The sequence below is a fragment of the Pseudorasbora parva genome, chromosome 23, assembly GCF_024679245.1.
Source record: "Pseudorasbora parva isolate DD20220531a chromosome 23, ASM2467924v1, whole genome shotgun sequence".
Classification (NCBI taxonomy): Eukaryota; Metazoa; Chordata; class Actinopteri; order Cypriniformes; family Gobionidae; genus Pseudorasbora; species Pseudorasbora parva.
The window spans coordinates 27,379,811-27,668,168 of NC_090194.1; the positions used below are offsets into that span (position 1 = coordinate 27,379,811).

Sequence of the window (288,358 nt, forward strand, 5' to 3'; positions counted from 1 at the left end):
CACCGTTCTCGAGTCCTCTCATGAGGGAGCTCGGAGGCATCTCTGGACTCGATGCATGGGACGGAGCAATCTCTGGATGCTGGGCAGGGGCAATGCACACCGGCAGCTCTGGAAAGTCCTCCAGGACGACCGCGGGCTGCTCCGGAATAACCTCCGGAGTTCTGGAGGAAGCCCTGTTCTCCTCCCAAGCACGCAGGACTGCCACCACATAAAAACCCAGCACAGCCATCTTGGCCATTTTGGAACTGATGGTCTCAATCTCCCGGTCACCAGCAGTGAAAAAAGGTCAAAGGTCAGTCAACCTCCCGGTCAACAGCAACTTGAGATCACCGGACTTTGGACAGCCAGACTTGTCACAGAGGAAGCCTTTCTGGACCACTGGACTCAGGACCACAGGACCTGGGACCACTGGACTCGGGACTACCGGACTTGGAACCGCCGAAGCCGGATCCTTCTTCCGCTGAGTCCTCATTATGGCTGGTTTGTCTTGTCACGAGACAATAAGGAAAAATGAAGCCAGGACTCAAATGCAGGAAGATAAGATTTTGTTGTAAATAATAAAATAAAACAATAAACTTAAACATTAGGAGAGGTAAAGAGGAAACACGACAGGGAGCATGCAACATCAAACATGTCAACGACAACGAACCAGCACAGGACTGAAGACACAATGAGAATTTAAAGGGTGACAAATCAAGCGGGAAATGAGGGAGAACAGGTGGGGAAAATTAACCAATGAGATAACAAGAAGGGTGGTGTGACAAGGAACTGGAGACATGACAACATTAAAACAAGACCAAACCACCACATGTGCTGCACAGGACAAGACAGACATGTGGCAAGTATGAAGCAGAGCAGGACCGAGTGTTGTGGGAGCTGAGCAAGGCCGCGGCACTGGAGCAACTAAACGCGCCACATGGCTCGTGAGCAGCGGGACTTTTATTATGCCACAGTCGCCGGCACTATTTCCACTTTTCCAGTTATTAATATGAGGTAACGCAGCTCTGTTTATCATATTAGATACATTTAAGTGTGTTTAAAATGATGTTATGATGTTACTCTGTGCGTTCAATCTGCGGCTGCTTTGACACTTGTTGCAAACTGCAATAAGAGTAGAGCATTTCTGCTTTATAAAACCGGAAAACCAAGGGTAACGCAGATATGACGCAATTGACAGGCGACTTCCTCACACGTCCCGGTTCATTGGTTAAAATAGCCATTTTCTCACGATTTACAAATAGTTGGAAACATTTGAGATATTGTAAGTACTTTAATGAGCAAAATAAGTTTTTTTCACTGGCGTAGCATTTTTTGGATATTTTACTAAAAAATGTTACACAGCGCACCTTTGATAAAACAACAAAAGAAAAAGAGAAAATCACTCACTGCTTATGATGACTAAATCACTTATGTTGCTTTAATCAATAAATATCATTATGTATTTAATTGATACAATGAAGACTAAGCAGTGTTTTATTTTACATTAACAATTTCTGTATTATTTCGTACGTATGTTAGGTAACACTAAAACTAAACTAAAACTTAAAACTATTTATTATTATTTTTCTATTCTATTTTATTTGTCATATTGCTTGTGATTTGTTTCTCTGTTCTTGTTTTATTACTACTGTCTTCAGTAATTGCTTGGGAACCTTTTATTAGTTAGCCTAGTATTCGTTTTTGCTGTGGTATTGAGAATAATTATATTTCACTGGTTTCTGAAATGTTGGTATTTACCCATCTCTGAATACATATTAAAAGTTGCTGGTTATAACAATTAGACTATAGTAGTTCTTACAGTAAACATGTTTTGATCCGGACTCTCAGGTTAAGGAGTTTACACAGACCTGAACTTCCAGATAACACACAGAGAAGAGTTGCAGTCATGCTCTGTATCTTCCCCCTGCTCGCTGCTGTTTACTTTGGACTCCAGGATTCATGCGTTGGCTTTGTTTCTCAGAGGGGATGATTGTTTAGTTTGCATAAAAGATAATTTCGTTTTTCTTTCCTCTTTCTTTCCCTCTAGGCAGAACTTCAGAAGAAAGGCCAGTAGATTTTGATAATGTACAAGCAGAGCATTTGTTTTACTCACCCTTGAATCAAAGTTTCCTTTGTGTGTGGGACCGGATCTGTTTCCCAGGCCTGCAAACTCTGTCTGTCGAGTTCAAAACAACAAAGAGGCCTGTGCCTGTGCTGACTTCCAAGAGCTATAACAGAATAGCCTGTCCTCACGCACAGAGCTACAGGCAGATAGATGGTCAACAGCCTGAGTAAACAGATCACTGAATCGGTGAAAAAAACGGATTCACATGCTCCAAAACAGAGCTGGCTGGCGAGTGTCACACACACACACACACACACACACACACACACACACACACACACACACACACACACACACACACACACACACACACACACACACACACACACACACACACACATACTCACCTAAAGGATTATTAGGAACACCATACTAATACTGTGTTTGACCCCCTTTCGCCTTCAGAACTGCCTTAATTCTATGTGGCATTGTTTCAACAAGGTGCTGAAAGCATTCTTTAGAAATGTTGGCCCATATTGATAGGATATCATCTTGCAGTTATTGGAGATTTGTGGGATGCACATCTAGGGCACGAAGCTCCCATTCCCCCACATCCCAAAGATGCTCTATTGGGTTGAGATCTGGTGACTGTGGGGGTTATTTTAGTACAGTGAACTCATTGTCATATTCAAGAAACCAATTTCGAAATGATTCGAGCTTTGTGACATGGTGCATTATCCTACTGGAAGTAGTAAACAGAGGATGGGTACATGGTGGTCATAAAGGGATGGACATGGTCAGAAACAATGCTCAGGTAGGCTGTTGCATTTAAACGATGTCCAATTGGCACTAAGGGGCCTAAAGTGCGCCAATAAAACATCCCCCACACCATTACACCACCACCACCAGCCTGCACAGTGGTAACAAGGCATGATGGATCAATGTTCTCATTCTGTTTAAGCCAAATTCTGACTCTACCGTCTGAATGTCTCAACAGAAATCGAGACTCATCAGACGAGACAACATTTTTCCAGTCTTCAACTGTCCAATTTTCCAGTCTTCAACTGTCCAATTTTGGTGAGCTTGTGCAAATTGTAGCCCCTTTTTCCTATTTTTATAAGAGGTGAGTGGTACCCGGTGGAGTTTTCTGCTGCTGTAGCCCTTCCTCCTCAAGGTTGTGCGTGTTGTGGCTTCACAAATGCTTTGCTGCATTCCTTGATTGTAACGAGTGGTTATTTCAGTCAAAGTTGCTTTTATATCAGCTTGAATCAGTCTGCCCATTCTCCTCTGACCTCTAGAATCAACAAGGCATTTTTGCCCACAGGACTGCCGCATACTGGATGTTTTTCCCTTTTCACACTATTCTTTGTCAAACCTAGAAATGGTTGTGTGTGAAAATTCCAGTAACTGAGCAGATTGTGAAATCTCAGACCGGCCCGTCTGTTTACCTTCACTCAAGACAAATTGACTGTGTTATGTGAATATTCAGATTTTTACATTTTTGTGTCTATTTGGTTGTTTAGCCATGCACAGAAAGCTGTGAACTATTGTTTTTATCTACAGTGAGGAAAATAAGTATTTGAACACCCTGCTATTTTGCAAGTTCTCCCACTTGGAAATCATGGAGGGGTCTGAAATTGTCATTGTAGGTGCATGTCCACTGTGAGAGACATAATCTTTAAAATAAAATATCCAGCAATCACAATATATGACTTTTTAACTATATATTTGTATGATACAGCTGCAAATAAGTATTTGAACACCTGTTTATCAGCTAGAATTCTGACCCTCAAAGACCTGTTAGTCTGCCTTTAAAATGTCCAACTGCACTCCATTTATTATTCTAAATAATATGTACCTGTTTGAGGTCGTTAGCTGCAAAAAGACACCTCTCCACCCCACACAATCAGTAAGAATCCAACTACTAACATGTCCAAGACCAAAGAGCTGTCCAAAGACACTAGAGACAAAATTGTACACCTCCACAAGGCTGGAAAGGGCTATGGGGAAATAGGTCCATTGTTAGAGCAATCATTAAATAATGGAAGAAGGTAAACATGACTGTCATTCTCCCTCAGACTGGGGCTCCATGCAAGATCTCACCTCGTGGGGTCTCAGTGATCCCAAGAAAGGTGAGAAATCAGCCCAGAACTGCATGGGAGGAGCTGGGCAACTACCTGAAAAGAGCTGGGACCACCGTTTCCAAGGTTACTGTTGGTAATACACTAAGACGTCATGGTTTGAAATCATGCGTGGCTAGGAAGGTTCCCCTGCTTAAACCAGCACATGTCAAGGCCTGTCTTAAGTTTGCCAGTGACCATTTGGGTGATCCAGAGGGGTCATGGGAAAAAGTAATGTGGTCAATTGATACAAAAATAAACTTTTTGGTCATAATTCAACTAAACGTGTTTGGAGGAAGAAGAATGATGAGTACCATCCCAAGAACACCATCCATACTGTGAATCATGGGGTGGTAGTATCATGCTTGGGGGATATTTTTCTGCACATGGGACAGGGCGACTGCATTAAGGAGAGGATGACCGGGCCATGTATTACGAGATTTGGGGAACAACCTCCTTCCCTCAGTTAGAGCATTGAAGATGGGTCGAGGCTGGGTCTTCCAACATGACAATGACGCGAAGCACACAGCCAGGATAATCAAGGAGTGGCTCTGTAAGAAGCATATCAAGGTTCTGGCGTGGCCTAGCCAGTCTCCAGACCTAAACCCAATAGAGAATCTTTGGAGGGAGCTCAAACTGCATGTTTCTCAGTGACAGGCCAGAAACCAGACTGATCTAGAGAAGATCTGTGTGGAGGAGTGGACCAAAATCCCTCCTGCAGTGTGTGCAAACCTGGTAAAAAACTACAGTAAACGTTTGACCTCTGTAATTGCAAAAAAGGCTACTGTACCAAATATTAACATTGATTTTCTCAGGTGTTCAAATACTTATTTTAAGCTGTATCATACAAATAAATAGTTACAAATCATACATTGTGATTTCTGGATTTTTTTATTTTTTAGATTACGTCTCTCACAGTGGACATGCACCTACGATGACAATTTCATAGTGGGAGAATTTGCAAAATAGCTTCAAATACTTATTTTCCTCACTGTATATGAACAACATTTGTGAATAAGTAGTTTTATAGTTCTCCATTGTTTTTAATTTGATAACGCTGTTCACATTGCTTAAGGGGAGTGTAGTTCAACAACAATGTACTAAAAACAGACGTGAACATTGTCAAAATGATCCCTGTTCACACAGATCTGAGGAAATTACTAAAAAGACTGTATTATGCATGCCAGGCCAGAGGTTGGCAATATAACGCTGCAAACACATAATATGCATGCTTGAACATGTATATATACGCAAGCACATGAAGTCACTGTTTCCACAAATTCATGATTTTGTACTTTACATGAAGACGAAAAAATGCATCATTTTCAAAACCTTGCGTCCTGTTTTCAAAAGCTTGCGTTTCAGGTCCCCAAAGTGCCGTTGTCATGTAAATGAACGGCGAAAAAACACATCAAAACTTGTGTAAACATGCCCTAAGTCAATCTACATTTCTTTCTATACCAAAAAAGTATCAAATGAAGTAGTTGTAATGAAAACATAGACTGATAGCTTGGCAACATGCTAACGACAATCTCTACTGAAATCAAATGGGATATTTGTGTTTTCCATGTATTTTTATACTTATTAGAGTAGCACACTATTAGTTTAGCAGCGAAATGAACTCTATTGAAATCAATACCGAATCAAGTCTCTAGAGTAATACGTGAGATGCTCATATCAGTCACTTATAAAGTTCCAACGCTTGAAATGCAGCTCACTACGTTAGGTTTGTGAAAAAACAGATAGAATCTTCGAAAACCACAGAAGGTGTAAATCTGCACATACTTTGCATGATTTCAGCATGTCTCTTTGAGACGAGTGCTGGGATGTTTTGCGTTAACAGCAGCTAGCTGGCTAAAGCTCCCTGCTTTGTTCTCCAATCCTGAGGTTAACGATTTTCCGTCGTGGGAGGCGGGGGAGAGGAGTGGCGGAATTAGGATTCAGCTCCCATCCTCAGCGCCGAGCGGCTGTCTGCTGCCTACCCAGCAACCCCGGCGCTTTGTGACAAGGAGATGGATGATATCTGCAGCCTGGCCAGCCGCTCTATGGGTAAAGACACACACACACAAGCACACAGGGTCACAAACACACTCACACACACTTCTCAAAGCCAGCAAGTCTGCGCACACACATTCACATGTAACTAATGCTGCGATGCTGCTGCTGCTACAACCTTTAACGTGTAACACAAAAGAAGAACCACAGCTACCTGCCTTTGTGATTGTTTACTTCATTTGTGAACATATTGCACTTACACATGTGGAGGGGAAATATATGTATTAGGGAGTTTAAATAAGAAATTTATACCTGAAGAAGAGAAGGACACCAAAAATGAGGCAAGAATTCATACAGTAATATAAACAGAATTTATTAGAAAGTCTTAAACATCTACAGCATTTGAAAATACAAATATGAAAGAGGACAATCAAGACAATTAGAGTGGGTTTCTGCATACGTGTGTGTGTGTGTGTGTGTGTGTGTGTGTCACTAGACAGTGTGTGAAAGCCGACTGGATCTGTCTCTTGTCCACCTCCTTTAATGCAGGAGTGTATTTGTGTGTCAAACTCACCTGCTGAAACTACCACTGTAAACACACACACACACACACACACACACACACACACACACACACACACCACACACACACACACACACACACACACACACACACACACACACACACACACACACACACACACACACACACACACACACACACACACACACGCATATTTGTTTAGATTAGTTTTTACTGTAAAACAAGACAAATTTACTAATATTTATTTTTCTCTTTTTTGTTTTAAAATTAAAAGCATATGTTAGTATTTAGTAAGAATGTGTATATTGACACTAAATGAATTGCCATTTACCTGCAAACTGAAGATAACATCTTTCTTCTACACCTAAAAAGAGAAAGAAAGACAAACACAGCAATTAAAACCATTAACTCAATCAATTAATACAAAAATACATCTGAGGTATTATTTTGGACTCTCATTCACAACAGGGATCAACTTGAGAGTTAATTTTAGGATACTGGCAGGTTTATATCTCTGCCAGAGCTGACTGTGTGCTGAAGAACAAAAAGATGTTGGGTGTGTTGTGTGTGTTTGAGGATTGCTGGAGTGCTCACACTGTGTTGTTGTTTTTTTTTGTGCAGGTAAAAGGAGCACCTGCGGCCATCGCTAACCACCATCCGAGGGGTTAAAAGCTCTGACGGGAGGAAGACGCTCGGAGCAGCCGCAGGTTCCACTGGAGTCCCGTCGGCTGAGAGAAACCTGTGAGACAGAAGCTAATTATCCTCTAAAGCAAAAAGCCAGTTGTGGTTCAATAACTCCAGCACGCTGCCAGCCAGATACTGCGTTTCCTTGGCAACGCCTCCACAGCAGTACTGCAGACATCACAGAGAAAGGCAGGCAGTCACAGGGTACACAGGGCAGGATGAATCGGGGAGGAAAGACTTCATGAGTGACGGGCCGTGTGGAGATACGTCCTAGTCTAGACTAATGCAGGCAAATTATAGGCCATTACTATCTGCTGAGATTGATTTACTTTCTTTACATTTGGGGTCCCAGAGATGTATAAAAATAATGACATTCTCAAAATGACTTCTTATTTTCTCCTCAAAATCCTGTAATACATCTGTCTGACCTAATCAAACCCCAGCAGACAGATATTATTGAAGTTTTAACCCTAGAATCGCTAGGTAGGAGAGCACTTTTTGTGTGTGACTGTTATCCAATATTGGTGGTTCTGTTTTGTCATCTGATCTGACCATGACAAAAACACACACAGTCAGTTGTACCTCTTCAGTTTGTGAAAATGCATTGCATTGCATGGAAATACCCGTAATACACCACGGTATACAAATATGTGATACATTAATAATTTCTCTCATCACTTCTGGTCTGGGACAATCCAACCCAATCTCATGGCAGTTTGTACGTATTTTATGATGTGGCTAACGTCAAATGAATGACCTAACCCTAATCCCCACCTTAAAACCTACCGCCACTGCGTTTTAGACAAATCGTACGAATTCATATGAGTGAGGTCGTACCAATTAGCCATCTCGTACAAATCCATACGGATTGGTCGTGAGATAGCGTTGGACGATAATGATATAGTTCTAAAAATCGTTATAAATATAAGATTGGCAGAATCCGCACCACAACTATAACGATAACAGCACAGAGTACACACAAGATTTCTTGACAGCCAATCAGAATCCATCCTGCAATAGCCAACAATACATTGTATGGGTCAAAATTATCGATTTTTCTTTTATGCCCAAAATCATTAGGATATTAAGTAAAGATCAAGTCCCATGAAGATATTTAATCAATTTCCTACCATAAATATGTCAAATGTATTATTAGTAGTAATATGCATTGCTAAGGATCTCATTTGAACAACTTTAAAGGCGATTTTCTCAATATTTAGATCCTCAGATTCCAGAATTTCAAATAGTTGTATCTCGGTCAAATATATTCCTATCCTAACAAACCATGCATCAATGGAAAGCTTATTTATTCATTGACCCTTATGACTGGTTTTGTGGTCCAGGTTCACATAGTTGTTGTTATAGTTAGTGTTCTTGGTGTGAACAGGCCTTAACTAAAGCACAATTTCAGATTTCAGCTCTATCGCATTGAACTCTTTACCAACTGGTTTAACCAGTAAAACAACACAAATGTACAATAAAGAAGTGGTTTTGTGATAAAAACCAGTATATACTAGAACTTAAGGTCCACAACAATAGCACATTAAAAATAAAGGCAACAAGAGGTGTGTGAAACAGTGGCTAAACAATAAGGGATTTCTTATAGGCTCAATATGACATGAAACTAATTGATTTATTAATGGCCTCCAGTGGCTTATTATTTTAATAAAATGGTGACAACAAACAATGATGACAGATGCTAATGTATATCACAGTTAAATTTATTAACAATATTTACCCTGGCTTCAAATGTCAGAATTGAAACTAAGAACGTTTCAGTTTTATTTATTGCCGGTGATGGCCAATATTAGTCAGACATCAAAATAGTTGAATGTAAAGCACAGATAAATTCAACAGCTAATATTGACACCTCTATGGTCCCTGATACAGTTTGAATGTATGAATAAGTGAATTCTTTGGCTCTCGCACGTGCAAGTATCCATTCTCTTTTGTGTTCTGAGACTCTTTGTCTGCGTACACCTGTTATTTGTACCTGCAGTGAGTATCGAGAAGGGCCCAGTGTTTCCTCTGACCTGCGCTGATAACATGCACAACAACAATCCCTGACAACCAATGCAAGAAAGATTCCTGTAATCCTGTAAATTCAACCGGCTCCTGCAGTTTCTCCCGCCTGAGCTCTCAGTGCCTAATCTACTTTCAGTACCTTTATCCCAGACAAATGTTAAGTTTATTTAAACCGCACACAGTTAGCCCCAACACACACAAAAGCAGGCTCTTATAATTCCTCAGTGGCCAGACTTTATCTCCTGACATTTATCACTAGAATCTTTCTTGCGGTCTATAACAATTATTCGGTATCAGATTGTGTACGTTTTATATTTCAAAAGGTTTCTTATTTACTTGGGTAACTGTTTGTAATGTCAGTACATTATCCAGCTATATATCCTAACTTCTATCAGTTCATCGGTTTTATTTGTAGCAAACCTGACATCGGGAAATTTAGACAAATAATATGGGGAAAACATTGATTGTACTATTTCACGTTGATTCATTTATTGTTTGTTTGCATGTCTCTCTTTCTGGAAGTCTGTCTGAAAATGCTGGTATGACTTATCAGGCAGAAAACGAACCAGTTTTTTTGCTCTGATACACACAAATGAAAAGGCCCGATGTGCTGCCAGCCAAAAATTTAAATATGAAACCAAGTCAGTGAGGCTGAGACATCAGACTCTGATGCTTGCTGGACCATTCAGAAGTCGGGTCGTTTATTAAACAACCAAATCTTCATTCCTGGCTTGATCCAAGTCTTTGTTCCTTTTCTCGTCTAGCTGATAAAATGGTCCGTGTGTGTGAGAGAGCGTGTGGGAAGAGGGAGTATTTATGTGCTAGCTCAGATGAATAGCGTGAGAAGCACGCAAGATTTTATCTGTGCATTGGCACTGCCAGCCTGTGCCGAGTGTCAGACGGATCCTAATAAAACTGTCTGACCCCGCGTTGGGCACCAGGCTGGCGCTCGTCGGTCGTGGCTGACTGCTTGGTATGCACAGAGCATGGCAGAGATTCAGCTGTTGCTGGGAGCTTTGTGGCACAGACCCAGCCTGATTAGTTGGCATCCGCCATTGTTCAGAGTGAAACCAAGCAGGGGAAAAATATAATTAGAGAGAGAGAGAGAGAGAGAGAGAGAGAGAGAGAGAGAGAGAGAGAGAGAGAGAGAGAGAGAGAGAGAGAGAGAGAGAGAGAGAGAGAGAGAGAGAGAGAGAGAGAGAGAGAGAGAGAGAGAGAGAGAGAGAGAGAGAGAGAGAGAGAGCAACAGGGAGAAATCAATTGTTTTGAAACTACATTTCTAATGTGGGTAATTTAGGAAAATTAGGTTTTCAAAAGTTAAACACTCCAGGGAGATAAGGAACAAAGCCAGGCGTAAGACTTAATGAGTTGACATCTTTAAAACAGGAAGGAGCCCACAGCTCCGTGCCAACCGGACCCCTTAAAACTTCCATCCGTCTGGAGCTCAATGTCATCTATGCTCAAAAACAACATTATGACACATTAAGATCCATATAAACGTGCCATGCCTACGAACGCTATAATCTGTGAGCCTCATGTTCTGCTTCCACAAAGTCTGGGCTTCACTAAGTAATAAAGTCTATTCATAGAAATCGGTTTTGTGTAAATGAAGGTGTCAGCATATGTTGGTTCAATATGTCGCTCTTTTTTTTACACAGACTTGTTTGGCTATGAATCAGACAGATCTTACATTATTGGATTAAACAAAAAAAATGACATTACATCTGGTGGATACATGAGAATAAAGCCAAGCAGACGTTTCCTAATAGTGCAGGTGCTGAGATCTTCTATGAAGGGCGTCACCGATAAAATGCTTGTGCATTTTACGTTCACTAAAAAGAAAATATAAAATCAAGGTATTTCGTTTTCAGTCGCAACCTAAGCAAACCGGGAATAACTGATAATCCGGCCCTTCCTCTTGCTGCCGATGCGATAAAGGTCGGTTATAGATGAGCTGCAGTGGCGACCAGACAGCCAGACGGAGCGATTAGCGCGACAACCCTCTCCTGCACCCCTCACCCCAAAGAAAAAACATCTCAGCAGAAGTACAAGATGGAGTTTTATTTCAAAACAAGAAGAAACCATCATCATCATAGGCATGTGAACATATTCAACATTTAAGTCTCTGAATCCTCTGTCGTCTTCCACCATTTCTCTTTCTTATCTCCCACAGACATCCGTCCCACGTCCGTCTCTGTCTGGACACGTCCAGGGGATTGAGTGCTTTTGCCCTCTGCCCAGGTCCCAAGAGCTTAACCTGTGATTTTTAGCAGACAAAGCTCACAAGTTAGGGTCTCAGGGACCAGGAGGAGTGCAGCGGTGTCCGCACAGGTTAGTCACACACACACACACACACACACACATATATATAAATATATATGGCACCCTCACATCCTGTTTTGTCCGGCTTAATGAATATAAAATGTTCGGCCTATGGAAATAAAATGCGCCTTTCCTGCCTTCGTTGCAGTTCTCTCAGAGTTAAAAGTCACAGACACGCAACACACAGGTATATCATGCACCAAATCCCATGCACACAAAAGCAGACAGACATCAGGTAAGGGAAAACCAGGAAGAGGGGTCGTATTTGAAGCTGTCCATCGAGCGGGTAGGCAGAGCCTTTGTTGGTGGAGAAAAGCCTCCAGTCGGATGGTCAGTCTATCTTTCTCTTTGTCCTGTGTTTCTCCTCCTCAGGATCTCTGGTGAGCAGAACCGCTGGCCTCTGTCTGCAGCTTCAGATATAACGTCTGTATGTGAGCGTGTGTGTCTGTCTGCGTCTCATCTCCCGCCGCTGATTCCATTACACCGAAAAACGTGTAGCGGCAATTGATCAGCCACGATCAGAGCCGGTAAACCGTCATTGGGGCAAAATTTACAAAGAACAGTCTCTGGCTTACACACCTCCCTGCATGACCACCCCCTACCCACCCAGACAAGCATCGTCTGCAATTGCTCCTGACGGCGTTTGTGATAAGTTGTCTTTTTTGTGACTTTGTGAGCGCAGACGAGATCATGCAACCTCAACACACTGACTGCAAGCAAATCAAATAGTGCACATGGCAGCCAAAACATGCATGTCATTTACACTGCATACGCACACACACCTTGAAGACTCCCCCCACCCCCCAAATAAGCAGCATCGTTCATCCTTGGGGACCAGACAGTGTGGACACTCCCGGAAATGAGAGCCGCCACGTGCCTCAAACACACACACACACACACAAACACACACACACACACACACACACACACACACACACACACACAATGTCTACCTTCAAACCTGTGTCAGCTGTGTCATCTTCAAGGAAAAGAAATAGAGAGAGTGAGAAACAAAGAGGACAAGCGAAACATCCTGGACTTCGTCAGGCAGTGAGATGTGACCAAAAGTAGACACTCGTGAGAACACCATCTTCATCAGGACCATTGCACATCTTCTTCCCACTGTCACCCTCCTCGTCAGTCTGACACACACCTTACACTGGCGACACACACTCACCCGCTCATCCTCCTCCGGTCCGGACACCTGTCCCGGGTGTCTCTGTACCTGTACCTGGGCCGTCTGTGAGACCCGCTCTCGCTCTCTCGGTGTGACTGAGTGCCAGCGAGCGGCAGATTCTGCAGCGAGAGCGCTCCCCCCCCCCCCCCCCCCCCCACCCGCCCTCCCCTCCGTCTCTCTTCCTCCCTCCCTCCCTCTCTTCATCTCAGCTCCGCTTCCCTCTGCACTGATCAATCCTTCACTTTCTCCGAAGGCTCGAAAAAACGCAGCCAGCCAGCCAGCCAGAAATGGCGTCTCGCTCTCCACGCGCTCTGTGCAGCCACACGACAATCTGTCTGTCACAATATTGTGACAACATTTCCACAACTGACTGAGGAGTGTCATCCACCTCCCACACCAAAGCTGCGGAAAAGTGTTTGACCGCCACGATAAAGCAATATGTTGTTGTTTTTATAAAAACTAAAATTATAATTTTATAAAATATCTAAGCATAGGCAAGCAATACATCATCTTAGAAAAAATAGATGAAAAAAGGCGAGCACTGTCAAAAAGCAAAATAAGCAAACAAAACCAAAGCACCAAAATTCAAATAATAAATAGCAATTTAAACAAAAGGAGGTAACATAAACAACAAAACAATGAAAACAATAGCCATTTAACCAAAACGCAGAGATGAAACAGAGTAATGAAAACGCTGGCAATTTAAACAAAACGAGGGGGCGAAATAAGAGATTAATGAAACCACTGTCCATTTAAACAAAACGAGGGGATGAAACAACAGATTAATGAAAACAATGGCCATTTAAACAAAACGTGTAGACGAAACAACAGATTAATGAAAACAATGGCCATTTAAACAAAACGAGGGGACGAAACAACAGATTAATGAAAACAATGACCATTTAAACAAAACGAGGGACGAAACAACAGATTAATGAAAACAATGGCCATTTAAACAAAACGAGGGGACGAAACAACAGATTAATGAAAACAATGACCATTTAAACAAAACGAGGGGACGAAACAACAGATTAATGAAAACAATGGCCATTTAAACAAAACGAGGGGACGAAACAACAGATTAATGAAAACAATGACCATTTAAACAAAACGTGTAGACGAAACAACAGATTAATGAAAACAATGGCCATTTAAACAAAACGTGTAGACGAAACAACAGATTAATGAAAACAATGACCATTTAAACAAAACGAGGGGACGAAACAACAGATTAATGAAAACAATGGCCATTTAAACAAAACGAGGGACGAAACAACAGATTAATGAAAACAATGACCATTTAAACAAAACGAGCGGACGAAACAACAGATTAATGAAAACAATGGCCATTTAAACAAAACGTGTAGACGAAACAACAGATTAATGAAAACAATGGCCATTTAAACAAAACGAGCGGACGAAACAACAGATTAATGAAAACAATGGCCATTTAAACAAAAAGTGTAGACGAAACAACAGATTAATGAAAACAATGGCCATTTAAACAAAAAGTGTAGACGAAACAACAGATTAATGAAAACAATGGCCATTTAAACAAAACGAGGGGATGAAACAACAGATTAATGAAAACAATGGCCATTTAAACAAAACGTGTAGACGAAACAACAGATTAATGAAAACAATGGCCATTTAAACAAAACGTGTAGACGAAACAACAGATTAATGAAAACAATGGCCATTTAAACAAAACGAGCGGACAAAACAACAGATTAATGAAAACAATGGCCATTTAAACAAAAAGTGTAGACGAAACAACAGATTAATGAAAACAATGGCCATTTAAACAAAAAGTGTAGACGAAACAACAGATTAATGAAAACAATGGCCATTTAAACAAAACGAGGGGATGAAACAACAGATTAATGAAAACAATGGCCATTTAAACAAAACGAGGGGACGAAACAACAGATTAATGAAAACAATGGCCATTTAAACAAAACGTGTAGACGAAACAACAGATTAATGAAAACAATGGCCATTTAAACAAAACGTGTAGACGAAACAACAGATTAATGAAAACAATGACCATTTAAACAAAACGAGGGGATGAAACAACAGATTAATGAAAACAATGGCCATTTAAACAAAACGTGTAGACGAAACAACAGATTAATGAAAACAATGGCCATTTAAACAAAACGTGTAGACGAAACAACAGATTAATGAAAACAATGGCCATTTAAACAAAACGAGCGGACAAAACAACAGATTAATGAAAACAATGGCCATTTAAACAAAAAGTGTAGACGAAACAACAGATTAATGAAAACAATGGCCATTTAAACAAAAAGTGTAGACGAAACAACAGATTAATGAAAACAATGGCCATTTAAACAAAACGAGGGGATGAAACAACAGATTAATGAAAACAATGGCCATTTAAACAAAACGAGGGGACGAAACAACAGATTAATGAAAACAATGGCCATTTAAACAAAACGTGTAGACGAAACAACAGATTAATGAAAACAATGGCCATTTAAACAAAACGTGTAGATGAAACAACAGATTAATGAAAACAATGGCCATTTAAACAAAACGAGGGGACGAAACAACAGATTAATGAAAACAATGACTATTTAAACAAAACGTGTAGACGAAACAACAGATTAATGAAAACAATGGCCATTTAAACAAAACGAGGGGAGGAAACAACAGATTAATGAAAACAATGGCCATTTAAACAAAACAAGGGGACGAAACAACAGATTAATGAAAACAATGGCCATTTAAACAAAACGTGTAGACGAAACAACAGATTAATGAAAACAATGGCCATTTAAACAAAACGTGTAGATGAAACAACAGATTAATGAAAACAATGGCCGTTTAAACAAAACGTGTAGACGCAACAACAGATTAATGAAAACAATGGCCATTTAAACAAAACGAGGGGATGAAACAACAGATTAATGAAAACAATGGCCATTTAAACAAAACGTGTAGATGAAACAACAGATTAATGAAAACAATGGCCATTTAAACAAAACGTGTAGACGAAACAACAGATTAATGAAAACAATGGCCATTTAAACAAAACGAGGGGACGAAACAACAGATTAATGAAAACAATGGCCATTTAAACACATCGTGTAGACGAAACAACAGATTAATGAAAACAATGACCATTTAAACTAAACGTGTAGACGAAACAACAGATTAATGAAAACAATGGCCATTTAAACAAAACGAGGGGACGAAACAACAGATTAATGAAAACAATGGCCATTTAAACAAAACGTGTAGACGAAACAACAGATTAATGAAAACAATGGCCATTTAAACAAAACGAGGGGACGAAACAACAGATTAATGAAAACAATGGCCATTTAAACAAAACGAGGGGACGAAACAACAGATTAATGAAAACAATGGCCATTTAAACAAAACGTGTAGACGAAACAACAGATTAATGAAAACAATGGCCATTTAAACAAAACGTGTAGACGAAACAACAGATTAATGAAAACAATGGCCATTTAAACAAAACGAGGGGACGAAACAACAGATTAATGAAAACAATGGCCATTTAAACAAAACGTGTAGACGAAACAACAGATTAATGAAAACAATGGCCATTTAAACAAAACGTGTAGACGAAACAACAGATTAATGAAAACAATGACCATTTAAACAAAACGAGGGGATGAAACAACAGATTAATGAAAACAATGGCCATTTAAACAAAACGAGCGGACGAAACAACAGATTAATGAAAACAATGGCCATTTAAACTAAACATGTAGATGAAACAACAGATTAATGAAAACAATGGCCATTTAAACAAAACGAGGGGACGAAACAACAGATTAATGAAAACAATGGCCATTTAAACAAAACGTGTAGACGAAACAACAGATTAATGAAAACAATGGCCATTTAAACAAAACAAGGGGACGAAACAACAGATTAATGAAAACAATGGCCATTTAAACAAAACGAGGGGACGAAACAACAGATTAATGAAAACAATGGCCATTTAAACTAAACGTGTAGACGAAACAACAGATTAATGAAAACAATGGCCATTTAAACAAAACGAGGGGACGAAACAACAGATTAATGAAAACAATGGCCATTTAAACAAAACGTGTAGACGAAACAACAGATTAATGAAAACAATGGCCATTTAAACAAAACAAGGGGACGAAACAACAGATTAATGAAAACAATGGCCATTTAAACAAAACGTGTAGATGAAACAACAGATTAATGAAAACAATGGCCATTTAAACAAAACGTGTAGACGAAACAACAGATTAATGAAAACAATGGCCATTTAAACAAAACGAGGGGACGAAACAACAGATTAATGAAAACAATGGCCATTTAAACAAAACGTGTAGACGAAACAACAGATTAATGAAAACAATGGCCATTTAAACAAAACGTGTAGACGAAACAACAGATTAATGAAAACAATGACCATTTAAACAAAAAGTGTAGACGAAACAACAGATTAATGAAAACAATGGCCATTTAAACAAAACGTGTAGACGAAACAACAGATTAATGAAAACAATGACCATTTAAACAAAACGAGGGGACGAAACAACAGATTAATGAAAACAATGGCCATTTAAACAAAACGTGTAGACGAAACAACAGATTAATGAAAACAATGGCCATTTAAACAAAACAAGGGGACGAAACAACAGATTAATGAAAACAATGGGCATTTAAACAAAACGTGTAGACGAAACAACAGATTAATGAAAACAATGACTATTTAAACAAAACGTGTAGACGAAACAACAGATTAATGAAAACAATGGCCATTTAAACAAAACGAGCGGACGAAACAACAGATTAATGAAAACAATGGCCATTTAAACTAAACGAGGGGACGAAAAAACAGATTAATGAAAACAATGGCCATTTAAAATAAACTAAAAAAAAACAATATGAACAAACAATACGATTATCATAAGAAACAATCATGCAATTGACTGAAATTCTCGATTTGAATCAAATGGGTCTCATGAGACTTGAGCAGAACAAATTTCTGCATAAATGGTTTGTAGAAAAACACGTAACATTCAGTTTACACGAAACAACAGATTAATGAAAACAATGGCCATTTAAACAAAAACGTGTAGAGGAAACATGTAACATTCAGTTTATTAGTTTAATTCTCTAAATTAGAATGGATGACGTACACATTCTATTTCATTAATCAGATCTAATGTACACATATCATATAACATGGATTAGTGATAAATTCATATGCACTTCTAAAACTGATAAGTATTAAATGAAAATTTTAAATGACAATGTGCACTCCCTGTGTGGCTTTCTGAGCACCAGACGCATCTTTATCTGTCTGGCAGTGGCCCTGAATGACCTCTTACCCCTCTGCTTGCACTGGGGGGTGTGTGAGTGTCGTGACCCCATCATAGAGGGGTGCTGGGCGGCGACTGCCCACCATATATACCATTGATTACGAGCTTAAAGCACAAACTCGCCACGTCTGTTCTACTGCAATGCAGAGCGCCGAACACACACACACACACAAAGCACGAGAACTCACGAATCCACATAGATTCAGTGTTTCAAACTCACGCCATCTTCGGCAGTGTCTGAACACAGGTTTGTCGGCGCAAGCGAGCAGTGTACGAGTTCAAGTCTATAACGCTGTTGAGTGTAGAAGCATGTATGTGTGTGTGTGGGGGGAAGGTTGGTGGGATCAGCAGGGACCAAAAGGGAATGATGGTGATCAATCAACACACACACAACACACACACAGGCCATCAGCAGTGGACTGTCACCACACAGTATCAGACACCACACACACAAACGTTAAAGCAAAATGAATTCTAGAGGTGAAAACACCATAAGCCACTACACAAAAGAGAAACATATTAAGTTTAACATCCGTCTCTAATGAAACTGACGAGCCTTCAGACACACTTAGAAATCTCTTATTTCTCATATTTACGAACAGAAATATAAAAATTTCTAAATGCAATGATTCATTTAATTTATCCAAACATTTTTAAATGACAGTTTTAGATCTTGTGAAGAAAATGTAAGTAGCAGTTGCCTGTGCATTCTCCACTATACCAGGGTGTTGCTATGTAGTTGCTAAAGGTGTTCTGAGTGGTTACTAGGGGGCTGCTAGAGGGCTGCTGATGTGTTTTGGGTGGTTGATAGGGCCTTGCTGAGGTTGCTAGCAGGGCCGTAGGCAGGGTTTTAAAATCAGGGAGGTCTCAAATGTGAGTTAATACTCCCCTGAAAAAATGTAGATTTTTCTGATCTACATATGTGCATATTAAGATGCCCCCAAAAATGTATAAAAAATAATATGCTTTTATGAATTGAAAAACCATAAGAAAAAGGTGAATAAACACTGAGAGTCAATGTTCAGAAAGTAAGAATTATTATGTTTTGAACTATGTTGTATAGATGTATTTTATGATGCGTTTGTTGTTAAACTAAAAAATTATTAGAAATTTTTATTGACACCATATTTTAGTTTTTTTCTCTTTTAGTGTATATCAGATAACATTTTAATCTGTCTGTAATATGCTCTTGTTACTCCACCTATGGGGCATGTTGTCACATTTCACTTCCATTCTCTCATGGGGGAAATCAAGAAAAAAGTAAACAATGTATTAATGAAACAAAAGCACATGATTGTATTAGACATGTGAAATTAATGTGGGGAAAAAAATATATACTCTGAACCCCGAGTGAATTTACACAAACTGAGAAAGTCAAAAAGTGTTAGGTCATGCCCCGCTCTCCCCTACACATTCTTCACATACCCATGGTTGCTAGGGTGCTGCTAAGGTGTTCTGAGTGCTGAGTGCTAGGGCGCTGATGAGATGTTTTGGGTGTTTGCTATAGGGAGTTGCGGAAGTGCTTTGGATGGTGATAACACTTTATTTTAGGGTGACGTAGTTACACATTACTACATGTACATACTATAGTAATAACAGAAAAATATGTATAATTAATAACTAACCCTAAACCAAACCCTAACCATAAAGCTATAGTACGTACTTGTAGTTAATTAGTATTACCTGGATGGTTGCTAGGGTGTCCCCCCACTAAAGCTAAGCAGGGCTGATCCTGGTCAGTACCTAGAGACCAACTGGGAAAACTAGGTTGCTGCTGGTAGAGGTGTTAGTGAGGCCAGCAGGGGGCGCTCACCCTGTGGTCTGTATGGGTCCTAACGCTCCAGTGTAGTGATGGGGACACTATACTATCAGAAAGCACCGTCCTTTGGATGAGACAGTAAACCGAGGTCCTAACTCTCTGTGGTTATTAAAAATCCAAAGGATGTCCTTTGATAAAGAGTAGGGGTGTAACCCCAGCATCCTGGCCAAATTTGCCCATTGGCTCCTCTCCATCATGGCTAATCATCCCCCAATCTATCCTGATTGGCTTCATCACTCTGTCTCCTCTCCACCAATCAGCTGGAGTGTAGTGGGCATTCTGGCACAATATGGCTGCCGTCGCATCATCCAGGTGCCTTCTATATGTAAAGCACTTTGAGAGCCTAGAAAAGCGCTATATAAATGCAACAAATTATCATGAATTATTATTAAGGCATTTTGGGTGGTTGCAAGGGTGTAGTTGTGGGTGGTTGCTTACTACCTCAAGTCACAAATGCCAACCTAAAGTCTATATGGCTCTGTTCCTTCTTCAATGAATATTTATGGAATTTTTTCACCCACTTTATTGTCTGGCAGTTGATAATTGTAAGTCTGATTGCTTAGAAAAAGAAATCATCTCTCCTCAAAATGCCACAGTTGAAGATGTCATTCATACCTGTAGCAAAAACAATTTGAGATGAGTTATATGTTGAACTGTAATAATACAAAATATAAATTGAATGATAAATACATAAATCCAGAACAATTCAGTAGTTTTATCCAATATTTTAACTGATTTCAAACCCTGAAGACCCTTATAGAGAACATTTAAGTTCACAGACATATATGTACACAGCGTTCAGGTCTGTTGAACGCAGGTCTTTAACCGCTATAAGATCTCGTCTGACTGGCTAGTAGCCCAGCGCAAAGGCCCCGCCCATCCGAATCAGGCTCATTGATCTCTCATGGAGGGTCAGAGGTCAAATGCGTATTGACTGGAAAAAGTGTCATCAGCAGCAGCGCTGCCCTGACTCCAGACAGATCAATAGCACCTCTGTCTGCTACGCTTAGATTACTCTTATTCATCTGTCATAAATCTTAGCACCTCATCACCACAGTAACGTCTGGCTGCTCCTGATGCAGCTGAGGCCCTGTTAAGGTCGACACAGTCTGAGACCAGTAGGTCATGTTCATCAGTACTCTGCTCTCGTGTACAGGGGTTAAAAGGCTAGACGGCCAATCACGGACTTTCTAATCAGAATCAATGAGCAGGGTTTGATCACACGTCTGGAAGAATCAGAGAGAACAAAAGACATACTGTCTTGGATAACGGTACAACGATGAATTTAAACAAGACTATGAAATTAATACTAATCCATAATATCATAGTCTAACATGTCACGAAATTAATAAAATCCAGTTGATTACTAAAAATTAAGTCCTGCACTACATAATTTCCAGCTGAATATTACGCAATGAATTGCAAATTTAATTTCACATTGTTTTTAAGGCAATCTGTGAATTACATACTGCAATAAATTTTAGCACACATAGCAGTTCATTTTGTACACATTTGTTTACTTCAAAAGTGATCCGAGCTTTGAGCATACTGATAATGATGATAAATGTACTCATTATAGCAACCCAACAACGCAAGAAAACCATGTTTACACAAGAATTAATTAGTTTGTCTTAACACCAAAATGTAAATGCCCATTGAATAAGCCGACAGAATGGCAATAAATGTCTGTAAGCAAAATAGCGGTAATAGAAATCAAGTGCCCTGTTTACACCTGATGTTTTTTGGTCGATCAGATCAATGGACGAGGGACGCGCATTCCCTTTTACGCTTGGTGTCTCTTTTGTCCACTTTCAAACACTTCTCTCATGATTTCTTCGAGGGGAAGGTCTTTGGGCAGTTAAATATATATATATATTTTTTTTTCAGATCTTTCAGTCTCCCGAAATGTACATATGAACGCATCCAGAGATGACAGAATAACATACAGCTTTCGTTTCAGTTCTGATAGCTGTAAGACGTAGCTGAATGCTGAGTGCGTGCAATCAGGAATGATGGAGAGAGAACATTGTGTTTGGTACGTTTTTCATCTTCAAACCAAACTTGGGTCTCCAGCCGACAAAGTTTAAATCCCATCTGGCTAGCACCCATAATGTTTCAACACGATCTCATGGTAATACGTATCAATAATACGAGTGTGAAATCTCGTAGAATGTATACTAGAATGTAAACGAGTTTTGGCGTGCAAATGCTACGCAGTTTTTCGTGTGCATATGATACGCACTTTATGGCGAACATATGACACGCTCTTGGGTAGGTAGGATTAGGGTGGTGGGGTGGGGGGTTCGTACGTATAATACGCCATAAAGTGCGTATCATATGCACGCAAAAAAACGCGTACCATATACACGCCAAAAATCTTCATTTGTGTTCCGAAGATGAACGAAGGTCTTACGGGTGTAAGGGCGGCAGTGGCTCAGTGGTTCATGTAGGTTGTCTACAAACCGAAAGGTTGGTGGTTTGATCCCCGGTTCCACCTGACCAAGTGTCGAGGTGTCCATGAGCAAGACACCTAACCCCAGCTGCTCCCGACGAGCTGGATGGCGCCTTACATGGCTGACATCGCCGTCGGTGTATGAATGGGTGAATGTGAGGCAAAATGTAAAGCGCTTTGGATGGCCATAGGGTCTGTTAAAAGCGCTAAATGCAGTCCATTTACCATTTGAACGAAAGTAGGGTAAGTAATTATTGACAGAATTTTCATTTTTGGGTGAACTAACCCCCTTTCAAACATTTTAGCCCTGGTATACACCTGTATTTAGCGTCATCAATTTGTGATCCAGTTGACCAAAACATATCTTAATACCAGGTGTAAACAGGGCCTAGGCATGCTGGTCAAATCACTTACAAACAAGAACATTTTAAGACAATGATCTAACAGCTTTATTAGATTAGATTGTACATTTTAACAAAACCAAAAAGTTGTGTTTATTAGCCTAGAAATCTAGACGCACCCTAGCAGCAGCAAATCTAATCTGCCCGCGAGTGTCGTCTAGCAACTCTCAATACCCTTCTGAGCTGTAAACGGCAAACTCTTGTCGGGCCAATCACATCGTGTATAGAGTCGGTGGGCGGGGCCATAATGACGATGGCTGAGTTGCGTTTGCGTGCTTCTAGTAAACACAGAAACTGGTGAACGGCGGTCTTTCCAATCAGCGTTGACTGTGACTCTGGAAGACTTGGAGTTGAGTTTTTCTCTGAGAAAAGAACAAAGAACGGCACTGAAGCCATTCCTAAAAAAGGAAGATGTGTTCAGAGTTTTGCCGGCCGGATACGGTGAATGTTTAATCTATCAACAAGCTCTGTTTCACCTTCGTTGCTCTGGTTGGTTGTAGCGCTATCCTATCGCGTGCAGAGGGAGTTTGAAAGACAACCGTTTGTCCCGCACCTCGGATTGAGCCCTGTCAATGGTGAGTTTCCAGACCAAACATCTTGATGTGGGTCTGGCTTGTCAGGCTACTTGTTTATGGCAATTTGTCAAAACCTCAAATGAGAATGTCAAAGAAAGAGTTCATCGGTATAACTAACAAAGAAAACCCTTCAGGACATTAGCTTTCTGCGGACCCACACCTCGCTGAAACAAAAGCTTCAGCTTTCTCCCGATCAAATCCACTAATTTATTTGTTCAGTCATCGTATAAATCTAAGCACAGCTGTAACCGACGACTTGCAGATCGACTCAGTTGCCAGTTGGACTTGGTTTTGCTGAACCAGCAGGATTTCATGCCGGGTTCGCGCCACTACATCTGGAAGAGTCACCCAAAAGGCAAGAGGTGAAGGCGGAAAAACCCCTCCTAAAATAAAAGCAGCTCGACTCTCCCTCTGTCAGTTTAAACAGGAAAGTATGGAAAACAAAACCACGGGCTTTCCCTTCAATTCAACGTACCCAAAGTTCACCCAAAAATGACAATTATTTTACACACCCTCCCAATCTCGAATAACTATCTTTCATCAGTGATGAATTGTATGAATTTTCATAAGTATGAATTTTTGAAAAACATCAGGACACTTTTGAATTTAATTTAAAAAATTGAGGACGAGGACTGTCAAGCTCCAAAATAACAAAAAAAAAAACATCATAAATTACCATAAAAGTGCTTCATACAACTCACACATTATAATCCAAGTGTTCTGAAGTCACATGATAGCTTTGTATGAACAACAGACAGAACTGTTAATGACTTATATTAGATTTTCTTGGCAAATTCATGAGTTCAAGTAGTGATGTCTGATTCATGATATACAGTATTGTTCAAAATAATAGCAGTACAATGTGACTAACCAGAATAATCAAGGTTTTTCGTATATTTTTTTATTGCTACGTGGCAAACAAGTTACCAGTAGGTTCAGTAGATTCTCAGAAAACAAATGAGACCCAGCATTCATGATATGCACGCTCTTAAGGCTGTGCAATTGGGCAATTAGTTGAATTAGTTGAAAGGGGTGTGTTCAAAAAAATAGCAGTGTGGCATTCAATCACTGAGGTCATCAATTTTGTGAAGAAACAGGTGTGAATCAGGTGTCACCTATTTAAGGATGAAGCCAACACTTGTTGAACATGCATTTGAAAGCTGAGGAAAATGGGTCGTTCAAGACATTGTTCAGAAGAACAGCGTACTTTGATTAAAAAGTTGATTAGAGAGGGGAAAACCTATAAAGAGGTGCAAAAAATGATAGGCTGTTCAGCTAAAATGATCTCCAATGCCTTAAAATGGAGAGCAAAACCAGAGAGACGTGGAAGAAAACGGAAGACAACCATCAAAATGGATAGAAGAATAACCAGAATGGCAAAGGCTCAGCCAATGATCACCTCCAGGATGATCAAAGACAGTCTGGAGTTACCTGTAAGTACTGTGACAGTTAGAAGACGTCTGTGTGAAGCTAATCTATTTTCAAGAATCCCCCGCAAAGTCCCTCTGTTAAAAAAAAAGGCATGTGCAGAAGAGGTTACAATTTGCCAAAGAACACATCAACTGGCCTAAAGAGAAATGGAGGAACATTTTGTGGACTGATGAGAGTAAAATTGTTCTTTTTGGGTCCAAGGGCCACAGGCAGTTTGTGAGACTACCCCCAAACTCTGAATTCAAGCCACAGTACACAGTGAAGACAGTGAAGCATGGAGGTGCAAGCATCATGATATGGGCATGTTTCTCCTACTATGGTGTTGGGCCTATTTATCGCATACCAGGGATCATGGATCAGTTTGCATATGTTAAAATACTTGAAGAGGTCATGTTGCCCTATGCTGAAGAGGACATGCCCTTGAAATGGTTGTTTCAACAAGACAATGACCCAAAACACACTAGTAAACGGGCAAAGTCTTGGTTCCAAACCAACAAAATTAATGTTATGGAGTGGCCAGCCCAATCTCCAGACCTTAATCCAATTGAGAACTTGTGGGGTGATATCAAAAATGCTGTTTCTGAAGCAAAACCAAGAAATGTGAATGAATTGTGGAATGTTGTTAAAGAATCATGGAGTGGAATAACAGCTGAGAGGTGCCACAAGTTGGTTGACTCCATGCCACACAGATGTCAAGCAGTTTTAAAAAACTGTGGTCATACAACTAAATATTAGTTTAGTGATTCACAGGATTGCTAAATCCCAGAAAAAAAAATGTTTGTACAAAATAGTTTTGAGTTTGTACAGTCAAAGGTAGACACTGCTATTTTTTTGAACACACCCCTTTCAACTAATTGCCCAATTGCACAGCCTTAAGAGCGTGCATATCATGAATGCTGGGTCTCATTTGTTTTCTGAGAATCTACTGAACCTACTGGTAACTTGTTTGCCACGTAGCAATAAAAAATATACTAAAAACCTTGATTATTCTGGTTAGTCACATTGTACTGCTATTATTTTGAACAAGACTGTAATTTTCATGATATAAAAGTCAGATTTTTTAAACAAATCAGTTGATCAAGTTCTCAAAAGTGGTCTGAAAGATTCATTCATTAACCATTTGTTGAATTCAATACACTGACTTGACCCAGTCACCACAGATAAATGTTCAATGGAAGTGAAGGGATAATGTACATCCAGCCTGTTGTTATTGCAGAATAAACCCTGACGGAGTGATCAGGAGTTTGTGTCACTCTGAAGGGGTTTGTTTTGCGATAACAACCGGATGGATGTACATAATCCCGCTTCTTACATGGCTACTTGTCCCAAGTAAATTAGACATTAAATATTGTCTTGAGTTCAAATATTTTATTAGCTCTTCGCAAAGCTTCTGCAAAGAAAAACAGTTCCAAACTGCTTTAAGCCTTCATCTATTGCTGAAAAGATTAGTTTAGTTTTTTACCATATATGTTGAAATTAATGCTGAAAGGGATAGTTCACCCCAAATTGAAAATTAGCCAATGATTTACTCACCCTCAAGTCATCATATAGGTGTATATGACACTCTTCTTTCAGATGAATAAAATCAGAGTTATATTTAAAAAAGTCCTGGCTAATTCAAGCTATATAATAGCATGAACTGTTGCTCCACATGGCTCTGGGATGTTAATAAAGGACTTCTAAAGTCTATTGATGTGTCTGTGTAAGAAAAATATCCATATTTAAAACTTTATAAAGTAAAGTTGCGGCCTATTCCCTTTCGTGGAAAAAGTGTTGAAAGTGCCTTCTCGCAATTCAAATTTCTTACGCTATGTCTGAGGACCGTAACTGGTAGCGTAAGCCTTTTGAACCGCAGAGGTATTTTCAATATTTTTTCCCATAACTTGAATATGGAAGGCATTCGGCCAAAACTTAAACCTTATAAAGTTTTAAATATGGATATTTTTCTTACACAAACTCATCGATTCGCTTCAGTAAGGTTTAATGAAGTAAGCTTTACAATAGGTAAACCAGTAAGGTTTACAATAAGGTAATAAGTACCTTATTGATTCGCTTCAATAAGGTTTTTATTAACCCCCTCGGAGCCGTGTGGAACACGTTATTTGACGGAAAGGTGCATTTTTATGGACTTTAAAAACAATTACTGCCATTATAAAGCTTGGATTTGGACTTTTTAATATAACTGATTTTATTTGTCTGAAAGAAAAATGTCATATATACCTAAGATGGCTTGAGGGTGAGTAAATCAAGGGCTAATTTTCATTTTCAGGTGAACTTCTTGAAGTCTTCCATTGTAACCTGTGGTGGGAAAGTGTTTTTCAGTCACAAGATGGCACCAGACAGTCAACGTCAGCGGAGTGACACGTTAAGCTTATAAGTGGTACCGTTCAAAATAACTCGTAGTACCCGGATAGGCGGTGTGTTATTCACTTTGGTGGTTGTTATCTGGGAATAACCGCAGGAATACGGGATTGACCAATCAAAATCAAGTATACAGCAAGAGTCATATGGACTACTTTTAGCATCTTTTTTTACTTCTCTGTCCTCACTGACTTTTGTTGTATTAAAAGTAAGATTTAATCTTTGTGTGGACTATCCCTTCAAGAGTTTCGACTGCTGTTTTCTATAAATTAAATCCTAAAAGCCTAAGCAGAATTCAGATGTAAGCTCCATGAAGGTTTGGCTGACAGAGAAAGACAGCTGACACCCGACTAAAGGGGGTTGAAGTGGACTTAAGCCTTGGTTAGAGGAGTTGCGTCTTTTCAAGCTTTAGAGGGGCCATGCTAAGCTCGTTCCAACCCTGTCGTCGTGTGAGAGGGGAATCAATGACGGCGACTCTTACGCTTGCCCATTGAATCCTCGTTTATTTCACTGCTCATTTGTCTGTGCTTAATTGATAGCAGTTAAGTCCCTTTCACCATGTTGGCTGCGTTGCTGTGGGGCCTATGTGTGCTTAAAGGGGCTTTCAGGCCAGACTAAAATACTTCATGAACACGGGGCCTCACAGACTGCAGGCGTTCATGTTGGAGACCCACCAACACAAGACGCCGGACAGACATATGAGGCTGTAAACTGCATAGCTTCAGCACGCCACTGAAAAATGAGAAAAGCTTTTAAACCCAAATTCTGGAAGCACACTTCATAGGAAAACCTTTTTCTTGAGCTTTGAATGCCAAAGGAATGTATGCGCTGCCAGATACTCAACAATTCATTTGAAGGCACTCCCAAACATTCCCAAACAAGGAATTCTGAGTTTTCAAATGGATTCATCACATTTCTAAAAATGATCTGAGACATACAAGGCTCTACAACCAGATATGGTGCATCTGAACATTATTTGAATAGCCTTCCCCAACTTGCAAACAGCCTTTTACAAGAAGAAGAGTCAATGTGGTTCTGCTCAATGTCAATAGCGTCAAACTGTTCATTTAGTTGAAAAATGTCTCCCAGTTCATTTGAGTTTAATGTGAGACCAAATATTCACTATAGGGTTCAGATCTGGACTCTGACCTAAACTTTGACCCTGAACCCGACTGACTTCTCAAGCCATTTTTGGTTGTCTTTACAATTTGGACAGGAGCATTGACTTGTCTGGTCATTCCTCTTTATATTGTGGTAAGCAAGCCATCCTGCAATATTCTCCTGTACTGCAAAGCATTAAATGCCTTTTCACAGAGAATACCAGCAGCTAAAAAGGCTCCCCACACAATGACACCTCTTCCTCTATGCTTCACTGTGGTAGAGATGCATTTATTATTATATTTTGCAGCAAGATTTTTCAAGACTGCTAAATTATATTCTGCTAAAAACATCTTTGATGCAATGTTTCTTAAGTAATACATTTGCTTAAATTTAGCTAATTTCCCGACCAATAATTTGTGATTAAGACAATTAAAAGCTTAGTTTAGCCATTTTGGACTTGGTCCATTTTTTTGATGTTTAAAACCCCAACATACTGCTCATAGTATTTATTGTAGTCCACAGAATGTAAATATTCTGTATGCAATATAAAATAGCCAGATGACCAACTAGATTTGCCCAAATGAACAGTATACAACAGATTGCAGGGTGGAATACTGTATGCCACAAAGCAATGTGCTTGCCTTGACCTTCCATTTTCAGAGTGATGGATGAACCATAAGTGATTTCTGCTGCACTATTTCCTTGGCTCAATTTCATACTATTTAAAGGTGCACTATGCAACTTTCCGTCCACTGGAGGGCGCCTATTCTAAACAAAGGCGTATTTTGATGACGCCAGGTGTGAGCGCAGTATTTTGGGACATGTGGTCTTCACCTCACAGCCGGTGGAAAATAGGACTCGGGCAGAAATCATGTTCATGACTGCGGTTATTAAAGGGGGGGTGAAATGCTGTTTCATGCATACTGATCTTTTTACACTGTTAAAGACTTGGAATCCCATACTAAACATAGACAAAGTTTCAAAAGTTAAGGTGGACGTTTGATGGGAGTATTTCTTTGTCAAAAATACTACTTCCGGTTAGTCATAAGTTTCGGCAATTTTTTTTCGATCATGGGTCCACTTGACGTTAAAATTTCGGAATTTCCTTGTATGGGCCGTACGGACAATTCTACCGGAAGAGCGTGAGAGAGAGAGCGAAAGCAACAGGCTACGCCCATCAAAGCGGGGCTCGTAGGCTGCGCTGCACAGGTGATGTGACTTCAAGAAATTAACAATGTCACCAAAAAAGTGCGTTTTTGGTTGCCAGACCAAGACAGTCCTGTACAGATTGCCAAAAAACCCTGCGTTAAGGCAACAGTGGATGTAATTTGCTTTTCCGGATCAGCAACTGAGTTGCGCAAAGGTTTATGTCTGTTCACTGCATTTCGGTGCCGACTGTTTCATAAACAAGGCCCAGCTCGACGCCGGATTTTCCAATCGCCTAATGCTGAAGGATGGAGCAGTCCCAACGATAAAGGTCCCAACGTTAGAACCGCAGGCGGTGAGTAAGACTGCTTCAAATGTCTGTGTTTTTGCCTATGCCCCTCAAGTAGCCCAAACATGATCACGTATAGTTAATTGATCAATGGAGCATGCGATGTGTAGTGCGTGTACATTTGTTTAGCTGGCCACTATATGTGTAACTTTATGTTTGTGTATTGTAAAAGCACTCCAAACAACAATACACAAAGAGTGGGGAAATATTTTGAACTAAATAAGCACGCTTCTTCATACAAATGCGCTACTATTCCATGTCTTTCAATGTAAACACTAGCCTGCCGTGCAAAACCAGTCCGCTTACTAAAATTGTCTACACAAACCACACGTAAACACACACACACGTGCACAACTGCACTTCCCACATGTACACCTTCAAAGACAAAAATACGACGATATAATTCAAGTATAAATATGTAAATAACACAAGCCCCTAAGCATATTATATAGTTAGTGTATAACTTGTACCACATACAGACGTCCTGCTCTAGTCGTTTTTGCTGCTGCTCCTGTTCAACTGCAGCCTCTGGGTCTGATTCCGGATCATAGATGTATGGCTGTATCTGATTAAAAGCCATATTTTTATTTTGAATAAAGTTTTTTTCCCGCTGTTAGGGATGACACAGCTTTACGACGCACTCGACTCAACACAATAGCAGCGGCGAGCACACGTCATTATTTAGCTCCGCTCACACGACACGCCCCCACCCGCTCGGCTTTTTTCGGAAAGACTCGGAACAGCGCATCTTTCTTATATAATTATAAAAAAAATAAAGACTTTTCGGAGATATGCAGGATGCAATGCTACTCTATAGGTACTCAAGATTGACATGACACTGACTGAAACTGAGTGTTTCACCCCCCCTTTAACGTTACTGTAGTGTAAAGCAGAGCAGGGCCGAGTGTTGCGGGGCTGAGCACGGCCGCTGGAGCGATTGTTATACAAACACACGGCTTGCGAGTACCGGGACTTTCATTATGACGGGATGGGAGACAGTTGTCGGGCGCCCGCACTTCCGCTTTTTCCGGTCAGGTAAAGCAGTTATTTTTATCATATCAGTACATTTAAGGGGCCAAGGGCTTCGGCCATCCGTCCGCTCTCTTCCCTGAACTGAAATGAAGTAGTGGGCTGTACTTTCCACACGATTGACATCAGGTTCAAGTATGCCCACAAGCCGTGTGAGTTATTCGTGTATTGCAGGTTGGCTGGTGGTTATGTTGCCCGCATACCGCCTCCCATGGCCGAGACTGGTATTACGACACCTGTTGGGCTGGGGCTAGTAATGCTACTGCTAATTAAGGTTGATATCTCTGCAGAACTATAACTTGACATTTTTTTAATGACATCATCGCCCTTATTTCTTCTCATTCTTTTGATGCGTGTAGGTCATTTTTTGGATATTTTTACCTCAATTTTTACACATGGCACCTTTAAACATGCATGTTGCCAATTTAGCATCTTTTTACAATTCCCTTTTTACAATTTTTACAAAAAACAAACAAAAAAAACAAAAACAATTGTAACAATTGCTTAGTGATTTTTCTGACTTCTGGTAGTAGTCTGGAAGTAGTCAGTCACTATATCATATACTCCATTATCTAACAAAATATGTAAATGAGAACAGCTTTATTGGAAATTCGGCTATATATTGTATTAAACAAATTCAGTGTATGAATATGGATTATGGGTGAAAACAGAAGTAAAGTGCCAACAGTTGGCGCATTACGTAATCAATTGTCATTTAGCTTTTCAATCATCGTCAATTAGTCAGTTTAAGCAGACGTTAGCTATTTCCATTTAAAATAGTTAGCAATACTTGTAGCATACTACAGTTTGAAATATTGATCAGGCATGGATAAACCCATTTAAAAAAACAACAAAAAACAAAAAAACCCGAAATGCATTATACAGTATACTGTGCCGTTTTCAGGAAGTAGTGAGCTAGTATTCCAAACATAGCCCTAATCAGTCACAGGAAGTGATATCAGTGCTGATTATTAGAAAGGCCGCTTGATTCAGAGACCAGTTTAGATAATCCATTTCACACACTATATATGTCTTGGCCCTCTAAAAAGCCCCTTAATCCTCAATGATTCAGGGATCTAAATTAAACTTGGATGACGGATCATTTCTCATTCAAACAGCCAAAGTCTCATGTTATATATATAACCCAAAGAACAAACAATTCATGTTCTTTAAATGTGGTTAAATTTGAGTTTTTCAGAACTACATTTTCAGTCAACTAGTTTTTGTGTTGCCTGAACAATTAATGAGTCCAAGGCCTGGTTCCACAGACAGGGCATAGGTTAAGCTATTAGGCTTTAGTTCAGGACATTTAAGTAGTCTTTATAAATGTGCCTTAGAAAAAAAACATTACTGGTGTGCATTTTGAGATAAAACAATGGCACTGATATATTGATATACAGCTCTGGAAAAAAATAAGGGTGCTTTCACACCTGCCTCATTTAGTTCGGTTGAATCGTACTAGAGTTTGCTTCCCTCTTTGGTGCGTTTCGTTTGGTCAGGTGTGAAAGCAGCAATCGCACTCGGGTGTGCACAAAAAGCGGACCAAACAAGCGTACCGAGAGCTCCTTGAAGAGGTGGTCTCTGTATGCTTTCAAAAGAACTCTGGAGCGGATCGTTTGTGGTGACAACCTGATCCGACCTCAAACAGAACCAACTGCAAAAGTACTGATCTTTTTTGGACTAAACCAGCTGCCGTAGTCAGCTGCGCTGACATTATATGCATGACATTATTATCTGATAGGTCGTTGGCAATATTTTCGGAAGATGAGCATGTCAGAGTTAAGAATAACTAATGCACGCCTCCGCTTGAAGTGACGAGCAATGCACGCTCACCGTTCACAGTGCATTAGAACGTTGTTTTCTAGTCGCATTCGCGCTTCATTATAGAAAGGTATTGTTTGCATACTGTGGTAAATAAACACAATGTAGTAGATTATGGCCAGGGACAAAACCAGTCCGCCCGTAGGTGTGTAGTTTGCTGGCTTTTCCCATGGACTGTAAAAAAACCCACAGAAAATACACTTTTCCCACATGTAAATTCTGACCAATTGAAAAGCAGTTTAGGAAATACGCCATGGCCAATGAGTGATGTGGATGTTGTCATGTGCCTGCATTTAGTTTTTTTCAACTGGTTCGGACCAAAGCAATCAGTGCGGTGTAAAAAAGGAACCAAAAAAGCTGAATTTTTTTTAATTGTTTGCCCTTGGTTCGGACCACATGAACCGAACTAGAGATGTGAAAGCACCCTAAGAGACCACTTAACATGGATTTCTCAACGTTAAGTGGTCTCTTAATTTTTTCCAGAGCTGTACATCTGTGTAAGTTGCTTTTAGTTAAAACAGCTCAAACATGCATTTTATTCTTAAGCCTTAGGGCCCTAACATACACCTAGCGCAATGTGACGCCAGTAGCAACCAAAGTGTAGCCTAAAGCAGTTATCATTTTCACATCCAGCGCCACGTTGTTTAAATAGCAAATGCATTCGGACGTGCTGGTCTGAAAACGAGGTGTATCCAGATGCATTGTTGGCGCATTGCTATTTTGAGGCAACTAAAATCGATTGCGCCATTGACCAACAAAACCAGGTCAAAAGTCAATATTATATAAGTGCATTATCTTTTTTTGTTATTTAAAGGGCACGTTAGTAATATGTGCCTATAGGGGGGTGCACAATGTGCGTACACTCTGCTTGTTACATAATCAGGGATGCGCAGCACACAATCATTTTTAAATATTATAAATAAAAGGATTCCTTTCTAGAGCGCATATAGTCTTTTCGCTCACAAATTCCGCCATGTAAATAGCGAATCCGTCATGCTGCAAATAGAACTGGATTTTTGAGGGAATGGGAGATGAGACTCTAATTGGTTCATTGAACATTATGCCCAAAACACACCCATGAATCATTAAGAGAATAGGGATAACTCTTTTAGGCCACGCCTCTGGCCGTTCTTTCTGCCGTTAAACTAGCAGAAGTGGATTCGGACACGCCCTAAGTGCACCTGCGCCATGCTCTTCAGACCATGCGCTCAGATTGTTAAAATAGGCAACAACTTTTTCAGTGCAAGCACTACAGCATAGCAGCTGTCAACACACTTTTGAAAAAAAATATCAGAGAAAAATGTAAAAAGATAAATACAAAACAATTCTAGTTAAACCAGTAGACTATAACCACTGTGAGCAATCCCTGCTGTTTTCCCCCAAATATTCATTGCAGTCTGATTATAAACAGCCATCACAAACATCTCAGGGGAAAACATACTGATATGCAGCAGTGATGATAAAACACAAGACAATTTGACATCACACTCTGTTAGCTGAAAGGGATACTGGGTGGTTTCTGTGGTGGTTCCTGCTGTCATTTTAGTGATAGTGTATTATATTACTAAAAATATGCTGCATGTCTTTTGCCCAAATGCAGATATGAACAACACAGTAAATCACAATGAAACTGACAGCCTGTCCCATCCTGGAGGAACAGGAAACATAAATTATCTGTTTGAGTGAATCATCTGTGTGCTACTGCATCTAATCTTTTATATGTATGTATTTAAAAGTGGAAAAATCGAAGATTATTAATCTAATGGATGCCACCTTAAAGGTTCCCACTTTATGGAAAGAAGGAGACTTGCTTGATGAAATGAGTGTACTCCAGGGAAAGCTAGAAGGTTGTACAGTTAACTCCCATGGTGTCATTCGAAACCATACAACCTACTACCTCAGCCTGGATGCACACGTCCACACTGCTGTTCCTCTGGACCTCCGGGAGCAAAAAACTTCTTCTGTCCTTTCAGAGAAGGAATAATTCACTTTTTCTTATTTTTTATTTGTTTGTTTTATGATGCATTTGCAAATTGTCAGCATATTATCCATTTACATCAGCGGTTCTCAAACCTTGAATGGTCCATGATTAGATTTGCTCATAAATAATCAAAGTTGACTTAAAAAAGCACCAACATTGAATTTATCAACTGGACATATAGTGTTAACATTAATGATGTTTCTGTTGTCTCGAGTAGTAAAGCATGCAAGTGCAAAACTTGTATAATTTCGCAAATTAGCAGTTACTTTAGTTTAACAAAATTATGGATTGGTAAAATTGAGGCTAATTTATCATAAATAAATATAAACTAAGCATCATTTGTGCACTACTAAACTTGGTAGCTGTTGTTAGTTGGTGGTTTCCATATTTTTTTTATGTTGCGGCCTGAAAAAGTTTGAGAACCACTGCTTTGCCAAGTTCAAAGAGTGCGCCGAGTTAACCACAGTGACAGAGACCCACAGAATCGAGCTTGGGTTGCCGATTACGCCACAAGATCGGATCTACGGGTTTGTGACAAGTGGTCAAAGCTTCTTATGAAACCCGATCCCAGGTCATACTCATGTTCCCAATTCTTTGTGGATGAGTTATCAGGTCAGATAAACCACATTCCCCTACATGAACAAAACACTGTCATGGAGTTACAGTAAATATAGAAAGTGGGAGAAAGACAAAAACAGCATTCACTGACCTGGTTGAGTTTCAGGGGTGGAGGTGTATCCACATATCTGCTCATGATTTTTGCACTGTGAAAAGAAAGAAGGAATCATTAGGAAACATCTTCACAGTTTTGGGGAGGTAATGCTATTTCATGCATTCCGACTTATTTACACTGTTAAAGAATTGGATTCTCAAGCCAAACATGGCCAAAATGTCAAAAAATTAGTTGGAAGCATGACAGAGTAATTCTGTGACAAATACACTCTTTCAGGATTTTAACAGGTTTTGGAAAGTTTTTTTCAAGTATGGCCCTGTATGAGGAGACCACAAAATCAACAATGTCACTAAAGAAGTCTGTTTCTGGTAGTAAGGGAAAGATAACTTGTTCAGCTTCCCAAACAACCCAGAGTTAAGGAAACAGTGGATGCAGTTTTTTTCCCGTAGAAGCAACAGAGTCCTGCAAGCGTGTTTGTTTGTGAGTTGTGTTGTTGGCAATCGGCACGTAATGTGATGATGTATTGTGTGTGTGTATCATAGGTGTGTGTGCTCGAGACTCTTTAGCTCCGCCCACTGCACTCCTCTATGAGTTTAGCTGTTTTCAGAAAGAATTGGTACTGCATATCTGTCTTTTATAAATATGATAAAACTAAAGACTCTTCAGACATATGAAGGATGCAATACTATGTAACCTTTAAGAGTCTACGGTTTTTTAATTCAGAATTGTGTAGAACATGTATATTAAATAAAATATAGTTTAGAACTAATTTTGTTTTACTTAATATGACATATCTTTGAGGGAAAATGATTGACTCCGTCAGGAATCGACTGAATGAAGACAAATGGTGTCTACAGTACAGGTTGTTGTAGGCTTATGTCATCTGAAAAGGAAATTAGTTTCAGAGGCAGAGCAAATTATTATATTTTGATGAATGATTACAAGGTCAAATTATTAGATTTTTTTTTTGTTGAATAGTGCACTTGTAAATCAAATACAGGTACAACATTATGAAGCTATATTAGGATAGGTTATCCATTTGAACAATCTGACAAACATCTAACACAAAAGAACCTAAATAAATCTTTAAGTAACGCATCTCCCATCATATCTTCACTTCAATCATACAGCGAATGAACACTCTAGCTTGAAAACATTGAAGTTTGGCAGAAACAGTTTGTACAAACACATCCCTGCCAGAGACCGCCATGCATGACTGTCTGCGAGATCAGGGTGAGCTTAGACAAGAACATGGTGGTTTTAAAAGACAACACGAGCTGTTGAGGCGGTAAAAGCATTTCACAATCAGCTGCTGTCCTCTGAATGCTTGCTGATGTTCACTGGACGTTCATTCAACTCAGAACACTTGAGCCATGCCAAAGTGGGCGGAGGCTTTCACACCCATTAATTTGCAGAATCATTACTTTTTTGGAGTTTCGAAAACAGTTTGAGCACCATTTTACTCCAGCTAAAAAAATCTACAATTCAAAATTAATTTAGATCATTTATAATTTACATGAATCAGAAAGTGTGCGGAGTCCGCCATTTTCTCAGCAAGAAAAAGACAAGAGGAAAAAAAAGAGAAAGAACTCTCACTAGCATCGTTTTCCAAGTTTCTCCCTTTCTGTCCTGGCACCTTCACAAAACCTTCACCAGCGGGTCACATGATGCTGCTCGAGCCCAGAAGCATTCAGCTGATGTCGAGTGGACATCTTTTGTCTAAAATGAAACCTTTCGCCGAGTATTCCACGAAAAAAATACTTCCTGGGGGGCTGAAAAGGGGTGGCGTTGGGAGTCATGGCAACCTCTACCTGGCACGATGCCCATCGTTAAGTACAAGAGGACATAGAAATCAGCTGAAATCTAACACTGATGCAAGTCACTCAGAAGATAAGAGAAGAGGAAACGTCTCAATATTTTAATGATGCTTTTCGAGTTATTCTTGAGCGAAGCTGCACTGGAATGCAGCGAAGAGTGCATTCTCTTGAAGACGGTAGTTGAGAAAAAACACCCCATCGGACTACATGTCTCCTGTTGCCTCTGCGTGTGAATGGAGTGACTCAATGAAGCTTTATTTTGAACACTCAGACAGCGATTCATCATACATCCGTGAGTCATAATTGTAGTTTGTAGATTTTAGTGGGCTGATGAAGTTTTCCGCTAGGGCTTTATAAAGTGTGATAGCAGACTATAGGGCACATATGTGGGCGTTTCCTGCATCTTGTTAAAGCCGCGCACATGAGATCACAGATGACTTCTGTATAGAATCTTTACACCCTCAAAGTTTAAATGAGGTGAGGGCAAGAGGAAGTAACTATAGTTAACCGGGGAACTCAACTATAATTTCACTACAGAGTAAGGTCTGGATACTAGGAATTGAATTGAATTAAGAACACCAAGTTTAGCCAAGTTTGTCAAGACAAACAAAAAAGCTAAATGTTAGCTTCACAAAGCTTTATTTTAAAAGTTGTGAAGTTTAAAGGTTTATAGACCTTACAAAAAGAAAGAATGATAAATAGACCCTTTTCACATTTCCGGGTTTCTCAGAGCAGAAGTCGTCATAGTCTGGATATAACTTTTATAGCGGTGAATGAGAGTATACATTATATATATATATATATATATATATATATATATATATATATATATATATATATATATATATATATATATATATATATATATATATATATATATATATATATATATTTATATATATATATATTGTGTGTCCCCATTTGCTCAAATTGCAAAAGAAAAACTCCACAATAGTGATTTCACAACAAAGAGGGAAAAAAATAGAGCAAGATTGATAACGGCAGTGAAAAGAGAGAACGCTGTTCATTTTTACCATCACTCTCATAGACTGTGTGTTAGAAACACCCTTACAGCAGTGGGGATTTGTTTTTTTTGTAATTTGATCCAAAAGTAATATAATGCAAATTATTAGTTTTATTAATGTACATACATTTAAAAAAACAAAAAACCTTTGCAGGATTTACAATATTGATGACCATTAAAATGCATCATCAATCTGTGAAAAGGGTCAATAGGATACACTCTAAAAAAATGCTGGGTTTCAAACAACCCAAGTTGGCTTGAAAATGGACAAACCCAGAAATGGGGTTGTTTGAACCCAGTGAATGGACCCATTCAAACAACCCAATTAATTTTAACACAGCATGTTTTAGAGTGTAGATTAAAGGATTGACAAATAGAACAATAGAATGATAGATAGAACAGTAGAACAATAGATAGATATAATGATAGATAGAACAATAGATAGATAGAACAATAGATAGAACGATAGATAGATAGATAGATAGATAGATAGCTAGATAGATAGATAGATAGATAGATAGATAGATAGATAGATAGATAGATAGATAGATAGATAGATAGATAGATAGATCACCAAATGGTATTGAAAGAATAGAACAAGCACACTTTTAAGCTAAAAAAATGTTAGTTCTCAGAAAATGTTTTGCATCTTTTCTTTACAGATGCCACTTAGTTTGAGATTGTGAATGCAATGATATTCAGGCATTTTCAAGTGTCTGAATATTGTATGGGAGCACTTTAAGCTCCACCATAAACGTCAAGAACTCTAGATTAGAAATCCGACCTCTTGGAACTAATTCAGTTAAAGGGCAAGTCACAGCTCTTTTGAATCTTTTTGTCTTTTTTTTCTTTTGGGACACACAAGTGCATTTAAGAGAAGCTTCTCACTGAACTGAACACAAAATATGTCATGACATCTTGATCTCTCTGTCCAGAGCAGCAACAGACCAAGATGAAAATTCCCACATACAAATACACACAACCCTGAGGCGCCTACAGTCCGCCCATAACACAATGTTTGGATTTGATCACTCTGAACTCATCCACCCTTGTTCCTGGATAGATGAATTTCACAATACACTTTGACAGGAGACAAACAGTCAGCAGATCTGCTTCAAACCACAAGAGATGGTCTGTTCAAGTCGATGCATGTGTAAGTATATATTGGTGTGGCCCTGTGCACACAAAAAAAAATGAACTGGGGAAAGATGATATCTAAATCTATTCCTTGTCTGCAAATTGAATCTCAATTTATAGAATAGATAATTATAGAATAAGTTAAAGCCATAATGTACTTTTCTGTATAACATGACTTGTTAAAATGATGTTGCAGTTCAGTGGCACATATAAACTATACGTGTATATATATATATATTGCGATTATAGTATATATATATTATACTGAATTGATGTACGATATATCAAGTAGAATATCAGTATCAGGAAATATTAGTGTTCTTTACTCATTATCTTTTACAAATTGGTAGGCGATAATCTCAGGGCGTTTAGCACGGCAGGTTTAAAAAAGTACTACCTTCGTACTGTATATTATAATTTAATGTAAATATAATATCCATCCATCCATCCAAACCCCCAACCCACCCATCCATCCGTGTGTATCAGTGATGCGCGGGTGGATCCAAAAGGAGCGGGTGCCTGCGGTCACCCGTAGGTTCCCGCGGTTACGAGTCATCCAAAAATATTTGTAATGATATTCGGGTCGCGGTCAGTCGGGTCGTTTGAAATAAAGATGACGCAGGACAAAATGCCCGATTTCGCAACACGTTGAACTGAGCAATTGTACCTTTTTAATAGGCTATCCTTTTTTTAAAGCATAGCTCAGTAATGTCCAACACGATCACATGGTAATGCGTATCAATAGTACGAGTGTGCAATCTCGTGAAATGTATACGCCAAAATGAGTTTCGGCGTGCATATGCTACGCAGTTTTTCGCATGCATATGATACACACTTTATGGCGTGGGTAGGATGGGGGTGGTGCGGTGGGTGGTTTGTGCGTATAAAGTGCGTATCATATGCATGCGAAAAAACATGCATAAAACTCATTTAATGTATACATTCCATTTTGTTGGGAAAATTGGAGGAGAGACACACACTTCGATTAGACTGGATACACACATGAAGCATCTTAATTGTTAAGAAAACTAAATGAAATAAATGAATAAATCAAGCGTTTATTACACAACACTAGACTAATATACAGCATTCAGAAAAAGAACAGTTTGCGATTTGCGCTCCTAAGGGTTTGCACACTTTTCCAAAAGTGTGCTCTCTCTCAGTTGACCTGCTGATGAATTCTTCAAGCAGGGTCGAAACATAAACATCGCGTTCATCAATAATAGAGCTGAAAATGAAATAGAAAATGATGGGCCGCCTCAAGCACTGCCTGCTCTCGCCGCTGCACCTCTGAGCGCACGTCAGGGCCTGAAACATTTCTCCTACACAGGCTGGATTAATGAATATTATGCCAGGGAGCATTTACTACTTTTAAAAAAATGCGGGTCAGGAAGCCGGTCGGGTAACGTTACAATATTTTCTTTTTTGCGGGCGGGTTAGCTGAAAATCTTGGTCGGGGTGCGGGTTGCTTTTACACTGACCCGCGCATCACTGACCCGTGTGTATAATATATTCATAAATCTTCATATTCAAAAGTACATGGGCTACTAATATTTTAAGCATATACATTCAAACCAAAATATATTCAGACACCTTCAACATTTTTTCACATTATCACAGTTTATTCACTATTTAGAAAATGGTAATAAAATATGACAAGAACTCAGAGTTAGTGTGATAGATTAGTTAGTGTCTGAACTGTGTCAGAACAAATGCATCTTGATAATGTCAGATAACTTTGATAGAAAGCTATATAATGGATTACAATCAACCAATCAGCTGTCAGTTGTTCAATTTAAACGTGCAGTATGCAACTTTTGGCCACTAGGGGTCACGCATTCAAAATAATAACAACAGACGTACTTTGATGACGTCGGGAAAGTGCGTGGGCTCATGGGAGTTGTTGTCATTGTCACTGTCAACCAGCGAATCTGGCATCTCCAGCAGAAATCATGTTCACTGACAAGGTAATGTATTGTTATATTACATCTCTATTATTGTTACGTTTAGTTACGGCTTTTCACTTTATGTAATGTCAATCTAATGAAATAGCAGCGAGCTACCGTTACTTAACAAACTTATCAGTAACGTTAGCTAATGTGTGAGACAGAATGTTGTGCGGGCGGTCGCTATGTCAACATACCTATAAGTTGGTAGGCTATGTTGACATATTAACCGCGCATCATAATTTGAGTTACTCAAATTATAGATATGTTGACATGGCATTCGCACTTGTCGAACATTCTGTCTATCAACTGTTCAATAAGGAAATACATTTCAATTTAGTTTATCATTACCAACATTATACATAGTAAATGAGAGAACCAGCAATACGTTGTTCATTGGAACACGCGCTGTGTCGCTCCCCACGTTCATCAATCATTCTAATAAACATTTATTTTGGAACTCGGAGATATATGAATAAGTAGATCATTATTAAATCAATATTATATGTAGCTAGTATTACCATATGATAAAAGTGACGGTCACCTTATATTAATTGACCAAGATAGTGGCATATTACCATATGAAGCTAACGTTACTTTCTCCAGCTACATATAAAACCAATAATAGCTAGTCCATCTGCGTTTTACACATGACATCATCATGTCACCAAATATACGGATAGAAATATACTTTTGAAACAGTTTTTAAAAAATAGCTGTTTCAGTCTCCAAAAACACAGGATCCGCCTGTTTGAAACGCCGATACAATACAAAATGTATACGTATTCAGCTAAACGCGTCTCAATGTGGTCAAGATCGCTATGCAATATGCAAACATACAGCATGTTATGATTATATGATTATGTTAGCTGAATGGTTACTTAAATTACTGTTTATTAAAACGCAAGCGAGATCAGCATCTCTCTGCAGTCCGAGCTTGTCACAAAGATTTCGCAATCTTTCAAAGGCTTCTCCAAGGTTTACACGTCTCTTGCTTCTTCTACTGTCCCAAAATCTTCTCGGGTCATTTTTTTCACCCGTACGTTTGCGCTTTGTTGAGCTGGCAAAACGTACAGGCAGAGTCATGATCCATTATCATACAGACTTTTTTATACGGGTGTTCCCCTTATACTGTCAGTGTTCCTCTTTGAGTTTGGCGGTTCCGCAGAGTTCCGCAGGAAGACGCAAACGCGGATATGACGTGATAGATGGGCGACATAACGGAAATAAAGACACGGTCCGTGTCTTCGAATTAAAATATTAATTTCTCTGGATTTAGAAGTTAATTGGAACTGTCGGGATAATGTAAACAAACAACTTTAAAAAATACATAACATAGTGATATTTTTATATTTTTAATGCTGAAACATTACATATTGTGCCTTTAAGTACTCAATTAATAATACCTATTTAGGACAACCAATGACCAGTATGTGGTGTAAAAGGTCATTAAAGAAAAAAAACTATACATTTTCTTTAAATAAGTTTTACTGGTAGTTCACTTTAAGAAGACTTTTTGGTTATAATATGTCACAGTTTACTTTATTTTGCTATACTCACATACATAAATAAATTATAATATCCTGTCTCCACTAGTAACATTTTTGATATATCTGCTTATACTTTTTGATTGTTAAGTATTAAATATAACAACTATTATTAGTAGTAATTTTGGTAATACAAGTTGTTTTAAATATGGTAAGACATTTCCAGGTTAAATGTACAAATGCTGAACGACTTTCATTACCAATGCAAGTTTGAACTCTTAAAGAAACCTCTGTCCAAATCGCCTACGGCGATCAGAGAACATCTGTGAGTCTCTTCCTCAAACTAAACTACAGAGAGAATCTGTGCCATAAACTATATAATACAATGTTAATTGTGTGTGTGTGTGTGTGTGTGTGTGCTTCCTGATGCTGCACAGCGGCTGATATATTCCCTGAAGATGCAGCCCTGTGAGTATAAACTATTTTCACGTCACTCTGAAATAGCAGGACCAATAAATTCTGCCACAGGGTGTGAGACGCTCCCCTCACCCTGAGTCAGACAGTCACACCACAGCACTCAAACACAGCCCGCATTCAACAGGGGAAGGAATTGAATTTATGCACCGAAACGCATGCTCTCCTCACATCATTTAGCCAGGCTGTGTCAGCTCCATGCATGATTGAAAAACACGCATGAGGTGGGCGTGTCTGTCGCATGTCATTTAGAGGCTCTTCCAGCTTGCTGATTGTGGGACAGTGATATATATATATATATATATATATATATATATATATATATATATATATATATATATATATATATATATATATATATATATATATATATATATAGCGTGATACGGAGGAGTTAAGAATAAGGTTCAATGTGTTAACATTAGTTAATGTATCATGACAGCATTTTTTTACAGCATTTAATAATCCAAGCTAATGTTAATTCACATATTTGTGTTTGTTCATGATACATTAACTATGCTAATTTATACTTAAGAACTTAACATATATTAGCATATCATTATATATTTAAGTACTGATTAATAACAATTGACTACATGTAATAACTAGATGGTTAGGGTTAGGATTGGGGATGGTTGAGGGTTATTTTCTTGTAATTATGCATCATTTACTGTCATGATTCAAGTACATGTAGCATATGTAACAAGGACACTTTCAAATAAACTTTTACCTAATATTTAGATAATAATGTTATTAAGATGAATAAATGCTGTAAATGTGTTGTTTATTGTTAGGTTATGATACCCAAATGCATCAAAAATGTCAAGAAATTGAACTTTATTATAAAGCTATACTGGTACATTAAAAAATGAGATAGTATGTGTCAAAAAACAACAACCTGGTAATACACAGCTGCTCCTATTTCCCACATCTACTTTCATTATTTGGAAATGCAGCTTGGACATTCTGTGAAATGTCTCCTCCTGTGCTATACGGAAGAAAAGTCATACAGGTTTGGAACGAATTAGTAATCCTAACAACATTAGGTTTGGAATTGGCAGAATTTTCATTTTGGGTGAACTATACATATAAACAGTTTATCAATCTCATCACCTCAGAGAAAGGCAATTTCATATCCGGAGAAGCAGGACGCTGAGGTCAAAGATCAACTGAGACTGGCAAAAAAAAAAAAACACAGAGCAGAGAGGTTTTCCCGCAAGACAGATCAAACCACTAAAAACCAGACAGGGGGGAAAATCAGACAGACGTCGCAGTAATGTGAAACGGTCATAATGCGGTCCCTTCAGCAGGACGAACCCACTGCATGCGCTGCTCACAGGGGTGAAGGAACCAGATGGCTATGGAAAATCAACACTGGGTGCTCTTCTTCTTAATGGCGATTATTCATTGACTCTATAAACAATGTCAGCGAAGGCGACGGAATAGCCTGACTTTAATCTTCCACATATGATATGAGAAACCAGAACAGCGTTCGTCTGCACTGCAGACCCCTCCTCAAACCACTGACCTCCCCATATATGCGAACCGAGTCATTACTGCCGAAAGTAAAATGTCAAACATTATTTCTACATGCCTTATTAATCTGCATTGCAAACTTGCACCACTGACTATAAGCTCCAGCGGCAGACAGCTTGTTTAAAAGCCAAAAAGACGTGCGACGGCTCTCCATCCAAACTGTTCTCACGCCACAAAAGGAGCACATGTTAATACAGACATACACTCTAAATGTATGTTTCACAATAACATAGAAATTCCACGTTTAATTCGATTGGTTAGTTAACTGAAATTTACCAGCACTTTCAGAGGGAAAATTCTTTCAAAGGAAATCCAATGTCAGTGTATATGTGCACGGAAGTTTTAAAAATGAAGTAACGTGTCAAAAAAAGGGATATGCATATGCAAACAGATTGGTGTAAATGTAATGAAATGCAAACGCAGGCTGATTAAACAAACAGATCTGCTACTCTCAATGCAGCTAGTCGTTTGCTTTAGACCCTCAGGGGATTGAACCAACTAAAAAATAAAGTTGAAGGAACAAATAGGTTTTGTGCAGTGAGGTTTGAGGTATCCCAGCGCAGAGAGGCCAATGCCTTCTGCTTTCCCTTAAACGCTTACAGAGTTTGCCAGGCAACGAGCCAAGAAAATGACTTTGTTTGACCCGACTGCCAATCAGTTCGGCTGGGTTGGTCTGTATTAAACGGCGACACCTTTTCTGCCAGCCTTATTGGCCGCAGCTGCCTCCTGTGGGTGGAGACAGGTTGAGAAACAAGGCTGTTGACGGGGAAAAGGGAAGCAGAGCTGGTGCAGAGCACACCGACAGCCAATGGGAGCAGAGCAAAAGAATGCACAGAAAAAAACAGTAAAAGGCATTGATTAAACTAAAGCTCGTTCCATGCATTTATTTATGGCTACAGGCTTAAACTTTAATCAATAATCTTAATTTAAAGTCTTTACATAGAATAAGAAATCATAACTGTTGCATGTTGCTAGGCAGCTTTTATAACCGACGGATAGCTCATCCAATCACAACGCAAACTCTAATTTGCTGATTTGCGAAATAGAGAGCATGGGAAATGCATCAAATTTTCCCACTCCCCCCCGAATGGCAATTCATCACCTTAAATTTAAAAGTGAGATGCAACAGTACCTCATTTTGAGAGGAACTTCTTACAAATCTAATATAATAAATAGTGCACAGGGTTTGGCTGAGCTCTCTATTAAATTATGGTCAATAACAAAACCTTAGACTCAGAGCTGTTCAGAAACCTTAAGAGGGCTTTTAATTAAATGACGTAATGCGTGAAGAGTGCACATCGATTACCGAAACCCTGCTCACCGTGAGCGACAAGCATACATAGATCTTGTTTACCATCACAAAGAATCAATCAATACATTGAGACTTTTGAATATTAAACTTTGGCAGAGTAAGAAGTATTCCATATGTGAAAACGCAGAAGCCGATCAATAAAAATGGCATTAAATAAGACTTGAGAAAGCAGCATGTTAATTGACCAAGACCATTAAAATGAATTTAAATGACATCAGGCTTAATTAGTCTTGCTTACTCTCAGGACCGCCAGGTAACGAGCCAAGGGGAAAAAATGAATCTCAGCATAGCTCATCAACTCTTCTGAAACTCACCGGACTGGACACAGATAGGATTTCATGATCATTATAACTATAGAAATGGAGATTTTTTTACACAAAGGAGGCTGTCAGGCTGATTTCGGTTAATCAGACACGTTCCGAGAACAACTGTTCTTTAAGTAAGGGAACTGTAAGGTATTTAATTATTCTGGTTCAGATTCTTAATGAACAACTACTTTTTGATAATGTTTTTTTCAAATCTTTCTATTATCAAAGTACCCTTAATTGTGATCTGAATGTGTATTTTTAACTATACATTCTCAAACTGGTCAGACTCAAAAGCCATAAAGTCAACAGAAATTGACGATAGCAATCTGTTTTAGTTTTATATATTGTGATGCATTTTCATGAAATGAAACTGAATTGAATTACAACTGCAATGCTTTAAAGGCCACTTGGCTTTTGGTTAACATTATCTAACAGACTGCAAGCCCTAAGTAAAATCAGTAAAACAAGGAAAGAGGTTTTAGAAAAGGAGCAAGTAATGAAGAAAGTGAATAGGGTCCATTTTGATTTTATGTTGCCTTTAAAGGGATAGTTCACCCAAAAATGAAAATGTTATGTTTATCTGCTTACCCCCAGGGCATCCAAGATGTAGGTGTGTTTGTTTCTTCAGTAGAAGACAAGTGAAGATTTTTAACTCCAACTGTTGCTCGTAAGTAATGTCAATGGGGTGTTTTTTATGAGAGTCACTATAAGAGTAAAAAAAACACAAAGAAATACATATCCATATTAAACCTTGTGGCTCGTGGTGACACATTGATGTCTTAAGACACAAAAGGATTGGTTTCTGCGAGAAAGCAAACAGTATTTGTTATTTTTTACCTCATAGCAGACGAATCTCATCTAGTATTCCCAGCGCCATTACTTCTGACGAATAAGGTCAAAATAACGGCGTGATCCCACTATAAAGAATAATTTCGAGTTGGACATGATGAAAGTGAATAAATCAAGACTGAATCAGTGAGTGAGTCATTGAAGTGATTCAAACCTTTAAATCAGTAGTGCGGAAAACCCATTCTGACTATATTAATATGATGCAACAAAACACAACGTCCTGAAAATCAGTCAGTTCCAGTATTTTTCCATTTCCATCCCGCCTTTATCAAGAATGCGCTTGAATCTTCTGAACAAATGTGGCATTCTATATATTCGATCTAGAAAAAACCATGACAAAATGTTTGCTTATGGCTTAGTAAATGTTTCCAGCTTCATAATGTGACAGTGTAGGGGAATTAGACTGTTTTAACCTGCCATTCTTGCTTCCTGTATTTTCGGGGCGCTTTCCTTTTGATTTCTCCCTTGGTCTGGCTTTTGTTGTCTTAGAAAATACACTGCAGACATGGGCAAGAGACCTCAGACACTGCTCGAATGTGTTCAAGCTTTTAGAAAAAATGACACACTTAAAATACACATTTAAGACTAATTTGAGGCAATCATCTACAATTATAGAGGCCGGCAAAAAGCTAGTCTTCACAATCAAATGGAATATATTAAATTCTATCCTTCTGAAATCACCATGAAAAGGATGTTTTATTGAGTCCTGCTCTCTGACATCTCTAACATCATCTCAGGCTTTCACAAACCAAGAGTGTAAAGCTCTAGCACTAGACGTTCAGCTGCCGCCTGACAAACAAACTTAACTGGGTGAAATGTATACAATTGTATGGACTGCAGAGTAATATAGACGCACGCACGCACACACTGTCTGTCCTGTTCTTAAACTCATTTTTCTGCAGCCATGATAAAAAAGCGCTAAGCATGAAAATCACGCCAATTTTATGCTGCCTGATCCATTGCTGATTCAGCAGAACGCTGGAAGGGCACAGCAGGAATGATATGGAAAGGCATAATTATGATTCACCCCTACACCGTGCAGGAATTTGCTGAACCAAAATTGTTTTGCATTTTTGTGCAACACAAAAACCAACACCTCTGCCTGAACAGAGACAGTGAGACTCATTTGCATACAAACAGTAAACTGATTTCTTTCTTAAATAATAATAGAAAATGCAAACATGACACTCTGAATGGTATGATTATTGATTATTAGACTGACAGGGCATTAAAAACAATAATAAGTTCTATGAAGGTGAGAGAAGCTTATGTATTGGAAATCAGGGATCCTCAGTGGCACTTTCACAATAAGTCAATGGGACGAGCACCCAAACAAGCCAATCAGCATCATCTCTTTAATTAGCAACCTTTCCACATTTAAACTTCTTTATTGCAATTCTATGCACAAAAAGGGCAGGATTTTTTCAACCCTATGACTGACTTTCTGAAAATTCAATATACATTTAAGCTGGTCACATTTAAGCTTCCACATGTGAAGTAAATGGGGTCTGTTAAGTTCCAAACATGACAACAAACCACCCCAAAGTGAACCATAAGTTTTTTGTTCAGTATTTGTGTGAGGAGCATGTTAAACCTTTATTTGGTCAAAATCCTTGGCTTGCATACAAATAATGTAAAAATGTATCATCTGCTATTGGAAATATAAATCAACATTTTATCAAACTTTGATAATAATAATAATAAAAAAAAACATATAAAGATTATATGTTATGCATATGACAGTCAAATTGGACGACTACAAATTGGACTTGTGTCAAGATCAGTCATTTAACAGTTCATCTATTGCCAAAATCATGAAAAAAAGACCAGTCAAGAACAGAAAATTATTGAAAATATTCAAATTAGGAATGCCAGAATCAGAATGTGTAGTTTGTGCATAAAAAACAAAACACTGAACATGGGTTTCCCACGAATTGTGTGTACTCTCTAGACGTCTGCTTCTCTTAAATTTGTATATTGTGCATGCTATGTTTTTGACAGACATGTTGTGATGTTCAAATAATTTGAAAACAGATGGATCGTAAGGTAATAAATATTTATTTCGTAGCTGACAAGTATTCAGTGAAGTGATTGATGAGTGTGTAATGTAGATGTTTTTAGCTCAAATATTCCAACTGACAGCCAGCCCAAGTTTTTGACGGACATGTAGTTATAAAAGACGCTGGAGACATTCAAAATGATTTCTGCGTATTTAAATATACTTATTTTACAGAATTAAGTTTATTTCATGGATTAAATAAATGACATGCAACTCAGAGACTGGCATGTTTGGCATGTCAAAATGTTACGTTCAGCTGTCGCACATGTGTTTATTTTTGAAAATCAAGTATGTTTTTACCAGGAAAGGAGTGGTTTTAATGCAGTTGTTTTTTTGTTTTGTTTGTGTGTCTCTTATAAAAAAATATTTTATTTAAACTGATGAAAATGCAGAAATTAAAAATCATTTTTTAAAACCATTATTGTTGTTCCATTATTATCACTTAGTACATTTTGACTCATATTCATAATCAAGAAACACACTTTAAAAGGTTGTAAATAAATCAAAGAGTATGTTTTAAAACAAAATTATACTTCTAATAAAAAAATAAATAACAATATATAGTCAACGTTACTTGCTAAAATTTCACAATTTTACTAGCAATTTCAGAGTAAAAATAGTTTTGAAGTAAATCCTAACCAATTCTTTTCAGAATGAGTTTTTCGATTTTTTTATGAAATAATGATTTTCTGGTCAAAAATGATCGACACGTTTCGATGTGCATATCTCTGTGCCAAACTATCATATCAGCTTCAGAAGACACTAGCATACGCACTTTTATTGTACCCTTTTGTCATGTTTCTTAACTTGACAAGCGCCATCCCCAAATTTACCAGAATATAATATTTTATGTTAAATGGAGGCAAGAAACAACATGAGAGTTGACAGAAGATTACATATGTAGTTCTACAAAAAGAAAAAAAAAAAGAAAAAAAGAAATACTAAGTAGAAAATAATAATTAGTACATCCTCATAATAGTGCACATTAATTTGTATGAAAATCAATGTGTGGCTGTCAACTCAAATTTAGCCCTGTGACAGAATCCTGATTCTGGGTAAAGCAAACAGGAAGTTACTAGGTCAAGATTATGACTGCCTGGAGTTTCCACAGGGCCCCCTGCTGAGTTACATGTTCACAGTTTCTTTTGTTTGAGGTTAACCCGTTAAAGCCCTCATGAGGGGCCTTTGAGAAAAGTGTCACATACCCCGGGGGGCCATTTTGTTAGGAACAATGATCCTAAAGGAGTTACACACGATGCAATGGTCCACTTCCCAAAGGCTGAGACACTAACGCTCTCTAAAACAAAATAGAGGTAATCCATTTACATGCAAGGGAGTTCTGGCTTTAGCATCAATGCTATGAGTGATCAATACAGACAACCATTAACCTTAAGCAAAACATTGGTGCTGTCAAGAGCAACCTTTCAGTTGTCAAATGTTTTTTTCTATCAAGATATCTGCATTTACATGTTTAGTTGCCAGCATTTAACGCACAACTATAAATATGTGTGATGGATGATCCTGGGATCAGACACCGGCGTGAAATTACAAACAGGTCAACAAAGTCTCCGTAATACAAATACGGTCCAGTACAATCCAGTACTGTAAGTAATACAAATAAGATCCAGTAACCAAGTTAGCATCCTATCTGATCTCAATATAAGGATAATATTCAAAAGTATGCATGGTCTGAGTGGACTGCATAATTAGAAATTGAATTGAGAAATTCCACTTCCATTCCTGAATGTAAACTGAATCAGGATGCAGAATTGAAATTCATATTTAAATGCAAGGAAGAATTAAATTGAACTCAAATGTAAATAGCTGTACTTTTTAACTCTAACTTCATAGTAAAACAAATCAAAATAAGCACTTCTACTTCAAAATTTCACATTCAATTTCATTGGTTTGATTCAAATTTGAATTAAATGAGATTGTCATATGCCATTTCTTTGTAATTGTAAAATTTACTTGCAATTTCTGAATAAAAATGGTTTCTACACCAATTTTTTTTCCAGTGTGGAATGAAAGAAGGACAGAAAGAATGATTAATTGAATGAATGAAAACAGACAGACAGACAGGTAGATAGATATCAACATTTAGATAGATAGATAGATAGATAGATAGATAGATAGATAGATAGATAGATAGATAGATAGATAGATAGATAGATAGATAGATAGATAGATAGATAGATAGATAGATAGATAGATAGATAGATAGATAGATAGATAGATAGATAGATAGATAGATAGATAGATAGATAGATAGATAGAAAAAATTCAGGGAGCCCTATTTTGACCAGTGTATAGGCTGTGCCCTATTGCCAAATCATACACAAGCATGTCATATAGGCTAGATCTATGAATATTATTATAGCCCAGGGCCTGCAACCCTACAGTGCGCACACACACACACACACACACACACACACACACACACACACACACACACACACACACACACACACACACACACACACACACACACACACACACACACACACACACACACACACACACACACACACACACACTTGTTTTTGTGAAATGTGGGGCCATTCCATAGGTGTAATGGTTTTTATACCGTACAAACCGTATTTTCTATCCCCATACACTGCCCCTACCCCAAACCATTATCACAGGAAACATTTAGAAAAAACTCCTTCTGTATGCTTTATATGCATTTTGAAAAATGGGGACATGGGGAATGTCCTCATATTTCACCTTTTCCTTGTAATACTCATGTCATATCCATGTTATTATACACATTTGTGTCCTGATATTTCACAAAAACAAACACACACACAAGTTGTTTTTGTTGAAAGTAATGGCTGTGTTCACTGCTTTTCATTAAAACATTTGCACACTTGTTTTTTTTTTATTATTATTATAAGCCATAGGAGTAACACTGAAATCTCGAGTCTCTGTCTCGCCGGGTACAGTTGTGCTGTGTACCAGCTGCTTGGATGCGATTATCAGGTTAACAGACTGAGTGTCCGAACTTGCACAGTGTACACCCGCTTTTATTGAATTCCAATTCAAATAAATTCTACAAATTCTTCTTCCTGTTATACCAATTCAAATTCAAATTCAACTTCTTTTTGTGGTTTGGCTAATTCAATTTAAATTCACATAAATTGAAAGGGAGCCAATTCTGAGTTTTGCACAACCCTGCAGTGTGAACAAATTATTAATCATTGGAAACTCGCCATGTTGTGCCTGGTTATAATGGTGCTCGCTAAAACGCTCTAGACAAACTCAGGCTCAACTCCAACAAGAGGAATGCAGTTTCAAAAAGAGAGAGAGCAAAATAAGTGAATATTTCAAAATACAACAAAGTTTCCACGCTGATTTATGTCAACAAACGTATGTGGCAGTGAAAACCAGAATGCGAACGGAATCATCAACTACAGCAGAAGTCAAACAAATCTAACGCTTGTATGACACAACTCAAGAGAGGCTTCTTAAACATTCCCAGAGTTCAAAGTGTAAGTCGAGCTGTACATCATTACTCAGCATCATGTGGATGTGTTTGATCTCTCGGCTGCTGGAGAGCTCTTGAGCCTGACCCGCGATGCCCCTGTGCTGTCAGCAGGCAAACGCCCCGTCACGGCTTCTGCGTTCAGATGCTTTTATGAAACATGAGGGACTTGGACGAAACACACAAAGATGAATGTCCTCACGTGGCTCTGCTAACAGAGTGCTCTCTGTCCTCACCCCAAATCCCTTTTGGCTCAAACTTCTGACGGCACGCCAAGATCCACCTCTCGCACTGAAGAACGACGGAGAACCTGGAGGAACGGCTGAAGAAATCAGTTTCAGCATGAGACCAAACACAAGACATGTCCTTGTATCGCTTTAGTCAAACAACGGACAGCTTATGCGTGACTTGTGTTTTTTAGCAATGCTATCGCCGATCCCAACACAAACAACTAATGGACCTGCCGGCAGACATTTTATGCAAAACTTTAACGTGCTAGATTTCAATGTAGACCAAACTTTTATTTTGGTTAGAATAAAGACCTTTGAGATTGTGTGTGTTTTAACAAACGGTATTATTATTCATTTATTCATTTATTTATCAAAGTACACTATAATGTACAATAGTAATATATTTGTTATTTAATGTTATACTGAACTTTTATTTTGACGAGTTGTCGAAGATCCTTGATTTCCTTTTTGTATGATACGGCAAATGTCGAATAGTTCTATCAAATTGAACGGTGAAATGTTCATTACGTGACTGCAACTCTGCAGATGGAGTTCATGTGTCCTCATATAGTGAGATAGCAGATGCTGAAATCATCGTGAGTGTCATTCAGTATGTGTGTAGAGGAAAAAGTTGTGCTCACTCACACAGACAGGGCAGAATACATTGACATCCCATTTCAAAAGCAGTCTTTATGAGCTTATATATTCACTGACACTAGTTTGCATCGATATCCAGTGTTGGGTAAGTTACTCTAAAAAAGGAATTAATTACTATACTGTAAATAATAAAAAATCAAGTTAACTAAAATTTTGAGTTCACTGAAATTAAAAATGATAGTTAATACAACTACATCATTTATTCTTATTAACTGACCAAAGACAGACGTGAGAAGGATACATAAAAACATGTATTTTAAAGTTTGACTTTAAATGTTGATGTTAATTCCACTATTGTATTATATATAATTGTTCTACAGTCTATCAAGTGTTTAGTTCAATTACTTGTGAAGTAACTGTAATTAAATTACACAATAAAAAAGAGTAATCCCTTACTCTACATTTTCAAGGGAACAGTAATTCAATTAAAGTAACTAATAGTTTTAGTTTGGCTTTCCTGTAGCTCAACTAGTAGAGCATGGCGCTAGCAACGCCATGGTCATGGGTTTGATTCCCAGGGAAAGCAAGAAATGTAAATAATGTAAAAATATGTACCTTGAATGCAATGTAAGTCGCTTCGGATAAAAGCGTCTGCCAAATGCATAAATGTAAATGTAATAGTTACACCAAACAATGTCAATATCTGATTAATTGTGCCATACTTTTGATCTGTTCATCCAAAAATTGCCAAACTCTGTGACGTTCCACTTTATAGAGCTCCATTTGAGACTGGATTCCATCCTTATATCATATAGCTCTACGTGGTATTTGCAGTATTAAAGAGAGTTCATTTGTGAGTTATTTATTGTTGTGTTATAAAGTTACCATTAGTTTAAGAAGGATATGCAGTTAATAGAGGACTACTCTCTATAAGCTCTATATAGCGCTCTGCAATGCGATTGAGGAGCTAGTATGGCGGTATTGAAAAAATATCGGTCACAAATTTTAAACTAGTTATTCGGTTTACCGCCCAGCACTAGGTCATGAACTGAAAAATCGAATTTGTCTCTGATTTTTCTTTTGATATATAATATGTCAATGTACTATAAAATATCCTGTTAGTCCCAAAACAGGCTTTATTGAAACCAGGCTCAGAAAACTACCTCTGCAGAAGATCATCGCCTATTTAGATCAACCCACAGGTCTGCACGTCATGAAGTAAATACGAAATGGAATTACTCCAGTAACAAAACTATAGTGATGCCTCTGAGGATTACAAGATGTTTTGAAGTGCCAAGTTGTAGAAAAAAAGTCTTTGCATTGCCATCCTTGCAATCCTAACATTAAGAAAGCATGGATGAACTTTATTTAGTAATGAATTTCCAGCCAGATCCAGTCAGATTATACTTTAGTGCAACAGTCAAATTAAATAGTGATTTGCTGTTCTTTCCTTTGCTTCAGCATTTATGGGGTTAAAGTGTTGGATTATGGAAGAAAGCATGTAGAGAATGCTGCTTTTGTTATGGTTCTGATCTAAGCCAATTGCTACAATCCTGAATAAAAGCTTTTTATTTACATTTTATTTAAAACACAACTGTCAATGACAATGTTTACTTCTTCACTTTATCATAAAGGATTAACTATGAATTGCCGGTCACACTTAGATTAGGGTTCAATTCTCACGATTATCTAACTATTAACTATGACTTTTGCCTCAGTAAACTCCTAATTACTGCTTATTAATAGTTAGTAAGGTAGGTGTTAAGTTTAGGTATTAGGTAGAATTAAGGGATGTAGAATATGGTCATGCAGAATTAGGCATTATTACATGCTCTATATGCTAATAAACAGCCAATATCCTAGTAATATGCATGCTAATAATCAACTGGTAAATAGTGAGAATTGGACCCTAAACTAAAGTGAAACCGAATAGGCTAAGCCATTTTTTGTCAACTATAACTAACTTCAACTACTTAAGGTTTGTTTGCCACAACCAAGATTTATAAAGCATAAGTAATATGCATAAATGTTTCATATTGTTGGCAAATGTTTTAACTATGTCAGAGTTTTTTTTTTTTTTTTCAATCATAGCAGTCATGTTTACTTCCAAATCTGGAATGCAGGAAGCCTATCAAAAAGTGTTTGAATAAGAGGGTCAAAAACAGGATAGAAAATAGCTTTTTTTCAGGTGAAAATTATTTAAGGTGAAAATGATGTTAACAATATAAGCAGATTTTAGAGAACATTATACAATTAAAACACAAATACAGTTTATGGCCCATTTAAATACTGAAAATGTGATCGTGATTGAATATTGAACCATGCTTCTGACAATACTGCAAATCTCATTTAGGTTTATGGTGCAATCAAACAGATGCTTAATTTCAGGGATGAGGAGGGACAAGAAAACAGCTCGTCTGGCTTTCAAAGGGGTGGGCAACTAAAAAATGAAATTTTTTGTCATCGCCATGTCATGTCAAATCACGTTCTTTCTTCTGTGGAACATAAAAAATGATGTTCAGCAGAATGTCTGAGCTGATATTTTCCATAGGGATTGTAAAGCTCCAAAAGAAAATCCTCATAAGAGCATCACAAAATGTATATATATATATATATATATATATATATATATATTAGGTTATCCATTGCATGTAAGAGCAGCTCTGACATTCTACTAGTTTTGAATGATATTAGTGAGTAACCCGATGACAGAATTGTCATTTTTGAGTGACTATCCCTTTAACACAATGGCTGTGATATTGTTATATTACCATTTCTATTCACATGGTAGACAATATCATAAATCATGAATAACAACAAGTGACAGTGATATTGTCACAGGTGCACTGTGATTCTTTGTCTAAAGAATCTGATAATTTGTTTGGGGATGTTTAATTTAGATGCCCCCAGATTACCCCTGCAAATGCATTTAAGTTCAATTAATGCCAAAAAAATGTGACCTTGATTTAAATGATGCATCATCTTTTAAATATTTCTCTGCTGCACGTGAATGTGTGTTCACGTGCACTACACACACACACACACACACACACACACACACACACACACACACACACACACACACACACACACCTGGTTCGTGTCTGGTTCACTATCTTTGTGGGGACTCTCCATAGACGTAATAGTTTTTATACCACACAAACCGTGTTTTCTATCCCCTTACACTGCCCCTGCTCCTAAACCTACCCATCACAGGAAACATTCTGCATTTTTACTTTCTAAAAAAACTCACCCTGTATGACTTATAGGCCTTTTGAAAAGTGGGGACTGCTGGCTGGTCCCCACAATGTAGGTAATCTCAGGTTTACTTATGGGAACATTTGGTCCCCACAATGTAATATAAACAATACACACACACACACACACACACACACACACACACACACACACACACACACACACACACACACACACACACACACACACACACACACACACACACACACACACACACACACACACACACACACACACACACACACACACACACACACACACACACACACACAATATTATATATATATATATTGTTTATACAAACTTAATTATTAGAAAGATTTTTACCATAAGATTTTAAGTCCTAAAATTCTCGATAAAACAGTTCACTAAGGATTTAAACTCTAATTTCTAAATGAATAACTCTGATTTCTATTTCTAGAAAGAAATCTGTCAAATAAATAAAACATGTATTATACAGTATTTTCATTACTGTATAAATATAATTATTACTACAAGGATCTTGCTGTGCAAAACGTAATTCTTCTAAGCAATAATGCGAGTCAAAGCAATCTGTTCATCAGATCTAATCTCTATTCTAGAGAATATTGTTTTCAAAGAGATCCCCTAAAAAAGAAAATCCAGGTAGCACAATTTCAAATGAGACGCATATATTCCGGGGTTGTGATTATCTATTTGTGTTCAGGACTGCGGGTTAAATCTGGGCTGGTGTTAATCCTGATGCTGCTCTTTGAGCAGGTGAACTCAGCCTAAGACTTTCCCACGATCCTCCGGTAAATCCTCTGCCCTGAACCCTCGCTAGACCGCTGCCATCTGGCCCCTCTGTGTTCTCACTGGGAGGGCAGGCGTCAGCTGCACGGCCAAATTCTGCGTTCCACCACAACCCCCACAGAAAGACAAACAGCAAACCGTCCGCATATACCAGACATCCACCATCAAGAAATACATTTGCCTGCATTTCCGTACTGCACAATTAAATGCTTTAAAAATAACATTATAGGGAAAAAAACAACTATTAAATAGTACAAACATCAAATTAAAAAAGCCTTTTGAGGACCAAACTTTCTTCCGCAGTATTCAAACGTGCCGCATTGAAGTCAAATTACATAAATATGACCCCCACACAACAAAAGACCCCTGACTTCACAATATAAACCTTGACCTTTGGCCCGTTCTACGGCGATCCGTCATCACAACATGAGGTGGACCCCCACCCTCTCGGGATCACCCCCCGACAGAAATCCCGCTCCAAATATCTTACTCCAAAATAAGATTTTGATTCGCGATCATGTGACAAAATCTCTTCCTTTCCGCTCCCACCCCTCCCTCAGTTTCTCACGTCTTCTAAGCTGCCATGTGCTATCGTTTGATTACAGTCGGGAAGAAAAAGCGCCTGGCTGATGAAGAGAGCGTCCCGGACCGGCCGCTCTTAAAATGCGTGACATTTCCTTGGTGGGAGCATGAGAACAGATCCACCACAATAGCGAGGTCTCCATGCCCGGCCAGTAACCATGGAAGCAGATGCTGTCGCTCTCCCCTGCCCCTTACCTCCCAGCGGCCACGGGCTGCTCCACATTTAAAAGAGGGTCCGCCTCAATTTCTCTTCATCCCGACCGAACTTGCGTGCTCTTCAAAGGGAGCTATTCAGCAGGTCATTGGTCTAGACTTGTTTGCACGGTCCACAGAGCAGCCTTGATGTAACCCTTGCTCTCTGCCTGCCGTGGAACTGCAGACTGCGGGGAACGCTGGGGACGTGGTTTTGAAAAGAAGCCCGTCCGATTTTGCCATTGTGCCTTTTCATTCATCGATCGAATGCATATCGAACCTTCTGTCAGTGCATGTGTGAAACAGTTAGCTTAGCCAGCAGTTTTTTCTTTTTTCTTTTGGTCAGACTTGACTGCTTTCTCATTTCTAATTTCATTTAATGATCATATTTTTTCAGCAGAGTTAAAGTCTCGTTTTATGTTTTAAAACATATTTTAATTAATACATGTTGAATTCTTATCTTTAATGTTGCAGTAAAGAGGCGAGTGACGAATTAAAAATGTGAATTTAAATGAGAACGTAATGAATGATAAGTTCAGAATCTTTTTATTTTTTAAATGAGCACATTTTAATTTCAACAGCAAATTCATCCAGATACATCTTAAACATGCATTTAAATTAATACTACATAAAATTATGATAAAATGAAATAACACATTTTCTTACTAAATATGAAAAGAATGCTTTTGTGACCTTGGAAATGTACTAGTTTTAAATGACTGCTTTGTCATCTAAAAACAGTTTCTCTGCTGTGAAGGATGGTAGAGATGGACACACACACACACACACACACACACACACACACACACACACACACACACACACACACACACACACACACACACACACACACCTAATGAAATAATATAAATAAATAATCCTTCAAATGCGAGGGTCAATTTGATATTAAACATCCATAATTAATATAAAACACAGATCATAAACACAATTTCATTTTTTATTTAATACCTTATATTAATGTCTTTTTTGTTTTGAGGATTTTGACCACAGTGTTTCAAGGCGTAAATCTAGAATTATGGAATCAGCAATGAGAGTAAACTGATTTTCACAAATCCTAATAGTTTAAGCAGGAACCGCTATTTCAAATAAACATTTTTTTAAAATAAAATATATTTTACTATATTTCAATTTATTATATATTATTAACATATAAAATTAAAACGATAATTCAAAGAAATGCCTAATATGTCAAATAATTTAAACTTGCTGGAAGATATTTTGTAATCAATTTATAGGTTGCATTTCACTTGAAAGAATTGTAAAAAGTCTGCATTTTTAAAGATCCATGTGTCTCTCTGTTCTTATTCAAATGATTTAGACACACGGAGATGAAGAGACTCGCTGTCCATCTGACACAGAGACGTGGAGGACGGACAAAACCACAGCAGAAAGAGAGCAAATTCAAAGGCAAAGGAAGGAAAGAGATCAGCCAAGTGAGAAGACAATGTCATTGTTGTCAGGATGCAGAAAATCAATGGCGTAAAAGCAGAAAGGAAAAAAAGAGCTATAAGAGACACACACTCCGTGAGCATGGCAATTTTACCGCAGCTCTTTTAGACATGAGCAGACAACAGAAATAAAATGTGCTCTTTTACATAAAATCTGCAGCTCGATGCTTCTGAAAAGTGATTCATATAACTGAAAATGTTTCGCTTTGTAGATACTGTGGATGTTACTAATAAGCATCGCAAACCTTTACATTTTCTATATGCACAATTATTTGATACAGGTTTGCAGATATTGTAAACAGAATAGGCTACAAAAATATCTGTTGTATGAATCATATAAAAATAAATATTACAATTAAAATTTTGCATTACAGCAATATATGTAAAGTTCTGATAAGCCAGTTTATATTAATACATTTGACTGTGAAGTAAAATATAACATTTTAATTTAAAACACACACAGACACACACACGCACGCACACAGATATAACAGATATATAATATATAACAAATATATATTATATATATATATATATATATATATATATATATAATATTAACAATGATGATGCTGATTATAATTTTTGAGCAATTATAAATAGTATCTACAATTATAATATTAAATATTGTATGTTTTATGATTAAATCAGCTATAAAAGATATGAAATGATTATTATTTCTTTTCTATTTCCATATGAACATCTATTTACTATTTTGATATATTTAGTAACTCTCAGGATGGATGAAATGTAAAGCTTAAAATATAACAAGTAAGACATAAAGCTGTATTCTCCGGCTAGTTTGTGAGAAATAAATGAGGTGTTCAGGAAGACCACATGCAGAGATCCACCTGGGTGGGAAAGACAGCGGCAGCGTGGAGACGGAGAATTGAATCTTTTCCAGAGAGCCACTGAACTCACCATTCAGCAAAACCATTCAGACATTACTACACAGCAGAAAAACATTCAAGTTTAAGTCTGCAAAGAGCCTTAATTGATTTGTGGAATAATTGCTGGAAATGAAACAAAAGATCTGAATTTGCACCAGAGGCATTTATTAAAATCAATCACACCAAAATAATCCCCAGTCCAAATTCTGATTTACATCTTTATACGGGCTGTCATTCATCCGTCGCATCCGTGCCGTAACTGAATGACACCAGGATGAAACTGATTAAATGGTGCGGCTAGAGGAGGGACAGACTGTCAAAGAGAGACATTTTAAAGAGCACCGTAAACCTGCTACAAACAGTGAGAGACTACGGTTTTATGTTAGTTCACAATTTTTCTTTTTAGCTACCTGCTGAAATAATCAACCCTGACAGTAGCAGAGCATAGACTTTATTCCAAGAAATATTTCTCAGGTTAGATTTATTTCTTTAAAAAAAAAGCTTTTAAACACCATTACTGCCACGGCAAACATTTTAATTAAAATGTTTTAATATTTTAAACTATGTATAAAAATATATTTACTAAAAGCAATGATGAAGTATAAAACAATAAATTAATAATAAGATGTGACCACAAAAACCATAAGGGTACATTTTTTTAATTGAGATGTATGCATCATATAAGAATAAATAAGCTTTCAAATGATGTATGGTTTGTACGGATAGGACAATATTTGGTCGAGATACAACTTAAAAATCTGTAATCTGAGGGTGCAAAAAAATTCTAAATAATGAGAAAATCGCCTTTAAAGTCGCCCAAATGAAGTCCTTAGCAATGCATATTACATATAACAATGTTTTTTTATATATATTTACGGTAGGAAAATTACTAAATATTTTCATAGAGCATGATCTTTACTTAATATCCTAATCATTTTTGGCATAAAAGAAAAGCATGGCTTTAATTGCCACAAATGTACCTGTGCGATTTAGTAGTCCAGGGTAATATTAATGTTAAATGTTAATACTAAATGTATCTTTTTTTTTTTTTTTTTTACAGAAATAGTAATTAATAAATGCCATACAAATGCATTGGAATCATTCATATGAACACAAGAACCAGTTAACTGCTTTTAAAAAGATGCTTATCGCATCCATAAGAACGACTCAATGTGTGTGTCTGGGCTGGAAAGGGGCATCGCTGAGAGCCCCCCAGCGTCTCCTTCACTTTATAAAAGCTTTCTTGTTTGACATTTAGAACCCCTCCCACCCCCTACAGGTCAAACACACACTCACCTGCTTTCAGACGCTGCCGCCGCAGACTCATTGTTCTTTAATGCATTGTAAAACGACCCCATTGTTAACTTAACGGCACACAATAGCTAATTAACAGCTTTATTACCCATTACTGCTGTCAAACTTTGCAAGTGTTTTAACCGAAGCATTTTGTAATGAAAAGATTTATTTCAACAAAAAAACAACAACAACAACATAAGATTCTTCAATCTCACTGAATGAAAAGTGCGAGAAACGAGCAAATCTAAAGCCGAGACGATAAAGCCCCAACACTCTCAGATCAGCTCAACAGGAACAAAAGAGCGGCACTATCATTACGGCACAAAGAGCTTTTAATTATGTGCAGACCAGTAAATGCTCGTCTGCAAGACGGCGGGATGCTCAAGCTCCTGGAGTGACTAAACACCCACATTTCAAGGACGAAGTGATACTCTACCACAGGTCTCTCCCTTGAGAAACACACACGCGCAGCTTTGAACACGACAATGTTCATGGCGTCTACTTTTCTGACTTGCTTATTGTTTTACAATACGGTCTCATTTGTTAACATAAGTTAATACATTGACTATCATAAACAATGAGCAATATGTTCTTGAAGTATTGAGTATTATTTGAAAAGCGTTACCGACGTTCTCTTTTTAAGCCCTAAGATCACAGTGACACAACCCAGATATCCTCTGCCAAAAGACACATATGATGTCACTGTCATATTTAAAGGGAAATTCCAGTGGTCCAGTCTATGCACGGGGTGTGTCAGGATATAACGGCGGAAAGGTCAGATGTATCTCTGCAGCCAGACAAAAAAGAAAAAATGAGCTAGGTGTTTGGGGTCACCTGCAGTCCTGACCTACAGATTCATCTGGCTCGGCATTTGACAACGGCAACGAGAAAAAATAAGCAGTCTGTTCATCGCTGAGAAAGGACATAAAAACAAAACCCTTACAAAAGCTTCTTTACTGATATTTTTCAAGCCCAACGAGTTCAATGGTTGAAATGAAAATGTGGAAAAGAGAATAGAAAATATTACACCTTATATCCTACATCAGAAAATCTATCAGGATTGTTGTTTTGCTAAAAATGATTATATGTTGATATGTTAAAAGATGGGTTTTGGAAAAAACATCTATAAATACAAAATTTACTAAATATATCCAAATATATACAAGTAGAGCTGATTGAGCTAAACGTATAAAAGATAATAAAATAAATCTAGATCTAAAAAATTAAGAAATGCACAAAAGCTTCTAAAGCACTTAAAGTGAACCAATGCTTCATGAGTTTAACTGTCAGAATGCAACTAATAGTGATAATGAGAAACATTAGAAGGGAAAAACCAAGGCAGGTAAGGCAATAAAATGTGTTAGAGTGTGTGTTCGTGTGGGGGGCTCTGATTAACACATAATCAGGAAATGTAATGTGACGTGGCAGACCAGCGCCGATCGCAGGAAGATTTTAACCAGGAAAATGTTATTCAGGGGAAAAAAATTGCCTGAGGGACATTATTCAAGAATGCTTTTTGTGTCCATGGCAGAAACAGGAGAAACTGCCAATTAAATTATATTCGATTCTTCTGTACAGAAAATTATATTCGATTCTTCCAGATGTGTTTGAAATAACAAACCGAATATTAAAAATATAATATCATAACAATAGAACACAATGACAGAGCATCAATTCACTTAACATATATTTACTTCACATATTGTAAAATATAGAAAAACTAAATTAAAGGATATATAAAATAAATTATAAAATATAAAAATTATTATTTTATCATTTGAATTACTATTTATTAATTAACTCAAGCTCATAATTGAGAATACAAAATATTCATAATAGTCCCACTGTCAATCAGTTGATAAAATGATATACAATTTTACATGAAATGTAAAAAATATATATTATTTTATAAAGAATAAAATAATTTATTTTAAATAATATGAAAGTAGTGTATAGTATAAAATATAGTATTATTTTATTTTAAATCCCCAGTGTAAGTCAGCAAAAGGGATCACTTCAAAACAAGCATACAATTAATTAAGAGCGCAAAAAGAGTGAAAGCACATAGAACCGAATCCTAATAAGATCTCACAAAACATGGAGAAAAAAAAAACAAGAGACAAACAATATATTAAGAGACGACAATTGTGGTCTCTCTTTGACGATGCTGAGCACTATGTGTGTGTGTATGTGTGTGAGGGAGAGAAAGAGAGAATGCGTGTGTGTGTGTGTGTCCCGGGAATCTGAACGGGTCGGGGTAGTTGGTGTCTCCGGGCAGTGGAGAGGTCAGGACAAACACAAGCTGCTATTCATGGACAAATCAAGTTTATGTGAGAATCTGCCCCCCCTTTCCCCCCTCCCCGCAGCCCTCATTACCATCTGAATGCTTCATAACATCAGCGCCTGAAAGTGCAAGATCCTGTCAGAGTGGAAGTCAACAGAGGGGCTGAGAATGAAAGAAACAAAAAAAAAGCCTCTTTGCCTTGTGTCTCTTCATATAGAATAGACCCCCTGAACCCCCACTCTCTTAAACAACACCTCCGCCATATGTAAGCCTGCCACACACGGGTCAACCCCAATGTCAAACAGAGCAGCTTGTCAACCAATACACACATGCACACACACACACACACGTGCACACATGATCACACGCATGTGCGAACACAAACACACAAGATTAATATTCCACCCTGGCTGTACAATCGCGGATCTGGTGGGCTCGTCCGGGTTATACGAAACACACCTCATTTCCTGTGACGCCACGTCTACGTTCATAGACCCGGAAACACGGGGATGTAAAGATATTAAGGTAGACCCACAGAGTTGAGGTCATCCAGCAGGATGGATTACTAAGAGGAAAGTGGTGGAACTGAAAGACGGGATCCGTCCCCATTAGAGATGACATTCTGCTTAAATGCCATTACAGTGAGAATCTACACCACACACACCCACACTTGTTTTTGTGAAATGTGGGGACATTCCATAGGCGTAATGGTTTTTATACCGTACAAAACGTATTTTATATCCCCCTACACTGCCCCTACCCCAAACCATTATCACAGGAAACATTCTGCATTTTTACTTTCTTAAAAACACATCCTGTATGATTTAGCATTTTGAAAAATGGGGACATGGCCAATGTCCTCATATTTCACCCTCTCCTTGAAATACCCATGTCATTATACACATTTGTGTCCTGATATTTCACAAAAACGCACACACACACACACACACACACACACACACACACACACACACACACACACACACACACACACACACACACACACACACACACACACACACACACACACACACACACACACACACACACACACACACACACACACACACACACACACACACACACACACACACAAAAGCAAGTACCTCAGAATTCAAACAAAAAATAGCAAGAAATAAGTGTTTAAGCATGTATACCAAGTTTTCCAAATACTACCATCTAATTTTTATTCAAATATGCAAAAGCATTTAGTTCTTTATAAACAATATGACAATATAGAAGATATCTTCATATTTATGTGTAGCCATTTTATGTGTTCTGGTTTGATTTACTGACATACGCCACATCAATAATTCATTTTCAAAAGGATGGCAATTATAAAAGAAACAAAAACAGTTCCATAAATCTGATATATTCATATAAATACTTCAGTATCTTTTGGTGATAGTATATTAAGTCTCAATATTTACTGCTGAATTTGTATTCACCAAAGATATTTTGACCAAACATTATTTTTGCTTGCAATGAACAGGTTTTTGATTCCTGCACCTATAAGTACATGTTTATTAATCTATGCAATGAGAAGAAAAAATACCAACTTAAAAAAACATTAAATATATATTTAATGCAATATAACATTTTGAAATTGATATGCCTCAAAAGTGACCTGATTTACTTGAATTCACTTAATATATGCATGTGTGTGAGGAAAGGAATAATTGTCTTAAATTCACATTATTAAATACTATAATAGTCATTCAGTTTTTACTCAGCTGCTAAAAGTTTTATGCTTATTAAATGAGATATCATTAGAAGCTTTAATAAATATATTAGAATTTTTGATCTTTTGATTCTTGATCTTGTTCTGGTATTTTTAATTAATAGTAACAGTTTGGTGGTGTGCAATTTAAAATATCTAACAAATCTTGAACTACTTCATAACCATCCGGTAAAAATAAAAAGGGGAGGGGGGGAGTCAACCTTGCAATAGATGTCAAACAATCAGAATTAAGAATTTAACAATGACATCAAATAAAACTATTCACATTTTCCTTTTTCTTTTTAGAACTTTAGGCATGTAACAAACAACTGTGGAATAATTATGTTCAGAATTATTACATTGGAATCAAAATGCTGAATGTAAGCAGCAGACCAAGCGAATCAACGTGAGATGCAATCAAGAATTACGAAACACAAAGTGTGTCTAATTGAATCATATAAGATCCCAAAGGCAGCTCTGTGGTCTAAGAACATTAATAACATTTGTGGATTGAACCAAAGATGCCGTTCCAAAAGAAAAGAGGTCTGAGATTGTGTTTCTGTCCAGGTTGAATCTTCTGCTGACCTTGACGTGGAACAGATCCGACAATGCACACAAACACAAAATAACAACATGACATCAGTGCTCGGTTATTCCAAAGATACACTCGAACCTCTGCTGCCCAAAAGCCCAGACTTATGCAACTGACACTCCAGACAGAGCCAATATGGACCCGAGCTCAGATATACCCTGACCACCATTAAGGTCTGATCTTATTACAGCGTGGTCTGGGGATTTCGACCGCCGCATCCCACCCCCTTCTTTCCCCCCCCGACACCAGGGCACAGAGTTCACCGCGCTCGGCTGCTGGCAGACGGCTCCGGTTCATACTTCTGAATCCCTCAGCTGCGTTACGCTCGCCCTCTGCTCCGTCGGACCCCTCGAGAGCTTTCTGTCTCACGAGCGCACGCATATGTTTGCCTCTCCGGCCGGCCGTAAGTGAAACCAATCACGGAGGCTGTAAACAGAGACCCAACCCCGCTCCCCGAAGGCCGGTCCCGGCCCAGATCGGGTTGCCGCTCACATGAAAGCCTTAGTGTATCGTCCTAGTGGAGAGGATTGTCATCTGTAGAGGAATCAAATTCTGTTCTGTTGAGTTTAAGATGTAAGGCCAGAGAATCATTAAAAGAGAAAATATTCAATTGGCACATTTACGGCTCAAAAGATGCATTTTTTACATGCCATTTAAAATAATAAAAGGATATTAGGGCAGCACAATTATTTAAATAAATAAATGCTATACAGATTGCACAATGAACTATCATGAAAAGTAATAACTATTTATATCTGTATAATCTGTATATATTATAGATTATGATTTGCAGCATTGCAACCAAATCACAGACATTTCTTGCAATCTTCAAATTATTAAAAAATGTTTTTTTTTAAGACTTTCCAAGGTTTTATTCGTTCAAATTAGTTAACTACATTTTTTAACATGGACTAAGAATACCTCTACAGCGTTTATTAATCTTGATTAATGTTAATTTCAACATTTACTAATTTAAGCAAAAGCTGAACTTATTAACATTGGTTAATGCAATGTGAACTAACATGAACAAACAATAACCAGCTGTATTTTATAAACTAATGTTAACAAAGATTTATAAATACTGTAACAAATGTAGTTGTAATTGTTATTTCATGTTAGTTAATACATTTATTTTGCTTACTAATGAAACATTGTTGTAAAGCATTACCAAAAGATTCCATTAATCAATTAAAATAATAATGATATTATATATTAATAATATATTAATCATAATTGTGCAGCCTTAAGTAACATAATGACTTGCTATTTATTAACATAATATGATGTAATGTAATGTATAAGATAATTATAATAATATAATACAATTAATACATACATATTCATATTTTTGTCAATAAGCCAGCCCAGTTGTGCATTTTTTGCTAAAACACCTGCACTTTAGAAATTGTGGTGAAAATCAGCTATGATCTCCACTGTCCTGTTCTTGAATCTTGAGACGTCACTTAAGAACGACAAAAAAAAAAAAAAAAAAAAAAAAAAAAAACTGAAAGGGAGAAGGAGGGAGCCTGGTTAGCAAAGAGATGGCCTAATTTTCAACCTCCATCTATTCATTCCCTGCATTTCAATTATTTTAGATGTGTAATCCTTTCACTCTCAATAGCAAATGTAATCGTCCCCATGGCCACCGCACCAGACCGGTCAATATAAACCTAGACGACTCATTACTTCACAGGCTGCTGTCTACAGATGCTGGAGACTTCATGAGCACAATAGCAACACAAGCCCCCGCCGCTATTGAGTTTCCACTTCCCAGATCTCCCTTTATTGCCTCTAAACCTGCCTCTCAAGGGCGCTTTAGTCCAACACATATACACACACACAGAGACACACACTTTGGCAATGCATTCCCCTGTGTCTGCCCTAGAACGGGAGGATCCCTTTGTATTTTTAGGAATTCTTTTCCCCCTCAAAAATCTGAATCTAAAATGTACTTGACATTTGAAGGATGTTAAATCCTTGCGCATGCTCGTTTTCATAACTCCATAAAAGTCAGTTTTGTAGCTAGAAAAGGTAAAAAAGAAAGAAAATTAAAGGTTAGACAGCAATAGTTGTACAGTAATAGAGGAAGAAAAGAATTTAAACATGTTAAAAAAATAAATAAAAAAATTGTAGGAGACATATTTAGTGTGCTTCTGAAATCTACAGCAGCTTGTATTTGAGAATGAATCTCATGAAAACAAGAATGACATTTCAACAGAAAATCATAATAAGGATAATAAATCATATTTTGCATTGTGACATTAAATTAATGTAAATTAGGTAAATTTTACAGCTGCAGTCTTATTATTGTAAATGTTCCAGCCATTATACCTTTTTACAGTACTTCATTATAAAAATACATTTCATGGAGCTATTTTTATTTAAAAATAAAATATTAAGCAGTACAACGAAAACTACCATGATTGATAAATATTTTATAATTTAAATACGGCATTATTGTTTTCACATTATAGTCATGAGATTTTTTTTATTTATTACAGTAATAATGTGCTTAACTCTCGTGAAAATGATTTCAAATTTTTACTTAAATAATTCGACATTCATTTTGAATGTTGTGGTGATTTATGTCCCAAACACGTTGTTTCTTGAGTACCACCTTAAAGTCTTGATGACAGGACAAGACAAACTAGCGATCTTCTAATTGCATGCAAACAAAAGGGGAGTTTAACCCCTCACTGAGCTGCCCAGGACAGCCTTTGTCTCACACTAAATATGTGTGTTTGCCTTTTGTGCCTGAAATAGTCCCCTCTCTTCAGACAGCAGTCAAAAGCCCTTGATGAAGAGTAGCTCTCAATGCAGTCCCACCCCGTCCCTTTAGGACGTCAGAAAGGCAAGAATGAAAGACTGCTGGACATTTAACAAGTAAACAAGGACAGAACAAGGCAGCCGTAAAAGCAAGGAGATGAGTTTCACCTCTAGAGCCCTGTCACCATGCACCTGCCAGTAAGTAGGAAGTGATGTCACATCAACTATAGCGGACTGTGCTGAACATTAACCAAACACAATGTGTTTCTTTTTGTTCTGTAAAACATGCACACACTCTGAAAGGTCACTAAGATATCAGTATAAGTAAACCCCAGCCATCACACCTGCGCAAAGAAATGTAAAGAATGTAAAGAATATGTGGCAACAGATAAAAATGCATACATAACAGTCCTCCACTGCTTTTCACAATAGATTTTTCATATTGACCTCAAGACATTATTGTTAAACTTGCATTTTTGGAAAATATCTCCCTTATAAATATTGCCTTTCAATGCTGAAATAAGTTTCCTGCCAAGCTAAAGAGAGAGAAAGAAAAAAAACGAAACGTTTCTAACAGGCTTTTCGAAGGATTGTGAAATTTCAAATTCTTTTATTGTTCAGTCTTACAATCATAATAAATCCTCCTGGAAAATGTATATAAACCTTTCAATGTACAAAAACCTGGTCAAATTAAATTTGACTAGAATAGGGAACTCTCAGGCTGTCTGCTGGGGATTTCAGGGCTTTTTTTTTTGTCCTCTTTCAGAGCGATCTGGCCCATTCAGTGGTTCTGAATGAGAAACGGATCAGTGCAAACACACACAGTCTCCAGCTCAGACATGACATCATCTCTTTTATAGCTCTCCGGGACACAAATTGTGTGTATGTATGTGTGTGTGTGTGTGTGTGAGAGAGGAGAGAGAGAGACAGAGAGAGAGAGAGAGAGAGAGAGAGAGAGAGAGAGAGAGAGAGAGAGAGAGAGAGAGAGAGAGAGAGAGAGAGAGAGAGAGAGAGAGAGAAAAGAGAGAAAAGAGAGAAAAGAGAGAAAAGAGAGAGAAAGAGAGAAAGAAAGAGAGAAAGAAAGAGAGAAAGAACGAAAGAAAGAAAGAAAGAAAGAAAGAAAGAAAGAAAGAAAGAAAGAAAGAAAGAAAGAAAGAAAGAAAGAAAGAAAGAAAGAAAGAAAGAAAGAAAGAAAGAAAAAAAAGAGGGAGGAGAGAGAGAGAGAGCGCGACAGAAAAAGAGAGAGAGAGAAAGCTTCTTAGTGCCATTTCTTGATAACAAAACCAATGTGTGTGTGTTTCCCTCTATAAATCACATTAAACCAGGGATTGGAAACCTTTACACTGACAACTGTAGTCAAACTAATAATTTGTGGAGTGTCAGAATCCAGCTAAACTAATGAACTAAAGCCTGAAGGAATGAAAGAAAGATTTACTGTATATGTTAAACAGAATTCAAATTAAGTTAAACCAAGAAATGCTGGATAAAAAAAAATAGCTATCATTCTAATATTAATTCTTTCATCTTAATATTTAAAACATAACAAAACTGTTATAAATAAATAATGAATGGATGCTTAAATAGTTAATATCTTTAAAACACAGTCTGTCTGAAATTAAATTTGAGTGAGATAATAATCTACAAGTTATGGAAAAAAATACGAAAGAATAATGAACTAAAGATATATATATATATATATATATATATATATATATATATATATATATATATATATATATATATAAGACTGAGAGTAAAGATAATCTGAAGAAAAAGCTTTTCTTCAGAAAAACTTTTTTAACTGCTCAATCCAGACCCATCTTTATAACACAAGCTTCTGACGAAACCGAATACACAGAAAAACATGTCTCGAGCCCGGATCCTGATCACCAGAACTGTCTGACCGCACAGCACCTGGAAACACACAGCTCATAAAGCTCTGTGGCAAACTGCGGTTTTCACTCTCCTCCCGGCAAATGACAGTGTGACAAATTTACAGCCTGCGAGGCAGTTAAACACATTCGGCACTCTGCGTTCTGCCTGTCAACCGAGAGCGAGTAAGCATCCACATTTTAGCCCGTTAGAACCGCAGCAGAGCGATGAGAACACACACACACACACACACACACACGCACAGACGCACACACACACACACACACACACACACACACACACACACACACACACACACACACACACACACACACACACACACACACACACACACACACACACACACACACACACACACACACACAATAACAGTGGTCCTTTCCTTCCTGTCAAAATCACGAAGTTAAGAGCAGCACTGCTCATTAGGGGCTGAACCAATGTTCCCTCTAAGCTGCACCACTTCAGATGCAGCTCCAGCACAGACCAAAGGCAGACTCTAAACTGTGTGGACAAACGACTTAAACAAGAGCTAAACTAATGGACAATGTTTCTACAGTCTAATTTAAGCATAAAATGAAGTAATTACAAATTTTGACAAGGTCCACATCCTTCCAAAGTACAATATGAAGAGGTCAAGTTCATGGCGGTACAAAATAAAATCGCAAAAGCAATGACATTTTCCAAAAATACGGAAGCCCACATAGGTCATGCCCTTTATCTTTTTTTAGATCACCTTCACCACAACTCAAAAGTTACCTTGACAAAACAAGAAAAAGACAAAAACAATAAGATCACTATATACTGTAACCAATAAATATCAAATAGCCATCATCCCACCATAGCCTAAATATAACTAGATATGGATTTAAAAGGACATAGATAAAGAAAGCTGACATTAAATGCTAGGAAAACTGAGATTTCCTAGTGTGTGACATGCTATATTACATCTAAAATAGATCTTTAACATTTTTAGAGTTATTTTGCATGGTGCTTTAATTACATCATATTAAATGAGACTTTCTCTACTTCATTCATACATATTTTAACCTAACATATTGCTAAAAGAAAAAGTCTAGAAACAATATATGGTAAATATTATTAAATATAGAATGCAAATTGTATATATATGAGGTGATGGAAAGATCCGCCCAATAGAAATAGGTTTTCCTCTGTATAAACCTCAAATCAGATGGAACATTGTTCTAGATTGAGTACTGGAGAGAAGATCAGAGCCAAGATCTCTGTGTTTTTTTAAAAGCCAGGCCATCAACTTGATGTGCCCTGAAGAAACTTTAATATAGAACAGCAAAGGGCCAAAAATAAACCATCTGCCACAAAGACTTCAGAAGCCCTCATTAAGAAGGTGTGCAGATCTGCTACTTCAGAGGATAGTGACCTACATACCTAAAATAGAGAACTAGATTCAGTGGTGGCCCCTCGCTCTCTCTCTCTCTGTGCTAAGTTGACAACTAAACTGCAATATCCCACCTTACACACACACACACACACACACACACACACTCAACACACAAAATGGCCTGAAAAGTGTAAGCAGCACCACAACCCTAGCTAAGCTAAAACTACTCGACTCCTTTGCCTTTTTGTCCTCCTGCTTTTTTCTCTTTGTGCATTCCCTCTTTTCCCTGCCTCTGGCTGTGCTTTGAAACAGCACTCTAGAAGAGAAAGCCGTACGATAATGCCTGTCCAAACATCTCATTCCTGTGACACAAGGTCGTCTAAGGGGGCAACAGAAAAAGGTGAACGGAGGCTTTTCTTAAAGAAAAATATATTTTACAAGACTCCGGCTTTGGAAGAACAGGTGCTCCAGCATCAGACAGACAAGTTGTATAAAAAATAAAAGGTAACCGCCAGATTTCAGACTGAAAAGAACCACAAAAAAAAGATTACTGTACACTGGAAAAACCTCAAATAATGCAGATTTGACCTATTGCCAAAGTTCATGAACAAATTAACAAGTTCGAATTGCCCACTTCAGCTAAATATTGTCCATTTATTTAGTCTCTGTACCATAGAAAGGTAAACTAAATTTGAGGCCCTTTTGTTTACCTTTCTAAGGTATATATATATTCAGAGAAAATATATTTAATTTCTTTAAGATTAATGCTACTCTTTGAAAACTATTCTGGCAGAACAAGTTCAGAGATTTCCTTTAATATTGTGTGAAAGCAACACTGATTCAAAACCCAGCCATAACGAGTGCGAGCGGCTCTCCGTACAGTCCCTCCAACAGTTTACACACAAAGTTTCTCACTCTATGCCAAGTTCAAAGCATGCTGTCGAGTCCCATAACTTCCAAAAAAAAAAAAAAAAAAAAAGGATTTACAAACATTCATAAACGCTTTTTATCAGATTGTAATCAGTATTTGGTATGTACATACACACACAGCACCAGTGCCTCTGGCCGTGACCCTTTAGCCCAGCTGCAAATGAAAAGCACAAAGCTCCCTTTTCACGAAAACCTGCAGCTCAACGCGAGTGATAAACTGCCCGAGTTGTTTCTCACAGGAAACTGAGTTCTTGACGGTTCAGAAAGGCAGAGAGAAGCCAAACAAAACAGAGCACAAAAAGAACATCGAGACTGTAAGATCCTTTTGTGTCCATGAAACTTTAGCACAAAAAAAGAGCAGAGTACTCACGCTGAACACAAGCGCACGGCCTTGTGAAGGAAAGAATCCTACTTGTTCTGGTCCATTTCGTGTTTCGCCGCCGCCATAAAAATCTCCCTCCTAGCCTCTCGCTGCGGAGACTGGCGAACCAACCCGAGGGCCCCCGGGAAAACAGCCCCGGTGCTGGCTGCCTCGTTGCCTGTCAGGCTAGGAAACCGGCTTCTGTGTGGGGAGCAGCTGTTCCCCTCCACCTCCTCCTCCTCCCAACCGCAGCACTTCTGTACAACCACACAAAAGCGGACGGAACGCGGATGCCTCCTCCCAGCAATCGCACAAGCGCAGATGAGCGGGGCTGAAAGGCTGAGGCTGGTGGTCAGAGAGGCAGGTATTTAGTTTGCACCGTTTTCTAGTTTGTGGACTCGCTGCTTTTTCAAGAGTGGGAGGGGACAAGCCGAATGCTTCTGGGCGAGGAAACGGCACATAATCCCTAACGGCAGAAACTTCCTACTCGCTGGTAATAAGCAGGACATCCCCCGTCTGAGGGAGCAGGAATGCGAGGCCCACTTTCAAAGAGGCCCAGTTACAAACAGGGCACAAAGTCACTTCAGCATGACCTGGGGGTCAGACGCGGCAAGTGTGTGCAAGAGAGCGTGTGTGTGTGTGTGTGTGGGTGTGTGTATGTGTGTGTTTAAGCAGGCATAACTACTAAACAGACGTGTGTATAGAGTACAGCACTGTACAGCACTACTCAAACCAGAGAAGAGAGACAAATATTATATATAATATTAACCTTTTTTGAACTCTCGCCTCTTCAGCCACCCATCAGCATACTGCACTACCATACTACTCCTATAACATTATGTTTGTGAAAATAAGCAGCTTACAACACAGGATATAGTGCACTCGACAACACCTTCCATTTACCAATATGACAGAAAAACTGCAAGTAATATCAGCTTTAATTTGAAACACTTTCTCTGCATTATTTTAGTAACAGACTGCCAAAGGGGGCATAAAATTGAATAAAATTACCATTTTAACTTGCAAAATGATAACTTGGTTAAAATAAACTTGCAAATTACATTGGCATTCGACGGACGTTTTTATCCATTTGCATTCAAAGTACAGTGGGTACGGAAAGTATTTAGACCCCCTTAAATATTTTACTTTGTTATATTGCAGTCATTTGCTAAAATCAGTTAATTTCTTTTTTTTTTCTCAGTAATGTACCCACAGCACCCCAATATTGACAGAAAAACACTGAATTGTTGACATTTTTGCAGATTTATTCAAAAAAACACTCATATAGTTAACTCAGGTGTTGTCCATTTCTCCTGATCATCCTTGAGATGGTTCTACACCTTCATTTGAGTCCAGCTGTGTTGGATTATACTGATTGGACTTGATTAGGAAAGCCACACACCTGTCTATGTAAGACTTTACAGCTCACAATGCATGTCAGAGCAAATGAGAATCATGAGGTCAAAGGAGCTGCCTGAAGAGCTCAGAGACAGAATTGTGGCAAGGCACAGATCTGGTCAAGATTACAAAAAAATGTCTGCACTTAAGGTTCCTTAGAGCACAGTGGCCTCCATGACCCTTAAATGGAATACATTTGGGACGACCAGAACCCCTACTAGAGCTGGCCGTCTGGCTAAACTGAGCTATCAGGGGAGAAGAACCTTGGTGAGAGAGGTAAAGAAGAACCCAAAAATGACAAAAATGTGTACCTTGAATGCAACGTAAGTCGCTTTGGATAAAAGCGTCTGCCAAATGAATAAATGTAAAATGTAAATGTAAGATCACTGTGGCTAAGCTCCAGAGATGCAGTTGGGAGATGGGAGAATGTTGTAGAAAGTCAACTGCAGCCCTCCACCAGTCAGGGCTTTATGGCAGAGTGGCCTAACAGAAGCCTCTCCTCAGTGCATGACGCATGAAAGTTTGTTAAAAAAAAAACTGAAGGACTCCAAGACGGTGAGCAATAAGATTCTCTTGTCTGATGAGACCAGGATAGAACTTTTTGGCCTTAATTCTAAGCGGTAAGTGAAGGAAAATATATCACATGTCCAATACAGTCCCAACAGTGAAGCATGGTGGCCAAGTACAGGGATATCCTGGATGAAAACCTTCTCCAGAGTGCTCAAGACCTCAGACTGGGTTGAAGGTTCACCTTCCAACAAGACAATGACCCTAAGCACACAGCTAAAATAACAAAGGAGTGGCTTTACAGCAACTCCATGACTGTTCTTGAATGGCCCAGCCAGAGCCCTGACTTAAACCCAATTGAGCATCTCTGGAGAGACCTGAAAATGGCTGTCCACCAACGTTAACCATCCAACCTGACAGGGGGATGGCAGAAGAGGAATGGCAGAAGATCCCCAAATCCAGGTGTGAAAAACTTGTTACATCTTTCCATAAAGAACTCATGACTGTATTAGATCAAAATGGTGCTTCTACTAAATACTGAGCAAAGAGTCTGAAAACTTAGGACCATGTGATATTTCAGTTCTTCTTTTTAATAAATCTGCAAAAATGTCAACAATTCTGTTGGGTGCTGTGTGTACATTAATGAGAAAAAAATTACCTTAAATGATTTTAGCATATGGCTGCAATATAACAAAGAAGAAAAAAAGAGTGAAAAAAACTGTGTTCAGTGTTTTTTGTCACCTTCTCCAGAAGCTCTTAAACTCCAGATATCAGCTGCTGCGCTGGCCGGGTCACTCGAGGAGAGGCGAGCTGAGAATGTGGAGAATTCAAATTATGTCTAACAAGGCTGTGGATCTTTTCACTCACATTGCAGTTTCAAGTGTCTGCAGTAAAAAAATAAAGAAAGAATAATCGTAAAAACGTTAGAAGTCAGAACATTACGTCTAATCATTCAAATTGGCACTTACTTTATGGCACAAATCTCATTTTAAGCACATGGTGTAACTTGAAAAATTGTTGTAAATAAAGGGAACTTTAACATTAATATTAAATTATAATAACCCTTTGAACCCTTACTATACATGGTCAGCTTAGAGACAATTAAAGAGAACGGAGGCAAAAAAGATTGAATTGAAACAAGTTGAAATGTGAACAATTAAAGGTGCAGTGTACATTATAGTGGCATCTAGAGGTGAGGTTGCGAATTGCAACCGCCAATCCCTCCCTTTCGAAGCACATTGAGAAGCTACAGTGGCCAACACAGGACAAAGATGTCTTCATCTGAGACAGTAGAGAGTAGCTAGCACCGTGTAGAGCAGTTTGTCTTTTTAGGGCTACTGTAGAAACATGGCGGCGCAAAATGGTGACTTCACTGTAAGGGGACCCGCAGTGTATGGAGATAGAAATGGCTCATTCTAAGGTAATAAAAACATAATGGTTCATTACGCAAGATCTGAAACCATAGTTATATTATATTTAATTTATGTCAATAGAACCTCATATATATTACACACTGCACCTTTAAATGAGATTACTTTTAGAATGAAGCATCTACACATTTTAATTGTGAGAAAATGATACTCCACAAACAACAAACAGAACCAAACTTAAACCACACCATAATTATTAAATGTAATACCATCTGAAGATAGGCCACAATTAGATACATTAATTTTAAACCACTTTTTAAAATATTAAGGGCCAGAGCTACTTTCTGCTGCATTTGTCAGAATAATATAAATATGGGTTATTCAGGCTGCAGAGCTGCGATCTGAAACCCTGACGCAGCTCACTAAAAGTTACAGCTTTGCTCACTAACATGCAATGCAGTATTTAAAAAATATCCCTAAAGTCAAACATGAAACAACACAAGTTTATCTATCGAGGTGCAAAAAGGAGCAAGAAATTAGAAAAAGAAAAGCAACAATCTAGAAGTTCATGCAACTTATCCAACCAGATCAGAAATTGTCTGCATAACTAATAATAAACCCAATACCCGAAGAAAGAACTATCTTTTAGTTCATTTTGTTCAAAAGTTGGAAATTATGCCTCAAAAAATGTACCTTTTTATCCAAGGTGTTAAGTGTACTAGTTTATGGACATACATTGATGCATACATTGGTATTTATTCAAAGCAGATGTTTTGCAGAGATCAGGTAGAGATTTATTGTTTAAGGTTTATTATTTTTAGCTGATAGCGTAGACAAGTTACAAATCAAGATACATTTATAAACTAGGATGTTCATTAGTGGTTGTGGAACATGCACAACACTGCATAAATGAACATTATTTATTCTAAATAGTATTCTTTTTAAAAAACATGGAAAAAGGCACATTATTCACTCAGGAAGATGAAAGACTTGAAATTGACTCAAGGGGAAAGATATTTCAAGATATCTCTTGACAGGGAAAGATATCTCAATGGGCAGATATATTGACCGATGCCAATAAAAAGAGTGTCTCTAAGTTCTCTACTGTCATTTGGTGAAGAATCGATTGCCATCTATGCATCTGAAAAAGAGAGAGAGAAAGGGACAGAAAGATAGAGAGATTGACGGCACGTCAGAGGTAAGTGAAACTCTGGAACCCGTCCAGGGTTGAAACGACCTAAGAGCTATTTATCCATCTCGTGGCATATTTCCTGTAATCAGAGAATTATGGTGATGGAAAGTGATTGGTCAGGGTCAGCACTAATGCATAATAAAACCAAATGCAGAGCTGGGAAACATGGGGACCGATCAAAAGGCCCCAACTGTGCAATCCCACAACCAGGACAAAGATAGTGAAGAGAGATGGCCTTCCATCAGCAATGCCGCTCTGACTCCTGAGGCAGAATCACTCATTTGGAGAGCCAATCAGACTTTGAAAAGCTTTACGATGAGTCTAATTCATTATCGTGTGATGTCACAATGCTACTCGCCTGTGATTGGTCACAGAAAAGAGCCATTTGTCGAAACAAGGCTGCTGGGGTGCCCCGATTGGCTGTCGGCTCCTGGTAACAGTGTGGCCCGTGCGGAGAGAGAGCCCAGCTTGTCTCTTATTTGTCGACTGATGGGAATCTTGTTCAGCCAGCTGCGTTTCCATGGAAGAGGCACCTTGAGAGGGTCCCAAAACCACCCCGAGCCCCCCTAACTCTCTCAACCTGACTGCCCCCGTCCCGACCCGTCTCGCAACAACCACGCACCCCGCTGTGCTGCAGTGTTTGCTGTAAAATAACAGTCTCTGACACTCAGATGCCAGCAGTTCGAAGAGAGCATCATTAAACACGAAGGCTGGCAATATCACCTCATTTTTCTCACTCTCGCTCTTTCGTGCTTTTATTTATTTCATTTTTTCTAATGGTGGCGTGATCCTTTTCTCAAGCTTTAGCACACTAAAGCGACGACCGTTGATTGATATTCAGTTCAGGAAGGGAAAAAACTCTCTTGAACAAAAAATATCTCCATTGAATAGCTTTGAACAGAATGTCCTCTTCTGCCGGGTTCTCAGAGAACAGCCTCTGGCTGCCTCAAGGGACCGTGGATATTTTAGCAGACAGTTATGCTCCTGGTCCTGAATTTTGTCAGAAAAGATCATTTGTGACAGTCTGAAATAAAATAATAACAAAAGAAACAAACCAGTGCCAGTGAACACTGTGCTGCGATAATCGGCCAATCTTACGGGACTCAGCGCAGAAAAAAAAGACAATAGAGTGGCCATATTTGTTCAGTTCTCTTTTTTACAGCTGATTTAGAGTGTGATCATTAAGCAAATCATAGGAATTCTACCTAAACAGAATTTGAAATGGCAGAACGCCAGATTTGCAGCAATGGAGCAAAATAATACAGTTGGGGGTTGTGTTGAACCTATGGTACTTTTGCTGAAAAGCAAAAACCTTTAGGTGACAGTTTAACCGCAAAAAGGAAACTATTCATTTATTTTGGGATGAACAAAAAAATGTATTATTAATAAATAGTGTTTTCCAGGAATTAGTCCTAAAACTCGGGAAGGAGTTAGTAGCATTTGTTAACTTCAGATTCCACTGTCCCAAAGTTTTTTAAATCGTTTTTTGGTTAAAGTCATAATAATGAAATCAGATTCGTATTATTTATGGAATATTGCAGTATTTATTATAAATTCTTTATTTTTTTTAATTCATGTGCCCTCATCTCTTCTCTGATGACGTTTACTGCCGCGAGGGCACCTAGCAAAAGTGGATTCGTACAAGTAAGTAATTCTAAGTGCATTTGCTTAATCGATGTGCTTAGATTGTTAAAATAGGGCTGATAGTCTTTGGTTAATACAAGCTCAATTATGTTCCCATTTTATTCTATGAAAAAATAAAAAAATAAAATAAAAAATAATAATAATATTAATAATCAGTATTATCCCACTAACAAGTAAATGGGACTACTGAGGCTGTCGGGACTAAAAACATCCCGCCAAACTGGAAAACTCAAGTCCACTTTCAAAGTACTCTGACTCAAACCTTCCTACTTGTAGATTTTTAATAAAGATTAAAATATTTGTCTGAAGTTTGGCAGTTGTTCAAATGTGGTGTAGTTAATTTATAACCTAAATTTAGCTTTATTTCGACAATTGTATTTAAATTGTGTTCAATTGTGAAGATTGTCATTATGAACAAAACTTTACAAGTATCAAACACTTTTGTTAGGGCACAGAGCTTTTTACAGCAATCATCCAAAAGCCAATAGAAAACAAATCCTATTGTTGTTTTTTTGAAGGAACTAGGCATTTAAAGGGGTGGTAAAACACATTCTTTCGAAGGCCTGATTGTGTTTGTGGGGTGCACTGTAACGTGTTCATGCTTCGTTTTTAAAAAATTGCATTATTTTTCATATATATTTTACCTTTATTCTACACTGCTCTGTCCCTCCTTGTAAAAATGGTCTGATGGTTTTCGGGATCTATAAAGCCAGTCCCTCAAAAATACAGTGGGCTCAGATTGGTTAGCTGGCCCAGCTGTGTTCTGATTCGCTAACCGCCTAGTTCACATGTTTGATGATCAGCAAGTTATCACAAGCTGTGGGCGGGGCACATGTATTAGCGATCTCTATTGTAGCTGCTGATGTCAGCGAGTCTGGAGGAAAAGGCTGTAGTTCCCTACCGGCCGTTTGCTGTAGTCCTTAGAAATTGATTTCTTTAAAAGCAAATATCTCCCTTTGCTTTAAACTTTGAACGTTGTAACTTTGCAGATTTTGTTTATGCTCAAACAGCAACATTACACACTAGCTTAAGTTAGAAAAGTTAAATCGTGTTTTACAATTCCTTTAACTTTTTCTGCAGCAGTTTATTTCTGATACAAATTAAGTGCTATCACCATCTACAGGGCATTAAAGGTAATATATCTTGTGTGTTTTGCCCAAGCGGCAACCTGCCCAGGTTTCTCTTGAACCCAATATTGAAGTGACTTAAAGGGGGGGTGAAACACTCAGTTTCAGTCAATCTCATGTCAATCTTGAGTACCTACAGAGTAGTATTGCATCCTTCATATCTCTGCAAAGTCTTTAGTTTTATTATATTTATAAAATAAATATGGGCTGTACCGAGTCTTTCCGGAAAAAAACGAGCGCCTGGAGGCATATCAAATGTGGGCGGAGCTAAAGAATGACGAGCGCGCAAAGCGATGACATCCTCAAGCGTGGAGGAACCCCATAGCTATCGAGCTCAGCTAATAGATATATGATCCAGGCTGAAATAAATTGAACAGGAGAAACAGCAACATCAGGACGTCCGTCTCTGTGGTATGTACTGTATTTAGTGGCCTATCAACATTTGTGTGTGTTTACTCGCAGTTTATGAGGACATGATTCAGTTTATGGACTATTGTATGCGACTAATCCTTAGCAGTAGCAAGCAAAACGTTTTTGCACGTCAGACTAGTGTAACGTTATACAAACAATGGAGTCCGTTAGCGCATTTGAATGACGAAGCACGCGATCTTGTAGTTTACTGATGTTTACTCACGCGACAACTGCATAGACATTTGAAGCAGTTTTACTCACCGGCTGCTTCCAAAGCAGGACCGAACCTTTATCGCTGGGACCGCTCCGTCAAAAACACACTTCTTTGGTATGATTTGGTGAAGTCCTGACAGCAGTGACTTGCTGTGCTGAAGCGTTGAAGTCGCTTGATGTCACAGATAGGAATAAAGTGGAGCGCGGCGGGAGTGTATGGGCGTGCATTTCCTCTCTCGCTCTAGTCACGCGCGCGCGCGCACCCTACCGGGAGAAGAGCCCGTACGGCCCATACAAGGACCTTCCGCTCTATTAACGTCAAGCCGAGCCATACTCGAAAAAAACTCTCCGAAACTTGTGAGAAACCAGAAGGAGTATTTTTAACACAGAAATACTCCATCAAATGTCCAACATTAGTTTTTGAAACTTTGTCTATGTTTAGGATGGGAATCCAAGTCTTTAAATGAAACAGCATTTCACCCTCCCTTTAAACTGCAATTCATCGACTGGCTGCTAGAGACAGGCTCCAGAAGGGAGCAGAATCTCATTGAGCCCCATGTTAAAATGCCCAACTTTACAGCAAAAAAAAAGAAAAAAAAAAAGAAAAAGGTTCCAGCCTGGTACAAATTGTGGTTTTGGTCTATACGGTTAATTTTGCCCTTCATGACAACTGTGAGGGGGGGATTTTTTTAGTTTTTTATAACTCATTCATTTACATTATATAAAGCCTTAAAGTTCTACATTATTATGGGTGTGGCCACTTTGAGTGACAGGTGAATTGCCTGCTGTCTGTTAGTCATCACGACACATCAGCTCCAGCCACGTCCTACCTCTTTGCCCATTTTCTGTTATTCTGGAGTGACGTGCTGCAAAAATGGTAACGGCCAAATTTATGCTTAAAAACTGCTCTTCAGGGGGCGTATTACAGAAACTTTCTATCTTAGGTCTTAACTTAAGAAATGATAAGTTAATTTAGAATTTTTCACAATTTTGTATTACAGAAGAAAATCTTATATGTAGGATTTGTATCCTATCTTACAAAATTTCATCTTATCTGTAGCTAGGAAATCTTAAACCGTTCTATGGAGTTCGGCAATCAACTGTCAGGTCTGTTACCAAGCAACCAACAATGCGCAAACTGCTCCTGAGGTACATCAAAAATCAAAATGGAGAAACAACGGCATGCTTTTATTCCTGTGTGGCAGATTGAAATTTTTCTAAGCTCCACTGAAAAGTTAACGCCTGTTTTATAAAACGCCTTTTGCAAAAAATTAAAAATAAAAAGCCAAAAGCCTCATTTAAAGAATGACCGTAGTTCTGTGACGTCTCCTTGGCCTCTGTTGGTCGCAATTCGTCAACTAACTACAAAAGTGGGAGTGTAGTGGGAGTCTGTAATTATTTACGAGTATTTTATGATCAAAGCGCAGCACATCTTCTGGGGACTACAAAAGTCTCTCCACCATCAAACGTCGCTGCTCTTCACTTTGTAAAATTGACAAATGTAACGGCATTCTTGAAAAAGGCTTTTGTACTGGGGTTTTTACTGTTGGATTTCAAAAAGGTTTGAAGTTAGGGCATCAGTGAAGTTGTCCTAAAGTTTGTCGAGATAGGATGCTTCTGTAATACCTGTTTCCTATCCATTTAGTTAAGATAAGATTATGCACTTAAGAAATGTCATTCTGTAATATTCTTTTGTCCTAAATGAGGTCCTAACTGAAATTGCCATGGTTACCAAACAGATAATATAGTAAATTAAAAAAAAGTCGGTCTAAAGTTAAGATCTTTCTGTAATACACCACCAGAAACCTATGAGTGATGTCACAGACACTACGTCCATATTTTTTTAGTCTATGGTTTTGCCCTTACTTAACTTGTCAACAAACCTCTTTAACATGAATGCAAGTGCATTAGCAAGTAGGTGTGAATTGTAGGTGTTTTATATATGAGATGAGAACATGACTGCACTTGGTGATAAAGCCGACATCACCACGTCCAGTGCAATTAGCCTTTGACCATTTCATTTTACGTAACTATTTTATTTATCTGTTATAATGAAGAGACCTTTTTACAGGGATACCGGTTTACTTATATCCTTTTTGAGCACTAAAGCTTAAAGGCCACCTGAAATCAAACGTTTTTTTTTTTTAGCTTTTATTATGATTAGCCTTTAGGTTAGGAATAAGCTGGTTTGTTCCAAAACAATGACAATATTCACATTTAAGAGATATAAGTATGCAAAACTTACAGTCTCTCACTTCTGTTAAAATGAATCACAGATTTTGATGACATCACAGACTGTTCAATCAAATTCTTTCTAGAATCTGAAGCGTCCCAACTCCTACAGCATAAATAGATGCTGAAGCTGCGGCTAAAATCAGTCAGTTGTTCACAAGTTTACTATTTTCTACATGGTGAATGGTACATTGCCCATAATATATGCAATAGGAAAATATTCAGACCATTGAATATTCAATTAATTTTGGTTTCACATAAGTTTCATGCACCCATACACATAGTCTAAACCAGAACCGTTGACTAGAGATACGAGACCACAGCGCGGATTCAGCGCGGATTCGAGTCGGCGGAGACAACAAAACATATCGGACCCATTTAAATTCTGCATAGAATTCTGTATTTCAAAGCGATATAGAAAAGATTATGATGATAACGTTTAGAGATTAAAAGGCAACTCTGGCTTTCCAGAAAGGCTCTAGTCAAACTGTGGTATTAACGAAACGCTATTGGCTGTTTCAAAAAAGGGGAGGAGCTGCTAAAAGCTGGAGCCATATCAGGGGAAATGACTTCAACACATTAAATAATGCTGAGCATTTCAAGGCACTTCAGTTGGTCTTTAAAGTCACCCTGCATCATTCTATGCCTTAAAACTCATCTTTGATCGCCAAAATGGCATATTTAAATGTTTTTTTTTCCTGTAAAAAAGTCTTCATGCCTTAAAATAGCTTGAGTCTCTTTTTCACAACACCCTTTCTTTATTTAGTATACGAGGATCAACTGCCTCAACTTACTCACATCAGCTCAGAGATCCACTCAACCTCAACTTACTAAGGTTAACGCTCCACAATGGTATCGCTCTTTACAACGTCAGACACATAACGGTTATTAATATGATTAGCCTTTTGCTTGACTGTTATCTAACAGCTAATAATGTCTTGCTAATGTTACACAAACCATGTTCCCGTTTGCCATCTCAGAGTCAGTCACATCTGACTTTTATCAATCGGTATCCTTAGAAATACTTTGAACAACTCACCAGAAAAGAACGCCAGTAGAGAAAGGCATAGTTCATTATAACACTGTATATATACATCATACACCAGCTATATTGCTAAATTTCACAACCCGATTTTTCTTAACAACATAAAAACATACCGGGGCATCTTGGCTTCTCTCGAGACTCCCCTGCTTCGCAGCATAGTTAATGGTATGTTAAAGCCCACCCATACATTTACATTATTGGTTACAAGGTAGTTTTTAACGTAAGGAACACCAGCAATTTCAAACCATGTTTTTGATATTTTCTGTAAATCACTGTGGTTTTAAAAAGAAAATACACAGCATTGGTGTTGACTTATAAATTTGCACATGGTTTGTCTTTAAGCATATTAAAAGGACCACAGACAGATAAACAACTTTAAAAAAGTTAATTTTCACCACAGGGGGACTTTAACTGAGTCATGAGTGTATTTTTATAGTAATTTTTATTTTGTTTTTAGAAAAACATCCAGAATATTTCTCCATATAATGTTGCCTGGATGCCAGCAAGACTTTGCCCCGCTCACAACATTCGAGGTCGGGAAGTTCAGTCTGGACTTGATCCGTTGTGGAGCAACTATGCTCGAACCCGAGCTGTTCTGACCAATCAAATTGTCAGGGCGGCTTTAGCCTATACGATGATGAACAGATGACAAACAGTAACGCAATCATCCACGTCACTAAAGAGCGCCTGGGTTGAATTCCTTCTAATCCTAAACGGAGAACTTGTTCGTATGCATTCACCTTTGCCATTTCTCTTAAAATGATGATCGTGTTGGTAAGTACTCTGTGTATCCTTACATTTTTTTTACAACACCGGCAAAGATCATTTGCCCCTCATCTTCTTCCACTTCTTCCAGGGTGCATGCAGTTGAGTTCTGTTGACAACTGTGCATTACTGATGTGTCGTTCATGAACGATTCATTCTTAATGAACTAATCTTAAATATGACAACGAGTTGTCTCAGAGAGTGATTCGTTCATTTTGTATTGACCGTGCATGCGCTAAATGCTATCGGTTCTGTACAGGATCTTCAGCATTCAGCCTGTGAGTTGGTGAACGAATGACTTGAACCCGAAGACTCGAGAAGTGAACTAATCAGTTCTGTTTTCAGGACTGCACAGATTGCATATGGGGCAGTCTTGGCCCATATCAGAGAATGATGACGGAACTAACGACTCAAACCCGAAGATAGGAGAAGTGTACTAATCTCTCCGCGGAAAAGACAGACATGATTAAAGTGTCATGACAAAAGAAAGTACGACTCGGATTCAGAGGTGAAGTGAACTAACAGACTGCATAGCCTGAAGACCCAGCTAAGCAATTAATGAAACATTTCTTTCTTAAAAGTTTGGCCTTGGCCGCATTCGCTTATAATTTATTTTTTATTCCAAATGTGATCAACGCATAATTACTAGATGTGTTGGGGAATTTAAAGTGACATTTTAATTATATTGTGCTGAAATTAATGAAATTACTTAAAAAAAAAAAAAAAAGATTTTTGAAGCTTGTTTGATGAACGAGATTCTAAGATCTGAATCCGTAAAATGATCTGAATTTCCCACTACAATGTGTCATTACAATGTGTCAATTGCTCTGACTGGTTGTAGGTCTATCCAATTGAGTGCAAAGGCATTTTCTTTCCTGGTTTGGTTGAAAAAAAAAAAATGGATGTAGTTCCGTGATGTCACCCATAGGATTCTTAAGAGCAGTTTTAAAGCGTAAATTAGAGATGAGCTGGCCGTTGCCATCTAGGCAGCACATCACGCCAGAAAATGGGCAAAGAGGCGGGACATGGGCGGAGCTGAGGTGACGCGATGCCTAACAGACAGTGGATAAATGGCTATCCACCTGTCAATCAAAGTGGCCATGCCCTTAATTATGCAGAACTTTAAGGCTTTATAAAATATAAACTAATGAGTTATAAAAATAAAAATAACAGTTGTCATGAAGGACAAAATTTGCCGTATAGTCCAAAACCACAATTTGTACCAGGGTGTAAACATGTTTTTTTCTGCTGTAAAATTGGGAAATTTAAACATGGGGCTCAATGAGATTCTGCTCCCTTCTGGAGCCTGTCTCTAGTGGCCAGTTGAGGAATTGCAGTTTAAGTCACTTCCATATTGGCTTAAAAAGAAACTGGGGGAGGTTGCCGCTCAGTTGAAATGCCCCATAATCACAGCTCAGTGGAGCAGTATCAGACTTATATTCTGACTAGAATTGAGTATGATGACGTCAGGCGACATATAATATTTTTCACAGATCCAAATCAAAGCAGTTTCAAAGGCCTTCAGAGGCTCTGAACAATCCCAGACGAAGAACAGGGTCTTATCTAGCGAAACGATCTGTCATTTTCAAGAAAAAAATAACAATTTATATACTTTTTAACCACGAATGTTTGACTTCAGTGTTGTGAATCTTCACGGCGTTTGACGTCATTACGTCGGAAAGGTCACGCCTGATATGAACATGGAAGTACAGACCCAGTGTTAAAATGAACGTGCAAAATCAATGTCAGACGATTTTCAATTGTGAAGAGAACATGAGTTTTTCGTCACTGAGTCGGTACTTCCACCTATATCACATGTGACCTTTCCGGCGTGATGACATCATACGCCGGGAAGAATCAAACGTTGAAGTTGAGCATTCGTGGTTAAAAAGAACATACAATTTATTTTTTTCTAGATTCTAGAATGATTAATTCTTTTCAAATAGCAAATAGAGCTATTCAAATAATCTGGTGAATTTATATATATATATATATATATATATATATATATATATATATATATATATATATATATATATATCGCAGAAAGACAAAATATCAGAAAAAACGAATAAAAATTACACAAGTACAAAAAAAATCAAACAAAAACTGAAAATTTCTATTAAAATACAAAAGAACATCATTCAGTAAAATGGATTAAAAATGGCCTTCCATTATTAAAAGAAGCAGTGATTTAAACAGGCCCCTGCATTTTGCAATGTATTTGCTAATGTCTCTGTGGACCTACAACAGACGCAGAGGGCAGCTGAGCCTTCGATTTTTGACTCGCACGGCCAACCGCGACCCCCGGGCTCGACGTGTCAGGTGTCACCGGGTGTCTAGACAGTCAGACAATGAAGTATCACCATAGAAACAGGCAGGCTGTTATCAACAGAGTGTGACAGTCAACAGTCAGGACAAGTCATCATGTTTAACAGATACACCGCCTGACCTTTTGAAGACAAACTAATAAAAAAAGACCCCCCCTCCGAAAGCATCAGAAAGCAATGATTCATTGAAGTGAAGAAGAAAGACGAGGGGACAAAAACTCAATTACAAGGTAAGCAACAGTTCCGGTTGTCTGGACGTGGTTAGATAATGAGACATAAGCAGATAAATCCCTTCACAGATTAACATGGTCTCAGTAAACCAGCTCTGCAGGAAATTCAGTTTGAAGACTAATCCAAGGTTGAATGCACATATTCAGGATCAGGAGTGAACAAATGTGATAATTGAAGAATCAACGACTGAACCCACATTGATCGACCACTATTATGGATATACTAGGGGATTATGGGTGGTGGTTAAGGCCCTGGATTAATCCATTCCTAAAATTGCATTAAGCAAAACTGCAAAACTTAAAATAAGCATCAAAATATATTTTGTATGGTTGCTGTCCAAGAAAAAAAAACGAATAGGGTAACACTTTCATTAATGATTAATGATTTATATTATTAAACATTATTACATTATGCAGGGTTTTTCCTGCATAGGGAATTACAAGGTGGCCACCTCAATCAAATTTCGTGCTGCCTTCATCTGTCGACAAAACTCAAGACAGGCAGTCACATGCTCAGATACCCATTTTCACACACACGGTTCTATTGCAGGTTGCCGGCCTGTGTCCATTCTCGAACCGTTCGATAGTGATGCATGGATTGCAGTTATCCGCGGGTCGGGCGGTCCAAGTAATAAAAAAATAGCATTCCAATTACTTGAAGGTGAATGAGAGATAAATCATTAATGCGTTGATCTTAATAAAGACACGGAACGTGCGTCACTTTTACTTTCGTTTTCAACGAAACGGAGGGGTGGGGAAGGACAACTCCGGTGAGAAATGAACCTAGGGGTAATTAACAGATGGTTACGGAGTAGATCGTTCTCTGGGATGCATTTTCATGGAACTCGAATGTAAAGAGTTTTATCTTTAAAAACAGATTAGCTTATAACACGAGTGTATGGGGCACAGAGTAGTGAAATTAAATCGCTAGTTAATACGACTAACAAGGCTCAAAATAGCCTCACACTAACACAGTAGCATAATGAGGGTCCCAACATGCAAACCGAAGCATTGAGAACTTTGTAAGAGTACAAACAGTTTAATAAGAAGACAGTTTATAGACATACTGCATTACGCGTTCACGGACAGGCGCCATCTTGGAAAACAGTCTCGACTCATCGAGCGACGAGAGCTCTGCTAAGTGATGAACTGTGACTTGGAATCTCATATGGTCCGTTGTTTTCGGAAGAAAACACTGAACACAACAGAGAAAATAAATAAATAAATAAATAAATAAATAAATAAATAAATAAATAAATAAATAAATAAATAAATAAATAAATGTCCATGTTATTACATTTCACAAACTTAATTCCTATCGACCAGCTCACTTAGAACAGCGCTCGTAGATCGATTCATCGAGACTGTTTTTCGAGATGGTGCCTGTCCGTGAACGTGTAAGGCACTATGTTTACAACGTATCTTCTTATTAAACTGTTTGTACTCTTACAAAGTTCTCAATGCTTCGGTTTGCATGTAGGGACCCTCATTATGCTACTGTGTTAGTGTGAGGCTATTTTGAGCCTTGTTAGTGGTATTAACTAGCGATTTAATTTTACCACCCTGTCTCTACTCTGTGCCCCATAGACAAGCATTATAAGCTAATCTGTTTTTAGAGATAAAACTCTTTACATTCGATTTTCAAGAAAACGCATCCCAGAGAACGATCTACTTTGTAACCATCTGTTAATTACCTCTAGGTTCATTTCTCACCGTAGTTGTCCTTTAAGTGTTTAGCTACGATGCTCTCTTTTCAATGCTACACTTTGCTGAATAAGTTGGCAGAGCTCAAAAAAATTTAGGCAATCAGTTGCCTATTTTTTTTAAAAAGTTAAGACATGTAAAGTTTAAGTAAGCAGAACTTGCAGATTTCTTTTTTGTAATCATACATTGTAATTAGGGATGTTAACTGATGCCCGTTCGACCGATGGTTGACCGTATCAACGCGGTTGTCGGTTTAAAAAAAAAAGTGATCTCTAAATTAGGCTATTATAGACAGTGGACTAAACGCTACTACAGTTAGCCATCTCATTCCAAAATCTTTTTGTGTGTAGTGAACAAATCCCTCACACTCAATTTTTCATAACTCGCCTGTTTGTAGGCTACTTAATAAACCAATAAAAACATTTGGCGCGAGGTCACAGCGTTTGGGTTTGTGCTCTCACAAGGTTTGCAAAAAGTAAACAGGCTAAAACACTCGAGGTTAGAGCCAGGGTAGACGACAGTATGAAGCGTGCATTCCACATAAGATGGGCTTACATTTGGAAATATAATACATCTACATTTCAGTGGTAACACATAAAGTGTTGATCATCATCTTTCTTTATTATTGTTAGCACTGCCTCGAACTAAAGCGGCGTCTCTTCGGAGCTGTGATTTTCCTAAATGAGCCCATTCAATTCCATGAATGTTTGAAATGAGCTTCTAACGCTAGACAAATGCCTTTATTTTCAACGCGATCACCTTGTACCCAAACCGTTTCGAAACTAAGGAGCCATTTGTTTGTCGATTACAAACAAGCTCCTCAGTGCCGCGTTTGCGGGACTCATGTTTCGCACTGTAGGGGATTTTTAAAAAAGTGATGTGAGTGGGACAGTGTGTGTGAGAGAGCGGGAGGCAGAGCGGCAGACAGATGATAGAGATGCGACAGAGTTGCGAAATTGCAGGCGCGGCTCGCGGCTGTTATTTCAAATAGCGCAGCATATTTACAAACCAATCGGTTAACCGGTTTCAACCGCCTAATGAGGCTCAGTAGCCTGACAAGCCAGACCCACATCAAGATGTTTGGTCTGGAAACTCACCATGACAGGGCTCAATCCGAGGGGCGGGATAAACGGTTGTCTTTCAAACTCCCTCTGCACGTGATAGGATAGCGCTACAACCAACCAGAGCAACGAAGGTGAAACAGAGTTTGCTGACTGATTAAACATTCACCGTATCCGGTCGGCTAAACTCCGAACACATCTTCCCTTTTTAAGAATGACTTCAGTGCCGTTCTTTGTTCTTTTCTCAGAGAAAAACTTAACTCCAAGTCTTCTAGAGTCACAGTCAAAGCTGATTCGAAAGACCACCGCCGTTCGCCAGTTTCTGTGTTTACTAGAAGCACGCAAACGCAACTCGGCCGTCGTCATTATGGCCCCGCCTGCCGACTCTATACACGATGTGATTGGCCCGTCCAGATTGAGAGGAATACAGCTCAGAAGGGTATTGAGAGTTCCTAGATGACACTTGCGGGCAGATTAAATTTGCTGCCGCTAGGGTGCGTCTAGATTTCTAGGCTAGAGGCTCGGTGGTCGGTCAAGAAAATGTTTAGTTTTCACCATCCCTAATTATAATTACCCTGAACCTAAACTATTTAATTAAGCTAATTCATACATTTAACTTGAAAAAATATCATGTAATCTCAAATTTGAAGTAGTGGAAATTTCTACTAGTTTTAACTAGTTAATGCCACCTTACTAATTGGTTACACAATGTTTTGGAAACATTAGCATAACATAGCACTTGCTGAATGAGGACAGTAATATAATACATTGAACTTACTTGTTCTCAACCTTAGGTCATGCTCCACTCGTCACCATGATGGTTACCCTACGAAAACCCCCCTAAAATAACAGAAACTCTTCTAAACTAGCATTACAAAACTTTATACTAATTCTCCTAACATTAATCTTGCACAAAAAACATAATATAACACTTTTACTGTCCCTATTGAGTGTCATGGCAAAGCATGCTGGGAAATAGAAATCTCAGTGCAGTCTAAATTAAAAGAAACAAGCACATAAACCTCAAAACAATGAACCTTCAGATTACTTAAAATGTGTTTTGTGAACTCAAAAGAAAAATAAAGGTCTAGATACTCATAATAGTTAATTAGTTTGAACTAATTTGTTTAATTAGAGTTGGCTCTACTCAAACCAATTAATTATTTTGAGCATTAGGGTTTACAGTTGGAATTCGCAGTATGCCCCGCCTTCTTAGATTTGATTGGCAATCATACTTATTCCGGCAGTGATGTCAACCACGATGTCTTTTTTTTAGACCGCTGAGTCAGACCAACCTAAAAATGTAACATTTTACTTTTGTCATCCTAGCAACAATCAGACAATCAAAAAACACACACTGTGTGATGGAGTACAGCAGAGGTGTCAAGAATATCATATATTGCAATTTGGCTATTTGTATTCAATGTTTATGGTGGTTACATGTGATATTGCTTTATAACTTAACAGCTTTAACGGAAAATATACACAAACTTAACAGAAATGATTCTGATAATTGTTTCCCAACAATTATGTAATGAAACGCTAGCAATTTAAGTAAAGCCTGTTTAGGCTATTAATGAAATATAAATTAGCCAAAGAAGAACTTTTATTTTAAAAAATTTAATTTAAAAGCGCCTATACTGTAGTGTGACGTGTTAGTAACCATGTCATCATGCTTAAGATTGAAACGTGATAATCAGATTTAGATCAGAGATTATCATAGGTTCGGGCAGTTGACAGGCGGATGATTTAAATTTTTAACAGCAGCTTCAGGTAATAGAGCTGATCTGCACATCTCTAGTGCACAAGCCCTAGTCCCCTTCAAAATTCAGATAAAAGCCAGTGCACAGACCTTTTACTTTGTTCAATTTGCAGACTGAATATGGTTTAGAGCTCTTATAGACATATTAAAGTGCACCATAATAAACAAATGTATCTTTATAACATGTCTTGCAAAATGTGGGGATATTATTAAAATAACTAAAACACGCGTTTGTAAAATTTATTTTCTTTAGCTGTGATCATAACTTTACCAACTTTGCTTTGAGCCAGGAAAAACCCTGATTATATAATTAATATGTATGTAATACATTTAAGTCTCAATGGTATTAATTATAAATTATGATAACCGATCTCATTCTTTAAATTCATCCAATTAACCCTGTTAGCAGTAAGTTATTGTAAGAATAAAAGAAAAATTAGATATAAATAACTACAAACCAACATTTTCCCCCGAACTAAGTTAACTTCTTGAAAGTCTTCAAGTGTCATAACATCGACCGCAGATTATAACGTTATACTTAACGTTACACAGACACACACACACACGTACGCTTGGGCTTTAAAGTAACTTAACTTATATCCGTTAATATATTTCATGGGTTGTTTAGTTTGATGTAAACAATTCGACAATTTTTTTTCAAATAAACTCATTACCTTACTTGTATTATTCATGTGCATGCCAGAGCAGAACGGTTCCTCGTTTGGCCTAAATATTACGTAGAGAGGATTAAAATATGGTTTTGTTGCAACAAAACAACAAACATCGTTGAAATATAAAAATGTAAGCCAGCGCAAGCTCAGCGCCGCCATAAATTGCCTGATTCGCGCCAAACTGACGTCACGCGCAACATCTCAACACAACACTGGCATATTTTTTTTAATCAGTAAATTATATGAGCACTGAATATTATGACTAATTGATTTTATCGAAATCAGGTTTTAAGCACTATCCCACCCTGAACAAAACAAAAAGCATTGCCACATACAAATACTATTTATAAAAAAAATAATGCTACAACACATTTTCTTACCTTCATGCACTATGGGTAATGGATTATGGTATGTTTTCAATCCACATATTAGAATACATCTAATGTAGTGCCTTTGGTCATTCCATTCGTTAGTTTCTGTTTAGCATGCAGGCAGGTCTTTGGCTAGTCTCCTAGTGATAAAGGACTGTTCTGCATCTTTCCATCAGTGACCTTGTTTCTAAAGTGGGTCACTGGGTGCAGTTCAGGCAGAAAGGGAGGAGCAATCGAATACAATACAATAAAACACAGAAACCATGACAACTTCACAGAATTGTACATATTTTGTATTGTACCATGTTGCTTAGACTAAGAATAATAACCGACTGGGAGTTTACAAATGTGTGGGCGTGGTCACTGTCATACACCCCTCCCCCAAATGTGTGGATCAGTGCATTAAATCAGAGAATCATGCATTTACAGTGAGTTTTGGTTTGTTTATTTGTGTCAGCTTCGTTTAATAGCCTTTAAAGTCATGTGCATTGAACAAGCTGCTCTGATCAAACAAACAAAAAAAGAAACAAAACAAAAAAAATCACACTTTTTGACACAAACATAAAGGTGTATGTACAAAGGTAATGTTGAGTGCATCCATCCAGTTTTCCCACCAGTGTGAATACTAAACTTTTAGTTCTAGTTGATGCTTGGCATCAAATCCCCTTTAAAGCTATCTTGAAACCATGCAACAAAGCATGTTTACTGTGCACATTATACTATGAATGCACAGCGATGGACTGTAGTATAGTATAGTACTGTGAACTTCAGTGTAGTATGGTGTCCATCAGTTTTCTTTGGGACAGCAATAGTGTTTGTGCCTTTTTACCTAATACCTGGATTTTTCGGCATCTATGAAACTTCTTATGGTAAAACAAACTCAAAGAAGAGTCTAAAAAAGATTCAGGTGCAAGCAAATCTATCCGAGTCCATGGGGAGAAAACACTCTGTTCTCTTTGAGATACCCAAAGTAGCACAGCACAATTCATTCAATGCGAAGTTCAATAAAGATCAGGAGCATTTAAAAAAATATGTATTTGGCCTAAAAGAGCCATAAATAAAACTTTATTCTCTCAATGTATTAACAAGCCACAGTATGTCCCATGGCTGCCAACCACAGCACTTAAAACTTGAGTTAAAGTCCCAGTTGTCAGGTCCACAGACCCGACCCGAAAACCTCCAGCTTTTTGTCTTACTGTCCTTAGAAAAACAAAACAAAACAATGCAGTAACACTGTAATAAACTGAGGGCGTTGTGGCAGGTTGTTCTGCTTCTGATGTGACAAGGGATTGGGGGGTAAAACCAAAATAAAACTAAATATTGAAATTAATCCTCAACCTCATTTCACAAAGCTAAAGCTGCATGCGCCATTGTCTAAAGCACCGCTATACCACTCTAGTTCACTCAAAAATGAAAATCCGCTGCCATTTCTTTACTCGCATGTCATTTAGAACTCATATGACTTTCTTTTTTTCCAATACAACTCATGTAAATGGTGACCTCGGTCGTCTCTGGTCCCCATCCACTTCCAGCAGCTTGATCGTTCTGCTAGATATCTCCTTTTCGTACGGGTTTTGAAAACATGAGGTGCCAACCTGTTCATTTTTGGGTGAACTGTACTTCTTTGTCTCTGCTTGGTTTCACACTGCTCGGTTCTTACTGTTGCATTAGCTTTAAAATATAACAGAATCCTCAAAATAATATTAATAATACCAATAAGGATAAAGTTAAAATCTCTAGCAGCAAAAGAGAAAGGAAAAGTCGGTAGGTTTGGGAAAGCCCTGCTTTAAGGAAGGCATGTGTTAGTGGAGGCGAAATGAATCCTGCGCAGCTCATCTGCCGTCTGCAGGGGTCCGACTCAGGGTGAGTGACGTCATGACCCGGCCGTAACGCTCGCACAGCTCCAGCGTGGAGTACAATGGGAGTTTGGGCGGCTCGTGAAAGCTTTTGATCTCGGTCGAGCAGTCGAGCAGCTTGGGCAGGAAGTCGGTGAGCTTCTCCTGAAGATTAGCTGGTGAAGGAAATGACAAGTTTAAGTGTGTGTGGCACATAAAAAGCTCAAAGTATCTTTAAGGGGGCCTTACTAGGGGTAGGGGGAAAATCGATTCATATATGAAGTAATTTTTCTACGTAGCACGTCTATGATCCACACATTCCTAATAGGGCTGGGCGATATCAAAAAAAAAAATTATATCTCGATATTGTCAACATTTTTACAATATTCGATATATATCTCGATATGTTTGCTATTGCTTTTAAATAAAAACTATATATTTTCTTTTGCCCCCATTAAAAACAACAAAAACTATTTAGATAGAACAAAATTAAATACAAAATGTTTAAATGTAGTAAACAGAATATTATTTCATGATACGAGTAATTTAATATTTTTTAAATGTACCTTTATAATTACAATAGATTTTTTTTAAATAAGCAAAACATAAATTTCAAACAATATGACAAAAACAGTGCTTTATTTCCAGCTACAGCGGGTCTATTTAACAGTAGCAAGTCTAGAAATAAATCTTCATTCTATTAATTAGAATTAGGCTACACTGATTGGGGTGGCATTGCATGGTTTTCTATTTTTTCAGTGTTGTTTGAGTAACATTAAATTACAAAGAATATAAGGTCCGACCCTATAAGACTTTCACGGACCAAATTCATTGTAACACAATTTCGCAGTCAACCATGTGTACGTTCACTAAAGACATACACTACTGTGTTTACCTGAATACTCAACAGGACGCGCATTTTTACATTTGTTTGACCATTGAAACCCAATAACCCACAAAAGAACTGCATCGCAATTGTATGTTGTCTAAAAGGCGCGTGCGCGCTTCAGGTCAGAGTCCAGCAGCGCGAGCACGTCCTGTGCCACGTTATTATTATTATTATCTGTTTCTTTCTTTGTCATGCGCTGCATGTATATATATATATATTATATATATATATATATATATATATATATATTATATTATATATATATATATATATATATATATATATATATATATATATATATATATATATATATATATATATATATATATATTTAACTCTTCTGCTTCCAATGTTTAGTGAATGGTGGAAGCATACCTCTGCATTATCTGGTAACGTTCTTTGGGAAAGTATGCATGTTGAATTTGAAATATTCGATATTCACGAAATTTTCAAATTTGACATTGTTGTCAAAATTATTGCGATATTATCGCTAATATTCGATATATCACCCAGCCCTAGTTCCTAAATAAATCAGTGAATTTGGAAGAATTGTTTGAGTGAATAATTCAATGACCCATGTATAAAGACAGTAACTTGCATCATTTCTGAATGAATCAATCATTTTAAATTAATCGACTTGACTCACTCTAGTATGAATTCTCCTTGCACAAGTAGAAACATTATGAATGAAACTTACTATCACTTGCTATCAACATTCTAATGAAGAAATACCGTTAAATAATGCAGTTGTCAATGCAATATTTTTGCTGCCCATCATGTGTACAGATACTTTTCATACATGAGACTTACTTTCAAACCTTGACACACAGGTGGTTGTCATGGTAACGAACAACAATACCGTAACGTGCTGCCGTTTATAGTCGAACTTTTATTTGAGGAAATCTGTTTATAATAAGCTATTAGGTTTAAACCTATTGATTCAGTTAATTTGAAAAAAAAAAATACATTGCATGTATCTGATCTGATTTTTAGTGGCATTCTCTTATACTGCTGCTTCGCTAACATCGTACGCATCTGGAGTTAAAACAGCATTTTGAGCCAGCGGCTAGAATTGATAAGACTCTGGCATTGTGTCCACAGACAATTCACCCTCCTCCACCTCAGGTGAAGATGGGGGAGAAAAGTCCTCTACTTCGAATTGACGCTCTGTTGCATAGCTCCTGGTGTCACTCCAGTCACTCTCCATCTTTGCGAGTCTGACAGCTGTCACTCAATCTGTCACTGCGGGTCACAGGTGCACGCCCCCAACTCAGCCCCGCCCTCGGATCATCCCCATTGTCTCCGCTGGGCTCTTCCCACTTTTCCAGCCTTTTTTAAATTGCCAGTGGGTGGAGTTAGGCTCTGATCAGAGCTACCCTTTAAAGTCAATGCATACATTTAATAAGGTTTAAAAAATGTTTGACTCGAAAATTTAAATCTATCCAAAATATTATCCAAAAATGAAAGACGTGGAACAAAACCCTCCAGAAATGTTATTTTTATACGAAACAGTTTTATTATATTAAATCGAATTATGACTAAAATAATGAGAATCGGTTCGATTGTGACCATAAGGATCGAGTAAAATCGCGAGATTCCAAGCGATCCCACCCTGAAGACTTACGCTCCATTTCCTGGCCCAGGTATGAGCACCAACGGTTCCTCATGTCTTCCACGGCCACCATGTCTTTCTCCTCCATCTCATCCACCAGCAGCAGTGGGATACAGGCAACAACCAGCTCGTTCATGATGCTCAGACCCGCGTTCACCTCGGTCTCCTCACCTGTCTCGAACAGGGCGGCCGCGTGCTCATTCAACTTCTGCAGGACACACACACACACACAAAAACATTTCAATACAAAAAATGATCAATACACATTCCACAAACCTTTGTCTCTATTCACATCCGAGAATCAGAATACGCTTTATTTATTCTACTTCTACTACTGCAGTGGTCAGTATCTAGAAAAGTGGTCGAAGGAAGGAACAGTAGTGAACCGGCGACATGGTCATGGGCAGCCAAGGCTCATTGATGCACGTGGGGAGCGAAGGCTGGCCCGTGCAGTCCAATTAAACAGATGACCTACTGTATCTCAAATTGTTCAAGAAGCTAATGCTGGACCTGATATAAAGGTGTCAGAATACACAGCGCATCGCAGTTTGTTGCGCATGATGCAGAGCCGCAGACCGGTTAGAGTGCCCATGCTGAACCCTGTCCTATGACCGAAAGCACTAACAGTGAGCATCAGAACTGGTCCACAGAGCAATGGAAGAAAGTGGCCTGGTCTGAGGAGTCCTCTTTTTCTTTTACAACATGCGGATCGCACCAGGATGCACAATGGGAAGAAGGCAAGCCGGCGGAGGGAGTGTGATGCTTTAGGAAATGTTCTGGTGGGAAACCCTGGGTCCTGCCATCCGTGTGGATGTTTCTTTAACACGTACCACCTACTCAAGCATTGTTGCAGACCATGTACACCCGGTTCAGCAGGATAATGTGCCCTGACACAAAGCAAAAACGGTTCAGGAATGGTTTGAGGAGCACAACAACAAGTTTGAGGTGTTGACTTGGTCCACAATCATCTCTAATGTTTTGAGCATGTTAAGCTCCAAGTTGTTAAGACTGCACCAGACAGCCAGTTGTTCAACCTCCTGTCTGTGTGCAGACCCATCACCATACTGGATGTCACCATCCATCCTGTTGTCTGAAAACTTCAGGAGTTTGACAGACTGGTCTTTGGAGGAGTCATTTGTGCACATGGAAAAGAGCTGATGGGAGAGAACCAGTCCTAGACGTGACGTGTTTTTATTATTGATGTATAAAGCCAGGGCCGGCTCTAGCTCTTTGGTTGCCCTAGGCGAGATGGAGTTTTGCGCCCCCCACCCCCCCACCCCTCCACCCCACCCCACTCACTTTTATCGTCTCTATTCTAATTCAGCACGTCTGTTTTCCTAGGCCTACCCCTAACCGAGATGCACTTATTATTAAACACGTTCGACGATTTATTTCCACTTTTCAAACATTTTCTCACTTTTTATTGAAAATAAATGCCTTTCCGATCTGATATGTGATGGGAAAAGGGAATAGAGCGAATGTGGTAAAAGGCAGGATCGAACCTCTGATCGATCTGCATCAAATCTCGATGCCGTGCGTCTTACCACTACACTACAGCCACTATAAAGAATGTAGTGAACACAGCATATTTCTGTTTAATGTAAATAATATGGTATCTATCGTTAGGCTGCTCCAGTAAAAAAAAAAAAAAAAAAACGAGAGGCCGTATTTATTTCCTTCCGACGCCCACGTAGAGAGCGTTATTCATATTCATAACGAACTGGACTTTTGATATTTAAATGACATCCATGTAGGTTATTGTAGATTATTGTCAGTGAAGTTATGTTTGCAATACGTATAGTAATTATGTAGAAAACTAGCAAGTGATAGCTTGGTGACAATATTAATAATATTTATAAAATAAATATTAGTTGATAAGATTGATACTAAGTAATTTTATTTTGTTTGACAACTTATTGGCTGAGATAAGAAGACTAACCTCTATACTGGGCTTTCTTTCAATTTTCTTCCTTTCTCTTTTTCTCTTTTTCCATCCCTGTGCATCCGCGGGTTTAGACGCCTCATTTTTGATGAACGCGCAAGATGAGCACTTGCCTGACCTAACGCCTGAACTAATAATCAATAATCACCATCAATTCAATCCAATAATCAGGTTGATAAGTAATTAAACGTGTGGCTGAGGGGGCGCCCTATGATGATCATGTTTCATGAACATTATGTTGTATTTCGCTTGTTCCGATTATATGCTTAATGGGAAGTAATGGGCGGCACTAGAGCGCGCTCGCGCCCCTAACACAATTGTCGCCCTAGGCGACCGCCTAGCTCGCCTATAGCAAACGCCGGCCCTGTATAAAGCTGATGTTCTTTGACACTGCAATTAAACGCTCTTAGACTTCAGATGCAATGGGTAAACTCTCTAACCAGAGGGTCCTAGGTACGAGACGTTTTTATTGATGTAAAAGCTGATGCTCTTAGCCACTGCAGTTACACAAGCTTAAACTTTAGATGCGGTTGGTAAACTCTCTAACCTCTTTCGCCAAACTAGCTAGAATACTCAAAAATACATTGCAGTACATTAGCTATGTCAATGTTAGCAGTATTTTCAATTAAAGCGAGCAGAGGGTAAACATAACAGCTTGAGATGAAGTCAAGGCCTCTGCGGCACTCGAAAAAGGTGAAACAAGGACAGCGACGTGCTTCCCGCTAATGTGTTTACACACTGAGCGCAGTATGCTTCCTATTCCAGGGCTGATGATTATATTACGAGCACAATGGCCGTGCAGGGTTCACCGGGTACAGTCAAACTAGACGGGGAGAGCGGGAGGGAACGGCAAAGTCAAAGTAAACTTTTATTACAGCTGATTTACAACAGCAACAAATAGAAGCTTCAACTTTCAGCTTTTAAATCTAAAGTGAATCCAAATGCCATAAAAGTATTAAAAAACCTTCCCCTAATCGAACATTTGACAGGAAATGAAAACAGCTTTTGGACTTAAATGCTGGTAAGATAAAATGTTTATTCATAATTGTATTTTCAAAACCACATATTTGTAAATTATTGCCCTTAAAGCTACACTGTGTGATATTTTCCCCCATCTAGCAGTGAAAAGGTATATGACCATCCAGTGAATAATAGTTTCTGTTCCTCTCAATTCTGATTTCATCCTACGGTGGCCGATTTAGTCCAAGATTAACATGGCAATCCCCCTCTTCACATTCGACACGGTGCCATCGAGTGTTAAAACGCGAAAGGCGAAGCTTGAATTTACGGGTATGTCCCTCTTTGGCTAATGTACTTTCAAGATGGAGGGGCAACATGGCGACCAGCATTCGAACCCCTCACCCGTTGGTATTTTCAATGAAATATTATAAACTTACGAGTATACTTTATCACTTGAAAGAAGTAAATATACATTAGTGAGCACATGTATTTTTGAAAAGAACTAATTGTTTTTAGCTAAGAATAAACTAAATAATTTACACAGTGTAGCTTTAATGCACCCTGAACTGAGAAGCTAACCAGATTTGTGCCAGTCACTGGCATTGGAAACGATGTTTACAGGAAAATGTGTGCATCGTCATGGTTTAGACTGATTTGAATGAAGTTTTGGAGCTGTTAAGGGCACAGTCTGATCCGGTCATAGATGCAGGTTAAGAGGTGGTGGTGGTTAATACACTCACTAGCAGGCACTCTCTGCGGTAATGGGCTATGAGTTCCTCATCATGGCCTCTGTACGGCCCTTTCGCCAGGAGCTCTTTGTTGTACTGATAGGCGTAGATCAGGTACATCAGTGCTTCCACGTAACTGCAGTAAAGAGTGACAAGAAAAGGGCATCTTAATACTGCACAGTACTGAATTGTTAGATACATTTTGCAATTAAATTATTAAAAGGTTACATGCTAAAATGTTTCAAAGCAATTACTGTTTTTATGGTGAACTGAAGTTTATAAAACAGAATTTGCCGCCATCTAGTGGAGATATTATAGAAAAGGGCTCTGGCAGGGGTCCTTTTCTTCTTCGTATCAATTGTTTTAATAGACAATGTACATTAAAAGAAAAACCAAGAAATGAATAACTAAAGCCTCACCTTTTCTTCAGGAATAATTCTAGGCCGATCAACAGGAAGACTGTCGTCTCACGAAAATTCCTGTAATCTCGGTGCCACATCTGTGTCCAAGAAATGGGTATAAATAATATTTAGAAAAGAAAAAGTACAATTAAAAAGAAGGCAAGCAAAACATGCAAACTTTTTACTTCTCAATATCCCATTATTTGACCAATCCTGTCGCAAGTCAGTTTAGAAAATCTAAATGTATTTATTTATTTACACACACACACACACACGGTTCCCACTCTTTCATGAACACCAGATTCAAGGACTTTTTAAAGCACATCAAATTCACACCCCAGAATAAGGAGCGCCAGGGAAGACCTCTTACAGTACATTTTAAAGGGATAGTTCACCCAAAAATGAAATCTAGCCTATGATTTATTCACCCTCCTCAAGTCATCCTAGGTGTACATGACATCATTCTTTCAGACTTATAAGTTGAGTTAAGTCCTGGCTAATCCAAGCTTTATAATGGCAGGGATTGTTGTTTTTGATGTCCATAAAAATGCATCTGTCTGTCAAATAATGTGCTCCACACGGCTCCGGGAGGTTAATAAAGGGCTTTAGAAGTGGATTGATGCATTTGTGTAAGAAAAAATATCCATATTTAAAACTTTATAAACTTTTGGCCGATCGATCGCCTTCTGCATTCAGTTTATGGAAAAAGTGTTAAAAAAGGCATTTCAAAGGCTTACGCTACCAGGTACGCTTGTCCGTCGTCGCGTACGTACGCATCTTGAACTCTGAGAAGGCACTTTCAACACTTTTCCACGGAAGGCGATCGGCCCAAACTTTAATTAAAAAAGTTTTAAATATGGACATTTTTCTTACACAAATGCAACAATTTCGTTCAGAAGGCCTTTATTAACATCCCAGAGCCATGTGGAGTATGTTATTTGATGGACAGATGCATTTTTATGGACTTCAAAATATATAAAATATATAACCCTGATTGTTTTCGTCTGAAAGAAGAATGACATATATACTTGACTTGAGGGTGAGTAAATCATGGTTTAATTTTCATTTTTGGGTGAACTATCCCTTTAACCCTCCTATTAAATTTGCATCCATTTTAACCCAGAAGAGGTACAGAATCATTCGCACAAATACATAGTTTACGAAAATGAATTTTTGGAAACGTATTAAAACCATTTGCAGCTTTATGTTAACAACTACTCCACACTTGTTTTGATTTTCATTTTGTATTAATCATTGAGTAAAAACATTATAAAATAAAGAAAATATTATTTAAAAAATTGCAATTGAGTCAAAAAAGGATTATATGGACGTTTGTTTTCTGTGAAGCTTTGGAAGTGTTGATTCCATCTGTATTTTGATCATCGTTCTTAAACTGATCAAGGCGTCTTTGACAAAAATTTGATTTTCTCAACTTCTTTTTTTTTTTTTTTAAATGTTGCCTCTCTTTATGAAACTTACCCACGTTCAAGTGTTAATAAAAAAAGAATGCATGAAACTATAATAAGATGAAGATATGAAAGACAAATATACTAGGACTAAGGGAGGCATGTTATAATTTTTGCTAAATGTATTTCAAATTTAATTTATGCACTTTCAAGGACCAATATTTGTTTTCAAGCACTTTCCAGGCCTTAAATTCAAGCACATACATACATACATACATAAATAAATACATAAATACATACATACATTCATACATACATACATACATACATATACATATATATACACACACACATATATATATATATATATATGTATATATGTATATATATATATATATATATATACATATACATATATATACACACACACACATATATATATATATATATATATATATATATATATATATATATATATATATATATATATATATATATATATATATATATATATATATACATATATATATATATATATACATATATATACATATACATATGTGTGTGTGTGTGTGTGTGTGTGTGTGTGTGTGTGTGTGTGTGTGTGTGTGTGTGTGTGTGTGTGTGTGTGTGTGTGTGTGTGTGTGTGTGTGTGTGTGTGTGTGTGTGTGTGAAAAATGTGTGTGTGTGTGTGTGTGTGTGTGTACTGTGTATAATTATGTATATATAAATACACACATATTGATGTAAATATTTAAGAAAATATTTGCATGTATATCCTTAAGTTATGTAAACAGACTTTTATTGTGGATGTGATTAATCGATTCGACAGCACTATTATATTAAATGTAATATTTTTCTATACAATTCTAAAAAAAATTTTTTTTTTGAAATGCCAACACACCACAGGAAGCTGAACTGGAATCTTAGATCTTATTGGAACAGGAAGATGAATTCCTTATTAATTTTTGAGAAATTCCACATTAACACAAAACACTTATTAAAGATTCATTAGTCCAACAAGTTTCGACAAAACATTTGTACATAATTTAACTAACACTTCTGCATCTTGTTTACAACCTCCGTTTAATTTAAATCCGAAACTGACTTAGCATTCACAATTAAATTCCGAACAGAGCCCAAACCTGATTAAGAAACATTTCGCTCACCTCGTATTCCTCCATGTTCACCTCGTCAGGCTTAATGAGTTCCAGTTTAGCACGTGCCACCTTCATGATGCTCTTACACCTGCAGGGAAGAACAGGGCCGCCACATTAGAGCTCAGGCGTGACTCATGAGATGCTCTCAGGAACGAGCTGCGTCCTCTGCCCATGAATCATACTTTATTACCCAAAACAAAATGGAAAGATAGCGTCGCATCTGGGGCCACGCTCACATCAATCTAATTACCCCGCTCAAAATAGAGGAGAAAGAAATCAATTTCCTTATGAATATGGATCACGTTCCTCACCGGAGCGTGCAGTCTGCTCTGGAGACACATGAGACAGTGTAACGAGACAAAAGCCTTTCGGCGGCTCAGACAGGAAGCTGTTTGGTAACACAATGATCAGAAACAGCAGCGACTGCTGTGACGAGCTGATAATCACTCTCCGTGTCAGTCTGGCAGGCTTGAGATGGAACTGGCCTTTGGAATAGGGTTCCCGTCTTCGAAAATCAATCAGTTATCAGTGAGGCGGTTCTGTCGAGCTATGGCATTGTGTGTGGCTAATGCTCGTCTTTCATATTTGTCAATTTGATGCTCAACTAACTGTAGAATACAATCACCGTTCAAAAGTGAAGTTATAGGGCATTTCAGAGCCAAACTTGTTAGAAATACAGTGGCAAGTATATGAAAGAAAAGTACATATGTGAATTTTTGCAAAAAAAATCAATGGATGTTTTGTCTAACTTTGACCAGAGCAGGTTATTTTTGTGAATTGTCTGTCCTTGTCTCATCATTTTTGAAGAGGAAAATATTTCAGAGCTTAGCATAGGTAGAAAAATGTGCATTCACTTAACATTTTCCATGACTTTTTAAAGATTTTATTAACCTCCATTAATTTTACATAACTAAACAAACATTAAAAAACCCCTGATGTTTACAGCCTTTCCATGATGGGAACCATGTAAAATAAATGCATATGGGTTTGATATTTCATTGAATCGAACTCAATGGCATTCATACATTTATAAGTGTCTTAAAGGAGCACGCTGACTTTTTAGGACTTTAGCTTATTCACCGTATCCCCCAGAGTTAAATACGTCCATGCATACCATTCTCACCTCCGTGCGTGCCATAACTCTGTCTGACGCACCCACCGCTAGCCTAGCTTAGCACAGAGACTGGAGGTAAACGTCTCCATCTAACCTACTTCTCAATAAGTGACATTATAACAGCAAGACTGTCCTATTTGCATGTTGTGATGTGTAGTCACATCATGTACTAAGACGGAAAATGAAAAGTTGCGATTTTATAGAACGATATGTCTAGGAACTACACGCTCATTCCTGCGTAATAATCCAGAAACGTTGCTGCCATGCCATGGGTGCAGCGGTGCAATGATTTACTCAGTGCCTATACGCTATTCTATTAAATGTATATAAACATTTAACGAAAGCAACAGATATGAGCTGCATTTTATTAATCAGATAGTTTTAATATCAAAGACCGCAACAGGAGAAAGAGTGAACTAATCACTGGGAAAGATAATTTAGTTTCATTAGTTTTAGTGAATATAAATGTGTTTTTTAACATCTAAGACTTATTTTCAGTTTCACTTGCAGCAGTTTACGTGTTGGCTTTCTTTACTTATTTGCAGCTATGCATGTTGCTGTAGCAGCGTCATATCTGACTACAGCATACACTCACCTAAAGGATTATTAGAAACACCAGTTCAATTTCTCATTAATGCAATTATTTAATCAACCAATCACATGGCAGTTGCTTCAATGCATTTAGGGGTGCGGTCTTGGTCAAGACAATCTCCTGAACTCCAAACTGAATGTCAGAATGAAAAAGAAAGGTGATTTAAGCAATTTTGAGCATGGTATGGTTGTTGGTGCCAGACGGGCCGGTCTTAGTATTTCACAATCTGCTCAGTTACTGGGATTTTCACACACAACCATTTCTAGGGTTTACAAAGAATGGTGTGAAAAGGAAAAAACATCCACTATGCAGCAGTCCTGTGGGCGAAAATGCCTTGTTGATGCTAGAGGTCAGAGGAGAATGGGCCAACTAATTCAAGCTGACAGAAGAGCAACTTTGACTGAAATAACTACTCGTTACAACTGAGGTATGCAGCAAAGCATTTGTGAAGCCACAACATGCACAACCTTAAGGCGGATGGGCTACAAAAGCAGAAACCGCATGTTCGGATATTCATAAAACAAATTATTCAGGGGGACATGAAAGTTCTGTGAAAATGATCCAAAATGCTGTTCAAATATTTAAAAGTTTAATTTGCCACACAGTCCCGTATCTCTCACGGAGGAAAATGACAGTGAAGGACGAGAGAAGACCAGGCCTGGACTTTTATGTTATGTTTTGTTTGTTTTACTGTATGTGCGACAGCCATAAAATCAAAAAATAAAATACATTTTAAATTAATTTTGCACTTGCTTGAATTTTAAAGACATCATATGCAGTTTGTAGCGAGATGATTCATGTAACTTGTACCTCTCATCAAAGCCAAGGTTTCTGTCAGCGAACTGCATCAGCAAAGTTCTCTCCAGGATCTTCTTGGGCGCCTGGTTGTGTATGAAGTAAACAATGACGTGCTGGAGCCGGTAGTCCCTCTCAGGGGGCGTGTCCTCCTGAGCGAACCTCAGTAAACGACTGTACTCTACTTTCATTGCCTGTTAGAGAGAAAGAAGCCGAGAGAGAAAGCAGGAAATAAATAAATAGAGAGCTAGAGATAGATATGCAAGTTTATTTAGAAAGAAAATTAGCAAGAAAATAACTCAATCTTTCCATCTAGACAAGAAGATAAAAAATAGTTACTGATTTAGTGCATGTGATTGCAAATATAATGTATGTGGAGAGCAGAGATCTTGTAGCTGTAGAGATAACAGCCGGTGTGCAGAGTGAAAATACAAAGCTAGACATCAGTGAAGACACAAAACAACAGGAGGCCAATAGAGATCTGGCAATAAAACAACTTACCACTTACTGTCCTAAACAATTGAATGGAATAATCTCAGATTTTAAACAGCACACTTCATTTTGTCATGTTGCGTGAAGTAAACAATAATGCATTGCCTAAGATAACAAAACTGATGCTAATATACAAAAAACTCTTCACAACACACAGCAGCAATTACAGTAAGCTGACAGCAGATGGTGACAGTGGGACAGTACTGTGCAGTATACTAATAGTTAGATATATGCAGTACCTCACGGTCATCATTTAGATCATAATGTCAGTACCTTACCTCAACAGCGCAGTGAAATAGCCTTTAACAAATTTAAGTGTGAAGGAAGTTGCTACATTTATTATAAAATAATTCATAAGTTGTATAACAAATACATATATATACTATTAAAGGGGCTATGTTATCATTTTCATATATTAATTGCTTTTTTTATTGCCAATGTGTGAACAGCTTATAACAAAACTTAAAAAAAAAAAAAAAAAAAAAAAAAAAAAAATAAGTACCTTCCCCAACTTCCTAGGTTGTCTATGAAAACCTGTAGACTGATTTTAAAGAGAAGGGACTCCAGACGTTTTTGCCGGGAAATTCAACAGGATGTAACATGCTCTAGAGAGTTCCGGATCCGGATCTCAAGTGGACGACGCTCACAAGTTCATCAGATCACAAGCGGACGACGCTATATACAGGTGTAAAAGGGGTTTAAAACCCTTGTAACTTGCCCACTTTCGACCACTTCCAGAGCAGTGGTGGGGAAATATTGCATAATCTTCTGTTCAAAGACACATGAAATGAATGCTTATAAAATATACAGCTCTTTTGGCATTATCCTAAACGATGTTAATATGTCATGCAATGAAAAGGGATTCATTTAAACTATAGGCCCTGTTAACACCAGGTATTAAGATTTTTGGTCGATTGGATCACAAGTGGACGACGCTAAATACAGGTGTAAAAGGGGCTTAAAACACTTTGAACTTGTCCACTTTCGACCACTTCCAGAGCAGTGGTGGGGAAAGTTAAAAGAAATGCATTGCAATATTGCGTTATCCCTTAAAAAAGTAACTTATTGTGTTACTTAGTTACTTTTTATGGAAAAGTACTACTTCTGCGTTACTTTTTCTCATCTGGTTTGGGCTGGGCTTGTTTTTATTTTTTTTTAATAAGAAACAAAAAAGCCCTTTCACACCAAAAGTGTAATGGATAAGCCTCAGGCTGAAATAAATGCAAATTTACACATGTACAGTAGAGGGCAGAGTTTAAAAAAAATCTTTCAGCTGTTCTGCCATTCTGGACTGAAGAAGAAAGTTCAACAGTTACTTCAGCAAAACATTTTTTTTATAGTCAGCAGCAAAGACATAAAAGGTTAAAAAGGTGTCATTTAATATATTTAATTAATTATTGCAGGTTAGTGTAATATTCTGAGATTGCACTTCACTGTTTATATTAATTAACTTTATTAATAAACTACTATACCCATCGTGTTCAAACAGGGCACAAAACACCTCTGCACTTACTCACGATTTCTCCTAAAGGTGTCATGAACTGGCTTTTAAAATAAATAAAAATACTGTTGTCTGAGGTCAACTAATGACGTTCGTGTGGTTTTTACATTCAAAAACATTATAATAAATAAGTAATAGGCTATTTTCTGCACTGGTATTGAGGCTCTCTCCTGAACACTGGGTTTTGATGGGCGTGGCGCACTGGAGATTGGGAAGTAAACGCCCACAGCTAGGATTGGATAAGATTTGCATATTTAATAAGCTTCAGCTCCCCTGTCAGTTCAGTTCATATGAGGGAGGGATTGTTTTGAAATCAGCAACCAGAATGATTCTCTCGATCACAAGGCTCATAAAACGTCTGTATCAAACAAACACAATGATTTATTTCTCATCCACCCGCAATTGATTGGAATATTTTTTTTTTTACTTGGCCCGCCCGATCGTGGATATAAGCGCAAACTGCGCATTCACACACGTGCGCGCGCACGCGCAGTTCAAGAAAGGAATATTATTTCACTATTTGAGATTTACCGGCCTGCTGACGAGCCAACGTTTTGGTACTGTCTGGAAAACACATAGCCCTGGGACTACTATTGCATATAAAAAATACTTAGGGCGTTTTCACACTTGAAAGTCCGCACCTAGTTTTGGTTTGCTTTCACATTGCAGTTATGTCAGCGCAACAAAGAACTTTACATGACGCACTGGCCTCCTGTCGTCACCATCTATGTGGGCTGCATCTTAACATTGATTGGTTTGTTAGCAGACGTGCTTCTGACGTCAGTGTGTTGTTAATTCAGCAAGTAACTTTGACAAGAATGAATGAACAGACGCATATCTGTTCCAATACTGTTAATATTATTACTATCTGCAGCACCAACTATAGTCGAGGCAAATTCACCAAATGAACGTCCTCCTTGTGCAAACATTTTATCGGCGGCAACAGGAAAGGAGGAGAAGATATGCTTTTTAGCCAAACAACGTATTCTGTATTTTGTACATGAACTGGAACTTTAGTAAAAATAAAGGAAGTATGACACATTCCTAATTTTGGTATATGAAGGAACCTTATGCAGCGACTGTGTTCTTCCACAACCAGCAATAGGGTTGGACATCGAGAACCGTTTCTAACTTGGAACCGTTTAAAAAAATAACGATGCCATTGGAATCGTTTAGAAATTTGGTTTTCGATTCCACTTCTGAACTGTATTCCTCACAATCTGGACGGGCCAATCACGTCGTGTATAGAGTCACAGAAACTGACGAACGGTGGCGGTCTTTTGAATCAGCTTTGACCGCGACTCTGGAAGACTTAGAGTTAAGCTTTTCTCTGAGAAAAGAACAAAGAACGGCACTGAAGTCATTCTTGATGAAGATGTGTTCGGAGTTTAGCCAACCGGTGAATATTTAATCTATCAACAAGCTCTGTTTCACCTTCGTTGCTCTGGTTGGTTGTAGCGCTATCCTATTGCGTGCAGAGGGAGTTTGAAAGACAAACGTTTATCCCACCCCTCGGATTGAGCCCTGTCTATGATGAGTTTCCAGACCAAACATCTTGATGTGGGTCTGGCTTGTCAGGCTACATAACTCTACTAATCCCCGCAGATTTGGTGCTCATATCTGAAGCACATACCGTTATAAAGCCGCCTCTGGCATACAAGTGCAAACATTTGCTTCTTTTTCCAGCTTATTATTGGTCAAATACACTTATTATTGGTAAAAAATTCCCAGTGCACATCTCGAAGAGTATTAACGTAAACACAGTCGTAAACAGTTCAGGAAGAAATGAAGAATGAGTAACAGGAACAGTGTTTAGGATCCATGCGTGTTAGGTCTTAAAGAGACAGCAGTTATTTGCTATTCAAACTACAAAAAGACGAACGATCACGCTTCTCTTGACTGATCAACTTGTAAAACTTTAATGTTTTCATCTGTAGGCTATTTCATTTTTTACAAAGAACATTATCCAATGTTATTTTAGATGTAATTATGTAGAATTTTTTTTAATTCCGTTTCTTACCTAAATGTTAGATTTACCTGAAAAAATAAAGCAGTCTATTTCATTTGTATCTTTTATTCTATTGTATTTATTTGTGCTATTGTTTGTAATCTGTTTATTTGTTCTTATTTTATTACTGTTTACTCGTCTTTTTAAATTCAATTTACCATTCAAAATCAAACCTCCATGTGCTGTGTAAGCTATTGCAACACAATTACCCTGTTTTAAAAAATACATTGCGTTAGCAAATATTTGTCAGATATTTTGAATAGTAATTCATCAAGTTTTATATATGAGAAAAAACTTAAACGCTTTATCATATAAAGTGATCTCTTGAGAAGAAATTTTTGATTGCCTAGACTTTCAATAGACGGACAATTTTTTTTATTATATTAAAAATATCTATTTGACAGTATATGCAGTGTTTTTTTCCATGTGGTATCGAAAATAGCATTGAATATCAATGTGACATGTTTTGACTCCACCCCTCAAAGAATCGTAATCGAGAATCGAAAAGAACCGGAATCGAAAGTAAGACTCGGAATCGGAATCAGAATCATTCAAATCAAAACAATGCCCAACCCTAACCAGCAATAGGGTCAGGGTATATTCTGGCAAACCGTTTGCCAATCACGTCTAGCAATAGGCAAAGCAAACAGTTGTACACGCCGTATACGAACACATGATGGATAACTCGGCAAGCAAATCATTCGTTTACTTTTTCCCAGCGCGATTATTGATGAAGGAATTAAGTATAAGAGAATGAAGCAGCAAGAGGCGTGGTCAACAGTTAATAATTTCAAAGTTAAAGTTCGTAACTCAGCAATATACCATTATGCCACCTGAGCACGTGCAGCTGTAGCAAAGTATTATTGAAAGTATTAATTAAAATAAATAAATAACATTGAAGAATATTCTGTTTACTCCATTTATGACCATTTTTAAATGCCCATACTTTATTTAAACAAAATTATTTTATTCAAGTAACCTAGAGGTTTTAATGAATATGTAGCTATCTATCTATAAAAATAGGATATTTGTTATGTACAACTTTCTTATTGAATTATTGAAATATATATATATATATATATATATATATATATATATATATATATATATATATATATATATATATATATATATATATATATAGCTAGCTACAACAGAGTGCAACAGTTTGTTCTGGAAGTAAAAACTAATTTTCTCCATAGGGAAATAGATTTTTAATAATATATTTGAAGCCTTTAAAGATAGGTCTGCTGTGGTATTTGCTCCTGCCGAAGCAATCAGTTTACATTACAACAGTAAAATATGCAGAAAATTAGAAATTCAATGCAACAAAATAGCTCTTTAGATCTGCTCTCTCCCATGAAGCAATGCAAATAACAATTGTAATGTTTAGGTGCATATTATATATGTGTGTGTGTGTGTGTGTGTGTGTGTGTGTGTGTGTGTGTGTGTGTGTGTGTGTGTGTGTGTGTGTGTGTGTCTTTTTGTCTTTCAAATACATTTTTTGTCAGTTGTATTGTGATTCACGTCGTAGCTGTTAGCCTGCTTCATGTCTTATAATGGTTAGTTATTATTTATTTTTTAATGAGTGGAAAAAACACTTCCAGAAACCAGCATTTTTGAAAAAGGAGGTGGGCACTAATATAACTAAAAGTATTATACATTTTGAAATAAAAGTATTAACATGCGACTTTGTCTTCTGTGCTAGTTCTCTTAGTTCTCTCACAAATTAAATCCAAAAACATGAGTTATTTTTATTGGTACTATTTTCACAAATAAGGTGTGCATTGTCAAAACTCTCTCAAAAATCCAAACTGGTCGCATTTGTTACACAGCTAGTCATTCTTTCAAAACCTGATCTTATGCTTACTTTCAGTTGCACATATTTTCAGTTCACATTATCATTGTTTCAAACACAAGATTATTGTAATATGTAATAACATTTGGTTTAATCACCGAAACACAATGGTATGATCAATGTGCATTTAACAATCAGCACATTCAACAGCATACAATGCAAGATACATGTTTCAAATCACCCTTGTTGCTGAATTATCTACAGTAACGCAGGCTACAGATGCCACATAAGAAAATATGCTTACATTACCTAACTTATGGAACTGAATCCATAATATTTGTAATAGTATCTATTCAGTGTGTTATCAAAAGGTGTGATAAAGTTATGACACAGCCATGAGGTCCTGGGCTATAGAACAGAGTTTGCTGCCAATAGAGTAAATGTTCTCACTGTGCCATATGACTGAATCTACTTTAGTTGAGCTTTATAAGTGTGAGTTACAGTAATGTGGCAGCCTCTACCATGGAAATCTGTTTACAGTATCACATAGCATACATACTGTAATGTAAAATACTGTATCTGATTCCATCTGTCTTATCCATCCCTTATACTCTATTCTGCATGTTCACTCACACATACCGACTCGGTGAACGTGATTTTGCCAAGTAAGATGCGTTCCTGGATCAACATCCTTTGTTGATCCTGGATCAACATTTAATTAACCAATCACAAGCCTCTGATGTCATCAGTGTGTGCCAAAATCAGTTTACCAGGCCACACACACACTTTGAACATAGTGGTTATAATCTGAAATAAATAGCTTAATCGAAATAATCGAATAATCAAAAATGTACACCTTGCTTGTGAAAATAGTACCAAAGCGAATAAAAAAAAAAACTGTAATGTGTCCACAAATCCCTTTTCCCCTTAATTAACAAAAACCAATTCAACATAATACAATGTCATAGATTACTATTTTCCAGAGACACAACTTTGATAAATTAACCTCAAAACAGTTTCAAATGACTACATCTTACAAATGCAGATATTCAGATGAAATTACAAAATTAAAAAGAGCACCGCCATTCATAAAAGGTGCAGTGTGTACGTTTTAGCGGCATCTAGTGGTGAGGTTGTGAATTGCAACCGCCCTCCACTCACCCCTCCTTTTTGAAACACATATGCTGCTCTCCACTATTAGACACGCACTTGCGAACTTCCCTAAGCACTTCCCCTCGGGGGAATCCCCGCCGCCATTTTGAAGTGCGTTCCACTTCGTGAAGTGGACAAGGGAAGTTTATACGGACAGACCCTTGCTCCCTCGATTTTGACCGAGTGAGTGAGTGTATTTCATATGTACACTTCAGGCAGCTTCATATACCACAATAAAACGCGATTGTGACGTCACTGCATATCAAGTTTAATTTACCCCACCACAAACAACTCAATGATATTTTAATACATATAGAATGCTGCAATTAACGATTTTGTAAAGATGACTACGGCAGATAAATGGCTATCCACCTATCACTCAAAGTAACCACGCCCTTAATTATGAAGAATTTTAAAGGGTTAGTTAACCCAAAAATGTAATGTATGTCATTAACTCCTCACCCTAATGTTGTTCCACACCCGTAAGACCTCTGTTCATCTTCAGACACAGTTTAAGATATTTTATATTTAGTCTGAGAGCATATGCAACTGTATACACACTATACTGTCTACTGTACTGTACTGTACATGCGCGAGAGATCCACTTCCGGCGCTTTCCGCGCTTGCGCAGACTAAAACCAGAACGCGCGAATGTCACAACAGAAAACACGCACGCGCGCCCTCAGATCAGTCGGACGTAGTGGTGAACAAGAGGTAAAAACGATATAAATACTGTTCGTTTTCTCACACAAACCGCTGGTTTCGTGTCTTAGGCCATCAGTGTGTACTTCCGATGGGGGATTGTTTAATTTGGACTTCTCTGTGTATGCTCTTTGAGGTGGTGACCATAGACCTGCATTATGTGAGGCACACACAAGAACGGTTTGACCTAAAATTATCAAAATCGAAACTACTGGGGAAACAAATACTCCTACATCTCGGATGCCCATGAGGTAAGCTAAAACATATCTAAATTTAATTTCAAAGTGAACTATCCCTTTAATTAGAATCTCTTGAAGCATCGAAAATACATTTTGGTCCATTCATGATTCGGATCGCGTGTCAAACTGCCAAACTGTTGAAATCACGTGACACTGGTCACTCATCAATTCGCTGATTCATGACCGTTTTAATCTTTATTTGAGGTTTGAAAACAAATGCGGAAGAGAAGACAATGCTGAATAAAGTCGTAGTTTTTGTTATTTTTGGACCCAAATGTATTTTGGATGCTTCAAGAGACTCTAATTAACCCACTGATGTCTCATATGGACTACTGTGATGATGTTTTTATTCCCTTTCTGGACATGGACAGTATAGTGTGCATACACTTAGATACGCTCTCAGACTAAATATAAAATATCTTAAACTGTGTGTGAAGATGAACGTAGGTCTTACGGGTGTGGAACGACATTAGGGAGAGGAGTTAATGACATACATTTCATTTTTGTGTGAACTAACCCTTTCGAGTTATAAAAAAAAAAATCACCCCTCTCACAGTTGTCATTAAGAGCAAAATTAGCTGTATAGACCAAAACCACAATTTGTACCAAGCTGTAAACATGTTTTTTTCTGCTGTAAAGTTTGGAATTTTAACATGGGGCTCAATGAGATTATGCTCCTTCTGGAGCCTGCCTCTAGTGGCAAAAGAGACCACGGGAGGCTGCCGCTTGACTGGAACACAGCAATAGAGAAGCTACGGTGGCCAACACAGGACAAAGATGTCATCCCCTGAGACAGCAGAGTGACTAGCACTCTGTAGAGTAGTTTGTTCGTTTAGGGCTACTAGAAACATGGTGGCACAAAATGCCAACTTCACTGTTAGGGGATCTGTGATGTACAGAAATGGCTCATTCTAAGTTAATAACTTAGTTATGTATATTATATTGTATTTCTGTCAATAAAGCCTCATAAACACTACACACTGTACCTTTAAATGATATGAGATTCTATGGCCATCTATGGTCAAAAGAAAAATGTGTGATGTGAGATTATAGATAGATAGATAGATAGATAGATAGATAGATAGATAGATAGATAGATAGATAGATAGATAGATAGATAGATAGATAGATAGATAGATAGATAGATAGATAGATAGATAGATAGATAGATCGATCGATTATCAGTGAAATATAGATAGATAGATAGATAGATAGATAGATAGATAGATAGATAGATAGATAGATCAGGCCTAGTTTACACTTTACAGTGCTCATAAACACAGCCTAAATAATGCATCAAAAAAATGAGACATGAACATGCACATATGCACATCATGACATCACTACATATCTGTGATTTAAAATGATCTTATTTGGATACAGAAGTTAGACTGAAATAATGTTTATTGTTTTTTGAAATAGCTATGGACTAAAATAAAATAAAAAAATCAACAGGATTTAAAAATATATATATTATTAGTTAAATGTATGCATGTTTGCATTGCTTTTAAAAATGTATTTATTAATAATTAGGAGTTTTTCTATGTGTTATGATAACTAAATAAAGAAAAAGTGTTAATGTATATGAAAGTATGTAGGCTATATGAAGTGTATATGAAAAAGTTTAAATGAAATAACAAGAAAAACATGTAAACTGAATGTGTATTATTTGCCTCCAGCACAGTCAGGTAGTCTATTTATTTAGTTTATATATTTTTTATTTATATTAAGACATAACATCGACGATATGCCATTGGATGCTTTCGATATTTTGATGGAATATTCTAGTCATTGTTAAAGTAGAGGGTAGTTTATCTTTCACTCAAGTGTTAAATTTGGATTAAAACAAAATTATATCATTTTAATAGAGCTATTACACGTTTATTTAAAACCTAATTTGCAGGAACTTTAACTTTGAAATTATTAACTGTTGACCACGCCTCTTGCTGCTTCATTCTCTTATACTTAATTCCTTCATCAATAATCGCGCTGGGAAAAAGTAAACGAATGATTTGCTTGACGAGTTATCCATCATGTGTTCGTAAACGGCGTGTACAACTGTTTGCTTTGCCTATTGCTAGACGTGATTGGCAAACGGTTTGCCAGAATATACCCTGACCCAATAGCGCAATATCTTGCTAATTCTTCAGCATGTTTATTGCTACTGGCTAGCGATCCGAACATCTCCATGAGTCGGTGGGCGGGGCTACTGAATTAAACGTGTTTATTCTTTAGAGGTGGTGTTTTGCCACACAATGAAGTCAGGATGAGGCACACGATCGTTTTCTGGGCCTGGTGTCTATAAAAGCTTTTCTCTGACTAACAAGGAAGTTTTCAGCTCTGAAACTTACAGGATATTCTTATATTACCATGACCTTTTATATATCAAAAGCTCAAGGGAAAGCTGATATTTCGTTTTATATATAAAAGTAATGCATTGTGTTACTAAGTTACTTGCAAGAGTAATCTTATTACATAACTCAAGTTACTTGTAATGCGCTACCCCAACACTGTTTCAGAAGTAGTCAAAAACTGATTTTAACTAAATTGCTTTTGTAGTTTAAACACAACTAAGACCCAAGTTTGGCTTGAAGATGAAAAACGTACCAATGACAATGTTCTCACCATTCCTGAGGACAGAAGTGGTTGAAAGTGGACAAAATAGATGGATTAAAACGCAAAAAACAAATCACACTCTTCTAAGTTGAGTCTCTTCTAAGTTGCCAGCTGCAGTTCACTAAACAGCCACGTGTCACTAATAACTCGACATATAGCCCCTGTCAATAAAATTAATAAAAATATAAACATATGAAATTATTTAGTATCAATAAATAATATTACATAAATATTTTAATTATAATTACTGATTACAAATGAAAGGTGCACTGTGTAAACTTTAGCGGCATCTAGAGGTGAGGTTGCGAATTGCAACCACTCACCCCTCCCTTTCGCAGAAGCGACAGTGGCCGACACAGGACAAAGATGTCGTCTGAGACAACAGAGAGTGGCTAGCGCCCTGTTGAGCAGTTTGTCTGTTTAGGGCTACTGTAGAAACATGGCAGCACAAAATAGTGACTTCACTGTAAGGGGACCTGCGGTGTATGTAGATATACAGTGAGGAAAATAAGTATTTGAACAGCCTTATATTTTGCAAGTTCTCCCACTTGGAAATCATGGAGGGGTCTGAAATTGTCATTTTAGGTGCATGTCCATTGTGAGAGACATAATCTTTAAAAAAAAATCCAGAAATCACAATGTATGATTTTTTTTTTTACTATTTATTTGTATGATACAGCTGCAAATAAGTATTTGAACGAATTATATTTGGTACAGTAGCCTTGTTTGGAATTACAGAGGTCAAACGTTTCCTGTAGTTTTTTACCAGGTTTGCACACACTGCAGGAGGGGTTTTGGTCCACTCCTCAACACAGATCTTCTCTAGATCAGTCAGGTTTCTGGCCTGTCGCTGAGAAACACGGAGTTTGAGCTTCCTCCGAAGATTCTCTATTAAGTTTAGGTCTGAAGACTGGCTAGGCCACGCCAGAACCTTGATATGCTTCTTACAGAGCCACTCCTTGGTTATCCTGGCTGTGTGCTTTGGGTCATTGTCATGTTGGAAGACCCAGCCTAGACCCATCTTCAATGCTCTAACTGAGGGCAGTAGGTTGTTCCCCAAAATCTCACATGACTTTCTCCCATGACACCTCTGGATCATTCAAATGGTCACCGGCAAACTTAAGACAGGCCTGCACATGTGGTGGTTTAAGCAGTGAAACCTTCCGTGCCATGCATGATTTCAAACCATGACGTCTTAGTGTATTACCAACAGTAACCTTGACAAACGGTGGTCTAAGCTCTTTTCAGGTCATTGACCAGCTCCTCATGTGTAGTTCTGGGCTGATTTCTCACCTTTCTTAGGATCATTGAGACCCCACGAGATCTTGCATGGAGCCCCAGTCCGAGGGAGATTGACAGTCATGATAAGCTTCTTCAATTTTCAAATGATTTCTCCAACAGTGGACCTTTTTTCACCAAGCTGCTTGGCAATTTCCCCGTAGCCCTTTCCAGCCTTGTGGAGGTGTACAATTTTGTCTCTAGTGTTTTTGGACAGCTCTTTGGTCTTGGTCATGATTGTATGGGGTGGACAGGTGTTTTTATGCAGCTAAGAACCTCAAACAGGTGCATCTGATTTAGGATAATAAATGGAGTGGAGATGGACATTTTAAAGGCAGACTAACAGGTCTATGAGGGTCAGAATTCTAGCTGATAGACACGTGTTCAAATACTTATTTGCCGCAGTATTATACAAATAAATAGTTAAAAAATCATATATTGTGATTTCTGGATTTTATTTTTAGATTATGTCTCTCACAGTGGACATGCACCTACAATGACAATTTCAGACCCCTCCATGATTTCCAAATGGGAGAACTTGCAAAATAGCAGGGTGTTCAAAAACTTATTTTCCTCACTGTAAATGGCTCATTCTAAGGTAATAAAAAAACATAACAGTTCATTACGTAACGTCTTTATACACCACTGAAAACATAGTTATGCTTATTACATTGCATTTCTGTCAATAGATCCTCATAAATATTACACACTGCACCTTTAATTGCAAAATCCAACAAACAATTATCTTACAAACAACTATTGTTTTTTTCTCCTTAAACAGAACTGTATGCTTATCACCTATAGATAAAAATTAATTATGAATAGCTGACATGGCATGATTGACAGCACTAGTGTCATTTCATCAGTACCAATACCAAAGTATTAAAGGCTTATATCAATCCAATCTTATGTGTCAGAAAGAATCACCCACAGAACATCATCAGCAAACCTACACACACTTCTCTATCTACAGTGGATAATGAGTAATATAAAGAATAAAGAACCTCAGTTCAGTTGCATATTATAACAGGATGCAGAGGGTTTTTCTATAGCCTGCAGTATAACAAGTGAGCTCACAGAGATAATGAGATGCTCAGGGGTAGGGGGTGTGGTGAGAGCTAATGAGATGCGCAGGGGGTGTGGCATGCAGCAGGTCATGTACCTTGAAGAACGCTGCTTCAGGCCCACACTTGTCATAAACACTCCTGGATTTGCCAATGGCCATTATGACACCCTGCATGTTTGGGGTCATCATTGCCTGCCCAAGAAGGGAAGGATATTACTACACCGGCCATTCCTCCAAAACTCTCATTGGGCAGTCCGCATGCCAATCACAACATAGCTCAGCCACCAAAGAAAAAACTCAAGTCAACCCATTTACGCAAACCAATTAGCTTAGTACAGAAAAGCTAATTCAATATCATGCCCACAGCACTTGAGGATGATTAAACATTGAAAAGATCATAATCATGCATGTTAATGTGTATTTTGCTTCTTTAAATCAGTTATGAACACCATAGTGAGCTGTGTACAGAGCACGATGATCTGAAGCTTGTGCTATGTGCTTCACGAAGGGAAAAAACAAACAAACAGGCAAATTGGAAGGATAGGTCCTATTCTACAATAATTTACAGGGGGATAACGTTAGTAATTGGGACTACTTGTGGGAGTAAATTGCAAATAATGTTAATCTGAAATGGGTTTGGCAAGCCAGAGCAGGTTGTGAAAGGGATGCAGGGATTTTTAGGGCTGCACTCTCATGACCAAATGCCTCCAAGAAATCTACCTCATCATCATAACCTCCCTCTTTCGACTGAATGACGAAGGTTCCTACATTAGGAATGGCCACCTCCACCACCCGCTGAGGCACGGGCGGAGAGGCGGCGGAGTCGTCCTGCTCAGGGTCAGGGGGAGGGCAGGGGTCAGAAGTCACCTCGCTGTCGGGATGAGATGACTGAGACTGAGAGAGACAAAGAGAGGAAAAAAAAGAGCTCGCCGCAAAAGAAAGTGGGCCAGGAGAACTGAGAGAGCATGTACTTTTGAGTAAACTAATGTAGTTAATCTTTCTTGCAGATTTATATATATATATATATATATATATATATATATATATATATATATATATATATATGTGTGTATGTATGTATGTATGTATGTATGTATATATACATAATGAGAACATGATTGAGACAAGCTAAAGTCTGACATTTATACACCACTAGCATAGACTATAAAAAAGATGGATAAAGCGTCTCCACTTGCTTCCATTGCAGAAAAATGAAGCCAAAATATCCCAGAAATGTTCCTTGCCAATAACGTCATTTAGGGCCCTAGTCTGAGCAGTAGTGATCCTGAGGTGGAGCTGCGGTATCAAGGTCCCGCCCACACTCCCACACACTCAGCTGTCAATCGTGACATTACACTCCGTCTTTATAGCATCAAATAACAAAAAACAAATATACATCAAAAGAATACAAACTACCTAAAATGACAGAAACCCTCTTTGGGAAAAAAATTATTTGAAGTGTAATAGGATTTTTTTTAGTTTGGCTCATATGCCATTCAAAAACAAGGAGAGGGCGGAGTTTATGACCTATACTGCAGCCAGCCACAAGGGGGAGAATGAAATGATTTGGCTTCACTTTTCAGGACGTGTGCAGCACAGTTAGACTGCGTTCCACTCCGCACACTCACAACTTCCCAAAGCACTTCCCTTCGGGAGAATCCTAGCTGCCGTTTTGATGTGCATTCCACTTCATGAAGTGGGCGAGGGAAGTTTATATGGACAGACCCTCGTCCCCTCAAGAGACCAAGTCTACTCCTATGTACACTTTAAGCAGCTCTATATCCCACAATTCATCTTGATTGTGACATCACAGCAGATCACGCTTAACTAAAGTGTATGATATATTATATAATTTGATATACTATATTTTGAGATTTATATCGCATAATACTACCTTATGTTTACAGTCAATGTTTATACTACTGATTTTTGATTGTTTGTGTAATTAAATATTTCTCCAAAAATTTATATACCTATAGGATATTACATATTTTCTCCAACAACTTAAAGGTACACTGAAACCAAAATTGAAGTTTTTTTTTAGCTTTTAGTATGACTATTTTCGCCTTAAAGTTATGAATAAGCTGGTGTGTTTCAAAACAATGACAAAATTTGCATTTAGGAGATCTAAGCATTTAAATTTACAGTCTCTCAGACATCATCGGCGATGACATCATCGCAGACTTCACCTTCTCATCAAATCTTCTATCCAATCAAAATGCTCTCTAGAATCTAAAGCCCGCCCCCTACACTGCTGAAGCTGCGGCTGAAATCAGTCAGTTGTTCACCCATTTACTGATTTCTACATGGTGAAAGGCACATAGCGCAATATATATACGATAGGAAACAATTCCGTGCAAATATGCTTTCAGTTGAGGTGAATGAAGTCCGTTTTCATGTTAGTTTCACGCACAGCAGCAGCACACACACACACACCAACGGTTCTGGATCCGTTCAGGGGACATCACGTCAACACATTTAATAATGCTTCCAAAGCACTTCAGTGGGCCTTTAAATGCATATAGAATGGTCCATAAAATAAGTCAAAAGTCAAAAAGTGATCAGTGCGTTTCATTTAAACCTTGTGCACGAGGTCCGCCAGTAGTGGGCAACGTAAGGAATGATGCACATCTGAGTCCACAAGACGGAGGGAAGTTAGTGAGTGAAGGGCATACAAATTTGGAGTGGAACGCAGCCCTAGCCACTAGTGTCACAAAGAGTCGGGATGTTTGTGATTGGCTGAGCAAACAAATAGCTCCGCACTAAACACTTTTGCTTGTTTAGGGAAATTATTTAATAATTTACATATACATTAAATCATTTATTAGACGCTCTTATCCAAAGAGACTTACAACTGATGAGAACAACAGCAGCAATCGTCAAACTATTGCAGTCTCATTTCAAAGGCTGTGCCCTCCAGCGGTCACATTTGTAAGCTGCATGTGTCCTTTAGGCTGCCTAAATTCAGAAACGGCTTGCTAAATTAAACTATACAGAGAAGCTTGCACTGGCTAGTAAACACCTTTGAACTCCCATTGAACTGTGGCGATTTCTTAAGTAAGGTGTGTACTTCTCTGGTAAAGTTTTTCGTCGAGATCAGATGCCTGAGGGTAAAAACATGAACACACCGGAGAGTTGCTTTATAGTGCAAAATGAAGTTGTACTTCTGATGAAATGAGACATTGACACCGTTTTTCATGTTTAATACTATTAAGATGTCAATCTATTGCATAAAGTGCTTTATAAATAAATGTGACGTGACTTTTCTGGAGTGCTGAATTGAAGAGCGCACACAAACATACCATGTTGCTTTGATCAGATGGTTTTTTTTTAAGCTGTTTTCTCATTTTTGTTATTGAGAGGAAAGCGTGCAGCACATATTTACATGTTCATCTAATCATCGCTCTCATTAGTGTGGACAGCGTCGGGATGTTTGTATAATCGCTGGTCGCATTTTTTTTTACTTTGTTTTTTTTTTTACCCCCAAGCAAAAAACAACAAAGAACTGAGTATACCGGGGGCTTAACACTTAATTTTTATAATGCTGTTTATCTGAAACGAGACCTGATCTGATATATCTGGCTAACCGATGCGACCTTCAGAGGGTGCAGCCTTCGAAAACGAGACAGCTTATGAATCACTTAGATGTCTCTGCATATTAAACTTGGATAAGAAAGTACTTGAGGATAGAAAAAAAAATGACATTCAGATGCATGAAGCAAAGCGTGAATGCAACACAACATGGATAAATAACTGTTTGTTTAGATATTTGATTGATCATAACCAAATACCCAAAGTCCAATGTGTTCATAAGAAAAAAAGCACAAATAGCATGAGATGAAAACTTGAAAACTAAACCTACACAAATTAGACCGACTCTCATGACCTCATATTTGCAGACATCAATGTTTGCCCTACATCCAACTAGATAAGAGCACTTTCTAAACACACCCTTTGGTCACCGTGTTTGGTCTCCAGAACCATCTGAAGGACCAAGATCTGGTTCATCCTGTGTTTGTGTGCGTCTTACTGTGTTGAGAAGGGCCTCAGGACTCTTCTCATCATGCTCAGCTGCAGCTTTGCTGATGGCTCTCTCCGTGTCCTCCTGCAGGTGTTTAGAGTCTCCGGTGGGCGACTGCTGCTCCATGTACTCTGGGTCATGCTGAGAGGCTGTTGACGGAGCAGAGAATAAGTTTCCTTGCGTTAAGGACAGTTGTCTCAGACGGTATGTCGACAGACTCAGCTCACCTATATTGTCTGGGGGGCAGGGTTCAGTGCTCATGGGTTGGGTGGCCACACTGGCGGCGGCGGCCGCGGCGAGTGCCAGTTTCTCCTGCTGGAGTTTACGGGCCTGTAGAGCATCCCACTCCTCCATCTCCCTCTCAAAGAGCTTGTTATCTGTCTCCACATACTCCTTTAGATCAGGAGGGAGCTTGTCCAAGCCGCTGAGCATCTGCCCTGTCTCTTTATCGAACTCCTCTGAGATACACATAAGCAGACAGTCAGCTTTTCAAACACATGCATCTATTTAAATTAGAACATATGTTACATTCTGTTTTATTAATATAAAGCCAATAACAATGACAGACTATTTCTTCGAAAACACCCTAAACAGGATGTTTTGTCACATTTAGGAAACTTCTAGGGACAATTATGTACCCAAAATGCAGCTAAATAAACAAACTATGGAGGACTTGGGAGTGCCACTTAAAAATAAGGATACATTTATTAATTAAAAAATAAAAATGTAAATAAATGAATCTAACTGAAAATGTAAATACTTCCCAAACTGGCAAATTAATTGAACACCTTTAAGGTGTCTATGTAGTTAAATGTGACAAAAACATTAATTAATTAATTAATCACTTTCCCAACTGACAAATGAAAACTATTTAAAATGTTTTAATTTGTGTTTAAAGTGTTAGTTGTAACAATAAAATACATTACTAAAACATTTTGTTGTTTAAACTGCACTGCACAAAAAAAGTAAAAAACAAATGCAAGCCAACTGCTTATATTAAAGGTAGGCTAGGTAAGAATGATCTAAAACACCTTTTTTTCCCAAATTTGTTTAGACTTTCTTTATATGTAAATACATAATTAAAATGTAAGAATAAAAATCGAGTGACTCGATTGGACTTTTTAATCTGCAATAAACACCGCTGATTATTTACTACAGGACCCACATGCGCGCACACCCTTAGAAAGAGCAAAAGCATTCAAAATTCACAGTGCCGGGTTCTGCAATCAGCGAAGGCAAACAATGCAAAAAAAGGAAGACAGTACAAGAAAAGGCAATGCACAAAAAGTCTTTGGATAAACAAAGAAATAAAACGTGAGTAAATATCGCCGTGGCTTTCCAACGATGGCGAGAACTGAGGGACCTCAAGGGGCTGTAAAACGACTCCTTGCTGGCTGTATTTCTGCAGGTAATCTTTCATTTTAATTATACATTTTTGTGGTTTATGTTTTCATGAAGCATGTATCACTAGCGCATGAAGCTGCCTAATATAGCTAACATAACATTACTTAGCATAAAGTTACAATGTTTATACAATTAGCCATTAGTAGAGATGATAAATGACAAAGAAAGTATAAAAATTGAGTGTCTGTCTTTCATATTGAGCAGAGTACTTACATTTTAATTATGTATTGATATATACAGAAAGTTTAAACAAATTTGGAACAAAAGTTTTTTAACCAATTCTTACCTACCCTACTTTTAACTGTGACATACTTTTTAAATAATGCCATTGGCCATTGACACATGCAAGCAACCAATAAACTTTCAACTTAATTGGCAAATGGATAAAGAAAATAAATGTATGAATGCTTTATAAAAATGCAATTTAAAAAGTAATGCAAGTTTTTAATCCATATTTGGCAAATTCAAAGTTGTGTTTAATTTACTGTATATTTTACTTTTGATCAGTGCTGATAAAGGATTCTTTATTAGAAAATATTTTTTTTTATTCAAATATTAATTCAATCATTTTAAATAAACATAGTTTGGCATGTTTAAAAGAATTTTATTTAATTTATAGATTGATAATTGATTACTTTATTTTTAAACGACAAATAGAAGCATTTCGATTTCACTATTTGGCTCATTAGCTGTGCTGACACATAGTGAGAATAAAACATTTGCATATGCGAATGAGGTTACCTTCAATAAGGAAGGGTTTTTTATCATCAATGTACATGAGGCAGTATGCGCTGGCATTGCGATATCCACCGAACGAGTCTCGCACCAGCTCCTCCCAGGATGACTTTGTCACTGAAATGTCATTGTATTTCATCCATTGACGGTGATGTGGGTCATAGATGTATGCCCAGTAGTGGCCTGCGTTTGCCTGACCCTCGTGGACCAAAACGGCGTGCAGCCGGTACGGCACCTGAAGCAGAGCATCGAGTACAACAAACTCATTCTGGGGTCATTTCTGAGAGGGACAGAAAACTATTAGAGATCTCAAAAAGCTTCTTACCTGCATCATGGACTTGTCAGAATACATAAGCTCGATGGTTCTGTGGATTCTGGATATACTGGCCTGCAGATCTGACACAGATCAGACAGAAACATGTACATTTGAAAAGCCCAAAGCAACAGGAAACAGAAATAAGATTGTTTGCAGCGTGAGCACCAGTTTGCATGTTTGTGTGTCCGCACCTCTGGTGTCGTTCTCCACCTCGCTCCTCCAGCGGTGCAGACAGCCCTCCAGCACCCGCAGCTCCTCATCTGTGATGTTTCGTGGGGCAGGGTGCATGGGTAGATCAGGTGGCACGCGAGACTGGGTGAATGGTTTATGGATTGAAACCCGTTGCTGCTGCTGTTGCTGCTGCTGCTGCTGTTGCTGCTGCTGTTGGGCCTGCGTACCAGAGCTGGAGCCCTCGGGTGAGGCATCCGGTTGATCCCCTGTGCTGAAGTCCAAGCAGAAAACACTTCAATATCTCCAAACTATTCCACATAATTTTTGTCTGTTGAAATAGTAAAAAAAAAACACTTGCCTTGCTGGAGGTGGCAGCTGTGCAGGCATGCCACCAGGTGGTGCTGTTGTATCAATGTCTTCCACAGGTGACGTGCACACAGGCTTGCTGGAGGCGAACTCCATGGCATACTGGAGAACATCGGCCAGAGGAAACCGCTTGGGCCCTGAGCCATAGCTCAGATACCTGTCACAGAGAACGTTTTGGGAAAAACGGATCTCAAATAAGAAAAAGTTCGGGACAGCAGAAATATGAAAAAAGAAAGTCAGTCGGTCTCCTCTTACTCATTCTTCCAGCAAATTACAGCCAAAACTCAGCATGTGACTTTCATCTTTCCTTTAACAGCTTCTTTCATGCTGAAAGCTCAGATTTTCCTGCTATGTAAGTTAACAGCAGGTTAGCTCTAGATCTGAGAAGAGGTTAACTAGAGTTAACAAACCTCTCCAGTCGCTGCTGGAGGACGGTCAGGTGCTCCTTTAGTCTTCTGATCTCCTCTCGTTTTATCCGCGTGATGTCTCTGTTCCTGTCCATGTACCTGAAATCAATCGCATAACACGCAGTTTCACTGAAAACAGGAATTTGTGTTTTGCTTGTATTATTCAATATACATACTATGTTATACAATTGCAAGTATATAATCCTTATTATTTGATTAGGCATCAAGTAACAGCTTTATCGAAGTAGAACAAAACAAAACAGGTCAATAAGAAATTTTCCCTCATTTTACTATTTGTATGCTTGTCCAGAAAAAAGGTTCGATATTTTTTTAGTTGTGTGTGTGTGTGTGTGTGTGTGTGTGTGTGTGTGGTTATGAGGACACAAATTTGTATAACTACATGGGTATTACACTGGTATTACACTATAAATGTGGTTTATGAGGACATAGCAAATGTCCTCATAATTCAAATGGCCTTAAAAACATACTAAATGATGTTTTTCTAGAAAGTAAAAATGCAGAATGTTTCCTATGATGGGTAGGTTTAGGGGCAGGGGCAGTGTAGGGGGATAGAAAATACGGTTTGTACAGTATAAAAACCATTACGCCTATGGAGAGTCCCTGTAAACCACATAGACCAACGTGTGTGTGTGTGTGTGTGTGTGTGTGTGTGTGTGTGTGTGTGTAAGTATAATTTATTCTGAAGCAATATTCTCACCAGTGTTCAATCAGCTTTGACATATTTAAATCTGCATATTTGTGAATTTTTAATTTTTTTATTGAATCATTTCAAATTTGTGATATTTTTACCTTTTATAAAGGGTATTTCCCCCCTAATCTTATTAAATATAGGCTATGCTTCAGGTTTAATTTTATATTGTTAAATTTGATCAATACATTAAATTAAATTAAATTAAGACACTATACTTAACAATGTAGTGCTGTTAACAATAAAATTAAATAATTTACACTGAAAAATTACAACTGCATTAAATAATGTTTTGAGATTTGTAGTTTTGAATAGACAAAAAAGAAATGTTGGAAAGTATGTTTAAACATGAAACTAAACCTCCAGTAAGTGGCAGCAGGTGGCCGTCTTAATGAGTCAGTCATTGAGTCGTCCATTCAAACGATTCATTCGAACACTGAATTGTTCAGTAACACACGTGTTGCTGTGAGACACGTTACGGTTCTGCTGTGTGTTAACGATTTTGCTGCTGAAATCGAACAAAAGCACTCAATATTGCATCTAAAATGTAAGTGACTTTAAGTGAATGTTAATTCATTGTTTATGAACTGGCATATGAAAGCAGTGTCATTTTCAGTTGTGATGGTATTCAGGAAACGTAAACGCTCTAGTGTTGTAATTTCTCCTCGAGAGGCTGCACAAGCGTCAACAGCGCGACCTTGTTATTGTCAGTTAATCATATATTATTATCCACCACTATCGATCGCCACTTACACTAAATTAATGCACAATCATTCTTGCATTTTGGTGATTCGCTAGTTATTTTTTTGTTTTAATCAGGCTCTTGTCCGTCAGGCAAGTAAAATTCTTTTTTCTTTTTCACAAAAAATCCACTTGTCCCGGACAAGTGTTAATGTCGAGCCCTGTATATATATTTTTATATATTATTAGGGCTGGACGATATGGCCAAAATTTATATCACGATATATTTCTTAATTTTGGTCGATACGATATAATTTCGATATCGATATGAACTATATAAAAGCTTTAGAAAAACTACCAAGAACTGCCACAAAGGATTTCTGTACCTACAAACTTCTGACAAATTAATTTGCCAAGTCTATGAAACCTCCTCCTATAAAACTATATAATATTTTAGAAATAAAAACGGTACAAATAAATTAATGTTCACCTTTTATTTGTATTTAGCCTTTATACGAACAAGAAATGTGAAATCACCATCAAATAAAACAAGACTCACTTCGCAGACGCAGTTTATTGAGCATTTAAGTTTTAAATTTCAGTGAAGAACGATTCATAGCGCTATATTCTCCTTTTATGCAAAACTATACCTTTATCTACTGATGCACAAACAAATAAATAAAATAAGACTCAATTCAGTGGCCTATTTGTGCTCTGTTTGAGATGAGTGCACGCTGCTTTTTACAAGGCTTTAACAGGAGCAAATGATACATTTTCGTGAAGCCATGTCTGACCGTCTTTCACAAGCTTTGATAAGGTAATTTAAACGAGAATGAACGCATTGGTGTTAATACATGACATTGTGTGCAAATGTGGAAAGTATTAAAACAAATGTGCCACTTGCCTCTTACATAAATAGTCTACATGGATTATTTGTAACGCTTGGCATCGTATTGTTAGACATTAGATTGATGCATCTATGTCGATGTATTGTTACACCCCTAGTCGGCACCTCTCCGGCACAAGTTTAATATCAGCCCCATTCGCACGGGATTCGTATTATCTGGGGACCTCTGGTGATTTGTAATAATTGCAGAGAATGTCTGTGATCTTAATCCCGTGCGAATCGGCCATGTCAGTAATTTGTAAAGTAAAAATTCCCCCGCAAAATAGCCTACCTACCATATTTCGCCGAACACCGAGGTCCTGTGATAACATTAGTCCCGTGCGAATCGACATCTCTGTGATTTGGCCAGGATTAGCCGGATTGTATATACTTTTTGCAAGCTTTTTTTCTCCCTGTGAGCATTTCTATCTTTATCTTTCACGAAGAATAAAGTCTGCATTCATAATGCGCACCGTTCAGTCATTCCCGTGCAGCCGCGCCCACACGGATTATACTTTCACTTTAGAATGAGTATCAATTTGGGAGTAATCTGATTGAATGGTGTGTTTAATATTAACATCAATACTGTTCTGAATGAAAAACATAACAGAACAGTATAGTACAATGACAATCTTGTTTAAATAGGCGCTTTTACATTTAGTTTTGAAACTGAATCTTCCGCCGTATATTGTCAGCTTCCTACTCGTGATAAATGAAATCTGATTCCTGCCGCTGGTCTGAGCTCAGTTCATGGCGTCTGTTCGCTAACTGAACGAAATTATATTTATTTATTAATAATATTTATTTATTATTTTACTGTAAAATAATCAAAACGATATCGATGCCTGTTCATGATTTCATACAGCTATCTATAACGAACATCATATCCGGGAGAAGTCAGTAAATTCGAGTAAAATCACAGGCTTTGCTTTTCCCGTGCGAATGCGCCACGCAAAACTCAGATGTGGAGGAGTAATTTCTAAATCACAGAGGTCCCTAGATAATACTAATCCCGTGCGAATAGTGCTTTAGATAGACGAACCACTCCACGCCACTAAAGAAAGTTTGTCTTTCTTCTCTTATCAACTATTTATTTCTCCTTACTTGTGGAAGCTCGTTCAGTCACATTTGTGTTGCGGTCGGTCAGGGAAACTCTCTTTGTAGCTGAAACGTGCCGCGTTGAATCTATCAGCCTACTACTGCTGAGCACTGGCTGCGTGTCCGTGGTGTACGTCATCACGCAAGAAGCCAATCGTGTTCTGCTCTTTCTGATGGCATGCGCCCTGAACGTCAGTCATATCGAAATATCGGAAATGTGTTTAAAAATCATATCACCGTTATTGAAAAAAATTATATCGCGATATATATTGATATTGAATTATTGTCCAGCCCTATATATTATATATATATATATATATTATATATATATATATATATATATATATATATATATATATATATATATATATATATATATATATATATATATATATATATATATATATATATATATATATATATATATATATATATATATATATATATTAACTACTAATCTAAAATATCTTGGGGGAAAAAGTTTAATATGAAACTTGACTTAATATGAAAGTTTGTCAAAACAAACTTTTTTGTTGGTTTGAGAAAGTTTGAAATAGTTTCAAAGGGTTAAGTTCACCTCCCCAAAATGTTTATTTTGTCATTAAAGGGTTAGTTCACCCAAAAAATGAAATTTATGTCATTAATGACTCACTCAGTTTAAGATATTTTATATTTAATCTGAGAGAGTATCCAAGTGTATGCACACTATACTGTCCATGACCAGAAAGGTCATTTTTTTGATAAAAAAAATCATCAAAGTAGTCCATATGTGACATCAGTTAGTTCATTAGAATCTCTTGAAGCATCGAAAATACATGTTGGTCCAAAAATCACAAAAACTATGACTTAATTCAGCATTGTATTATCTTCCAGGTTTGGTTTTCAATCCTCAAATAAAGATTCAAACGGTTATGAATCAGTGTATTGATTCATGAATCGAATTGATTCGGGCACAAATACGTTGCTCAAATAGTCCATGTGATGTGGTTGTGGTTCAACCTTAATTTTATGAAGCGAGAACAAAAATAATAACTATTTTATTCAACAATTTCTTCTCGTCTGTGTCAGTCTCCTATAAAGTTTATGCGTAGGTGTCACACGCATGCGTCATGGTGCTCACGTGAACAGCATTGGCCAATGGTAAGCCGGCGTTCTGGCATAGCTCTGGCGTAACTTCAGAAGAGCTGCATTGTATTTACTACATCAACAGTGTAGAAGACTGACACAGATGACAAGAAATTGTTGAATAAAGTAGTTATTTTTGTGCACAAAAAGTATTTTCGTTGCTTCATAAAATTAAGGATTCGAACCACTGGAGTCACATGGACTATTTTAACAATGTCTTTAATACCATTCTGGGCCTTCAGAGAGTTAATTAAATATTGTGGAGGGGTCAGAGAGCCATCGGATTTCATCAGAAATATCTTCATTTGTGTTTTTAAGAAGAACAAACGTCTTGCGGTTTTGCAATGACATGAGGGTCAGGAATTAATGACAACATTTTCATTTTTGGGTGACCTAACCCTTTAAAAACTGCAAGTTATGAAGTAGTTTGAAATAGAAGGTAGCACTAACCTGTCCATGTACAGCATGGAGGGAAACTCCAGCTTGTTGTGAATCTTTTCAGGTCGGCCTAAGGCTTGATTAAACTCAAACCTCGACAGTTCAAAGGTCAAAACCGGTGGGAGTTCTGTGAACCAGTGCTGTAAAAAAACAAAAAACAAATGTGCATATAAGAACAACACTAAAGCCATTTTTTTCAACTGTTTCTCACTTGACCATTATGGACAAATGAGAAGTTTGGCTTTAAAGTCTTTAAATTCAAAAATCTGTCTGTAGTATTCTTTTAACCCCAGCATGCTTCATGAGGGGCCGGTCCATGTGACCCATCCCAGCTCCGCCCCCATGCTGATAGCTGGAATGAGCACTGGTGACCTGATCACATTCTGAAAGAGACACAGTGTGCTGGGCTTTCATTAACATCCCAGCCTGTTGGTGCCCAGAATAATGTACACCAGAGAGTCTCCTTCTTTACTTGCACTCAGCTGAAGTAATTAGCAGGAAGCAGCTGCAAAAGGATCTGCCCAGGGCGGCACTGATGACTGAAAAGCCATTATGTAACATCTCGGTCAGAGATCACTTGTGAATGGCCAAACAGAAGGAATATAGGAACAGCTTTAGGTATTTGATGGGATTGTGGCGCACAGATTTAAAAAATAGAAATGACGTCTCTACAAACCTCTTGCCCTGATTTGGCGGAGTTCTCTGCAGAATGCAAAGACTCGATCTCTCCTTCAATCATGGCTGCCTCTAAACACTCGTGCAGATCTTTGAAGCCATTCACCTGGAGAGGGTACTGCCCAAACATCTCAGTGTTCTCAAATTTCTTTCCTGTGAACATAGACGCGCGCTCATGTCATTGACTTTAAATACTCTCCGTAATGTGCACCGTAAAATGATAATCTCTTATCTCATCCATGTAATCACTTTATTTGTTGGGCACCATATGGATACATCACAGTGAAAGTATGTCACGCACAAGGATAAATAAACCAACAAATGTGCAAATCTGCCCGAACAAGGCTAGGTTTAGACAAGAAACGTGCTACACAGAACGCAAACTCTTGGGGAAAGGAATAACCACATGGTCTTGTTATACACACCCACCCATTTGGGTCCCGTCCCAAATGGCACACTTTATACGCACTTTCGGTCTTGTAGATTTACAATGGCTGTCGCGTGTGCATCAAGTCCACGAGACCAAAGGGCGTTCCATTTGTCATTGTAGGTTTCAGAAAGGTGCTCGCAAGCACCCCCTTTGTGGTCAATAAGCACTCTCGATGCGCACTTTTGCAAAGCCCGCACTGATGTGACATTAAATCTGCACTATGTAACTTTTCCGTCCGCTAGGTGGCGCCTATTCAAAACAAAGGCGTAGTTTGATGACGCCAAGTTTGAGCTCAGAATCTTGGGACATGTGTGGTCTTCACTTCACAGTCGGTGGAAAAGAATCAGGCTAGGACTCGGGCAGAAATCATGTTCATGGATGCGGTTATTAACATTACTGTAGTATGAAGCAGAGCAGGACAGAGTGTTGTAGAGCTGAGCAAGGCCGCTGGAGCGATTGTCGCCGAACACACGTCTCACAAGCAACGGGGACTTTTATTATGAGGGGACACAGTCACGGGCGCCATTTCCGCTTTTCCGGTCATGAGTATGAGGTAACGCAGCGCTGTTTATCATATTAGATACATTTAAGTGTGGTGAAAATGATGTTATGCCGTTACTCGATGCGTTCACTCAGTGGCTGCTGTAACTGTTCACACTGCTAAGAGTAAACCGTTTTTTTACCAAATAAGACCGGAAACCGAGGGTAATGCAGACATGACGCATTTAACAGGCGACTCCCTCAGACGTCCCGGCTCCTTGGTTAAAATAGCAATTTTCTCACAATTTACAAATAGTTGGAAAGATATCGGATATTGTAAGAACTCAGCTGGACAAAATATATAATGCTGGCCTAGTGGTTTTTGGATATTTTTACTGCAAAAATACTACATAGTGCACCTTTAACCCATAACATTACATGTCCGAGTCTGATCCCAAATCGCAATAAACTAACAAATAAAGGATTCTCCAGCCTGTGGCAGCGTGCTAAGATTTGTTCTGTTAGAAACGTGTATCTGTAACGATCTGTAACAATGCAATACTATCACATATAAAAAACATGTTTTACTCACATAAGTGTGTTGCACCATTCCTGTCAGATCCAGTATAGAAGGCACAGCATATTTTTTTTTATTTTATAGTTTTAATCTCAATATGTCTGCAAATCCAGCTCGACCTGTGTCTTGTTTACAAACAATTCCGCAGTGAAATGAAGCAAACAAGGCACAGTGCAATATCTTGCTACCTTCGTCATGTTTATTGCTCTGTAGCGGGATTGATTTAGCTTCACGAGTCGGCAGGCGGGGCTACAGAAGCAGGCATGTATATTTATCTGTAGAGGCGGCATTTCCTCATTATATTATTATAATATTATATTTGAGAGCTCTCGTTTGCAGGTCCTGGTGTCAATAAAATCTTTTCTTTGACTAACATGGAAGTTTTCAGCTCCGAAACTTACAGGGTATTCTTATATCACGATAAACTTTTATATATCAAAAAGCTCAAGGGAAAGTTGATTTCTCAATTCATCACCCCTTTTAAAAGGCCCACTTAAGTGCCTTGAAACGCGCAGCATTATTCAATATGCTGAAGTGATTTCCCCTGAAACAGGAAGACAGAGCGGGACGTATCAAGCATCACCTCTCCTTTTTTTTAAAGTGTCAAAAGCATTTCGGTGATGTCATAAACATCCTTGATCCATTTTAGCAGAAGTAAGAGACTAAGTTTTGAAAGCTTATATCTCCTAAATGCAAATTGTCATTGTTTTGGAACACACTGGCTTATTCATAACCTTAAGGCTAAAATTCATACTAAAACCTAAACACATTTTTTATTTTGATTTCAGGGGCCTTTAAATAAGAAACTTTACATTTTTGTGAGATTTTACTAGATTTACATTGATATTTTGGTGTTTATTTTGGTGGAAATATTAATTTGGTGCTCAAATGAGCAAAAAAAGTTCACACGCAGGAAATCTTAAGAAGGTAAAAAGGCCACCTAATAAACAGTCCGAATATAACCGGCTATGATCAGTGCTGTCATGTTTAATAAGCCCAACCCCACTCACACATCAATGACCGTTATATCTTTCGTTCTCCACATCACATTAACACAAGGTCACTTTCATTAACTAGAGGAGAGGACTCACCCTCCAGGACACCCACAGCCAGGAAACGTCCATAAAAAAGCTCAACCATCGGGTTCTTCGGCTTCTCTCCCTCCCTGTGTAGAACAAGAGCAAACATGGAGTCGCATGGGGCTGGAATTGTTCAGGACTAGAGGAGTCAGTGTCCTTTGGCTGCAGGAGCCACACGGGGACTGCATTCAGCAGGTATTTAACAGTGCTAATTGAAGTCATACAGGTTAATGTACCGCATTAATCATCATTAATGCCTTTTCCAGCTGAATTTGTCATGTGGTCATGCATCATTCTGAATGATATGAGAGAGGAGCACAGAGTTTTAGAGAAAAGCTTGTGGTCAACAGATCTTCTGCTAGGATGTACAGGATCTCACCTGTCCTCCTCTGCCTTTATCTGAAACGCATCCTCCAGCCAGTCCAAGAGTTTATGGGTGAACTCGCTCACATCCTGCTGTACAAACAAACAAACCAATTCAAACCCTGAACAAATGTATTCTTGTTTTAACTGGTCTCAATTGGTCCAAGAAAATAAATTTGCCCTTGTCTGCTCAAACTGCTCAGGCTTATTTATGATGCTGAGAGAGTATAAATAGATTGACCCTTGGCACAAATATTGAGAGCATTTAGTTCTTTCCCTGAAGTCCACTTAAGATGTTAATCTAATTTTCTTGTTCAAAAAATGTTGCAATTCCAAGATCTTTACTTATTTGCTAAACTTGAAACATACTGTTTAAGGCTACTTTATTTCTAAAGGGGCAGTCACACACACTGCACTTTTCGTTCAATTGACTTTCATTCAAACGGATGCTAATGCCTCAGAACGGAAATGCAAGTGGTATATATATATATATATTTTTTTTTTTTTAAAGTTGGGTAGATTGTATATTTGTTATATGCTGAATTCATGTTTATAAAAAAGACGCTTCAGGGAGTGACATCATATCATGACCGCTGTGTGTCCAATAGAATTTTGCATGGTCTTTCTAGTGTGAACATGGCTTAAAACTAAGATGTACTGCACCTTCAAGACTATATACTGTATGTAAATATGTTCTGTTATGACTAGTTGACCTCTTTGCACATGATGTACAGTCAAATTGAAAAAAATTTAGACACTTTCAACATTTTCTCACATTAACACTATAGTTTATAACACTATAGCTATAGTTTAGAATATGATGATAAAATATGACAAACTCAGAGTTAAACTGGGTCAGAACAAATTTATCTTGATAATTTCAGATAACTTTGATAGAAAGGCATGTAATTGATCACAATCAACCAATCAGCTGTCATCGGTTAAATTTAATTACACAATTAAATAATACCAATTTAGGTCAACCAATGACCAAGCAAAGCTTAATTTAGTTCAGTCTGTGGTGTAAAAGGTCGCATTAGCAATTAAAGAAAAAAAAATTCAGCAAAACATGTTCGGTTCAAAGCGTCGGAATAATTTTGGTGCTAAATGTATCCATTTTACTGGTAGTCCACTGTATGAAGAATATTTGGTTATAATATGTCACAGTTTACTTTATTTTGCTATCCTCACTTACATAAATGAACTATAGTGTCCTGTAGCCACTAGTAAAAAATGATATCTGGTGTCTGAATCATTTTTGGTTTGACTAAGTAATGACATGCAAGTCAAATTGCTGAATACAGAACATGCATTAATATGTGCATGTGGGCAGACATATGCTAATATGTTAATTGTTTTCTGTGAAAACGTTTAAATGATTGTTTTATTGTACAATTCCATTCAAAGTTTGGGGTCAGTAAGTAAAAAAAAAAAAAATTAATAATCTTATTAAGCAAGGAAGCATAAGACATTTATGCAGTTATACAGTTTCCACAAAAATATTAAACAGCACAGCAGTTTTTAAAACTAATAAAAATCATGTTTCATCAGCATATTAGAATCATTTCTGAAGCATCATGTGACACTGAGGACTGGAGTAATGACCTGGATTTTAAAATTACTGGAGTAATTTAAAAATATATTCAAAGAGAAAACAGCTATTTTAAATTGTAATAATATTTCAGTTTTACTGTGTCTACTCTATTTTTGATCAAATAAATGCAGTCTCAGTGGGCATAATAGTCTTCTTTTAAAAACATTACAAAATATTACTGACCCAAACTTTGCATTCTAAATGTTTTCATGATATGCATTTTATCATGAAAAGACATATCTTATTGCATGCCTTACCTGCTGAGATTCACTAGACTTGAAGGCATCCTTGAGGATCTCCACGGCTCTGGACGGGTCCACATACTTCCGCTTGGAACCCACCAACAAGGAAAAGAGGCGCCTCAGCTCCTGCATGAAGGGCAGGTTTCTGTGCTCCTGTGGGAAAGCAAATGAAGACCAAATTCTTAAATGGCACAGAAGAAAAAAAAAACCCACAGTTGATCCCACAGCTCAAACAGCATAGCATGGTGCTAGCAAGGCCAAGGTCATGGATTTAATCCCAAGGAATACACAACTGATAATATGTCTGCCAAATGTATACAAATCAAGTTAAGCAGTGTTTTTAATATGCATATAAAGACAAACCATGTGCACATTCATAAGTGCACATTGCTGAGTATTTCTTCAGGGAACCAAAGATAGTCTCAAAAACACATTTTGAAATTGCAGGTGTTTCTTACATCACAAACTACCATGTAACCAATCACATCAACATGCAGGCGGGCTTTAGCATATCATTTACCATGTTCTAAAGCAGGCCAGCCTCAAGACAAGCCAGGTTATATCTTACAGTTTATATGAAAAATCTGTTACATTTAGCAACATAGCAGTTGAATTATGTATGATGTATATTATGATGTTATGGTGAACTATATGCCTTTCTCCACTGACGTTGTGTTTCAAAGGATGCTGATTTTTAAATGGCAAGCTGTCTGACTCTGAGATGGAAAACGGGAACATTATCGGTTTGATTATGTAGTCAAGCAAAAGGCTAATCGTATTAATTACAGTTATGTTTTTTTAACCAAGGAACTGGGGCGTTTGAGGGAGTCGCCTGTCAATTGCGTCAAATCTGCGTTACCCTCGGTTTCCGGTTTTATTTTGCAGAAATGCTTTACTCTTACTGCAGTGTGCAACAAGTGTCAAAGCAGCCGCAGAGCGGACGCACAAAGTAACATCATAACATAATTTAACACACTCAGATGTATCTAATATAAACAGAGCTGCGTTACCTCATACTCATAACCGGAAAAGCGGAAATAGCGACTGCGGCATATTAAAAGTCCCGCTGCTCGCAAGGCGTGTGTTGCGTTCATTCTTATTAACAATCGCACCAGCGGCCTTGCTCAGCTCCCACAACCCTCTGCCCTGCTCTGCTTATTACTACAGTAATGTTAATATTCACATCCATGAGCATGAATCCTATCTTGATTCTTTTCCACCAGCTGTGAGGTAGGATCACATGTCCAGAGATTCGGTGTCATCAAACTACGCCTTTGTTTTAAATAGGCGACCTCTAGCGGGCGAAAAAGTTACATAGTGCACTTTTAACTTTAAACTAATAAAAGGTGTGATGACAAATTGTTGCGTGAAGCTGAAATGGTTTTGTTGGGTTAATGAGTTGATTAAATGTGTCTGTTTGCTATTAGTTAAAGAGATCTTTGCCTTACAAACATCTCAATGCCGCATAGGGGTCAGAAACTATCACCTGATCACATCATCTGGATTTTCTTCTTCAGTATTACATTAAAATAGATTCAAGTCTAGAAAGAGCTTCTCCACTGAGCCAGCAGACGAAAAGTAAGAGTAATAAGGAGAGAGAAAAGAATGAATCCAGGGCTCTGTGGTCTTCTCTATCAGTGGATGAGGTTAAGCTCAGATTAGCGGCTATGTCTGCTGACCCCGTTCGCAAGCTCAGGGTCCTCAGAGAAAGACCCGAAGACAGAAATCACACAGACAGCAGCTGGCCTGCTGAGCCGGACACTGTCCGCAACTTCTTCCACTTTAAAATGCAGTCTGGAGGAGCTGATGTGACAGTTTAACAGCTAGAACACAGGGACCTTGATAAAGCACTTTCTCTGCTTCACCTCATCTGGTCACAGGCCAGTCAGATGGGTGAAAATTGCTGCTTGTAACAGCACGATAATGTCACAGCATGCAACTGAGGCTTTCAAACCAGGTCAAGCAAGGTCGCGGTCGCTGGAAGCGCGTCGCAGTGAGAAATGGAAGCTCTTGGCATGTGTGCTGTTGTTAACTACGGTGGACATGGGTATCAGGCGGCAATCTCACCTTCTGATTGCGGGGCAAGTCCTGCATCCGTGCAGGGGGGGAATAATGCAACACCAGCCTCTGGAACTCCAGCAGGTTAAAAAGAGACTGGAAAATATAGATAAAAAAGATAAATATCAGCGTTTGAAAACAGTGTGTATCCGGCAATGAATGTCAACACAACCTTGTGATGATACGTTAGACAAAACGAAAAGACGGCATGTGTTTCGCACAAACGCATTTGGCATTTTTCTCATGCTCAGTTGAAGAGCCGCTACAGTGTCAGTGTGTGAATGACTGATGCCTTGTTTTTGCTGACAGATTCACACATTTAGTCTCCTCGTCCAAATCTATAAATCCACAGAGCGTCAGAGCGGCTGCGGTTCTTACATGAGCAGAGGCTTCTTCAGGCGTCAGGTTACACACAGGAGGTAAACAGCATGTGACAGTACTCAGCGATCATTACTCAACTCTCTGCATGGTTCATGTTCTGACATCGTGTAACAGACACAAACAATCAGGCCTGAGTAGGAACTGAATTCACATTCAGAGTTGTTGTAAAAAGCGGATATATGCACATAAATATGAGTGCTATATTAATACACTTAGTTGCTTGGTAATAGTAAATAGCTTACAGTTAGGGTAATAAACAATATTAAATGAAATAAATAAATAATATATAATAACATGTTTTTTTAGAATGTTGCAGTTATCACTGTAAAAAAAAAAACAATAACATACCCAAGGCCAGGCATACAATTGTCGTTTTTGAGATGGTAACCACATTATTTTGAATAATGATGGGGAAGTTTTTTTTTTTTAAACACTACCATTGTAACATTTATGTTGGAAAGAATTTTGTATGTTTTAATGTCTCTTGTGCTCACTAAAGTTGCATGTATTTGATGAAAAATAGAGTAAAAACAGTAATAATGACAAATATTATTACAGTTTTATATTTAAATATATTTAAAATTGTAATTTATTGCTGTGATGCAAAGTTGAATTTTCAGAATCATTACTGCGGTCTTCAGTGTTACAAGATCCGTCAGAAATCATTTTAACGTGATTTGCTGCTCAAGAATGATTTATTATTATTATCAATGTTGAAAACAGTTGTGCTGCTTAATATTTTTTTCTGGAAACTGTAATAAATTTTGTCAGGATTCTTTGATTTATAGAAAGTATTAAAGAACGGAATTTATTTTAAATGTCATTTTGGTTTTGTTTGACTAATTTATTGCACCCTTGAAGAAAAAAGTATCAATTTATTTAAAATAAATAAATAAATAAATTCATGAGCCCAGTGTATAAATTATATTAATTATAATTATATATTTTCATGGGATATTTCATCTATTCTATCATTTTAAATAAGATTCAGCACAGTCTAGATGCACATATTGAATGTTGTATTTGTCTTCTCCAAAAAATAATAAATATACTGATTGATACAGCGATATCTCTTCATTATTAATAACTGCAATGCAATGCTACTCGCTTCATTCAGATCTGCAACATGTGTGAGACTAACATAATCAAACTAAAATCAAATAAACCGCAATTAAAATGAATGAATTCAACTGTAATTTGTTGTTTTCAGTTCATTAAATAAGCGAATGTGTTTGTAATTGTAAAGCGATCACAGCAGCTGGCACTGACCTGTATGACTGCACTAAACCAGCACGTGTTCCCCACGTTCTTCAGCCCTACAGGACAGTTATCCTGCCTCTTCCTGTCGTAAGGGTTGGGCGAATCGCTCCATACTTCTGTGTGCGTGCGCTTCAGGCTGGCCTTGTTCTCAGCGATGCTGGCCTCCAGGACTCTGAAGCACAAAGACACCAACTTGTCATGTGATTCATTTTACAGTGAAATCTACAGTTAAAAGTACAGCGAAAAGCCCACCTGCTGATCGCCTGCTCTTCATCAGTGATGCCCGTCTCTCTGAAGGCCCTGTTTGACTCCTCCAGGCTGAGAGCGATGGCCCGCTGAAGGTCATCTTTATCATCTCCAGTGAGATCTATTACATCTGAAACAATCAAGAAACATTCGAAAATGGGTTAACTAGGAAACGATGGGTGTCGTGTTGTGCTTGGAGTCAACCGTTTTATTTGTGATGATGTATTAGTGCAATGCAACATGGCAAGTTGTACATGATTTTTAGCCAGACTATCATACATAGAAATCAGGAACACATGGAAAACCAAGAGAGAGCCAGATAAATATTTAGAACCGATTATGTTGCAGTAAACATATGGTTTTTCTTGTGAGCTTTTTTTATATGCAAGATTTTTTGCATTGTAAAATAAAACCTGTAGCTGTCATTTGCTTTTTTTTATTTTACATAAATAACTAATCCAAAGTTAGTGTTTTGTTCTTTCCTCATCTATAAAAAAAAAAATTATATATATATAGTGGAGGTGGTAAAATTCTGATCACAGCTGAAGAAAACACCTTTTACAAGCATGTATTTTATGTATTTTAATAATAACATTTTATTTTTATTTTGAGAACACTATCATATACAATGTCCCATATAAAGGTTTGTCGAAAAGTGGAGGGTAAAAGGCGGTACGAAATTAGACAGAGGTGACCGCCTCGTAATTCCTTATGCAGGAAAAGTCCTGCATATATTGTAATGCTGTCAACTGATTAATCGTGATTAATCTGTATTACTATATATTCCAAAATAAAAGTTTGTATTTACATAATGTTTGTGTGTACTGTGTATAATAATTATATATTAATACACACACATGCATGTATATATTTAAGAAAAATGTGTTGTATATAAAATACATATAAATAATATAAATCTACATACAGTATATACATGGTAATATTTCTTAAATATAAACACATGTATGTGTGTGTATTAAAATATATATAATTATACACAATACACACACGTATTATTTAAACACAAACTTTTATTTTGGATGCAATTAATTGCGATTAAGCGATTTGACAGCACTAAATTTAATTGTGTGACACACACACACATATACATATATATACATATATATATATATATATATATATACACACACACACATATATATATATATATATATACACACACACACATATATATATATATATATATACACACACACACACACATATATATATATATACACACACACACATATATATATATACACACACACACACATATATATATATACACACACACATATATATATATATACACACACACACACATATATATATATACACACACACACATATATATATATATACACACACACACACACACACACACACACACACACATACATATATATATATATATATATATATATACACATACATACATACATACATACATACATATACATATATATATATATATATATATATATATATATATATATATATATATATAAATATATACACATACATACATACATACATATACATATATATATATATATATATATATATATATATATATATATATATATATATATATATATATATATATATATATATATATATATATATGAAGTCAAATAAAATATACATATATTGCATAAGAGTGTAGCAGATGTGTTATTGAACACTTTTATTGATCAGCCAATGCCAAGAATATGCTCAAAATGCTCAAATATCAACCGATTAATCAGGTTTGATATTTCATTAGTTAGACAGCTCAAAAGGTTATAAAAATAAAAATATATTTTAAGTGCATGTCGAGTATTCCCTGTCAGCATTTTCTCAGCAGTAGAACTTGAGTTTGTGTCATCATCCTTTAAAACAAGCTGGGAGAAGCAGCAGGCTGGATCTTTAAAGGTCTGGCTCTCTGAGATGATGTGCATGCACTTATAAGAGAGCTGCCATAACTCCAACTGTTACGAGTTACATGATGTCTCATTTCAGTATCGGAATTCCAGTAAGTCACGTGGCAAAAATATTAATTTTCTGGTTTGACACAGCAGTGCTAATTCACTGTCTCGCAGTTAATGAATCAATCCTAAAGCCTTACTTATCAATTTCAGGCACCAAAATACAGACTGAAATCTAAAACAATTTGTCTCCAAGTTATTTTAGAACTGTTTCGAAATCAGTTTAGTATTTACAGCTAGTTTTTCACTCAGCTTTCCTTTGCGTCATGGCATTTCATTGTGCTTCATCACAGAGCAGCGTAATCTTTCCCTGGATTCAGGCCAATCATTGTTCTGAGATTTAAATACGTACTTGTGTCAGCCTGGCTGCCCACGCTGATGTATCTATCATTGGTGATTTGGGCCGTCTGGTAATAGGTGGCTTCATCTTGCTGCGGGACCTTGGCGTTCTTTTCGGTGAGGAAGGCAACCGCCTCGGCTAGGTCGCCGTTACTGGCCTGGACACAAACACATTACATTACATGAAAATAATATTAAAAGTCCATCTAGCAAATCAGCTGCAAATAAACTATATATAGAGTTAATGAAACTGAAAGCTCACCTGCAGTGCTTGCTGTAACAGCTGAACATCTGTAGTTCCAGTAACCTCCCTCAGCTGGTTCAGTAATGTCTGCTGGTGCTGTGAGGAAAATGCAAGAGAAAACACTTTTTTAACAGAAACTGACAACTGTTTCATATCTTGTTCCCTTTCATATCTCCTGTGCTTATATGACTGTACATCCCCCCTATACTGCTTCATATTGACCGAAATTGTATATTTAAAGGGTTAGTTCACCCAAAAATCTAAATTCCCTCATGAATTACTCACCCTCATGTTGTTCCAAACCCTTAAGACCGCTATTCATCTTCAGAATACAAATTAAGATATTTTTTGATGAAATCAGAGCTTTCGGACCCCTCCATGCACAGCAATTTAAAGGGATAGTTCACCCAAAAATGAAAATTATCCCATGGTTTACTCACCCTCAAGTCATCCTAGGGGTACATCCTACAGATGTCATATGGTGCTTGGAACGCCAGCGTCTCGTGAACGTTAGAGTTTACAGTTTGTAAAGTTAAACGCGGATATTTTTCTAACACAAACACAACGCTTTGCTTCAGAAGGCCTTTATCAAACCCCGGGAGCCGGATAATTTTAAAATATATTTTTTAATTAGTCTGAAAGAAAAATGCCATATACAGCTAGGATGACTTGAGCTATTGACATATAAAATCTCATGATAATATAAGTTTATTTTTTATAGACAGCAGGCCCAGAAAACGATTGTGCGCTTCATCCTGATGTCATCTAGTGGCGAAACAACGCCTCTACAGAATAATAAACACGTGTAATTCAGTAGCCCCGCCCACAGACTCATCAGATCATGCTAGCCAGCAGCAATAAACATGCTGAAGAAGATAAGATATTGTGGAAGAACAGACGCTGCATAAGCTTCCTTTGGATCTTAATAAGGAATGTGTGTACTACATTTATTCTTAATAAAGTTCCAACTCACGTGGGGAAGACCGTAGGTGTGTTCGATTCATTTCACTGCGGAATCGTTTTTAAAATCGTCTCAGGTGCTGGATTTGCAGACACAATGTTGTACCTTCTATATTGGATCCGACAGGACTGGTGCAACACACTTATGTGAGTAAAACGTCTTTTTATGTAATAGTAGTCTCGGGGCTATGTTTTCCAGACGGGCTACCAAAACGTATGCCCGTCAGCAGAAATAATATATTCTTGATCTGGGCACGCGCATTCACGCTTATATCCACATATTGTGTGGGCCATGTAATTCAGAAATAATATTCCAATTAATCGCAGGGTGGATGAGAAATAAATCATTGTGATTGTTTGATACAGACGTTTATGAGCCCTGTGGTCAAGAGAATCATTCTGGTTGCTGCTTTCAAATCAATCTCTCCCTCATATGAACTGAACTGACAGGGGAGCCAAAGCTCATTAAATATGCTAATCTTATCCAATCCAAGCCGTGGGTGTTTACTTCCCAATCTCCAGTGCGGTACGCCCATCAAAACCCAGTGTTCAGCCTCAAAACCACAGTAGAAAATAGCCCATTTCTTATTAGTTATGATGTTTTTGAATGTAAAAACCACACAAACGTCATTAGCTGACCTCAGACAACAGTATAAAAAAAAAGCCAGTTCATGACACCTTTAACACATTCAAGACACAGAAAGTTAGTCAAGAAAAGTAAAAAAGTCCAGTGGGTCAACCTTATTTTTAATGACAGAATTGTATTTTTTGGGTGAACTAACCCTTTAATTTGTATGTGCTTACTTATTTTTACATTGAGATCGGCTTTGCAGTCATCTTATGCTCATTTAAAGTTAATCTTTAATAACACAATTAAATGGGATCATTAGTAAATCTCTAAATGATAATCAAATTTCATTCTGCTGTGATGCCTTAAATCAATTGCAGCATTGAAAACTGATTGACTTAGTTGTTTGTTTGTTTTTTGACAATTTTATAGACTTTTAATAATAAACCATATCAGTTAACATCTATAAAACGAAAATATTAGTGTATGATGTTTATTTTCAAAACCCAAGAGATGTGCTTGAGACATACAGGTGAACATGATATTCATTTACCCAACACCAAACACAATATTAAAAGGATAGTTCACCCCAAAAAAATTATTCTGTCATCAATTACTTACCCTTAAGTTGTTCCAAACCTGTATGTTCTTTTGTGTTTTATGTTCTGTTGAACACAAAAAATATATATTTTGAAGAATAATCGACACCAAACCGTTAATGGAGCCCCTAAACTATGGAAGTCAATGGGTTCCATTAACTGTTCATCTTTAAAATATCTTCTGTTGAGTTCAAAAGAAGAAACTACATGTTTGGAACAACTCTAGGGTGAGTAAATGATTCAAATTTTTAAAGGGGTAGTTCACCGAAAAGCGAAAGCAGCGAATTGCGGTTGGTCATTTTTTATCTTTCTCTCTAAGTGGGTGGGTTTTGGAACAAGTTGGCAAATGGATCAAACGGTAAAAGTATGGCTCTAAAAAGACCAGGATCAAACGGGTTGATGTCACGAGCACCACTGAGGAGCATCAGGACACACTGCAAACAGAACAACATCTCACACCTCTGGATGGGAAACAGAGCACTGGCCCTTTATCTCAGTCCTGGCTATGATCAGGAACAGCATGAGACAAACATAGACTGTGCCAAGCCAAAGAGGGAGGAACGGCGCACCTCCCAAGACCGAAACGCAGTATGACTGATCTGTTTCTACTGATCTGACCATTTTAGTTTGGAGTCTAGCAAATGAATCACGTACAAATGTTCTTCTGCTTGCCTCATAATAAGTCTTGAGTTACAAGACATCATTACATAATCGATCAGCCAGTGGCTAAGGGATGCCGCACTGACCTTCTAATGCATTGCATGCCTTTCCGTTCAAGATATGACATGAAACGAAGTATGTACGAAACGGGCACGTCCCAACACTCTGAAGGTGGCACACCCCTCCCTGCCTGTGGTATGGAAGCGCTGGGCTAAGTAACACACATTTCTCAACAGTAACATGATAAAGCAACACAAGCTCTGTGCCAAATAAGGGCTGCTGAAGCTTACAGCCTGTCTGCTTTCCGTTTATGCAAAATCCACAGTTTTATATTCCTCCCCACCACCTGATGCAACTGAAAACTCATCTAGTGTAATTAAGACCATAAAATCGCTTCTTCAGTTACTTCATAATAATCTGATGAATAATCTTAAAGGTATAGTTCACCCAGAAATGAAAATGCCATCATTTAGTCGTGCTAAAGTTGTTCCAAACCTGTATAAATGTCTTTGTTTTGCTGAACACAAAGGAAGATATTTGAAAGAATGTTTGTAACCAAGCAGATCTCAGCAGCCATTGACTTCCAAAGTGGAGAAAAACACTATAAATGTAAATGGCTGCCGAGATCTGCTTGGTTACAAACATTCTTTCAAAATATCTTACTTTGTGTTCAGCAGAAGAAAGAAATTCACAGGTTTGAAACAACTTGAGGGTGAGTGAATGATGACAATTTTTATTTCTAGGTGAACTGTCCCTTTAATTAAATAGATAATTATATTACTTTTAGCATATATACTATTAAAAGCCAAAAACAACCCATCAATGTGCACTTGAGATGTGTTATATTAAACAACCAGTGGAAAATATGTTTACAAACAGATTAAATCTACAAAAATATTAAAACTAGCAAGAAAAGTCTAATATTAACAAACAGACATTAAGTGCATCTTCAAAACTTTACAGATTAAATAAAATGAACAAAGCTAAAGTGCCAAAAATAAACAAAAGACTAGATTAATATCAAACAAAAAAGCCCTAATGTTTACAAATGCAATAATCCCACGAAACAAAACTACATTCGACAAAACAAAAAATATTTCACATATCCATCAAGTTTGTTTACGAACAGATCAAATAGAATCCCACAAACAAAAATGTCATGCTTAAAAACATGAAATAAATGAACAAAGCTAAAATGCCACAAACAAACGAAACACTATCCGGATTAAAATCAAACCCCTAATATTTACAAATGCAATAATCCCACAAGACAAGACAAAACAAAAAAAAATATTTAATATATCCATCAAGTTTGTTTAAAAAAAGATCAAATTGAATCCCACATTTACCAAAAACAACAACTAAAGTTAATGTTTAAAAACGGTTTTAATAAATAACCCTAACAATAACAGAAATATATGGCACAAATGAACATGAATGCCTAATGTTTACAAACAATTTTTACAGCAGCTGTGAGTATCAGAAGATAAACAAACGTGCCACATCAAACACAAACTCAACAAGAGATACAATAACTCTTCTGGGCACTCAAACGGAGACTTTGCGGGGAATTTACTAAGATTTAAGAGTTTTCAGTGTTTTTTGAAGGGTAAGTTTAGCAACTTTAGCTATGCTAGCACAAACACTACTATTTCGCATCTTTTGTTGGTTATACGGGCGTGTGTTGTTTTATTTACAGTTATCTGTTGTTTTAAACAGTTTTTATGATTTAAACCATACGCATACGAGCATAAAATATCATTATTTTAAAAAAACAAACAGAAAAACGTAAGGCGCGGCTAATGTGATGCTATAACTAGGCCGCAGCAATCAAACTGAGCCACTGGCACTTTTAACGCCACCATAAACCTCATTATGACACCGAACGCACCGAGACGAACCGAACTGGGCCGAACCGGTTCTGTCCGTTCGGGCGATGCGCGCGCCTTACCTTCTGAGAGTGCTGCTGCAGGACATTCTGCTCCACGGTCATGGCCGGTTCCGATCCAGGCGAAGCGAACTCAGGTTCGAAGGTAAAAACGGAGCATACAGGAGTTAGAGGAGAAGAATATGGGAGAGTTTAAAAAAGAAACACCCCGTACTCATCCTCGCTGCAACGGCGCCATGAAGAACACGAGCAACACAGTCACATCTGACATCTCTGACATCCATTAGCTGGGTCTGGATCACACATGCGCGCGCGCCCGCCCATACGTCATAGCGATGAAGTAACATGTAAACAAAACAATGCACATATAAATAAAGCAGTACAATTATATAATTAATAATAATAATAATAATACAATACAATGTTATTCCCCAAGAATAAAATACACACGCAGTTATACTGTCACACTGTATGGAGCGTTACAATGTTGTGGTTGTTATCATTGACACCAGAAAATTGGAAATGTAAACAGTAAACGATTACGAAACACTAAACAGTTTACGAAACAGCAAAAAATTGTAAGATTATACTATAACTGTATTGCTTTTTAACATGCGTTTTAAAGTTGTAATCACTGCTACACAAACAGGCCAAAGTCAGCTGACTGAGTTCTGTAACATCCATGAAACGAAAGTGAAAGGTATCCTTGTTGTTTCTGTTCAGTGAAAGTGTAAGTGGGTAGTTGACAAATAAACAGTAAAAAAAGGTGTGTGTGTGTGTGTGTGTGTGTGTGTGTGTGTGTGTGTGTGTGTGTGTGTGTGTGTGTGTGTGTGTGTGTGTGTGTGTGTGTGTGTGTGTGTGTGCAAAACACCACTTTTACAGAACAAATGCATTGTTATGTAAAGTCTGACGTTTGAGGAAATATAAGGGGTCACTAACTTTGTCAATTCTTTCACTGTTTTTTTTATTTTTTTACTAAAATGTGTCCTATGGTGTGACAGACAGAATTAAGAATATAATGTTGTCACACCAAGGACAACAGAAATTAACACTTTTATAGTGGTTACAAAAAAGTATTTGAACAATTCTTTGCAAGTCATGGACTTCACAGTAACATGACCTTGAATTAGGTCCTTAAAATAATTGAACTTGTCAGTGGAATTGCCCAATTCAAAATCAAGATCTGGTGTCACAACGGAGGACATGGTTTTAAGAAACCAAATGTATCAAGATCCTACGCTTTTAGAAATATATGGAAGAAAAAAATGATTGCCATTTACTAAAATAGACACGTGTAAAATGATCCCCGGGGTATTTATTAACATTTGCATGAGTTTCTTTTCTATTTATAGACAGTCACACCATAGGATAATGTTTGAGATTTGGCTCAAAATGTTTAAAAAACAAAAGACAAAGCAGTTTTTACATGTCAACAGGCACATACGACAAAGAAATGTTAAATAATGGCAGTACTAATTATATTAATTTTTATCTTGTGTGACTGAAAATGCCATGTCATGACAACAATCCAAGTATGATGGTTACACCAGCACAGACTGAGTGTGAAATACATTTCTTAAATATGGCATGTAGTCTGGCTTATGCATCTTAATATTGATTCTTATGAAATTCTCGTGTTTATCAACATGTTGAGATAGATAGATAGATAGATAGATAGATAGATAGATAGATAGATAGATAGATAGATAGATAGATAGATAGATAGATAGATAGATAGATAGATAGATAGATAGATAGATAGATAGATAGATAGATAGATAGAAAGAAAGAAAGAAATTATAAGTCTTGCCAGCAGGTGGCACTGTTGTACATGCTTTCAATCAATCAAAGTTAAACTCTGACCCAGCCAGAACAGTAAAGGACACAAAAAAAAGGTTGGGATGTTTGTCCTTCGTTTTAGTGCATGTGAGCTTTCCTTTTTCTCCTTTCTGCACTGAATAAGTCACCAGAATGAGAGCACGACCTACACAGCAGTATCTGCGTCACTGGGGTTTTACTCCAGGTGTCACTTTACTAACACCATGACACTCAATGTGTTGTTTCGTAGCCCTGTTCCAGATTTTATTTTATTTTTTTCCTGGAACTCTGCGTAAATATGGAGTCTGGTCTCTGATGATCCTTATAGTGTGTGATATATCTATTCACTGCATGTGTGTATCTACAGTAATAATCCGAGGCATTTCCCTGTACAGTAATTAAGCCCAGCTCTCTGTGATTACATAAGATACATTTACAGGTCAGATGTCACTAAATGTGATGTGATGAAAATGCGGTTGGCTCCACCAAGGCGACCACATGTGAGTTTATGTTACAGCTTTCATCTGTAAGTTTAAAAATAACACCCACTTAGCATGTTACTCACAGAATTCCACAGCAAAGAATTCTTATTTTTTTCAAACGAAATAAATCTGACCTGTACTCTCTTAGCATTTATAAGAAGCATAATTTAAAGGTTTTCACGGGTCAGCCTGGGGAATTTCCTCAACTTTGCGAGTGGAAATGAATCTTCGGCGATATTCTACAAGTTGTGGCGGTCACTCTCTGACCTTTGCCCTCAGACCCAATAGTTCTAATCTGAAACTGGCCTCAGTGAGATTGCTTGACACTAAAATGCCCTTTCACATTTAAAAAGTGATTTGTGGAAATGTTTGCGCTAAAAGTCCATGACCCATGAAGCTGAATTTGAGCTTGTCATGCTTAGAACATATTTAAAGTAAAACTAAAGCTTTCTTAAAACTCTGTAATCACAAAAAGACAAATGTTATATTAGTAGCCAATATTAAAATCTATGTGTGTATCTATATATTATATAGTGATCTGAGGATTTTGGACCCCACTTTTTCTGGGGACTCACATTTCTCGAATCAAACTCACAATTTGCAATACAGTAAGTGCATTTCTCAAAACAATTTGTACAAATAGCAAAACACAATGGATAACCTTCAAAAGCCACTCTCTTACTCAAAATCCTTAGTTCATCTCTCAAAAGTAGATATCTGTGTCAATGAAAATGTCAGTGCCATCAGAATAACAAGCCATTGTGTACGGATAAGACAGTCAAATTGTTTAGTCATGTTGTCAATATAGCAGTTTACTCTGGAGGGATGTTCTGATGGAAACGACGGCTAAAGTTTTGATGACAATCATTGTCAATTGTAAGTTACATCTTAGTGTATGTGTGAGTGTAATTGCAAGAGAATGGAAAAGATTAAAGTTTACACTCTTACTGTTTGTACTGTATTTTATTGACAGAACATGTCATTGAGATACAGAAATGAAAAGACAGCACTGAATAGCACACACACAAAAAAAAAAAACCTAAAGAAGAATAGGAAAAACTTTACATGCGGTGCTGTAGAAATAAATAAATATATATATATATATATATATATATATATCAACAGAGAATTGGACATGATCATTTGCATGGATGTACCAAAGTATTTGCAACTTGTTCAAAGAAATGAGAAACTGCTTTTTTTGATGTGCACAAGTGACACAATGATGTGAGAATTGAACAGGTAGTTTTGAGAATTTCAATTCTGATCTGAGAAATGTACCAAAGCGACTGAGAAAAACTGTAAATAACTGTAAACTGGAAATAAGATTTTGACATTTTGAAAAATATTATTTTTATATTATATATTATTATAAAAATATATAATACATGTTTTTCTCCAAAAAATGTAATGTTATTTTCATATATAAACAAAAAAAAAAAAAAAAAAAAAAAAAAAGTTTTGTTTAACATCTAGAAAAAATGTAATATATAGCATATAATAACATGTTTGTTTATAGATTTTATATAATCTATAAGTGAGGTATATTTTGGATAATATATAATATTAATGAAATAATCTAGATAATCTAGATATATAATACAAAATAATGTTATGCATAAAATATTTATTTTTTCCAGATTTAAATACAAAAAAAAAACTAATCAAAAAACAAGTTTTCTTAAACATGCAGCCACAAAAAGAGATAAATGTAATATATGGTATAAAATGTTTATTTATATATTATATAAATTGAGGTTCAAAATAATGAGATTATTTATATATATATATATGTGGGTGGGTGGGTGGGTGGGTGGGTGGATGGATGGATGGATGGATGGATGGATGGATGGATGGGTGGGTGGGTGGGTGGATGGATGGATGGATGGATGGATGGATGGATGGATGGATGGATGGATGGATGGATGGATGGATAGATGGATAGATAGATAGATATATTTACATTTTTTTAAAGCCTTGAACAGGCAGACAGGTCCATAGATAGAAAGGCAGACTGATCGACAGACTGATATATAGACAGAGAGACAGACAGACAGACAGACAGACTGATGGATAGACAGACAAACCCATAGATAGATATGTAGACAGACAGACAGACTGATAGATAGATAGATAGATAGATAGATAGATAGATAGATAGATAGATAGATAGATAGATAGATAGATAGATAGATAGATAGATAGATAGATAGATAGATAGATAGATAGATAGATGGATGGATGGATGGATGGATGGATGGATGGATGGATGGATGGATGGATGGATGGATGGATGGATGGATGGATGGATGGATGGATAGATAGATAGATAGATAGATAGATAGATAGATAGATAGATAGATAGATAGATAGATAGATAGATAGAACATACAAAAATAATTTAAATATAACAACTCTATAAAAAATGTGTTTATTATCTATTTATTAAAGTTCATTGACAATTAATTCATGAACAATAATGTGTAAAACTGAGAACTAAACCTGGTTTTATTGAACTTGCATATTCCCGTTTTTCTCATATCATGCACAAACCCTTATATTATCAAAGGTCATGGGACCACATCTGTTCCAGCACTGAACTTGAAATATCAGTCCATTTATTGTGCCATTAACCCGTGAAATGTTAACTCCAGCATAAGTTAAGTGTGAATCAATTTTAAGCTCTTTTATGCTCTGTGGCACGAGGTCAACACACCACCAGTTGCCCGCGATCAACAACAGGGCTCAGTGAGCGCTCTTAATGAAAGGAGAAGCTCTTCTGCCAGCTGTCACATTTCTGGTGGCCTTTGAAGAGGGGGATGCTGGGAAAGGGGAGGGAGCGAGGGAGGGGTCACAGCTGCAGGGCAACTGCAGATCAACCACAGCGAGTGAGCTGAAGATGTCAGAGAGAGACAAAGGTCACAACCCCTGAGGCACTGGCACAGACTTCAAGAAGCTCACCTTCACAGAGGAGCAGTAGTAGGGGAAACAATGGAGACAAAAGAATATCTCCAGCAAACAGCACTGATTAAAGCTATACGCCACACGAAGACATGTGTTATAGTCATTTTACCAATTAATGGATGTTTGCTAGGCATAAAACCTCCTTAGATGTGGAATAACCTCTATAAAGCGCAGTCTATGGATTATTGTCTATAGTTATTTATATAGTGTTTTTCCCAATTGTTTCATTGCCAAGCAAGTCACCATGAAATCAAAATTGCCATATTTTTATGGAATATCGCAGCATTTGTAAAAGTTCATATTCTTTCATCAAAATAATTTCCATTCCTAGCTCTTCTCTTTGATGATGGGGTGACGATAGGGCAAACTGTAGCTGACATGAGATTGACCAATAGCAAACCACCATTCAATGATCCAATCAAATCCAGATTCCCTATTTTTTTTCTTGTTCGGGAAGCCGATTCACTTGAACGTTAGCCTAGAAATCTAGACGCACCCCAGCGGCAGCAAATCTAATCTGCCCACGAGTGTCGTCTAGCAACTCTCAATACCCTTCTGAGCTGTAAACGCCAAACTCTTGACGGTCCAATCACATCGTGTATAGAGTCGGTGGGCGGGGCCATAATGACGACGGCCGAGTTGCGTTTGCTTGCTTCTAGTAAACACAGAAACTGGCGAACGGCGGTCTTTCGAATCAGCGTTGACTGTGACTCTAGAAGACTTGGAGTTAAGCTTTTGTCTGAGAAAAGAACAAAAAACGGCACTGAAGTCATTCTTAAAAATGGAAGATGTGTTCGGAGTTTTGCTGACTGGATACGGCGAATGTTTAATCTATCAACGAGCTCCGTTTCACCTTCGTTGCTCTGGTTGGTTGTAGCGCTATCCTATCGCGTGCAGAGGAAGTTTGAAAGACAACCGTTTATCCCGCCCCTCGGATTGAGCCCTGTCAATGGTGAGTTTCCAGACCAAACATCTTGATGAGGGTCTGGCTTGTCAGGCTACTTGAACGTCACAATATAGGGAAGAAAAGACATTCACAACTTCCGTTTCATGCCGACTTTTGGATAGCTTTCTTGACCAAAAAATAACCACAAAAAATGCTTTTGCAAAGTATTATAATTCATTAGCCTGAATATAGACACTTAAATCTTGCTGAGCAACATAATCAATATTAAGGCTGAATATTTTTGCATACTTAAAGGGTTACTTCAGCGATTAGCATATGGCTTTGTATCAGTAGAAACCCTGAAGTATAATCAAATGATTGTGCTTCACCCCCTTATATCCCCCTGAGACAAGAGATTTATGCATTTTATTTCTGGAAAAATTCCTCCCGTGACGCAAATTGACGATATTTGCGTCCTCTTTGAAATGTTTGGCCAAAGGCTAAAGACTACAGCCAGCAGAGGGAGCCATTTCCACATGTTTTACACTCACACATGTGGAAATGGAGATCTCACACTCACAGCTCAGCTCGCAGCTTCAGGGATTCATTTAAACGGACCTATGCTGAGAGCAATGTAAGGCCCCGTCCACACGAAGCCAGTGCTTTCCCAATCCGATCTTTTTTTTTTTTCTCGTTTCAAGAAATATCTGCGTCCACACGAGATTACGAAAACCGACTAAAATCGATGTAGTTTGCATGCCAGGCCAGTGTGTGGCGCTGTAATTCTGCCACAGAAATACACTAAAAACAGAGAAGAAGAGTTGTGGCTAGCAGGGGTATAGCAGTGGTCAGAGGTGAGGCAAAATCTCACGATAAAATGACAATAAATACATTTGCTACTTAACAGATGTGTTTTTATTAATGCCTACACCTACACCTACCCCAACCCAAAACATACCCTTACAGGTATGCAGATACGGTTATTAAATGATGCGATATTGATGTGCGATGCCCAGTGCCCGTAGTTGTATCCCTTAACTCTTTCACCATGCTGGACGTAGTGTGATGACATCACCGTTTCAGAAAGTATACGGATTCGCTGTACACACGCTGTACACACTTCTAAAACGCCGGATCCGTGTGGACGAAACGCTGATACGGTACAAAATGTATACGTATACAGCTTAACGCGTCTCCGTGTGGACAGGGCCTATGTGTTTTAACTTCTCAAATTAATTTCTATGAAAGTTAAGCTTCCAAAGGCGTGAACTGAACACGCGCTGAGAACGGCTGCCGCGAGTGTGGTCGCGATTACCTCAGCTCTCATCACGAGAGCTCATCAGCTCATTTATGACGTTAAATGTAATCTGACTCCTGAAGTTAGTGCTGGGATACTCACACGGCAACTCCATCATTATATTGAACAGACACGTTCAAGTATTTAATTGTAATGTCTGTTCTCTAACTCAGTCACAGTAATCCAGTAGTGGTGGCGTTGGGAATGGCCTCACAGGGCAGCGAAGCATTCTGGGAATTGTAGTCTTTCATCCCCTTGAGACAAAAATACATTTTCTGTCTTTTCTCAGTCTAGAAGGCACAAAATTAAAAAATAATTTCACATTTCTACTACATTAATGACCCAGTTTAAATACAGATTCATCTTTCCACTGTTTCCTGACAAATATTTTGCTGACAAATATAAGTAGCAAAATTGCAAACCCGACTCTCTGTTTTCACTCCACATAGGGGTATCCTGAACTTAGTGATTCAGGTTATAAATTGTTTTATTTCTTATGAATATTTGAATTCCTTTAGTATGTAAAGCAATATTTGAAATATTGTGTATGAAATGTGCTATATAAATAAACTTGCCTTACCTAATAGAAAATTACAGTTCAGTTCTTGAGTTTGAACTGAGCGTGGATGCAGAATTATGTTTCCAATTTGAATGTAGGGACGTCAAATTAATTAAAATGAATTGAATTAAACAAAATTCACAAACTAGTAACTAATATTTAACTAGAAAAGCAGAGTTTAAATTTTTTTAAAGTCTTGAAGACAGACAGACAGGTCCATAGATAGAAAGGCAGACTGATCGACAGACTGATATATAGACAGAGAGACAGACAGACAGACAGACAGACAGACCCATAGATATATATGTAGACAGACAGACAGACAGACAGACAGACTGATAGATAGATAGATAGATAGATAGATAGATAGATAGATAGATAGATAGATAGATAGATAGATAGATAGATAGATAGATAGATAGAAAGATAGATAGATAGATAGATAGATAGATAGATAGATAGATAGATAGATAGATAGATAGATAGATAGATAGATAGATAGATAGATAGATAGATAGATAGATAGATAGAGACGGATGTGTCCCTTTTGTGCTGAATGAATGGTAGCAGTGATTCTCTTTTGACAGCAGTCTGTGAGAATCAGTCAGTCAGATAACCTTTAGGATGTAATTTAGCACCTGTGAATGAGTGCTTTTTAAACCAGCAGATGTGTCCTGCGACTGAGGCTGGTTAAACATTGACGCAGGAGCCCGTGCTTCAGCGTAGGAAATACACACAGCGGCTCCAAATCTCCATCTCAACCTGCTGAACCTTGCTGACCCCAGTACTTTGTCTTCCTGGAAGACCAAACCATTTCCTTTGTGTAGTGGGCTGTAGTTTAATCGTAAGGAGCTTGCTGGGCCGCCTCCAAACCCCCCATGCCCTGTCCACCGGCACAGTCCAGGATATCAGAGGATGTGAGACAGACAAACGGCCGTTTGTGAGCTTTAAACGCTGACCTCGGTTCAGACGTGTGACTTGTGCATTTGGCCTCTCTTCTGTTTTGAAGCCAAAAGGAAATCGGGGGTTACTGGCAGTTCAAACATGATAAGCATCTCTGGATGGAGAAGTTCACATGGAGGAAAGGTTATGTGAAGTTGAAGAAAAGAAACCTCATTAGAGGTTTAAGGAAGTGGGAAGACGGCAGACAAAAGCCTCTCCATCAGAAAGAAGATAAACGTAAAATCACAATTTTTATTCACTTCACAGCAGCCTTTATTTCGCCATTTTGTCACACTTAAAAATGTTATTAAATTATAAAATTGCATTAAATGTCATGCATCATTGCATCTCCAAAAAACCGAAACGAAACAAAGTTGCTAGACATTTTCTTAACTTTTCCGAGTTAGTTTTGCAATGATTTCATATATTTTACAATATATTTTGTTTTAAATTGTATATTTTTTTAAAACATTTGTTTTCTAAAATACTTTACATAAAAGTGCAATTTTTTTGAAACTACACTGTAAAAAAAAGGCAAATTTTGAACTTTTGCAGTACAATGGACTTGGATGTTTAGTTTATTTAAACTTAAATGATGTTAAACTGACTTTAAAAAATGAGTTACATCTTGTATAACTAATAAATAAAAGTTTAACAGTTCTTAACTTATTTTGATGAGTTAATACAATGTAAAAACATATGTTGTCATAACTTATTGAACATAATTTTTTACAGTGTATATTAGTTGAAACTTTACAGTCGGAATGTATTCAGATCGCCTTCAATTTTTCACTCTTTGTTGCAGCCATTTGCTAAAATCATTTAAGTTAATTTTATTCTCATTAATGGACACACAGCATCCCGTGTTGACAGAAAAACACAGAATTGTTGACATTTTGCAGATTTATTAAAAAAAGAAAAAATGAAATATCACTTGGTCCTAAGTATAAACAGCTAAGTATAAATTGGTCCTTCATTATAAATATATATATATATATATATATATATATATATATATATATATATATATATATATATATATATATATATATATATATATATATATATATTTATAATGAAGTGAGTCATACTGTTTTTATCCACTTTTCCACCTTTTGCTGCAGCACATCTCGCTTGGCATACTGTCAATATACAACTTCAACACTAATGTTATCCCATGATTTTGCTTTGAATGCACAATAGATCTGTCCAGTTTATTTTCCAGCTCACCCAAAATGTGTTCGATGGAGTTGAGGTTCGGTCTTTGAGGAGGCCAGGCCGTCATTTTCAATGTTCCAGCAGATGTCTATAGATTTTATGGGTATTGGAATGGCCAATTCAACAAAAACAACTGAAACCTCTTAAATATGCTAAGTGATCTAATACTAAGGATTTGAGCGAGTTTAAAAAGGGCCAAATTGTGATGGCTAGATGACTGGGTCCGAGCATCTCCAAAACTGCAGCTCTTGTGGGGTGTTTACGGCCTTCAGTGGTCGGTATCTTTCAAAAGTGGTCCAAGGAAGGAACAGTAATGAACCGGGTCATGGGTGGCCAAGGCTCATTGATGCAGCGAAGGCTGGCCTGTGTGGTCCGATCAAACAGATGAGCTACTGCAGCTGAAATTTCTAAAGAAGTTAATGCTGGTTCTGATAGAAAGGTGTCAGAATATATAAACAGTGCATCAGTTTGTTGTGTATGGGGCTGCATAGGCGCAGACCAGTCAGAGTACCCAGGCTGACCCCACGGAGCAATGGAAGAAGGTCTGACGAATCACGTTTTCTTTTACATCACTGATGGCCGGGTGTGTATGTGTCCCTTACCTGAGGAAAACATGGCACCACAATGTTATATGGGAAAAAGGCATGCTGGCGGATGCAGTGTGATGTTTGAGCAATGTTCTGCTGAGAAACCTTGGGCCCTGCTGCCATCCATGTGGATGTTACTTTTAAACGTACCACCTACCTAAGCATTGTTGCACACCATCTACGCCCTTTCATGTAAACGGTATTCCCTGGTGGAGGTGGCCTCCACCAGCAGGATAATGTCCCTGCCACAAATCAAAAATGGCTCAGGAATGGTTTGAGGAGCACAAGTTTGAGGTCTTGACTTGGCCTCCAAATTCCCCAGATCTCAATCCAGTTGAGCATCTGTGGGGGTGAGCTGAAAAAGTGTGATTCCTTGGTGGCCCTACCTCACAATTTACAGGACTTAAAGGATCTGCTGCTAACATCCTGGTTCCAGACACCACAGCACACCTTCAGGGTTCTAGTGGAGTCCATGCCTCGACAGGCCAGGACTGTTTTGGCAGCAAAAGTGAGACTAACACAATATTAGGAACGTCATAATGTTATGCCTGACTGATGGACTACAGATCTACTGCCCAGTTAATGTCAGCACAAATATGTCATGTAGTTGTATCACAAATTATATATATATATATATAATTGTACAAAATAATACTTAGGGAAATGCTATATTCCATTGAAATATTGAATACTTGAGTATGATACAATCCATTGGTGCATACAATGCAACTATTTTGGCTTGAAATGTTTATTCTGACGTTTGTTTTAAGTGGCCGAAAGGAAGTGCAAATGTAAGATCAATGCGTTTCTCTCACAATGGTTGGACAAGGCACTTTTCAAAATGGAAGCCAACTACCTGTTTTCCCATAATTATGAAACAATGTTTTCCCAAATCCTCCTTACCATCTCTTTCCTGCCATTGTTGAGAACTGGCAGCCATGCAAATACCAGTTTGGAAAGAACTTATATATATATATATATAGTTCAGTTATGATTTTGGGAGCCAAAGACAAAGATGATGGTCATAATGAATGCTGGTAGTTCAAATGTTAAGTGTAGGCTAACCTTCTCACATATAGTTGCCTGGAGATGTTCAGAGTACATCTGAGCAGTTTAAACTGCTGGAATGATATTATATATATATATTCATTATTATATTATATATATTCAAATTTGACCTCTGGCCTCATGTAAGGTTATATATTAAACAACTTTTCCAACACATTGTATAACTCTGGGTACATAAATACAGGTAAAAAGAAAATGACAACCCTTCATTCACTTCTGTGCATTTCCATATTTTATTACGCTATCAGTGCAAATAAACACCAAAGACAGAACATAAGAAAACTAAAAGACTCCAATCAACATAGGAGCATATGAAGTTTTTTTTTTGTTTAGTTTCAGTTATTCACAATGCAGAGCCATAACATTGCAGAGTGACTCTAAATTAAACAATGTTGTTTTTTTTAGTTAATTTTTGTTTTTTGTTAAACCAATAAAGAACAAAACCATTCAGAAAAAAACAATTACGCACATTTTTCCTCAGGTTTGAGCACTGGCTCGACAGTTTAGGACTGCATTTGCAGACAGATTATGGTTTAAGTACCCATCTCTCCATGATAAAAGCATCTATTTTAAGACTTGACATTTCCCCATAACACAGGGACTCCCCATGCGTGTGCATGCTACAGGCAGCAAAGAGCCTCGGACAGAGCAGTAGATGAACAAAGATTATCGTTAGCACAACATAGACATGCAGAAAAGTGTCGTCCTCCAGTACCCTATGTACATTATTACAGTTTTCATATGTACACTGCAAGACGTTAAAAACCTTTTTTATGTCTTGAACAATACAAAATAGTAATCTTGAAAGCAATATTTACATACATGTATCTAATCAGTGTCAAAACATGAATTGTACAGAGAATGTGGAATACATTCTGAGTTTTTTTTTTTTGTGTGTAATATGTTTAAGACTGAAGTGATGGGTCTCTCTGGAAAAAAAAAGAAATTATTTTGAATATAGTGAACATTAAAGAATCAGACTGAATTCCAATCCCTTCTCACAGTACAGTGTCTGATTTGCACAGTATCCTGAAACATTTAAAGTCAGAATTCATAATTAACCCTCATGGCTTTGGTGGACATACTCGATCATCTTTCAATATTCAAATTCCTGTCAACACTGTAAATGTGTGAATGCTACATACAGGATATTTAGATAAGATACAAAACAACAAATTATACAAAATTGTAAAAAGGTACATTTCATCGGCTAAAAATATGACAAGTTTTTTTTTTTTTAAACGTCATGCCATTATCACCACATAACAGCTATAGTTTCATTCCAGATGAAAAATAAAGCACTGTAAATCTGACTAAGTTACGATTGTGGAACATTCCAGTAAATGTTGTTACCTTTCGATCACATGTGAAACCCTCTTGACCTCAGCTAGCTTTACCTGATAGATTACACTGCCGTTCTTTTAAATTCTGCTGTAAGAAAATAGACTTTATAACTGGGCATTTCAATGCCACAAATCCGATATTGTGCTTAGACTGTACAATTTTCTTTGCCTCAATAAAATGGAAAGTGTCCTGATTTGGCTGTAGATAAATATAGTGTGAAATTAGCAGTAACATTTGTGGATTCATCAATAATACATGGATGTTCTTCATAAATGTTTCAGTTATGGAAGGAGAAAAAGCTTTTTGTGGTGGACATTTTACATTGTGCTGGACAAAGAATTTAGCTTTGCATACAAAAAAAAAAAAAAAAAAAAAAAAAACATTCAAAGATATATAGAAACGTGACCATCTCATTCTGACATCAATAAAAATAAAAACTAATGTACAAATGAAATCATTTCAAGCGGTGGCGAACAGCCATGTTCAAAATTATTTTGTTTCTGTTTTAAGATGAAAAAAACAAAAACAAAACATGTTATAGACAAATGACCGTACATGCAGTTCTTCAGCTTCTCTCCGTTTTGGGCAGTTCTTGTCTACCATTTTTCCACAGAACCGTTTATGCTCTCTTCTCTCTGGCTATGAGTCTGTCTGTGGACTGGAGAGTTTATCCTGTGCTCATAGTCATTGTGCGGCTCCACAGTTGCACTCATGACACAGTGGGCAGGCTGCACCTGATCCCGGATCTCAGGTCTGAGCTGACCGTTTCCCCGCTGAAGCATGTAGTAAAGAATCGGATTCGACCTGGTTAAAGGAGGCGAGTCTGGACTGGATCTCTCCTCCTTGTTAAAAGTTTCTCCAGGAGACCCTTCAGGTTCTTTTTTAACCGGTTTAGGACTGGCTTTAGGAGAGGAATTAGCCCAAAATAATGACCCCCCTGTGTTATCAACAGGTGTGGGACCTGTACTGAGAGAATAGGGGTACCACGGCAAGTTTGACAAATCGTGAGGGAAACCAGACTGGGTTAGGTTCCCATTGGCTGCAAAGTTTGCCTGAGGGATGAAGGGACTTGGGGTCCCTCTGGGCTGGGATAGCTCCTTCAGACAGTTCTCTGACAGGAGGAGTTGCTTGAGAACATTGAAGCCTGGGCTTTCTCTGGAGAGAGACATTTTGCTCTTGGGACTCCCAACCTCTTCCTCTTTTGGTTTTACTAGGCCTCTACCATTAAATTCAGGTGTTCCAGACACACGATTGTCACTAGTGGTATCTCCAGACGGTTGACAAAGTTCATTACTTAGACACTCTGCCAATTTTCTTTTTTTAGGAACAGGGCTCAGAAATTCCATTTGCTCCTCTTTTACAGAGTTCCTGAGGAGCCTAGTGTGTGGGTTTGAATGGTAGGTAGCATTCTGCTGTTTCAAAAGTTGGCTGAGAAGTCCAAATTTAGCAGCGGTTTCTGTTGGACATGACTCAGATTTCATTGTGTCCTGTGCTTCAGCAATGGGTGAGTGTTGTGATGATCTTTTCTGATGGTACATCCCATCATCAGAGCTGTCTGATGAAAAATTCTCCTCTACTGGCTCCGTTTTGATCTTACAGTCTAGAGAAGGTTTGTTTGAGCCGTCACAGTTGACAGGGCCTGTCTGAGGCTTCTCCAGTCCCCCTGAGGTTACTTCAAAGAATCTGTGCCCACTTGTTCTTTCTTTCTGAGAAGCCTTTCCAAGCAGAAGCTGCAGTACAGTGCGCTTCTCGAGAAGGTTTTCTATTTGTGTTGATGCCAAGGGTGATGGGTTACATTTGTGAAGTGGGAGAGCAGGTGGAGAAGCTCCATCTAGTGCAGAGGCTCTGTTTCGCTTGTTTGGAACTACAAGTCGATCCAAGAGGGCCTGAGGCTTGTCATGCTCAAGTTCTGGGCTTTGCCTTCTGCTCATTACAATTTGAGAGTGTAACGGAGGGGGGGAAGGTGACAAGTTTTTTATACCACTCTGGGCTAGATTCTGTAGTAGCTTGCTGGCACTGAACGGAGGCTCCATCATTTTTTCACTTGAGTGAGCTTTAGACTTGCACAGATCTAACGGACCCGACTGGGCATGAGGCGAGGGAAAGGAGTACGAAGGGGAGACCGAGCTGAAGGTAGCTGATGGCCGTTCCAGAGGACTCAGTGTTCTGCTGTCCTCAGGTGTGCCAATCCGTTTAAGTGGGCCCGCAGTCAAGCTGCCGATTATTGCGTCAGGCCTCAAACCAGGATTATCTGAACTTTTGTTTACCTTCTCGTTATTTCTGCGGTCCAGTAGTAACTGCATTAGAGTGACCTTATCATGGGATTTCACGTCTGGGCTGGTATCCAGATCTGTGGCCTCATGGACTTTTGGCACGGAAGGTTCCGGCTTCCATTTGTTTAAGAGAGACTCTGCAAGCTCCACAGAGGGGGTTATTGAAGAGCAGGGCTCAGATTTTTGGCCAGGCACTCTGCTTTTCATGGAGAGGTCGATGGGAGAACAGCTGGAGAAGCTCTCAGCATCACTGCTATCTTTGGTCAGGCTGTTATCCTGGTTGGAGTACTCGCTGTCAGAATGCAGGGAGGAGGCCCGGCTCGGGAGGATGCCGCAGTCGTCCTCCAGGTGTCCGTTTCTGGTGAGCTGCTGCTGGGAGTTGTGATTGTTGAGAAGTAGGAGCAATAGGCTACTGCAGTTCTGTGGCGGTCGAAGGTGTCTGTCGAAGGGCCGTCTCTCTTTGGGGGGTCTCATGGTGGGTGAGGAAATGGGAGGGCTTCTTTTGCTGGAATTTATCACCGGTGGGGACAGTGTTCTGTTTTGAACATTTAAGGAGCTTAGGATGTCTGGGGAGGTTGTTGGCTGCACCATGCTGGGAGGCCTCTTATCCTGCGTTTGTTGAGTAGCTATGGCAGCTAACCTCTCGCTGGCTGATCGACTGGTTAATTGTGCTTTTAAGGCCTGTTCTCTGGAGTACTGTTGTAGATGAGCCTCGCTGGACAGCAGCAAGGCCAGCTGACTGCAAGCGACACTGGGCTTGGGTGAAGGGGCTGGACTGGTCCTGGTCCGTACCATATTGGCAACAGCCTTAAGTCGCTCTGTGCAGGACATTGATTCTGAGCTAGAGGGCTGGGCAGAGCTTTGAGAGGAATGAGGAGAATCAGAGGCTCGACTCTGGTTACTCTGACGACAATAAGGCACAGTATTTTGTTTCTGTTGCTTGCTTTTCCTCATTAGGCTTTTTAGGCGGCCTGACGCTGTGCCGTAACTCTGGTAGGTTTCCTTATCAACAGGAGCACTTTCACTGCTCTCCCTGTCTAGCGGTTTGTGGCTTTGAGAAATGTGCTGTGTCAAGGCGACACTCTGCAGCCGAGAGCTGAAGGACTGCAGCAGAGAAGCCAGCAAGGTGCTCTCCCCCTGCCCAGAGCCATCCATGCTTCCTTTGTAATGCTCCTTTCTCTGTCCATTCACTTCCACTACAGTGCCTGATCGTTTCTGGCTGTCGTCTTCATTCCACACTCCTGAGCGAAGCAGTCTGGCTTTTTTAAGGTGCTGCGAGGCAACACTAGGTGGTCTACCCTTGTCTGGTGAGGGGGAGCCATGATTGGGGAGCTGAAACACCCTAGTCACCCTGTTGGGATTCTCTACATTGTTGTGGACAGGTTCTGATCTCTGTGTGGTAGTGGCAGCAGGCCCAGTGTTGACCGGATGCATTAGCAAACCTTCCAGATATGTTAAAGCAGCAGAATCCTGGTGAGTTTCAGGGCCAGACTCCACCCCATGAGTCATGTTCAACAGCAGGATGCCCTGATGTGGTGTTTTACAACTACTGAAAATGTCTTGGTAAGATCTGTGCCATAAATGATGAGAGCAGAGAACTCCAGCGGTGCTTTGGATTTCGTTCCTTTTCAGTCAAAAAGTTTTACATATAGGATCAGAGGGCATGTGTAATGTCAAGCAAGACAACCCAGCTTCCATTGCTGTGTGAATCTAAAGTAATTCCAGTAAATCCACAATGCTTTAAAAGGATGTTGTGAGCACGATCAGAGAAATGATGAGGTTTATTTGTCCTGATGAAGCATGCAGTCTATATTTGGGAGTTATTCTGGGAGAAACCAAAGGCTCAGTATTCCCCGTTTGCTCCTCTAATCTCAGACGTGGCCACACGGGAACCTACAGCACAAGAAGAGAAAACACTACATGAGTGACAGACATCAACATCCCAGCATCATCAAAACAACCACTGTAACTTTATTTGAAGTCTCTGTCAAAACCAATTATCACAAAAGAGCTAATTAAATTCAAGCCAAAAAAAAAAGAGAAAACTTCAGAGTGAACACAAAGCGTCTTTTTGACAAACTCTTTACAGGGACTCCAGCAATTGTCAATCAAACTGCTCTGACACCCAACAACCCCTCAATGTTTGTTCTTATGTAAAGAGGAGGTCTTTAAATGTCCATGAGGCTGAGCATTTATGAAATTTATTAGCATCTCCACAGATTAAGGAGAATAAATTAGCATTTTAAGGTTTCTTAAATCTAAGGGAACTCATGTGTTGCTCATACTACATTCAAAAGAAAGATGTTTGCTTAAACTTTTTCAGTAATGAGGACTTCTTGCCTACTGTGGTGCTGCACGATATACTGGTACTTGAAAAGTATCGTGATAGTACCATTTGTAAAGGCAGGGTATTTTATTAGTAGTAGTTTTAGGAGGCCAGCAGGCTAATAAGAGCTGCATTTCTTAATGTGCATCTGTGTGTGACAGCAGGAGACAGGACTTGTGTGCAGAGCTCTGCTTCTACCACTAAACATTGGAAGCAGAAGAGTTAAATATATAGCTTACACAGCGCATGACAAACAAAGTAACAGAAACATGCATGCATGAGAGCGCGTTGCGCAAAGAACGTGCCTGCTCGGGCAGGGCTCTGACCTGAAGCGTGCGCACACACGTCTTTCAGCATCCAATCGCGGTTCAGGTCTTTCGCAGATTATTGGTTTGGGTTTGAATTTTCAAAATTACGTAAAAAATGCAAGTCCTGTCGAGTATTCAGGTAAAGACAGTCGGGTATATCTTTAGTGAACGTATACAGTTGAGGTAACTGGATCCATGCAGGTCTTCAGCCAGACCTAATATTCTGTGTGATTTAATGTTAATCAAACAACAATGAAAAATAAAAAACCATCCCATGCTTGGCTAAATAACTAATATTTATTAAGAATCAGTGTATTGTTAATTTATAATGACGACTAAGCAATTTTTTATATGTATATTTAATCATTTCATTTCTTTCTTGACTTGCTACTGTTAAATAGACCTGCTGTAGCTGAAAAATAAAGCACTGTTTTTGTCATATTGTTTGTAATTTGCATTTTTTGCTTATTTTTAAAAACAAAGATAAAATAAAACTATATTGTAATTATAAAATTACATTTTTTTTTTAATACTCGTATCATGAAATAAGATTTTGGTCATCCCAACTTATTCAGAATAGTTAAAGGTTAGTGAATATTAACATGATTGATGATAACGTGATTTTTGCAAACATCTCTGTAAGGATGTTCACACAGGCATGCGATTATTATTGCAATAAGAGAATCGAATGGTCAAAAACCAGGGCAGGAACATACTGGCCGAATTAAGTTTAAAAATATATATATAAAACAATGAATAAATTCTGTTGTCATATTATTCAATTACTTTTACTAGGGATTTTTATTTTTGGCCGCGGTACCGATTTAGTATCGGTATCAAGGTATTTTAGTCTGGTATCGTATAGAAGTCATAATTTTTGGTATCCTGCTGTGCTTAAAGTTCACACCAAAATGAAAATCCTGCCATAATTTACTCACCCTCAAGTTGTTTCAAACCTGTATGAATTTCTTCAACTATCTAGGTAAACTATCACTAAGCATTTTCAACAACAACAAAAAACGCACTATCCTGTCACTCACAAATTGCTCTGATCTTACTTTTGACAAAAATAATATAGAATTTTGATACCATTAATTTATTGGTCATCATCAGCCATTATATGAAAATAATTATCAATTTAATCAATATCAGTCAGAAATATAATATCATTGCACCCTCAAGTAAAAAATTTACACAGAGTGTGTTCATCAAAATAGCAGATCTCTTTCAGATAGGAGCAAACACCAAGTTATATTACGACTGAAAAACTACTGTTAAATACAGGAAAAAAGGACTATAATTGAAATACATTTTTGAAATCAGAAATGACATTCTACCTGGCATAACAGGACCAAAGCAGTGAATAATGCCCATTCAAAAATGGCTGTCAGCAGCCCCTCATATTTGGGCCAGTAGTGGCTCAGCAGGGCTGGTAGGTGTAGAGGGGCACACATGGCACACCTGTCAGACCGCTCCTCCACAGAGCTATGGCATCAGATAACATGACAGCACCGCTGGCTGCTCGCTCGACGGGCCTGAACCCTGTCAGAACTGCTTCCATAAACACTCCTGACTTCCCACTGTCAGGGCCACCATCACAAAGGTTAATTAATACAGGATTCCAGCTCCCCTAAAGCAGTGCTCAGCTGCCAGAGAACATCTTACCCTCCATGTCCTGCCCCTTCAGCAACGGGGTAACGTGTTTCAGTGGCTTGCGGAGGAGTTAAGCTCGACCTTGAGCTGGGGATGCTGTTACAGCAATTCAACAGTGCTCTCACGCCTGGAATATCCTGAATGTGCTGTAGTAACTTAAGATCCTCAAGATGACGTGACAGGAAAATCCTGCGAGAATCAGCACAAGGTCACACGCATTTAAATGTGATGCAAACCGCGCTAAGTTGCAACGGTTGGACGCAACAAGTTACGACTGCGAGGAGGAAAACTAATTCATTAACTTATTCAGTCTCCATTACATTATCAGCCTGGGCCACTGACCTAGATTTTACAACAAAGGCGGCAACCTGCTAGAACGGGGCCATCTGACGTCTCGCGCTAATCTTAATGGGCCAGATTAAGATTAATTTCCCGCCAATGGAGTTGTTGCTACCCTACAAATAAAAGTTCAAACTTGGGACAGATGGAGAAAGAAGATAAACAGACAGGCTGAAAAACTGGACCATATGAACAATAAAGTAAACACATAATTCTGGACAAATCAATCTAGTCCATTAAAAAAAAGGAAAACTAAAGGGATAGCTCAGCCAAGAAGAAAAATTCTGCCATTTACTTACCCTCATGTCGCTCCAAACCTGTATGACTTTCTTTCTTCTTGAGTTTTAATCCAGACAATGACTTTCATTGTATGGGCAAAAAAAAGCACTGAAATATCTTTTAAGTCGCACAGGTTTGGAATGACAAAGGTGAGAAGAAATTGACATGATGCCTTCTAATAAGCAAGACTGAATTAGGGCTGGGCGATTAAACGATAACTATATGTATCGCGATAGACACATAATCGATATCAATAAAAAATGCGTTCGATATTTCTTTTCTTCATCGGAAGAGACCAGAGCAAATTCGGTTGCATGAAGAAAGGCACTCGCTCTCTGGTAACCTAGCAACGTAGAGAGTGATCCGTTAACAACCAATCATGTAACAGTATCAAGTTTGGTTCAGTAACAGAACCGGCGTAAAGTGATGAGTGCTGCAGAGAGCGAGGAAAACAAGTCAGCTCGCCAGAATGGCATTTTTTGGGGAGGGGTTTAAAGTCTGACGGTAATCATACAAATGTCGTCTGCAAGACGTCCCAACCAAGACTGGAAATACCACAAACTTGTTTTACCACTAAGCCTTTCGTGAGCCTCCACTGACTGCGCGCGCACCTCGTCTGTTTGAGGAAGTGTTTAAACCTGACGTGCTTGCTGTTGTGCTATTCTTTTAAACATCGGTGAGAAGAAGTAAGTTACACACATGACAACGTTTACTTTATTCAACTTTACCAACACCGCACTATGAAAGAATCCAGTATTACTTGTGGCATTAGAATAGAATATATGGACGGGAGAACACGTATACAACTAAATGAACGATCTCTTAAACGTTTAATTTTGTGCTCGGACAGATTAGCCTGAACTCGTGCGTCTTAGTTTGCGTGCCGCGCGGAAAGTTAACCGCTAAGCGAAATGGGATCTCGCGCTCTCAGCGCATTGACATATTTTTTGTCGCGGACGCATCGAGAATAAACATTTACATTTGAATTATTTGAGTGTTTTCCATGGCTTTGTTGACATTTGTCTTTATAACTGAGGGAAGTATAATCAGAGGAAGGTTACGTTTAAAATAAAATTGTTTAAATGTAATTTATTTTTCTTCTGGTCCTTATTTTAAATGGGTCATAAAAAATAAAAAATCAATAATTATCCATATCGACCAATATGAAACACTTATATCATGATACAGTTTTCACCCATATCGCCCAGCCCTACTATGAATAAGTATATGAATACTTATTCACTTCAGTAACAATCTTATACTCTGAGAGTCTATTATTAGAGGAAGCAGGCATAAAAGAGATTCGATCTCGTACCATACGCTCCATTTGTCTTTTCCGCACATGACCCTGCTGAACAAGAAATACAAAATATGTTTTCTCTCTCCCTCTCTCTCTTTTCCCCCTCCATCTCTCTCCCTTCAGCGGTCCGCAAGTGATTATCCATTATCTCTGACAATGTCAAACATTCACACCCAACAGCATTTTAAGTGATTTCACTAGCCAGTGGTGAAGGGAACAGCGGCAGACAGGAAGCTTTATCATGGCAGGGCTTCTCTCTTTGCTCACCCAGACACCACGAGCAGGAAGGTCAAACCATCATCAGTGGCTGAGAGGCAATTTCCCCTGAGGAGCTGGACAAAATATGGCCTTAACTGTGAACGCCTTACTTCTTGACGCAAATGTCAGGATTTGATATCCAAAGCCAATCCGGTGACACTCGCATGTGGGGTAGGAAATTAATTGGAATTCCAACCCGTTCCACAAAGTACCCCAACCAAAAAAAAAAAAAGGTTAATGAATGATCCCCATTATAAGGAACCGTAATCCATTTGCACCATTTAAAATGCATGATTAAAAATAGGGTGAGCCGCAGGAACTGTGCTTTGAGTCAAGGTCAAGTCCGCCTGAGTCTCAGTGCACGCAACAGCTGGAGTCCATGCAAAGCGCTCAGTGTTAATAAAAAGTGACAACCCGGTCCTTGCTGCGCGTATCGCTAATATCTGACACCAGACTGGCAGACGCTTCCCCGGCGTTAAAGGTAAGCCAAGGTTAAAGAAATTTTAAAGGAAAGGGAGCCGTGCGAACTGCTTTCCATCATGTTATCGTAGGCAGCTGGTGTTCAGCCGGGCTACGGGCGCTCGCTCAGATATGCAGGACAGAATTTGTAAATCCAATACCGCTCAAGAAAATTAAATAAGGGGAGCGACGTGCTACCTAAACAAACACGACTGTAGCGTCCACATCAGTGAACTTTTGCTCTTTGTAGTAAAGCGTAGAGCAAGTAAACAGCTGCTGCCGTGCCATGAAGCTCTGGTATTAATCTAAAACCAAGTCAATCAGAACAAACTTACTAAGAAACACCATTTACAGTAAACTTAATCAAAAGAGACATGACCAATTTGTAAACACACACTGCCTAGAGACTAAACTGTGTTTCCATAAATTGTATCATGTTAAAAAAAATGGGGGACAATGTAAAGCCCAATCGAACACACCTGAAACAGCTAATCAATGGCTTTAAAAGACCTAGTAAGACATTGTCTGCATCCGAAACCTGGAAAATACAGCCTTCGGAGGACATTGCAGAAAGGCATCAAGCAATGTCCGAATCTAATGTTTGCTTCCCTTCCTGTCTCCTGAGAGACCTTCATCTGATCAATGTTTGAAGGCAGCATACATGTATCCTTCACTGCCTTTGATATCCCACAATCCTGTGCTTTCCATTCAGTGATAGTTGAGCCTGGAAAATAAGATAGCGTCCGAAAGTTGCGTTTACTGGTCAGTTTGTGTGTAAATGTATGTTTTTTTACCAATATTTTTTTTTCGCTCTCTCTCTCTCTCTTTATATGTTTTTCAGTAAAGGGAAAGATGTTAGTTTATATTAGTGTTTAAAGGGTTACTTCAGCAATTAACATATGGCTTTGTATCAGTATAAACCCTGGAGTATATTCAAATGATTGTGCTGAGAACGCGCCAGACTGAACACGCGCTGTGAATCTATGCCGTGAGCCCGCGCGTTTACCTCAGCTCTCCTCACGAGAGCTCATTCATGACGGTGTAATCTGACTCCTGCAGTGTTTGTGCCGTGACACTCCCTCAGCGGCTAAATCACATTATATTGAACAGACCCTTTTCTCTAACGGAACTGATTTTATGAAAATGAATACGGTGGGAAAGTGATCAAGTCACAGTTATTCAGTAGCGGTGGCTTTGGGAGTGGGCAGCCTCGTAGGGCAGCAAAGCATTCTGGGAATTGTTGTCTTTCATCCCCATGAGACAAAAATACGTTTTGGGTTCTCAGTCTAGAAGTGACCAAATTCACAAAAATTCTCACTTCTACTACATTAATGACCCAGTTTAAATACAGATTCATCGTCCCAGCGCTAAAGTACTCCTTTAATATTCAGTTATGTTGGACATTGAGGAGTTCTTGTAATTTTGTGGTTACCATTATGCAGAAGAGAGGCGCCTGTGTTGAGGCTGCACTTACACACAAATTCATTGATTGGAACTGCTCTCAATTAAAGTTTGTCCAATTAGTTATTTTTGCATTTTATTCATAAAATATATGTGTGGTGTTATTTAAAAGTTTTAAAGGTAAATTAAATAGATAAATATGTGTTCACCTTACACAATAAACTTTTATAAATTTACCATAACATTAAGTAAACTTTACATATAAATATTATGTAACAGTGACAAATTCAAATGGTTTATATTTACTCAAAGTAATATTCATCTCTTTACTTGAATTTCTTTTGTTAATATAACTAAACTGTTAATTGTAAAAATTGCTCAATATAGTTGTGAGCAACCACTTGACACTAGCCTGACAAGCCAGACCCACATCAAGATGTTTGGTGTGGAAACTCACCATAGACAGGGCTCAATCCGAGGGGCGGGATAAACGGTTGTCTTTCAAACTCCCTCTGCACGCGATAGGATAGCACTACAACCAACCAGAGCAACGTTTATCGTTGATAGATTAAACATTCGCCGTATCCAATCGGCAAAACTCAGAACACATCTTCCCTTTTTAAGAATGACTTCAGTGCCGTTCTTTGTTCTTTTCTCAGAGAAAAACTCAACTCCAAGTCTTCCAGAGTCACGGTCAAAGCTGATTCGAAAGACCGCCGTTCGCCACTTTCTGCGTTTACTAGAAGCACGCAAACGCAACTCGGCTATTGTCATTATGGCCCCACCCATTGACTCTATACACGATGTGATTTGACCAGAGTTTTCCGTTTACAGCTCAGAAGGGTATTGAGGGTTGCTAGACGACACTCGCGGGCAGATTAGATTTGCTCCCGCTAGGGTGCGTCTAGATTTCTAGGCTAACTTGCCGCATCTTTTTCAGGAAATTCAACAAGACTTTTTTTGAGTGTAGAAAATTTACAAAAATGTCTTCATGGAACCTAATCTTAATATCCTAATGGTTTTTGGCATAAAAGAAAAATCAATAATTCTGACCCATACAATGTAAATTTGGCTATTGCCACAAATATACCCGTGCGACTTGGTTGGTTTTGTGGTTCAGGGACACCAACGCGAATCAAATCATTTAAATCAATGATATGTCATTTTTATGTAGCGATTTCTCAATATAACCCCTAGTTCATTGTAATTCCACTGCTCTGTTCATGACAAGTAACTCCAGAATGTTCATATTTATAAACTCCACCATAAGGTTAGAAATTCAATTCAAACCAGAGATTCTATTAATTTTCTTAATCGATTAAGTGCACTTAACCAATGAAAACACAAAGCACCTGGGCTCCTCATCTTGGCGCATCATTCCATCTGGCACAAGAGTTGGCAGATCATGCCAACGAACTGCCACCCGAGTAAGATTACAGCATCTCATTCACTCTGCGCTCTTATCACTGGAGCTGTAGTGCGCACACACGATCCTGCCACTCGCAAAAACACTTTGACTCCACATGCCAACTTCTCCATATCTACTCACCCGCTGTCTCTTTAATAGCAACACAGGCAGTTACAAATAGATCTTACCCTGTTCCTCACTGCTCCTACAACTACACCACATGTCAGGCCTAAACATCACTTGACTTTAACTGAATTGGACACTCCCACAAGCAGTTATATTACAGTGATAGGAAGTGGAATTTACTGAACTCTAAGAATTCAAAAAAAAAAAAAAATCTAACAGGTAATGGCATTCGGGGAAATTAAATGTCCTTACACGTTGATCCATACATGGGTAGTTGACAAATAAGGAGTAAAAAAAGTGGTATTTTACCAACAAAAAAAACTATAAGGGGTCACTAACTTTGTCAATTCTTTCATAGTTTTGTTTTTACATTTTTACTGAAACGTGTCCAATGGAGTTACAGACAGAATTAAAAATATAATCGCACCAAAGGACAACAGAAATACAATTTTAGTGGTTACAAAAAAGTTAAATATTTAAACAATTCTAAGATAATTCTGTGCACATTTCATAGGCTTCACAGTAACATGAATGGGGTCCTTTAATTAATTAAAGTTGTCAGTGGAATTGCCCGATTAAAAATCAAGATCTGGTGTCACACCAGACGACATGGATTTCAGTGAGCAAATGTATCAAGATCCTACATTTTTAGAAATATATGGAAGAAAATAAAATGATTGTCATTTACTAAAAAAGGCATGTGTGAAATTATGCCCGAGGTATTTATTAACACTTGTATGCTTTTCTTTTTAATTTATAAAACTTTACAATACTAATTATATTACTAATTATATTACTATACAATACTATTATTCTTTTTTTATTTTTGTGCCATATCACGTCAATAATCCACATATGTCCTTATGTCGAGTCACCTTTTTTATATAGCGCTTTTTACAATGCCAATTGTTTCAAAGCAGCTTCACAGTGTTAACAGGAAAATGCAGAACTCGATTCCGCTCTACAGACGCTCTGGAGAAAAGAGTGATGTCATCAGCTCATTTCAATTGTCATATAGTGTCAATGCGGACAAATCAGTAACATAGCTGAAATGTAAGTGTCCCCAATTGAGCTAGCCAAAAGCCAAAGATGACTGTGACAAGGAACCAAAACTCCTTCAGGGGCAGAATGGAGGAAAAAAAACCTTTGGAGAAGCCAGGCTCAGTCGAGGTACCAGTTCTCCTCTGGCCGATAACAAATAGTGTATGATTATGATTATTCTGAATCTATGTGAGGCCTATGACAGTCAAAACATGAACTTGTTATTATAAAGTTCAACATTTTTCTTCAAAAAAAGCTACATTTTCTTGTTGAAAATTATTATTTTATATGATTTTATAAAAATACTGCCAATTTGAAATTCAAACTCAAATTTCAGTTGTGGTTCAAATTCAAGATCAAATTCCGTTGCAATTTTTAAAAAAAAGCATTTTCAGTTGCATTCTGAATAATGCACAGCCCTGGTTTACTCCACACACTTCCCAAGTGTTTAGCACAGATATGAATTTCCATGTTTCTGCAGTCTTACTCCAAAAGGTCACCTGAATGGATGAGTCAATTTAAAGCGCACACAAATATACAAACAATCTATTCCCCTTCCAACAAAACACCTTAAACAACCGCTAGAAATCTTCATGTCAGAAAACCCCTCAGGAATGTAGAAGCAATCTTCACACTTGCTACTGCTAGGACTACTTACAACATATTCCCAACTATGAGCCTTGTTTAAATGACGACTAATGAGAGTGGCCCTCCGTTATGAAGGCGACGGGAGTGCAGACAGAATGGGCGTCTTCGCTGCAGATCTCGGGAGGCTCAGACAGGTGAAGTGTGGTAATCAATTTGCTCTACCGGCAGGAATCCTCAGCAGAATACTAATGAATCTCTCTATCTGCGCACGCACACACACGATCACGCTCTCACACGTTCACTCAAACACACGTTTAAACCCTTTCCTTGGGTTGCTATGGCTGGAGGGGAATGAGAAAAGCGATGGGCTGATCACTGCCGCCCTCCAGGCTGTGTGTACACGTCAGGGTGCAAGATTACACGGCCGTTCCACATACACTTCAAAATAGCTACGGGGGAAACCAGGTGAAAGTCAAACCTGGAGTACAACCCCAGCTGCACGGCCCCGTTTGAACACAAACACACGCACGTGGACACACTTACAGCCAGAAATATACAAAACAGAAACCAAACACGCACCTGCGCCGCCACACACAGGTACAGATGAGTCTAGTGTAAACATTCAGAAAGAAACACATGAGCAGTCACCCATATAAACAGTCAAGGGGAAAGGTATGTCAGAGGAGAAAACTAATTTATAACAATTTAGGGATGGAGCTGAATCTTTAATGATTCGGATTCGATGTGCTTCTGTCTGCACTGAATGACAGTTTTAATAAGGGTCATTAGGCATCTATAAGCAGTGTTGTTACCAAATTTTTCTCCATTAATGTGTAAAAAAAGCTTTTAAAAAAAACAAACAAAAAAATTAGAAAAAGTATTACTAGAAAAGTATTGCGATACCCCGCTATTGCAAATGGTACGATACAGAATTGTATTAGTACTGGTACTTTAAGGTACAGATAGCTACGGACTACTGGTACTGAGGACTTTAAGGAGGACAGCGCCATTATGTGCTGTATTTCTCAATTTGCGTCGATGTGTGACAGCAGGAGTCAGGACGTGTGTGCAGAGCTCTGCTTCCACAGTTCACTAAACATTAGATACTAAACATTAGGACACTTGGTAATTTTACCAAGCTACGAGAACAGTTTTTGTGCGCAAAAAAATCTAAATAATGACTTTATCCGCCAAGATATTGTCTTCCGTGTAAGTCTCTGACGTGAACTCACGTGATAGCGGTGATTAATGAAGTACTTTTCATTTTTGGGTGAACTAACCATTTAAATATATACGCGCAGCGCGAGACAAAGAAAGCAACATAAACATGTGCGCATGAGAAAAAGCGCAGCGTGGGACGTGCTCGCGCTGCCGGACTCTGACCTTTCAGACATGATGCGATCGCCATTTAGTTCTTTCGCGGATTATTGTTTGGGTTTGAAATGGTCAAAAATATGTATAAATAGTGCAAGTATTTAGGTAAACACAGATATTGTGTTTACCTGATACACAGGTAAACTCGGATATGTCTTTAATGAACATATGTGGCTGAGGACTTTCTTGACTTAAATAGCTTTTAGCTACTGTTAAATAGACCTAATATATCTGAAAAATAAAGCACTGTTTTGTCATATTGTTTGTAGGCTAATTTGCATTTTTTTGCTTATTTTTAAAAACAAAGATACAATTAAAAATCTAGATTATACTATATTATGTTCAGACTGGCATGTAGTTATTATAGCAATAAGAGGAGGGAATGGTCAAAACCAGGGCAAAACAAAAACAATGAATAATAAGTTCTGTTGTCATATAATTCAATTCCTTTTACATGGGGGGGGGTTTGACCGTGGTATCGATTTATTATCAGTATCAAGGTATTTTAGTCTGGTATCGTATCGAAGTCATAATTTTGGTATAGTGACAACACTAACAGGTATAACATTTTTTTTTTTCAAATGCATTGCCTTTGGACTTTAATCATTATGTAATCATGATAATTAAATAGTTCATAGGTTTGATTTATTTAAAACATTTAAAGCAAGGAAGGACACATTTAGTTGATCAAAAGTGACAGCAAACATTTCCATTTCAAGAAGTTTCTAATCAAGGCTGCATTTACTTAAAGGGGTACTTCAGCGCTGGGAAGATGAATCTGTATTTAAACTGGGTCATCAATGCAGTAGAAATGTGAAATTATTTTTGAATTTGGTGTCTTCTAGACTGAGAAAAGACAGAAAATGTATTTTTGTCCCATGGGGATGAAAGACTACAATTCCCAGAATGCTTCGCTGCCCTGTGAGGCCATTCCCAACACCACCAACTTCATTACTGTGACTGAGTTAGAGAAGACACTACAATTAAAAACTGAACGTGCCTGTTCAATATAATGAGTGTCACCACGCGAGTGTCACAGCCCTGAGCACTAACTGCACGAGTGATGAGAGCTGAGGTAATCACGACTACATTCGCGGCATACATTCACACAGGAGTTCAGTCTGGCACGCGTTTCAGTTCATGTCTTTGCAAGCTTAACTTTCATAGAAATGAATTTGAGAAGTTAAAAGACTTACATTGCTCACGATAGCTCCGTTTAAATGATCCTGTCTGCAAGCTGAGCTCTCCCTACCAGCTGAGTGTAATCTCCCATCCCCCATGCGCAGATTCAAAACATGCGGAAATAGCTCCCTCTGCTGGCTGTAGTCTTTAGCCTCTGGGCAAACATTCCTCCTATGATGCAAAAATCGTCATTTTGCATCATAGGAGGAATTTTTCCAGAAATAAAATGCATAAATCTCTTGTCTCAGGGGGATATGAGGGGGGAAAGCACAATAATTTGAATATTCTCCAGGGTTTCTACTGATACAAAGCCATATGCTAATCGCTGAAGTAACCCTTTAATACAGTAAAAACTCAGATTATGCATGTGTATTATACAGATATATAATATAGATTTAACTGTATTTAAAAAATAAATAATTTATTATCTTTTTAACAATGTATTTTAGTTTAAATTTACCTTTAATTTAAAAGGACATTGGAGAAGAATCAGGAAGCCATAGGCAGAAAAGAAAGGGATCAGGAAATTACCTGAGATAACTTTAAATTAACCGCTAGACCACATCTCGAAACAGTTGTCACTTTTATTGATATGACAGTGAAAAGATGACTGGAAATGACTGGCAGAAGGGGAAATGGGACTTGAAAATGTTGAGCTGGATTCAAAAATCACATGAGCCCCAGGGCTCAATGTGTGAGAGCACATGCACTAACCGCTAGGCCAAGGGTAGCCACTGTGCTTTAGTTCCTTCTGCTCTGCGGTCAACAGGACAGTGGTACAGTAAAGCCAATAGCACATTTTACATCAGCAGGAGTAATTAGCATTTTACACAGTCATTAATCGCCTCTAACAAGAGGACAACCTCACCATGGCGGTTTCATACGCAGCTGGAGAACAGAAAAAGAAGCTACACAAGAACACACAGGAAGCTGACATCCTCTCCAAACTGAAGTGTGAAGACAGCCAGGAGCTATAAAACTAGAGTGAAAACCTCAAAAACAACGAACAGAAAAAAAACTACTTGCTGATGTATGCGCCCTTGACACACTGACACTGTCATGTGACACTGTCATCCGCCACCTGGCAAAACCCCACCCTCACTTCCTCCTCCTGGTAACCCAATGGCATTGAACTAGCCCCCCCACACCACACACACACACACCAATGGAAGGTAGAGAGGGTCACCATGTCCTCATCTGTAATCCTCTGCCATTCTTCAGCAGCCCGGCTGGAGGAGGCGGCACCTGCCACAAGGGGAGAATGCCCAATTAGGCAGCTGTCACGCAAGGCAGAGGCTCCAAACTCATCCCTGTCAAACTGGAGAGCAGCTGCGGGTGCCAATTACAGCGAAACATTAACTGCTTCAGTTCCAGGAAAAGGCAAGAGCCTGGGCAACACATGATGTTCGATGCTTCCAGGTTTCTAGCCTACGGGCACTGGAACCTGATTACCGGCATGCCCCGTTCATCCTGTAGCAGACACCAATGGCAACATCTACTCTTAAAAAAAAAAAAAAAAAAAAAAAACACTCACACACCCAATATGGTGTGCGAATAGGGCTGACACGATCATACACCGATCAGGCACAACATTATGACCACCTTCCTAATATTATGTTGATACGATTAGCTCCAAGGCATGGACTCAACTAAACCCTTAAAGGTGTGCTTTGGGATCTGGAAACAATATTTTACCAGCAGATCATTAAAGTCTTGTACACTCTAAAAACTAATACTATGATTTACTCAATTTTTTTGGTGAAACATTTTTACACTAAAAAAATTGAGTAAATTTTAAAGCAGTGAAATCAATTATATATATCAATTATAAGGAAAAAGCAGATAGTCAAAATGAGTGAAAACTCTGAAACGTGCAATTCTAATATGGCCAAACAGGTAACGGTAAACTTGTAACTTAATCACAGTTACACTTTCTCAACTTACTGCAGTTTCAATCATGATCCAATAATGTAAAAGCACTGTAATGTATTAAATCATGACTTTTTGTATCGCAATAAGATACATTGTGAGGTAGTTTGCAATACCCTACTACAGTAATGTGGAGGACTGGAGGGCCAGAGAAATAATCTTTTTACTTCCTCTCCAACCTTTTTCTGGCAAAAGAACGACAGTAATGTAACATTTCCATGTTTAAATCAGATCTTCACAAGCCTGGGGCCTCCATAATCTCCCTACTGTTAATTAAATGACGAGGGAGCGTAGGCGAGCCAAGAGGAGAGAGGGACAAAGCTGCTGGGTCTCCTGCCACAGCAAGACTCGTTAATATTAAAGATTTATGCTCATCCCCCACCGTTGCCACAGACCTTTTTGCACTATGTGTGTGAGTGTGTGTTTGGGTGTGTGTTTTTAAGACAATGCACCGCAATGCAAACTAGCCGATCGTTTCAGTCTCGGCAGTGTGTAAGGGAGCACGGAAATTGTTGACAAATTTGTTGTGATTGTATAATTTATCATCTCAAAACACTTCTGTTTTGAGTAAGACGGAAACTAATCTGCAACAGCAAAATTAAATGAGCTGGACGCCACCGGCAGAAGATTTACGACAGACAGAATCCGGAATCATGACAGTGGTTATTGATCATTTAGTCTCCATAGTTTCTCTGTTTAATCGAAAAGTCGCAAAATGGTGATAATGGCCTGAGGGACAGATTAGTTTAGCAGATACCTGAATACCTGCTGTTTTTTTGCAAAGCTATTTTTTGAAGTCAAACATCAGGTCAACCAGGTTCATTCTGAAATTAAGCTTAAAGAGGTTAGCGTGCTAAGAACCCTAATGCTCAAAATAATGATTTGGCTTGAGTAGAGCTAACTCAATCTATTCTAAACGAATTAAACTGATATATTTTGAACTTTTTCTTGCGAGTTGACAAAATTGAAACTATTTTAATGAATCTGAATTGTTTCACTTTACTTAAGATGTATGAAATTGTTTGTTTTAATTCAGACAGGCTTAAATAGTAACCCAAATTTTCCAGCATGTTTGCCATGACACTCAAAATGGAGAGTAAATGCTAAAATTAAATGTTATATGTTTTTTTGTTGTTGTAATATTAAGTGGGAGATTAAGTAGTGTTTAATGTTTTGCTATGTTAGTTGAGAAGGTATATACAACTCTGGACATTGAAAAATCAAGTGGAGCATGATCTTAGTTTGAGAATGCAGTGTTAAATGTTCTATATCGCCGTACTCATTCAGCAAATGCTATGCTAATGCTATTAAAACATTACATCGTGTTGCCAATTAGCAAGGTAGCATTTATTGAATTATCTAGTTAAAGGCATGTTTCCACTAGTAATATATGGTGTGTGTGTGTGTGTGTGTGTGTATATATATGTGTGTGTGTGTGTGTGTGTGTGTGTGTGTGTGTGTGTGTGTGTGTGTATACATATACACACACACACAAATAATATATTATATATATATATATATATATATATATATACACACACAAATAATATATTTCAGTTGATCATTTTTATTTAAACGTATGAATTAGCTTACTTAAATATTTTAAGTTATTAAGAGTAATTAAAATGTATAAACGTATACAAATCTGTAAGTTCTGCTAACTTAAACTTTATCTTTCTTAACTTAAAAATGTGATGTAACTGACTGCATACATTTCTAAATAATTCCTCACAAAGTTGGCAAAACTCAAAGGATTGGGGAAGGGGGATGGGGTGGGGGGGCTCCTCCTCAACCACCACCAATATGCAGAATCCAGCTGGATGATGCGACGACAGCCATATTGCACCAGAACGCCCACCAAACACCAGCTTACTATACATTTTTTTATTAGATTTTAATTTTAAACTAATAAACTTATCTTACATGTAAATTAAAAGAATGGGCAATCTTTCAAACTTCACAAAAGCATCACAAGTATTATAAAAGTAGCTCATACTATAAAAATGGCAGAAACGCAATAAAATTGCTTTATGGTGACAAACAGTCCAAAATATAAGTCGTTATTCAATGACAATCCTTCCCTGGGCTGCTGTGACTGGATCACTGACTCTACGCAGTCCAAATTGTGAGTGAATCATTCAGACCAGGCATCGTGAGCCAAGCTGATTGTAGAGACCATAGAAGGATTTGAACTTTAGCTTTTGGGAAACGCAGTCTGTGAACTGGATGAAATTATTAATTGACAAGATCGTACTCAAAAGAATAACTTATCCACAAATCAGAAAAATGCTACTTCTATTATGAACTCGCATGAACATGCGAAAGAAAGCGAAACTTAAATGTCGGTCTTGTCCATACACAAACAGTATTGTAAAGCTTTTTGAACACTTGAAATACATTGGGTAACCAAAATGAACCAAATTATTATAGTTTTTGGGCTTTTTGGAGCTCGACAACTCCAGTTCTCATTGACTCATTATATTGAAAAAGTGGCCTGGATATTCTGTGTTCCCCAGAAGAAAATAAATCATGAACTAATCCTTTAAATGCTCTCTCAACACTAGTAAGACTCTTTCAGACAAAACTACTGTGTGACATAAAACAGGGAAATTTTACATTAAGCTCATGTATGACCGCAGGGCACTAGGGCAGTGAGACTTAACAGAGCTTTAACTGTTAATCGCAGAAAAAAAAAAAAAAAAACATGCACAAGATGAAAGCATGAAAGGAAGCGGTTAGCATGACCGTTTGAATAGCTAAGTTACGTTAAAACCTCTCTCCCTCCATTTCATCCCGATTTTAAAAACCACACACACCCTCTTTCCTGGCTGCACCGGAATATGTGGCACTGCAGAGTTGTTTCAAAGCGTCTGAAGATAATCGAAGACAGCCCTTGACTGGCGCCTCAATATCTGTGGTCACAGGAAGGCATCGAGGGGTTAACCGTGGGGTAAATGAAGGATTTTACAGTGCCCCCATTTCCCCCGCCCTCCTCTTCCTGTTGTTGCTGAGAGTCACAGGGTGAGCGCATGTGACCTTGAGATGCATCGCTGGCACAGTCAGGGCTGCCTTGCCTCTAGGCGTCCTTGAACTGGATCTGCAAGACAAAAACCTTCACACTGCCAGATAGACATCTCAAATCCCCCCCTCAACCCAAACGTCTCTCTCTCTCTCTTTTTTCAATCTGCGTGCCTGTTATCTCCTCCCCAGTGGGGGAGTCTAATCTGAATGCTGGATCTTTAACCTTAGCACTGAACTCAGACAGAGGCGGAATTTCAAAATGTCTCACTGGTGTATTTTTAACCTTCTTCCACAGATTGTTTGTCTCCGTTTCAGGGGATTAGATGACTCTCCACGGCAACTGAGACACTAGCCAGGCCGACTTGGAATACACGTTTTTTTGAGGCAGAACTACTTGACGTTCATAACAGCCCTGAACAAACTCTGAGATGACACCCACCACAGCAAGGAGAAAAAAAATCTTTAAGTGACTAGCTGGATGAGCTGGTTTTGGTTATCATCAGCTGGAGTTCTGCATGTGTGAGTTTGTAAGAAAGATTTGTAGCATGTTGGCATCTGCAAAAGGCTTCTTAAAGCCTCTAGGTTCATAACTACATGTTAAGGTCATTTGGCAGCATTTGTGGTAGGACTGAGATATTTAAGTGTGTAAAATCTATTTAAATTAAATTTTTTAAAAATTGATTTAAAAACTGAGAATTATAACATTAATGCGTTTCACATTCTTTTTGGGAAAAGAAAGCGTCGCTACAACTTCTGAATCTGACCAGCAAAAAATTGTCACAAATCTGACATTATAATTTTAACATCAGTGTAAACAAGAAAAAAATGTAAATGCCAATATTTCAATACCAAAAACTCTTTGACTTGGTAATATATAGTTATATCAACCTAAAACTTAACATCAAGAACATCCAGGTAAACAAATGCTGCATCCGAAAACCTAGGCAGTTGACTTTTTGTGCATGAAGGCACCTCACAAAGCTGATTTCCGACAGACTTCTAAGGCAGGGTAACAGTTTAATGATCTACAGCAAAATAGAGAGACCTTTGGTGAGAGCTGAACTAATTACTACATTAGTCACTTCTCGTTTGAAATGACATCAGAAGTGGAAAATATTGGTTAAAAACATACATTTACACACAAACTGACCAGTAAACGCAACTTTCGGACGCTATCTTATTTTCCAGGCTCAACTATCACTGAATGGAAAGCACAGGATTGTGGGATATCAAAGGCAGTGAAGGATACATGTATGCTGCCTTCAAACATTGATCAGATGAAGGTCTCTCAGGAGACAGGAAGGGAAGCAAACATTAGATTCGGACATTGCTTGATGCCTTTCTGCATTGAAATGTGTCCTCCGAAGGCAGCACTTTCCAGGTTTCGGACACAGCCAAAGACTACTGAACCAAAGAGGGGGTGGATGATAATTTTTGTTATTTTAATTTATCTTTGTTATTAAAAATAAGAACTAATTACAGTAGTCTTACTGTACATAATACACTGATACATAATAAAGCTACAAAGGTTATTCAGCCAAGAACACTAGTGTGATTTTCTCTTTTTCTTCTGTTGTTTGACAGACAGCATCAGGTTTACTGTATTAGCAGCCTGTCACTTTAAGACCTAATGCAAGGATCCTATTGACATGCATTCGTTTTCCCTCCAACTGATATCATTCACTGAAAGCATAACCAACTGTTTACATGACTACTCATCAAGACATAACTGTGTATTTGATAGTTCGAGTGTGTAACAAGGAACGAAACAGAACTGAAGGGATCACACGCTTTGTGTGTGTCAGACAGCAGACAGCTAGAGACTGCAATGAGTTGTTTTTTGCAAGTTATTGCGTTTAATAACTCTTTCTAACGTCAAGTAAGTCGTTAAAGTCGGGTGCCCAGTCTATTCTCTGCTATATATGTTGACCTAAAATGTACACTTTTCACAATGTTGAAGTAGCCTATTAAAATCATTTAGATATGCATATCGCAATTGCACGTAATATCGCAATACATGTACATTTGTGATAATTTTATAATCTCGATATATTGTGCAGCTCTAATTAGTGGTATAATATTGATTGCCACATAAAACGAGGGATGAGTCAAAACAAACAACATTGGGGGTTGGGGGTTACAGTGAAGCACTTAAAACAAACATGAATGGTCCTAATTTTTGGAAAATTAAAAAGCAGAAATGTGAAGATTATGTTACAAGAGCTCTTTCTTCTGTTAGAACTTGAGACGAAACATTGTTCTCACCATTTTTGGTCGTTTTAGGCATTGTGTTGTCTTAATCAATCAATAAAATTGATTACAACTTTACACAGGAAAGGTTAGCAAGTGATTTCTCTCACACTAAATTTGTTATATTATTTACATTTTGTGGATATACTATTGAAACTTTTTATTTTTACAGATTGAATATTTCCCTTCACCGCGATCCAGTGATTGTTGCTTTTTTTTATTAAAAAGACAAAATCTAAATGTATTCTTGTTGTTATCTAACTAACTGAAATAAAACAAGCTGAAGTACTAAAAGTAAAGTAAGGTAAAAAATAAATTGAAGCCAAGCAGAAATAAATAAAAAACTAATAAAAATACCGAAATTACTAATACTTGACCTAAAATAAAAATCAAACTATATACTATACAAACAATACTATAACAACATTGCACTGAACCTGGAATATTCCTTTAAATAAACAGGGTCAACATGATTTGCAGGTGAACATCATGGCTTTGCTGTTCCACAAGCGATAATCACTAAATATATCCAGTATCCCGGTACATGTCATTTCATACCTCTGCTCTTCATCATTTGAATTATAGTGGGGGAAAAAAAGAATAGTTTTTGCCACAAAAAAAACACTAAAAGTGTGACACTGCACGTTACAGGAGAGCATGAAGCACCTTTATCATCATGCAAATGCAGTGCCCTTGGTTGCATAAGGTTCATCACTTTAAACAAATATTTGGACTGTCCTCTGTACATTGACACTAAGGTGGGGGAAGAGGGGAGAAATGTCATGTTTAAACACCAACCCTGCCTCGCAGCTAACAGGAACACATCGCGCTGGCCCGGGAACGCGTGGATCGTGTCCTTTGCGAGAGGCTCTGCGGTGCCGCGTCGACTGACCTTTCCCGACTGTAACGTTATCGCATGTCATATGTGATCCTGCTGGAAACCATCTGCCGTGGACTCCCCTGGCAGCCCGCAGGAGTCCAAGACGTCACCGCTCTCCTCACCTTCGCTGGAATTCATCAGATTACCGCAGGAACACCCGCCAAGCCCTGTTTGGGACAGGATCCTCATGCAACACTCAATTAGACCAAAGGTCATTCGTGCCATCAGGTCCGTGGGTTATTCGTATCAGACTCAAACTAGGGAAGTGAGCAGGAAGCAATGCTCATAATAGATGTTACAGAGATTATAACATGGTTCAGTAGTGCTGTAGACATGACGAGAAACGGAGCAACGACATGATAAAACACACTAGAGAGGGGTAGATGATGTGAGCAAAAATTTACAACAACAATATAGAAAATTGTTTAAAAAAATGTTTCAATAAAAATCAATACACACATTTTATGGGAAAAACTACTGGGAAAAGAATGTTGTAATTGTTATTGTATTAGACCTATTTCTGATTTTTTATTTTAACACTTATGAAACAATTTGATCAATAAATAAATAATTGAAAATACCATTTTTACATAAAATATTTTAAAGCATTTTAAAATACATAAAATAAATAAAAGTATTTTACTAAAATACATTAGTTCGACTAATAATAGAGTCCATCAGCAACCAATTAAATTAATTTATACAGAGTTTAACTAATTGTTATGGTATAGTGATTAATATAAAACAATGTTTTATATAAATTTAGATATTAGATATATCAATTATTACATTAAAAAAAGGATCTTTGGTCCAGGTTACAATTGTAACACTAATTCATAATTCAATAAATCGTAATTATGAAAATACACCTTAAAATATACCCCAATATTAACCTAATTGCTCAATATTATATCATTGTTTTTTAATCCTTTAATATTACTGAATAGTTACCATATTATGTGGTATTATTAAGTGTTATAGCTGTCAGGAAACAGCAAAGCAAAATTGAGACCAGCATTATCGTGATTTGAAATGGGTTCAACTTCAATCCTTTTCATAAAATATACTGAGCCACTAATAAGAACAGGCCTCAACAACTGGACACTAGATACCTGAAACTGATATGATGAATCACAAATGTTTATCTCAAAGAATTGAAAGTTTCAATGTTTCAATTCAGCCCATTCAAAATCCTGTACAGTAAATAACAACCAGCCAACAAATGGATACAAAGTTTACACACTCAAAAAAATGCTGGGCTAAAAACAACCCAAGTTGGGTTGAAAATTGGACAAACCCAGAAATTGGGTTGTTTGAATGAGTCCATTCACTGGGTTCAAACAACCCAATTTCTGGGTTTGTCCATTTTCAATCCAACTTGGGTTGTTTTTAACCCAGAGTGCATTCAAAAGTTAAGACTTTAAAAGTTATAGTTCACCCAAAAATGAAAACTGTCATAATTTAAAGTTGTTCCAAACTTCAGTCGAATACAAAAGATGATATTTTAAAGGATGTTGGTAACCAGACATCTGACGTAGCCATTGACTTCCATAGTGGGAAACAAATACCACAGAAGTTAATGAGCCCCATCAACTGTGTGGTTACCAACATTTCTTAAAATATATTTTTTGTGATGAAACAAAGACAGACACTCATACCGGGAACAACTTGAGGGTGAGTAACCCTTTTTGGGTGAACTATTTCATTAAAAGTACCAAACAATAAAAACAGATATCCAAAATAAAACTCAAATAACATTAACACTTCTCACAATGTTAAATCAAAGTGGGGAACTACAGAGCATTTTTGGGGAAGTGTGTCATCGGGACTGATATTGAGGTCGTTGCAATTGCCATGTTTTACAACCATGCCGCCCCACACTTTCAGAGCAGGCCAACCTGCTTTCCATTACTCACAGTACTCATGATAAGAGCCATAGTGTGCGCACACAACTCCAAATCTCAAATACTGAAACTCCCGGTCAGGTCAAAGTCTCCCTGTGTCTGTTACATGCAGAACAGCTCACTTAAATCAAATATTGAACAGTGCAGTATAAACGGTCATTATTCAAGAAGGAACACTTTTTGGGTTCCAGAGTCCAGTCGCCTGCTCTGTGGCTCTCAGTGCGCTGAAGGATCCGTTGACCTTTTACGCTCTACAAAAACAACAATCTGTCATAAAAGGCCACGCCCCCTGGGATCTGTGTCCAGGAGCGTATAATGATGATGCAGTGATTCTCCCATGACTCCTGGCTTTCACCAGTGAGCGATACTGATGTCATCTTAATTACCCTGAGCTATGGAGAAAAAACGACAAACCTCGAATTCAGCTGTGTGCTCGCATCATAAATTCAGTGACTTTAAAGGGATAGTTCACTCAACAGTGAAAAATATCCCATAATTTACTCACCCTCTAGCCATCCTAGGTGTATATGACATTCTTCTTTCAGATGAATACAATCAGAGTTATATTTAAAATGTCCTGGATCTTCCAGGCTTTATAATGGCAGCCCAAAATTAAGCCCAAAAGTGCCTCCATCCATTATAGAAGTAATCCACATGGCTCCAGAGGGAGTCGGTAAAGTTATAAAAGTGATGCAAAGTTTACAAACTTAAATATTTGTATTATTTTCTGTGGTAATGTGTCAGTTTAGGACTGATATTGATATCGATGTTACAATTGCCATGTTTAAACATTTAAGATTTTAGAGAAATGCTTGAGAATATCAATGAGAGGATCAGATATATAAATATAAGCCCTCAGCACAAGAATGACAACTGTATTTAGCTGTTGTGTGCGCATAGCCATTGTTTCTGAACTGTAACCGAGACAATATTGTATTTTCTCAGCTTTTGTCCCAGTGGAGGCAATGGGTGTGAAAGGTCCTGAGAGACCGCAGACCTCTATGTACAGCTTTGGGCATATAATATGTGCTTCATTTGCAGCTTTCTCTACTGTTCGACAAGCCGTTTACAAGACACAGTCCCTGCCGTTGACCCACTTCTGTGTGGCTGCGTCTGGCAACAGCCCCAGCACCCCATCTGACTGACTGCAGCACCGCAACCCTCGGCCTCCCTGAACTGTGAGAAAAATAGGTCACCATGGCCCACTTTTCTCTTTCTTTTTTTTCCACTAAAAGAGAGGGTATAAAGACTGCTGCAGAATTTGATCAGGCAGCTCAGCAAAAGGAGAAAAAACACAAACATGAGCGCACGAGAGAGAGAGAGAGAGAGAGAGAGAGAGAGAGAGAGAGAGAGAGAGAGAGAGAGAGAGAGAGAGAGAGAGAGAGAGACTACAGTACTGTCATTAACCTCAGTATTCAGAGTGCACACGCTCCTTTCATCAGTGACATACAAGGGTCTTATCAGACTGCAAAAACTCACACACACACACCACACAAGCTAACAGAATGTACACAATTCCTCATTCAGAGCCTTAAAAAAAAAATTCTCATCAGTGAAAACAAGAAAGCCACATCTCAAAAGTTACATGTTGAGCCCAAGTCCAGTAGCAAGGTCTTTAAAATATTGATTTACACCAAATTCAGAAAAGAGTTTGCATGAAATGCAGAAAATTAGTTTGAACTGAATGGTTTCTGAACATTAGGTCAATGTCAAATCTTTATTGTGAATGGTTACTTCAATTTTATTAAGTTAATCCAATGTTTCACTTTTTACAGTGTACACCTACCCATCACAGGAAACATTCTGCATTTTTACTTTCTGCCTTTTGAAAAGTGGGGACCGCTGGCTGGTTCCCACAATGTAGGTAATCTCAGGTTTTTACTATCCTTACGGGCACATTTGGTCCCCACAATGTAATATAAACAAAGGCACACACACACACACACACACACACACACACACACACAAGTATACGACATTCTTCTTTCAGATTAATACAATCACTCAGATTATATATTTATATATATATATATATATATATATATATATATATATATATATATATATATATATATATATATATATATAAAATTGTTTTGGCTCTTCCAAGCATTAAAATGCCAATGATTTAAGTGCATTAAAGTGCACCTATCCATCATAAACTTAATCCACACGGCTCTGGGGGGTTAATAAAAGCCTTCTGAAGCCAAGCGATGCGTTTGTGCAAGAAAAATATCCACATTTTAAACTTTACAAACTGTAATCTCTTACTTCCGCTAACTGTCGTAAACGCGTTCTCAAGAGACTGCCGTTCCAGTGAATTTACATTCATAGGTGAACTATCCCTTTAAGTAAGATGTGACTGTGTTGTGCTGACAGTGATGTAAAAGTCTTGTGTATGATTACTGTAAGGTGAGAAGAACATTTTCAAACAACACAGACAGATGCATATGAATAGATATTGATCATGCACTCAATGACAACATCTCAAGCTCTCATGTCTGACTCTGATATAAACAAATTATTTTGTCAGCTCCAAATGCAAACACCCGGCCCACATCTCTGTAAAAACATAATCGTTCCCTAAAATGTGCGCAATATTGTTCAAATCAAAATGTTGATCACACACTTCCATCATATATCTCAGTCCATCACTATTTTATCCATATAAATCATTCTGGAAAGCTTAGACCCATCATTAAAAAACACATGAACCTAAAAAAAAAAATCAACAACACATCCACAAACAAATCTTAAGGGCGACAACAAGGTGCTGAATAAAACTGATCATTGACCTTTTTTAACCAGTTTAAGTGTATTTAGGGCAAGCCCTGCCTTAATATAACCGGCGAGGGCAGCCCTGGATGGAGAGACAGGTGGCTTAAAGAAAAGATCTGCTCTATTTGAGCCGTCTGGCCTCTGCGACCGAATCAGACACGTAAACGTACTTACACAAGCAGAGCGACAGCACATGTAAACATCTTCCACAGGTCAGCGGCCACAGGTGAACCAGTTTCTACATGGCCACAAACGTACAGCATTAGCTCACTTGAAATACTCCAATCTGGCTTCAGCTCAAGGTCACTGGAGCAGAACTGATTTTGTTATAACCGGGTGAAAAATACCAACTCGCACCACAGTTGCTTTGTGAAAAAGGCAAACTTTTGCAGCTCACAGAGCGCTGGGAGTACCGAACCTTATACCTGCTGCAGTAGACGTAAAAACGCTGATATATTTCAAATTTATTTCTGAGAACTTTCAAGCCATTGCAATAAATGTATATAGAAAGAAAAGGAATTTTGTTATTTTATAATATACTTTAATACTAATTTATTATAACATTTTTAGCTAAAAATATACGCAATTAAATACTGTTTTTCTTGTAATATTGCGTATATATTCTGTATATTATACAACATGGGTCAGGTACAAAAAAAAAGGTACAAAATATTTTCAAAACTGATGTAATTCATATTTTTGAGTCATGAACATGTTTAAACCACAGACTGTAAGCTTGGACCTCACCTGTAGGTTTGTGAAGAGCATTTTTGAAGCCTAAATTGGACGGAGCCATCTCGGCAGTGCGAACCCGCACGTCAGTCTCAGATAACTGAAAATGGGCAAAGAGGCACGTGGGTAGAGCTGAGGTGACGCAATGGCTAACAGACAGCAGACAAGCGGTGGTCAAGTGGCCACACCCTTAATTATGCCAAACTTTAGGCCCACTGAAGAGCCTTGAAACGAGTCACATTATTCAATGTGTTGACGTGAATTCCCCTGAAACGGTTCCAGCTGTTAGCAGCTCCTCGCCTTTTTTGATACAGCCAATAGCGTTTCGTTAATACCCAGTTTGACAAGCCTTTCTGTTTGGTAAAGCCAGTTTCCTCTAACCATTCATCATCATAATCTCCTTCATATTGCTTTGAAATGCAGCATTCTGTGCAGAATTCAAATGGGTCTGATATGTTTTGTTGTCTGTGCCGACTCGCGCATCTGATCTGCGCTGCGCTCTCGTGTCTGTAGTCTAAATTTTGACCAGAGCTGTTGGTGTGTGTGTGTGCTGCTGCGGTGCGTGAAACTAACGTGAAAACGGACTTCATTCACCTCAACTCAAAGCATATTTACACTGAATCATTTCCTATCGCATATATATTGCGCTATGTGCCTTTCACCATGTAGAAATTAGTAAATGTGTGAACAACTGACTGATTTCAGCCGCAGCTTCAGCAATGTAGGGGGCGGGCTTTAGATTATAGGGAGCATTTGATTGGACAGAAGATTTGATGAGAAGGTGAAGTCTGCGATGATGTCATCACAAATCTGTGATTCATTTTAACGGAAGTGAGAGACTGTAAGTTTTGAACGCTTATATCTCCTAAATGCAAATTTTGTCATTGTTTTGGAACACACCAGCTTATTCATAATTTTAAGGCTAACATAGTCATACTAAAAGCTAAAAAAACTTCAGTGGGCCTTTGAGGCTAAATGTTATTTAAATGGAGGAGTTATAAAAAATAATAATAATAAAAAAAATCACCCCCTCACAGTTGTCAGGAAAGGCAAAATTAGCCGTATAGACCCAAACCACTTCTTGTACCAGGCTGTAAATATATTTTTTTCTGCTGTAAAGTAAAGGTATTTTAACATGGGGGAGATACAGATTTGGAGCCAATCTCTAGCTGCCAGACGATGAATTGCAGTTTAGGTAAATTATGGTTTCAAGAGAGACCACCCTACCCTAGTTGCCGCTTGGGTTTCAGTTTTTAAATAACATTTCAAGTTGTTTAAAGAAACTTTTCGACTGGTTTTATGTTGGGCGGTACAACCAAATAGTTGTGTGTGTATATTGTATATTACACACACAACGGTGTGTAATATACAATACATACACAACTATTTGGTTGCGCCCCTGCCCTGCACCCCTGCCCTTGTCTTCAGGCAGGAATTGCAGATCCGAGACCCTTTGGATTATGCACTACGGACGGGGGTCTATGCCAAATGACTTTGTACATTATCAGCTTGCGGAGCTATTAATAAATGCACTATTGTCAAAATATTTCTCCCGAGTCTTTTTGGTAGAACTACAAACCTTTTCACTCTGCCACAAGGATCAGTTGGAGTCATCTGGATGATGCATTATCATGCACTGTTATTATCAATTCATAATAAAAGAGCAACAAATAAGATAACTTTTGTCCAGCAATTATCTCAACAGCTTTAAAACTACTGATACGTATGACATTTCATGATATGAAAGGTTTCAAACCTAAAATGCTACCATTTAGTTTTTATTATTATTATTAATAAGACACGATTTTAAATAGTTTTCCTAGCTGGTTTATTTGTCTGAACAGTTGTACCACTTGAAATGTTGGGGGTTTAAGATAAAACATAAAATAATATGTATTATTTAAATTATTGAAGAAAAAAAATCAAAACAAAGAGGTTTCATTTAGGTATCAATAAAGTGATATATCATGAATTTATCAAAATTTTAAAAGGAAATAATGCACTTGGACACAAAAATATCCACATCACTGATATCACTTTTATACACTATTAAACTGTAAATAAAAATTCCTCTGGTTAATTAATTTAGATTAAAAAAACAGTTCTTAGTCATTTCAGAGCAAATACATAAACATCTGCAGCAACACATTTAACATTTCTATTGCCCAGCCTTAAGATTATGAAGCATGTGGCAAAATCAACTGAATTAGGTCTAATATTTCTTTCCACTAGATCAGGATGAAACTAGACAAAGACTTCTTCCGCCACAATTATTCATTTCTGCGTTACGCAAAATAAACCACAAATCAATATTCATCATGGACAGCGGTGAAGCTGTTAATTCACAATATGAATGAAAAACTCACCCACACCTGTAGTGTGACAAATAAGCCCTTCACATGGTGTCACATGACCCAATCCTGTTTTAGAGAGTTACTTAAAAGCTTTCAGGTCATATCAGTCAGGTCAAGGTCGGAGCGCTGCCTTAATGCCAGAAAAGCAGGCGCTGCCTCAATAAGCCCCGAGCGTTCCGCTAGGACAAAAGGACGTCTGTCCAAGGGCATCTCTCAAACTACTGAAAGAGATGCGCCAAAACAAACTCCACGAATCAACGGCTCGCGGCTGATTGGGATGCGGAGAGCGTGATGTGAACACGCAGGAATTGCCTCTCACATGGAGAAGGTCTTAGTTCAACACAAAATCCAACACTTTCCACTCGGGTCTACTTCCTGTGGCAGGAGTGCATACAAACAGCAGTCCATAATAATATATCCCAGCATGCCTCGCTGCATGAAGCATTAGAGTGCTTTGAGAGCAGGGGCGTGCGGTGTGAATCTTTCAACGTTTTCACCGCTGGCTGTGCGTGAGGGACGGATAGCTACACCCCACATCTAGCGGCTGCTGAGGTGTCCCTGTTGCCTGGCAACAGCTCAGCTCGTTTTAACCCCTTAAGTAAGTATTAAGTGATTCAGCAGTCTGAGGCCAGTGACGGGTGGGCCGCTACAAAAGTGACAGGACTTTATTATTTTCCTGGGTTTCGCCGTGCAGCGCCTTGCTCAAAAACACACGGCGGCGGAAATCTGCCCCACTGAGCTTGACCCCTGACCTCTCCATGAAATGAGTCTTAGCTGGAACAGCCCTATGACAAAGGCCCCATGACATCCACAGAAACAGGAAGCTATTAGCTCAAAGCTGCGATAAAGACCGTGTTTACAACTGGTGTTAACATCTGTCTCACGTGATCCCATCATAAGAGCTTGCCGTTTATACCCGGGACTACTTGCGATCAAATTTTGTCGAGGGGAGCCAGCACGTGATTTTAAAGATAGTTCACACTAGGGCTGCACAATTAATCGAATTTCCAATTGTGATTATAATTACATAATTGATCAAATGGCGCAATAATAGAATGTCCACTTACATAATGCTGTGTGCTTAAGGTGGGTCTGTTTTTTTCCCCCTTCCCATTGTTTTAATTTTAGAATAACATGCATTTTTTAAACTTTTTTTTATGTAAAGAAATCAAACCAATACGGTTTACATTTGAGGCTTAATGCTATAGAAAAACAATAAAAGGTTTTAAGCTTGTTTTTATATCAAAAATATAGCAGTTGCTTCAAACAATGGTATAACTTTTTAAAACATCATTCAATTTAAATTGATGATAGTAATAAATAAAAATAAAACATTAATTAATAATTAAAAAATAAATAAAACCCAAATACAATTTCGATTCAATTTTCGACAGTTATGATTCTTGTCAAGATCGTGCGTCATTCACAAATAAGTTATTATGCACTCTAAAGACCACAAAAATGATATCTTAATATTACAATTTGTCATATAATCAAAGTCAATGGGGCACAAAGCAACGATTAACTTTAATTATGTTGACAATTTTTATTTTGTTTTCTCCACAGCTGAAAGAAAAATGCATACATTTGAAAATACATTATAATATCTGTATGAATACATAAAATTCTCTCATTTCTGGATTAATGATAATGTTGATAAAAATACATTTCCTATACACAACTCAGCCAAAATAAAGTCGTATTTAAATATCAAATGATTAAGAGCCTATGATTGGATCATTATTGCAGTGATTATTGAGCCTAGAAACCTAGACGCACCCTAGCGGCAGCAAATCTAACTTGCTGCGATGTAGTCTAGCAACTCTCAATAGACTTCTGAGCTGGAAAAAACAAACTCTGGTCAGGCCAATCACATCGTGTATAGAGTCGGTGGGCGGGCTTGACACAATGACAGCAGAATTGCGTGCTACTTGTAAACAAAGAAGCTGGCGAATCGGCTTTGGCCGCGACTTTGGAAGACTTGGAGTTAAGCTTTTCTCTGAGAAAAGAATAAAGAACGGCACTGAAGTCATTCCTATGAAGGGAAGATGTGTTCTGAGTTTTGCCGACCGGATCCGGCGAATGTTTAATCTATCAACAAGCTCCGCTTCACGTTGCTCTGGTTGGTTGTAGCGCTATCCTATCGCGTGCAGAGGGAGTTTGAAAGACAACCGTTTATCCCGCCCCTCGCATTGAGCCCTGTCAATGGTGAGTTTCCAGACCAAACATCTTGATGTGGGTCAGGCATCTCAGGCTAGTGATTATTATGTTTCTAGCATGTTATATGTTTGGGAACAGTTCCATGTAGGAAGACACATCATGGACATTCCAGGCATTCCATTTATCAGGCTCAAGTTGAGAAAGAATGTTTGGGAGGATCATGAAGAATCATTTTCACTCTGAGTCCAGACATTTTCATTGAAAGTCTTTGGGATGTGCTGAAGTATGGCTTTACAGAGTGCTGGACTCTTGCATTGTCAATATAAGAACTTGACCAAAAATATATGCTGTATAACGTGATGTTAAATCCAAACTTTTTGGTCAAGATCGATGGTCACACACTGCAGCAACAAGTTTCTGAATATCACATTTCATATCACAAAACTAAATTCTGGTTCAGGCCCTCAGCTGAAACCCACACTTACTAAATAAATCCTATCAAAACTGTTCAACCTCAAGCAGCAGTCTTCATAACCCCCACATCCATCTTTCATTCATAAATTCTGAAAACTCCTTTTAGTTAATTGCTTGGACCAGTGCGATCTGAAAGCTTTTAGATGAGAGAAATAATGAAGCTGGGATCATTCCTGTCGCCTGCTCTGTGAATGCCTGACTGATGCGCTGATTACAGATCATTCTGCGAGCGTTCATCTCTTTAGCATTACTGCAGGGTTTGTGTCCTTCTCAGAGCTTTGAAGGTTTCTGAAAGAACAGACCACTAATATGGTGTGAAGGACAGCTTGGCACGGTGTGGCCTTGAACTGCAAAATCTGCGTATTCATCTCTCAGCTCAAAGAGACCAAACGTTAAAACTCCACTGGAAAGGACTGCCGTTTCACTTAGCACAGCATATAACCTGCTTAAAATAAGACACGATCAGTAATGTCCCCCAGGAACAGTAAAATCTTCCTGAACCCAATTGCCAGGATTCCTTGACCTCCAGGTCCATCTTGCCTCAGGACATAGTGGGCAATACAGTAATACAGCTGGCAGCTAAAGGTCAGCCGGGTATTTATTAATTTAACTTGTGTGTTATACAAGTTGTTGAGATCATGTTTCTCATGATCAGCATTTGTCTGTTTTGGAGGCCAAATCACTTTTACAACTGGCTCACAGAACACTCACAGCTAAATACTATCTGCATTATTTTGGTGGACCTAAGAATAAAAAAAAAAGAGTGTAGAGTTTTAAGAGTGCAGGGGCAGTGAAGTGTATATAATTTGAATAGTATTCAGAATCTCATTGATTGATCGATTGGTAGGTGTGTTGAGGTCACTGCTATTGTTCTAATGTGTGGTGATGCTCAATTTATCGGAGTTACATCTCCCAGCAAACCTCCGCCGCAAATTCAGCAAACTATAAATCGTTTACAGTAAATCAATCAGCAAAAATCAATCCATTGCTATAAATGAAAGCCCTGCCTCAGTTTCAAGGCTGTGGGGAGTGTATCGTGCACTGTATTTCATACGATCGCGTCGCTTCAGCTCCCGGTCTTACATCTACAGACCCTGACAACCGTCTTCATCCTTTCTTCTGGTGCACAAAACCTCTCTTATATAAACAGCACCAAGGCTTGTTGATCTCCAGGCCACCTATTATCACTGATATACCCATACACAACAAGATTCATTACGCAAGGAACAAACATGCAACCACTGTGTCCCTGAGCTGTCAACTGACCTGTTAATGAGTGTAAAGCGCCCGTGGCTTCTATGGATTTACGACATGTTACGCCAGCAAGTTTATGTTTTGCATGAGCAAAATATTGCTAAGCGTGTTTGTGCTCTGAAAAATGCCACATTCTGATAATCCCTCTTTTGTTAAATGCAAAACATATGATGATATGAAAGATCTAAGCCATACTGTAGGAGGATAGTATAAGGTGACGGTGACCCAGCACTGTTTTAAACGCTCTCGGTTCATTTTATTGACATCCCCTGGAGAAATTAGGTCACTGTGTGTTCATTTTCATTTCTCTGGCAACGATAACATCATTACAAGTCAGTATCATCTTAAGGAAGCCACATAATGCTGTCAGAATGATTCCCTCCCATCTCTTCTGATGTGTCCAAATGTCCGATGAAGAGAATTCTGTGCATATCATGTGTCAGCATAAAGACGATAAAGATGAGAGTGAAAGGTTTTAATAAACTAATCCTGTGTTGTTTCTGGAGCCACTGTTCTTATCATTTCAAAGCACATCTATGCTGTTTGCAGAAACTGACAAAAATGTGAGCTTTTCTGTAACGTTGGTCTGCTTCTGCAAAGAAAGCCACCTGAACCAACACTGAACCCAAACCATGATCTCTGACGACCTTTAAACTTCCACCTTTGACCTCTTTAGTCTCATCTTTATTGACTGAATCCACGGGAAACTTTATGAAAACTATAAACAATGTCCAACAATCTCACTTAGAAGGTGAGATCTTGTCCTGAAGACATAAACCCAAGTGTGTATATGTAGGGCTATATTATTTTTTTATAAATATAAATATAAATATATAAATATATATATATATATATATATATATATATATATATATATATATATATATATATATATATAGCGTGTGTATGTGTGTGTATTAGTTTTGTTCAGGTTTGTGTCTAATGGAACATCAGTAAAAGTCTGTATCACCACAGTAAACAAAATTTAAGATTTCTTACAGTGCACTACATCATTTTACATTATGGAATAGGCTACGTAACAGTTTTGGCTTGGAAAAAATTTAAAATAATATATTCTTAACCCAGTATGTCTTTGCATAAAAAACAGCATATAAATGAAGTGGTAACATCGCACTGACTGTAACCGAGAAACAAAATGGAAACTAAATGACAGAAGCGAGCATTGCGATTCACACAGCACACGTTCTCGCGTCTTTGGTCTCGTTGTTACGTTTTTAAGACGCCGAGGCAAGTTAAAAACTGTTCAACTTTTAAAAACGGTGTCTCGAGACCACATGTCCTGTTTATAAACGTAAGAACGCGTCCCTTGTGAACGGCGTCTCGCATTCCGCACGCATCGGTTTTTTCTTTCAGCACCTCCAAGGATCACAATAAACATGTAGCAAACATCACAGTGATATGCAGCGGAGTCTTTGCAGCTGCTGGGCGGGCATCGAGTCGTCTTTAAACGTACCTGATTCCGCTATCCGAGCATGAGCGTTTCCTGCGCGCAGACGTGCGCCGTGAACCGCGCCAAATGGAAGTAGAGTCCAAAAACTCATCGGGCTCCGGCACCGACTGTCAGGTCTGAGTCTGAACTGTATATTCTCGGAATCCCCGAGAACTCCGCAATGTTCACACTCCTCCTCCTCCTGCTCTTGCCCTCCCTGACTGAGCGAGCGCAGCTTAAAGCTACAGGAGGCGCTTTGTGTATACGTGCGCGCGCACAGGGAGCTCGTGCGTCAACGCACTTCTCACCTTAAACAATCGGGAGTAATCTGAGGAAAGGAGAGTGTTTATGGCTTCTGATATACTGTATTCTGTAAGCAAAATTGATAGACATTTATATTGTGACTTATTTGACAGAATAAAACAATACATGAAATCCGTACAAAAGTGTGATTCTAGGCAATCTCAACCATTTTGATATTCAGATATATTGTTTAAATTTTAAAATAGGTTGAATATTTATTTTCTGTCAATGAAAATTGTAAGAAAACAATTAGCATTTTTTAAAATATGATACAATTACAAGTTTCTGGATCTTGCAAGCACACCGGATCAGCAATTTTAATGCTATCTCACCAAGTTGACCTTTGAACTTAGGGGACCTTTCATCTTTGAACTTTGACCCCAGATGCCACATGAATGGAGATACAATATCCGCCCTTCATTCCTTCACCATCTCGAGCCAGTGACCTGTGCTCCAAAGCTTTTCACAGAACCATGGTTCATGGAACTTCAACCTTTGACCTCAGAACAGTGACACACGTGTGTTTAAGTATTTTTTTTTCTCCAGTCATTCTGTACATTGGCCTTCATATGTGACAGACCTTTTCATTATGGACAATATGCCATCTGCAATTCAACCTGATAACCATCTTTAAATATATTTGACAGATTTTGGTAACCTATATATGTAGTATAAATATATCTATTAAGTCTTCCAAATGTTTTCATCTGTTATTTACATAAATACAAAAAATAATGCTTTTGAAAAGTCTCTTATGCTCACCAAGGCTGCATTTATTTGATCAAAAAGACAGTAAAACAGTTAAACTGTTTCCAATTTAAAACAACATATATTTTAAAATGTCATTTATTCCTGTGATGCAAAGCTGAATTTTCACAATCATTACTCCATCAGTCTTCAGTGTCACATGATCCTTCAGAAATCATTCTAACATGCAGATTTGCTCGATTTTGCAAGAAACATTTCTTATTATTATCAATGCTGAAAACTGCTGCTTAATATTTTGTTGGAAACCATGATTCTCTAACATTTACAAGTTTGTGGAAAGTAAGATTCACAAATGAAAGTGAATACATTTATCAAAGCTGCAATTCATAACTTTTTTGGGTTAAAGGAAAAGTTCACCCAAAAAATAAAATGTGATGTTTATCTGCTTACCCCCAGGGCATCCAAGTGTTTGTTTCTTCAGTAGAACACAAATGAAGATTTTTAACTCTAAAGCTTCAGAAAGCAGTGTTTTGAAATCGGCCATCACTATATAAGTCGTTATTTCGTTTTTTGCATGCAAAAACTATTCTCATCACTTAATAAAATGATTGTAGAACCCATGTAGTGAGATGGGCTTTGTAAGACATCTTAAGTGCCTTTTTTGGGTCTTGAGAGAGGAAATGTCATTGCTGCCAATGGAGGCCTTTCTGAGCCATTGGATTTCAAAAAACATATCTTTATTTGTGTTCCGAAGATCAGATCTGAAAGTCTGGAACGACATTTAGGAATGTATACTATATATACTAATGATGTTCAGATAGCCAGACCCACATCAAGATGTTTGGTCTGGAAACTCACCATAGACAGGGCTCAATCCGAGGGGCGGGACAAACGGTTGTCTTTCAAACTCCTTCTGCACGCGATAGGATAGCGCTACAACCAACCAGAGCAATGAAGGTGAAGCAGAGCTAGTTGAAAGATTAAACTTTCGTTGTATCCGGTCGGCAAAACTCCGAACACATCTTCCCTTCTTAAGAATGACTTCAGTGCTGTTCTTTGTTCTTTTCTCAGAGAAAAGCTTAACTCCAAGTCTTCCAGAGTCGCGGTCAAAGCTCATTCGAAAGACCGCCGCCATTCGCCAGTTTCTGTGTTTACTCGTAGCACGCAAGCGCATCTCGGCTGTCATTATGTTAAGCCCCGCCCACCGACTCTATACACGATGTGATTGGCCTGACCAGAGTTTGGCGTTTACAGCTCAGAAGTGTATTGAGAGTTGCTAAACGACACTTGCGGCAGATTAGATTTGCTGCCACTAAGGTGCGTCTAGATTTGCGTCTAGATGGTTGTGAACTTGCACGCCCATTAAACCCAGCATTCAGGAGTGAGCCTCAAAACCAGCGTAGAAAATAGCCTATTACTTATTAGTTATGATGTTTTTGAATGTAAAAACCATATGAACGTCATTCGTTGACGGGAGTTCACGGTTCACGGGAGGGATTGTTTTTAAAGCGGCAAACGAAATACCTCTGACAGGGCTCTCAAAACGTATTATTAAACAAACACATTGATTTATCTCTCATCCACCCACGATTGATAAATTTTTGTATTACTTGGCCAACCCAATTGATGGATATAACCACACACATGTGGGCGCATACTCTTCAAATATCAAGTCAAGAGAGTGCACAACGCAGCTCAAGAAAGGAATGTTTTTTCACTATTTAAGATTCACCAGCCTACTGACATGCTTACATTTTGGTAGGCCGTATGGAAAACACGTTGGGCTTTGTGAGTACTGGCCCATAAATATCAGTCTGATCCCGGATCGCAATGAACCAACAAATAAAGGTTTCTCCAGCCTGTGACAGTGTGCTAATGTATTTTCACGTACACATAATCAAAACAAGCTGTCACAATGCAATACTATCACATATATATTTAAAAAAAAACATGTTTTACTCACAAAAGTGTGTTGCATCATTCCGGTATCGAATATTACTGTTTGATTCTATGACAAGATATTTTGGATGTTTAACTTTATCAGATAAATGAAAACTGATAAGGTTTCTAGAACTCAGTCTCAGACTGAATGAAGTACAATATAATCCAGTCTTACTGTACAATATGACTTTATATGCAATTTCTTTCTTCTTTGCTGTCACTGAAATGCTGGGCAGGTTAATTTTCTGGTTCCACAGGTCCAGCAGGGTGCCCAGGGCATTTGAACTCAGACGCCTGACTGTCTCAAGGGGAAGAGGCCGCTGTGTCAGAGGACATTAACCTTTGACCTCTGGCCCCATCCATGCATTAACCTCTGTGTATCTGGTGGCCGGAGAGGAAGAGAGACTAGCGAGAGCAAAAGACATGACACGAGATGAGACAATAAGGGCAAATAAGCATGCTGGCAGCAAGACTTCACTGTTCACTCAAAGCATATGAATACATTTTGTAAGACAAGTTTTGCAACTCTTCTTCAGAAGCCTTTACAAGCATCACTAACGTCTTGAACCTCAAATTACAATTGTATTTATAAACATAAGGCAGGCACTGTAAAAACGGGAGTGTATTTGGAAGGTATTTGCAACAGCAGGTCGAATGTCAGCAGATACAAATGTACTCTCAGAGTTGTACAAAACAGTTTATGCTAAACAAATTGGGTGGAAGAATGGCAGCAAAAAATCAAGAAGCTGAGAGGTAAAATAAACAAGTGTTAAGTTTCTCTCACGGGAGCGGTCATTATTCGCCTATTCTAATAAGTTTCTGACTAAAAAACTGTGGAATTTAACTATTAAAACAGCAATTTGATGTTCACGTGCAATAAATGTGTTGTCAACTGTTTGAATAACACCTGACAGAGCATTTCTTTATATTGTTTACAATGAGTCTGCCAGGTGTAACCCTCCTGTTCGAACCGCCCACTCCAAGTGAGGTTTACTCACATTGAATTAAAAAGGAGAACTATAATGTATGGCGGAATAGCACTTCTGAGAGTACTTTTTACTGCGCCGAGTCGAAGTATTCTCAGAAATGCTATTCCGCCATACATTATAGTTCTCCTTTTTAATCCGCTTAGAAAATCGCCACGTTTTATATTCGAATGATTGTGCTTCCCCCCCTCATATCCCCCCGTAGACAGGAGATTTATGCCTTTTATTTCTGGAAAAATTCCTCAGATGACGCAAATATCGTCAATTTGCGCAGTCGGAGGAATTGCTGGCCAGTGGCTAAAGACTACAGCCAGCAGAGGGAGCTATTTCTGAATGTTTTCAACTCGTGCGTGGGGGATGGAGATCACACTCACAGCACTCAGCTCGCAGCTGCAGCCTCAGGCTTTCATGGAAACGGTGCGGCCAGCAGAGCAAAGTAAGTCTTTCAACTTCTCAAACTAATTCCTATGAAAGTTAAGCTTGCAAAGGCATGAACTGAAAACGCGGCAGACTGAACATGAGCTGTGAATCTATGCTGCGAGTGCCATCGCGTTTACCTCAGCTCTCGTCACGAGCTCATCCATGACTGTCAATGTGACTCCTGCGGCTTTTTTGGCTGTGAGACTCCCTCAGCGGTTAAATCACATTATATTGAACAGACACGTTCAGTTTTTAATTGTAGTGTCTGTTCTCTAGCTGAACTGATTTTATGAAAATGAACGCGGTCGTGGTGGGAAAGTGATCAGTGATTCAGTAATCTAGTAGCGGTGGCTTTGGGAGTGACCGTGTAGGGCAGCGAAGCATTCTGGGAATTGTTGTCTTTCATCCCCATGAGACAAAATCTTATCTCAGTCTAGAAAGCACCAAATAAAATAAAAATTCACATTTCTACTACATTAATGACCCAGTTTAAATACATATTCATCTTCCCAGCGCTGAAGTACAAAATGTAAACAAAATAAGCCACACTCTGATTAATGTATATGTATGTATAGAAAACTGACTTCTAAGGGGTCCTCCCTGCCTTTGGCCCTGGGTACTCGGTACCCTTTAAAATAGAGCGAGCTTTGGTGAGACCTAAACAGATATTTAATTACCACATTTCTCGCTAGAAATTAGTGGAAAATATTGGTAAAAAACATACATTAAGACACAAACTGGCATATTTTTCTCCCAGCTCAACTGTCACTGAATGGAAAGCACAGGATTGTGGGATATCAAAGGCAGTGAAGGATACATGTATGCTGCCTTCAAACATCGATCAGATGAAGGTCTCTCAGGAGACAGGAAGTGAAGCAAACATTAGATTTGGACATTGCTTGATGCCTTCCTGCCTTCAAATGTGTCCTCCGAAGGCAGTATTTACCAGGTTTCGGACGCAGCCAACATGACACAGGAACACATAAGGGTATGGAGTCACATGACAATAGAACATAAGACAAAACCAGGAAGTGCATGACAGAACATGACAGTGAACATGAAAACCTAAAAACCTGAAACATAACCCAAACACCCTGTGACATTATCTTTCTAGTGAGTGTTTCTCTCTATAGTCCCCTTTATCTTGCTCACTGGGGTTGTAAGGCGGTATTCGTAACAGTATGAAAGTTGCTTACAAACATATAATTCAAACATATAATACATCCAACATTAAGCATAGCCAATTTAAGTTTGGAAACTTACAATTTATCTAACAGTTTAAATGTTTTTCATACAGATGGATTTTAGTAAAGGGGTCACTCAAAAAAAAATCCATTATATTTGCTGGTCCTTTGCATCATAATGTTTGAAAACCCCTGCATTAGAATACACGGAGGGGCAGGGGTTATGATCTATACTGGGACAAACCACCTGGGTGCGATCGAGAAGTTTGGGCTTCAGTTTTTAACACAAGTGCTGTCGGCTTGGTATCTTTTAAAAGTGGTCCAAGGAAGGAACAGTGGTGAACCAGCGACAGTGTCATGGACGGCCAAGGCTCATTGATGCACGTGGGGAGCGATGGCTAGCCCATGGGGTCAGATCAAATAGGCAATAGAGTTACTGTATCTCAAATTGCTGAAGAAGTTAATACTGGTTCTAACAGAAAGGTGTCAGCGTGCACAGGGCATTACAGTTTGTTACATATGGGGAGCTGCAGAGCCGCAAACCAGTCAGGGTGCCCATGCTGACTCTTGTCCTCCACTGAAAGAGCAAACAGTGGGCACGTGAGCATCAGAACTGGACCACGGAGAAATGTGAGAAGGTGGCCTGTTCTAATGAATTCCATTTTCTTTTATATCGTGTATGGCCAGGTGCATGTGTGTCGTGTGTGTTGAGTCCATGGGAAGAAGGCAAGCTGGCAGAAAAAGAAAAAGGGGGACCAACACAAAATTCTAAAGGTGTTTTTTTTTGGGGGGGGTGAAATGTGGGGACATTTCATAGGCGCAATGGTTTTTGTACCGTACAAACTGTATTTTATATCCCCTTACACTGCCCCTGCCCCTAAACTGTAAATTATTGGCAGCACAGACACACTTAAAAAAAAGAAACGAAAAAAAGAACAATGAACAAAACAAACATAATTAATAAAAAAATAAAAAATAAAAAACATAACATGAACCAGATATGCAAATATTAAAATAAACAAATTAATGATTTAATTAATCAATGAAAAAGTATAAGAAATCTAGAACAGTAAAAAAATAAATAAATAAAAAATAAATCAGATAGAATCAGGCTTTACGAAAACTATTAATTTAAACAGAGTAAATGGCACAGGTGATCACCACAGCATCCAAAGTCATGACCTAGATAAAGACGTATTCATAAATAATCAGACAGGCATGAAGGCGTAAGATTTAATATTCTGTTTTCGCACGGCTCCAAATATACGTCTATAAATAGCCCTCACAGGATTATATCTTGAACAGGAAGCTTTCAGAGCGCTCAGCGACTGATCATCGCAGGTATTAAAGAGAGCGCTCCGCTCGCAGGGGTTCAAAGTCCGTCTGAGCACCCGTTAGCCTCTTGATATCTCCATGATATGTGTCAGAAAGAGGCGGGAGGCGGTTTCATCCTTTTTTTCCTAGTCTTTTTCGCTCCCTGAGGCTCAAAGACCCAAAAAGTCTCTGAGGCGAGAGACAAGAACGTCTCTGAACAGGGTCTCTGGTGCATTCATGCCATGAAAAATGGTTTCCGAAACGACGTTCCCTGCGTTAATCAAAATTGATGAGTGATTTGAGCTTGTCGTTTCATGAATAAATAAGTTTAAAAGCTCCCCGGTGACTGACGGAGAAGAGAGTATTTACTCTAGATGTCCCTCTTTACATCTTCAGCATTTAACCTACATTCGCAGGCTCTCAAACACTTTGGCTGTCACTTCTGTGTCTTTGCTCAGATTTGAAATCTAGGTTGCCGCTAGTGTGCGTAAATGCGGCGAAATCTAGCAGAAGGACAAGTCCCGGCCTGTCACAGAGAGGTGGTTTGCGGTCTATCCTTGCTCGCGCTTTCCGACCGTGTCTTCTTGACCTACTTTGTGGTCTTTGGTTAATCCCTGGATACGAGAGAGAGTGGTCTGGGAGGGGCTGCTTTGCTTTTCTTCTGCCTCATTTGACTATCAGATGGAAAGGACAGAGCCCCTTGTAAAAACATTTCCAGGCAGCCATGAGATTTGAATGTGCCATCACAGCACTCTCTGCCGCTGTTATTCTTTCGCTCTCTGATCTTTTCCCTACTGCGTTCCCAAAGATCTATTTCTCGGAGGAGGCGTCGCATGCGTCTGAGTTGTTACTGACACCGAGACATGGTTCTCATCAGGTGACAAACAAGCTCTGACATCTTTCCTGTCATGTCGCGTCTGGCCTTGTTTCTAACTTAACGTGCCATTCTCTGGAGATGCCACCGATATTGTTTGCTTTTCTATGAGAAGGACGCTTTTCCTTGTGGGCGTTGTTATGCATTAGAACCTTCCCAGATTGAGATAAACACATTATAAAAGCCAGCGGATCGGCTTTCGAGGTGATACAGTTGGGTGAGATTTTATTACCTAGCGTTAAAAGGATCGAGTTATTGAACCTCTTGTCATCGTCGACCGTGTCAGATTGCTGATGTTGTAGTTGATAGGGGATCGTGTTTGTTTTTAGGACATGTGTTACAGACCTCAGCTTCCACTGTGGATGAAACGGAAGGAGCTCTGTATGGAGGTTTCTACTTTTTTACCCCAAAATTAAATATTTACTCACTCTCAAGAGATTCCACACAACTCGTGAGCTGTTTTCCAAGTCCAAAAGCCATATAATAGAGCTATGATAGTACAGTGGCTCCATCATTGCATCACATAAAATGTAAATTACATGAACCAAATTCTCATGTCTCTCTTGACCAAACATTGTTTAAAATTATTTTTTGAAGTTATCGTATGTCTTTAGAACACTTGGAATACATCAAATATTGAAGATGCACTTATATAAAATGTTTCATTGTAATGGCGATACTACGGAACCCATCAATTCTTTTTCTCTTAAAAGTGCAGTGTGCGAGGTTTAGCGGCATCTAGTGGTGAGGTTATGAATTGCAATCCTCCGATGGACACCCCTCCCTTTTGAAGCACAAAGAGAAGCTATGGGGGCAGACACAGGACAAAAATGTCGTCAACAGAGAGAGCAGAGAGTGACTAGCGCTCTGTTGAGAAGTTTGTCCGTTTAGGGCTATTGTAGAAACATGACGCCGCAAAATGGCGATTTCACTGTAAGGGGACCCACGGTGTATGTAAATAGAAATGGCTCATTCACTGCATTCGCACTAAAGCTGCATTTACACCAAACGCGAATAGAGCGTCTGAAGCGAGTGACTTCCATGTTAAGTCAATGTAAATATGCGTTGACGTGCGCTTAGAAGTCCTGCGGCGCAATAGACGCATTTAGCGTGCTGCAATTTCACCTCATTCACGCGAAAGAGGCCAATTGAGTGTCTTGCACGATAGGCGCATTACGTGAGAGTGATTTTATTTGGTGCTTTCTGTGCATTCGTGTATTTAAAGAGAATTCGCGTCTGACGCTCACGTTAAATAATCGAAACTTTGGCGTCTGTTCGTGCCGTATTAACCAATCAGGAACCTGCTTGCTGCTGTCATGTTGTGAAATGATGTGATAAATAGGGGCAGGCCTGCCCGGAGTCGCTCATTCTAAACAGTGGCTGTGTTTAAGGAATTGCCACTTAATATGGACTGAAAGACTGAAGGACCTTGGCGTATTATTGCATTATTATCGTATGATGATGAAAATTATTGTTACTGTTCTTTCATGCAAGTGACTCATTCAACAACACATGCTTGCTTTATACATGTGTCCAGCTTTGGACGCGCGAGTGGATTCAAAATGTTCAAGCGTCCAACTAGACGTGATAGGAGTTTGGGGGTTTGGCGCTCAATTCGCATTCAGTATGAACGCAGCATAAGGTAATAAAAACATAACGGTTCATTACGTAATGTTTTTATACTCCTTAGAAAACATAGATATATATATTATATTGTATTTCTGTCAATAGATCCTTATAAATACTAAACACTGCACCTTTAAATGTTTTGAGTTCCCTTGTGTTCACTCACAAAATGTTTGTGCCCCCGATAAACTTTGCATTTGCTCACAAAGAACAAACGTTTTGTAAACGAAAGCAAAGTTTCTTAGGGGAACGCGAGGAAATACAAAAGCATTGACAGTTTTTCCTACCATTTCACATTTTTCCTCATCACCATGTGAACCATGTGAACCCCTTCCTTGAACCACGTTTGATAGATACTGACCCCAGCAGACTGGACACATGAACTTTGAGGACAAATGTTCACTTGATGCCTAATATATCCCACCCACTAACAGGTGCCGTGATAAAAAGATAATTAGTGTTTTTCACCTCACCTCACTGGATGTTATACATGCATATATACAGTGTATATATACAGTGTGTGTATATATATATATATATATATATATATATATACATATATATAGTATATATATACACTCACTGAAAGGCGAAAGGATTATTAGGAACACCATACTAATACTGTGTTTGACCCCCTTTCACCTTCAGAACTGCCTTAATTCTACATGGCATTGTTTCAACAAGGTGCTGAAAGCATTATTTAGAAATGTTGGCCCATATTGATAGGATAGCATCTTCCAGTTGATGGAGAATTGTGGGATGCACATCCAGGGCGTGAAGCTCCCGTTCCCCCACATCCCAAAGATGCTCTATTGGGTTGAGATCTGGTGAATGTGGGGGTTATTTTAGTACAGTGAACTCATTGTCATGTTCAAGAAACCATTTTGAAATGATTCAAGCTTTGTGACATGGTGCATTATCCTGCTGGAAGTAGCCATCAGAGGATGGGTACATGGTGGTCATAAAGGGATTGACATGGTCAGAAACATTGCTTAGGTAAGCTGTGGCATTTAAACAATGTCCAATTGGCACTAAGGAGCCTAAAGTGTGCCAAGAAAACATCCCCCACACCATCACACCACCACCTCCAGCCTGCACAGTAACAAGGCATGATGGATCCATGTTCTCATTCTGTTTTGATTTTGTTCTGCGCAAATTCTGACTCAACAATCTAAATGTCTTAACAGAAATCAAGACTCATCCAACCAGGAAACATTTTTTCAGTCTTCAGATGTCCAATTTTGGTGAGCTTGTGCTAATTGTAGCCTCTTTTTCCTATTTGTAGTGGAGATGAGTGGTACCCGGTGGGGTCTTCTGCTGTTGTAGCCCATCTGCCTCAAGGTTGTGCGTGTTGTGGCTTCACAAATGCTTTGCTGCATACCTCGGTGGTAACGAGTAGTTATTTCAGTCAAAGTTGCTCTTCTATCTATTCTATATATATATATATATATATATATATATATATATATATATATATATATATATATATATATATATATATAACATATGAAATATTATATAAAATATATTTTGTCTAAATATATAAAAAATTAAACATTAACATGAAAACCTGCACAATTATAGTTAATTTAATACAGTTAACAGTATTAAATTATTAGTGTTTTACTAAGTATTAGTGAAGTGAGTGTTAGATTATGGCAAAGGTAATCTAAAAGTAAAAACAGAGGAAACGTAGTGGTGCAGGGATGACATCAAAATCTGGAAGTAGGTTTTTCCAGTTTAGTAAAATAAGGTCTTTGGTAAACATAACTTGACCATACTTTGACATTTTGTTCTACACTGTAAACTACACAAACAGCATTCGGGTTTTGGAATGACATGAGGGTGAATAAAATTTGACAATTTACATTTATAGTTGAATCCTTTAACATGTTATCAATCAAATGGACCCCCTTTATATTAAGTGGCCTTAACTACTATGTACTAACATTATAATTAATAATTTGATACAATGCAGTTATTGTGTACATACATGTTTTTACATTGTAATTACATTTAAGGGGGGGGGGGGGGATGAAATGCTGTTTCATGCATACTGAGCTTTTTACACTGTTAAAGACTTGGATTCCCATCCTAAACATAGACAAAGTTTCAAAAACTACTGTTGGACGTTTGATGGAGTATTTCTGTGTCAAAAATACTCATTCTGGTTTCTCACAAGTTTCGGAGAGTTTTTTCGAGTATGGTTCGGCTTGACGTCGATAAAGCGGAAGGTTTTTTTATGGAGCGTACGGGCTCTTCTCCCGGAAGGGTGCGCGCGTGCGTGACTAGAGCGAGAGAGGAAATGCACGTTCATAAACACTCACTCAGCTGCAGATCCACTCGTCCGTGAACTCTTATGTCGTTATAGTCCACGCCGCGCTCCACTTTATTCCTATGGGTGACATCAAACGACTTCAACGCTTCAGCACAGCATTTTCTGGAAGGCAGCGCTGCATTTGAACCGATTTAAACGCAGAAATGACAAGAAGCTTCACAACATCGCTTCAGTCGTGTCGCAAAAGTGGATCTCCACGGTCACTGCTGTCACAGGACTTCACGAAATCAACAGTTACCAAAGAAGTGTGTTTTTGTCGGAGCGGTCCCAGCGATAAAAGTTCACGGTCGTGCTTTGGAAACAGGCAGCGAGTAAAACTGCTTCAAATGTCTATGTTGTTGGCTATTGTCGCGTAAGTAAACATCAGTAAACGACACGATCGTGTATAGCGTTAGTTAATTTATCAATGGAGCATGCGCTCTATGGTGTGTGTTTAAATACATTTGTTTAGCTGACCACTATAGGTGTCGGTTTGTTTATTGTAAAACCACCCAAACATAAACCTAGCGTTCTCACAAAGCGTGCTTCGTCATTCAAATGTGCTAACGTTACTCCATTGTTGTTCTATGTATAACGTTACACTAGTCTGACGTGCAAAACCATTTTGCTTGCTACTGCTAAGGTTTAGTCGCATACAATAGTCCATAAACCGAATCATGTCCTCATAAACTGCGAGTAAACACACACAAATGTTGACAGGCCACTAAATACAGTACATACCACAGAGACGGACGTCCTGCTGTTGCTGTTTCTCCTTTTCAATTTATTTCAGCCTCCAGATCTGATTCTGGATCATATCTGTATTAGTTGAATCTGATTGATAGCCATGGTTTATTTAGGGTAGCGTTTTCTTCTCCACGCTTGAGGACGTCACCGCTTTGTGCGCACTCGTCATTCTTTAGCTCCGCCCACACGATACGCCTCCAGGCGCTCGATTTTTTCCGGAAAGACTCGGTACAGACTATATTTCTTTTATAAATATAATTTTCGGAGATATGAAGGATGCAATACTACTCTATAGGTACTCAAGATTGACATGAGATTGACTGAAACTGAGTGTTTCGACCCCCCTTTAAAAAAATGCCTGCATGTAATTACGTCTGTAATTAATTACATTTGTAATGACATAGTTGGCACTTCCCTTACACCTAACCCTAACTTTAAACTGTCCCACACTACCACACCTGTCCCTAACTCTACCCGTATCCCACCTCAATATCAGTGCTTTGCTATACAATTTGAACACAGTAAGTACATTGTACTTATATTTTGATGTAAGTACATAGTACTTAAAGCCACCTAATATAAAGTGGGGCCAATCAAACTAAGAGAGATTTCTATAATCTCTATAATGTTAATTACACCCAAAGGTCACGTCCTAATGAAGTTCTGGAAGGTCAAAATCAGCCTTTGACTTTAAAACAGCCCAATCTGCATTGTTTGCATGAGGTCCACCTGTGGGGGAAACTCAGCTGTCAGCGAGACCCCCCTCACCCAGTGAGCCGATCAGAGGACAAAAAGACAACTCCGCAAGGTTGCAGTGCCTCTCTCTCTCGCGCTCTAGACCGGTCGCTCAGGGGGAGGAGGGGGAGAGCGGCCATGGCCCCCCCGGGCACATTTCCTCTGTTCCCACGGGGGCATTGACATTCAATTGCCCCTGTTTGCTCATTATCAGAGCAGCATGGAACAGTCTGAGGCTGTTTTAACAGGCTGTACGTAGTAGAGATAAAACTCCCTGTTCAAGGGGGGAGTCTGTAGTCCACAACAACCCTGTCTCACTCTCTCTGCTTTTCACACACTCACATTGTAATTGTAGATATTACAATACGTTTGTAGTGTATGACACGTCGCTACTGAAACCAAAGATGTCCTCTATCTACTAGTGTTGCAATAAAATACGATACAAACACAATGACAATACAAAAGTTAAAATTAGCATCAATATTTCATCAGCACAGATAAAACAACTGACTGCGCCACACACCTCTATCTCACATTGGAATCTGTCAAGTCCATACTGACAACATCTACTCACCCAAGATTGCATCCAAGTGTGCTTAGCTTAGTTTTTTCTTCTTTTGTGACTCCACACACACTACTGCGGCCATCTCCTGCACATCCACATTTGTTTAATCTGTCCTGCTTTTCCTAGCAACGTGTTTCTGTGTAAGTTTGTTTTGTTCGGAACGATTTGAAAGCCTGGTAGTGTATGATCCTCAGTTGTTTAGTGCAGGGGTCCCCAATCTCGGTCCTCGAGGGCCACTATCCTGCACAGTTTAGCTCCAACCCCAATCAAACACACCTGAAACAGCTAATCAATGCCTTTTTAGGACCTAGTAAGGCTTTGGTTAGCTGTTTCAGGTGTGTTTGATTGGGGTTGGAGCTAAACTGTGCAGGACAGTGGCTCTCGAGGACCGAGATTGGGGACCCCTGGTTTAGTGTATGATGCCTAATTTTTCCATTTACAAAGTCGGCCAGGGTATGATGCCAATTGTTTTAAAATCCTTTCAGAATTTGTTCATCAGGAGTTGATTCGATATGTAATGTTGCAATGTTGGCAATTTCACAAAACTAGAAGACTTTTTGAATGTAAATAAGTGATATGCTTTTTTAGAAAGAAAAAAATAAAACATGAAAAAGAAGAATCGGGGAGAATCAATAAATAATGAATGATTTACTGCCAGTGTGTGAATAATATGCAATTATGTACTGAATAAAAATTAATAAGTAGTCTGTATATAATCTTATTACACACACACAAAAAAGGGTGTCAAAATTGTACCTTTAGGGGTACAACAGCTTGTCGCTGGGGCAGTTCCCTTAAAAGGACAACTTTGTACCATTTTTACCACAAAAAGTGTCATAGTAGTACCCTAAGGTACACATTTGTACTCAAAGGTACTTATATGCACCTTTTAGGAGTAAAAAAGATACAAAGATGTCATTTTAAGGGTACTGCCCCAGCGACAAGCTGTTGTACCCCTAAAGGTACAATTTTGACACCCTTTTTTCTGTGTGCAAGTACTTAACTTTTGGAATCGGATTACATAATTCAGATTACATGTAATCAGTAACTACCTGGGAGAGATCTGGGAGAGGCGACTATGTGATTAAATGGGCGCATTCTAGTTTTGATGTGTCACATCACTTATTTGCAGTGTAGATACGGTGATACTAGTGCACTTGGACAGCATTGCAGTCCCAGATGTATTTCTCGTCCCTCTGAGACGCTCACAGGCAGTCGGGTGGATCCACTCCAGGGAAATCTCAGCATACGGCACTGCAGATCAATGGCTGCTGACTACACTACACAAATACATTTCCATGACACAGTGATATCAATGACGTATTGCTTTCTGTCTTTGAATGTCATCATATGTGCAAAGATCAAACATTATAAATGAGTGTAGAGAAAATATGAATATTCTAGGTAAATATCAAAGATTAATAAATAAATGAGTTGAGGTGGAATGCATTTACTGGACAAATACAAATGGAGTTTAAATGAGTCACATCAACCTTGTGCTCCGGTCAATAGCAGCCGTGACCCTTCATAGTGTGAAAGCGATGGCCTTTTTGGCCCCTCATTGCCCCACTGTTATCTGTGTCTGGCAAACAAATATAGCCTCTACTGTGAAGTCCATGTCCAGAGTTTTTTTTTTTAAATGTCAGGTTATAAAACAGTTGCGAAATGTCAGAAACATCTGGCCCTCTACAAATATTTTGCTATTAAAAAGAGAAGTTTGCAGCTCCCCTATAATTTATGCTGGTAACAGATCAAATGTTGATGTAAGGATGACCTCTACGCGGCCGTCTGTGATTAAACAGTTTCCAACTGCTGAAAGCAAATTATGGAGAGCAGAGAGATAAAATATTCAGTCTGACCTTCAGATGGCCCTGAAACACAATCTCCTCTGAATAATCTACGGGTCACTAACTTTGTCCTTCACACTGTGAAAATCTCACCCGCCCCTCACACACGCACTCCTCTCTTACTGTCTCGCTCTGTCTCACTGTATTTATCTTCCTCCTCTGCCTTTAAAAGGAGTAGTTCATCCAGTAATGAAAATTCTGTCATCATTTACTCACCCTCAGGTCGCTGCAAACCTGCATGATTTTCTTTCTTCCATGAAGCACAAAAAGACATTTTGAAGAATGTTCATGCAACGAATTCGAAAGTAAAAAGTGGTCTCCCTGATGTGCGCAAATCCAACCTGGTCTCACAGAATTGCGTGATATGAACACGGACCCTTAACTCAAAAATCCGTGGTAGTTTCACGGAATTGCCGAAAATTCCGTGATGGGTTCGCGGAAGTGATGCCTATGTATGTCAGGCAGCATCCGTGGTCCACACACGGATTACCAACACACATTTAATTATTTGCATTTGTAAAAGTAGACATGATTTTATGAATATTTATAGCCTACTTTTATATTTCGGAGCAACTAACTCCACTCCTACCCTAAACCTACCCACTGTCAACAATATAAAACACATAACAGGCAAATAAATGTAGTCACAGTTATTTATTGACAAAAACGGACCAGAAACAGTATAGAAGTAACTCATGTTGCATTCCAAGTCTTCTGAAGTCATATGATATCTTTATGTGAAGAACCGAGTTGATCTTAATGCTTTAATCGTAGAAATGATGATCGCGCTCCACACACGCGCTCTTTCATATTTCTCATTTAAATGATACAAACAGCTCTTCAGCATGACACGATTGGTCACGAGACACACGAGAGCCAATGGCATTTTACAATCAAAGCTTACGTAATGACGCAATTGGTCACGAGACACACAACAGCCAATGCTGTCAAAGCTGACCTGACGTTTCTTCTGGCGGCAATGTTTGAAATGTATTAATATTTGCCGGATGGACTCGACGTTACTGATCGTTTTTGGGGATTTTCTTCACACAAATCAGTCATTTGGCCTTGGAACACTTGGAATATTTGTAGTTTGTGAATAAACTGTGCCTGCAGTATCTGTGTATCTGCCCGTTATCCTGTTTTTTATAATACACAAATGGGTAGGTTTAGGGAAGGGATTTCAAAACGTGACGCGTTCAGACGTGTTCAAAACATGTCTGAATAAAAAGAAATATAAATGTAAATAAACAATGCTGACTGAATCAAACTGACGAATATAAGGTGTTGGAACAGGGAATCTGTGTGTGGACCACGGATGCTGCCTGTCATTGACTTATCACGGAACCCATCACGGACTTTTCGCCGTTTCCGTGAAACTACCACAGATTTTTGAGTTAAGGGTCCGTGTTCATTTCACGGAAATCTTTGAGATCAGGTTGGCAAATCAGGCTACACAGTAGCCTGTCTCCCAATAGAAAAAATCTTACTGTGCGTTCACACCGCCGCCGGCGAGAGCGGCAAGGTGGCCGGAAGCCATTCATTTTCAATGGGAGCCGGGCGGCGAGCTCCGGCGAGAACGGCGCGTCTTGGACGATTTGGGCGTCGAGGAGAGTTGAAATCAGCTCAACTTTATGGTAATGAGCTATGACGCAGTTCTGCGGCAACCGGCGGTAACCAGTCAGAATGTAGAAGTGCTCCGCTTGAGAGAAATCCAGAGAACGCGGGCCTGTAAACGTTGGTTCTGACCACATTAGTTCCCAAGCAAAATATAAGAGAAGTTGATCATTGCTGTGCGGGTTTCCCTATCATTCATGACGAGATCATTCACAGTGATGTGTAATTTGTTAAGATGTCGCGCAACACTATTTTATAGGCGCTAGTTCAGCGCTCATTGTTCAGCGGGTATGCAATTAATTCTTACTTTCACATTTAAACGAATTCATGAGGTTAATTTGTACCCTACTTGTGGTCAGTCTATCAATCAACATGCTTGTTTGATTTGCGGCCTCTTTAAATACAGTTTAAAAAAAGAAAAATCATTCCATCTACGTCAGAGCGGCAGTGCGGCAGCGCGTCCACAAAGCTTTCTACAGCGTCGTTGGCAGGGCAGCAGGAGCGAATTTTGACGCTCTCGCCGGCGGACGGTGTGAACGCACGGTTAGGCTGGGATGTGTAGTTGTAACCGCCTCTTAGTTTTTATGACTGTTTGAACTTTAAATATTGAGAGAGTACTTTGATTATGGTTACTCTTATTGTTTACACTTAATAAGACCAATGATGCGCCCCAGTTCACCTACTTACACTACGGGCCCTATCTTGCACCCAGCGCAATTTACTTTGTACACCAACGCATGTGTCATTCCTATTTTGCACCCATGCAAAGCTCGCTTTTCCCTCCACAGAAGCACGTCGCTAAACTAGTGAATGAACTTGCGCTCCCTGGGTGGTTCAGCGCAAAAAGGAGGCATGTTCCGGCGCAAACAATCCCTGGTGCTATTTTGCTGTTCCATTAAACAGTTGCGCCACTGACCAGAAAAAACCTAGTCTAAAGTCAGTGGCGCGTTGCGCGTTGTTCATTATGCTATTTTAAGGGCGCATGCTTGACCATAATGTATAGCGTGCACAACGCGCATACACTTTGCTCATGAAATCTACACAGATGCAACAGTTATTTTTGCAAATCATAAATTGTTACACTAAAAAAAAATATTAACACATTGTGGTGTGCCACGAAGATGTGAAAAAATAGGCATACATCTAGCTTACAAATTATTCAGGCTTATTGTAGTAATTAAGGATCAGACCTGTTTGCCCAATAGTGGCAAGACATATATGTATATAAGGACATCTGACAAATTTGTTTGTCCGTCAAGAACCAGGAAAAAAAAATCGACTAAAAAACTGTTTAACCGACGCTATTTTGGGTGGGTTTCTCCCATCCCCATACAACACAACTTCTCTGTCTTTCACTCCCTTACGAAAGGAAAATATATTTACCAGTATATTACTTTAAATATATTTTAATATATTGTAAATATATGGAACAATATATTGATGGTATTATAAAATATATATTCATGTAATATATTGCAAAATATACAAATGATTGCCGCTTTCAATATATTGCAATATACTGAAAGATATAAATATTAATTCCCATGTATGTGAATATATTGCCTAATGTATTGCATGACATTTTCCAATATACAGCAATATATTTTTGTTTCGTAAGGGCTGCTCTTACAAGAACGTGCGCCTGGTAAATACGCCATAATAATAGCGATCCATAATGGAACTTGCGCACCTGCTTTTAAAAGGAATGTTGGATGCCGCTCTGATTGGTTTATTCACGTTACGCCCAAACCACACCTATGAATAATGAAGCTACTTCAGACCAACCCATTTTAGATTTGCGCCGGGCACAAGAGCCATTTATCCCGCCGGGAAAACAGCAACAGCGCCGAGACCCGCCCACAAAGTTTCTTGCGCTTCGTGCTTTGACACTTGCGTTTCCGATCGTTAAAATAGGGCCCTACGTCTTAAAAGTATGTACTCTTTTTGTGAAGAAAAACAACATACTTTTGACTGTGTAGCAGAAGAGTATACTACTTTTTCATCTTTAAAGGGACAACGAATAGTTGAACGATCAAGTATGATGACAAAATAAAACGTGGTGCTTTTCTAAGCGGATTAAAAAGAACTATAATGTATGGCGGAATAGCACTTCTGAGATTACTTCGACTCGGCGCAGTAAAAAATCCCAGCTGAAAAATCCTCCCTCACATCTCCCCCTCCGTCTCTCATTTCTGTCAATAGGGGGAGATGTGAGGGAGGATTTTTCAGCCGTGACTTTTTACTGCGCTGAGTCGAAGTACTAAGTGCTAATCCGCTTAGAAATGTGCCACGTTTTATTTTATGTCATCATACTTGATCGTTAAACTATTTGTGTAACTGTATTTAAATAGAGGAAAATGTGGAGGTGTTTGGTCGCTTCTAACTTGATCTCTGTTTGGTACCATAGTGAATGAACTGGGCTTAGCTAAGCTAAATGCTATCAGATCGTCACTGCGCGTCAGAGAGATTAGATGCACGCACTCAGACGAGAGAGGGATGTATCAACTCGTTTTAAGGACTAACTAACCGTCTTAACTGTTAAGGGAATAACAGTTTAATATGAATATAAAAAAGCGGTGAAGTGTCCCTTTAATGTCGCTTAGTTACGTGCATCCCGTCACCATTTAAACTGTCATGTCAATCATCATCACAGTTAAAATCCTCCACATTCAATTTCATTTCATACCATATCGAAGAGAAATGTAGTTAGTAGCACGTTGATCTTAGCCTGGCTCTGCCCTCCTACGTACTTCCACTCAATTTTCATTTTCCTTCAGTATTCAGTCTGGGACTGCGGAATATTCTCTGGTTTTCTCCGGTCAAATGTTAACCGGTCCAGTCAGCGAACAGCGGGAATGGCTGGGAACGATGGCGTTGATGTCGTACGCTAGTTTGAGATGACATACTTCCCGACCAAACGTTAGCGATTGGGTATGGCAGATCCAGAGTAGCTGTGGGCAGATCCAATAGTTTTAAACTTCAACAGAGTACCCGCCTTCAAGGAAGTTAATGTTAGTCAATGGTGGCCAGACTCTTTGTACAAATGAAATGTACAAGAGTCTGGAAGGACAGAGGATGAGACGTTAAACCGAGGATTTAAATAAAGTGAAAAGTTAATGACCAAACGTATTATTACAAAAGTTCTCAATGCTGTTGCAGGTGGAAAATAATGTGGATAACATTGAATAAGTAACTTTTTGTAAGGGTAAATACTGATAATTACTTAAGCCCCTTTTTTTTAATCACGTTTTATCCGCGTTTGTAGTTTTAATCGAATCCTCGTCCAACTCGCAATGAGGTTTGGGAAATATCAGGCGTTAGAATGTGCGTAGATCTGAACTTTGAACTCTAACTGGAAATAGTAGACCATCCGGGTATCTTTGGAACACTCTTTTCATCATAATACGATTTGGGACATACAAATTATATTGTCAAATACCATTTAGGACAGATAGTATATGAATTGAGATGCACTGTAAGAGAAAAAATATTTCTTAGTTTTTATTTCTATGTTCATATTGTGAAAAGGTGTTATTAGGAGGTCCCACACAGCCACAATAAGAAGTTCTAGAATGCTCATAATTAATGTACAATAAGGTCTGAAGAGACACAAATAGGAGAGAAGCCAGTCAGTTGAGTTTGTGGAAAAACCTTTACAATGCATGTATATTGTTGTCTTTCAATGCATATGATAATTCATACTCAAAAAGTATAACTGGAATAACATTCATTACACGATGATTAAAGGTGCCCTAGAATTAGTTGAAACAATATGTTAAATTGTTCTCTGATATCTACATAAAGGGTATGTGGCTTATTTAAGGGCAAAATTTGTCCAGATACAGTTTTACAGGTCCATTTACAACCCTAGAAATTGTCCCTAGGATGTAATGCTCTGTTTTTGCCTTATTTGGAAGAGTCATGAATATTAATGTTGAGCTCTGCTCTGATTGGCTTATTTCAGCAGCTCACAGCAGTTCAGTAAAGCGGCTCGTGAGTCCTGACAGAACACAGACCGACTGAATGACACTTTAAGCAGAGCATCTCAAATGGAGAAAAATAAAATGCAGCTTACTTGTTTATTGGTCTTTTCAGATCATCCGCACGCGAGAGAGAGAGAGCTCGCGTGTATATGGCAGATTGGACATGTTTAGGTAAAATACTGGATAGTATACATCAGGGGTGTCCAATCCTGCTCCTGGATGGCCACTGTCCTGCAGGGTTTAGTTTTAATCTTAATTAAACACACCTGAACCAGCTAATCAAGGTCTTACTAGGCATACTGGAGACCTCCAGCAGGTGTGTTGAAGCAAGCAAGAGCTAAACTCTGGAGGACAGCGGCCCTCCAGGACCGAGTTTGGACAGCCCTGGTATACATGTTCTTTTCACAGAAAACCTCTGTTTGGGGGATTTAAATGACTGAAATCTGGCAACCGCACGAACGATCTTCTTTCCCAAACCAAAACCAGTGATGACTCGTCTTTTTTTCGTCAACGATATTGCATGTTAGTGGCAATGTAGGCTACGCAGTGACTGTGATGTACTCTAAAAAATACAAGCATCGAAAAACATCATACTTCAGTTCTCAAAAATATAAATATATATATTTTTACAAAATGAATATCCTTGTCAAATGACTGTCGTTTTAACTTATATGGTGGAAAAGGTGACGTTTGCTAGAAGGATCGAGTGAACGATCTGTAAGCAAAGTATCTACGGTTGTATTTTGTAATACAAAATAGTATTAACCTTTGTCATTAGACAACCTATTTAGTTTGATATGGTACTTGGTGTTTCCTATTGTTACTGTACTAGCATCTTGCGTTATCTAGACAATGCTGTCTCTCTAAGAAACTTTCAATTTAATCAGAAATTGTTTAAACAGTCAATAAGTGAATACAATTGCTACTTACTGCTTGCAGGAATACAGTTGTAATTGCCACTTTCTCCAGTTTAAGACGCTGAGCGAAGCTTGCTTGAAATGAGCCGAACAAAGGAACGATCTTAATTAAATTAAATTGTTGTGGTATACAATTATAATGAACATCAACCATGACTGTTGACATTTTTTATCTGTGGGAAAGGTAGAAAAGTCCTCACGTCTCCGGCACAGCCTGGAACGTGACATTTGTGTTCATGAGAGAAGTTTGATTACCTGCAGTCCCGATGATTCGGCTCTGTCAGTTCCGCCTGGCAATGAACATGTTTGGACAGATGCAAATATTGGGGGCGTACATATAAATGATCCCCAATGCTTGCGTCACGGCTGTCGGTTATCATCATTATTTAATGTGTAGATTGTGTTTAGTGTTTCTCCTTGGTATTCTCCTAGTTCATTTACAATTCCTAGTGTTTATTACCTGCGTTGCGTGTTTGGATTGTGCTGCAACTAGACGGCATGACAGTTATAGTTATCGTCTTTGGTGTAAACGGGTCTTTATGTAGGCAGTTAGTTCTGTGATTAAAATAGCCAAGGAAATCTTTAGAATTTGCTATGGGGTTTGTATTTAAATGAGTAGTTCACTTAAAAATTACCTCATAATTTACTCAGCCTCAAGATGAATTCACTTTTTTGAGCTTCAAACTCAATGGACCCCATCACTGCCATTATAAAGTTTGAAAGCATCAGGATATTTATTCGTATAACTCTGATTGTGATCGAAGAAAGTCATATGACTCGGGGTTGAATAAATCATGGGGTAATTTTCATTTTAAAGTGAACTAATCCTTTAACCAAGCCTGGATGCCAGCCGAACTTAGCCCCGCACACAACATTTGAGGTCTGGAAGTTCGGTCTGGACTTGATCCATTGTGGAGCTACACTGTAAAAAATTATTTCGAAAAAAAGTTACCTGGTTGCCTTACAATTTTGAGTTCATTGAAATTAAAATTTTGAGTTAATTCAATGATCATTTTTTGAGATTCGACAACCTTCATTAAAATATTATTAAAAGATTTTGTAAGCATATTGGGTAATTGCGTGTTTTATTTCTGATGACGCAGTGAAACATGCCAAATAGTGCTATTTTCATGATTTATCAGTTTTTTTTAAGTGGTTCAGATACAATAATATTTTGAGTTTCTATTTATTAAACAAATTTCCTTCATTGTATCAACTCAATTTTTTTATTTCAATTAACTCAAAATTTTAAGGCAACCAGGTTACTTACTTTTTTAATTTAAACCAACAAAAACCCAAACTATTTTACAGTGTACTATGCTCGAACTTGAGCTGTTCGGACCAATCAAATTGTCAGGCCAGGTTTTATAAGATGGACAGATAACATAAAGTAATCATCCGCGTCACCAAAGAGCGCTTGGGGTGGAATTTGTTCTAATCCTAAATGGAGAACTTGTTTGTATGTATTCACCTTTACTATTTCTCTCAAAAATGTAAAACATTTTGGTAAGTAAGTACTCTGTGTATCTTTAAATTCTTTTTACAACATCTTCCTCTTCTACTTCTCCAGTGTGCCGGCAGTTGAGTTCTGTTGACAACTAATCGTCACTTAACACATGTCACTTACTTCTTGCTCTGATTGGTTGTAGGTCTGTCCAATTGATTTTCTTTCCCGGTTCGGTTGAAACACGCCCCATAATCACAGCTCAATGGAGCACTATCAGACTTATGTTCTGACTAGAATCTGAGTATGACGAAGTCCGGCTACCTTTCACTGGTTTAGTAAAAAAAAAAAAACAGTAATAATTCAGGCAGCGCTACAAATGGGAGTGAGAACAGTTTAGGATGAATCGTTTCACTATAATTAATTGGACTATACAGAGCTAAAATGAGAAAAATATTAAGGATTTGATTAAATGATTGGGACAAAATTCCAGCGCTACATACGAGATAACACCATTTAGGTGAACGAATTTTCAGGTTTCATGACACTTGTGAATTTACACAGCCTCACATCAGAGCCACAGTCACACACACACACAGTGCCATCACTGCAGTCAGACCTGCGTCCAGGAGAAATATCCTGCAGCGTGCTGCCAGGTGTGTGCTGCCTTTGATGCATGTAACAACTACAAACCCTCTGCATCTGCTGGAAATTACTGATGTTTCAGCAGCTTTGAGACATCAGTTATGCAGTGTATGATTTCAGTGTGGCACAAGGCCAGCGGAAACGATGAGGCCATCCTGACGCAGACGGGAACTGCATGGTGATATTTGAGTCCATCTAATAAACACCTGTGAGGAATTGTATCATGAATTAGTCATTGTTTTGGCGACCATACACTGGCCAAGTCATATGGATGTATTTGCCTTGACTTACCAAGTCCAAGGGTAAGTAAACATATTTAATCTTTAGTGAGTCTCAGTGCCATATGGAAGCCAGCGCCTGTTTTATCTAATCTTCAGACAAACCCCACCTGCTGGGGTCAGCCAGGGTGATTCAATCATAGTTCTACACAGTACCACAGTTACATCAACAAGTAAGGGATAATGTACACCCAGCTGGTTGTTATCGCAGAATAAACCCCGACAGAGTGATCAGGACCCCGATGCGAACACGGATACTAGTCTCAAATAAATAATTATTAGACACAAAATGCCTTAAAGGTTTCAAACTGCCTTAAAGGTCCCGTTCTTCACATGTTTTCGAAGCTTTGATTATGTTTACAGTGTGCAATATAACACGAGTTCATGTTTCGTGTGTAAAAAAAAAACAGTATTTTTCACACAATTTACTTATCTGTACAGCGCTGTTTCCTGTCCTAAAAACGGCCTGATGATTTCTTTGTTCTATGAAGTCCCTCCTTCAGAAAAACGTAATGAGTTCTGATTGGGCCAGCGCTTCCCGTGTTGTGATTGGACAGCAGCTTAGCGCACTTTGCCCAGAAAGGTTCCGCCTCTTACCATAACAGGGAGATGCAAGCGCTGAATGCGCCTGTGGGAGAGAAACAAGACCACGCCCCCTATTTTGCATGTACTTGTGGGCGGAGGGTTAGTCAACAAACGGTTCTAGTGACGTCATTACATCCCTGCACTTCCTGCTGTAGTACAAACCGGCCGTTCGCTATAGGCTTTGAAAGGGAACTTCTGTTAAATAAAATCGCGAAAAATCCTGTTAAATGGAATCGGTCCTTCTCCACAATCTTCCTCAGAGTCCGGTCACCTCCTCTCGTTGTGCAGCGTTTTTTGCCACACTTCCTTCCCACAGACTTCCCACTGAGGTGCCTTGATACAGCACTCTGGGAACAGCCTATTCATTCAGAAATTTCTTTCTGTGTCTTACCCTCTCGCTTGAGGGTGTCAATGATGGCCTTCTGGACAGCAGTCAGGTCGGCAGTCTTACCCATGATTGCGGTTTTGAGTAATGAACCAGGCTGGGAGTTTTTAAAAGCCTCAGGAATCTTTTGCAGGTGTTTAGAGTTAATTAGTTGATTCAGATGATTAGGTTAATAGCTCGTTTAGAGAACCTTTTCATGATATGCTCATTTTTTGAGATGGGAATTTTGGGTTTTCATGAGCTGTATGCCAAAATCATCAGTATTAAAACAATAAAAGACCTGAAACATTTCAGTTGGTGTGCAATGAATCTAAAATATATGAAAGTTTAATTTTTATCATTACATTATGGAAAATAATGAACTTTTATCACATATGCTAATTTTTTGAGAAGGACCTCTATAATGTATTGTTATATATTGTATTGACAACTCAACAATATTTACCATCTTATATTCTGCATCATTGGATGTTTTTAAATAAACACCGACCAAAACTTTACTAGTTTTAGGGCTTGTCAATATGATGACAAATATAACATTGATATAACTGATCTCCTTGATTTAGACCTAGCTTTATTTATATAAAGTATTCACAGGAAAAATTGCTTTATATATTTCTCCAGTGTCAAAATCAGGCTAATATAAATGTCAAGAAAAAAGATTCCAGGCTGCATGTCAATATCAATGGATCACTGGATCTTTGGTAAGTAGTTAAAGGGGGGATGAAATGCTGTTTCATGCATACTGAGCTTTTTACACTGTTAAAGGGGGGGTGAAACACTCAGTTTCAGTCAGTGTCATGTCAATCTTGAGTACCTATAGAGTAGCATTGCATCCTGCATATCTCCGAAAAGTCTTTATTTTTTTAATAATTATATAAGAAAGATGCGCTGTTCCGAGTCTTTCCGAAAAAAGCCGAGCGGGTGGGGGCGTGTCGTGTGAGCGGAGCTAAATAATGACGTGTGCTCGCTGCTGCTATGTTGAGTCGAGTGCGTCGTAAAGCTGTGTCATCCCTAACAGCGGGAAAAAAACTTTATTCAAAATAAAAATATGGCTTTTAATCAGATACAGCCATACATCTATGATCCGGAATCAGACCCAGAGGCTGCAGTTGAACAGGAGCAGCAGCAAAAACGACTAGAGCAGGACGTCTGTATGTGGTACAAGTTATACACTAACTATATAATATGCTTAGCAGCTTGTGTTATTTACATATTTATACTTGAATTATATCGTCGTATTTTTGTCTTTGAAGGTGTACATGTGGGAAGTGCAGTTGTGCACGTGTGTGTGTGTGTTTACGCGTGGTTTGTGTAGACAGTAAGCGGACTAAAAAAAACACAGACATTTGAAGCAGTCTCACTCACCCTTCTAACGTTGGGACTGCTCCATCATTCAGCATTAGGCGATTGGGAAAATCCTGTGTCGAGCTGGGCCTTGTTTATGAAACAGTCGGCACCGAAATGCCAACAAGTCCTCCAACCCATACGACCATATAAGTCGTGTATCCATACCTTTAAATACGACCAATACAAGCGTTTCCTATAATAGTGCCCCTACCGGCAGCTGGAGATATGTCACTTTAAGAAACTCTCGCCTCAATTCATTGTGGCTTTTCTATCTACTTGCTCTTTTGTTAAACTCTTGCAGCTATTCGAAGTGGTTTGTTTATTCCTATAAAAATATGGATTTTAGATGACTTCGAGTCGACACGTACAGGTAGGGGTTCCATACATCCCAGTCGATCGTCACGTATTTATGAATGAAATCATGTGTCGTGTTTAAATATGGGACATTTTGTCCGATTTTTCAAGCACGGTGACGTTCAAATCATTAATAAGGACGCCAGCATAGTAAGTTTTCATTGTAATATTCATTTGAAATTCCCCAGTGATGGGAAAGGGATCATGTTAAAAGTGCACACGATGTTACCATGTTTTTACCATAGTATATCGAGCATGTCGTGTAGTAAAAGCAGCCCATGCTTCTCCCAGCGTAACTGTAGTTTTACTGTGGTATCTGTTGTTAAAGCATGGTAACCACAACACTCACAATGTTTTTACCACAGTAACATAGTTTTACTGTGGTATCTGTTGTTAAAGCATGGTAACCACAACACTTACAATGCTTTTACCACAGTAACCATAGTTTTACTGTGGTATCTGTTGTTTAAGCACGATAACCACAACACTTACAATGCTTTTACCACAGTAACCATAGTTTTACTGTGGTATCTGTTGTTTAAGCACGATAACCACAACACTTGCTAGTCTATTAAAGTTACCGCAGTAGTAGTACCCATATTTGTACTGTGGTATTTGTTGTTAAAGCTCAATAAAAATTTTTTCATGGTTTTACCTCAGTAGTAACCATAGTTTTGCTGTGGTATTTTGTTGTTAAAGCATGGTAAACACAATACTTTCCATGGTTTCACCACAGTAAGCATAGTTTTACTTTTGTATTTGTAGTTAAAGCACAGTAACCATGACACGTACCATGGTTTTACCTCAGTAACTGTACTTTTACTGTGTTCTATTAGTAGTTAAAGCACTGCATACCATGGTTCTACCACAATAACCCCAACACTTGCCATGCCTTTAATATATATATATATTTTTTTGTAATTCAATATTTATGTTATTGTAATTTAATATTTTTCTGTCTTGCAGTGTCTTCAGATCACCTGCTCCTCCATCTCCAACAACAACCTTAAATCCAACAGTTATTTTAAGAAGCCATCTCTTGCAAAAGCTAACTTACTATCTGTCTGTCTATCTTTCTGTCTGTTTGTCTTTCTCTGTCTCTCAGCTTTTTTCTGAACTGTATTTTGTAATTCATCTACACATATCTTGGCATATTTTTAAAACTCAAAATCTAATTTTGACCAGTTTTATCAGAAAGCTGCTAGTATTAACAGGGAACTTGAACTTCAAAGCTCCCAATGCTGATCTTGAAGAAGCTGCAATGGAGGCTGAACAAGTCCTTTAAAGGTTCAGCCCTTCACAGGTAAAGGTGAACACATTTAGCTTTAACAGATTTGTTTTTAAGGAATGTATCTTTATTATGTTATATGTTATTAACTTTCCTTAAAGTCCTTCCTCTTATATATATTGGTCACAGATCATTTTTAACACTGCCTCAACATATATATATTTCCCTTTGTTTCAGCTGAAAAGGAAGTGATGTCAAGGGCTTGTTTAACCTGTCTTGTTCGTGGAGTGGGATGAATTTGGCAGTTTATGGAGAAGACTGAAGAAAAGAAAAAAAGCTGCAGCGGTAAATCTTCTAAAAAAAGTCTGTTTTTGTCGTAACCCTTGATTGAACATCACTGCATTTACATTTCGCACAGCATTGGAGGTTTCTTAAACTTTACATATCACACTGCTCCATCAGTAAGATGGGGATGTTATGTCGACGTAGTAGTAGTTCACACAGATTGTTCACACAGATATGTAAATACGCACTACACCTTACGTCTTTTGCAATGTCTCGTGCATGACATAACATTATAAAAAGTCGGGGCTCAAGTTAAAATCATTTCAACTTCTCATCTCGAGACCTTGCGGGTTATTTTCCCATTCCACTGCCCGCGACTCGCGTTTTTCAAAGCAAACACGCTTTCTGTGTGAAAAAGGCCATGATTCATTGTCTCGCTATCACCAGAACAAGCTCAATTTAAGATTGAACATTGGTCTGGGGAGTCTGCTCAGTATTTTCTACTGCACAAGAGGCATGATCAATGGGCCTAATTCAAATGACTTTGTTTGCAATTGATAGTCCATCAAACAATCAGACCACAAGAGGCGTGAGCAATAAGCATCGACCTATCGCTTCTCTATCCGTCATGGTGTTAAATCCACCAATAGCCCACCTGGTGGATAAGCCAGTCTGTGATTGGTTTCCACAAAAGTGTGTAACAGAAGCAGTAGAAATGAATGTGCAGGTTTCCAGACTGAGCTGCAAGGTGAAATCAAATCGCTGGCAGATCGGGCTGGGTTTATCCAGTCTACATACTTCATACAATTTACCAAGTCAGCAAATTCATAAGATATTGGACAAGCAAACTTGTACAAAATTCTATGGCTTTATTCCTGCTGCTGTCATTGGCTATTGTCTCAAGTCTCGTGCCGATTGTGTCCCTTGTAAGTAGTCAGACGGTTTATATCAGACATTTTATATTAAGTCCATTTTATTCTATATTAACCTTTACAAATGGGAAATGTTTCTTCCGTTCCAACAGTACATGATATCTGCACACACCTCATACACACGTCTGCCTTTTTTCTCAATGTTTTTTTTTTATTGAACACATCTGTTTAAGAAGCAAGAGTCTAGAAATAATAGTTTAACATATCACATGACACATCAGATCATTTAAGTTTGTTCACACCAAGACCAATAACTATAATGATAACTATTTTAACATCAACACCCACGGACAATACATTTCTGTTTATTATAAGCATGTGCTGTGGTTATGTTGTCTGCCATTTTAAGTGATCTAATTGGCTGTCAAGTTTTTTATTTTTTATCAGCTGGAAAAATATTTTTAAATGATTCCAACAATATTGTTCCTCTGTGTCATTAAATGTTATATAGCTGCTGTGTGGACTTGTTCCTTGGTGTAAAAATGCCTTTAAACTGCTTACAGCAATCCAAACCAGTCCTGTTGGGGATGAAGAATGAACATGGCCAGCTTGTGCCCGAAGAGAAAAGACAGAATGACGAAAAGGTCCACATTTCCATTGGTATGTCTGAATTCAAGCAATGCAATTATATGTAGGAGAGCATTTGATGTTGATCACTCAAAGGACTGTTCAAGTCAGCAGTTATCATTTTTCACTTATAAATCTTTTTTATAGAATGAGCAAATCAGCTGTGCCATTATCTTTGTAATTTGGGCAGGAAATTACTTAATATTGTGAGACACCTGTTATTCACAGTCACAAGTTATTCAACAAAACTCTTTTTTTTTCTAGAATTATTATTGACTTATTATTTTCTCTGATTGTTTGAAGGAGGATAAAGCCAGTTGATAAAGAAATATGAATTTTGTACATATGTACTAAAGAGTTTTCAATAGATTACTGATTTGTTATGACTGCTTGTATTATGTTCTCATTTTCTACTTGTACAGAAATAGTACATCAAGAAGTAGAGGAGCTGCTACCTGGCATTGAACACACACAATGGTCAGGTCAGTCTTTACACAGTTGGTCAGTTTGTATGGCCCAGACTAAAGAGAAGCGGCTTTAAGGCCAGATATAGTCTTTGTTGACGGGGGGAATCTGTAGGCACCAAGTCATCAGTTAAATCATCAGTTAGAGACAGTTGTGAAAGAATTATTTTGGCCCATACCTCCAACAACCTCCTATATATATATATATATATATATATAAATACAATGCGTATAAATAATACAATATATTGTTTATTTATTTACCACCTCCTAAATACATGTTTTCTTATGTTAGGTCTTCATCCCCTGGTTGAGAAAAAGCTACACTGCATCAGTAGAACTGAGGAACTATTTGAGCTCTGTGTTCATATCTCCAGTGATCAGTGACCACACATGGCCCATCTACACTGATGCAGTGCTAAAGAAGGCTCATCAGTGTCTTTTCTTCCTCAGATAGCTGAGGAAGTTCAGTGTGAGCCCCAAAACCCTAAAATCAGTTACACATGCACTGTGGAAAGCATCCTGGCAGGAACTGCACCACCCTCAACTGCAAAGCTCTGCAGAGAGTGGTACGAACTGCACAGAACATTGTTGGAGGTGAGCTTCCCTCCCTCCAGGACAGCTACACCAGGTGGTGTGTGAGGAAAGCCCAAAGGATCATCAGACTCCAGCCACCCGAGCCATGGCCTGCTCTCACCATCACCATCAGGCAGACGTTCTTGCAGAACCTGCACCAGCAGACTGCGAGACGAGTTCTTTTCCCAGGCAATCGGACTACTGAACTCGTACCAGTAACACCACACACAGCACACCTCATATGCACTGCTCTCCTTCAGTTACACTGACTGGACTCTGACATAGTATTATACTGCACCCTAACAATATATTTGCACTAATTCATGCTGCATTGCAATGGTCAAGTCACCTTTATTTATATATCGCTTTTTACAATGCTGATTGTTTCAAAGCAGCTTCACAGTGTTAACACAAAAAAATTATGCTACAGAATTTGATTTGGTTATACAGCCGCTCTGAAGAAAACTAATTATCATATAGTGACAATGCAGGTAGATCAGTAATTTAGTTGAAAATTTATTTGAATATTTAGTTGAAAAAGGGTACAGTGGTATATGTATACTGTAATTATTGTGTTTATTATTGTTTTCATTTAGTGCTCTCTGTATAGTATAATATTGTACCGTATATTGTTCTCTCTCTACCTGTATCGAGTCTCTTATGTGTACATTGTTAATACTGTATATGTGTTCTATACTTGTCATCCATACTGTCATGCTGCGGAGTTTGCACAAAATAATTTCATCAACTGTACACTTGTGTTCATGGTATTGTGACAGTAAAGGGATTTTATTTGAATCGGTCACGTCTTTTGTTCAACATTTGTTCTGTACAATGATGGATAACAATTGCAAATTGTTTAGAGATATGGACAGCCAAGCAAGAGGAATAAAACCAGTATAGCTCTGATAATGAAAAGGAAACTGGATGTGATTTCACAATGCATGAATTTGTGTGGCAGCTTCATTTGTGAACTAATAAACATCATATGGTTTTAACATAACCCATTTTTATTTCTCTTAAATGACATGTCTTTATATGTAACATTAGCTGTATTGTCCAGTAAAGTTTTGGATAAAGTATGGTTGATATTCTGTATTAAGCATGGTGTTTATTAAATACACAATTTAAAATAAATAAATACACAATTTAAAATAAATAAATACATAAAATGACCATGATTGGTTTAATTGAGACATGAACATTTAGTCATATTAATGTCATTTAGGACAATAATTTGCTAGAATGTAACCACTGCATATAGATGCTGCCTAGATGCTGAGTCGAATACAGTAAATATGACAAATTACAGTGAAGGGAAGGTTGAAAGATGCATTTGAAGAGATTGTATCGGCTATACTGTTACAGACACTTCACACTGAGGGTGATGCACCAGAGAAAGATCAACATGGACCCCTGAACTACAAGCAAGATGAGCATGCACATAGTACAATGAAGTGTCACAAGGTGTATTGGTTGTTTAAATAGATGTCTTCGTTTATTGTTAACACTGTATTCTTGTTCTAGTTAAATACATTGAGAAGCATGTTCTATATATGCATTTGATAACTTTGGGGGTATATTCTCGTTCTGTTGTTAACTATGACTGAATTAAAGATTGAAAGTCGTTTAAAAGACAATATAAATGTGACACTTCACACATGTGCATGATAAGTATACATCTGTGTGTGTTTTACTGCCCTGCCATCCCCAGGGGCCAAGTATAGTCCCCTAGAAGAGCATCAAAGTCTGATGATAGATTCAAAAAGAAAATTTGTATGACAACTAAATAATGTTGGTCACCGTTTTCAAATCCATCCATCTATCTATCTATCTATCTATCTATCTATCTATCTATCTATCTATCTATCTATCTATCTATCTATCTATCTATCTATCTATCTATCTATCTATCTATCTATCTATCTATCTATCTATCTATCTATCTATCTATCTATCTATCTATCTGTCTGTCTGTCTGTCTGTCTGTCTGTCTGTCTGTCTGTCTGTCTATCTATCTATCTATCTATCTATCTATCTATCTATCTATCTATCTATCTATCTATCAAAAGGTGATATAAAGGTTTTTGTTTTTAAATGCTCAAGTAAAATACCAAATTCAGCCTGCCTCTCAAATATCTCATAGAGGTTTACACAATGAACATGATTAGATATCCCTTTGCTCAATAAAGATAGTAATGGTTCCAATTTCTTTCTTACACGTTTTAAACTGCATTACCCATAAGCCTCTGTCACTATATCGATGGAACGCTATTGTCTTAGTTTGTAGTTCAGTGAAGTTGCACTTAGGGTTAGGGTTAGGATCTTGGTAAAGAGGTAATTTCTCACAACATAGCAACACCGCATTGTTAACTGAATGCATTACTGACGTAATAATAACAACAAAACGTACTTTGCAACATTAACTTTTTTTTAATACGGGTTTAAAGATTGTCCAACCACAACCAGTCCTGTCGGTGCCGGAAAATGTCAAAGCCAATGACAACTCAGTTGAGGAGATGCGTCACACTTCCTTGCCCATATATGGTATTTTATGACAGGTTCTTTCAGGGGCTTGTGATGAATAAACAGATTATCAGTTAAACATGTATTTGTCCCCATTAAATATAATACAACTAAAATGACAGATTGCATTTGGGGGGTTTACCTGATGCAGCAATAGATTTGTTGATTATAGTGATTTTTTTCACCCCAAGCAAGGGCCTAATGGTTTCCATTGTATGCATTACCCAACTATTAATTAATGCACAACTTTTAAGTTCAAACATTCTGCAGTTGTATACTGTATGACAAATAAACATAAAAAAAAAAAAATGTCCTTTGTTTTACAAAAAACAACTAATCTAAAGATAAGACCAAAGATAAGTGCAGCTAATATTTAAATAAAGTGCTTATGTAATATTTACAGTGTATTTATAGTGTATTTACAGTATACATTTAATCACTGTGTTTCCTGAAAACCTTTTGCCATTCTTAACTCTACTAGTTTAATTATAAGAATAAAAAAAAAAGTTAAAAGTAAAAAACAAAAAACAAAACAATGAATGCACACATTTTGTCATTTCACAATGTTTATTGATATGTCAAACTGTTTAAAGACAAACATAAGTGCCCAGCACAGCATCCTCTGTCACCCAGGTACTTCTCCAGATTGTGCCACTATAAAGAAAAGAAGAAAAAAACAAAAAACAAAAAAAATTGCTTCTAATTTTGGACTGTTCACTGTAGAGGAGAAATTAATACAAGTAGAGATGCTATAAGCAGAAGTTTGCAGAAAGTGTTTTTGTGTGTGTGTGTGTGTGTGTGTGTGTGTGTGTGTGTGTGTGTGTGTGTGTGTGTGTGTGTGTGTGTGTGTGTGTGTGTGAGTGAGTGAGTGAGTGAGTGAGTGAGTGAGTGAGTGAGTGAGTGAGTGAGTGAGCGAGCGTGTGTATGAGCGAGTGAGGGAATGAGTGAGTGAGCGAGTGAGTGAGTGAGTCTATGAGCGAGTGTGTGAGTGAGTGTATGAGCGAGTGAGGGAATGAGCGAGTGTATGAGCGAGTGTGTGAGTGAGTGAGTGCATGAGCGAGTGTGTGAATGAGTGTATGAGCGAGTGTGTGAGTGTGTGTGTGTGTGTGTGAGCGAGTGAGTGAGTGAGTGAGTGAGTGAGTGAGTCTATGAGCGAGTGAGTGAGTGAGTGTATGAGCGAGTGTGTGAGTGTGAATGTGTGAGTGAGTGAGTGTATGAGCGAGTGTGTGAGTAAGTGAGTGTGTGAGTGTATGAGCGTGTGTGTGTGTGTGTGAGTGAGCGAGTGTGTGTGTGTGAGTGAGCGAGTGTGTGTGTGTGTGTGTGAGTGAGCGAGTGAGTGTGTGTGAGTGAGCGAGTGAGTGTATGAGTGTATGAGCGTGTGTGTGTGTGAGTGAGTTAGTGAGCGAGTGTATGAGCGAGTGAGTGAGCGAGTGAGTGAGTGAGTGTATGAGCGAGTGTATGAGCGAGTGTATGAGCGTGTGTGTGTGTGTGTGTGTGTATGAGCGAGTGAGTGTATGAGCGAGGGAGCGAGTGTGTGAGTGTATGAGCGTGTGTGTGTGTGTGTGTGTGTGTGTGTGAGTGAGTGAGTGAGTGAGTGTGTGTGTGTGTGTGTGTGTGTGTGTGAGCGAGCGAGTGAGTGTATGAGCGAGTGTATGAGCGAGTGATTGAGTGTATGAGCGTGTGTGTGTGTATGTGTGTGAGTGAGTGAGCGAGTGAGCGAGTGAGCGAGTGTATGAGCGAGTGAGTGAGTGAGTGAGTGAGTGAGTGAGTGAGTGAGTGATTACTGTTAGCAAAGGGGCCATTGGGTTTGATAATGCAGAGAGCTGATAGAGAATAACCAATCCATGAGAAAACCTGCAAGACAGGATGGAAGATAATTTTATTAAAATAAATGAGAAACAATAAAAACATTGACAATCAATCAAATCCTGACTTTATAAAGCTTTATCACTTAAAATTGCAGACATTTTCTAATATTCCTATTGCGGTTGTATGAAGTATGTAGACTGGATAAACCCAGCCCGATCTGCCAGCGATTTGATTTCACCTTGCAGCTCAGTCTGGAAACCTGCACATTCATTTCTACTGCTTCTGTTACACACTTTTGCGGAAACCAATGACAGACTGGCTTATCCACCAGGTGGGCTATTGGTGGATTTAACACCATGACGGATAGAGAAGCGATAGGTCGATGCTTATTGCTCACGCCTCTTGTGGTCTGATTGTTTGATGGACTATCAATTGCAAACGAAGTCATTTGAATTAGGCCCATTGATCATGCCTCTTGTGCAGTAGAAAATACTGAGCAGACTCCCCAGACCAATGTTCAATCTTAAATTGAGCTTGTTCTGGTGATAGCGAGACAATGAATCATGGCCTTTTTCACACAGAAAGCGTGTTTGCTTTGAAAAACGCGAGTCGCGGGCAGTGGAATGGGAAAATAACCCGCAAGGTCTCGAGATGAGAAGTTGAAATGATTTTAACTTGAGCCCCGACTTTTTATAATGTTATGTCATGCACGAGACATTGCAAAAGACGTAAGGTGTAGTGCGTATTTACATATATAAACAATCTGTGTGAACTACTACTACGTTGACATGACACTTTTTACAGTGTTCCTCAAACTCTGTCCTGGAAGGCCACGGTCCTGCAGAGTTTAGCTCCAGCCCTGATCAAACACACCTGAGCAAGCTAGATTCAGGATCACTAGAAAATCACAGGAAGGTGTGTTTGATTAGGGTTGGAGCTAAACTCTACAGGACAGTGGCCCTCCAGGACCGAGTTTGACTAACCGTGCTTTATTAGGTTCTTACTGATGGAGCAGTGTGATATGTAAAGTTTAAGGCCCGGTCCACACGGAGACGCGTTTAGCTGTATACGTATAAATTTTGTACCGTATCAGCGTTTCGTCCACACGGATCCGGCGTTTTAGAAGCATGAATCCGATATTTTTTGAAACCGGGTCCCAAAGTGGATAAATCTGAAAATGATCATCTTCTGTTTTCGTGTGTACAGCGAATCCGTATATTTTCTGAAACGGTGATGTCATCACACTACGTCCAGCACGGGGAAAGAGTTAAGGGATACAACTATGGGCACTGGGCATGCGCACATCAATTTTGCGTCATTTAATTAACGTATCTGCATTATTGTAAGGGTATGTTTTGGGTTGGGGTAGGTGTAGGCATTAATAAAACACATCTGTTAAGTAGCAAATGTACTTATTATTATTTTATTGTGAGATTTTGCCTCACCTCCGACCACTGCTATACCCCTTCTAGCCACAACTCTTCTTCTCCGTTTTTAGTGTATTTCTGTGGCAGAATTACAGCGCCACACACTGGCCTGGCATGCAAACTATATCGTTTTTAGTCCGTTTTCTTAATCTCGTGTGGACGCAGATATTTCTTGAAGCGAGGGGAAAAAAAGATCGGATTAGGAAACCGCTGGCTTCGTGTGGACAGGGCCTAAGAAACCTCCAATGCAGTGCGAAATGTAAATGCAGTGATGTTCAATCAAGGGTTACGACAAAAACAGACATACCACTGGAAATATTTACCGTTTCAGCTTTTTCTTCTTTTCTTTTCGTCTTCTCCATAAACCGCCAAATTCATCCCACTCCACGAACAAGACAGGTTAAACAAGCCCTTGACATCACTTCCTTTTCAGCTGAATCAAAGAGAAATATATATATGTTGAGGCAGTGTTAAAAAGGATCTGTGACCAATATATATAAGAGGAAGGACTTTAAGGAAAGTTAATAACACATAACATAATAAAGATACATTCCTTAAAAACAAATCTGTTAAAGCTAAATGTGTTCACCTTTACCTGTGAAGGGCTGAACCTTTAAAGGACTTGTTCAGCCTCCATTGCAGCTTCTTCAAGATCAGCATTGGGAGCTTTGAGTTCAAGTTCCCTGTTAATACTAGCAGCTTTCTGATAAAACTGGTCAAAATTAGATTTTGAGTTTTGCCAAGAATGTGTAGAAAATATGAAAATAACAAAAATATGCCAAGATATGTGTAGATGATTTACAAAATACTGTTGCTAAAAAAAGCTGACAGACAGACAGTTAGTGATCTTTTGCAAGAAATGGCTTCTTAAAATAACTGTTGTATTTAAGGTTGTTGTGGGAGATGGAGATGGAGGAGCAGGTGATCTGAAGAAACTGGAAGACAGAAAAATATTAACAATAACAATACAATAACATAAATATTGAAAATGTTGTGTTACTATGCTTTTTACTACAGCTACCACAGAAAAAAACTATGGTTACTGCTTTAAAAGCATGGTAAGTGTCGTGATTACAGTGCTTTAATGACAAATACCACAGTAAAACTCTGGTTATTGTGGTAAAAACGATGGTATATGTTTTGGTTACTGTTTAACTACAAACACCACAGCAAAACTATGATTACTGAGGTAAAACCATGGTAAGATCCATGGTTACTGTGCTTTAGCTACACGTACCACAGTACAACTACATTACTGTAGTGAAACCATGGTAAGTGTTGTAGTCATAGTGCTTAAATACAAATAGTACACAGTAAAAACAGTTACTGTGTTAAAATCATGGTATGGTACCATGTTTTAACAACAAATACTACAGTAAAACTATGGATACTGAGGTAAAACAATTAGTGTTGTGTTATGCTTTTCAAATAGTACACAGTGAAACCACAGTTGCTGTGGTAAAAACATGGTAAGCTTTGTGGTCACCTGGCTTTTACTAACAGGATTGAGCAACAACGTTACTATGGTAAAATCGCGTTCGTTCGGTGGCATTTGCAACTGATTTGTAAACATCATGCTGCACTTACACATGAATTGCAGACAATCAGAATGATAATTTAAAAAGAACAAAATAAAACCCACCTGGATTACAAAGTTCAGGGTGACTCCTTCCTCTCATCTCATTTTTTTTTTGACAACGACGGTCAAAGTTCATTTGATGACGACACACCCGACAAACGAGACTGTCATTATTAATCAGACAGCTAGAGGGCGCTTCATTTTAAAACGTGACTATAGGTCGTAATACGCTGCATGCACATACGACCTATATGGTCGTGTTTCGGAGGAGGACAGGCTGCGAAATGCAGTGAACAGATATAAACATTCGCGCAACTCAGTTGCTGATCCGGAAAAGCAAATTACATCCACTGTTGCCTTAACGCGGGGTTTTGGGGGAATCTGTGCAGGACTGTCTTGGTCTGGCAACCAAAAACGCACTTTTTTGGTGACATTATGTGAACATCACCTGTCCAGCATCCTACAAGCCAGCGCTTTGATGGGCGTAGCCTGTTACTTTCGCTCTCTCCCTCTCTCTCTCTCACGCGCTTCCGGTAGAATTGTCCGTAAAGCCCATACAAGGAAATTCAGCCCCCATTAACGTCAAAGGGGACGCATGATCTCAAAAAACTTGCCGAAACTTATGACTAACCGGAAGTAGTATTTTTGACAAAGAAATACTCCCATCAAACGTCCACCTTAACTTTTGAAACTTTGTCTATGTTTAGTATGGGATTCCAAGTCTTTAACAGTGTAAAAAGATCAGTATGCATGAAACAGCATTTCACCCCCCCTTTAAAGACTTGGATTCCCATCCTAAACATAGACAAAGTTTCAAAAACTACTGTTGGACGTTTGATGGAGTATTTCTGTGTCAAAAATCCGGTTTCTCACAAGTTTTCGGAGAGTTTTTTTCGAGTATTGGTCGGCTTGACGATAGAGCGGAAGGTCCTTGTATGGGCCGTACGGGCTCTTCTCCCAGAAGTGTGCGTGCACGTGCGTGACTAGAGCGAGAGAGGAAATGCACGCCCATAAACACTCACTCAGCTGCAGATACACTCATCCGTGAACACTTCTGTCGCGCCGCGCTCCACTTTATTGACATCGAGCGACTTCAACGCTTCAGCACAGCATTCCGGGAAGGCAGCGCTGCATTTGAACCGATTTGAACGCAGAAATGACGGGAAGCTTCACAACATCGCTTTCGTCGCGTCACAAAGTGGATCTCCACCGTTCACTGCTGTCACAGGACTTAACCAAATCATACCAAAGAAGTGTGTTTTTGACGGAGCGGTCCCAGCGATAAAGGTTCGGTCCTGCTTTGGAAATTATTGCATTCCTTTTTTATTCTCAATTTGTACAGTGTCCCAACTTTTTTGGAATCGGGTTTGTAGTTTCATTAACTGATAATACATAATGATAATGACACAGAGGAATGTTATTGCTGGAATCACTTTTAGACAGCTAAACAGAATCCACCTGCCTCACTTAAAGCGGCAGATGGACGAACGGAAGTGTGTGGTTACTATAAACAGAACATTATCATTCATTAGTGTGGATGCTAATATATTCATCACTATAGTTATTGTTTTTGCCATTTGTATTTCTTCAGTTGCATTTAGGTGACCCTACTGAAAAAGATTATGATATGTGGATACAGCAGATATTTACCACTCACATATTGGCTAGTGATAATAGTGAATTATTGGCAGTTAACAGAAGCAACTGTGTTTTCTGTCCTAGTGTGAATTGCTGGCACGTTTTCCTTTCATTGGCTGCCGCCGTTGATGTTTCCAGTCTTAATGTTCCCTTTAAAGCATGACACTTGACACTCTTACCTCATGCAGATGGGAATCGTGTGTGATCTGGAGAGGCTCGCAGCTGTATACTGATAACTTCAATGATCATAATTTGTTGGCACAGGCATTAGTGCCAAGTCTCACATCATCTCGGCCAAAATTGTGAAGTTAGTGTACACATCATAAAAGCCCTGTGTTATCAAATGCCACTAAATGTTTCACATCAAAGCCATGTTTGAATAATTCATGAAGTCTTCATGTTTGTAGTCGGAGAGGGCAGAGAAATCGAGCATATGCCCTGCGTCATGAACGTGATCGAAACTGGATCCGCGTTATAAACCGACTCCAGCTGCAAAGGAGTTAGAGATTTGTTGTGCATTCAGCGCAAAGTGAATAACCTTTGTGAATTATTTAGTTTATTGACCTCCGAAAGGTCGTTTCCTGCTGGCGGAGAGAGCGCCAGCTGGTTTGCAGGTGACACGTTCAAGGTCGCACGTTCCCTTCGGTTCGTAATGCGTTTGTCATTTGCCGGGAATGAGGGTGGCAAATCGTTCACTTGATTAGCACGACCAATAAGGCCTGCCAAAGATAATAAAGCACACAGTGGCTTAAGGAGATGTGTCAAATACCCCCACCGTCTCTCTCTTTCACACGCAAGCATTCGCTCTATTCTTGTTTTATTGTTCTGAGATGAAGGTTAAAATGTCTGCTGAACAAACAGAACGGGCCAGACCTAGGGCGCAGGAGGCTGGCTGTGCTGGATCCAGGCAGTTCTCGGGCCTGACTCCATTTGGGAGTGTCAGAAGACTGACCGCGGGGCGCCACAGGCACTCTGTGCCTCTCAGAGGGGTGAAAGTGAGGCTAATTCCTGACCAAGCTGTCACACATGATCATCGAGGAAAGCTATGAGCCTTATTAGCACGGGTGTTTTGGCAGTATGAGGTGCTGCGTTGAGAGAAAGCCTGGATGAATAATAGATGCATAAGGAAGAGAGAGAGAGAGATAGTGCGGCTGGTTTTGTGATCTGGATATGAGCTCTGTAAGATTGAGGTGTCATGGGAATAGTTGAGCCTAAAAGGAACATTCTGTCATCATTTACTCTACCTCATGTCTCTCCAAACCCGTTTGACTTTCCCTCTTCTGGGGAACACAAAAGGTGGTTCTCCAGATCCAAAATGCACATTAAAAGTACCATAAAAGTGGTCCAAGTGACTCATTATCCAAATGAAAAGGAGAATTAATGTTGGCATTGAACGAAAATCCACACAATCTTTTTGCTAAATTGATCTTATTGTGAATGATTCATTTGTGCACGTTTCATTTTTTATTCTTAATTTCTAATCAAAGTGTCATAACTTGTCTTCCTGTAAAATGACACTGGAATGGCAGCTTGCATTCAGATTTATCTCCATTTTTGAGTGCAACACCTCCATCTCAAAATCTAATTAACAACTGATGGATAGAACCGAGTCCATGCCCTACATTTTTTGATAATCCATCAGATTTACGCCACAAAACATCTGTCGCTAATACTTTAAATCGCAGCAGTACAGATGTCTGATTCGTGAATTTATTTGTGCTTCTCTTTTCCTACACTTCATGGATACGGTCTGAACTGGTTCTCTAGTTCAACTCACAGACTCATGCTGATTTTGGAACTGCATACTAGCACACTACTCTGAAGGCTGCAACATACTCCGCAAGAACAGAGAAAAAAGTTCTCGCTCCCAGGGCTGCGAGAACAAAATGATGTCATTTTGTTCTCGCAGCCCTGGTTTAGGAGTTCTCGCAGCATGTTCTTGACACACCGCCTGAGCAGAACTTTTTTCTTGCGGGTGTCCGAGAACTATTGTGTGATTGGTCATACATTAATGTGGGCGTGGTTAATGTGGAGAAACGCAGATGATCGGCACCTGCTTTTCTCGTGAAGTAATGCACTGGCCAGAACGAACTTTGTTCTTGTTCTTGTCACCTTGAGAAAACGAACAAATGTCTTTGTTCTTGCAGAGTATGCAGAGAAAGATATGGTGAAAATAGGGAAGAACTTACATTTAAGTCAACCCTTAACAGGGTTGAGAATCACTGACCTAAAGTAATCAAATGACTTCAAAAGACTTGCTTGTCCTTTTGCTGCTGGACAACCCCAGTTTTTTTTTTAAATTCAGTTTCATTATATTGCAAAATTGACCTTTTGTGTTCCACAGAAAAAAGGAAGTCATACAGATTTGAAATCACTTTTTGGTGATCTATCCCTTTAAGACATTGCAAAACGTTTCACTATTGACTGCATTATATTAAACACTGATAATGGAAGATAATTGTGGTGCCTGAATCTGAAAAATCATGTCTGTCCTCTGCATGCTGGGGTTGAGCTGTATAAAAAGGTCACAGCAAGGTCATATTTATCAGGCAGTGAGGCGATAGGGATCATACACACGCATTGAACCATTTGTGCCATTAACCCCAAGCCTTCCTCAGAGACTAAGACATACACAGAGAAACAAAAGGGTTGACAAAGATTTGAATGGACTTGTAACTGACCAGGATTTTACATGAATGTGATATGTTATAAAACATAAGGGAGCATGAAATCGTCCAAAATGTCTTGTTATGCTGAAACATTAAGAGTTCCTTTCACTGGAACTAAGGGGCCAAGCCCAACCCCTGAAAAACAACCCATGCCACAATCCCCCCTCCACCAAACTTTACACTTGGCATAATGCAGTCAGGCAAGTACTGTTCTCCTGGCAACCACCAAACCCAGACTCGTCCATCGGACTGCCAAACAGAGAAGTGTGATTCATCATTTAAGAGAACACATCTCCTATGCTCTAGAGTCAACATATCATGGTACCACGCTTGAATTCACTGAGCTCCTTAGAGCGACCCGTTCTTTCACAAATTTGATGATTGGAACACCTGAATTCAATGATTTGAAATGGAGGCCCAATACTTTTGCCAATATAGTTTACATAAGCTAATCTCTGCACTCTGCAGCAACAAGCTATATTTCACCTCAAACATTTTACACAAATTCAGAGAGAAAAATAATGCACTTTTTAGTGTTCAGTATTGTCTACTTCTCAGGCACAACGGTTCTCATCTCAGCCTCATAAACTCGTACATAGAATCCTGATGGATCTCTTCAAGGGAAAATTATCAAGTCTCACTGAGGAGCGTGCGTTAAAGGTCACTCCGCTGGAGAACGGGCTCTCACAGTGAGCTGAACTCTCTGACTGCAGTTTGATTCATGAGCACACGACACACTGATATTTCATTTGATTTTGAGGGAAGATGCGAACAGAAATCTCATTTCAATCTTTTATATTTTATAGACTTTTCACTCTAGATGTCATATTGTTTTAAAAGGCTATAAAATGTCCTTCGTTTTAATACACATGTGCAAATGATTCTAAAGAGAAAGTGTTTTTGTTTTTCTTTATCAAAATGTACATAGTCTGAAACTCTTCTGTTGATGTAATGAAGGTTGCACTTGTAAGAGAAATTATTAACCAATAATGCCAATTATATTTCACAATGACATCATTTTATTAACCAATTGTTTAATTGTTTAAAGGGGGGGGGGGTCGAAACACTCAGTTTCAGTCAATCTCATGTCAATCTTGAGTATCAGGACGTCCGTCTCTGTGGTATGTACTGTATTTAGTGGCCTGTCAACATTTGTTTGTGTTTACTCGCAGTTTATGAGGACATGATTTAGTTTATGGACTATTGTATTTGACTAAACATTAGCAGTAGCAAGCAAAACGGTTTTGCACGTCAGACTAGTGTAACGTTACACATAGAACAACAATGGAGTAACGTTAGCGCATTTGAATGAAGAAGCACGCTTTGTGAGAACGCTAGGTTTATGTTTGGGTGGTTTTACAATAAACAAACTGACACCTAGTGGTCAGCTAAACAAATGTATTTAAACACACACCATAGATTGCATGCTCCATTGATAAATTAACTAACGCTATACACGATCGTGTCGTTTACTGATGTTTACTTACGCGACGATAGCCAACAACATAGACATTTAAAGCAGTTTAACTCACCGCCTGTTTCCAAAGCACGACCGTGAGCCTTTATCGCTGGGACCGCTCCGACAAAAACACACTTCTTTGGTAACTGTTGATTTCGTGAAGTCCTGTGACAGCAGTGACCGTGGAGATCCACTTTTGCGACACGACTAAAGCGATGTTGTGAAGCTTCTCGTCGTTTCTGCGTTCAAATCGGTTCAAATGCAGCGCTGCCTTCCCGGAATGCTGTGCTGAAGCGTTGAAGTCGCTTGATGTCACCCAAAGGAATTAAGTGGAGAAGCGCGACAGAAGTGTTGCTCAGACGAGTGGATCTGCACCTGAGAGCAGTGTTTATGGGCGTGCATTTGCTCTCTCGCCTCTGGTCACGCGTGCGCACCCTTCCGGGAGGAGAGCCTGTACAGCCCATACAAAGAACTTTCGCTCTATCGACGTCAAGCGGACCCATACTAGAAAAAAACTCTCCGAAACTTGTGAGAAACCGGAAGGAGTATTTTTGACACAGAAATACTCCATCAAACGTCCAACATTAGTTTTTGAAACTTTGTCTATGTTTAATGGGAATCCAAGTCTTTAACAGTGTAAAAAGCTCAGTATGCATGAAACAGCATTTCACCCCCCCCCCCCCCCCCCCAAAGGGGTGATGAATTGAGAAATCAACTTTCCCTTGAGCTTTTGATATATAAAAGGTCATGACAATATAAGATTATCCTGTAAATTTCAGAGTTTTTAAGCGTTTATAGACACCAGGCCCAGAAAATGATCTTGAGCTTCATCCTTACGTCACTGCGCGACGAAACACCGCCTCTACAGAACATGTAATTCAGTAGCCCCGCCCACTGACTCATGGAACTGATCGGCTCGCGCTAGCCAACAACAATAAACATGTGGAAGAAGATAGCAAGATATTGTGGAAGAACGCAGTCGTTGCATGAGCTTCCTTTGGATCATAATATTAGGAATGTGTGACACTTCATTTATTTTTAATGAAGTTCCAGCTCACGTGGGGAAGACCGTATGTTTGCTGCATTTTACTGCGGAATCGTTTGTAAACAAGTCTCAAGTGCTTGATTTGCAGACACAATGTTGTACCTTCTATATTGGATCTGACAGGAATGATGCAACAAACTTATCTGAGTAAATAAAAAAATATATATATATAATAGTACTATTTCCGAGGCTGTACCAGATGGGCTACCAATACGCACGCCCATCGGCAGAAATTCTTTCTTGGTCTGGGCACGCACGCACACGTGTGTGTGTGTGTGTGTGTGTGTGTGTGCGCTCGCGGTTCACACTTATATCGACCGATCATGCGGGTGCAGGCCATGTAATACAATCGCGGGTGGATGAAAAATAAATCATTGTTTGTTTGATAAAGACAAGTTGCAGTTGCCGCTTACTTTTACTTCCAAGTTTGACGTTTACTTCCAAGTCTCCAGTGCGGCACGCCCATAAAAACCCAGCGTTCAGGAAAGAGCCTTAAAACCAGTGTAGAAAATATCCTATTACTTATTAGTTTTTGAATATAAAAAACCACACAAAAGTCATTAGTTGACCTCAGATAACAGTATAAAAAAAAGAAAAAAAGCCAGTTCATGACACCTTTAAGTAAATGATGACATTTTCATTTTTGGGTGAACTATCCCTAAATGCTTTTATTTAGCAAAAGTGACAGCAAAGACCTTTATAGGGCCCTATCATACACCTGGCCCAATGTGACGGCAGGTGTGATGTAAGTGTTTTTTGCTAGTTTCAGCCCGACAGTTAATATTTTCACATTACGTTGTTTAAATAGCAAATGCACTCGCGCCCATCTGTTCGCCCATGGGCGTGCTGGTCTGAAAACGAGATGTGTTTAGGCCCATTGTTGATGCGCTGCTATTTTGAGGCAACTGAAAATGACTGCACCACTGACCAACCAAAAAACTGGTCATTCGTTTTTGTATTTATTTAAAGGGAGCGTTTGCAATATGCGCCAATAGAGGGCTACACAACACACGTGCAAGGGGCTTATACACACTTAGGGCACACAAACATTTTTAATATAAAAAAATAAATGGATTCCTCTCTGGAGTAGCGTTCAGTCTTTCCACTCACAAATTCGGCCATACACCAAGGTGTGAGCGCAACTGGCTTTTAAAGGGAATGGGAGATGAGACATTGATTGGTTCATTGCATGTTACGCCCAAATCTATGTAAATGTAAAATAAATAAAAAATATGTAAATGTAAAAATCTGCATATTAGAATGGTTTCTGAAGGATCATGTGACACTGAAAACTAGAGTAATGATGCTGAAAATTCAGGAATCACAGGAAAAAATTACATGTTAAAATATAATAAAATAGAAAACAGTATAACTGATATTTCACTATATTACAGTTATTACTTACACTGGGTAAACCTAGCCTGATCTGCCGGTGATTTGATTTCGCCCTGCAGCTCAGGCTGTAAACCTGTAGATTCATTTCTACTGCTTCTGTTACACTTTTGCGGGAACCAATCACAGACTGGCTTATTCACCTGGCGCGCTATTGTCGGGTTTAACACAATGACAAATAGAGAAGCGATGGGTCGTTGCCCGTTGATCACGCCTCTTGTGGTCTGATTGGTTGAAGGACTATCCAATTGCGTACAGAGTCATTTGAATTATGCTCATTGATCACGCCTCTTGTGCAGTAGAAAATACAGAGCAGACTCCCCAATGTTCAATCTTAAATTGAGCTTGGTCTGGTGATAGCCAGACGAGTTATTACTGTATTTTTTAATCAAATAAATGCAGCCTTAGTGAGCATAAGAAACTTCTTTTAATAACAATAAGTCTTACCGATGCCCAACTTTTGAACAGTAGTTAATGTGAAATTACAGTAGTAAAATGGTTGCAAAGTGCAATTCTTGTTGCATTTAATGACTTTAATGTTTGCTGGTCTTTATTCCACACTGAACAGAGAAAGTAATGACTGTGCATCATCCTGAGAGGTTCCCTCAGTGCAGACAGCCGCAGTAATGGAAGCTGTTGACCCCTTCATTACTCTGAACTTCTGCAGGCTGCTCTGCTTCGACATCTCTTCCAGACAACTCTGTTTTAGAGCTCATTTGCAACAAGACAGCCTATTGTAATAGCAAAGAAAACTGTATTGATTTTGCCACTAACAGCGCGGTGGCTCCCATTGATCAGGACTAAACACTTATTATTCAGAGTTCCCAGAATGCTCTGATGGCTGACACTTCAGGTCTCACTTATGGGGTCTGGATGGGGCTGGTGTGTCCTCATTTTACTAGCAGATGTAACTCTTACATTTCATAGAGGAAGAAAATGAGAAACGTGAAAGGTTTGCCCAAAAAATGTAATGAAAATGTACTCACCCTTCCAAATCAGTTATTTCTTCTGCGGAAAACAAATGGAGATATGTTGATGAATGTTTATGGTGCTCTTGCCAAAACAAAGGATTTGAATGGAGACAGGATGCTGTTGAGTTCTAAAAGAGAGAAAAAAATTGTCCAAATGTGTGGTAAATTACAAGTTTTCTGATGCTATACAAAAGCTTTGAATCCCTACCTATTAAAGGGGTCATGAACTGGCTTTTAATTTTTTATAATGTTGTCTGAGGTCAATTTATGGTGTTTGCATGGTTTTTACATTCAAAAACATAATGAATAATAGGCTATTTTCTACCCTGGTTTTGAGGCTCTCTAATGAAGGCTTGGTTTTGATGAACGTGTCGCACTGAAGACTTGGAAGTGAATGCCCACTGCTAAGATTGGATAAGATTTGCATATTATAATGAGCTCCAGCTCCCCTGTCAGTACATGTGGAAATTGTTTTGAAAATGTGGGAAAATCGGCAACTGGAATGAATCGCCAACAGGGTTTGCAAAATATCTTTATCAAACAAACACAATGATTCATCTCTCAGCCACCCATGATTGACTGGAATGTTATTTTTTATTACTTGGCCCGCACAAACTGTGCATCACACACACACACACACACACACACACACACACACACACACACACACACACACACACACACACACACACACACACACACACACACACACACACACACACACACACACACACACACACACACACACACACACACACACACACATTCACGCCAAGTACAATGCAGACAGCATGATCAAAACTTCCACGATTGTAGTTTGCCTTCAAATATCAAGTCAAGAGAGTGAACAACGTAGTGAATGTTGTTTCACTATTTAAGATAATTTACGTTTTGGTAGCCCGTCTGGAAAACACATAGTCCCGGGATGTGGGGTTTGGGAGCTCTGGCCGATACATTTCCAAGTCTGATCCTGAATCGCAATGAACCAACAACACTACAAATAAAGGACTCTTCAGCCTTTGACAGCATGCTACGGTATGTTCTGTTAGACACATACACATGATAGAGATCAAATGATCTGTAACAATGCAATATTATCACATATAAAACATTTGTTTTACTCACATTAGTGTTGCTTCATTCATTCATGTGATCTCATCCTATCTGCAGTTCCAGTCTCTTGTTTGCAATCCGCGGTGAAATGAAGGAACAAACATACAATGTCTTCCCCACGCGAGCTAGATTTTCATAAAAAATATCTATTAAAAAGTACATCCATGCATTCATAATATTGGAATACGAATGAAGCTTATGTTGTATATTTATTGCTAAGAGGTTTGATCCGGTTTAGCTTTATGTAGGCCTGTGTTATATCAGGTACGAGTCGGTGGGCGGGGCTACAGAATCAGTCGTAGACCGTAGTTCATCTTATGCTGAGGCAGTTTATTACCACACGATGATGTCAAGGGCCTGGTGTCTATAAAGGTTTTCTCTGACTAACAAAGACGTTTTCAGCTTGAAACGTAGCGTTTCAGTTTGGTTGAGGAGGCTTTGAACAGGACATTCTTATATTACCATGACCTTTTGTATATCAAAAGCTCAAGGGAAAGTTGATTTCTTAAAGGTCCCGTTCTTCGCGATTCCATCTTTCAAACTTTAGTTAGTGTGTAATGTTGCTGTTAGAGCATAAATAATACCTGTAAAATTATAAAGCTCAAAGTTCAATGCCAAGCGAGATATTTTATTTAACAGAAGTTCCCTTTCAAAGCCTATAGCGAACGGCCGGTTTGGACTACAGCAGGAAGTGCAGGGATGTAATGACGTCACTAGAACCGTTTGTTGACTAACCCTCCGCCCACAAGTACATGCAAAATAGGGGGCGTGGTCTTGTTTCTCTCCCACGTGGAGAAGAGCGCGCATTCAGCGCTTGCATCTCCCCGTTATGGTAAGAGGCGGGACCTTTCCGGGCAAAGTGTGCTAAGCTGCTGTCCAATCACAACACGGTAACGCACTGGCCCAATCAGAACTCGTTACGTGTTTCTGAAGGGGGAACTTCATAGAACAAGGAAATCATCAGGCCGTTTTTAGGACAGAGAAAACAGCGCTGTACAGATAAGTCAATTGTCTGAAAAATACTTTTTTACACAAGAAACATGAACTCATGTTATATTGCACACTGTAAACATAATCAAAGTTGAAAACACGCGAAGAATGGGACCTTTAATATATCACCCCTTTAAATAAAAAAGTGTAAAAAAATTATTGATTGAATATGAAAAGTAATACATGTTGAACAACATGACTTTGGATAAACACACACAACATAACACAATATGCAATATTAATAAATGTTTGTAATATAATAAAATATTTGATTAAAAAATTTGCACTGCTGGTTTGTTTGTGTGTCTGCTGGTCTATGTAATGTAACACTCTCTGCATGTTCTCTTTCTAAGGGTTTAACTTGTCAAACGTCAGGACTCTGTCGGTCAGCTGATTCTTTTTGCCGGCTGTGAGCTTGTGAAGAACAAAATCAATGCGCCAGAGTAAAATCACTTGGCGGAAGACATGAGACAGCCGCGGGCCCCTGCGCTTACCTGAGTTCCATTTCATGCATCAGCTGTCTTAACACAAACAGAGTGAACTTACACACGCACACACTTCTAATGTCTCAACAACTCTGGCAATGTTCTATACAGCTGCGACCTGTTCTGGCCCTGAGGGAATTCCAGTAAACACAAAAACAACAGTATCCACACATACACACACACAAAGAATGTCATATCCAAAGCACTCAAATTGTCTCTGTCTCGGGCCGCCCAATGTCCGCTGTGCATAGACTACACAGGAAGCTGAGCAGACAACTGCAATAAAACTGTCCAACTAATTAAAGCCGGACCCAGATTAACCACTCACATTAACTCGGCCAATGCTGGATACACAAAACCTCCCCTCATCTCCACTTTGGGATCAAACTCTTTTATGAGCACCTGGAGGACATTTTTATTGTGCAGAGGTTGCCCTTTAAGTGTCAACATTGTTTGATGTTTCTCCCAAAATTATTAAGAGAATAAAAATAGTTCCAAATGAGACACTTGTTGACATTGACTTGTTGAAAGTAGGCTACAGAGCTTTAAAATTAGTGTGGAATGTGAATATTGTGTCATATTAAAAGGTTAGTTCACCAAAAAATTGTAGTCATTAATTACTTACACTAATGTCGTTCGACACCCGTAAGACCTCCGTTCATCTTCGGAACACAAATGAAGATATTTTTGTTTAAAATCCGATGGCTCAGAAAGGCCTTCATTGACACCAATGCCGTTTTCTCTCTCAAGACCCATAAAGGCACTAAAGACGTCATTACAAAGCCCATTCCACAGTGATTCTACGATCATTTTACGAAACGACGAGAATGTTTTTTGTGCGCAAAAAAATTACCGATTTCAAAACGTTTCGAACGGTTATGAATCAGCGTATCGATTCATGATTCGGGTCGCGTGTCGAACTGCTGAGATCTTGTGACATTGGTGTTAATTAATTAATAACGTTCGAAACTTTGTTTTGAAATCGGCCCATCACTAGAAGTTGTTTTGTCAGGGGTTTTTTTGTGCACAAAAACTATTCTTGTCACTTCATAAAGTTATTGTAGAACCACTGTAGTGAGATGGACTTTGTAATGACGTCTTTAGTGCCTTTATGGGTCTTGAGAGAGGAAATGACATAGGTGTCAATGAAGGCCTTTCTGAGCCATCGGATTTCAGCAAAAATATCTACATTTGTGTTCTGAAGATGAACGGAGATCTTACGAGTGTCGAACGACATTAGGGTACGTAATTATTGATGGAATTTTCATTTTTGGGTGAGCTAACCCTATAAGATCACAGAGCCTTTTTAAGGGTGTGTTCACACTTGGCATATTTGGTTGAATGAAAAAAGAAATACTGGTGCGATTGCTCTGTTAGTGGTGTGCCATCCGAAACATGGTGCGCACCAAAAACAAGCGGACCGAGAACGCTGAAAAGATGGGTCTCGGTTCGCTTCCAAACGAACTCTGGTGAAGTTCGAACGCAACACAGAATGCTCACGCATATCGTTTTTTTTTCTCATCATAGTTGTGAGTCTACCCATCACAGTTCAGTACAGACGCCTCCTCGAAGCAGATCATTGTTTGTGTTTGTGTGTGTGTGTTGGTGTGTCCTGCCGGCTGTTTTATAAGCTCTCCATGAGTTCTCAGCAGGTCAAAATACCATCATATGCAGGCTACGCACACACAACAAGCGCATTTATCCCAGCACAGCATTGTTTTGGATGTTCAGGAAGTGTCATTTGAAAAAAGGTAATACGTCATAATCAGATTATTAACTCCAGGCGCGCCACTGACACGGGGGACAGGGGGATCATAACCCCCGCAGTTTTGAAAAGACAGCAATCGACCCGCGCACTTTTGATAAGGGATAATAGCATGTGCTAGACTGACAAGCCAGACCCACATCAAGATGTTTGGTCTGGAAACTCACCATTGACAGGGCTCAATCTGAGGGGCGGGATAAACGGTTGTCTTTTAAACTCCCTCTGCACGGCGTGCACGCAATTGGATAGCGCTACAACCAACCAGAGCAACGAAGGTGAAGCAGAGCTCGTTGACAAATTAAACTTTCGCTGTATTCGGTCAGCAAAACGCTGAACACATCTTCCCTTCTTAAGAATGACTTCAGTGCCATTCTTTGTTCTTTTCTCAGAGAAAAGTTTAACTCCAAGTCTTCAAGAGTCACCGTCAAAGCTGATTAGAAAGACCGCCGCCGTTCGCCAGTTTCTGTGTTTACTAGTAGCACACAAGCGCAACTCGGCCGCCATTATGTTAAGACCGGCCCACCGACTCTATACACGATGTGATTGGCCTGACCAGAGTTTGGCATTTACAGCTCAGAATTACATTTGCTGCCGCTAGGGTGCGTCTAGATTCCTAGGCTAAGCATGTGCGACTCGCTAACTAAAACTTCCGACAACGTCACATTCATTGTAAGTAAATCAAGCCATTCAAATTTATCAAAATAGAATTGTGCGAGGTTGAAAGTTGAGACATCCCACATAAAAAGATGTCCTACAGAGGACAGATTTTGGCATATTCTGCAGGCATTTTGCTCATCTCATGTTTTGATTATTCATATGTACTTCTTATTTCACTTTTCCATTAATGATCAGGCAAGTTTAAAATATGATGGTGATCCGACAAGGAGACTGAAGTGGTGGTCCGATATCTGATCTGATCTTACCATCTGGGCTTTTGCTTCAGTTTGAAAGCAAAACTTTTATTTCAGTACTGTTTGTTTGATCCTACTATTCATCAAAGAACTCTAAAAAAGTGTTTTATACAACTGCTTTCAATACTGAAAATAATTATAAATGTTTATTGAGTAGTGATGCTCAACCTTTTTTACTGTTCTCAAACTTTTGACCGGTAGTGTAAATTCGCAAGTAATTAGATAATCAACTAAACGGTCAGTAATAAAATAAAAACTTATAAACAAATGACAGTGCTGCCCTACAAAGGCTAAAGACAGTAACGTAATTTTTGGTCGAAATTCATAGTTCTGACACATTCAATACCTCCTTTATCATGTGGATAAGTATCTCGAGCCAATTCCATTTTTTCCTCAAGAAAATAAGAGGTTGTCTTAACAGTAACTTCAAAAAGCCTAGGATAAACCAAGGCAGAACACCTTAACACCAGTTAATGTTCTTTTCCTTTGTTTTAGAACGCTCAAATTGAGTTTGGATACTATTGTTTAGCCGCTGTTTGCTGTTTGCTGTGCTACGGTGTAGCCTGTATCATACATCTGTCACTGAAGCACTTCTGACACACACGATACCTGAATAAAAGTGTAGGTAACAAATAGTTGAGTGGTTGTTTTTACTAAAAGCGTTTAAGTATGGTTGAGGTGGCTTTGAAATGCAGACATCAAGGTCAAGGTTAAAAAATTGTGTAACACAAAAGATGCATTTTAGACTAACAAATTAGATAGATCGCAATCTACTTTGTTTAGCTGGCTAGCAGCCTGCAGCATAAACAGTCTCCTATGAATAGGCTACCAAACTGCTCCATATTACAAAAGCAATTGTAAATCTTCCAAAGTAAATGCCATGGGCACTAGATTTTATACAGGTGGTACTATAATGATTTGTGTTGAAGTTACTGCCATTTGCCTTGGTTTGACATTTTGCAGACAATACAAAGGCAGAGTAGGCCTACAGTAACTTGAAAATAGGGGTCAAAAGTCAAGTTTTTAGCTCACGATTTTTTAATGTAGATAATTTCCATTACTAAAACATCTAATTGCCAGATTTCCAGTGTCCTATATCTATAATAATTTGTCTGGACAAGTAAATCTTTAAAGTCATTTTTCTCAGTTCCACACTCTAGGTCTTTTGCCTTTTTAAGGCAGACTAGGATAAATAAATACAACATAAAGATACAGATACAAACAGTGCTTTAAGTTTAAAGGCCCACTGAAGTGCCTTGAAACACGCCACATTATTCAATGTGTTGACGTGATTTCCCCTGAAACGGCTCCAGCTGTTAGCAGCTCCTCCCCTTTTTGATACAGCCAATAGCGTTTCGTTAATATACAGTTTGACAAGCCTTTTTTGTTTGGTAAAGCCAGTTTCCTCTAACCATGATCATGATCTCCTCCATATTGCTTTGAAATGCAGCATTCTGTGCAGAATTCAAATGGGTCGATATGTTTTGTTGTCGGTCCTGACTCGTGCAAATGACCTGATCTGATCTGATCTGCGCTACGCTCTCGTGTCAAGTCTAAATTTTGACCAGAGCCGTTGGTGTGTGTGTGCTGCCGCAGTGCGTGAAACTAACGTGAAAACGGACTTCATTCACCTCAACTGAAAGCATATTTACACTGAATCGTTTCCTATCGCATATATATATATATATATATATATATATATATATATATATATATATATATAGCGCTATGTGCCTTTCACCATGTAAAAATTAGTAAATATGTGAACAATTGACCGATTTCAGCCACAGCTTCGCAGTGTAGGGGGCAGGCTTTAGATTCAGCGAGCATTTTGATTGGACAGAAGATTTGATGAGAAGGTGAAGTCTGCGATGATGTCATCAAAATCTGTAATTCGTTTTAACGGAAGTGAGAGACTAAGATTTGAACGCTTATATCTCCTAAATGCAAATTTTGTCATAGTTTTGGACCACACCAGCTTATTCATAACGTTAAGGCTAACATTGTCATACTAAAAGCTAAAAAACTTCATTTTGATTTCAGGGGACCTTTAAGAGTTTTCCCTCGTTGTTGTTGTTTGATTAACATTAATGACACAGACAGCAGGTATATGCTATTAGATTCCTTTCACCTTAAGAGCTACAGTAATGTGCAGATTCAACACTGACACACGTCTGTTCACTCAATACATAACCACCAATAGGACATATGCACGTGTGTCTTTGACCGTTCAAGGGCAATAAGCCTAAATAGAACACATTCAGTATCTGGCATCAGTCCGTGTGTCAGTACCGAATTGAGTTTTGTAGTTTTTATATAATAATAATCGCTTTTATTAACTCTTTTTTAGTGCTATTACACTTTTTATTTGGTCATTCATTGGCGCTTATGCGAGACGGCAGGTGAAAAATAGGTAACACTTTACAATACGGGTGTACTAATATGCATTAATTCATGCTTAACTAATTTAATTTAAATTATTAGTTAATATGTTATTAAGGAATTAATACATAATGACATATTTAACTAATAACCATATAATGATTACTTAATCTATTAATCATGCAGAATCATCATTAGTTGTTGATGCAGTAATCATTAATAAATCGGTTAGTTCACCATTAGTTATACATTAACTAATGATTATCTGTGCATTAGTTAAGCATGAATTAATGCATATTAGTGCACCCGTATTGTAAAGTGTTACTGAAAAATGTAATGATTTGCCTGGAAGAACTGGAGCATTATTAATTGAAGAATAAAATCAGTTTTATGTGTCTGTGGTACAATCAGAAAGAGATTGGCAGTAATATACATTGCATGTTGGTCTCATTTGTAGTTGCAATACAGCAAATTATATTTGGTCTAGCGAAAGACAGAATGCAAGCAAACACACGCACACACGCACACACACACACACACACACACACACACACACACACACACACACACACACACACACACACACACACACACACACACACATTTTAAAGCGCTGTGGGAGCATTTCAGTGAGCACATAAAATAAAACGTGGCGCTTTTCTAAGCAGATTAAAAAGGAGAACTATAATGTATGGCGGAATAGCACTTCTGAGAGTACTTCAACTCGGCGCAGTAAAAAGTCCCGGCTGAAACATCCTCCCTCACATCTCCCCCTCCCTCTCTCATTTCTGTCAATAGGGGGGAGGGGGAGATGTGAGGTAGAATGTTTAATGTTTTTAACATTTGAGTCTGGAAACCTGTAGATTCATTTCTGATTCTCTTCATTCATTCATTTCTCATTTCATTACTGCTTCTGTTACACTTTTGCGGGCACCAATCACAGATTGGCTTATCCACCTGCCGTACCATTGGCGGGTTTAACACAATGAGGGATAGAGAAGCGATGAGTCGTTGCCTGTTGATCACACCTCTTGTGGTCTGATTGGTTCAAGGACTATCCAATTGCGTACAGTCATTTGAATTATGCTCGTTGATCACGCCTCTTGTGCAGTAGAAAATGCAGAGCAGACTCCCCAGACCAAAGTTCAATCATAAAAGATAGCCAGACAAGTTATTACGGTATTTTTTTAATCAAATAAATGCAGCCTTGGTGAGCATAAGAGACTTCTTTTAAAAACAATAATATAATAGTGAATTGAATAATGCCAGTTGATCACACCCCTTGTGCGGTAGAAAATACAGAGCAGACTCCCCAGACCAATGTTCAATCTTAAATTGAGCTTGTCTGGTGATGGCCAGACAAGTGAACTAACCCTTCAAGGCCTAAAATTTGGATTTTGAAATTTTAGACCATGTGGAAACCCACACTAAAAGTAAAACTAATAGACTAATATAATGTTTTGATTATATTTATTAGATACATACTGTGTGTTATTATTTGATTTAACATTTGAAAGTAAAGTAAATTACAATATTTGTTTGTGTTACATCATAATCCAGAGTAGGGAGCAGTGGACACTGCGCAGGGACCCTGTCAAATGGAATGCACCTTCAGTCTCCTACTTTTCAGATTTGCCTGCATTTAAAATAATACATTCTACCCACAAATAGTGACCTTATAGTAAAGTTAACCCAGTAAAGTTTTCCTGTAGTACAATCACCACACTATAGTTTCTAAAGAGTCCCTTTGAAACATTTACATTTTCTCTAATGAGTTATGGAAAATAAAGTCTTGACTCATTTCAACTGCCCACTGAATTTACCTGAGAATTATCAACTGAAAGCAGACAAGTAAAATCGAGTTTAATGACACAAACAATCTATTTACATAAACCATTGCAAAGACACATGTCCTTGACTCAACATCCATCTATCTATCTATCTATCTATCTATCTATCTATCTATCTATCTATCTATCTATCTATCTATCTATCTATCTATCTATCTATCTATCTATCTATCTATCTATCTATCTATCTATCTATCTATCTATCTATCTATCTATCTATCTATCTATCTATCTATCTATCTATTAATTCTTCAATTAGTCTCACAGATGTATCTCGTTTCTCTGGTTTCTCTTCAGCATAAGTGAGAACGAACCCCTGTGTGCCAGGCCACAGCTGTGTGTGTGTGTTGGGGTCACAGTGGGGGATAATAGCCTGCCACGGGTGACTATTTGTTAAACAATTGTAAAATGCAAATAGATGTATTCTCTAGGCACTGTACCAGCAAAAGACCCATGCGAGAGGTCATCCATGCTGTCGGGAGGAGGACAGCGGACTCTGCATTTAAGAAAACTATGCCAGTGTAACAAATCAGCTGGCAGAAACATTACCTGTTCTGACGGACACTCAAACAAAGGAACATCAGGGTGACTAGTCTTACAAACAAGCTAAACTACTTGATTTTAAGATTAAAAAAATATGCTCTGAATGTTTTTAGCACGTCAAACAGAAATAAGTCAGGCCGTTCCAAACCTATAAGACTTTCGTTCATCTTCAGAACACAAATAAAAATGATGATGACTTACTCTGAAATTATTATCGATCTCTAGGAGGTTATATACGTATAATTTCAACAAAGGGTTAAACAGAATAATTAAATGTGTTATTAAACTATTACATTTAAATGACCAAATAACTAATTGGCAATCTAACCTAAATTCAAAATTATGATTAAATGGAGTCAGATAAAGATGAATTGGAATTAAATCCAAGCCTGACATGGTCATACTCAATTCTAGCCAGAAAATGAGTCTGAAACTGCTCCATTGGGCTGTGATTATGGGGCGTTTCATCCGAACCAGGAAAGACCTCAATTGGATAGACTACAACCAATCAGAGCAACGAAGCCACACCAAGGTTATTTTCGTAAACGAAAACTGAAACTAAGACTAAAACTATTGGTCAAAAAACATTTTCGTAAACTGAAATAAAATTAAAAAATCTGAATAAATTAAAAACTAAAACTAAACGAAACTAACTACTCTTACTAAAAAACTAACTGAAATAAAATAATAATTAGCAAAAATAAATATTCGTTTTCGTTATTAATAAGCTCTTTTTAATGTGGTGGAAAATCTGACTGTGGCGGTTGAGGGAGTGTCTGTATCGCGCTACTGCGCGTGAAGTGATCTGAGGAGGAGATTAACCGCTGTCCTGTGACGGACGCGTGCAGACAGGCAACACATCACTAAACGGCAGTTCACAAAGAATCAATGCGTCCGTGGCAGTGAAATGGGAAATAACACAAGGTAATGAGATGCACGTTGAACTTCTTTTAACTTAAGCTCCTGTTTTAGAATGCCGTGTCTTACGCGACGAGAGACGCAGGCGCAAAAGTCAGCAACTATAGTAGCCATTACTAGCCTACTGTGCGTTTGAGATTTCATCTTTGCATAATATTGACAGGCTCAAAGGTGTTATCATAATCATTTACATTATATTATATTATTATCTGTGTGGAGACATTTCCCCACAAAGTAGGGAATATCAGGACACACACCCACACACGTTTGTTTCACTATATAAGTGAGGACATTGCGTGGACTTCCATTGATTTTATATCAGGTTAATGATATTTTCTATCCCCTAACCCAACCCCTATCCCTAAACCTACCCATCCCAAGAACGTGCTAAACAATAGATTTAAATTAAAACATGTTTGTGCCGATTTATAAGCCTTTTTAACTAGTGATCCAATGTCAAACTAGTCAGTTATCATAATATTTTACTAGATAAGTGAAGACATTGGCCCCCTTTACAATTATAGCACAACACACACACACACACACACACACACACACACACACACACACACACACACACACACACACACACACACACACACACACACACACACACACACACACACACACACACACACACAGAGCACAACAGTGTGTGTTGGCTGTATTCAGATGACTTTAGCTGTGGTCTTACACTGCTAGCCTACATTGTACTACTGAAGAAATTAAAATAAGCTTTTAATTGTTTTAGCTGAAAATTAACGAAATGTAATGGATTTCCAAATATTTCATCTTTGTTATGAATGAGTTTGTCTGGAATTTATAATTTTTACTTTTATATTTTACTTTGCATTTATTTTGTTCTTTAAGATACTCAGAGGATCTATGTCAAAAATATCAAATATAATTTTTTAATATCAAAATATAATTTATTTCATTTTTAATCTCCAGATCGTTGTTTGTATAGGTCATAGTTTGACTCAAGCTTTTTTGCTCAAAGGTGAAGACCCAACTTTATGCATGTTTTGTAAGACCGTCCTGGGTTTAAACAATAATGCTCGTTTATCAAGTTATTTCACTTAAGGATGTTTAGTAAGATTAAACTCTAATCTGTGCAAACATTAAACTTTGCTGAAATTAAAAACCTTGATTTGGTCTCTACACTTCATTATGGTAACTCTGCTAAACTATAATTACTAAAACTAAAACTGAAACTAAATAAATAAAAACTAAATAGAAATGTATTTGCAAAATAAAAACTAAACTAAAACTAGCAAAACCATTTGTAAAACTAACTAAAACTAAACTGAAATTTGTAGCAAAATTGAAAACGATAATAAAATAAAAACTAATTTCAAAAAGCAAAACTATAATAACCTTGAGCCACACATAACATTAGTTGTCAAATGCCAACAGAACTCAACTGCACTGTGTTGCCAAGTCCACGTTTTTGTCAGCGGATTGAAGCAACCTCAATTATGTAGACCCAGACCCAATTTTAGCAGGCAACCATGCCAAGATAACACGCTATACCCCAAACGCCATTTTTCCCGGAGATTTTTTCCGCGTCGACCTTCACCCACCAATCGTTAGCCTCCATTGGGACGATTTGGGTGGCCTTACAGATGCAATCTGAGAGCTTTCTGTCCCATATGAATCAAATGGGTTTAGTCTAAATGTTCTGAATAGAATTTATTGTGTTACATGATGAACATATTGAATTTAATCTTTTAATCACATTGATCAGTGAACATAAACTGAAGCTCAACCTGACCTGCTTGACATGCAAGAACAAACCTCATTGGTTCTTGTGAAAGCTCAAATGTGCTGTATAACATGAGAACAAACCTCATTGGTTCTTGAGAAAGCTCAAACGTGATGCGTAACACGAGAATGAACTTCATTGGTTCTTGAGGAAGCTCAAACGTGAAGCGTAACACGAGAATGAACTTCATTGGTTCTTGAGGAAGCTCAAACATGCTGTGTAACACGAGTTCAAACCTCATTGGTTCTTGAGGAAGCTCAAAAGTGCAGCATTACACGAGAACAAACCTTATAATTTCTTGCAGAAGCTCAAACATGCTGCATAACACAAGAGCAAACCTCATTGGTTCTTGAGGAAGCTCAAACGTGCAGCGTAACACAAGAACAAACCTAATTGGTCTTTGAGGAAGCTGAAACGGGCTGTGTAACAGAAGAACAAACCGCATGCGTTCTTGTGGAAGCTCAAACATGCCGTGTAATACAAGAACAAACCTCATTTGTTCTTGCACGTCAAGCGAACATGTTTGAGCTTCTGTTTATCATATCGGACATGTGAGTTAATGAATGTTTATATGTAAATAAAAGCCTATCTGTTCATCATATAAAGCGATCGTGTCTCTTCAGAAAATTTGGAGAAAACCTCCCAATTTTATTATTTTTATGATCTGGACTTTGTAAAGTGTAAAAGTGTCAGTTGTGTAGCTGTCAACAGAGGGACAGAAATCTTTTGTGTTCTGAAGATGAACAAAAGTCTTACAGGTTTGTTAAATAATGACAGAATTTTCATTTTTGGATGAACCTTTATCTTTAATGCTGCTGCTTTTCTATACAATGAAAGTAAATGGTGACCAAGGGCGGACATGACATCTTTTCGGGGGAACCATGTGAAGCTCTAAAGCCTAACACAAGCAACAATTTCAGGTAGAATACATATTTGTTCTCTGTTTAGAGCAAATTTAGATAGAGCATCAGCCCTTTCAAAGACAATCCCTTCAGAACATGAGCACGTCCGCGTTCGCCTCTAGATTTGACACCGTGCCCGACTGCCGTGCGCAAACATTACAAGGTGGCCTGGTTTCCTTTCTCTAGATTTTGGCAGGAGATGATTCTGTGCGGCTCAGGGTCACCCTGATCCCTGACAACTTTCTCTCCTTCTTCGTCGTCGTCCTCTCGTCTCCCCCTCCTCTTCCTCAGCTCTGTTTGTTTTTGTTCTCTTATCTCTCTCCGGCTCTGCTGTCCCCTGAAGCTGTCTAAGCCATCGCTTCGTCCTTGTGCTGCCAAAAAGAAAGCTGAAGGATTGGCTGGCACTGGCTGAGTTTGCAAAACTCCTACGCTGGAAAGTAGGACATGAACCAATAGTGTCTGATAATGTTTGATAATCAAATGGAGTGCACTAACTGTACACCATCACATTCTCTTTTGCGCTTGAACAAACAATAACATGCAGAATTATACCAAAATGGCCATTTTGTCAAATATTCTCACAAGAAGCCTTTAAAGAGTTAAATGATGTCTTAAATGAGCTTAAAGAGTTCTGAGAAAATGAGGTGATGTGCCTCAGATCCACATCATGTTCTGCAATGGTACATCTTAAATAATCCTAATAAACCAGTTGCTGGGATGACTGTCATTAATGTTAATACAGGCTGTAAACATGTTTTTTTCTGCTGTAAAGTTGGGAATTTTAACATGGGGGTCAATGAGATTCTGCTCCCTTCTGGAGCCTGTCCCTAGTGGCCAGTCGATGAATTGCAGTTTACATTACTTCCGTATTGGCTTCAAGAGAGATCGCGGGAGGTTGCCGCTTGGGATTAATCTATATTTAATTCATAATTTATGTAGTTAAGACTGAAAAGTGTTTGATAACTTTATTCAATTTCTGTATATTGATGAAGGCCACAGAAGAATATGACATTTATTATGAGGTACTGTCAAGATTGTTTTAAGTGAACTTGAATTAAAAACATTTTTTTAAAGCTTAATTCATGTTGAAATTGATAGCTTTCAATTATACTGTAATGTTGAATGTCTATCGTTAAAGGTGCACTATGTAGTATTTTTGCAGTAAAATATCCAAAAACCACTAGGCCTGTGTTATATATTTTGTTCAGTTGAGTACCTACAATATCCCAGAAGTTTCCAACTATTTGTAAATTGTGAGAAAATTGCTATTTTAACTGAGGACAGGGACGTTTCAGCATTGCATTTGAGGGAGTCGCCTGTCAATTGCGTCATATCTGCGTCAAGGTTATTATAGTTTTGCTTTTTTAAATTAGTTTTTATTTTATTATCGTTTTCAATTTTGCTACAAATTTCAGTTTAGTTTTAGTTCGTTTTACAAATGGTTTTGCTAGTTTTAGTTTAGTTTTTATTTTGCAAATACATTTCTATTTAGTTTTTATTTATTTAGTTTCAGTTTTAGTTTTAGTAATTATAGTTTAGCAGAGTTACCATAATGAAGTGTAGACCAAATCAAGGTTTTTAATTTCAGCAAAGTTTAATTAACAGATTAGAGTTTAATCTTACTAAACATCCTTAAGTGAAATCACTTGATAAACGAGCATTATTGTTTAAACCCAGGACGGTCTTACAAAAAGTTGGGTCTTCACCTTTGAGCAAAAAAGCTTGAGTCAAACTATGACCTATACAGGATCTATCTTAAAGAACAAAATAGATGCAATGTAAAATATAAAAGTAAAAATTATAAATTCCAGACAAACTCACTCATAACAGATGAAATATTGTTAAACAATTAAAAGCTTATTTTAATTTCTTCAGTAGTACAATGTAGGCTAGCAGTGTCTACACACTGTTTTGCTCTGTGTGTGTGTGTGTGTGTGTGTGTGTGTGTGTGTGTGTGTGTGTGTGTGTGTGTGTGTGTGTACATGTTTTTCTAGCCTGGTGAGGACTTCAAACTGAATGCACACAGACTTGTGTCACCGTGGGGACCTAAATTGAGGTCCCCATGGGTACAAAAGCTTATAAATCACACATAATGAGTTCTTTTGAAAATGTAAAAATGTAGAAGGTTTCTGTGATGGGTAGGTTTAGGGGCAGGGGCAGTGTAGGGGGATAGAATATATGGTTTGTATGGTATAAAAACCGTCTATATGGCAAGTCCCCACAAAGATAGCGCACCAGACATGTGTGTGTGCGTGTGTGTGTGTGTGTGTGTGTGTGTGTGTGTGTGTGTGTGTGTGTGTGTGTGTGTGTGTGTGTGTGTGTGTGTGTGTGTGTGTGTGTGTGTTTGTTGTGCAATAATTGTAAAGGGGACCAATGTCCTCACTTATCTAGTAAAATATTATGATAACTTACTAGTAAGGACATTTGACTGGTCCTCACTAGTTAAAAAGGCTTATAAATCGGCCAAAACATGTTTTTATTTAAATCTATTGTTTTGCACGTTCTTGGGATGGGTAGGTTTAGGGATAGGAATTGAGTTAGGAGATATAAAATATCATTAACCTGATATAAAATCAATGGAAGTCCATGCAATGTCCTCACTTATATAGTGAAACAAACCTGTGTGTGTGTGTGTCCTGGCATTCCCTACTTTGTGGGGAAATGTCTCCACACAGATAATAATATTATTAGTAGTAAATGATTATGATAACACCTTTGAGCCTGTCAATATTATGCAAACATGAAATCTCAAACGCACAGTAGGCTAGTAACGTTAACGTTATTTGCTAATATAGTTGCTGACTTTTGCGCCTGCGTCTCTCGTCACGTAAGAAACGGCATTCTAAAGCAGTGAGCTTAAAAGAAGTTTAACGTGCATCTCATTACCTTGTGTTATTTCCCCTTTCACTGCCACGGACGCATTGATTCTTTGTGAACTGCCGTTTAGGACTGGCGATGTGTTGACTGTCTGCACGCGTCCGTCACAGGACAGCGGTTAATCTCCTCAGCTCACTTGACGCGCAGTAGCGCAACAGACACTCCCTCAACCGCCACAGTCAGATTTTCCACCACATTAAAGAGAGCTTATTAACAACGAAAACGAATATTTATTTTTGCTAATTATTATTTTATTTCAGTTAGTTTTTTAGTAAGAGTAGTTAGTTTCGTTTAGTTTAAGTTTTTTATTTATTCAGATTTTTAAATTTTATTTCAGTTTACGAAAATGTTTTTTGACCAATAGTTTTAGTCTTCGTTTCAGTTTTCGTTTACGAAAATAACCTTGATCTGCGTTACCCTCGGTTTCGGGTTTTATTTGGCAGGAGCGCTTTACTCTTAGCAGTGTGAACAAGTGAACGCACGGAGTAGTCATAACATCGTTTTAAACACACTTAAATGTATCTAATATGATAAACAGAGCTACATTACCTCAAAATCATAACCGGAAGAGCGGATCTGTGCAGGCGAACGGCGACTGTGTCCCGTCCCGTCATAATAAAAGTCCCGGTATTCGCGAGGCGGGTATTTGTTTAACAATCGCTCCAGCAGCTGTGCTGAGGTCCAGAACACTCGGTCCTGCTCTGCTTTACACTACAGTAACGTTAATAACCGCATGCATGAACGTGATTTCTGCCTGAATCCTATTTTCCACCGGCTGTGATGAGAAGACCACATCTCCCAAGATGCTGCGCTCACACTTTGTGTCATCAAACTATGGTTTGTTTCGAATAGGCGCCCTCCAGTGGACGGAAAGCTGCATAGTGCACCTTTAATGTTTAAAAAAATCGATTTCATAGAGACATCAGTAGCAATATCAGTGATACTGGTCCTCATTTATAAAAAGATGCCATTACGACAAATATTTTAAATATACTGTTTTCAAGTTGTTTCTTCATTAATTTTATATAGATGCTATTGTATGCTATATTGAAAAGTTTTGGGACACCTGCCTTTATGTGCACATGAACTTTAATGACGTCCCATTCTTAATCTGTAGGGTTTAACATGGCCCACCCTTTACAGCTATAACAGCTTCAACTCCTCTGGGAAGGCTTTCTCCAAGGTTAAGGAGTGTGTTTTTGACGAGCTCAGGCACTGACGTTGGACGAGAAGGCCTGGCTCACAGTCTCTGCTCTAATTCATCCCAAAGGTTCTATCAGGTTGAGGTCAGGACTCCGTTCAGGCCAGTCTAGTTCCTTCAAACCAAACTCACTCATTGATGTCTTTGCTTTGTGCACTGGTGGGCAGTCATGTTGGAACAGAAAGGAGCCATCCCCAAACTGTTCCCACAAAGTTGGGAGCATGAATTTGACCAAAATGTCTTGGTGAGCTGAAGCATTAGGTGTTCATTTCACTGGTACTAAGAGGGGGCCTCTAAAACAGTGGTTCCCAAACATGTCCCGGAGGACCACCAACCCTGCACATTTTATATGTCTCCCTCATCAGACACCCACTTCAGGTCTTGCCATCTCTACTATTGAGCTGATGAGTTGGATCAGGTGTGTCTGATTAGGGAAACATGGAAAATTGTGCAGGGCTGGTGGTCCTCCAGGACAGGTTTGGGAACCACTGCTTTGAAAAACAACAACAACATCCCTGTACCATAATCCCCCCTTCACCAAACTTTACATGTGGCACAATGCAGTCAGGCAAGTATCATTCTCCTGGCAACTCTCAAACCCAGACTTGTCCTTCAGATTGCTAGACAGAGAAGTGTGATTCGTTACTCCAGAGAACACGTCTCCACTGCTTTAGAGTCTAGAACTTTACACCACTGCATCCCATGCTTTTAGTCAAGTAGGGCTTGGATCCAGCTGCTTCCATTCCATTAAGCTCTCTACGCATTGTTGTTGAGCTAATCTAAAGGCCACACAAAGTTTAGAGGTCTGTAGCTATTGAAAATAAAGTTGGCGACTTCTGAGCACTGTGCGCCTCAGCATGTGCTGACCTTGCTCTGTGATTTTACGTGGCCTACCATTTTGTGGCTGTTGCTCGCACTTTGTTATAATAACACTTTAATAACAGTTGATTGTGGAATATTTAGTGAGGAATTTTCACGAATGGACTTCCAGAGGTGGCAACCATTCACGGTACCACGTTACTTTTCACTGAGCTCCTGAGAGGGACCCATTCTTTCACAAATGTTTGTAGAAGCATCTTTATGACTTGATTTTATGGAAGTGACTGGGACACATGATTTCAGTATTTTGTATAAACATATATATGACATTGAAACATACAATGTCATATATATGCATCAGCATCGCAATACAGGTGAAGGTGTATTTACTAGCCAAAGATGACATCCATAAAGTAAATAGTTGCATTGGCATTCATCCATTGCCATCATGTTCAGGTCAGAAAGTAGTCCTTCTGCCCTGTTCACATGCTTCATCAGACATCATACAAATAACAGCCTTGAGAAACAACGAACATCCGCTCACCTCACACGGAAAGGTAGAGAGAGAGAGAGAGAGAGAGAGAGAGAGAGAGAGAGAGAGAGAGAGAGAGAGAGAGAGAGAGAGAGAGAGAGAGAGAGAGAGAGAGAAAGAGTGAGAGTGAGAGAGAGAGAGAGAGAGAGAAACTTGCCCGCGTCCTCAGGAGGGCTGTAAAAATTGATGTGCCCTTTTGGCTTTGCTGGCACTGACCTCCACATCAGACACAGAGTGATGGCTGCAGTTTTACAGCACGTCCAAGGCCCGATCGGCTGATTTTCAACAGTTATCAAGGATTCCACAGAGGGCATTTAACTTGGACGTTGCCCAGAAACTCATAGCGGAGCTTGTTATGTCTGAAGGGTATGTCATGATTTTTAACTAGCGGTAGATGTCCAACAGCGTAAAGCACAATTAACTCTTCAAGGTAACAAAAAAAGAGGCATTTTGGGAAATCAACACCTTCTAAAACGATCCTTTCCTTGATGGAAGCAATGAGAGCCTTTATCTATCGCATGCCTGGGAATAATTACTTTTTTTTTCTTTTTCTTTTTTTACCTCAGCCATTTTGTTGCTAGCTGATAATAACAGTGGTCCCTGGTGAATTCTTATTAGGGTGTGTTGACCTTGAGAAAGCACACACACCATTGACATCTTAACTAAGACCGGAACATGCTTCTAGAATCCTTCTCGCTTCGTCTGCTTGAACCAACTGAAGTGGAAAAACCAGTGGAGGTTCAGGAAGTAGGTAAAAACTAGAATTTTATGAGGTGTTGGAAGGAAAAGATGTCTTCCGATATCCACCACAACCCCCACAACCTCCGGCATTTACTCCCCGCAGATGTTCCTCCAGTGACTGGGATTTTTTCAAGTAAAAGTCTTGGACACCAGTCTTGAATGTCTTTTAAATTTTAACACACAATTTATATTTATAAAAGATTTCTATTTCAAATAAATGTTGTTCTTTTAAACTTTCTCTTCATCTGAAAAAAATATGGTTTACACAAAATTAAAACAGCACTGCTGTTTTCAACACTGATAATAAAAATAAACGTTTCTTGCGTTCCAAATCACCATATTTGAATGATTTCTGAAGGCTCATGTGACAATGAAGATTGTAGAGTATCGAGGCGAAAAATTCAGCTTTAATTCAGGAATAAATTAAATGTAGCCTTAGTGAGCATACAAAACGTATTTCAAAAACATAAAAAATTGTACCGACCCCAACGGTTGTGTAAGGATGATATTAATGCTTATTATAATCATAAAAAATGTGAAGTCTCTTGGGTCTATGGAAATTAAAATGTATTTTATAGCATGTTTAATTAACTTCCATGAAATCTAGAAAAACGGATTAATTGGATGACAAGTCTAATTGACCAACCTGACCCATCCATAAAGGCAACCACCATCCATTTTTTACATTAGGACTAAAAAAGAAAAAGAAAGATAGGCCTACTCCCTTTCCCTTTCCTCTGGAACAACTCCACAAAAAACAAACATTCCCTGGAGGCTACAAAAGACATCAAAAGCTTCCAAACGTAATTCTCAGACTGAACTAGTGTAAGCAGTGTGTTCTTGTTTGACAGTAAGGAGCTTCTTAGTACCACAGTCACACTATTGACGAATAAACACACGTAAAATGAAAAACTTGAGAATCAACATAGAATTCCCACATCGCCGCTGCTAAGACCTTTTTCCACTTGCTTTCCAGATTCTAGAAAAGAATGGCTCTGTGTTGACCAGAAAACAGGTTTAACAGTCAATCCCATTAAAGTATACACGGAGACAACTGCAGCGGACCGTAGAGAAATCACAAGTACCAGCACAATAATGCACGCGGTGGGAATTAAGACTGAGGAGCATATTGTGCTACAACTAGCAGTCTTTTGCTGAGGGTATTCACCTCCCTTTTGACTGACGAGTCTTAATTTCTGCCTGGCTTTACAGGAACCGGATTTTGTAACTGATGGAGACTGTTTAGATGTTCCTTTATCTGGGGAAATGTTCTCCTTATTACTTTTTGTCACAATAGCTCCCCTGCTGAGACTTCTTAGTTTCACAGCAATATTCAGAGGTTCTCTCATTACTTTAATGGTGTATACAGTCATGTGAAAAAGAAAGGACACCCTTTAGAATTTTATGGTTTTATGTATCAGAACATAATAAAAATACTCTGGTCATTAGCAGGTCTTAAAATTAGGTCAATACAGATGAACAATAACAAATGTCATACTACACTGTGTCATTAATTATTTATTTAACAAACAAAACTCAAATGGAAAAGCCATGGGTGTCAAACTAAGTACACCTTCTGATTCAATTGCTAGTAGAGCCACTTTTAGCAGGCACAAGTTGAAGGAATCATTTTCTGTATGATCGTGTCAGCCTCTCGAATTGTTCTGGAGGAATTTTGGCCCGCTGTTCTGTACAATATTGCTTTAGTTCATCAAGGTTTGCAGGCATTTGTTTATGCACAGCTCTCTTAGGGTCCTGTCGCAACATTCCAGTCGGGTTGAGATCTGGGTTTTTACTGGGCCAGTGCAACACCTTGATTCTTTTCTTTTTCAGCCATTTCTGTTGTAGATTTGCTGGTTTGCTTGGGATCATTGTCCTGTTGCATGACCCAATTTCGGCCAAGCTTTAACTGTCGGACAGATGGCCTCACATTTGACTCTAGAATACTTTGGTATACAGAGGAGTTCATGGTTGACTCAATGACTGCAAGGTGCCCAGGCCCTGTGGCTGCAAAACAAGCCAAAAAAATCATCAATCCTCCATCAGCATGATAGAAAGTTGGTATAAGGTGTTTGTGCTGATATGCTGTGTTTAGCTTTTGCCTAACTTGGCGCTGTGGATTATGGTCAAACATCTCCACTTTGGTCTCGTCAGTCCAAAGGACATTGTTCCAGAAGTCCTGAGGTTTGTTCAGATGCAACTTTGCAAACCAAAGCCCTGCTGCCATATTTTAGAAGAGGCTTTCTCTTTGGCAACCTTTCCAAACATGCCACACTTGTCCCGTCGTTTTCTACTTATACTGCCATGAATTTTACTGAGGCCCGTAGAGTCTGAGGTGTAGTTCTTGGGTGTTTTGCAATTTCTCTGAGCATTACACAGTCTGATCTTGGGGTGAATTTACTGGGATGTCCACTCCTGGGAAGATTGTTTTCCACTTGTGAATAATCTTACATACTGTAGGACTTCAATTGTTTGTCAATGGCCGTATAACTCTTGCTTCTCTATCATTGTTGATATCGTTCCTCCTTGGCATTGTATTAACACACCAGACCAGCAAACTGGCAAAACGTCTGCTTTTATAGAGGTGATCACACTTGCTGATGATCAACTAATCAAAGACATTTGATTAGCAGTGCCTGACTGCAACTTAACCATTTAATTTCTATGGAAGCTATAAGTGATGTAGCTCTTTACCCATGGCTTTTCCATTTTGGCCTATAGTTTACACAAACTCACCTAAAGGGTTATTAGGAACACCATACTAATACTGTGTTTGACCCCATTTCGCCTTCAGAACTGCCTTAATTCTACGTGGCATTGATTCAACAAGGTGCTGAAAGCATTCTTTAGAAATGTTGGCCCATATTGATAGGACAGCATCTTGCAGTTGATGGAGATTTGTGGGATGCACATCCAGGGCACGAAGCTCCCGTTCCACCACATCCCAAAGATGCTCTATTGGGTTGAGATCTGGTGACTGTGGGGGTTATTTTAGTACAGTAAACTCATTGTCATGTTCAAGAAACTAATTTGAAATAATTTGCGCTTTGTGACATGGTGCATTATCCTGCTAAAAGTAGCCATCAGAGGATGAGTACATAGTGGTCATAAAGGGATGGACATGGTCAGAAACAATGCTCAGGTAGGATGTGGCATTTAAACGATGCCTGCTTGGCACTAAGGGGCCTAAAGTGTGCCAAGAAAACATCCCCCACACCATTACACCACCACCACCACCAGCCTGCACAGTGGTAACAAGGCCTGATGGATCCATGTTCTCATTCTGTTTACTCCAAATTCTGACTCTACCATCTGAATGTCTCAACAGAAATCGAGACTCATCAGACCAGGTAACATTTTTCCAGTCTTCAACTGTTAAATTTTGGTGAGCTTGTGCTAATTGTAGCCTCTTTTTCCTATTTGTAGTGGAGATGTGTGGTACCCGGTGGGGTCTTCTGCTGTTGTAGCCTATCCGCCTCAAGGTTTTGCGTGTTGTGGCTTCACAAATGCTTTGCTGCATACCTCGGTTGTAACGAGTGGTTATTTCAGTCAAAGCTGCTCTTCTATCAGCTTGAATCAGTCGGCCCATTCTCTTCTGACCTCTAGCATCAACAAGGCATTTTCGCCCACAGGACTGCCGCATACTGGATGTTTTTTTTCCTTTTCACACCATTCTTTGTAAACCCTAGAAATGGTTGTGTGTGAAAATCCCAGTAACTGAGCAGATTGTGAAATACTAAGACCGGCCCGTCTGGCATCAACAACCATGCCACGGTCAAAATTGTTGAAATCACATTTCTTTCCCATTCTGACATTAAGTTTAGAGTTCAGGAGATTGTCTTGACCAGGACCACACCCCTAAATGCATTGAAGCAACTGCCATGTGATTGGTCGATTAGATAATTGTATTAATGAGAAATTGTACAGGTGTTCCTAATAATCCTTTAGGTGAGTGTGTGTGTAATATATATATATATATATATATATATATATATATATATATATACACACACACCTAAATCAACCAATCACATTGCAGTTGCTTCAATTCATTCAGGGGTGTGGTTCTGGTAAAGACAATGCAACATATCACAAAGCTCAGATAATTTCAAATGGATTTCTTGAGCATGACAATGAGTTCACTGTACTAAAATGGCCCCCACAGTCACCAGATCTGGGATGTGGGGGAACGGGAGCTTCGTGCCCTGGATGTGCATACCACAAATCTCCATCAACTGCAAGATGCTATCCTATCAATATGGGCCAACATCTCTAAAGAATGCTTTCAGCACCTTGTTGAAACAATGCCAAGTAGAATTAAGGCAGTTCTGGGGGTGAAAGGGGATCAAACACATTTATATATATATATATATATATATATATATATATATATATATATATATATATATATATATATATATATATATATGTAAATATATATATATATACATATATATATACATATATACATATATATATACATATATATATATATATATATATATATATATATATATATATATATATATATATATATATATATATACACAATATATATATACATACAGGCCTATATTGTAACAATGTATTGTAAACACATGCACACACAATATAAATTGTTATGAAAATATGCACAAAAATGCTTAATGCCTTAGAATGTGAAATCTACACTATGATCTACCTATTCTGCGAATGATTTTGCTTAAAATGAACCTGTGCTAAGTCTTTAAAATACACACCCAGAGAGGTGCCTGGGGCCTCACACAGACATGGTCTTGTAAAAAGAGAAACAACAGGCCAAAATAGACCAATTAAAAGAGAACAAGCATTGCAAGTGCTTTGTCATCATTAAACCTGAACAGTTTTATGGCGCCTGCTTGCCCCCTCTGGAATTAGCCTTACTGTCACCAGCCTGCTGGGAATGAAAGGGCAGCTCACGGCTCAGGGTCACTGGAGGTCACGGGTCACTGAAAGGCCAGTGAGAAACCTGTGGACATGCACAGACACGCAAACGCACTTAAGAACTACAAGCTCGACCACTTGTACTTATTAATGCACCATAAAACCTATAAAACACAACAAAAACAACTCCAAATGAAATGGAGTGTGAAATGCTGATCATAAACTGGCCGTCATTTTGTCTTTGTCTTGATTGGAGGGGTGAATGCAGGCCCGAGGCCAGACACTGTTGACTGACAATTGAGTGTAGAATGACGTTTGTGTTCCGCCCTGTGGCAGTCACCATGGTGACCGCAACTGTCTGATGCACGTCACACTCGGATGCCATCCTGAGAGTCACACGCGTGAGGTCTACGCATCCCAGAGTCAATGATTTGACCCTAAAGAGGCAGATGGGTTAGGAGTACACAGTAGTAGATCTCTTATGGGCTTTTAGCACTTCTCTGAAAAAAAGATTCACACAAAGGTGATTGATGTGTTCGCATAACACACTACCCCACAAAAACTCACTGACAGTTAAACATCATCTCTGATTTGAGAATATAAACAATTTGAAAGGGCCCTGAGTGACATGAAAAGGTTTGGCACATTTCTCTTTTCTATTCTGTTGTACTTCCTATTAAATCAAGAGCCACATTAGCCAACAGACTTTAGTTATGTTACGCCCATGAAATGTTAACATTTGATATCTGCTAGTCAAAACTCAATAGGTGCTATTAGGTAGAAGTACATTGTCCTTCTAGAGAGCATTTGATTGGGCTCTCTAGAAGGACAGTTAAAGGTGCACTATGCAACTTTTTGTACACTGGAGGGCGCCTATTCTAAACGGCTCGCGAGTACCGGGACTTTTATTATGACGGGACGGGACACAGTCGCCCGACGCGCACACATCACATCAGTACATTTAAGGGGCCAAGGGCTTCGGCCATCCGTCCGCTCTCTTCCCTGAACTGAAAGGAAGTAGTGGGCTGTACTTTCCACACGATTAACATCAGGTTCAAGTACACCCACAAGCCGTGTGAGTTATTCGTGTATTGCAGGTTGGGTGGTGGTTATGTTGCCCGCATACCGCCTCCCATGGCCGAGACTGGTATTACGACACCTGTTGGGCTGGGGCTAGTAATGCTACTGCTAATTAAGGTTGATATCTGTGCAGAACTATAACTTGACATTTTTTTAATGACATCATCGCCCTTATTTCTTCTAATTTTTTTTGATGCGTGTAGGTCATTTTTTTGGATATTTTTACCTCAATTTTTACACATGGCACCTTTAAGTGCAGGATGAGTCATCAATATTTTTGATCTGTTTTTGTATAGAGATTAGAGAAATTAAAAATGTGCATAGGGATATATCTGCTAAAAGATTCAACAGGTGTATGCTAGTATAGGAAGCCTCAAAGCCTAGAAGTAAAACAATGAATTAAAAGCCATAATTTCATAATCATCATTATCAGCAGCCATATCACCCTGTAGCCCAAGACTGGTTTCCCACTGAAGCTAAGCAGGGCCGAGCCTGGTCAGTACCTGGATGGGAGACCAACTGGGAAAACCAGGTAGCTGCTGGTAGAGGTGTTAGTGAGGCCAGCAGGGGGTGCTCACCCTGTGGTCTGTGTGGGTCCTAACGCCCCAGTATAGTGATGGGGACTCATACTGTCAAAGAGCACCGTCCTTCGGATGAGACGTTAAACCGAGGTCCTGACTCTCTGTGGTCGTTAAAAATCCCAGGATGTTCTTCGATAAAGAGTAGGGGTGTAACCATAGACTGTAAAAAAATATGGACGTAGTGTCCGTGACGTCACCCATAGGATTCCGATAAGCCGTTCTGAAGCTTAAAGTATGGCCGAGCTGGGCGTTGCCATCTTGTGAGCGAGTCGTCGCGTGCCACTCCCGGATAACAGAAAATGGGCAAAAAGGCGGGATGTGCGCGGAGCTGAGGTGACGCAATAACTATAGACGGCGGATAAATGGCTATCCACTTGTAACCACGCCCTTAATTATGCAGAACCTTAAGGCTTTATATAACGTAAACGAATGAGTTATAAAAAAATTCACCCCCCTCAGAGTTGTCATGAAGATCAACATTAGCCTTATAAGCCAAAACCACAATTTGTACCAGGCTGTAAACATGTTTTTTTCTGCTTTAAAGTTGAGAATTTTAACATGGGGCTCAATGAGATTCTGCTCCCTTCTGGAGCCTGTCCCTAGTGGCCAGTTGAGGAATTGCAATTTACATTACTTCCGTATTGGCTTCAAGAGAGATCGCGGGAGGTTGCCGCTTGGGTGTAACCCCGGCATCCTGGCCAAATTTGCCCACTGGCCTCTGTCCATCATGGCCTCCTAATCTTCCCCCTATCCTGATTGGCTTAATCACTCGGTCTCCTCTCCACCAATCAGCTGGTGTGTGGTGAGCGTTCTGGCGCAATATGGCTGCCGTCGCATCATCCAAGTGGATGCTGCACATTGGTGGTGGTTGAGGAGATTCCCCCTTCTATATGTAAAGCGCTTTGAGTGCCTAGAAAAGCGCTATATAAATGTAATGAATTAATCATAATTTACCAAAAAAGAGTTTTACAGCCAGATGCCAAAAAACGTCTCAGGTTACGTATGTAACCCTAGTTCCCTGAGGGAACGAGACGCTGCGTCGAAACGCTGTGAGAACGCCTCTGCGTTAATGCGTCGTGAAGCGCCTGTAGAACCATTCCATCGGAAAAAAGATCGATCGTCGGCGTGATGACGTCATCGACCGGAAGCTATAAAACGTCCGTGAAAACAAACAGGAACTAACTTCTGATAAAGCCTGAAGTAAGTGATCACGGACACGCCGGGAGTATGGCAGAGCGACGCAGCGTCTCGTTCCCTCAGGGAACTAGGGTTACATACGTAACCTGAGACGTTCCCTTTCGGGGAACTCGAGCTGCGTCGAAACGCTGTGAGAACGCTTATACCCACATCGCCATAGGACCAAGTGTCTCGTATGTGTGAAACCGAAGCGCACACGGTTACGAGAGAACCTGTGCCCCTACTGTAGATGCCAGGTCTAGCTCGTAGAACCTGACGAAGGTAGAAGGAGACGACCATCCGGCCGCGTTACATATATCATGGAGGGAAGCCCCCGACAAAAGTGCTTTAGAAGCAGCCATACCCCTGGTAGAATGTGCCCGGACAGCCAAAGGAGATGGCTGCCCGGCAGCTTCATAAGCAAGTGAAATGGCCTCGGCCACCCACTTGCTCATCCTCTGCTTGGATACAGGAGCCCCCTTCTTAGGGGGTCCGAAGCAAACAAACAATTGTTCAGTTTTTCTCCACAGGGCAGCTCTGTGGACATAAGTATCCAGTGCCCTCACCGGACACAGCAGATTTAATCTTTCCTGGTCTGACGTCAAGAATGGAGGAGGACAGAAGGCTTGTAGAGTGATGGGGCCCCGTGGGCTCGTAGGAACCTTGGGGACATAACCCGGCCTGGGATGCAGAAATGCTTTCACCATCCCAGGCGCGAACTCTAGACATGAGGGCCCTACTGACAGGGACTGAATATCTCCTATCCTTTTAAGAGATGAAATGGCCAAAAGGAAGATAGTTTTCAGGGTGAGGAACTTATCCGAAACCTCCTCCAAAGGTTCGAACGGAGGTCCGGACAAGCCCCTCAAAACAATGGCCAAGTCCCATGCCGGGACCCTCGAGTGCATAACTGGCCTCAACCTTAATGTGCCACGAAGGAAGCGTGTAATTAGAGGGTGTCTTCCCAAAGACACTCCACTGCAAGGGACGTGGACAGCGCCCAAGGCCGCCACGTACACCTTAAGTGTGGAGGGGGTCAACCCTGCAGAGAACCTTTCCTGCAGGAACTCCAGCACTGTACCAACCGGGCAGTTAACTGGATCCCACTGGCGTTCTCTGCACCAAGCTGAGAAAAGTCTCCATTTCAAAGCGTACAGCTTCCTCGTGGACGGAGCTCTGGAGTGTAGGATGGTCTCTACGACCTCGGCCGAGAGACCCTCCTCTATGAGCCTAGCCCCCTCAGAGGCCAGGCCCACAGTTTCCACATCTCCGGGCGTGGGTGCAGGAATCTCCCGCCCGCCTGAGAGAGTAGATCCCTCCTGGTCGGAATCTCCATCGGAGAGCCTTCCAGGAGAGATATCAGGTCCGAAAACCATACTCGGGTCGGCCAGTTCGGGGCCACTAGGAGTACCTGGGCCCCGTCCCGGCGTACCCTCTCCAGAACTCCTGGAAGCAGAACAATCGGGGGGAAGGCGTACAGAGGCAGCCTCGGCCACTCCTGTACCATGGCATCCAGCCCCAGCGGAGCCGGATGGGTCAGAGAAAACCACCGCGGGCAGTGAGAGTTCTCTGCCGAAGCGAACAGGTCTATCTCTGCTTTCCCATAAACCTTCCATAGGAGCTCCACCACCTCTGGGTGGAGTCTCCATTCCCCGGGCCTCGGCCCCTGTCTCGACAGGTTGTCTGCTTCCTGGTTTAGGGCCCCCGGGATATATACTGCCTTGATTGACAGCAATTTCCCTTGGGCCCACAGGAGGATCCGATGTGCCAATTTGTCCAACGGACGAGACCTCAGACCCCCCTGGTGATTTATATAGGCCACCACGGACGTGTTGTCTGTTCTGACTAGTACGTGGTGGCCCCTGAGGTCGGGCAGGAACTGTTTCAATGCAAGAAACACTGCGAGCATCTCCAGCCGATTTATGTGCCAGTGCCGCTGATGTTCCTGCCATAGACCCTGGGATGAGCGACCACTCATGGTCGCCCCCCAGCCCGTGAGGGAGGCGTCTGTCGTTAGCGTTACGCGACGAACATGAGCCCCCAACACGGGACCCTGAGATAAAAACCCCGGGTTTTTCCACATGACCAGAGCACGTAGGCATCGCCGCGTGACTTTGATCGTGCGGAGCGGATTTCCCCTCGGGGAGAACCCTTGTGTTTTGAGCCACCACTGCAGTGGCCTCATGTACAGTAGGCCAAGAGGTATCATGTTGGACGCTGCTGCCATGAGACCTAACAGTTTCTGGAACTGTTTCACAGTGACGGCTCGGCCTAGCTTCTGTTCTTTGGCGGCTGCCAGGATCGACGCTATGCGTGTTGGCGATAATTGCGCCCGCATAATTATCGAGTCCCAGTTCACACCTAGAAAAGTGGTTCTCTGAGCCGGAGAAAGCACACTCTTCTTGGCGTTCAGCCTCAACCCCAGCTTCGACATATGGGCGAGAACAGCATCTCGATGCTGAACCGCCATCTGCTCTGTATTCGCTAGAATCAGCCAGTCGTCGATGTAGTTCAGTATGCGGATGCCCTGAAGACGCAGCGGCGCCAGAGCTGCATCCACACACTTGGTGAACGTGCGGGGTGACAGTGCTAGACCGAAGGGAAGTACACGATATTGGTATGCCTCTCCCCCGAAGGCAAACCTCAGGAACTTCCTGTGATGTGGAAGGATGGAGACATGAAAATACGCATCTTTGAGGTCTATGGTGACAAACCAATCCTCCGATCTGACCTGCGCTACAATCTGTCTGAGTGTAAGCATCTTGAATTTGAGCTTGGCCACCGAGCGATTCAATAGCCGCAGATCTAATATCGGGCGTAAGCCCCCATCCTTCTTCGGCACGATGAAGTAACGGCTGTAAAAGCCAGACTCCCTGCTGGGAGGGGAAACCCTCTCTATAGCCCCTTTTTGCAGGAGTGTCTCTACTTCCTGTGCCATTACCAGAGCCTGCTCCGGGCCCACCACTGTAGGTAGGACACCGCAGAAAGGAGGTGGCCGACTTCTGAATTGAATGGCATACCCCTTTTCTACTATCTGCAGGACCCAATGAGATATATTTGATAGACGTTTCCATTCGTCTAGAAAATCTACTAAGGGAACCAGCCTCTCGAGGCTGGCCTCTGGTGTTCTTCGAGCAACAAATGCAGTGCCCTGAAGCGGCGGACCGGCAGGGAACGACTGACTTGACTGCTCGGGGACCCCCCGAAGGGGGTGCGGACCACCCTCGGGTGGCCCGCGGAGACCGACTGCGCCCCGGCATTGCGGCGGGGTTGGCAGCGCGGCCCCCCGAGGGTGCCGCAGGGAAACGGGTACCGTAGGCAGGGGTAGACACCGTTTCCCTACGGGGGGAACCACCCTCAGCGTCCTGACGCTTCTGGCGTCAGGAACGCTTCGACGAGGCCTTCTTGGCGATCAGGACTGTCCGCAGATCAGCCCTGCCCCTCGAAGGCCTCGTCTGAGAGCGCCGCCCCTGGTCCCCGCGCTGAGGGGGAGCCCGAGCGGCGACGCTCTGCTTTTGTTGTGCCCTGTGAGCTGAGCTCGTACTCGGCTTGGGCTGCCTGATGTCAGCGGCAGCCCCAGGGACCTGGACTCGGAGAGGGAGAAACTGCTTCAGCGCCGCAGCTTGTTTCTTTGACTCCTGGAACCTCTCGGTGACAGTGTGTACTGCGTCACCGAAGAGGCCACCAGGAGACAGCGGCGCGTCGAGCAGAAAGCTCTTCTCCCTCTCTTTGATTTCGGTGGGGTTGAGCCATAAATGTCTCTCCGTAGCCACCAATGCTGCCATCGAGCGGCCAACACATCTGGCCGTCTCTTTGGTGGCCCGGAGAGTTAGATCGGCTGCTGTTCTAAGCTCATTTATGACGTCACCCCCCACTTCATCGCGTCCATCTAGATCCCTGAGCAGGTCAGCCTGATAAGCCTGCATAATTGCCATGGTGTGAAGGCATGCAGCAGCCTGACCTGCCGCCGAGTACGCTTTGCCCACCAGTGCCGACGTTGTTTTCAATGGTCTGGTGGGCAAAGTCGGGGCCTTTAGGGACGATGCCGAGGAAGGCGAGAGATGGCTCGCAAGCGTCTCTTCTACCTTTGGCATCGCCCCATAACCGTAGTGCTTCAGCCCCATGATGTTACTATAGACCGTAGTCTGAGGGCTGAACACACGGTATGATGCCGGTCTCCTCCATGATGTTGCCACCTCGGTGTGCAAATCATGGAAGAATGGCAGGCCCCGCCGCTGAGGCTCTGAAGCGCGAGCGGGCAGGAATCTTTCGTCTAATTTACTAGAACGTCTCTTTCCTGCCTCAGATCTTTCTACGGGCCAGTCAATATTTAATCTGGCCACGGCTCGCGTTAGAACCTCAACGAGCTCATCACTCGCAGGAGACTGAAGTGGCGAATCTTCAGTCGCGATGCTCTCAACGTCCACCTCCTCGGAGCTGGATAGTTGGAGCACCGGCGGCTCTCTCGGGGGGGAAGAAACCGCAATGCGTGCTTCCAAGCCCCGAGAAGAACCGCTGGATGGAGCGGGTGAGGGCAGAGATAAGGCAGCGCCCGTCTCAAACCCCTCCGCAACATCCAATTGTGAACCCCACGACTGCAGCCTCCGCTCTGCCTCGGCAGCAGCGGGACCAGAGCCGCGGGGAACACGAGCCGAGGCACCCTCCTCGAAGAGTGCCCGGCGGGAGCGCAGCGTTCTCAGTGGCATACGCTCACAGTGCTCGCAAGCAGCCCCCTCGAGGGCTGCCTGGGCATGCTGCGCTCCCAAGCAGGCAACACAAAGAGAGTGTGTATCCCCACTCGTGATGTAGCGTGGGCAGGGATGAACACACCTCTTAAAGTTACTGCTTTCGCTCGCCATTTCTCTATCTATTTTATTTTCTCTTTTTTGTAAAATATATGGAATATTTAACAAAGGGTGGAAAAACTCTTTCAATAGACAGACAAAAACACCAAATAGACAGACAGGTTCACACAGATCGCTTACTGAAGGCACAGAAGCTAGTTCCTGTTTGTTTTCACGGACGTTTTATAGCTTCCGGTCGATGACGTCATCACGCCGACGATCGATCTTTTTTCCGATGGAATGGTTCTACAGGCGCTTCACGACGCATTAACGCAGAGGCGTTCTCACAGCGTTTCGACGCAGCTCGAGTTCCCCGAAAGGGAAATTTAATTTCTTTAAAGATTTTTTTATTCTATAATGCGGGGTTATGCGCAACAATCTTCTGTAAAACAGGTCTCATCACTTCAAGTTTATAGGTCTTTGTATGTGCTTTGTAAAATATAGAGCTGTTTTATACAGCCTCCTTCAAAGGAGTGAGCAAAGGTAGGCATAACCTACCTTCATGTTCATTGTAATGTTCATTGCATATGCAGATTGATGTCTAAAAGTTTTTTGCATTTTTCTTCTTCCCACTAACATTTCGATATTTAAATCCAATAAAACCGCAACAATAAAAAAAATAACTAGTTAGATTAGCTGATTACCTTAAAAGTCCATAAATATCGAACCATCCGTTCATACTGCCATTAACACTTTCTCCAACAAGCGGATGCAATGTTTTCCTGTTTGTACATGTGATGTCTGGCATAAAGCCTATTCAATAGAATATAATCTATTTTCTAGTGCTGTGTAAAGAACCCAGAAACCAGTATGATAGCCTGGAGCACCTAAAATGTAACATCAACAACTCTATAAAGAGTAATAACTCATATATCATATACCGCAAATAGCTAGTTCTTGATGACAAGAGCATTCTTTTAGTAGCACCTTAGATAAGTTAGGTGCAGTAAGGTTCTGAAATAAACATGCAGTATTTTAGCAAAAACTAAAAACAAAAAAGGAACATGGTGATTTTTTTGGGACTTAAGCTTATTCACCATATCCCCTAGAGTTTAGTCCATACATATATAAGTGTATAAATTAACCTCAATAAGTGAGTGATAAATTAACACCAACATTTTCCTATTTATAGTGTATAGTTACATTGTTTACTAAGACCGACGGAAAATGAAAAGTTGTGATTCTGGATGGAGCTGTTTACCTCCAGTCTTTTTGCTAAGCTAGGCTAGCGGTGGGTGCGTCAGAGTTAAGGCATGTACGGAGATGAGAATGGTTTGTATGGACTTATCTAAATCTGATAACATCACCATTTGAGCTGATAACTTCACCATTTTCTCCAAAGCGACTGTACAGCTGAATCAAATTTTGTTGCAATATTTTCCAGCTTAATACTGCTTTGAAACAATCATCATTGTAAAAGCGCTATATAAATAAAGTCGACTTGACTTGACTAACTCTGGGGGATATGATGAATAAGCTAAAACCCCAAAAGTAGGCATGTTCCTTTAAAAAAAAGAGATTTTGTTGCTTTTATTCTGCAAGGATGCATTACATTTATCAAAAGTGACAGTAAAGACATTTGCAATGTTACAAAAGATTTCCATTTCAAATACATGCTGTTCTTTTCAACTTTGTATTTCTATTCTATTCCTGAAGGGGAAACAAATTTATCACGGTTTCCACAAAAAATAGTAAGCAGCACAACTGTTTTCAGCATTGATAATAATAAATGTTTCTTGTCCAAATCAGTATATTATGATTTCTAAAGGATCATGCGAGTCTGAAGACCGGAGTAATGATGCTGAAAATTCAGTTTTGCCATTTAAAGGGTTAGTTCACCCAAAAATGAAATTTATGTCATTAATGACTCACCCGTAAGACCTCCGTTCATCTTCGGAACACAGTTTAAGATATTTTATATTTAGTCCGACAGAGTATCAAAGTTCCCACTTTACTGTCCATGTCCAGAAAGGGAATAAAAACATCATCAAAGTAGTCCATATGTGACATCAGTAAGTTAGTTAGAATCTCTTGAAGCATCAAAAAACATTTTGGTCCAAAAATTGCAAAACTTACGACTTTATTCAGCATTGTCTTCTCTTACGCATTTGTTTTCAAACCTCAAATAAAGATTCAAATGGTAATGAATCAGCGGATTGATTCATGATTTGGATCGCATGTCAAACTGCTGAAATTACGTGACATTGGCAATCCAAATCATGAATCAATCCACTGATTCATTACCATTTGAATCTTTATTTGAGGTTTGAAAACAAACGCGGAAGAGAAGACAATGCTGAATAAAGTCTTAGTTTTTGTTTTCGATGCTTCAAGAGATTCTAACGAACTAACTGATGTCACATATGAACTACTTTGATGATGTTTTTATTCCCTTTCTGGACATGGACAGTATAGTGTGCATACACTTGGATACACTCTCAGACTAAATATAAAATATCTTAAACTGTGTTCCGATGATGAACAGAGGTCTTGCGGCTGTGGAACGACATTAGGGTGAGTCATTAATGACATAAATTTCATTTTTGGGTGAACTAACCCTTTAAGGAATAAATACATTTGTAAATATTAAAATAGAAACCAGTGATTTTAAATTATACTAATATTTCACAATGTAGTTTTGCAGTCTTGATAAGCTTAAGATACTTTTATAAAAACATTTTAAAAAAATCATACAACCCCCCATATATATTACAGCATAAATGTATACAAATTTCAAACTAAAATATTGACGTTATAGAAGTTAAATTGAGGTTTATAATAATAATAATAATAATAAATTTTATTTATAATGCACTTTATATTAAACAAAATCTCAAAGTGCTACAGAATTTAAAAACAAAAACAAAACAATCAACAACAATAAATAAATAAAACCGAAAAATAAAAAAAAATAAATTAAACAAGTAGCAAGTCAATTAAAAGTCAATTAAAAGCTCTGCTAAAAAGGTGGGTTTTAAGACCACGCTTAAAAGTATCTATAGTCTGTGGAGTCCGCAGGTGGTCAGGGAGAGCATTCCACAGACTGGGGGCTGCAGAGCAGAAGGCCCGATCCCCCATAGTACGGAGATTGGCTGTGGGAGTTTTGAGGCGATACAGCGAAACAGAGCGGAGGCTACGAGTGGCTGTTTGTGTGGTGAGGAGTTCCTTGAGATAGGAGGGAGCATCACCATGGATGCACTGGTGGGTAAGGAGAGAGATCTTGTACTCGATCCTGAACGACACAGGAAGCCAGTGGAGTGATTTTAGAATGGGGGTGATATGGTCGTATTTGCGCACCCTCATGAGGATCCTAGCAGCGCTGTTCTGAATACACTGCAGCCTCTGGAGATTTTTGCTAGGGATGCCAATAAGGAGCGCATTGCAGTAGTCCAGCCTGGAGGAGATAAAGGCATGGACAAGCTTCTCCGCATCAGCCAGTGATAGAATGGGACGAAGTTTGGCAATGTTTCTGAGGTGGAAGAAGGAGGTCTTACACAGGTGTTTGATGTGCGCTTCAAAAGTAAGCTGTGATTCCATTCTGACCCCCAGATTCGTGACTGAAGTGGAAAGAGGAATGACCTGATCAGAGAAAGCAATGCTGGTGATAACGGACCTGAAGTGGAGTGCCGACTAGGATAGCTTCAGTTTTGGAGCTGTTTAGCTGCAGAAAGTTTTGCTTCATCCACGCCTTTATCTCATCCAGGCAAGTGATCAAAGTGGAAGGTGTGAGGTCAGCAGAGGGAGATGAACTTGTCCTAAAGTAAAGTTGAGTTTATATTTGGATTATATCCTATTTGGAGGTTTATATCCGCATTATGTCAGCAACCCCTATTCAGAAAGGTTTAAAGTTATTATTCAGTGTTCAAAGTTATTATTCAGTGTACCTCCTATAGCTTTAGAAAAATAGAGTCAGATGACCCTCAGCAAGCGGTCAGTTTAACTGCAAGGAGAATCTTCATGGGATTAATTTATCTCCGCTGATAAAAGCGAATCTTGACTTTGACTGCAACATTTGAAGTCAGTCTGTGTTTGAAGAACTTAAAATTCAAGATAAGAGCAGCGATGAAGGTAACAATATTCTGCCTGATGTGCTGCGAGACTAATAACAGGCCTTGCTAATAAAGGCCACAGAGGTCAGCATGCTCTCATACCTTAGCGGGACGAGAGGGGGCGAGAGGTCGCCCGGCGCAGGGGCGAACTGTTTCACTTTTTGACTAAAGGGCGTCAAACATTCAGCAGGTCAGTAAGGAGGGCGAAAGGTCGCGACCTCTGGGTTCAGATTCCGTGCACACCAGGGTTCAAAGGTCAGCACAGGCATGTGAGATGCCCGGGGGAGTGATGTCTCCTCCTCATCCCACTCACCTCCCGAAGGGTTATCAGAACAGAAGCCTCAATACACTCTAAATCTTCCCCTCCACCAGAAAATAACTCTGTGTGATGCCCTTGAGGTGATAGATGATGTTGTTCCTCAAAAATATTGGTGATGGATTGATGTTTTTCCTTTCTCTCCTGCAGTTCGGCTCACGAACGACAGCTCAAATCATTCCTGCCCATGAATCTTTTTGACACCGGTGCAGATCAAACTGTGGTCTGTGTCTCTTCCTGAAACCATTTCTGCTCCATCAGGATCCAGCTAGACTGCGTAATCCTTCATCAGAGAGACTAAACACTGCCAAGTCACCCCGGAGACACACATTATGTGTGACGGGGTAAAAGAACAGCGCTGTAAACATTGGTGAAAAATACAGACTGGGTTAAATCATATTACATACTGAATCGTGCATCTGTTTAACATTAAGTCTGTGCTGAAAACCTTTAAGATGAAAGAACATTTTTAATTTCTTTTAAGTACAAATCGTCAAAATCGGTGTAGCTACCTGATAGATAAGAAAACTAATGCTAAAGGCTCATTTATATATATATATATGTATATTTATTGTGGTGAGGTGGACGAGCAAGAGACATGGGAGTGAGCGAGCGAGAACGCGGTGTGAGTGCAAATGAGTGTCACCTGCGAGCCCAACATGACATCATGACTTTGCGTAAACATACACGCCACATTCTAAAGCTAAGTGGTGTGTTATCTGTACGCATTTTGAGCTCTCCGCGTGTATGTCTACGTCGTGTGATTCCGCGTGTATGTCTACGCCTAAACGAACCATCATCTCCGTGTCTATGTGTACGCCATGTGATTCCGCCAATCTGATCTCATAGAATGAATATTTATAGCCTACTTTTATATTTTGGAGCAACTAACTCCACTCCTGCCCTAAACCTACCCACTCTCAACAATATAAAACACGTAACAGGCAAATAAATGTCCAGTCACATGTATTTATTGCAAAAACGGACCAAAACACAGTATAAAAGTATTAACTCATGTTGCATCCGAAGTCTTCTGAAGTCATACGATATCTTCATGTGAAGAACATAGTTGATGTTTCAGTCTCGATGATCGCGCCCCTTTGTGAACAGAACACACACGCACTCGTTTATTTCTGATTCAAATGATACACACGATAAGTTTAGAATGACGCGATCGGTCACGAGACACACGAGAGCCAATGGCATTTTACAATCAAAGCTGACGCAATGACGCAATTGGTCACGAGACGCACGACAGCCAATGCTGTCAAAGCTGACCTGACGTTTCTTCCAGCGGCAATATTCACCGGATGGACTCAACGTTCTGATCGCTTTTGGGGATTTTCTTCACACAAATCAATCGTTTGGCCTCGGAACACTTGGAATATTTGTACTTTCTGAATAAATTGTGCCTGTAGTCATATCTGCCTGTTGTATCCTGTTTTTTTATAATACACAAATGGGTAGGTTTAGGGAAGGGATTGAGTTATGCGTTCAAAATGTGTCTGAATATGAGTGTGTCCACAAGGTAAATGGATTTATAAACATACTAAATTGTTTTTTGAAAATGTAAAAATGCAGAATGTTTCTTGGGATGGGTAGGTTTAGGAGCAGTGTGATGGGTAGGTTTAGGGGATGTGTGTGTGTGATGGGTAGGTTTAGGGGTAGGGGCAGTGTAGGGGGATAGAAAGAAACAGCGTTGATAAACACGCTAAAAAGCGATTATGCGTCTTTATAACACGGCAAAATGACATACGAATTTCATGAGATCAGTTTGGTGAGCCACACCGGTCTCGTGTCCTCTCATGGGGGAGCTCGGAGGCATATAAGAAATAAGGACGAGCAACACCAGTGAAGGACGAGAGAGGACCAGGCCTGGACTTTATGTTATGGTTTTGTTTATGTTTCATTATGTGTGTGCGGGCAGTCGTCCATGAGGGGCTGCCCACATACTTTCGTTTTGTTTGATTAAAGTCATTGTTGAACATTCGCCAATTCCAATGTCTCTCTCGTCCACCTCGCCACATATATTATATATATATATATATATATATATATATATATATATATATATATATATATATATATAAAATATAAGGGGTGTCCCCGACTAAGGATTTACACATTCGAATCAGAATTGTCGAATCTCTCTATGGTTCGAATCATCTATGTGTGTGTGAATGGGTTGGGAGGGGCACGACACTAGTCAGCAGGTGGGGAAAACTATTTTTATTTTCTTTTACACACAGCAACAATTTTTAATAAAGCGTCCAAAACTGCCTGCCAACTGACAGACGAACTGACAATGGCTTTCTTATTTATGTTTAAATAAAAGGTAATGTGGTGGATAAACATCCGTAAAACGTTATCTCATAACATTTTAATGCCGCGATTGATATACAGAACATCACACAAATATAAAAAATAAATATATAAATATATATATAAATAAACTTAAAAAAAATACCTGCCTAGAAAGGAAAAGTACACTGAGTGCGTTTACATGCACGTTCTCAAGACTGTGCCTAAAGATTGTGCCTAAAGGGGGTCTTATACATTTTTCGCTGAGCTTAGCAGCACGCCATGTCTTTAAAATATTGAGCACCCCCCATATTGCCAAAATGGTATAATCCTCGTTTCATAACACCTGCGAAGATTAATAAAAAATAAAAAAGAACAGCAGAGTCCACACCACACCTATAAAGATAAGGGCACAGAAAATCTCTATTGCTGAAGTTACTTTCAGAGCTATTTTTTTCCAGCTGATTGAAACATTGACAGGACTTAATTTAGTCTATCAGGAATTGGCTGGATGTTTGTGGTTTGCTATTGGTCAATCTCACGTGAGTGACAGGTTGTCCCACCCTCGCGCCAGTAAACACGTCGTCAGAGAAGAGATGTCATAGCCTGACAAGCCAGACCCACATCAAGATGTTTGGTCTGGAAACTCACCATTGACAGCTCAATCCGAGGGGCGGATAAACGGTTGTCTTTCAAACTCCCTCTGCACGCGATAGGATAGAGCTACAACCAACCAGAGCAACGAAGGTGAAACAGAGCTTGTTGAAGCTTGTAAATATGTGAAGATTAAACTTTCGCCATATCTGGTCGGCAAAACTCCGAACACATCTTCCCTTCTTAAGAATGACTTCAGTGCCGTTCTTTTTTTTTCAGAGAAAAGTTTAAAGGGTTAGTTCACCCAAAAATGAAATTTATGTCATTAATGACTCACCCTAATGTCGTTCCACACCCGCAAGACCTCTGTTCATCATCGGAACACAGTTTAAGATATTTTATATTTTAGTCTGAGAGCATATGCAGTCAATGCCCACTTCACTGTCCATGTCCAGAAAGCTAAAAAAACATCATCAAAGTAGTCCATATGTGACATCAGTTGGTTGATTAGAATCTCTTGAAGCATCGAAAATACATTTTGGTCCAAAAATATCAAAAACTATGAATTTATTCAGCATTGTCTTCTCTTCCGCAACAACTTGAGTAAATGAAAAGGGCATTTGACAATTTTTATTTGGGGTGAACTATCCCTTTAAATGGGATGGGTCCTAAGAGATTAACCATAATCATGTCTGTTAGCCTATTACATTACCTTTCATTAAAACAAAATATAGTGAACATCTCTTCATCATCTGAGAGAGACAATGTGACAAACAAGCTTCTTCTCGGCTCAGATCTGAGTCAAGGCTAGGGCTAACGTGAAAAGCAAAGGCCAGACAGAACAATTTACGAATTCTGAACAAGGACAGACAAAATCAATGCCGTGGCGGCTCTGCACATCATCTGTGGCTCTGGGGTCTGTTCGCATATATCAAACTCCAGAGATCCACTTCCCTCGTTCACCTGTCTCACCATCTCTGGTGGAGAGAATTGACCAGGTTATCTTCTAAATCACTCATATTTTTAACCATTTTCATGTT

The 288,358-nt window shown here is 38.8% G+C and overlaps 2 protein-coding genes, 2 long non-coding RNA genes and 1 pseudogene across 9 annotated transcripts; 2 read left to right on the forward strand and 3 right to left on the reverse strand.

The window, feature by feature from the left end:
* Positions 1-6,516: 6,516 nt before the first annotated feature.
* Positions 6,517-149,655, reverse strand: usp25 (ubiquitin specific peptidase 25). Of its 4 annotated transcripts, XM_067432979.1 has the most exons (33): positions 149,387-149,655; positions 144,667-144,744; positions 144,418-144,562; positions 142,102-142,225; positions 141,859-142,021; positions 140,218-140,304; positions 138,166-138,303; positions 136,331-136,407; positions 135,964-136,037; positions 133,387-133,538; positions 132,723-132,850; positions 127,777-127,872; positions 127,359-127,523; positions 127,021-127,271; positions 126,839-126,909; positions 126,520-126,748; positions 124,602-124,832; positions 124,384-124,523; positions 121,074-121,247; positions 120,450-120,545; positions 107,517-107,695; positions 105,010-105,088; positions 102,453-102,532; positions 102,046-102,169; positions 98,416-98,611; positions 94,077-96,078; positions 76,681-76,823; positions 47,292-47,371; positions 47,043-47,158; positions 35,450-35,504; positions 7,298-7,442; positions 7,035-7,067; positions 6,517-6,748 (listed from the first exon to the last, which is right to left on the reverse strand). In XM_067432979.1, exons 1-26 carry the CDS (start codon positions 149,426-149,428, stop codon positions 95,900-95,902), a joined length of 3,498 nt encoding a protein of 1,165 aa, XP_067289080.1. In that variant the 5' UTR covers positions 149,429-149,655; the 3' UTR covers positions 6,517-6,748; positions 7,035-7,067; positions 7,298-7,442; positions 35,450-35,504; positions 47,043-47,158; positions 47,292-47,371; positions 76,681-76,823; positions 94,077-95,899. The 4 variants fall into 4 exon arrangements, with proteins under 4 accessions (XP_067289080.1, XP_067289082.1, XP_067289081.1 ...); XM_067432981.1 differs by lacking the exons at positions 47,043-47,158; positions 47,292-47,371 and adding an exon at positions 41,255-41,350; XM_067432980.1 differs by lacking the exons at positions 47,043-47,158; positions 47,292-47,371.
* An 11,703-nt stretch (positions 149,656-161,358) lies between these two features.
* nrip1b (nuclear receptor interacting protein 1b) lies at positions 161,359-200,214 on the reverse strand. Of its 3 annotated transcripts, XM_067432663.1 has the most exons (3): positions 200,014-200,214; positions 186,802-187,050; positions 161,359-166,654 (listed from the first exon to the last, which is right to left on the reverse strand). In XM_067432663.1, exon 3 carries the CDS (start codon positions 166,268-166,270, stop codon positions 163,085-163,087), a length of 3,186 nt encoding a protein of 1,061 aa, XP_067288764.1. In that variant the 5' UTR covers positions 166,271-166,654; positions 186,802-187,050; positions 200,014-200,214; the 3' UTR covers positions 161,359-163,084. The 3 variants fall into 3 exon arrangements, with proteins under 3 accessions (XP_067288764.1, XP_067288763.1, XP_067288765.1); XM_067432662.1 differs by lacking the exon at positions 186,802-187,050; XM_067432664.1 differs by lacking the exons at positions 186,802-187,050; positions 200,014-200,214 and adding an exon at positions 183,549-183,882.
* Positions 200,215-227,656: 27,442 nt separating this feature from the next.
* LOC137062567 (uncharacterized) lies at positions 227,657-231,702 on the forward strand. Its single transcript, XR_010901245.1, has 5 exons — positions 227,657-228,417; positions 228,580-228,687; positions 230,063-230,159; positions 230,549-230,608; positions 230,886-231,702. It is a non-coding gene; the product is annotated as an uncharacterized lncRNA (long non-coding RNA).
* A 2,538-nt stretch (positions 231,703-234,240) lies between these two features.
* LOC137062568 (uncharacterized) lies at positions 234,241-238,661 on the reverse strand. The gene is made up of 5 exons (XR_010901246.1): positions 238,571-238,661; positions 237,524-237,863; positions 237,252-237,361; positions 235,477-235,546; positions 234,241-234,346 (listed from the first exon to the last, which is right to left on the reverse strand). It is a non-coding gene; the product is annotated as an uncharacterized lncRNA (long non-coding RNA).
* A 35,224-nt stretch (positions 238,662-273,885) lies between these two features.
* On the forward strand, positions 273,886-274,002 carry LOC137063224 (5S ribosomal RNA; annotated as a pseudogene).
* The last annotated feature ends 14,356 nt before the right edge of the window (positions 274,003-288,358 follow it).

What these genes read in the sequence shown, in the direction of transcription:
- usp25 (XM_067432980.1), bottom strand. Translation starts at nt 149,428, where the DNA reads ATGACCGTGGAGCAGAATGTCCTGCAGCAGCACTCTCAGAAG. An exon ending in ACTTGCCCCGCAATCAGAAG is followed by an intron (nt 138,304 to 140,217) that starts GTGAGATTGCCG and finishes GCTTTCCCACAG; the next exon opens with GAGCACAGAAACCTGCCCTT. An exon ending in CTGAGGCCCTTCTCAACACA is followed by an intron (nt 121,248 to 124,383) that starts GTAAGACGCACA and finishes TGTCTCTCTCAG; the next exon opens with TCTCAGTCATCTCATCCCGA.
- nrip1b (XM_067432662.1), bottom strand. Translation starts at nt 166,270, where the DNA reads ATGACTCATGGGGTGGAGTCTGGCCCTGAAACTCACCAGGATTCTGCT.